This window comes from Panonychus citri, unplaced genomic scaffold (genome assembly GCF_014898815.1).
Source record: "Panonychus citri isolate SS breed McGregor unplaced genomic scaffold, ASM1489881v1 Contig00011, whole genome shotgun sequence".
Classification (NCBI taxonomy): domain Eukaryota; kingdom Metazoa; phylum Arthropoda; class Arachnida; order Trombidiformes; family Tetranychidae; genus Panonychus; species Panonychus citri.
In genome coordinates, this window is record NW_026515416.1 from 252137 (window position 1) to 503161 (window position 251025).

The 251025-nt window shown below is 30.3% G+C and overlaps 33 protein-coding genes and 4 long non-coding RNA genes across 58 annotated transcripts; 20 read left to right on the forward strand and 17 right to left on the reverse strand.

The window, feature by feature from the left end:
* Positions 1-1718: 1718 nt before the first annotated feature.
* On the forward strand, positions 1719-20440 carry LOC128390819 (uncharacterized). Its single transcript, XM_053350590.1, has 6 exons — positions 1719-2565; positions 2877-3027; positions 9925-10160; positions 10240-10713; positions 18274-18336; positions 19722-20440. Exons 1-6 carry the CDS (start codon positions 2526-2528, stop codon positions 19781-19783), a joined length of 1026 nt encoding a protein of 341 aa, XP_053206565.1. The 5' UTR covers positions 1719-2525; the 3' UTR covers positions 19784-20440.
* A 437-nt stretch (positions 20441-20877) lies between these two features.
* On the forward strand, positions 20878-37239 carry LOC128390926 (uncharacterized). Its single transcript, XM_053350726.1, has 4 exons — positions 20878-21226; positions 24918-25280; positions 35639-35961; positions 36593-37239. Exons 1-4 carry the CDS (start codon positions 21127-21129, stop codon positions 36911-36913), a joined length of 1107 nt encoding a protein of 368 aa, XP_053206701.1. The 5' UTR covers positions 20878-21126; the 3' UTR covers positions 36914-37239.
* An 85-nt stretch (positions 37240-37324) lies between these two features.
* Positions 37325-57304, reverse strand: LOC128390914 (septin-1-like). The gene is made up of 9 exons (XM_053350699.1): positions 56903-57304; positions 56711-56798; positions 55931-56276; positions 40533-40650; positions 40202-40303; positions 39780-39925; positions 38942-39037; positions 38685-38805; positions 37325-38592 (listed from the first exon to the last, which is right to left on the reverse strand). Exons 1-9 carry the CDS (start codon positions 56912-56914, stop codon positions 38476-38478), a joined length of 1146 nt encoding a protein of 381 aa, XP_053206674.1. The 5' UTR covers positions 56915-57304; the 3' UTR covers positions 37325-38475.
* A 384-nt stretch (positions 57305-57688) lies between these two features.
* On the forward strand, positions 57689-60118 carry LOC128390904 (Golgi to ER traffic protein 4 homolog). The gene is made up of 3 exons (XM_053350688.1): positions 57689-58319; positions 58753-59377; positions 59443-60118. Exons 1-3 carry the CDS (start codon positions 58055-58057, stop codon positions 59786-59788), a joined length of 1236 nt encoding a protein of 411 aa, XP_053206663.1. The 5' UTR covers positions 57689-58054; the 3' UTR covers positions 59789-60118.
* A 261-nt stretch (positions 60119-60379) lies between these two features.
* LOC128390882 (neuroendocrine convertase 2-like) lies at positions 60380-77316 on the reverse strand. Its single transcript, XM_053350658.1, has 10 exons — positions 76210-77316; positions 73259-73363; positions 72833-72964; positions 71792-71900; positions 71529-71566; positions 70695-70771; positions 62665-62929; positions 62282-62494; positions 61392-61891; positions 60380-61296 (listed from the first exon to the last, which is right to left on the reverse strand). The coding sequence occupies exons 1-10, from the start codon at positions 76381-76383 to the stop codon at positions 61017-61019; spliced, it is 1893 nt and encodes a 630-aa protein (XP_053206633.1). The 5' UTR covers positions 76384-77316; the 3' UTR covers positions 60380-61016.
* LOC128390986 (uncharacterized) lies at positions 71900-76016 on the forward strand. The gene is made up of 5 exons (XR_008325726.1): positions 71900-72038; positions 72140-72376; positions 72477-73464; positions 73654-74008; positions 74129-76016. It is a non-coding gene; the product is annotated as an uncharacterized LOC128390986 (long non-coding RNA).
* Positions 77317-77514: 198 nt separating the features above from the next.
* On the reverse strand, positions 77515-80285 carry LOC128390935 (secreted protein C-like). Its single transcript, XM_053350738.1, has 3 exons — positions 79003-80285; positions 78656-78886; positions 77515-78565 (listed from the first exon to the last, which is right to left on the reverse strand). The coding sequence occupies exons 1-3, from the start codon at positions 79115-79117 to the stop codon at positions 77841-77843; spliced, it is 1071 nt and encodes a 356-aa protein (XP_053206713.1). The 5' UTR covers positions 79118-80285; the 3' UTR covers positions 77515-77840.
* Positions 80286-80426: 141 nt separating this feature from the next.
* Positions 80427-82906, reverse strand: LOC128390941 (elongation of very long chain fatty acids protein 7-like). The gene has a single exon (XM_053350751.1). The coding sequence runs from the start codon at positions 81961-81963 to the stop codon at positions 81115-81117; it is 849 nt and encodes a 282-aa protein (XP_053206726.1). The 5' UTR covers positions 81964-82906; the 3' UTR covers positions 80427-81114.
* A 1008-nt stretch (positions 82907-83914) lies between these two features.
* LOC128390892 (caseinolytic peptidase B protein homolog) lies at positions 83915-86664 on the forward strand. Of its 2 annotated transcripts, none has more exons than XM_053350668.1 (4): positions 83915-84044; positions 84332-84659; positions 84738-85316; positions 85407-86664. In XM_053350668.1, the coding sequence occupies exons 2-4, from the start codon at positions 84437-84439 to the stop codon at positions 86414-86416; spliced, it is 1812 nt and encodes a 603-aa protein (XP_053206643.1). In that variant the 5' UTR covers positions 83915-84044; positions 84332-84436; the 3' UTR covers positions 86417-86664. The 2 variants fall into 2 exon arrangements, with proteins under 2 accessions (XP_053206643.1, XP_053206653.1); XM_053350678.1 differs by lacking the exon at positions 83915-84044 and adding an exon at positions 84087-84231.
* Positions 86665-86725: 61 nt separating this feature from the next.
* Positions 86726-89577, forward strand: LOC128390873 (chondroitin sulfate synthase 2-like). Its single transcript, XM_053350649.1, has 2 exons — positions 86726-88538; positions 88621-89577. Exons 1-2 carry the CDS (start codon positions 86860-86862, stop codon positions 89483-89485), a joined length of 2544 nt encoding a protein of 847 aa, XP_053206624.1. The 5' UTR covers positions 86726-86859; the 3' UTR covers positions 89486-89577.
* Positions 89510-91571, reverse strand: LOC128390952 (5-formyltetrahydrofolate cyclo-ligase-like). Of its 4 annotated transcripts, none has more exons than XM_053350787.1 (5): positions 91399-91571; positions 91148-91243; positions 90890-91023; positions 90610-90731; positions 89510-89865 (listed from the first exon to the last, which is right to left on the reverse strand). In XM_053350787.1, exons 2-5 carry the CDS (start codon positions 91238-91240, stop codon positions 89648-89650), a joined length of 567 nt encoding a protein of 188 aa, XP_053206762.1. In that variant the 5' UTR covers positions 91241-91243; positions 91399-91571; the 3' UTR covers positions 89510-89647. The 4 variants fall into 4 exon arrangements, with proteins under 4 accessions (XP_053206762.1, XP_053206745.1, XP_053206753.1 ...); XM_053350770.1 differs by having other exon boundaries at positions 91148-91311; XM_053350778.1 differs by having other exon boundaries at positions 91365-91570.
* A 183-nt stretch (positions 91572-91754) lies between these two features.
* Positions 91755-99425, forward strand: LOC128390919 (protein NDRG3-like). Its single transcript, XM_053350713.1, has 5 exons — positions 91755-91966; positions 92045-92406; positions 95973-96303; positions 97748-98604; positions 98791-99425. The coding sequence occupies exons 3-5, from the start codon at positions 96051-96053 to the stop codon at positions 98803-98805; spliced, it is 1125 nt and encodes a 374-aa protein (XP_053206688.1). The 5' UTR covers positions 91755-91966; positions 92045-92406; positions 95973-96050; the 3' UTR covers positions 98806-99425.
* Positions 99375-100020, reverse strand: LOC128390976 (uncharacterized). The gene is made up of 2 exons (XM_053350797.1): positions 99770-100020; positions 99375-99698 (listed from the first exon to the last, which is right to left on the reverse strand). Exons 1-2 carry the CDS (start codon positions 99917-99919, stop codon positions 99375-99377), a joined length of 474 nt encoding a protein of 157 aa, XP_053206772.1. The 5' UTR covers positions 99920-100020.
* Positions 100021-100468: 448 nt separating this feature from the next.
* LOC128390798 (gamma-aminobutyric acid type B receptor subunit 1-like) lies at positions 100469-105610 on the forward strand. Its single transcript, XM_053350569.1, has 12 exons — positions 100469-101029; positions 101111-101416; positions 101497-101926; positions 102013-102216; positions 102286-102556; positions 102630-102762; positions 102834-102947; positions 103021-103170; positions 103253-103426; positions 103525-103794; positions 103869-104929; positions 105002-105610. The coding sequence occupies exons 1-11, from the start codon at positions 100694-100696 to the stop codon at positions 104100-104102; spliced, it is 2622 nt and encodes an 873-aa protein (XP_053206544.1). The 5' UTR covers positions 100469-100693; the 3' UTR covers positions 104103-104929; positions 105002-105610.
* Positions 105611-108796: 3186 nt separating this feature from the next.
* LOC128390652 (uncharacterized) lies at positions 108797-109948 on the reverse strand. Its single transcript, XR_008325666.1, has 3 exons — positions 109750-109948; positions 108943-109256; positions 108797-108881 (listed from the first exon to the last, which is right to left on the reverse strand). It is a non-coding gene; the product is annotated as an uncharacterized LOC128390652 (long non-coding RNA).
* A 160-nt stretch (positions 109949-110108) lies between these two features.
* On the forward strand, positions 110109-113760 carry LOC128392156 (WD repeat-containing protein 86-like). Its single transcript, XM_053352138.1, has 5 exons — positions 110109-110911; positions 110974-111327; positions 111444-111900; positions 113261-113364; positions 113435-113760. The coding sequence occupies exons 1-5, from the start codon at positions 110693-110695 to the stop codon at positions 113612-113614; spliced, it is 1314 nt and encodes a 437-aa protein (XP_053208113.1). The 5' UTR covers positions 110109-110692; the 3' UTR covers positions 113615-113760.
* Positions 113720-120191, reverse strand: LOC128392124 (disks large homolog 5-like). Of its 4 annotated transcripts, none has more exons than XM_053352118.1 (5): positions 119462-120191; positions 115492-119175; positions 114936-115401; positions 114426-114818; positions 113720-114346 (listed from the first exon to the last, which is right to left on the reverse strand). In XM_053352118.1, the coding sequence occupies exon 2, from the start codon at positions 119141-119143 to the stop codon at positions 115811-115813; it is 3333 nt and encodes a 1110-aa protein (XP_053208093.1). In that variant the 5' UTR covers positions 119144-119175; positions 119462-120191; the 3' UTR covers positions 113720-114346; positions 114426-114818; positions 114936-115401; positions 115492-115810. The 4 variants fall into 4 exon arrangements, with proteins under 4 accessions (XP_053208093.1, XP_053208087.1, XP_053208103.1 ...); XM_053352112.1 differs by having other exon boundaries at positions 115492-119217; positions 119462-120190; XM_053352128.1 differs by having other exon boundaries at positions 113720-114349; positions 115492-119217; positions 119462-120190.
* A 188-nt stretch (positions 120192-120379) lies between these two features.
* LOC128392108 (mitogen-activated protein kinase-binding protein 1-like) lies at positions 120380-131576 on the forward strand. Of its 2 annotated transcripts, none has more exons than XM_053352101.1 (8): positions 120380-120584; positions 120855-121372; positions 121955-122356; positions 123084-123464; positions 123852-126056; positions 128875-128974; positions 129230-129322; positions 129549-131576. In XM_053352101.1, the coding sequence occupies exons 2-8, from the start codon at positions 121067-121069 to the stop codon at positions 130607-130609; spliced, it is 4548 nt and encodes a 1515-aa protein (XP_053208076.1). In that variant the 5' UTR covers positions 120380-120584; positions 120855-121066; the 3' UTR covers positions 130610-131576. The 2 variants fall into 2 exon arrangements, with proteins under 2 accessions (XP_053208076.1, XP_053208069.1); XM_053352094.1 differs by having other exon boundaries at positions 120950-121372.
* Positions 131577-131841: 265 nt separating this feature from the next.
* Positions 131842-132997, reverse strand: LOC128392166 (nuclear transcription factor Y subunit gamma-like). The gene is made up of 3 exons (XM_053352149.1): positions 132771-132997; positions 132198-132509; positions 131842-132122 (listed from the first exon to the last, which is right to left on the reverse strand). The coding sequence occupies exons 1-3, from the start codon at positions 132924-132926 to the stop codon at positions 131949-131951; spliced, it is 642 nt and encodes a 213-aa protein (XP_053208124.1). The 5' UTR covers positions 132927-132997; the 3' UTR covers positions 131842-131948.
* Positions 132998-133526: 529 nt separating this feature from the next.
* Positions 133527-135312, forward strand: LOC128392850 (RNA-binding protein 7-like). The gene is made up of 3 exons (XM_053352941.1): positions 133527-133752; positions 133840-133989; positions 134076-135312. Exons 1-3 carry the CDS (start codon positions 133630-133632, stop codon positions 134934-134936), a joined length of 1134 nt encoding a protein of 377 aa, XP_053208916.1. The 5' UTR covers positions 133527-133629; the 3' UTR covers positions 134937-135312.
* Positions 135313-135499: 187 nt separating this feature from the next.
* LOC128392906 (ADP-ribosylation factor-like protein 6) lies at positions 135500-136996 on the forward strand. The gene has a single exon (XM_053352998.1). It carries the CDS (start codon positions 135693-135695, stop codon positions 136254-136256), a length of 564 nt encoding a protein of 187 aa, XP_053208973.1. The 5' UTR covers positions 135500-135692; the 3' UTR covers positions 136257-136996.
* Positions 136997-137017: 21 nt separating this feature from the next.
* On the forward strand, positions 137018-138802 carry LOC128392839 (putative uncharacterized protein DDB_G0287457). Its single transcript, XM_053352930.1, has 2 exons — positions 137018-137533; positions 137628-138802. Exons 1-2 carry the CDS (start codon positions 137025-137027, stop codon positions 138340-138342), a joined length of 1224 nt encoding a protein of 407 aa, XP_053208905.1. The 5' UTR covers positions 137018-137024; the 3' UTR covers positions 138343-138802.
* Positions 138803-141041: 2239 nt separating this feature from the next.
* On the reverse strand, positions 141042-142533 carry LOC128392884 (receptor expression-enhancing protein 5-like). 3 transcript variants are annotated; one of them, XM_053352989.1, is made up of 3 exons: positions 142376-142484; positions 141968-142106; positions 141042-141828 (listed from the first exon to the last, which is right to left on the reverse strand). In XM_053352989.1, exon 3 carries the CDS (start codon positions 141784-141786, stop codon positions 141199-141201), a length of 588 nt encoding a protein of 195 aa, XP_053208964.1. In that variant the 5' UTR covers positions 141787-141828; positions 141968-142106; positions 142376-142484; the 3' UTR covers positions 141042-141198. The 3 variants fall into 3 exon arrangements, with proteins under 3 accessions (XP_053208964.1, XP_053208947.1, XP_053208956.1); XM_053352972.1 differs by lacking the exon at positions 141968-142106 and having other exon boundaries at positions 142376-142533; XM_053352981.1 differs by lacking the exon at positions 142376-142484 and having other exon boundaries at positions 141968-142130.
* Positions 142534-143139: 606 nt separating this feature from the next.
* Positions 143140-146523, forward strand: LOC128391723 (zinc finger Ran-binding domain-containing protein 2-like; the record flags this gene model as incomplete). Its single annotated transcript, XM_053351670.1, has 5 exons — positions 143140-143864; positions 143954-144037; positions 144436-144738; positions 145210-145757; positions 145839-146523. Coding segments are annotated over 4 exons (1599 nt in total), but the record flags the coding sequence as incomplete, so codon positions are not given.
* A 1459-nt stretch (positions 146524-147982) lies between these two features.
* On the reverse strand, positions 147983-150378 carry LOC128392861 (uncharacterized). Of its 4 annotated transcripts, XR_008326047.1 has the most exons (4): positions 150114-150378; positions 149149-149915; positions 148328-149068; positions 147983-148224 (listed from the first exon to the last, which is right to left on the reverse strand). XR_008326047.1 is itself a non-coding variant. In XM_053352951.1 (3 exons), the coding sequence occupies exons 1-3, from the start codon at positions 150265-150267 to the stop codon at positions 149239-149241; spliced, it is 702 nt and encodes a 233-aa protein (XP_053208926.1). In that variant the 5' UTR covers positions 150268-150378; the 3' UTR covers positions 149068-149238. The 4 variants fall into 4 exon arrangements, 2 of the variants coding, with proteins under 2 accessions (XP_053208937.1, XP_053208926.1); XR_008326041.1 differs by having other exon boundaries at positions 148328-149915; XM_053352951.1 differs by lacking the exon at positions 147983-148224 and having other exon boundaries at positions 149068-149696; positions 149826-149915.
* Positions 150379-150905: 527 nt separating this feature from the next.
* LOC128390379 (uncharacterized) lies at positions 150906-160883 on the reverse strand. Its single transcript, XM_053350093.1, has 7 exons — positions 160447-160883; positions 158904-160336; positions 157781-157941; positions 154174-154369; positions 153839-153967; positions 152711-153181; positions 150906-151537 (listed from the first exon to the last, which is right to left on the reverse strand). Exons 2-7 carry the CDS (start codon positions 158950-158952, stop codon positions 151452-151454), a joined length of 1092 nt encoding a protein of 363 aa, XP_053206068.1. The 5' UTR covers positions 158953-160336; positions 160447-160883; the 3' UTR covers positions 150906-151451.
* A 6611-nt stretch (positions 160884-167494) lies between these two features.
* Positions 167495-170003, forward strand: LOC128391123 (xaa-Pro aminopeptidase 3-like). The gene has a single exon (XM_053350974.1). The coding sequence runs from the start codon at positions 167621-167623 to the stop codon at positions 169085-169087; it is 1467 nt and encodes a 488-aa protein (XP_053206949.1). The 5' UTR covers positions 167495-167620; the 3' UTR covers positions 169088-170003.
* Positions 170004-170542: 539 nt separating this feature from the next.
* LOC128391733 (uncharacterized) lies at positions 170543-184888 on the forward strand. The gene is given in 16 exon segments (XM_053351682.1): positions 170543-170909; positions 175225-175457; positions 175459-175589; positions 175703-175804; positions 176005-176231; positions 176493-176733; positions 177193-177320; positions 177435-177607; positions 177962-178308; positions 178311-178432; positions 179234-179899; positions 180019-180138; positions 181743-182252; positions 182371-183379; positions 183382-183437; positions 183875-184888. Coding segments are annotated over 15 exon segments (4260 nt in total). The 5' UTR covers positions 170543-170909; positions 175225-175398; the 3' UTR covers positions 184244-184888.
* LOC128391171 (GPN-loop GTPase 3-like) lies at positions 179148-181047 on the forward strand. Its single transcript, XM_053351021.1, has 2 exons — positions 179148-179899; positions 180019-181047. The coding sequence occupies exons 1-2, from the start codon at positions 179234-179236 to the stop codon at positions 180175-180177; spliced, it is 825 nt and encodes a 274-aa protein (XP_053206996.1). The 5' UTR covers positions 179148-179233; the 3' UTR covers positions 180178-181047.
* A 58-nt stretch (positions 184889-184946) lies between the features above and the next one.
* On the reverse strand, positions 184947-186248 carry LOC128391180 (short coiled-coil protein-like). Its single transcript, XM_053351031.1, has 3 exons — positions 185734-186248; positions 185474-185560; positions 184947-185380 (listed from the first exon to the last, which is right to left on the reverse strand). The coding sequence occupies exons 1-3, from the start codon at positions 185921-185923 to the stop codon at positions 185226-185228; spliced, it is 432 nt and encodes a 143-aa protein (XP_053207006.1). The 5' UTR covers positions 185924-186248; the 3' UTR covers positions 184947-185225.
* Positions 186249-186329: 81 nt separating this feature from the next.
* LOC128391151 (meiotic recombination protein SPO11-like) lies at positions 186330-187874 on the forward strand. Its single transcript, XM_053351001.1, has 3 exons — positions 186330-186879; positions 186947-187139; positions 187207-187874. Exons 1-3 carry the CDS (start codon positions 186470-186472, stop codon positions 187777-187779), a joined length of 1176 nt encoding a protein of 391 aa, XP_053206976.1. The 5' UTR covers positions 186330-186469; the 3' UTR covers positions 187780-187874.
* LOC128391144 (chitinase domain-containing protein 1-like) lies at positions 187853-190375 on the reverse strand. Its single transcript, XM_053350991.1, has 9 exons — positions 190097-190375; positions 189868-190029; positions 189499-189786; positions 189321-189382; positions 188852-188944; positions 188691-188789; positions 188467-188622; positions 188317-188394; positions 187853-188247 (listed from the first exon to the last, which is right to left on the reverse strand). Exons 1-9 carry the CDS (start codon positions 190226-190228, stop codon positions 188106-188108), a joined length of 1212 nt encoding a protein of 403 aa, XP_053206966.1. The 5' UTR covers positions 190229-190375; the 3' UTR covers positions 187853-188105.
* Positions 190376-190456: 81 nt separating this feature from the next.
* Positions 190457-192468, reverse strand: LOC128391134 (DNA primase small subunit-like). The gene is made up of 3 exons (XM_053350985.1): positions 192311-192468; positions 192029-192145; positions 190457-191905 (listed from the first exon to the last, which is right to left on the reverse strand). The coding sequence occupies exons 2-3, from the start codon at positions 192117-192119 to the stop codon at positions 190758-190760; spliced, it is 1239 nt and encodes a 412-aa protein (XP_053206960.1). The 5' UTR covers positions 192120-192145; positions 192311-192468; the 3' UTR covers positions 190457-190757.
* A 132-nt stretch (positions 192469-192600) lies between these two features.
* LOC128391108 (paired amphipathic helix protein Sin3a-like) lies at positions 192601-198326 on the forward strand. 2 transcript variants are annotated; one of them, XM_053350957.1, is made up of 3 exons: positions 192601-196811; positions 197044-197888; positions 197982-198326. In XM_053350957.1, the coding sequence occupies exons 1-3, from the start codon at positions 192722-192724 to the stop codon at positions 198234-198236; spliced, it is 5190 nt and encodes a 1729-aa protein (XP_053206932.1). In that variant the 5' UTR covers positions 192601-192721; the 3' UTR covers positions 198237-198326. The 2 variants fall into 2 exon arrangements, with proteins under 2 accessions (XP_053206932.1, XP_053206939.1); XM_053350964.1 differs by having other exon boundaries at positions 197056-197888.
* A 104-nt stretch (positions 198327-198430) lies between these two features.
* On the reverse strand, positions 198431-199856 carry LOC128391161 (origin recognition complex subunit 2-like). Its single transcript, XM_053351014.1, is given in 3 exon segments — positions 198431-199263; positions 199266-199496; positions 199499-199856. Coding segments are annotated over 3 exon segments (1104 nt in total). The 5' UTR covers positions 199632-199856; the 3' UTR covers positions 198431-198523.
* Positions 199857-202883: 3027 nt separating this feature from the next.
* LOC128390288 (uncharacterized) lies at positions 202884-234296 on the reverse strand. 8 transcript variants are annotated; one of them, XR_008325592.1, is made up of 4 exons: positions 206110-206273; positions 205572-205885; positions 204002-204117; positions 202884-203308 (listed from the first exon to the last, which is right to left on the reverse strand). It is a non-coding gene; the product is annotated as an uncharacterized LOC128390288 (long non-coding RNA). The 8 variants fall into 8 exon arrangements; XR_008325595.1 differs by having other exon boundaries at positions 203929-204117; XR_008325594.1 differs by having other exon boundaries at positions 203753-204117.
* On the forward strand, positions 207254-210961 carry LOC128390315 (uncharacterized). The gene is made up of 3 exons (XR_008325600.1): positions 207254-207392; positions 207712-208650; positions 208759-210961. It is a non-coding gene; the product is annotated as an uncharacterized LOC128390315 (long non-coding RNA).
* Positions 234297-251025: the final 16729 nt, after the last annotated feature.

Below are 251025 nucleotides of genomic sequence, written 5' to 3' on the forward strand. Positions count from 1 at the left end.
CACACTTAATGAAACTGGTAGACAAACTACTCCTTAAACGCATCACGGAAGACACATTAAGTCTAATTGATATTGATAGCCAATTCGCCTACCTCGAGAAGAAAAACAGAGAAGGTGCGTGGCAAAAAGTCCTGAGCTGGATACTAAGTGGATCAACTGTCCAAATAATGGATGTGGCGAAAGCATTTGATCAAGTCTCAAGGAGAGTAATAATCGCAAGACTATCAATGACTAATATAAGTGCTCAGAACTTAGCACTCGTAACAAGTTTCCTAACCGATCGACAAACCAGATTAATGATGAATAATGAATACACACTAATCGAGGACAGTGAGGGCACACCACAAGGTACATCGCTAGGCCCATGCCTATTTAATGTTGCAATGGGGAAGGTCATCTACGAAATGAAAAGGAAAGGCTTAGAGCTAATATCCTACGCGGATGACTTATTCATTAGATTACCACCCGATGGTATGAACTTTATAGAACCACTTACGGAATCACTACAGAGCATTAACCTAAAGCTGAACGATAAAAAAACCTGGAGCACCGATGAGAAAAGACTGAGTAAACCAACAAACAAGGATATGAAAAAGATACTGGGGTTTAAAATCTGTCCACCAACATACTCTGAACAATTCAATATGCCGAAAGAACTCAAAATAAAACAAGAAGAATCAATGAGACTTTGCCAACTTGAAACGAAAGTGATAAACAGAATAATCACTACCAAATTAAATAACGTGTTGGATCATTGGCTACCCTTATACTGGTACAAGAAACAAAACTTTAATCTGAACATGAAAAGATTAATGATGCTAAGCCGAAAACGAATAATAAATGAGATCATCAGACTCAGAATTTCCAACTGGTGGTGCAGATTACTCAATTTATACAATCCGACTGCTTGCTTCATCTACCGGTGCGATAACTTAATAGAAAATAATATGCTTGACCACTTCCCTATGTTTAAAAGTCTAAGACACTACTGGAAAACTGATGAACTCATAGAATCGGGCATTCATGAACTTCACGTAGACCTGGAAATGGATTCTGAAATCACCCTTACGCTAATAGACAATGGGATCATCTGCGAGAGAATAAGTGACAATCTTGAAAGTCATATACACTGGAAACTAACACACGAACTGGAATCCAAAAGATTACTGATTCAATCATACCTAGCCGCAAAGTCACTAACTCAAAGGACCAAGATTAAAATATGCAAACGACATCGACAAACAATAATGAATATACGAACCAGTAAGGATACGAAAGAGAAGATACTCTGGCTCTTTGTTAAACAGGACTGCGTCTGTCACATTGACAACGAAACCGAAACGCGCGAGCTCAAGCCTGCGCCTAAAACCCTGACTGAAAAGTGCAAAATCATTACAAATCTCCTTAATGAATGGGAGTGGAAAACCTTTAAGGAAGAAGCCCCATCCTACTTAAAACTCATTGGCAGACGAAACTCACCTCCAAAAAGACTACCCTTGAGATTACTTAGACTGTTACAACGTTGGAAGATAATGGGAAGAAAGGACTCATTGATAAAAGACATAATGCTAAATCACTCTAAAGACTGGTCCTGGTGGGACATAAACAAATGCTTATATGAAATGACGAACTCTCTTGTAAACTACTCAAAAAATATCTTAGGCGAAACGCCAAGATAAAAGTGTTAACTCACTAACAATGTGGTAGTAAGTACCACATACCTAAAATCTCATTTGATTTAATTTTTTTCGTTCGATTTTTTTTTCTACCTCATCCTTATCATCATCCCCTTTTATCATCATTGATTTGTTATCGTCTCACCTTCCTTATCTTCCTCTTTATCATCGTCATCTTCCGTTATCCGTGTTAACCTTTTTGATAAACTTTTCTTCATCTTCAATGTAACTTTCACCTTCGTTTATTTTTTGTTTTAAATTTCAATTTTCATTTAATTTTTTTTTCTTCTGTTTTTACTTACATTAAATTGTGATGACTGGATTAACTGTAATCAAATATCATCCTGTTATCATCATTATCCTTTAAGTGTCCTTTGACTTGAGACTTGTTATCATCCTCATCACTTTTCATCTTCCATCATCTTTTATTTTTCCCCATTGACTTTGTTATTTTGTCTCGATTTTTATTTTCTCTTGTTAATTTGATTACTCTCATCATCATCAACACCTCATCCACCACTTGTTGATTATCATCATCTTCCTCATCCTATTGTTTTTACCTAACCTCAGATGATAAATATCATCACCTAATCATCATCTTCATCCTCATCCTCATCACCCTGGCAAGTTTACAATTATAATTTTCAACCTCATTACTTAATCAGTAAAACAAAAAACTTAAAACCAAATTAAACTTTAAACGGTTTCTCATTATTTATGAAACCAAATTAGTTAAATCATTATCTTAATCAGTTCATCAACCATAGTGCCTTAATCATAACAATTTAATTTAAACCAAATCAATCAATAAGAAAACAAGAAAAGTTCCAACAATCAAATGATATTGAAATGATCAACTCAATGATGATAACAACAATTGTCATTCTTGGTAAGTAACAATTATAATCGACAAAAAAAAATCAAAAACAATTAACTAATTGTAATCCTTTTCTCTCTCTCAATCGACCTGTCAACATGATTTAATGATGAATAATGAAACTGAATCATAAATGAAACAATTTAATCTTGATTATCATTTGGCCCACACTGAAAATGTTAACCTACGACAATGAAATCACAAAAACCTACAACAATTTAATGGCAATTTAATGATTATTGTAAACAAATACACAATCATATTAATCATAATCAATTGTCCTTGATTTCAACAACAATTAACCAATTGTTAACCTGATAAAGGATTAACAAGCTTAATCGCTGTTGACCAGATTGATGGAGCTCAAATAATATCATTCAATGTGACATCTCCCGTTGAAAATGGCACTTCGTCCGTAATCTTGGATTGTAATTTCATTTTTGACCCATCGGAGGAAAATCTTGTCATGAAATGGTCAGTAATCTTTACTCATCATTACCACAATTAACTTTAATCACGTTAATCAAGAAAAAAAAGTAAACAGATCAACAATGAAAAACGCTCATATCATTACCGCTCAAATGGTTAACCATTAACAACCACAGCTAATAATCATTATCATCAAAAGTAATGCAACAGTTTATCAGGTAAACTTTTAGTTAGCTAATTTGATATAAAGTAAAAAAAAAATGATGATAACTATTATCACATTGTCATCGTCATCATCATCATCATTATCATTATGTCCTAACAATTAATCATCATTACCTGAGTAGTTTCCTAGGTATTTACCTGATGATGATAATTTAAGGTAAAAAAAGTTTACTTTGATTTTTTTCATATCAACACTTTTTTGCTACTACTTCAGTTGATTATTGTTACTGTTGATGATTATGATGATAAGTGTCCTCCTAATCATCATTATCATCATGATACTCATCTATTGTTGGTCATGATGATAACAATCCTAGGGTGGAGATGATGATTATATCCTCTTTCCTCCTGTTTGATTATTATTACGCCTCTTTCATTATTATCATCATCACACTTTATCATCATCCTTTTCCCTCTCATCCCTATTAATGCCTTCACTGACCTCACCTTTTAATCACAACCATCATCATCATCATCATCATCATCACCATTCAGCTGGATGACCGATGCTACGACAACGACTAACTGTTTACAGGAAGATAAATGATGATGAAGAAGAAAAAACTGTTTGTTTGTGTTAATTTTTTTTTCTATTCTTCGTTTTCGAAATTTCAAAAAATTCGTTTCTCTAGAAAAAGATGAGAGGATGAGAGAAGTTTCATCTTCCGGTTGACCCTTTCCCTATTTCTCATCATCGTTTGTCTCTCTTTATCTTCCTCTCTGTATGTTTTGTTTGTCTCTTCATCAGTTGTCATCCATTATCTTCCCAAGCTAATTATCATCTTTTGTTTTCTCCATCATCTTCATCCTTACCAGTTAGACTGATTATCACCATTTAAACTGGTTGATAACAACATCAATCTTTGTGATGATGATGATGATGATGCCCACCCAAATCTGAAGCATCCTCATCATCTTGATACCATTTAGAGTAATGGAAGAGATTTAAAAAATATTATTTTTTACTAATATTTGAATGACAAGGGAGATTTTAACTTCTCTCTCTCTCTCTCTCCTCCTCCCACTTTGAAACTAACCTCCGGTGTTAATCTTGATTGAGAGGATTTAATGATTATCTCCATCATTGAGATAATTGTGATTCCTAAATTTGAATCTTTGATCCATAAGAAGATGAAATTAACTCTGAATTTCATCCGCATCACCTTTTTTTTCAGTTAATCTTTTTGATTCTTAGGGTCAAACTCATCAATCTAATCATGATGATGATCAACTCTGATTCTTGATTAGTTTTTGCTCAGAAAAAAATTCATCATCATCATGATCATTAATATGATGATTTTGATAGGCTATTAATACACTTTAATGATAATGATAACAATTAACAAGTTATAAGATTTATATATAAATCATTGAATTGATTGATCAATAACAGAAACAAAAATTGATCAACAATCAGGTTAATTTGGTAAAATCAAAGGTAACAATTAAAAGAAAAATTTTTCCAACATAATCAACTTACAAATCAATTGTTAATAGTAAATTGTTAATCAGTAATCAAAGAGCAATATAAAAGTTAATCAGAAAATGCTTAACCAATAATCAACAAATCAATGAAATATAATCAATCATAATCAATAATTTGAAACACTCAACACAAAGATAGCAATTAAAATGACCAATCCCTTTTAATTATCAATTGACAATTAATTGTTGTTATAAATTTCATCATCACAATCAAACACAATATAATCAATCAAATAAAACAATTTATGAATAAACAATTAACTAATAACAATTTAGGTTAAATAACAAATGAATACATAATCGATAACAGTGATCAATGAGATTGTAACAATAACAACAATTAAATTTGATTGTTGTGATACTTTTTTTTCAATGAAAGGATAATGTTAACCAACAACAATACAAGAATATGAATTGATTAGTGAGATCAAGCAACAATTAACTAATTACAATTAAGTTGAAAAACTATTGAACAACAAAAAAAAAGGATTTACAGTCTCATGTTTATCTTTAATTGTTGATCATGTTAATTTTATCAAATTTCATATTGTATAATTATGGTGATAACAATTAGGAGTAGGAAATATTATTTAATTGTGAAGAAGTTTTTTTTTTCACTTGAAATATCATTCAGATTTAGTTCTCATGATGAATAATATCATCATCGCCTCAGGGTATAAGTTTGAAATTGCATAAAGTAATTACCACTAGTAGGGAGAGACAAAAGATGATGATGATTATGATGATGGGGTGGATGATAAGGAAGACGACATTTCCTTTTCTCTTTCTTCAAAGTTTGTTGTTGGTGTGAAAATGTTATCAAACTATTATCATGTTAACTATTTCAATGAGAAACTGAATCATGAATTGAGGTGAAAAAAAGTTTTTTGTTTCTTGTTTGTTGACGATAATTATATTATCATCAGTTGACAGTTATCATCATCATCATCGTCATTTTGATGCTTGTTTAGTGTAATTTTGTAGGGTGGGAGGGGAGGTGGTGGTGGTGGTGGTTTGTTATTCAGAGAGGGTGGAAGGTGATTGTTGACTTGAAGATGAGAATTTTTTTTCTTGTTTCAATTAAATTCTGTGAACTTGAATTTCCATTCAGTTTTTATTCACAATTGTGAATGAATATTTTTCATCATAATGATGTTTATGATTAGGAAGAGAATAAGTTTTCACTTTCTCATTTGTGTTGTGATTATCATTTGATAAGATGATGAGAATCGTGTGTCGCAATTGTTTGGGTGTGTGATCATCATGGAGATAAAATAACATTTTTGACTCTTTAATTTGTGTAACCTTAGACTCTGTTGGATATTTTTACCTTTAGGGCAAAGGTATTGGATATAATTACAGGTATATTTTCAGAAAGAAATGTATATAAGTGAGGAGGAGTGCTTGTTGCAGCCAAGGAGGTGGCGGTGGTGTAGGAGGAGATGCTAAGGTGAGGTGGTAAAATTACACTCGAGTGTAATTTGACTTTTTTTGTAGTTGGATTGGATTGATTGTCTTTGACTTTTTCTAATGAATATTGAAGATTACAGTTTGTTGGGTTCCTTTTGGGTTGTGAAGATGAAGAAGAGTGAAAGAGGATGCAATTTTCGAATACATGATCTCTCTTTCTTTCTTCTGTCTGTCATCTTCATCTCTCTCTAAACTCTTTGTAAAAGTCAACCGAGTATTCAGGTTGGTTCATTTCGTGAATTGAGATTATCAATTGAGCATCATGTTAGAACAGAATTGAGGATTAATACAATTTGGAAATTCGACTAATCTCTTTCTTGTATTTATCTTCTCTCTCTCTCTCTCTCTCTCTCTCTTCTTTACTCATCTTCTTCACCTTCATTTGACTCTTATATTTCAATTATATGTTATCATGAATCTTTTGCCAACAAGAACAAGGTTGGATCAAGACCTGAGGAAGAAAATGAAAAAAGAAACAAAAATAAGAAAGAAAATTTTTCTTCTTTTAACTCTTTCTTCATTATCCCATGTCATTCTCTCATTATACTCTTTCATCATCATCATCATCAACGGATGAGAAACTTAACAAGCTCAAAATTGGCTCAACTTTCAATTTTGATAAAAAAGTTCTAACGAACAGAGAGAAAGAGACTGAGAGAGAAAGATAGAGAGTGAGCTAAGAAAAACTATTAATGATATATAACTATTAGGATGATAAAAGGATGAAGATAATCGACCTAATTTTGATGGATGACAGTTTGATTGAACAGGTTGATTAATTGACAAGGTAAACTAAATCAGCTGATGATCAGAATGTCAAAAATTACCTGAAAACCCAAAACTTTCAACCAAATTTAATTTTCATTTCAAACTCCTACTCAAATCTTCAAATTTGTAACCACAATTATCACCATTAACTCAATCAATGATTGAACCGCAATTAAATCAATAGTAATTAAATTGTGTTATAAAAAAACTGATTATTGCTCATCATTTATCATTCTGGGTTGTTAATTAGTCTCAACAATCAATTATAAGTTTATCACCTCGTGGTGATCAAGCATTAATTAGTTAATTGTAATTTTAATCGTGAGCATTTCTAGTTAACAACTTGTTCACAATTTAAAAGTTTGTCTTCATTAATCAAATTTAACTAAATCAAAATTGAGATCAACTTTTCAGACAAATAGTATTTCAATCAGACTATTGATCTTAGCAATTAAGTTAATGATTTTGATTACGAATTTAATTATCCAGAATCAATTTAATACCTCAAGGTATCAGCAATTAAGATTAGTTAACCAAGTGAATTAAGATAATCATGTAATAATTAACGATAAATTCAAAGCAATTTTAAATTGTTCAAGATAAAACAACCCACAACTACATCACAATCAACTAATTTGATTATTATCATCAAAGTAAATTTTTGATTAAGTTAATTGTGATAAAATTTTTCAATTCACCAATCAAGTTAATGATAACAAGAGTAACAATTTATGTATCAAAAATTAATCAGCAATCGTATCAACGATAATTATAAAGTAGAAATGTTTAATCACCTTGGTTGATTAGTTAATTGTTTACCAATTTAATTTTCTGATTGTCTCAACAATTAACTAGTGATAATGATGAGATAATTTTCCTACTCTCATGGCAATAATTTCCTATCATTATATTAATAATGATGAAGAAAAGTTCTGAATAAAAATTGAGATTCTCCCATGGGAAAGTCAATGATTCAGAAGTAAATTGAAACTACAAAATATAAATAACAACAATCAAGAAGATGATCATGATGATCCTTTTGTTTATCATCATTTCCACCCACACTAATAGCCCTCAGGCAATATCATTGGAAACTTATGTATACCCTGAACTTGTTGGATTTTTTTTCCATGAAAATGAAGAAGAAAAAAACTTTTCCTCTTTTCCATCAACTATTAATGGTTGAATCTATTAAGATGATTTTCTTTCATATCAATTGTAGTTGAACTTTATTTTCCCTCTGAAATTCATGACGATGTTGATGATTTTTCATCATGAAAATGATGAACTTGTGTGAGTTTCAATAGTAAACGTTAAGAAATTGAAATGAATCTTTGATGGGGAAAAGGAAACAGTTTTTTTAAATGAGAAGGCAAAAAAGATTCATCATCATGAATATCTAATCATATTTTTTTTCCTTAATTCCTTTTAGCTAGTAAATTGTTTCCAAGTATTTCCAGCAAATTTTCATGAAGAATCAGAGTGCTCATCAATAATTGAATTCATTTCAAGATTGAATAATTTACTCCCCATGAATATCATGATATCTTATTACCTCTGAACTAATATACTTCTGAATACCTGGAAGTTTTGAAATGGAAGGAAAAATTTCCTTAAACAATTAGCAATAAGGATCAATCGATTTCAACTGAATAATCAACTGAATCATGAGAATCAACAACTTTAATTGTCAATTAAAAGTTTCCAAGTTATGAATGAAATCCTGATAATGAACTAGTAGCTCTCACTTGATGATAATCATTACTGAATAGGTATCATGTTACCATGAATCTCATGAACCAGAATAGTAAACAAATAACATTGGTGTTGAATTTAATTAATTCATAATTAATAACCTTCATCACCCACACAAACCTAATGGTTAATATGGTTAATTAACATGAATGAATTACCAAAAAGTGGTGATGATCAACTTGATGATTAACTTTGAGATTCAAATAATCACCAACCAGTGATTAGTTGATATTAATAGTTAGTTAATTTCGTTAATCATAATCTGAGTTAATTGTTGACACGGAAAAAGTTGCAAATTTCATTTCAGATGAAAGGAAAATTTGATTCGATAAAAGTTTCGATAAACTTGAACTAAGAGGAAGGAAAAAGTTTTCGAATGTCGAATCAAATTAGAATACAATTAATTAATTCAATTAGCTGTTTGTTATTAATTGTTGAACCTTGAATAGTTAAATACACTCACTCGTACAGTTGAACAATTAACTAATGAGTGGGTGTTGATTAACAAAAAAGAGAAGAAAACAAAAACAAATTATCGAAAGAAAAAAAGTTCTGAAAAGTTTTTTTTTTCTTCTTCTTCTTCATCTCGATTGATTAATGATAACAATTAATTCACATGATAGACTGAAATTTATCATGATAATATATTGATTGTAATGATATTGTTAATCAAATTGTAAAACTCAAGTCAATTACAATTAATTGTTTAATAAGGTTTGGCTTTACACAATATTGTTATCATTTAAAACTTGTAATACTTTTAGTTAATTGTTACCGTAACAAATTATAATTAAGTAGTCCGTTAATAGTAATCGTAACTAAATTTAAATTGTGAGTAGGATTTTAATCATGATAATATTAAATCATAATTTAATGTGTTAATAAATTGCGTTACCTGTTCATGATTAAGGGTTGGGTGTTATGATTAACCTTTAACATTGTTTAAACATCAATGGTCAGTTTATCATAACAATTGAAATTTAATCAACATTTGAATTTAATAAAACAACAAACCTCAACTAATTCAATTAACTATATTAATTCAGTTAACTTTGAGCAATTAATTTAATAGCAATGATTCAAGTCAAGATTGTAATGTTGTTGTTGTTGATGCCGAAATGTTTGCGGTTTCTGATTAAACCTAATCATTAATAGAGTTAATTGTTGAGCTTAATTTACTCAATTTCTTGAGTTGTAATTAATTTGTAATATTTTTAATTGTTCGTCTTATTTTTCCAGGTACTTTAATGATAATCCGAGGCCAGTTTATCAATGGATTATCGCGTTGAAGAAGCGGTCATATTCAGAGGAGATTCGTCGACACATTGACCCTGATTTCACAATTAACAATCAACAAACTGACCATCGGGCAATCAGGTTAATTAAACCAACAACTAAACTATCGGGTACCTACAAATGTATTGTATCATCAATACAAAACACAGATTCAGCCAGTGCAAAGTTAATTGTTTATGGTAAGTGTTTAGTTGATTATCTGATGATTTTTATATTAATAACAATAATTTGTTTCTTTAATTTCATCTAATTGTTCAGCTCCTGCTAAATCATTTAATTTCAAAGCTCACAATGAATCAACTGTCCTTTGTAAAGCAACTGGACTTTATCCTAGTCCAGTGATTGACCTTTACCGTTTAGTTGATACAACAAACAGTAATAATAATCATCATCATGATGTAATCAATCAACCAGGATCAACAATGAATGATGATCATGTTAATCATCACTCATCATCATCGATGACCAATAAAATGTTGACCAATAGTAACCATAGTAATCGTGTTAAAATAACCTCTGAAGGTTACACTGTAACTACAGGTGAAGCAGGTAAATTTAGTATTGAATCAATTGGTTCAATTGGAGGGTCATCATCAACTGACCATCACATGTTACCTGATGAACAAGGAAATAATGATGTCAATTATGAGTCAGGATCGATTAGTTATCAATGTGTAATCTCAATTCCAGACACAAACTACAGTCTAACAAAAACGTTAACACTGACCAAAGGTAAGTTGTTGACCATTGAACCTAAAATTTAATATTCAATTCAATCAAACATTCAAATTTTCATTCAAAATTATCAATATCAAATACGAGTCATGATGATTATCCCATTGTAGTTTAATTTACCTCCCACTCAGCCCATTTTTCATCCTCATCTTCACCTTATATGGATGAAATTTCTCATCATCACCAATCATCTTGTTCATGTTAATGAATTTCAAATATTTTCTATTAGCTATTTCCTCCTCCCACTCTTACTCCCATCTTCATCTTCATCCTCATCCTCATCTTCAACTTTCTCTCTCTCTCTCTCACTCTCTATTCCTAAGTGTTAATATTATCCCTAATGATCCCTGTTAACATTAGGATTTAAATCATCTTAATAGTGATAATTATTATTCAACGATCATCATCATCATGGAAACAATTTTCCTCCTTTGCAACAAAAGCTAAGATGAAATATTAACTATAAAAAATTGAGAATTGAAATTTTATCATGAAAAAACATTAAGACATCATCAAGTTAATCACCTTGAGATGATAAAACAAAAATGTTATTAAATAATTGACAGTTGAAGCTGATGATTTAATCATCACTTAAATTGTTTACAATCAAAACAAATCACTAAAACTTTGAGAGGAAAACAAAAAAGTAGATTAAAAAATGAAGAAGATGAAGAAAAAAATGTTCTAAGTAGATAATCTTTCCTGATAATCTGCTTTATCCTCATCTTTTTGCTTATTTAAAGGTTATAAGATTTTGTCATTCTAATCATTATCATCTTAATGATAAACAAAACAAACTTACATAGAGACTTAAACTTGATAATCAACTTAATGGTAATGATGATGCAAAGAGATGAGGGAGGATGCGGAAGTTACTGTTATGATGATGATGATGAAATACTAGTTATCCTTAGACTATTTAGAATTGAGTATTTTCAATGAACTGAATTAGAACTGAACTAGTTAAGTCTATTTGTTTATCCGATGAGTAAATAGATTGACATTAGACTTCGTCATGTTTATCGTCACCATCATCATGGAAATGGAGGAAAACGAAAGTTTCATCATTAATAATTTATTGGTTACTCTTTTACACTGTTTACCGTTACTATTTGGTTGACATCAAATTCGAGCTCTGAACTTTAGAGGAGAGAAAAAGTTCTAAAAGATATTCTCAACTTCTTATCATGATTATTATTGGAGTTGGAACTTTTTTCTTCCTCGGTCTCTTCAATTGTGTTACTCTATTTTATTTGATAGCCTCGAGGTGTTGAAGTTACTTTCGAGAGAGAGAGAGAGAGAGAGAGAGAGAGAGAGAGAGAGAGAGAGAAAGTTCTGTAAGATTCTGATCTCATGATGAATTTATGATTCCATGTGGATTTCATGAGATCTACTGTAACTATTGACAAGACGATTATAATCTAAAAATGATAGAGAAAAATAAAAGGGAGAAAGAGAGTCAATAGAATCTCTTTTTTCATCACCATTCTGAGTGATACATCGTGATGATGATCAACATGATAAACGTTATTTACTCAATGATATTTGGACATAATAACAAGCAAAAAAAGGACATAAGATTTGATAGAAAAAGAGAAACAGTTTCAAATATAACGAGAGAAAGATAAAAAATGTAATATCTTGATATTAACATCGGATGAAGATGAAAATTTTCACCTTCCTGTATAATATATGATGAGGATGAAGATGAAGATGAGTAAATAATGATAAATGTAACGAGTGGCCAAGCCTCAAAACTTGGACATTACATGATAATGTAACTAATGATAAAAATGTAAGGTAACCTTGAGCTCCTTAAACCGGATGATGATGATGATCAGAAAAAGAAAGAGAAAGAGAAATGAAGAAGATGAAGAAGAAGAAGAAGATGATGATGATGATGAATATAGTCTGGGCTTTGGGCTGGGCAGTAAAAAAGGTTCGGTTCTAACTTTCTCTCTCTCTCTCTCTCCATTCGGGAATCTATTGTTAATTCAGTTTGTATTATGAATTTTTTTCCATATCCATTAATACTTATCATAGAAAGGGAGACATTATCAATAATCATTATCATCATCATCTCACTCATTCTCTATCTCCATATAATCATTCATAGTTAATTAAACCAATTTTATCAGTTGAAAGATTTGATATTCAAGTGATGAGGATGCCCGATGATAATACCGGATGAAATATGTAGATATTAGTGCTAGAACTTTTTTATTTTCACTTCCAATTCTTGACAAGATTGAAATTGAAAATTTTCCTCATCTTCATATCTTCATCTTTATCATTTCCGCTTTTTATCATCTCTCTCTCTCTCTCTCTCTCCAACTGTGTGATCCCCATGAACTGATCAGATGAAAAAACTTTTATGAACTTTGGTTTCGCCATCAATTAGATGTTAGCTTGTAATAAATACAAAAGGTGTTAGTTAACAATCAGTTTACTCTGATTACTTTAACCTCATCAAAACCATTTCCGTTTTAATTTTTTGATTATAAATTACATTTATTAATATACATTAACTCACCATTGGATCAATGTAATTGCAAACAATTTACAGAAAAATTCATGATAACAATTGAAATTTTCACCATTTCCATATTCAGGGTGATGAGATTTCCTGCTTTTTTGTGTAATACTAATACAACACTATGAATTTAGTTCTGAATGTTTTGATATCTTCATGTTGATCATGATTATTATCATGAAGTTAGTGAGATTTTTGTTACCATATTATTATTATTATTGTAACATTTGCATTTGATTTAAATTGCTTATGACAAGCATGTTGATTGTTGAACATTTTGATAAATCAATTGTTAGTCAAAAATCAGTGAATTAGATTTGAACACAAATTAACTTATCAATTGAGTTAATCAATAATAATCTTCAACATGATGTAATAATATTATCATATGTTAATCATGATAATATATTTAAATTGATGAATCAACTAATTGTAAATAATAATAATTTTCTTGGCAATAAGTTTACTTTACAATTTAAAACTGAACATGTTATGATCAACAGCAAACACAATTTAGCTAATTGTTGGAAAAGCAAAATTTAAACTTAAAAATAACGTAAATATTTTTGTTTAATTTTCTTAAATCATCATCAACAATTTACTCATTTCCAAGCTTAATTGCAAAGTTGACAGTTGACAGTTTGCACCATTGGAAAGACAGAGATTAATATTTACCAATTGATTATTACTCTGCGATAATTATTCAGTTTCAATGGTGAAATTATCATGAATTTTATTCACCATCTCAAACATATGATTCTGTTAGAGTAACGATGAATTGGAAACTGAATTCATCACCAATGAATAAAAGTTTACTCATTATTCATTCATGATCCGGTTTTTTTATTCACCCTGAAAGGAAAAAAAGTAGATGAACTATCATCACTATCGTCATGATGATTCTGGATGATAATAATCACCATGTTGTGTCCATGAAACTGTGAATTGAAATGCTTTAGTCTATTATAAACTCAATAGTTATTATCTCATTTCTGGTCACTATTTTCATCCAATCCTGAGAGTTGTTCAATTCAATGAATGTCAAATCCTTGTCATTCAGTTGATCATCTTGCTTTTGTGTTGTTGTTGTGGTGGTGATGGTGTTTGGGTGTCATCAACATGATGATAATGACAATCATCATCATCTCTATCAGTTAAAGGTTACAAAAGTAATGGAAATCAAATGAAATGATTGATTTTTTCACCATTCATCCGATTTAACCATTGAAACTTTCACCCGATTCTTGTGACATGAGGTTGAAATTTTATCTAATCCTCTGAATCCTATGAACAAAAAAACCATGAACATGATGATGATGATGATGGATATAAAAGTTAATATAATCACAACCATCAATTATCACTAATCAAAGGCAATATATTTCATGATGATTGAATCCCATGAATTTTGGGTTTGATTTTATTAAATTAAATCAATAGATTAACTTTAAAACTTGATTGCAATGACTATTAACCATAGTTAATCATTTGTAGCTTTTTTCTGATTGTAATAAATTGATTTTCAATTAACATCAAGGCAAACCCATTAGAAGATGTTTAATTTTTCATCAAATTGATTAACTCACGTCAATCAAATGATAGGCAAAGATAAACAATTACAATTAGCAAATCAATTGATAAATATTAGAGGGAAAACAAAATTTTCTGTACAAACAAATCGAAGCCATTTTTTTTTAAGGATTGGTCAGTTTATCCTCATCACTAATCTCAAGGTGAATCTTGAACATTAAAAACAACATCAACTCGCATCTCCATCATCACTTGGGTGCAAAAATATAAACTTTACCTTGATAACGATGATACCTGAAGATGAGAGGTTGTCAATTGTAAAATAAAATCCGCCTGCTACTTGATACTGACCCAATTTAAGGTCCACTCTCCCAAAGGGCCACCCAAGGTAAAAAAAAACTTGACCCATCGTCTAAATGATTGCACCTTTTGGTAAACTTTTACCTTTATAATAGTTACTTTAGAAATTTTTTTTTCTATTCTATCGAGAAAAAAAACTCTCATCTTCTCCCAGAGCTTGTATTCACTATCAATTTTCATTATCATCATCTTCCTCCTCCTCTTCATCCTCAGCATCATCATCATCATTGTGTCATCAAGTTATGATGATAACAATGATAAAAAGTACAAGTGAAACCTTTTAACCTTGCGAGATGAACATTGATTCAACTGCAATTGAATATCATTTACAATCATAATCATCACCATTAAGGTGATGGGCTTTTTTTTTAAATCAACAAGCAACAAATTTTTGCAAATGCAATCAAGATGAAGATGATAATTTTAATGCAAAACTATCAACAAAATTGATAAATGAGGCGTTGTCTTCATCTTTGCTTATGAAACTTTTTTTTCTCATACTTTGATATTGTTTAAATTGATTGCAACAATTTACCATTGATATTTTGAAAGATATGATGATGATGATGAGATATTTGCAATTGATGTGCTTTAATGTGCTATTTAAATGTAGCCAATATTATACCTTCATCGTTGTTGATTATTTTTCAAAAGATGAGGTAAATATTTTGTTAACATTGTTCCAGGTTCAATTGCAATTAAAATTTAATAGTTTATGTATTTTTCATGGGAATCAATCAAATCAATTTTCTTGTAAAAAGATAGACACACCCTGGAGGCATTGATAGAGGTTCGAGATGATGAGGTTACAAGTGATAAAGTATAAATAGTAATAATAATGCATATCAATGGTAATCCATTGATTCAGTGATTTTTTCTGTTGCATGATGTTGATGATGATGATGATGATGATGGTGTTTGAATCCAATGTCTTGATTATCTTTAGGAATAACGGTTAGAAAAGATGAGTTTTTTTCTGTGGAGAAAAAGTTAAACCTTAATTGGATCTTCAAGTCTTTTCCATGTTGAATTGAGATCTCACCTCAAGTCAACCAGAATGAGGAAGAGAAAGGAAGATGAAAATGAGATGAGGATGAGGATGAAGAGAATGAGGTTTCATGAGGAAGACGATTTTCATCTTGTTTCCAATTCTTGGGTCAAAAGAAACATTGATTCCAATGGTTTTTTTCTTCATCTTCTCCGTGATTCTTTGGTGTATAAATCACACAATTGAATGATTCCAATCAGATTAATCATTTTGTTGACATTTTCTGTTAAATACTTTACTTTGGAGAGCAAAAGAAATCAAAACAAAACAAAAAAGTTCACAAATTCATCGTCATCCCATTCATGATTACGATGATAATGGTTATCAAGAGGATAAGAGATGATAATGATAGGGAAGATAATAATAATTCTGATGAAATTTCTGTTCTTTTCTATTTCTGACTAATGCAATGAATTTTTTTCCTTTCGGTTTCTGTCAACTCGAAGAAGAAAAGTTAAGCCTTAGAACTTTTTTTCTCTTCTCCACTTTCCTTTCGAATTCGTTTTGCTAATCTGACAATTTAGTCTCATCATCATCATCTTCTTCATCATCATCATCATCATCATCAACATTCAGCTGGTGATAAAGATGAGAAAGTGTGATAAATTAGATCATCTTTTGTCTTCTCTTTCCAAAGAATCATAAATCAGAATCTATCTCTTCAGAGCTTCTGAACTTTTTCCCCTCACCTCGAAATTTTCACAGATCTAATTAAGCTATAAATTGCTGTTCAACTTGAAGATGATGGGTTATCATCATCATCACCATGATACTTTTATCATGAAACAAAAAAGTGATCACTCAAAATAACAACAACAACAACAACAGTTAATATCAATTGCAATATAATCTGTCAACCTTATTGGGATTTTTGATAATATCAAGTTAATCTGATGATACAATTGTGATTAATTAACCATTTTCAGGTTAATTGCAATCAAATTGATGATGATAATCAACAGCAATTAACACAATCAATCAACAAGTGATTTAATTCAATGTGTATTTACACAAAGTGAGCCAATTTGATACAGTTTTTTTTTCTTGCAAAAAAATTTTTAATCGGAGAATCAAGTGAAAGTTAATCAATACTTACAGAGATGATAAGATTAAGATGATTGAAGATGATGAAGATGAAGATGAAGATGATAACCATTCGTGTGTCTTACCTTCAGTTAAGTGTGTGTACTTGGAAGATGAAGATGAGGATGAAGATGATGGAGATGGAAACAAGTTAAACAAGTTACAAGGTTACTCTATGTATCTTTGGTAAATGTTACCTTGATTATTGAACTTTATTCAATGGTGATAACTATTCATTATCATACTCACCTTGAATATGATTACTTTCTGGCAACTAGATTACAATTATCTAGATGCTGATTATCATGATATTATTCATAGATTGAGATAATATCTTGAATTAGAAAATGAATTAAAAGTGTGAAAAAAAGAGGCGATGAAAAACAATATTATCGTTTTACCTTTTAATCGGATAATCATGAAGAAGATGCTAAAAAGAGGAAGAAATAGATTTTCTATCATCATCTTTATCTTCATCTTCATCTTTAAGATTGTAAATGATATCAAAATGTAATAAGAAATTAATATAAGATGCTAATCTTAAGCTTAATACTTTCCATCTTTACCTGTTAACTTTTCATTTGGCAACTTGAGAGAGGAAAGATGAAGGATAATCATCATCCTCAGGAGAAATTTAATATTAGGTGATATTTAAAATTCCTATGGAAGATTTAACATAGAAAACTTTCTTCTCTTTAACCGCCTACATCCTTTTAGGGTGAAGATGAAGATGAAGATTGAGAGATTCACCTTTGTAAAGGTAAACAAGCCTTAAAAATTTTCTTCTCTCTCACTTTTCCTCATCATCATCTTCATCCAAAGGTACAACTTGTTAATCCTTAACCTTAGGATTTATTTTCCTCTTTAGGATTAAATCATTTTTCTAATATTAAACTTATCCCATCGGAGTAATTTATGTTTGATTGGAATTGCTAATTATTCAATAATATATTCATATCTTTTATAATATCATTATATTAATTGTTTTTTAACTTATTAACAGGATGGAATCAGCAACAATCAAGGATTACTGGTAAATCATTAGCTTCGTGTATCAACAATCAAAGTGAGTACAATCAACTGATTAAATCAATGAGCATCATTATAAATGAGTTATATTCATTATTTGGATTGAAAAGTTAATCATTAGGCTTAATCACAAGTAAGAGAAGATGAAATTTATGATAATGGTCAAGATGGTCAACAGGGATGCGGAAAGTTTATATAATTGTCTTTCTTTAGGTAAAAACAAAAGATGGAAAAGTTTGTGTCATGGTTTGGTGATCATCTTCTTCATCTTTATCTTCATCAATAATTATCATCATGGAGATGAAATAATAATAAATTATTTCGAATGCAAGAAAAAAAAAGAAAACTTTTCATCTTCTCTAACAAAAGATGCAAATTAACAATCCATTGGTTTGATGAATGATAATCACAGTTAATTACAGGGTGGGATACTCTTCGTCCTCTCATCATTATCATCTTCATCTTCATCTTCATCAGCATCCTCATCCTCAGCATTATCCTTTTGATTCATTATCTTTGTGTCTTTTTTTATATTATGTACTGGAGACACTATTTTAAACTCCCTTATCATTTAATCATCATCAAGATTAACAGGCAAAAGCTGCTGTTACTTTTTAATTAATTTAATTACGATGACCTTTTGTAATTAAAAAGTTTTTTTTTCGTCCTCTCAACAATTAACTTGTATCATTATGATTGTCAATCGAGTTGATTAAATCCCTTTTGAGATGCAAAAAATGATGAGGAGATGGAGATGAAGATGAAGATGGAGAGGAGGAGGTTAAGGTGACCTCTTGGTGATGATAAATTGAAGCTCACGAATTGAGTAATACAGTTAGTGAGAAAGTGATTAACATGATGATGAGGATGAGGATGAGGATGAATGAATGAGTAACCTAGTGAACGGTAGCATCTTCCTTATCATCTCAAGTCACGTTTTATCATTTAAAACTAAGTCACGATAAAGAAACACCAAAGATTAAGATTAAAAGTTTTCTCAGATTAAAATCAAATCTCTTATATTACGATTATCATGATTATCTTCACCTTTTTCAGATTATCTTTTATCTTACAAAACGGAAGTTGACATAAGAGTTTTTTTTCTGGGTTAATCTCTGTCCAGATTAGTTTTCCGTTAATCTTTTTCCAACTCATGGAAATGTTAATCCATCTCCATAGAGATTGAGATTATCAAAGTTTTTTTTTCTCAGAAAAAAAAAGAAATTTTTTTTCATTCCATTTAATTATCTAAATTGTATCAAACTTGATAATTATAAGTTATCATTTGATAACAATTTAATGTTATCATTATGTTTAATTATCGTTAACTTTTCATCTCCATCATGATGATGATTGATTTCATTTTCAATGTTTTACTTAATTGTTACAATTAACTTTTTTATTTCTACTCCCTTTCCTCAGGTAATACAATTATATTCACACTTATATCAATTTCGTTGTGTTTACTTTTAATCAACAATTAAAACTTTGGAATCATCGAGTTATTGTGATCAACAATTAACTAAATTGTTTTCCCGTTTGAAAAACAACAAGATCAATCAAATTGAGTTGTTTAATTGTTAAATTTAATTAAAACAACGAAAAAAGAAAAGCAAAAGCCAAAGAAAACAATCAATACGAAATTAGTTGATTAACTTGGAGTTAATAACAATTAATAAATCAAATCAAATCAATTTTCTGATTGGACTGATTATCAACTAAACAATCAACTTTTGTGATCACCTTAATTGTGCTGCCTATTAATTAAGTCCAATGTTGATCAAGAACCGAAACGAACTAATAACAAAATTATCCTTTAATTGTTCAAGACTAAATCATCTGATGGTCAACCCAAACAACGACAACAATTAAACAATGTTAATAAAAAATATTCACTCTATTGTAATAATATCTTAATTGTAACAATTTGCTAATTATCAAGAAAACAAAAAAAAACATCAACGATAATAATAGTTACCATTAATTTTACACTTTTAAATAACTAAATCAATTGATTAAAATATAATTAAATTTTCAATCCCTTTCCAATTACCCAAGAAAAAGCTTAAAAATTTTAATTGTTTACTAATTATTATAAATAATTGTGATCTCAATAATTAATAAATTGTTTGAACAACAAAACAAAAACTTTTATCAAAACTTTTTTTGACGTTATTTTGTTTTAAATTACGCGCCAATTTAACAGCCAATCAAGTTAATCCAAATTTCACCAATTTAATTAACGGTGAAACAATTAAACTAACTGTCATTATTATGAATGAATTATTCAATATGATATAAAATTTGATGAGGAAGAAAATGAAAACACTAAAAGTAAACCATTACCTGAGTAGTTAAATGTTTCCTGTAGTAATTGAAACAAATGATATATTAACTATCGAGAGTCTAAATTGTTGTCACGATAAAGTTCATTAATAATCAACCTAATATATTAAATGATCAAGTGGGAGTTTAACTTTCATCAACATGATAATCAACAGATAATAATCATGATCATGAGAAGAGTAAAACTTTTACCAGGAGATATTCTGGTTCTCATTTCAATGTTGAACCTGATTTTTCAGACTCCAATCAGTTAATTGTTCATCTAATTTACAATTAACCTTGTTCTTCATGTTGATTGATTAAATTCAATGGTAATTCAATCGAACACCTTTTTTGTTTGTTTCTCTATCATCCATGTTAATTTAAAACCGTTCATTTTGATACCTTTCAATGTGATGTAATTTACATATAACTTGTATCTTTTTACACCTGATCATCCTTTTCATCATCTTCATCTTCATCTTCACCATCACCTGATACCATGATGAAATATCATCTTGCTCCTTCATCCATTTTCATGGCAATGATTAAGATGATGTGTCATCAACTTACCTGGTTAAGTATCAGTTTCCTACTTAAAGGTAAATCCAATTTAAATTGTTCCTCTTAATTTATCAACAGAATCTTAATCTTTTTTAGTTTTCATTTGATTTTCAATTCATTTTGTTTTGTTTTTTAAAGTTTAGTTTGATTTTAATTGTAATTTGATGAGAAGAAAACAAATTTCAAAGTTAATTGTTTACAAACTGCAATTGGTTGCAAACTATTGTAAACAATTTAATCCATTAGATTTGTTATTTGATTGGAGTTTTGGGTTTTAGAGGAAACTTTTTGCTAACTGTAACTTTGACAATGACAGTTTGCTTTTTGTTGGTGAAACTGTTTCAAGATGTTAATTGTTGCAAGTTAATTTAGTTTGTCCTGGTTTTTGGTTTGCAATTTAAAAAAGACATTAGCTTTCATCGTATTTAAATTGTCATCATCTCCTCTGGTTGATGCTCATCATCTTAAGCTTTTTTTCAGCTTATTGTTGTTACTGTTATTGTGGGAGGTTGAGCTGAGGAAATGAACAATATTTTTAACTGGACATGAGGATAACACATGGAGATTTGTTGAAGATGATGTTTTTTTATCTTCATCTTACAATGAGAGAGAGAGTAAAAGTTATCTTTGAAATTTGAGTACAAACAGAAATAGTAAAAGATGAGGAAGATAATAAAGAGAGAGAAAATTAGTTTGAAAAGAAAGTCATTCATTGATGAGAATGATTCACATTCGAAAATCATTTTTTTCTCATCCTTTTTTCTTCTTCTTCTTAAGAAAATAACTCATCCTTATCTCGTTCATCATCTTCACCATCTCTCGTTTCTCTTTTTTATCGGTGGTTATTTAGTTCTGACCTCACACTGACCTGACGGTTTTAAGCTCAATAGACTCAAGTTGCAAGTCTGTTCACTTTTCCCCATGATAACAGACTCAATTACGAGGACACTTATACTACTTTCAGTGGGTGGTGGTGGTGTGAGAGATGCCGAGTTACAGTTATATAGGGTGATTGGTAAAAATGTAAATGATGATGAGACGATGAAGATGAAGATGAAGATGCTAAAGATGATGATAAGAAAGAAGATGAAACTTGGCAACGTTGAAAAGATAAAACCAATGATAAAATGAAGAGATGATTGTCCTTCATGTTTACGATAACAATAAAGGACTAATTGTCTTTCCTAATAAAAACTTATCTTGAGTGGTTTCCGTTTCATATTACCAACAATTGATCATCAAGATGGCGACTGGAAAAACAAATTCAATTCTGTAAACGATAATTTCATAATTCAGGGTAAATAGATTTATATTTATTTGGATTCATCATATTTATCATCCATGAGATTTTATCCATTTCCTCATCCTCCCATTTTGCCTTTTAACCCAAAGGAAAAATGAAAACAATCAACCAATTGATTCAAATTGATTCATAACAATCATCATCATCATCATCATGATCATCAACATGATTCAATGATTTCCTTTGAAATAATAGTAATAACAATTTCAGATTAGCTGAGCGATGATTAATCTAATGCTGAATCTACCATTGGAACCATGAACACCATGTAGATGATAAAAAGTAACCATTCAATTCATTTCTCTTGGGACATTGGAATCATAATCATGAAATGAATTCAAATTGAACCGAGAAAAAATTGTTGATCCTTTTTTTGGTTTAATCTTAATCCCTTAGGCGTTTTTGTTTACCGATTGTTGTTTAATCCAATTTGATATTTATTTAAACGGTAAATTGATTGTTAATAAACTTTTCTATTCCAATTTAATTTAAATACTATTTTCAATTACGTGCTAGGAAATTTAAATCACTTATTATTAATACAATTACGATTAGGATAATACATGTAACATTGTAACTTTTTTATTCTGAAAAAAAACCAAACTTTTGATTTGTTTTCCTTGTATTAACTTAATCATTTACAATTAAAACTTTGTGATATTATTTGTGTTTGTTTTAAAAGCAATTAGTTGATTGTCAGTTTTACACCTACAGAGGTAAATTGTAATCAATTAATTTACACCGAAATCAAATTAACTTCTCAAAAAGGTGATAATCAAAGTGAAATCTCAATGTGGGTTATTGGTAACACTGAGAGTGATAAAGTGATGAGGATGAGGATGAGGATGGAGATGAAGATGAGAATAAAAAATTATACTAATAATTATGTGAGCAATTGAATCGTTTGCAACCTTGACCATGTAAAGAAGATAAATTATCATCGATTAATCATCTTTGTCCAGTCATCCACCCCATCATCATCATCATCAAATGTCTTTGGAAGATGTTAAAAGATTTCAAGATGAGGATGAAGATGAAAAAAATATTTTCTTTTCTCTTCCATGTTAACACTTAATTGGAATCATGTTTACCTCAAACAAGTTCAATCTTCATCTTTTGATGAAGATTAAGAGACGGTAGCGAACGTTTTTTTCTTCATTTATCTTCTTTACCTTTTTTAGTATTACATTTAATATCATCCTCATCATCTTCATCACCAACACTGACCAAGTAATTAGTCTTAGTCAAACTTGATTAGAAAAGTGATCAGAATCAACCAAATGATGAATTTGACTGTTTTTCCTTTCATTTGAAACCCACAGAAAAAACTTTCATCTTCATCATCATCGAAATCTGAGTTAAAAGTTACTAACCCATCATCATCTTTATCATCATCATCTCTCTCTCTCTCTCTCTCTCTCTCTCTCTTCATTAATTCTTACATCATTTTGCTCCTTCTCATCGTCATCTTCATTCAAAAACAATCAGCAAATACCATAGTGAATGATGATGATGGTGTAGATGATGAGGCAAAGATGAGAATGAGAAAAGGCCAAAGATAAAGATGCTGACGATTATGGTGGAAGATCAAAAGAGAGAATGGAAAGAACGAAAATATTAACTGCTCTCATCTTCTTTCTCGGAAGATGAGAATTCCTAATGTTAAAATTTCGAATCTTTTCGGTTATCATCTTCTCTCTCCCTCTCTTTGTCTTCTCTTTTCGCTTTACTCATCAACTCTTCATCCTCTATCATCTTTGCCTCCATCACTTTAACCAGAAGATCCAATATCATATTACCCATTGAACATCATCCTGTTTTCATCTTTATCACTGTAAAGAAACAAAAATGCCAAATGAAAACCTTTCACTTCAATTTCTTATTCTTGCATTTTTGCATCTTCATCCCTCATCCTTCCTCCTCCTCCTTCAACCATCATCATCCCAAGCGTAAATGTTTGATGCTATTGTTGACCAAAAGATGATGATGATGATAATGATGAAGATCTCTCTCTCTCTCTCTCTCTCTCTCTCTCTCTCTCTCTCAGATAAACAGACAAACAAACAGATATTACATTTTATCCCGCCCTTTACTGTTTACAACTGCTTCTGAAAGTGATGAGGATAAAATGATGAAACTGAAACAAAAATGCACTCAAAGATTCAACTAAGATACCAAGATGATGATAATCATCATCTTCCCAAACCCTATAACAGAAAATCACTAATATCGAAAGCCCGAAATGATCTATACATTTAAACCGTGAGATCGTTTTTTCCCATGTCCCATTATGATTACATCGCCATTTACAAAGATCATCTTGAAGCCAGAGACACTTCTGGTCACTTCCGATGGTCAACAGATGACATAACTACTCCAATCACCACCATTACCAATCTTGACGTCTCTCTCTTCCTCTTCCTCAGATTTATATTATCATCATAGTGGTCAATGTCTACGATTGGTCAGCGTCTCTGTACCTTACATGGCATTTACTGGATCGGATGTTTCAATGAACTGTTCATATGACTCAGAAAATGATACAATCTACTCATTGAAATGGTATCACAATGAAACTGAATTCATCTCATATCGACCATCAGATCTAATCAATGTCCTCCGTGTCTATGAACTACCTGGTATAGCAGTGGACATGGACAATTTGACCGATGTTAAATTCATTGAATTGGTCAATCTTGACCATCAATCATCTGGACACTACAAGTGTGAAATTATTGCTGAAACAACATTTCAAACTGATTCAGATTCTGGTTACTTAAAGATTATCGGTAAGTTTAAATAGTTGAAACAATTAAAATGAAACCTCAAACAATTACCCTAATTGTTACATTTAAATGGCTAATTAACTAAGATGCAGATTATTTAAAAGTAAATTGTTTCAAATTTTGTTTTTCTTTTCTGGTTAATTTAATTCACTTTATCAATGTTTACATTTACATGGTACATTTAATTGTTGCAATAATAGTTAATCCTTGAAACGAAAACATTTGATAACAATCAACAATTAACTGTCTTGGTTAATCCTGGTCAACTATCTATGAAATTTAATCACAACAATTAACTAAATGTGGCACCAATCCAGAAATTAACCTTAAACAAATCAAATTAAATTTAGTTTTCTCCTTCAATTAACTTTTAAATTGTCCTACAATTACCAAGATTTATCCAATTGATTAAGGAAGGGGAAAAAAGATTCCCAAATTGAATCAATTGTATTTATATGTATACAATTAACAATTAAATTGCTGGAAGTTAATCAACAATCAAATTGCTCACAATAAAAAGTAATCATAATATTAAGATGATAATTTGATTGAGTAAATTTAGTTTTTTTTTATTGTTACACTTTTATCAGTCAATCAATTGATATCATGAAGATGAGGTCAGTTTTTAGTTCATTAAATAACTGACCATCATCATCATCATCATCAGGAGACCATGAAAAAAAACCATTGAATGGATGATAAAGAAAGAGGAAGATGAAGATGAAGATGATAATTGAATGAGATCAATTTAACAATTTTTTTTCCAATAAAAGCTAAGGTATTTTCGGTTATCCTTAACTAATTGCAATTAACTAACAGATGATGAAGATGATGAGGATGCTGATGATGATTGACTTACTCCTACATCTTCCCTACACTTCCACAGTTCCTGTTATTTGTATTGTTGTCATCAATTAATTACCTTTACCTGAACCTCAGAATCTTCCTCATCCTTAGTAAATGATTTCTTTTTTTTCCTCAATCATTGGAAATCATTGATTGAAAACTATTTAATTTAACAATCAACCCTTGATTGTGATCATTTAGCTTATCCATATGTTGGTAATAATAAAAATCCAATCAGTTTAATCCGTAATTATTGTATTAGTTTGATTAACTTTTTAAATTCTCAATCCCAATTAAATAAAGTCAAGTTCAAATCTAAACAGTTTGTCTAATTATTTAATAATAATATTGATTAATAACAATAAATTGTTTGTATTAATATTATTGACCTGATTGTAATTGTTTAACTATCATGGTGATCATAAATCAGGCCTGTAGGTAAAAGTTAATTGTTGGTGATTAGTTTTTGTAGTATTTTTTTTAGGTTTGGTTAACAATTTATGTGAATCAATTTTCAAAACGGAACCAGGAAAGGTCATTAAGATTGACCTACCCACCCACACACGAGTATGATGATGATTAAATTGGTAACAATTAAGTTAAATCATAACTTTAATTAACAAGAGTATTAATGATAAGTCTTGATTTCTGTTATTTATCTGGTTTTAAATCAAGTTGATCATTAATTTAATCCAGTTCGAGACAAAGTAGCTTTTGATGTTTCTTCAATCCAATTGATTACGAAATGATGATGTAAGATGATAAGATGATGATAAGAGAAGATAATCTTTCAAAAGTTTATCTTTTTTTTTCTTCTTTCGATTTGTTTTCATTCATCAAATGTACAGTTACGTTTTTCTTTTAGGTTTTCGTTTCGAGGTGACATTTAAGATCTCAAACTATTCAATGATTTAAACGTTAAGTGGATGATGAACGAAGAGAAAAAGATAAACTTTTATCATCAGAACTTTTTAGAAGCATCAATTTTTCAGAACTTTTGTCTTCCCCTTCCTCTTAGAACTTTGTTTTTTAAGAGTTCGAGGGAAAATTTTCCACCATGAAAAGATTTCATTGTCTTCCACCAATGTGAACCCATGGAACAACGTAAAAGCAAAAGTATATTATCTCTCTCTCTCTCTCTCAATGATATTATTCAGCTTTACACAAGAATGCTCTTCTCTCTCTCTCCCACCGCCATCACTTTTATCTTCATCTTAATCATCATCTTCATCCATTCTCATTAAAAGCAATGAAAGTGACTCGCAAAGATCAGACAAACTTGAAGATCTTTTTTTTTTATCAAGATAGAGATGGAAGATAAATGCTCCAAACAAGGAGATTATATTCATTCACCACCATCACCACCCTCTTCTTTCACCCACAGACCAACAGATACACTGAACACTCACACGGAATAAAAAAATCCAGAATATAAATAAACCAGATCAAAGAGAATGAGAAAAAAATTTAAAAGTTCTGGTTCTTGAGGAGAAAAAAAGTTTCCTCAGAGGAAAAATTATTCCCACTGTTGACCTGATCACCTTAGCACCAAAAACAAAGATGAATCTTATCATCACCATCAAGAATATCATCATCATCATACCTGGTTTATTTTTCCTTTGACGTTCCAATGGTTTGTCTAATTTTAAAGATTTTCATCTTTTTCTTTGTTAAATCAAATTGAGCCAAACGACAATCATTAAGAGAGAGAGAGAGAGAGAGAGAGAGATTTTCCACCTCCACCGCCTTTCATACTCCCACCGAGGGCAGATAAATAATTCCATACATCTAATGACAGGTTTCAATATTTCAACAATCTAAACCTCCTCCATCATCACTATCATCATTATCATCAGCAAAGTCTCCTTGTTGTTTATCTTACACTGGAAAAGGGAACGAGTCAATAGAAAATGGTTCCTTTGATGATAATGATGATGGAGGATGATGATAGCTGCAATTGAGCATCAAATTTGTTGAAACTAGGTGAAGATTATCATCATTTCCACCCTCCACTTACCTCCTTCCCTTGTTTACTTTCACTTTTACTCTCTCATTTTTAAAATTCGAAAAAAATTCCTCTTCTCCCACCTTCTAATCATCACCCACTTCTTAACCTGGTCTTTGTCTTGAAATGCACCATTAGTTTCACTCTCTCTCTCTCTCAGCTCTTGTTTACCGTTACGCTTCATGAGCCCTTAGGGTAACATTGGAACCTCCACCCATCTCGATGTGTATTATTAACTCAGGTAGATACAAGAAGGTGAAATCTTCTAATTTAATAAAACTTTCAAAAGAAAAGATGAAAAAAAAAGTTCTAACCTCTAATCTAATTGTAATCATTAAACTCGATAAAAATTAAAGTTCTAGAACTCAACAACTCATTGGTTCCTTTCATTAACTCTCACTAATCACATTAGTAATATTTGTAGATTATCCTAATTACCTCAATCATCTTAAGCATTAGATAAACTTGGTTAATCATTTTGACAAACAATTAGATTATTTCAATTGAATTTTCTAATTGTTGTTGATGGAAAAACCTTCTCAACGCCATCTATTGATTACAACTTTGGGTTAGAACTTTTTTTTTTCATTCTCTTTCAAATGTTTCCATTAAAATCGTCACCACGTATTATTAATTATTCAAAGCACGTTCATGATCAATTGTCTAACTAATTTACATAGATTGTATTTAGATGAATCATCAAATTGTTTAGATTGAATAATCTTTTCAATCTATTAAATGAATATGATTTTAATTCTGATTGATAGTTGATTAGTCATTGTGATTGTTATATTTATAATCCTAATTGTATTAGTTAAGATTAATTGTCATGATTGAGTTAAATTTAACTTTTAGATTCTTAAATCTTTAATCATCGTCACAATTTAAATGATTAACTTAATTGTTATTCGGACGATAGTTTAACTGTTGATCAATAGAGTTGAGAAAAGTTTTTTTTTCAAATGTTCAGTTAATTGAAATGGTGATTATTTCAGAGCAATTGATTTAGTGTTAAATTGTTTCATTAATTAGTGTTTGGAGAAAGAGAGAGAGACAGAGAGTTGATGATGATTATCATCATGTTCATAAATATATCATCACCATAGGGATGAGGATGAAGATGAGAAGAAGAAAAAAAGTTTTCTCTTCGATATAAATAGTCTGATTTATGTTTTATCATCATGATTAAAGTTAATTGTAATTAAGGAAATAAGCTTAATGATGGATTACCTGAGAGACCTTATCTCCATCTTCTTGATGATGAAGATGAGACAAAACAAATCGATTATTTTTTTTCTTCTTTTTCTTTTTTCAGACTCATTAATGAATTAGGTGTAAATATGATGTACTTTAAATGTTTGGAATCATTTAAATAATTAACTGATCAAGTGGAGGTAAATTTTCACACTTAAATTTGGTTATGGTCAAAATTAGAATCACAAATTCATTAGATGATTAGATGAATTAATTGGATGATAAGATGAAGTGAAAAACAATGAAAAGGAATCACTTTGAATGAATTGGAATCAGAATTGGAAATTAAGTTGATGTTCAATTGGAACATGAGATTTGAATACCAAGGGAGATGATGGAAGATAGAAGTGGGTGGTAGATGATGAGGATGAGGAAGAGAAGGTGGAAATTATTGAGAGAGAAATTGAATAGAAGAGAAAAAGAGAAGAAAAAAAACATTCGAAATGACATGAGTTCCATTCTATTCATTTGGTTTTCTATTCTTTGGCAGAATCAACTTGAAATTAACCCAACATAACGGTAACAATTATCATCATCATAACAACAACAATCAAAGGTTGTAAATTATTATCCTAAAACTAATTGAGTTGGTGGTTCGAGTAACAATCAACTGATTGACATGATCAGGATACATGATGATAATATAACATGAAATGATTACGATTACGATTCTGAAACTACTCCTATGAAAAACCAATACAAATAAACTTGAATTAATGGTAACAATTATTTTCCTCGCGTTTATCAGAGTTTATTGTTAATTGTTCCACTTTGATTAGAGCTATTAATTGTAATTTATCTGGAAATTGATTTTATGATAGTAACAATTTAACTCCACAATCATCTTGAAACACACTCAGGCCAAGAAAGTTAATTGTTGTTGCGAGTTTACTTACTACTGTGTTTCAATTATTAATAATACATAAGTGAAAATCAGAAAAAAAGTTAATCCGATTGTGTCAACTAACTGTAAATAACAATGAACATGATTAAGTTTATTTTGGATTAAAAGTTTGACCAATGGTCAGAGAAAGAGAGAGAGAGAGAGAGAGAGTGTAATAACAACTTTGCTTGGTACTAAAACTGGTTTAGTACCTGGTCTAACTTCCTTTAATTTTTCCTCTCTCTTCCTTTTCTTTCCACCATTTAGGAATCACTGGAGTTGGCACCTTTACGGTTCAATTCACCATATTTGTCTTATTAAAGGTTCTAATAGTTATTAAATTAATCATAATAATCATCATAATTTTGACTATCAATGTTTACGTAATTTGTTATAAAGTCGTGATTACAATTTAAGTAAATAATTAACTCGGAAATTTGAACTAGATTCAATGGTGAATGAATTAATGTAATAAATCAATAAGTGATTCAATTGATCTTGGAAAACAATGGTGACCCTTGGACGTGATCTTCCACTTGTTTTATTTATCTCGTGTTTTCATGATAATTAACATGTTTGAAAAAAAACTTTCGCAAAATTTATGTATTTGTACCTTTAGTTTCTGTTATTGTTTTTTGGTTTCTATAGTTTATTTCTCCATTTGTTTAATAGTTATAATATTTCAATAGTTTAGTTTATATGTTTGTTTCTCAGATTAGTGAACGATGATCATCCTACATGGTTGTTGATATTTTTTATTTCTCTTGCTGTTGTTCGGACGATAGTCTGACCTCACAAACAAAGGGATAAATTACTGTTAATAATCGTTTCTTTGTCCTTTAAAATCGATTTTGCTTCGATCATTTTGAGATCGATTATAATGACTGAGAACCAGCTTAACAAGTTTTTTTTAAACACAAACCCTGATAAAATTGTATTCGTTCAGATAGTTTAGTTTGCTGTAGTGTGAGGTAATTAAATCTTTATCCTATTTTCTGTTTAGGACTTTGGTGAATGTTCCGATTCTTGATACATACGTATCAGTTCAATAATTCTTTTTTTTTTCTTTGGCGAAACAAGTTATTGTAACTTAGTTATTAGTTATTATTGTGCTTCATTTGTCTTCTTGATAAGTAAATCGTTCGACTGAGTAACCTAGTTATTGGTTACAGTTGATCTTCGTTTGTCTTATTGGTGGTTAATTTGTCGAAACAAGTTATTGTAACTTAGTTATTAGTTACTATTGTGCTATTTGTCTTCTTGATAAGTAAATCGTCACAACGATTGAGTAACCTAGTTATTGGTTACAGTTGATCTTCGTTTGTCTTATTGGTGGTTAATTTGTCGAAACAAGTTATTGTAACTTAGTTATTAGTTACAATTGTGCTTCGTTTGTCTTCGTGGTGACTAATTTGTCGAAATGATTGAGTAACTTAGTTATTGGTTACTATTGTGCTTCGTTTGGCTCAACATTTGGTTTATTTCGATTGAAAATTTAGTTATTAATTATCACTTTCGTCATTTGGTCAACTTCGTTTAAATTCGTTTGATAAACTAGTTATTGTTTATCACCTTCGTCATTTGGTCAACTTCGTTTAAATTCGTTTGATAAACTAGTTATTGTTTATCACCTTCGTCATTTGGTCAATTTCGTTTAAATTCGTTTGATAAACTAGTTATTGTTTATCACTTTCGTTATTTGGTTAAAATTCGCGATAATTTAGTTTTAATTACCATCTTCGTCATTTGGTTAATTTCGATTCAACATTTGGTTAAATTCGTTTGATAAACTAGTTATTGTTTATCACCTTCGTCATTTGGTCAATTTCGTTTAAATTCGTTTGATAAACTAGTTATTGTTTATCACTTTCGTCATTTGGTTAAATTCGCTTGATAATTTAGTTATTAATTATCATCTTCGTCATTTGGTCAATTTCGTTTAAATTCGTTTGATAAACTAGTTATTGTTTATCACTTTCGTCATTTGGTTAAATTCGCTTGATAATTTAGTTATTAATTATCATCTTCGTCATTTGGTAAATTTAGTTAAAAATTTGATTGCCTAATTTGGAGTGCTTTTGTTTATTTTGTTTTCTACTCATTGATTCGATTGTCCGTTGTCCCAAGAATCTGTGAAACTTTTGGTCTTTGGTTAATTGAGTTAACCGTTCGTTTCAAGATTTGTTGGTTCGTTTTATTTTTGGATTTAATAGTCAATTTGTTGTGAAAATTTGTCATAATAGAAAAATTTTGTATTTGATTCTTTAGATAATCTAGTTATTGATTATCATTTTGTTATAATTTGCTATTTTAATAATTTGTCGTTCAAGTAGCTGATTCGATTGTCCGTTGTTCCAGGATCTGTGAAACTTTTGTCTTTTTGGTTGATTGAGTTAGCCGTTTATTTCAAGATTGCTGGTTCGTTTGTGTTGGATTTAATAGTCAGATTACATTGAACAAAAATTCTTAAGTATGACGGGCCGATATTTCGATGATACTTTGTTAAACAATATTAAAAACTTTGATGGAAATAATGCTGATCCCTATGATTGGCTTGACGATTTTGAACAAATAACTGAAGCTGCTGGCTTGAAAAATATTGATAAATTAAGACGATTACCTGTTTATTTAATTGGTCCTGCTAAAGATTGGTATTTTGGTAGTATAAGAAGTAAACCTGTTGATCAACGACCAGCTACTTTTGACGATTTGAAAGTTAAATTACTCGCAGCTTTTAAACAACCTTTCTATAAAAGATGAATTACTCTCAAATCGAAAATAAAACAACGAAGTAAGATGTTATATCTTATTTCTTTGAAATGGTTGGCCTGTGTGCTAAACTTGATCCAAATATGGATCTCGATGATAAAATAAGATATATTAAAAATGGATTCCTCCCTGGTATTTTAAAGTATATCGCTTTGGTAAAGGTTAATTCAATGGACGAATTTAAGGATTATGCCGTGGAAGCTGAATATTATTATCTTAAGAATAAATTTAATCAATAACTATTAAACTGGGTAATTGGTCTGGTGTTGGGAATTTTCATTTAAAATTTGGTTTCATTATCTATTGGACTTTGAACAATCTAACTGCAACCTTCGATATGGAAATCTACCGAGTCGATTGAATAATTCTGCTCGTAAAAGGGACTTTACGAGGATGGCGCCCGGATGATGTAATAACAACTTTAGCCAGGTACTAAAACTGGTTTAGTACCTGGCTAAACCACCTCAACTTCCCCTTTAATTTTTCCCCTTCTCTCTCTTCCTTTTTCCTTTCCACCATTTTGTTAGGGAATCACTGGAGTTGGCACCTTTACGGTGTTCAATTCACCACCTTATTTTGTCTTATTTAAGGTTCTAATAGTTATTAAATTAATCATAATAATCATCATAATTTTGACTATCAATGTTTACGTAATTTGTTATAAAGTCGTGATTACAATTTAAGTAAATAATTAACTCGGAAATTTGAACTAGATTCAATGGTGAATGAATTAATGTAATAAATCAATAAGTGATTCAATTGATCTTGGAAAACAAGAGAGAGAGAGAAACGATTACACAAAACTACCATATTTCAAGGTCATAAAGGTTATTCAGAAAAGAGCGTAGTGTGACTAGTGTGATGCCGTGCTCGACTCGAGCAAAACATTCATAGTAACCGTTGACTTTGAATTGTTAACTTCCGCTTATGATAATAATAGACGAAATTATTGATAATAAATGAAAAAATAATAGAATATTGTTTTATACAAGTAACAATAATAATCGGATGAATACTATTGACGATCTCTTTGCAAATCTAAATATTGTTCCCAAATTTCGATATTATCTCTATACCTGAGCATATATTCGAATATAGTTCTCTCGTGACATCTCTCATAATAAAACGATTTATAAATTTATAAGGCTGTCACATCATTAATATTGTCATTGAGTTGCTGTAAGCGGTTAGGCTAGTGAATTGAATTCTGTATCGTACGTTTGTAAAACAACATCATCAAAGTTGGCTGTTCAGCGTTATAAGACATCTATAAGGCAAAAAGATAATAATTACAAAAACATTTAGGGTGAAAAACAGTACGTGGTTAAGAAATTAGGAGAAAAATATATTAGACACTTGCAAAGAAAGGCTAAGAAAAATTAGAATTAGAATAATTCTCAAGAGTAAGAACAGAGAGAATAGTAAGAGTAAGAGTAAGAAGAGAGAGAGAGAGAGAGACGATTATTCAAAAACTACCATATTTCAAGGTCAAGGTCATGGAGGCTATTCAGGAAAGAACGCACTTGAAGGTCATTTGAAGAACTTTTTCAGAAAACTAGAATTTTTTCAAGCCTGCCTGTTTAGTCAAAGCTAAATAATATCACAGAGCAACGTTGGTATGAAGATAAGAGTAAGAGTAAGAAGAGAGAGAGAGAGACGATTATTCAAAAACTACCATATTTCAAGGTCAAGGTCATGGAGGCTATTCAGGAAAGAACGCACTTGAAGGTCATTTGAAGAACTTTTTCAGAAAACTAGAATTTTTTCAAGCCTGCCTGTTTAGTCAAAGCTAAATAATATCACAGAGCAACGTTGGTATGAAGATAAGAGTAAGAGTAAGAAGAGAGAGAGAGAAATAAAAATTTACAAAACTTTTATGATGTTTAATGATGATTAATGTTAATTGTTAATTGTGATCATAAATTTTGAGATTCAATGAATGGTCAACTCGTCTGGTCAATAAATAGGTTTAGTTGTTAACAATAAGTTGATTTAATTGAAGACGAATATGATTGCTAATCAATAGTTAATCTTGATCATCTTCCATTGGTGATGATAAACATTTTTCCAATTATCAAGATCATTCAACTGTGGTGAGAATAGCAAGGTTATCTCTTTCTCTCTCAGTGAGAGTAGGTAATGAAAACTGACCAATATGAAGTCCAGTGAACTGACCACCATCAGAATCAGGGTCAAGAAGCAAAAAAAAATGAGCCAAAGTTTAATTCTTACGGTGATTCTAAGTTCAATCCATGACTATCATGACATTGTTAATGGTGATTGAGTTTTACATGATTGTCATCTGATTTATCATCATCAAAGTAATAACAATTTACTTGAAGATGATGAAGATAATCAATTTTTTTTATCCATCACAAACTCATAAGGTAACAAAAAAACATGGTAACATTATGAATCCAAACCATTTAACCAGAAACAAGATAATATATGATTAATATTTAATCTTGACCATTTAACCCAAAGACCAATCCAATGGTCATCTTGTTATTAATCCTTTAAATTTGATTGTAATCAAAATATTCAATTGAACCATTGGAAGTAATCAAATGTTGATATTTTATGTAATACTTTCCAATTTCATAGATAACATTTTACCCTCTGATAATGATGATGATGACCATGGACTAGATAAAACTGACCACAATGATGAAGATGGAGATGATATTGACGAGGAGACAATTGAATTAACTGATGTGACCACAAGTGATTACTTAAAACCGATAATAACTGTTACCAGAACTGAATATCAACTTGGTGATGAGGTTCAACTCAATTGTTCATTAACGATTCCGCCATCATTGTTTACCTCCCACTCCACCATCTCGACACTGGGATCAACATCCTTCACACCAACAAAGGATAAAATTGATTTACACTGGAAACTTCCGGTTACTTGGGATCAAAGGGTAAGGATCATTTATTTACTTTCTTCGAGTGATGGAGAGTGTGAAAGACAGACAAAGAGATAGAGATAGAGAGAGAGAGAGATGGAACGGAAAGAGAAATGATAAACTAACCTTTGGCTCTTTTTATCTTCATCTTTCATTTTCTTTTCTTTTTTTAACATTTTCTATTTTCTGTTCTCAATTTATCTACATCTTTTCCTTTTCCTTTTCCTCGACTCATTAACTGTTTGCTTGAGTTCCGGTTCCTTAATGATGATACCAACATCAACGATTTTCATCATCATCATATGAAAATGAAGAAAAAAAAATTTTTGAAACTTTTGAAACTCTTTAAATTCAATTCAGTTTAAACATGAATTCAATGATTATAAAGAAACAACAACAACAACAGCAAAAAAGTACTTCTATTTAGTAACAATTAGCAACTATTATCATCAGTTCCGTTTCCTGTTTAATCATTTTACCGAAACCTCACCCAAAAATATAAGTAATTGAAAACATTTCCACCAAGAATGATTATCAAAAAATTATCATCATGATAAAGTTAATTATAAACGGATATCTTTTCATTGGCAGTTTTTAAATTGTTAACAATTTAAGTTAATCATAAATGTTTTGTTTTCTTTCACAGTCTTGCCCATACAAGATAATCAATTACGATATTGATAAAAGCAAAACAATCAACAACAATGATACAAATGGTTATCAACAAACAACAATCGGTTTACAATTAACTATAAATCACTGTCATCTGAGTGATAATTCAACAATTAAATTATCATGTATCGGATTAAAATCAGCTGATCATGAGGATAAGAATCCAAGGAAAAGGTTGATAAGAACTTGGCTTGGATGGAGATATTCAAATTCAATTAGAAATCAGAATCAATTTAAATTATCTGTCTTGATGGTAATTACAATTAACTTAATAGCATCTTCATCGTCAATATAAGATGACAATTAAATGTTGATCAATTCACCGATTGATCCAATTTCATTAATGTCATTCAATCCAATTTGATTCATATGGTTCATGAGATTGTGACTTTAATATTATCAAATATTGATGATGATGATCATCATCATGATATTAATCATTGAATCTCTATGGTAACATGATCATCATGATAAATTGTTGATTGGATTAAGTATTAAATGCATAACTGTTTTTCAACTGGTAACCAGAATTACAACTTAATCATCATGTTTGATTCTTGATTAATGATCAATGATTAACTATTGACAGTTTCTCGATAATAATTAATCGGAGAAAAGAAAACAAATTAAATTTGAAAAGATGGAAACAATTAAAACAAATAATAATAATAGTATTAAATGTGCTTCGTCTTTAAATTGCTCTTAATTGTTGTTTAATATTTATTTTATTGCCAGTTAACATCATATTATTGTCTTTCCATTGACTAGATGATAATTAAGTACATAGACATTTGGGAATACATATTGATGAGATTTCCAATCAATTGGATTGACATTGATTAATTATCGATATTTTTTTTTGTCTTATCCTCAGGATAAAGTTTTCATCGTGTAAATAGTGACAAAGTGTGTAAATTAATGGGTGTGTATGCATATGAAAAAAATGGGTGGAGGCGGAAGAGGAAATTAGCTGTAAACAATAAGTATTATGACAAAAAAAAAGAGACATAGAAAAAGAAACAACAACAAAACAAATATTAAAATAATTTGATGATGTAATTATATTGGTTGATTAATATAATAAAATGAAAAGTGGAAAATCAATTGATTGATTGATTGTGATTTAAATTGAGGTAAAAATTTGTTATTTCAAAATGATTGTTGGGATAATTGTCAATTATTGTGAAAATGTATTCATTTCTTTGTATATACTTATCATTGTCACTGTTGTTGTTGTTGTTGTTGATTAACAAATTGTTACAGTTGATTGTTAACTTGGTTGTATGGGTGAAAATGTAATCGTCTTTGGTAATGCTATGTTTTAGATTATTAGGATTTAATTGTGATTAACTTGTGATAAGTTAATGGTTGTTTTTACTAATTGTGATTAACATTGATATGGATTTTATATTATTTTCAATCCAATAGTTTTCGTGGATATTGGATTGGCTGGGTTAATGTTACTGTATCTTAATTACCCTGAGAAAATTGGATTAATAGGTGTTGGTGTTTTGTTAGTGCTGATTTTCAATGTTAACACTGACATTTTTTTGATTATTTTGCACATCATGTAATTAGATTTGTTTTCATCTGGTTGATGTGAGAAGACAATCAAAAAAAGTTAATTACAACATTGGCAGTGATACTGATATTATAAGGATAATGAGCAAAAGAGGAAAAGGAAATGATGGATATAATGATAAATGGATAATGATGTAGTTTATATATGAGGTGGGATAGATTATTCACTTATTACCACGCCATTGTTTTCGTTGTTGTTAAATTAGTGTTGATTATGATGGTTTGATGGAAAGAGTAAGATGATTAAAAAAACGAAGTCATTTAAATTGTGCATTGTTAATCATCTCGATGAGCTGGACTTGAGGGTGAGGGCGAATCAGCTGATTGATTACCACTGGCTTGTTGACGAAGAACCTCTTGCATATGCATTAATTGTTCCTGCATACGACGAATCTGAAAGAGAAGATATCAAAATAGTGATTAGTTAAAATGAGAGAGAAATTAAAATTTGGAGAAATCAAATCTATCAGAATTAATTGATTTACCTCTTCCTCTTTCATTTGTAGTAATTTATCAGCAGGCATTAAGGTGTTTGAGTTGTTAGTACCGGTGGAATTAGCTGCCTCGGCGTTAGCTGATGAAATGCTGGCTCGAACAGGTATTGGACTAAAGAGTTTAGAAAGTGGAGAAAGTAACAACGAAAACGTCAATGAAAAGATAAAATCGATTGAGAAAAAAAATTCGAGTTTAAAGTATTCTAAATATTCTAAATATAAGAATCTTGTCGAGTTCATGATAATACCTTATAGATCCACTTCCGAGTTTAGTTAAATAAAGAGCTCGATAATTTTCATACAAAACTTCATTGGTTACGTCTTTGAGATCTTGCATGTGAAGACTTTAAAATGATGAAGATACCAAATCATGTTGATTGTATTGTTATCCATGAGAGAGAAAGACATCAATGAGTGTAGGAGAGAATGAAAAAAAATGATGAGAAAATGAGTTACAATGAAAAAGAATCGAATCGATTTTATCATGGAAATTAGGAAGATAATATTGAAAAGGTAGAAGGAATTAAATAGAAGAGATTTTTTTCTCTTCAACTTTTCTTATCATTCAATCATAATAAAGATTGAAGGAGTTAAAGAGGAAGGATGTGGAATACCAAGGAAGATGAAGATAATGATGATGACGATAAAAAATTGCCGGACGATAGAGAGAGAGAGAGAGAGAGAGAGAGAGAGAGAGAGAGAGAGCGAGGATGTGAAGAATAGGATAAAAAAGGATATGGAAAAGAAACGAACAGGAAATATATGGATAACCTTAGACAGGGAGGATAAAAGACATTTCGTTAAGATGGTGAAAGGAAAGAGATGATGATGATAATTCTCAAGTTAAAAGTAAAAGTCTAGATAATATTAATGACGATGAAGATGATAAGTAATTAAGGTAAAAGTTGGTTGCTCTAATTTGGGTGATAAGGTTTTTACACCTAAAGCATTAATTATTTTCAATTATCATCCTTTCATTGTCTTTTATTGGCAATTAATTAATAAATAAGTGGGTGAGATTATATTATAGACTTGGAATAAGAGAGAAAGGGAGTGAGATAGTGAGAGGGATATGATATTATTTACCTCAGGAATGTCTTTAATTTAACATAATCAGAAAATTGTTCATCCTGAATATCAATTGAACCCCATGGATAAACTCGACCTCGAGTTCTCCGTCCATTGATCTCAATCGGAGTGGTACTTCCAACAACCGCAAACGGAATGCTCTCCTTTAAATGGACAATTAAAACATAACAATTAAGGTAAAAAATTATTCAATTAAAAATTACTATGTGAAACTTAATCTTGGTTGTGATTATTGATTGTTGAAGGCAACCAAAAATCCGATACCAAGTAAACAATTTAATGTTTGACATTTTCATCAACTGATCAACATTTTCTAATTAAAAGTATAATAATTATGGTAAAGGAAAGATTAAGATGATACTAAGTTACTCTCTCCTTATTGTTTTACCAATAATGTAGTAGTCTTATTGTCAACTTACTTTAATCTCCTTATCTTTTCGTCTGAAATCTTCATCTTCATCACTGTCACATTCAGGAATACGGAAGATGTTGATTCCATGATCATCCAACTCTTTCAGAACCTGTTGACAAAACGTTAAGAAAAGAAAGTGAGACTCTTTAATTAATTTCTCAATCAATTATCAAATCAAATTGACTGTCAAAACAATAACATATCAACAGCTGATAAAGTTAACGGAACAAAAAAGCAACAAGAAAGTGACAGAGAGAGAGAGAGAGAGAGAGAGAGAGAGAGAGAGAGAGAGAGAGAGAGAGATGATGATGATGATGATGATGATGATGATTGTTTACCTTTTTCTTGAAGAGGTGTAACTCGGCGGGTCTGAATGAATCAGCTTTTGCAATTATGGGAACCAGGTTAACCTTCTGGTGAATCCTTTTCATGAACTGAATATCTAATTGGCTCAGTCTATGGAGAGATAACATTACAGGGTAAATAATGGCAATCATAATAACGATAATCATGATTATGTAACGATAATCATATTAAGGTAAACAATCAGTGCACAACCAACAAAAAAAAATAATAAATGTGAAAGGCAAAAAGTAATTAGGTTTACGAATCAAAACAGTTGAATAGAAATTAAATTAAAATCATATTTACTATTTAATACTAACAATTTACTAATTCATCTCACTGTTTTCTCAATGATTATTAAACTAAGATTGTAAAATTATTTCACAATTGCTAATCAGTTTTAATTGTGCTAAAACATTATTATCAATTGTAACAATTAACTGTTTGATGTACGTGAGTTTTTCATCAATGGACTAACAATTTAGATTGAAATTGACTAAAGAATAGCAATTGTTTGATTCTTATGGTTTTATCTGAACAATTGAAATGAATTGATTTTAATCATGAATTGGATTAAAAATGGTTGATTAAAGTGGATCTTGTTTTCTCATTGTTGTTTGATTGTCTTTAATTGTTTATCGTTAACAATATGAAAATTTAACTAAATCATTGTTATATTAATGTTACTTTGTCTTTTATATTATTTTCAGCTCAAGATGATGAGGATGATAACATACAAGAGACAACAATATACACCTTCATGATTGTTGATTCTAATTAAGTTAATCAATTTTGGTAGGAATCAAATCTTCAAGGGATCTCGATTGCATTTCTAATTAGCTTAATGAATCTTATCTTAGATATTAACCAGTTACCAGGATGACAGAGGAAAAAAAACAAAAGAAGACAAAAAAGAGTAAAATAAAGAGGAGGATGAGAGATGTAAATATAATGGGAAGATTGTAAAGACAAGGAGATAAGTAGATGAAGTAATAAAGGATGAAGAAAAATAGATGATGAAGATAAACTTGTGGATTAGCCTGAGGGAGTTAATAAAGACTTTAATAAAAGTTGAAAGAATAGAAATAATCTAGTAAAAAATATCAAGAAAAATATAAAGATGAAGATCAATTTCATCGCATATTTTTTTGTCAAGCATCACTTGAGGTCATAAAGAAACCATCTTCATCTTCATCTTCATCTTTTCATAATTCAGCATATTTTTGAGAGAAAGAGAGAGAGAGAAGGTACAAAATAATAGTATCATTTTCATCAACTAAGAATTAAATTCTGATAAAATCACTTGAATGTGAAGATGAAAATTTAATCTAAGCAAAAATAATAAGGTGAAAGTTTCAAATTGAAATGATGAGTCGGGAATCAGATGATATCATCATGATTTCTTGATGATGATGATTAACTGGATGGATTAAATATGTTAATTAAATAGAGGGAAAAAAAGTCAATTAGTTTAAAAATGTTTTACTATTATCATTTACTAATCAATAGACGATATTAGCTACTTGATATACACAAGAAAATAGGAAGTGGGAGGATGAACAGGAAAAATAAAGGTTATCATCATGTTATTTATATTTGAATGAGTTCTTATTGTTCTGGTTTTCTGATTATTCTTGCTCATTTTGTTTCAAGGACTCTTAATATATGTTTACCATCATGTATCATCAATTGGATGTATAACCATTATTACAATCAACATCAAACAAACCAATCAACCGAGACAATGCTAATAATAACATCATCCTCATCAACAACAACAACAAAGTCTTCAAATTATTATTCCAGCATCTCTAATGTAACTCAATAGGAATCTCGGGCATCTCTCTTTGTCTATTCGCATCTTCAACCTTATTATTGCTTTCAAATCGACTGATGATTCTTTCATTGATCATCTTTATCTTCATCATCATCATCATCATCTACCTTCTTTGTAAGTTACTTAGCCTTTTTTGATGAAATCAAATCTCTTTGATATTACATTTACTCATTCGTTAGTTAAGTTAACTGATAAACAGATTGTTCCGTTCCCAGTGAATATATATCGATAACATTTTCATTAGATTGATCATCATTACCATCTATCCATCTTTATCATCATCATCATCAACTTTTTATCCTTTTGCATCTTGTTTAACTTGATACAAAACAAATTTCAACAATCCCTGAGGAAACATGAGATCAACTTGAGTAGAAATATGGTCAACATGAGTGTCCATTTGATTATGATATCCAAAAGTGACCATGTAACATTGTATATTTACCTGATGAAAATATTATCTAGAAACAAAATCCATCATCATGATAAGTTTAACTTGAAATTGATTCAATCTCAATGGTACAAAGTTTCATCAATAATTCAGGTGAATAACCAGAATGCTGAATAATCTCAATTTTTTTCTCACTAGCAAAATAAACTACTAGTATAACAGCACAATAACAACAATATTATCATTATTATTACCTTCATGATGATCATAATTATCGTCATGATGATCATGATTGATTCATGTTATTATTGTATGAAAAATTGCAACAAAAGATAAATATTCAAAGTTAGAAAGATGAGGGATCGGTTGAAATCGATTTTTTTTTCTTGCAAAAAAAAGAGGGCAAAAGTGATGAGGATGCTAACTAATAAAATTGGAATATGAAGATTGTCTATGAAGATAACTCACTCTTCCTTTTCATGGAGAATCTGAAATTGAATCAACATTGGAAGGAAAAACTTTTGTGATAATTGATATAACACCAACAAAACACATCATCATCATTATCATCATAAGGATGGGAACATCATATAGCTTCATCTTCATCAATTCATCTTCATCTTTTTTTTTCTTGAATGATGCAAAAAAAAGTCACAGAATGAACAAGAGAGAGAAGCACAAAAAAAAACTTGAAATGTCACCTTTTTTTGTGACTAAAGATGAGGAGCAAAATGATGATGATGATGATGTGGTTAACCTCAGATACACAATAATCTAGTGTAAATAAGTTTAACTCAGAAAATGAAATTGAAGTCGAATTGGAGTTCAGTGAATGAATTTGAATAGCCACTGGTCATCTCTCGGTTTATCCAGGATGTATCATCATCAAGAGTTATTTAGATTAATTTTTTCCTCTCTCTCTGACCTTCTTGGTGAAAATGAACAAGCATTAAGATAAAGTATGATAAACTATTGACATGTAAATCCATGTCACCATGATAAATCATGATAGATCACATATATTACATTCAAGTTAACATGAATAAATATAATAAATAATAATAAGATGAAGGTGATCATTATCATGACGAAAAAGGTATCACAACATATTGAACATTAACCATATTGATACTGAACTATCATCATCATCAAACAAAATCATTTGTAAAAGGGTTCACAGATTGAGTCTATTAATATTATTAAATTGGAACAATTTAAACTAATCAGAAATGATTAGATTAATTTCATGATCAACTAAAAGCAGCTATCACCATGATTGTAATGATGGTGAAGGAATCAACTTGATTAGGTGCAAAAAGTGATCATCTTGCTGATGTTTATGATGAAACATTTATTTCAATATCTGAAATCATCATCACAATGGTGATGATAAAATGAATACATGATTCATTGAGAATCACATTTATCTCATAAAAATATCAAAACAATAGGAAAAACATATGATCAATCATTTGAAATTTGAAAGATAAACAAGAAAAAAGCAAAATACAAATATCAACATGAATAAAACAGTATCAATATTAATTCAATTGTTTCAATATCTGCTAATACATTTTCGCTCTTTGAATCAAAATGAATATGTTTCAATCCTGGAAATAAAGTATTATTACAGGGGAGAAAATCTAATAACACTGAATAGTAATCATGAGAAAATGTGATTGAACATTGAGAAAAATTAATAAACAAAATATGAATTTGCAAAGGAATTCATGGTTATAGCGACTTGGTAAATTCCAAGTTCATGGCTGTATTATTAACGAATCACCAATTAGTTAAATCAGAGTCTAATTAGTGAATGAGAATTTACCTTTGATATTATTATTATTAATTACGAATGAATTTCCTAATGATGTATTTCAGTATAATTGTAACCATGGTAACAAATTCTGAGATCTAATTACAAGGAAAATTTTACATTCTTTTTTTTACCTTTTTGAATATTTCCATTCTGTTCTGAGGTTATTCTGAATAACTAGAACACAAATTATGTTATCATCAACTATAAACTCCATGTCATCTATTGGTAAATAGTAATCAATCATTTTCACCCTGAAAAAAAACAATTTTATCATCATCTTCATCTCTAGTATAACTTTTACAAGATAATTTTATCAAGTCAATACATTACAAGTTATCAGCTGATATCAAAACAATAATAAACAAGAAATTATATATCATATTGATGTAATTGTGAAATTTTTTTCTCCTCTCTAGTGATAATAATGTTACTTGTGGTTTATATGAGATGAGGATGACAAAAGGATAAATTTTGACGATGAGAGTTACAATTGTGACCATAAAATCAAACTGCAACTTTAAATCTGATAAAATGATTATGTTACATAGGAATTTTTTTTTCTCATTCTTTTCACAATAAAACATCAATAATATTTCAAGGGAAAAATAACTGATTCCAACATTTTACTTGTCAACTTGTTATTTCATTTTCAAAGTAAGTGGTCAACATATTACACTAGACACAATCATCATCATCAAGATTATCACCATCATCATCAGAACTATCATCAATTTTGAAAGTCACAACCAAACTGACCAAAGGACAGTTTAAATAAATAGGGTGGGAAGGGAAATACGATTTCTTTTGAGAAGGTGAAAAAGTTATCAGATCAATGATTTAAAAATCATAGACTATTCAAAGTCAATGATAATCCATGATCAAAATTGACCTACAATTTAGCAAAGAGTTGAGATAATCATAAATGTTATTTTTAAATCTTTCAAACCTTGAATTCAATTCTTAAAGTAATCTAAATTGTCCCTGAGTATCATGAGATCATCATCATCATCATTATCATGAAACATCAGCATCCTTTGATCATCACCATCACCATTATCATCATCATCAAGTAAGCAACACAGAAAATAGTTAAGTAACTGAACTAAATGTTGTTGGTACTCTGATAACAATCAACGAAATGCTGATGATATTGTAACTCATAAACTCTTACATATAACTGTAAATTCAGTTTGCTATTGTTATTATTGTTATATTGTTTTGACAAACAAACAATTGACTTACTTTTCTGTCAATGATAAAAACAACAACAATGTAATAATAACATGGGAATGATAAAAGTTTCATGGAGGAAAAAATATAAACTTAGAGTTACTTTTGAAACTACTAAAGCCCATAGACTGTAAATAATAAAATAAAATATCAAACTGAGTGTCCACTATGCTCATAGTGACCATTTAATGTTTAAACCGTTGGACAATAATAGTAATATCAATGACGATAATAACAATTACATTTCTTCAAGTAATAAAAAATATAACAGAAAAAAAAATTCTTACTGATTGTAGTGATTGTAGCAATTAACTTATACCAAATTGTTAATATACTGTTAGTTTAAGTAGATTATGCTTGCTTATTGAATTATTGGTAAAAATATTAATAGTTGAATGGTAACAATTAATAAATTGCTGATTATTGGAAACACAAAAAAAGATTTTAAATTTTAAATGATCATAATTTTGTTGAATTATTTCATTTGAATTTTAGTTTTTCTCAATGCAAAAATTAGTTAGCAAAACATTTACTTTATTATTTTAAATTTCCGCAATTTAGTAATTGTAATTATATTAATAGTTTGAAGAAAGACCCATTATTGAACATTTTTGTTGGCAAATTTTACAAAAATTTAATTCCAATTATCATTATCATTATCCAAGATCTTTAATTATGATAACTCACTAAGATCATGTTAATGATAATATTCAGAAGTGTTTTTTTTTCATCATCTATGAAAATTACATGATGAAAAAAACACACACAGGGAGATCATCAAAAGCATTTACAGTTAATGATGATAAACAAAATACACTAACTATTCATTAATTCAGTTCAATGTTCACATCTAATTGTCAGAAAGTATTTTAAGAATCATGTAATCAGATAGAAGAGAAAGAGAGAGAGAGAGACAGAGAGTGTTTTTTGTTACGATATCACATGAAAAAGTTCAAGAGATTTTATTGTAATGGAAAAGAAAGAAAAGGAGAGGATAAGAGGGAGTTGGGAGAGAGAGAGAGAGAGTAAATGATACCATGTAATAGAAGTAGTTAACACCATGTAAAACACAAGGAGAGATTGAGTGAGTGAGAGGTGAAGGGAATTTGGATGAACAAAAAGCTTTTTAAGATGAATTAAGACAATTATTTGATAAATGGGTTCGAATAAAAATAACACCAAGAATCAGGGGATGAAATTAAATTCAGATGAAACTATGAATTCAATTGTGAATCAACTGATAACAACAAGAAGTAACATCATCATCTTTACTTCCTCCTCCTCCTCATTGTCATCACAATGTTTTTTCAACTTTTACACACAAGGAATAAAAAAAAATGAATATATTATTATATGATAATCACAATGGTTGCAAACATGAAATGCAAAAAAATTTAGGAAATGAAATGTTGGAGTAAAGGGAAAAAGTTCAGAATTTTTTTCTTTCTGGAATAACGGTAAAAGTTTTTTTTCTCTGAGAAAAAAAAGATGAGGATGATGAAGATGAAGATGATGATGATGATGAAAGTGAATTTTAAATAATATGAATGTGTGTATGTGTTTATATGTAAGATGTAAAAAGGATTGTGATAAATTGTATCGTGATTTTGAGGGAAAAAGTTTCATTACTCACAAGAGATAGATACAGAATCGATAATCGATTGTGAACATTTTCTAGCACTTTTCTTTTTCTCATATTATTATTATTTATCTACATCAGGGAAAAGACGAATCAGTGTTTATCTTTTCGTCCAAATAATCATCTAAATAATTGTGTCTGTGTATGAATATATTACATGGATGTGTATCTCAATAGTTGGCTGAACACTTTTACATGAAATAATTTTGTGATTTTGGAGGATTTTCATTTCAATTATTATCATCATTCAAGGTATAAATACACAATAGGCTTGGGTATTGAAAAGATTGATTTAATTCAGATTCAGCATTGAATAACAATTATCATCGTCACATTTTATATTCATGTCTACTTGAGCTTTTTAAATCCATTCAAATCAATTGTATTTCTAACATTAAGTGGGTAAGTTTTTTATTATTATTACAACGAGCTCTTCATTTTTGATTCAACTTTTTTTTTACCAATTACCTAATTGTGGGTAAGAATATCATGAAATCTCATGTAGAGTTTTAGTTTAATAGTTGTGATTGATTCCTGGATGGTTTGATTTTTCATTCCTAACAGGACTAAATGTTTGATATGTAATAAAATGTAATATATAAAATCCAATGAACATTTTAAATTCTGATATTCAGACAGTGAAAAAGAGCGAGAGAGTGAGTTAGTGAGAGAGGCAATAAAATGATAACATAAAAAGAAAAAAACATTTTAGAAATAGAAAATTCTGAATTTCGAAACTCAATTCAACAATTGATCATCATGAAGAGAGAGAGAGAGAGAAATAGTTCCAGGAAATAGTTTCAAATTGATTACGGAAATAGGTTGAAAATTTCATAAGTAAAATAGCAATGGAAAAGGTAAAATGGTGAATTTCAGGGTGAATACAAGATTGAAATGTGATTACACATTTGGAATAGGATAAAAAAAAGTTTTCTAGTATATTATCAGATAATAATAACAATAATATCAGGCTAATATTAAAGTTTATATAGCGTTTAGGTTTCTGGGTCTGATGTAATAATAATTGATAGATGGATAAAGGTCAGTGAAATGCAACTGACGGTCAAGCAAAAAAACATATTGATATTATTTGTGATCAGATGAATGGTCAAGATTTTTTCTCTCTTCATCTGACCCCTTAACTCTTATCAATACAAACAGCAAATATATTTGAAAGTGATATATTAAACAACTTGGATTTACAGAGATACACATATACACTATATATTGTAATCATAAATCACCATGTTGTTCAATACATGAGGTATGAATTCTATACACTGGTGATTATGTTTTCAGAAGACACATTCAATTAATTCTACCTTTTCATGATAATCATGATTCTCATCTAGAGGAAAATCATCTAAAGTAAATACTGTAAGTTGTTATGAAACTGACGATATATTTTCATATATCGATTTCAGGTCATCCGATGTTGATCTTGTTCTTTGATTATCTATCGAGAACTTTATTAGAGGGGAAAAAATAAAGTTCTGGCTGACACTTAACCATTATCATCCAATTTCCTTGATACTAGACAGAGATATCATCATTGGAATCAACATTTCTGATCGACCCAAGTGATAATCTCAACAAGATAAACTATTTGGAAATATGATCAGAATTTTCTGGTTCCTATTTATTCATCCTTTTCAAGAAAATTGTGACTCTTTCCTCCTCTCTCTTGTCTTTGATTCTGATTGAATTCAATGGCTAAAAAATCATGATGAGCAAATAAAAAGATAAGTAAACATGGTATTGGGAGAAAAGTGCTGACACTGAACTGAAATCAACTGAACTTTGATCTAAATGTTGGCTTAAAAACTCAATTGATGTAAATATAAGGACAAAGAACCATGAGCATCTTATATTAGGTAAGTAAAATCTTCGAGGTGGTAAAGTGATGATGATAAAAGTTCATTTCCATTGAGAGGGAAAGAAAAAAAAGAAAAAGATTCTAACCAGAATAAAAGTTCTGATTCTCAGTGTAACCAGAATTTTCTTGTTTCTATTTGTTAACCAAGTTTCAACAGAATTGGAAAGCAATTGTAGGATGTGTGTATGTGAGAGAGAAAGAGATATAAAGGTAAAAGTGATGAGGATAAAAGTAGAAAGATAGAAAACCTTTGAGACTCTAAAATGATCATCATGACACTGAAAAAGAAAATCAATGGATTCAGAAAGATTCTGATTGAAGGTAAAAGATTTTCAAATATCATGTAATCATGATCACTTTTTATGAGCATTACAAGAATCATGTAACATCAACAGAAAAGTTATTGACACTCAAGTACTAATAATAAAAAAAAACCAATCTAGTATTTGGGATATATGATAAAATTCAAATTCGTATGTATTAATATATAAAATCATGCTGATAGTTGAAATGAAACAAAAATCACAATGGTCAAAATTAGACCTTAAAGTTAATAACAATCTGAAACTGATTAGTTTGAGCTAGTTATTATTATGAGTGTAATTGTGATGATAAGTTGATAATTTGAGGAAATTACTTTCTAATACCTCAGCTTATATTTAATGGATTAAGATTCAATTAAATTAGATTTGATTGTAACGGGCAATCGATTAACAATTATATCAGAATCAAAATAGAGTTTGAGATAAGAAAAAAAAATCTCCTTGATTGATTGAATGAGGTTCTGAGTTGTATTGAAATTAAATTGGGAATTGGAGGTTAAATTGTTGTTGTTATTATTGTCAAACTAATAATGTTGATATCAAAATTGTAGTAACAGGTAATAAAAAAAATAATATCATCAATGGGCAGATATTTTTTTTATTGTTACTGGTCAGTTTTGTAAGTGAAATAAACAAGGAAAAGGTCAAGATAAATCAGTTTCTAATAAGGTATTTTTTTTGATAAACTCCAAGTGGAAATCGCATCAATTTTTACAGAATCAAAAGAGAAAAGAAAATTCTGAACCAATTATCTGTTTCTCTGAACAATAATCTTCATGGTTCAATAATGATCATGATGAAAATTTATCAATTACCAACAAACAACAAGTCACCATTGACGATAATATTTTCATCTTCAGTAACAATGGATTCCAAATACATCATCATGCTGATACTTAATAGTAAAGTTCAGTGAATCAGTATTTCTTCAGGGTAATAGGTTGTTGTTCATTTATTTTTTTTTTCTCTTCCTATCATGATGATTAGTTGATTTTAATGTTAATTTCCATTCACTTGATGCTAATGAAACGTAAATAAATAATTTTATAATCATGGGAATGATTATTTAGGAACAAAACAAATTAAAGATTCAAATTTAATCCTTAATTTTTTCCAATCTCAGATTCTTAATGTGACTTTAACTTTTAATCTATCAGATAGTTGGAAGGCTAATTAAAAGTACCAATCAAGTAGTAATCCTGTTATTCAATAAAATTACAGATTGAAATTCAAGTTTCATCATGTATTATAAACCAATCGGTAACAATTAGTTAATCTAGTTCACTGTTGACTAATTAAAACAGAAACCAAGTTATGATCATTTGGTTTACAATTCAAACTAATCAAACTTTTCATTGGTTTCTCATTGCATTTTATTTTGTATTATAATCATTTGAGATTAGTAAAGAAAAATTAAATCCTATCGGATTAAACGAGCTGAAAGAAAGTAAAGAAAATGTTGAACAGATTAAGCTAAAAGTTAGAGTATAAAAGTTTAATCATAATCACAATTAAATGGTTAATATTTAATGTAAATTATTGGTTGTGGCTTAATTTTTACGGATCATCTCATCATTTGATATAATCTTTTTGGTGTGTAGTTTTTTTTAATCATTTATATTAGTATTCATTGGATGACGATCATCAATGATAAATAACGTGAATGATAATCATGGTGTAGAATCAGATTAATATATAACACAGTGAACAAGAATCAATTGTAATTGAATTGAATGATGAACATTTTCTGATCCTTACTATTCAATATAATTGGATCTTATTTATATGTATTATCATTACATGTAATATATTTGAATTAGCTTTTCATTGTTGAACATCACCATCATCTACCTTGACTTTATCATCTTCAACGACACATGATGATAACAAAATCTAATACTGTTTAACAGTATATATAATAATAATAAGAGATGATGATGATGATGATGATAATAATAATGATTCAATATTCTGGTTGTCGTTTGAATCAGAATTATAATCATCATTAAATTGGTGAATAAAGGAAATAATAAGAAGATAAAGGAAAAACCAATGTTAAAGTTACCTGAATAATAGTAATAATCAGCGATAATAATCATAACCATGCAAGTAATAAATAAATTGAAAACTGAGCATAATGATAATCAAATTGTCAAATCATTGATTATGAATGGTCAGTAAAAGTTATGGTGTATTCATTATCTCAATTAGTTGATTTACTAATGGAAATGGGATTAATATTTGAGAAGCTTTTTTCAGGGTAAAAATCTAATCAATAGTAAATCCAAATGAGAAAACAAAGTTTCCAAGATCAAGTTCATTATCATTATTGATTTTCATTTTGATATCGACAATTAGTTTAAAATCAATCATTATGATAATAGTAACAAAGTATCATATTAAATCAATATAAATATTGTAATCATTATATAATCATTACCATCGCCAAGTTATATTGAAGGAATTCAGTTGTAATGGAAATAAGGAAATGATGTATCAGATATTAGAGTGAATTTTTTTTCTACTAGAGAAATAGTAGATGAGAAAGAAAACAAAAGATGATATATAGATGATAATGATAAGAGATAGACTATTTAATATTATATTAAAAAAAACTCAGAGAATCACAGGGAGTGACGAAATTGACAGAACTATTTTCGAAGTGAAAATGAAGTTAACGTTGAAATAGTAACAATAACAATGATAAAAAAAAGTGTATTTGGTTGATATTATGTGCTTCGAATTGACAAAATGTTCAATTTATATTCTGATGATCATCATGATCATCATGATGAAGAAAAAGTATCAACATTTTACGATCACATGGACATTTCCAATGGTTATTCAATTGAATATACTTAGTTTTCTCATTCTCTTTTCTTTTTCCTCTATGTTGAGCAAATCAAATATCCTTTTCAAATGATGGTCATAATAATGTTCATATTTAGGTGGACACACATTGGGAGAGAGAGAGAGAGAGAGAGAGAGAGAGCCAAAAGAAAGGATATGAGATGATAAGCACAAAGTCATTTTATCACAATGGGAGCTAAGATGATGGAAAAGATGACAATTTTTTTCTCTTCTTCTTATCATCATAATAGAAAGTTCAGATTCCATTGAAAATGAAGAGTAGGTGATGATAAAAGGTGAAAGGAGTTAAATTATGATCTCGATTAAATTGAATGGTTATTATATTGTATTTAGAGTTTACTTTTGCTGATTCTCATGATCATCAGCTGAGTTAAGCATTTCAATGTTTTCCACCAGAATTTTATCACCACGAAATTTGAAACTTTTTACCACTTTCACTCCATGTCCAAGATGACTGTTCATCAGGGTGTAATATTATTCTGATTGTGATTGCTTTTCCTAACTTCCTTCATTCACCATTATCATAAGACTTATATAAATATCAATTCTGTTTGTAACTATTATTTTTCAGGTTGGTAATAAATTTTTGGAAACAAAAAAATTGGATCATGATTAACTAGGTTACTGAACAATTGATCATGATAATCAATTTTTTTTATAGCTATATTGTTTAAGTGAATTGTTGCTGTTGTTGATGATGATGATAAAACATCACCAATGAAAATGAATAGTCTCATTAGTTGGGGAGAGGGAATTGAAAAGTTTGATTAATTTTCAAGTGAAAACTGATCAGTCAAATTTGAGATACACTTAGAAATACACAATTAACGATCCAGAGAAATTTGATTGATTGTGTTGATGAAGATGATGATAAGTTGGAAATACACAATTGATGATATAAAAACAATGAATGAGAGTATTATCAATGTTATAAGGAAGGAAACTTGAATAATCTCCTTTTCTTTCAAGTAACAATAATCAAGTCAAAAAGAAATTCTCTCTCTCTCCTTTTTTCTTAATGAATATGATTAACTTTGAGTGAGTAATTTTTATATCAATGAAACAGGGAGGTGAGAATTATCATATTATCATAATATAGTATTAATAATAATTTAGATTTGGGAATAAATTCGATAAATAATGATAATGATTATGTTAATGATAATGGAAGAAGAAAATTAATAATCAAGACGAAGAAAAAAAGGAAAAGGAAATCAATCAAAAAACATTGTATCCGTTTCAATTCATTCTTTATGAATGAGTTGAAATTTGCAATAATTTTACACTTTGGTTAAACTGAATGTTCAAAATTTCAATGATAGTTAATTGTAGCTACGGAAATAGTTATTAATTGTTATCATTCAATTTTTTGTCCTTCTCTTGATTCAATTACAACAAAGACTCGACACTTGATTGACCATTGAAATGGTTTAATTAATTAAACGAAAAGGCAATTATTATTAACCAGATAATGTTGAACATATTGAAATCAAATATAATTAATTAAATTCGGTTAAAAATTAGATAATGAAAAAAGTGTTTACGTTTTTAACCGACACATGAGTGACATCTATTGGGGAAATTGTTACTTATTCCTTTTTCTAATTCAATTTGATTTGACATGATTGATTTGATTTCGATTAAATTATGATTAAAGGTATACTATGTTATTTTAGAAAAGGTAATTAAGTTTTCTTTTTCATAGGATATGCTTTTATCTAATCAGATGTATTGATTTAAATGTCAGGTAAAAGTTAAGGTTGTGTTTGAATTAGAAATGAGATTAAGTTTATTTTGTTTAAATGTATAATCATCAACAAATTAATCTTAATCTAGGAAGTGGGTTTGTGAGTAAATCATCATTAGGTTAAGGTTTTTGCTTTCCTCAGGTAGGCTGAAAAACCTGAACCAGGTAAAAGGGGGGAAATGATGATGTATGACAACATCCGTAAGGTAAAAGTTAAAGTAGATTCATCAAAATGAATGAGACATTAGGAAACTGATGATAATGATGATTAAAATAACACATTAAACTTAATTACTTTGGTAATGCATATACACCTAAGTAACTTATTGGTGACCTTAATTTAAGGATTTTTTTTCTGTTACAATTAACAATCATGAGAGATTCAATAGGAAATAATTTACTATTTGTGGTTGAATGAATCAAGAAAAGTTTTGATTTGGTTTTCTGTTTCACTTAATCATTATATTACTTCAAGTAATTACTGATTGTATCTAATTGTTGTTGATTATTAGACAATTAACTTCATCACTTTTCTGGCCATTTTCATTTTATGAATGGTAATGTTTAAAAGTGATTTAAATTAATCATATTATTAATATTTGAAGAGTTATGTATCAAAAGGTAAACCTTCATTAAGAAATTAATTACATATCAATCAATTCATAGATTATGATGATTATAATTAAGCTTTTTTTAAGTTTCTCTTATTATTGTTGTTGTTGTTGTTAAGCCAATTAGTTTCATCTTAATTTATTCATAGGATTGATTAATGATTAAGTTTGTTTGATTTGATTTGTTAATCATCATAATCATGATGATTATTGATCATCAATCAAATGCTTAATATTTGTGTTAGTTTAGTTTAATTTGTTGTAAATGTAACTAGATGATCATCATCAATGGTAATCATTAACTGTTAATTCAATAGATTAATTTTTTTTGTAAATATTGTCCTTATTTTTGAATTGTTTATGTTTGAGTCTTACTGATCATTTAGAGGATAATTAATTTAGGGAATTACTTTAATTGTGGATTAGGGCAACTTTGATTTTGCAATCAAAATTGGAATCATTATTAATGGTATATCAACATCATTAGCTACCTGATTGTCAAGTTTTCAACTGTAATCAGTTTTGTATAATTGTTTTCGTGATACAATTAATAAGATGAAATCGGATCAAATTAAGTTCATAATTTGATGATCTACATGAAAAAAATTGTAACCTTTAAATACCCAATTAAAAAAAAACTGAAATGATATTGGAATCTTAATTTTGTTTTTTTTCTTGCTTTCCTAGCTGATGGCAGTAATAATTAATTTCCACTGCTGATTGCTGATGATATATTAAATCATGATACCAGATTGAAAATATACTCAGATAATGATAATAATTAATGTCTTCAAGATGTATGTCAATGGGTTGGGAAATTGAGTTATATAAGAGAAAAAAGAAGAAAAAATCAACTGGTAATATGATGATAGATATGAAAAGATTTAGGAAAACGTGATTTATGGTAACGCAATTAGTTATGGGTAACTTTTTGTTGGATAAACTTGATCAGTGATCTTGATTGTAACCATTTTAGTTTTTGCCTTTTCTTGATATATCAAAGATTTTAAGGATTTTAGAGATTAAAATAAGTTAATCAAAACTCACCCTCGACCAATTGGTGATATAAAGTACAAGCAACAGTGAACACGGTTGTCGATTATGTTTTTACGATTCAATCCTGATTCATCTTTGAAATATTGATCATATTGTTCATCGATGAAACCTTCGATAGCGTCAAAACTGTTCTCGGTGTCAAGAGCATCGGCAAAACCTGGAGTATCGACAATTGTAACTTTGAGTTTAATTCCTTTCTCAATGATGTCCAATTGTTTCTTTTCAACGGCCATGGTTCGGTTAAGCAATTGTTCAACAGGTATATTGACCCTATCTCTGTATAAATCAGCCAAGAAGAGACAATTGATTAAAGTAGATTTACCCAAACCGGATTCACCTGAAAGAAAAAGGGGAAAAAGAGATAGAGAAAAGATTAGAAAATATTAGAAAATATTGCCAATTCAATCAAATTGTAAGGAAAAAGTAACGAGATTTTTTTTCCTCTCTCATAAGTTAAGATAGTTAATCAGTTAGATTTGTTACATATGAAATATTAGACTAATTAGAATTGATTCTAATCTAATATTATACAGAAAATAAGAAGGAAGATAAAGACTGTTAAGAAAAGAATGAGTTTGACTAGAGACATTTAAATTTGAATCGCGAATGTTACAATCACAATTTGGAATAAATTGATTGATTGATGATCAACGTCAGTAATTAATAAGACAAAAGGATGAAGCCAATATGAATTTGATCAGTTGCTTTTTTTCATTCTTTCGGTTGGAATTGCTGTTTAATGGTAAGATAAACAAAAAGAAAAGAACATACCAACAACCATGATGGTAAAGTCGAATCCTTTTTTAGCATATTTACGATGTAAATGGTGTGGAAGAGTAGCGAACCCAATCTCAGAACCCTAGTAAAAGAAGAGGAAAAAAAACAATTAGAAAATAAATTAATTAGTAAAGCAAAAGACCGCAACCGAATACAGATCATTGGCTTTTCTACCGTTATACTTACAACTCCGGGCATCTTGTTGACACTGAATTTAAATAATCACCGAAGAACAAAGAGTATAAAACGAGATTTAAAGTAAATTGAATGGAATTAAAATTCAAATAAAGTGAAAGAAAAACCAGAAAGTCCGAAAAAAAGTCAAAAAAGAAAAAGCAAAAAGAGAACAAAAAAAAAGAGGAATATGATTTTTCCGGTAAACAGATTTTTGAGAGACCAAAATGAACAAAGAGTTAAATTTGTTAATTGTTTTTCTCAACAAATTCACCAATTCGAGTAATCAATTGATTCACTAAAACCGAGGATGAAATGTAAGTAAAAAAGTTAAACAATTGAATCAATAACAAGTAATCAAGAGAGAGAGAAACAGATACACAAACTGAGAGTAATTAAGTTAATCAGTGAGAAAAGATAAACATTTAATGTTCATTGGGAGAAAAGAAAGAGAAAAAGAAAGAGAAGAGAAAACTGTTCATTCCAATCACCATGGTAACAGTGTCAATAGAATAAAAAGAAGCGTCAAATTCAAAATGGAAAAGAATAGAAAAAAAAATTCTCTTCTCTTTTTCTCTCAAATTGTACAAATTTCCATTAGTTAACCAGAGATTTTACTTCAAAGGTCAGTTAATCATTTTGTTAGACCGATCAACAAAATTTAAAAGTCTCAAGTGTTAATTGTTGTTGATTGATTTTCTTTTTCAATTTGAAAAGGAAAACAAGTTGAGCCGAAAATGGAAAAGCATAAAAAGCATTTTGGTGACGTAACTCTGGCTGGTTACGCCTTCCATCAGCTTGAGTAACTGAAATGGTTTTTTCTTCATGGTGTTTACCTTAATTGTCCTAATTTTGTTTACACTTAATTTCGTCAATTAACTAATTGTGGTCTGTTTTTTTTGTTCTATTCCAAGTTACTTTGATCAATTGTTTGGGAATTTCGGTGTTTGTTTGTTCCACATTATTGATCTTCTTTGGATTCACCTCTCCGATTTTTGGAAGAGTGTCTGAGATTTTCGGCTTGTTTTCTATCTCGATTTTTCTCTTGATTCTATTGTTTTTTTGTTCTTTTCTCTCTTTATATATACCTTTGGGTTTTTTTTCTTCGATATTTTGGTTGAATTATTTCGTCTTTGATCTAATTACTAGTACTATATAAGAAAGATGGCCTCGCTAAGAGCAACTCATGGTTCGGAAAGGATACGATCCAAACTGACTAAGCTGATTGAATCCAATGAATTTTATGAGGCTCACCAATTGTATCGGACGCTACACTTTCGTTATATTAATTGTTCAAGGTTCACAGATTTGGAGAATCTTCTTTTCGATGGTGCTATCCTGCTACTTGATCGACAGCAATTCAATTCTGGTGCTGATCTTGCCATTCTTTTCATTGACACTCTCAGCAAAGATATGGATATGAAAGAAGGTATTTTTCTTGATTTGGATTAAGCGTAATCCAAATTGTTTTCAACGTTTTCTTTTTCTCCTCTTCTTCGTCCAAGATTATTTTACATTCTCAATAGTTTTTCAGAAAGTTCATCATGTGTTAAATTGTTTTCTTTATCATGTTACTCCGATTGAGTTGCTGTTGGTGGTGCTGATTTCATACATGGATTTTCATTGTCTCTGGTTAAGGAAAAAAAATTTCAAACATTTCTGAGTCTAATTGTGCTTAGTCATTTTATCAACTAATTTCCTGATTCAATTTAATGTCATGCTGAACTTTATCATCTCATGTTGCTCTTAACATTTTTAACTTTCACAGTTTCTGCTTATTCTGTCGTCTACATAAATTAACCTTTATATTGTTTTTTTTCATGTAATTTTATTTATCTCTTTTTTTCTTCTTTTTCTCTTAGCAATGAAAAATGAACAAGAGGTTAATAAGCTTTCCAATCGATTGGGCGAATTACTATCTCGTATTCCAGCTGAAACACCGGAACGAATAAAGTTCATCACAGAAGCTTTAAGGTTGAATGGAAAGATCTTCCCAATGCAACATATTCGTCGTCAATTTGCTCTCATTCTATGGAAGGAGGGAAATTACTCTGATTCTCGTCGACATTTTCTTCATTGTAGTTACACATGTGGGGAAGATTGTGCCCTCATGTTGATTGAATATCACACCGATTCGGGTTACAAATCAGAAGCCGATCTATTTATAGCTCAATTTATTTTACAATTATTGTGTATAAAAAGTAGTAATTCTGCAAACACCGAGGAAATCAAGTTACCATTAAAATCGCCCGCAAGCACCACCGCAACAACAACAATACCCGCCACATCAACACCATTGTCGTCTTCCAGTGATAACAGCCATAGTCTCAACTTAAACGATATCTGTCCAAAATCAAATCAACACGCCTATGCCAACATAACGCTACAATATTATATAGCTAAACATCCGCAGATAATGAAAAATGACCCACCCTTTCTGCTTCCATTGATTAATTTCTTATGGTTTCTTCTGATAGCTATTGAGAGGTAAGTCTATTCTCCATTATTGTTATATTATCTAATTTATATTCTTTTTGTCTTCTGAATATTAGCGGTAAAACAGCAACATTCAACGTTCTTCTTGAAAAATATGGACCAGTATTGAGTCGTGATCCATCATATCGAGAGTATCTTCAACGAATTGGTGAATTATACTTCGGCTTAAGGCCACCACCTAGTAATCGTGGTTTCGGAGGATTTCTGGGTAACTTTTTACAATCTTTCTTGGAAGATAATGAAGACGATAGTAATGATGAAGATGATCCTTCATCTGGTGACGGAGGAAGAGCTGGTTCTCAAAACTTACAATCAAACAATTCTAATAACACCAATAATCCCAATAATAGACCAGTAACAGCGCCAAGACAAGTTCCACAAGCAAGTGAAGACCTTGACTAAAAGACTCGATTAAAAAACAATTATATTGAAAATCTAAATCCAATTTACAATCTGATCCAGTTAAAAATGAAGAATCGATAAAAAAAAAGTATCAACCATCAACAAAATAAACTCGCAACTTGATGGATTAGCAACAATAAGAAAATCTCTATGGATTTTAAGATGTTTACTGTTCTTGACTCTTTCTCTTTGCTTTTCATGTTAATCCCTAATCTTTACGGTGAAAAGTGTATCAAATCCCTTGAGAGAATTGGGGAAAAGGTTTATCCATTTTAATATCTTGTAATTATGGAAAAATGAAAACATCAATCATGGTAATCAACTTGTCAATATACGAACTTTGAGTGCAATTAATTGAAGGATTAAGTGTTTTCTTTTTCGAGTTTTTAATTCAAAAGACTAGAGATCAGAGAAAGAAAAATATCAATGGTCAACAATGAAAACATCATGAAATATATTTTTTTCATTTTCTTCTTTTTTTATCCTCGTTGAACATAATTAACGTGGAAATAATCAAGAAATCGTATTAATCATCATAATTATAATAATGAAAGAAGAATCTTAATGATAAAGAATAGGCGAGATTTGGAATCAGGAGTTGATTGCAATTGTTTTTTTCTCTTTTGTGTTTCCTTTTCCTTTTACAGAATTTTTTTTTCTTTTCTTCTTCTCTTATCTCATCTTATCGAATATTAATAATTGGAGAGATGATGATGACGATGATAATGATGAAGAGGAAGATGTGGAAGTGATGAAGAGGATAAGAAAATAAATAAAAAGATGAGGGAGATGTTCGGAAAGAGTGGGAGTTAGAAGATTATTTTGTGGGTTTACTTTTGATCGTAATCGTAAGTTACTCTGTCCATTGAAAAAAAACGGATTTTCGTTGAAAAGATTAAGTTAATTCTCAATCAGATTAAATCTTTTCCTCTGTTCATCAGGGTGGGTTTTCTGGTGGGTGGTAGTCTTCATATTTTTATATTATTTCTTGATTTGTCTTTTTTTCCTCCTTCCCACCGCCAACATTTCCCGAGTGGTGGATTTTAATGAGAGAGAAAGAGAAGGAGAGAGAGAGAGAGGGTGAGGGTGAGGGTGAGGGTGAGGTTGATCTAATGGGCTTAATGGTTTATCTTTGTGGTATCATGTCGGTAATTCTGATGATGTTGATAAAATGATAATTGTGATGATTGTATGTTCTGATGGTTTTCTTTTGGTTCTTTTTGCCTCTCTAATGGGCTGAGGCCAATTCGTGAGCTTTTTTAACGATTGCGAGCTTTGAATTTTTATCTAACACTGGAAGATCCTTGTAAGGTGGTTCTTTAGCTCCATGTACCATTAATGTCCACTCTTTAAAGAAACCTTTCTGTGGATTTTCACCGTCGAATTTAATTTCCAAAGTCCATCGGCCTCGAGGATTTTCACTCCAAGTGTGGGTCGTCATGAAGGGCCATTTTGTAAAACCATCACGAGAATCGTCATCTTTTGGACGTCGACTCAAAATCATTGATCTGATTATTAAAAACAAATAGATAAAAGAAAAGAAAAATAGTATCTCAATTATAAAAGTAGAGCAAAAAAATTAACTAATTAATCGTATTTATACCTTGTGCCCATTGGAGATATGAGGAATAGGGTAACATCTCCACGGCGGGTTGAATTTAGTGTAATAACAGCTTGAATGTGTTCGATGTAATTAACTTCTGATTCTTTGCCAGCACATGAATTGGTGTCAATATGAAGATAAATGCTCTCATTACTTGGAATAGGAATTGTTTTCTGTATGGAACCTGCTTCACAATGGTAACGAGGTGGAACCGTTTTCCATATTGAAGCCAAGGCAACCATGGCACCGGCATCCAGAACACCATATCCGAAGAGATGATTAAATTCAAGTCCAACTCCATTCATATTCCAATGGAAACGATTCTTACTATCATACAGGGAGTTCCTTTTGGAGGTTAATACAGTTAAATGTTGAATATCCCTCCAGGTAAGATTGGTATTGGCCTCAAGAGCCAAAGCAAAAACACCAGCGGCTTCAGGAGCAGCAGCTGAAGTTCCTGAATGAGTTTTGGTACATTTACCATACAGATCAGTCGTTGCCTGTGAAGCAAAATAATTACAATTAATTAGTAAAATTGTGATTCCAATTCTTTCCATATGGTTCAGAATGCTTCTTATACTATCATGACTTTTTATCTTCTCTTCAACTGATCAGAATCTGTTGAGTTCTTGATAGAAATAGGAAACATCATCATCATCATGAAACAGTTGAAAAATTAATAAATTAATTGTAAATGATAAAATGAAACAATTAAAAAAAATGGACGATAAAAATTCATACATGAAAATGGTAATTGTATTAAATGAAAAACATGACTGATTAATTAAATCTTGCCAAATTGGATAAAGTTACTATTCAATCCTCTTGATTGTATCTCATTAAGACAATTACAATTAATTGTTTATTTATATTGTTAATTTATCGCTTACCACTCCAGTGTGAGGATCTTTAGCTCCATTACTAAAGGTAGATGCTAATGTTGATGAACATGATTCATCGTAATGAGCATTCTCGCCATTGTTAATTGCTGAATTAATTGATATTGTCCACATAGAAGCAGCATAACCATCACAATTACAATCATCATCTTGACCACCATCACCTGAGGCCCAAACGTAAATATTACCTAATCCTCTTCGTCCCTGTACAAAACATATAATGTGATACAAGGTGACGATGAATAATTATTCAAATGTAAACAAAGAAAATCAATAACCTAATAAACATATATAAAATTGTTTGTAACAAAATTGCTCTTGATTAACAATCTCTTAGGATTATTAATTGATTACACGAGGATAATGTTAATTACCTCATTAACTCCTCTTACGATCGCTCTCATAGTAGCATTTCGAGGTCCATCCACAGTTTTACCATCATCAGTTGGACCCCAACTTGCACTGTAAATATCAATTAGATTCGGTTCATGGCCCATCGAATTTGCTTCGATTAGATCAGTCATATAGGGTTGATCTAACATTCGAATACCAGCAACTTTAGAATCATAAGCGACACCCACTCCACAGATTCCATTGTCTCGTTTCGCTGATACTTCACCAGCACAACGAGTTCCATGGCTTTCAGATGATGAGAAAATAAAATGAGAGAAAACAAAATTATCATGAGAAAAATTGAACGATTTAAATTATTAATTATCGTAAAGGGTTTGGAGTCAATATGGTTACTACTTATATTCATTCATACTGAACAATTGATGTTCAATTATTCAGTTTTTTTTATGTTCTCTTCAAACCCATGAATGTGATTCACATGATAAAATCAATCAAAGGTATGGAAAGAAAATCAATTCAATTGATCATTTAAATAATGAAACTTTTCGGTGAATTCATACATATATTACATGATATTCTGAATAATCAAGAAAACGATTAAATGTAATGACCAAAATCTGAAAAGGTGAGAAAAAAGTGAGAGTAAACAGTAAAGTTTAGATTCTGTATTGTTGATTTATTGATTCAATATTGAATGTTGATTGTTGAATATTTAGATTTAGGATTTCTCATGTTTGTAATAAAGAGTTGGGTGATTGATAAATTAAAGACTTGAGAATCAAATTCTGAAAAGATTTAAACTATTTATATTATCTGAATAGTGAAGATTCTGAGACACCATCAGAATTTTCAGAACTTTCAATGAATAAGAATGAAAGGAAAAATAATTCAAAAAAAAACTTTTCCAAAATAATAATAATAATAACAGTCACAACCTTGGATAAGTTCATAAATAAGGAAGATGAGGATGAAAATTCTGAGAAAAAAAAATCGTCATGTCAAATCAAGAACATCTTTAAACCATAACTTTCGTATATTGTTATTATAATTCAACGTCTTGAACTTTCATGATAAACTGCATGTATGTGTATCTATCATGTATTATTATTATCATCATTATGAGTAATATTGTTGCTATGAACAAAAAGTTAGACTAATGATAACTTGAATATTAAGTAATTCTGATAATAGGATTGTCTCTTTCATGTTATGTCACTCAAATGAATTTCTGTTTCATGATAACCATGAAAATAACATTGAAACTTACATATTATTATGATAACCAACAAGTAAATTAATTTCAAGTCATGTAATTCAGTCATAGGTAGAAGGTGGGTATTCAACCACCATCTTTAATCATAATAATAATCATCTTCAATTCCTATATAGACGATAACTTGAGTAACAACAGCTAATTAAATTAATATTTTTCGAAATGAATTTATATCAAACAATTAACTAATCATAGAGGTAGAAGCAATAAATATTATCTCATATATCAAATTTGATAGGAAAAGGGAATTATTTTTCTAAGCACCAGCATTTTCTTCATAATTCATTATAATTTCATGATAACAATTAAATTTCTAGAAAGAATTGTTTTACCAAATGGTAAATTGATAACTGAAAATATCACAATTTCAATATAAAGTTGAAATTTTATCCTCCGCCTCTCATCATTTCCTTAGCATCCGCATCATCAATGTTCATGTCAACTTCAGGTAAAAACTATGATACAGTTATCAAGATATTGGATTTTCCAATAAAGATACAAACTTATTCATTTGTTGATGATAATTTGATGAAAGTTTGAAACATATTCTTAATATATTTTGTTAAGACAACACATCATCTTCATCATCATCACAAGTATTACTATTAACCTTTACCCTTATTTACATTCACTCCAACAAGTATCTACATTTACATGTATTAAGATTATTACTTGACTCTAATGAAAACTAATACCATGAATACTCACAAATCGGAATGAAAAATATGATAAGATGAATATTTGAAGATGAGGATGAACACGATAAGTATTGAGAAGATGAATATGTAAAGGTTGTTGATTGAGAATAAACCAAATGTCTACTTTTCCATGGTTCTCTGATTCATGATTACATGAGGCATCAGGAATCTTTTCCATGGATGAATCTTATCATTTGATAGAAAATGAGGAAAATTTTCTGGTAACTTGATTCTTCTGGTTTATCAATAGCTTAAAGGTTAAGGTTCAAGGTTAACCTGATCTAATAATTATCAGCATCAATATATATATAAATGGTCAGTTCAATAGTGATCATCACCATGAAAAAGTTTTATTCAAAAATAGTTTTCATGAGTAGTGTATATGTAAATATTATTGGACAATCATTGACATTTGTAGAATGATAATTTGTTAATCATGTGGAAGAAGCAATTAATTTAATCAATAGTAGTTAAAGTAAACAGTTATATATGAATAATAGATGAATATATTGATGATGAGAAAATAAAAAGCTTCAATGGATATAAAGTAACATGAAGATTACAGGGTAATGTCAATAATGAATAAAAGTAACTTGAATTATATAAGATTCAGTCTTGATAATAGGAACCAGAATCTCAGGGAGAGATTGTTGAGCAATATCTTGACTGAATTTCAGAGCTTCATCTTCAGGTTTCAGGTTGGATAATGACATTTGTTACCTGAGCAAATTGTTTATAATCAATTGAGTTTAAATTGAATTAAAGACATTCATTTGACACAGAATGCTAAAGTATTGACAGTATGAAAGGTCACAGGAACCTTGAACTATAAGCATCATGATAATCAACGAAATTTGAATAATTCAGGGAAAAAAATTAACTAGAGTTCATATAAATGATGATAATTTGGTGAAAATTATTCTCAGAATAATCGGAATAGTTTTACACAAAAATCAGAACTGAACAATCAGATTGAACTATTTTATGAAACAGATAATTTGAAAGCTTAAAAGTTATAGATTCTTATGATACATATTCAGAGAGAGGTTTTGTTTTCTTCACCTTAAGATTACACAAAATTCATTCAAACATCAGAGTTGCATGGTTAAGATTGAATTGAACAAAATGAGCTTGTTAATGGTCAATTAAGTTTCATTTGATGATCGTGTTATTTTCATAATTATCATTCAAGATTAAGAGTAAATCACTCCCATGGATAAAGTAATTTGATATTTTCTTAGCATTTCATTTATAACCCCAGGTGATTATGGTCATTTAATCATCAAGGTTATAATCAAAACGATAGACTGGCAAGTTTAGGTTACCCGGTACAATTTAATTTCGGATTACACAGAAGCAATTTTCATCTACTATTTCATTGAATCTCAAGAATTAAAAGTCACATGCATTTCAGAGTTAACCAGAGGACTTATCAGAATCGCAGCTTCTCACCTTTCAGCTTTTCATCAAAAGTTCATGAAAAAAAAGGATAAAATCTCTTGATTCAGAGCCCATAGTTTGATCTAGAGTCACCTTTTTGTTGCCAACTTTTTGGCTAATTGTAACAATCAACTAAATTTGATTTAGAAAATTGTCAAACTTTTGAGTTCGAGAAAATTTTTTTGCCTTTCTCATAATAAACAAACGTTATCGTGATAATATTAATACAAAGATAACAATTAAATTAATTAGAGCATTTCAACAGAAACTAATTAACTTTACAGTCAATATTTGATCATCGATAATTTAATTAAATTATACACCCTTTAGCTTAGTCATACAGTAATTAATTTAGATTATCATTTTAATCTTTCTAAAAATAATGATAATCATCGTCAACAAATTCGCTAATCATTTAATATTAAATAAATAAATTCTGGTCACATATTGAATCCTAATTGACACTTCAACAGAATAGAAACAATTTTCATCTTCTACTGATAATCATCTTAATCATTACGTTATCATATAAATTGTTAATGTATCAATTGATCAACAAGGTAATAATTAACGTAAAGTTGACACATGAGTGAATTTCAAGTTAATCATGATGAGGATGAATGATATTGTAACAACAATCATACATAAGGTATGAATGTGTATAAGATATAAATGAATTTCAACTTGAATCAACAATAAATCACCAAGTTAATCATGTTTCATTTCCGACATGATAACACTAATTAACTATCATGATAATTGACTCGTTTTTGTTCATTACATCATTTTTTAACTTATTATAGTTTCAATGGTTTCGAGGCATTGTGATTGTTGATATTACACCGTTTTTACATATTGATATTGATGATTGTTAAATGATTATCAAATATATCATGAGAATACAATAAATATTGTTTATTGTATTGTAACAATTTACGTAATCATTAAAATTTGAGTAACAATGTTAACCAGATATTCAAATATTTATTACATAATTGGAAGTGCAGATCAAGTGCAAACTTGATTATCAAGATCATCTTTCAGATTAACAGTAGTAATTAGTAATCTTTAAATAATTAAGTTACCTTGCTATTAATTATATCATCTCATGTTATCCTTATTTAATCATTGTATTGACAATTGTTTAATGTAATTGATTTACGTGATTGTTGATTAATTATATTGTCAATTTAAATTGATGACAATTATGATTAGTTTGTCTTGGATAATTATCATGGTCAAACTTAATCAAATTAATTATCAACACTGTTGAGCTTTAATCACTGTCACTTGGCTATTTAATGTACTTGTCTTACAATTAATTATTGTAATCAAATTTAATGGGTAGAGTTTAATTGTGTATTATAATAAAAATCATCTTAACCAAATATTAATTGCAGAAAATTAAGTTTTCAAACTGTTCAATGGGTAATTTGATTAACAGTATGGATACTAAAAAAAACAACAATCAAATTGTCTGGTTAATAAATTAACAATCAATGGGTTTTCCTTGTCTATGAATATTAATTGGATTAATTACAATTAACCTTAATGTTAAATGTCAATGTCGTTACCATAAATTATAATCAACAACAATTAAATCTTGAAATAAATACTGACATGAGATGAAATAATAATCACTCATTAACTTTACCCATTAGAAAAGGTAGTCAATTCAATTGGTAACAATTTATAAATTGTTATGACATAATGATTATCATCAATTGATTGATAACAATCAGTCATTAATCCTAAAAAAAATAGGTAAAAATTAGTTCTAATTGTCTGCAATTAAAATCATGAGAAAATTAGATTTGTAGTTTTAGTGTGAAAAAAGTAATCGTGATTAAATAATCTATAGTTGATTAAGATTAACTAACTAATGATTTAGTAAAGGTTAAAGGTGATTCCGTCTAGGTAATCACATGGATCAATTGTATGATTGATACTAAGGATGAAAAGGAGAGAAAGATGAAAAGTGATGATGATGAAAGTGAATTGATGCTGAGTTTCAGTTCATCAGGTTCTGGATAAACTCATGAGAACAGTTTGAACACCAGTCGCCATTTTGTTTTCTCATGAATTACAATTAGATTGATACTTAATCAATCTAACGATTTAATCTTTGAATATCTTTCACTTTGATAATCATTATAATCAACGTAAGAATATTTATCAATCTCTTTCCACATGAGATTAATTTTAATCTTATTCGTAATTAAATCAAATGATAATTGTACCATTTAATTGTAAGTTTCCAAATACTATTAATCATTTTAAAAGTGAAAATTGTTTCAATCCAATTGGTGATTAGTTAATTGTTGACGGAATAATAGGTTTTAAAGTTATCAATCTTTCACAATTACGACAACATTTGGTGACACAATTAACTATTCATTAATCAAGGATAATAATGTTTAACACAATCAAACATTTATTAATATAAAGAAATGGAAAGTTTATCAAGGTAATTGAAAAGGAAATAAATTATTACAATCAATTGATTAACAATTGATAATATTAATAGATCATTACTACTAAGGTGACAGAAAGATAATCTCATGATAAAATATCGAGATGAAGGTTTAATATGAAACCAGAACATCTTATGGTCATGAGTATTATCATGAATATTATGAAATTCTCATCGATTTAAAATGAATAGGTGATTCTTTCTGTTCTGAAACAGATAAAATTGAACTTCTACCTGAGTTTATCCTGTTTCTATCATGGAAATGGTATTAGAAACATAGTTTCTCCTGAGAAAAGGGATAAGGATGAAGAAAAGGGAAAATAAATAACATGATTAAAGAAAAAGACGAAGAGAAAGTTAAAGTGAAAAACATGATGACCATGATAAAAGATGACCACTGGCCAGTAGTCAAGAATAAGTTGTATTTATTTTTCCTTAACAATCTATCCACTGAAGTTCAAGATTTCTCAGTGTTCAATCATGATCAGAATAAACGAAGAGGAAAAGGAAAAGTAGGAGGAAGAAGAAGAAAAGAAAACTTTTCTATCTAAACCAGAATTTTCGAACCAATAATCATGATAACAAAAAGAGGTTGAAATTGATCAGTTAATTTAATCAATTCCATTTAATTATGGTAAAGTTTTTTAAAATAAATTCTAAAGGTAATAATAATTAATCTGGTAAATAAGTTCTAATGATTCTTCATGATTGTTTCAGGGGAGAAAAAGATTCATTGGTTCATTTGGAACTCAGAATTTTATTCTCATTAGTAACTATTTTTTATATTTTTCTTTTTTTATACTTGATTAGATTCATCATTTGGCTTCTCATGAACATGATAAAAGTTCATCATCTTCATTTGAAACGTGCTTATAGATGATGAATAACAATGAAAATGATATAGATCATCAAGTTGTTTTTTTCTGGGTTAATCATCATGATTATCGTATAATATTTCATCATTTTATCTGGTTTATTAATTGAATTATGGTTTCCAGAAATCAACCAATAGAAAAATATATAAATCTATCTGTTAACAAGGTTATCACTTAAAGGAAGAGATTGAATTTCATGATGAAACTTTTGATTGAAACAATTAATCAGATTGAATGAGAAAATGATCAACAATTTAGTTGGAGAAGTGAACAAAAAATTTCCAATTCATTTGTAATCATTGAACTTTTTTAATTTCTTTCTCTTTCTGTAATTAGTTTGTTGATTTTGTCAATGTACTAATAGAAACATTTTTAGAATCATTAAATTGTTAATACCATTTGATTTGATTGTGCAAGAAGAGAAAAGGTTGAAGGCTGAACAGCAATTAAATTAATGAAAATAAACTCTATACAATTGGAAATCTCTTGATAATTGTTTTGGATTTTGTTGATTGTAGTTACATAAAAATCATCACAATTTATTGTTATTACAATGATCATCATTTCCATTTGCATAAATGTAACAATCATTTTCACCCAAATTCATCAACAACAATTTAAAAAATTCAATAGCAAATCAATTATCATGTGAACATTATTATTAGATTATTATTATTGTTACATTGCCTGATTTTCATGTGGGTTTTTTTTTATCATCATGAGTGATAATTTATTTACACTTACAATTCAATTCTAAATGATTAAGGTGAGAAAAAAAGTATAAGATCTATAATTATATTAGATTAACTTGAATTCCAAGTGAAAATGATTTAAATTATTGATTAAATCATTAGTTACATGTGTAAGGAACAATCTTGTTGTGTGATTGACAAACTGAGGACCGACAAAAACAAAAAGCTTATCCTTTGGGATTATCTCTGTTTCTAGTTGTTTATTTTTTTTTGCCTCTCTACTCATTTATATATATTGAACTTGGTGATATATGGTGGTGATGAATGAACTGGTTAAGTGTTGAAACAATTTACTAATAAATGATTGTTTGTATGACGACAATAGTAAACGTCAATAGGAAACTAAACAAATTTATCAATGAGAGAGTAAAAATTTTTGCTTAATCTTTGTATTAATAAATATGAAGCAATTATGTTTCCACACAAAATTTCAGAATATCGGATTAGTTTCAGTTTTTACTTTCGGTGAGAGGTGGACAAGTGGATTATATATTTGTGGAAATCAAAATGGCCAAATTAATTGAAGTAATTAAGCTTACCTGTTGAACCAGTCATCAGTGTACCGAGGGTATGGGTAAGGATCATTGCTGCTGAAATCATAACTGGCTTTCGCATTCTAATTGGATTTGTAATTTAATCAACGAAGAGATGATTACAAGTGATGGTTAAAGGTGAATTAATCAATTAATCGATCAGGTTAACGAAAAGAATCAAGATTGTTAGACACAAAGAGAAAAAAGAACAATTGACACAAAAAAAAAAGAATTTACAAAAATAAGAAAACTAAATTGGTGAATTGAACATTTCATTCAATAGAATTGTCGTTTTTAGATGTTTTCTTTTTCTCATTGTCACCAGAGAATTTAATTTCTCTGTTATTTACTTAGATTAATGAGGAAAATAAAATATTCAATTAGAATTAAAATTAATTACACTAGACAATTAATTGGAAAACGAGTCGACATTTTGTTTTCTTTTCTTTATCATTCCAACTCTTTGGTTACCTTTTTGTTTCTGCTCGCAGTTTAGCCTCTTCTTTGTGTCTATTTATCGATCAATCGGATGACGAATCAGTTGATTAATCAAAATGTTGTTTTCTAATTGGTTTCATTTGAGTTTCTTTTTGGTTTTAATTGTTGTTACTCTTAACTTAATTTCTTTTACATAATCCATTGATTTAGTTGGAGGATTGATGATTGTTTCTCAAGTTAATGATCAACAGTTTCCTAATAAAGTTCAATGAATGGATTTGGTTTTTTTTTCTTGATACTGTTTCTGGTTTTTGCTAATTTTTGTGTTAATCTTGTTCACTTTTCTCTTAATTTGGTTACACTGCCTTGGATTTTGATTAAATTTTAAGATTACAAACTTACATAGTTTTCTCGGAGATCTGGGTGCATGTAATCAACTCCTATTGGTGTTTGTTTTTCGTTTGATGGATAAAAAAGAAGAGAAAAAAAAATTTACTTTAGAAAATTACATTTGAAGTAAAATTTTGTTCTCTGTAGAATTTTCTGTTTTTTTTTCTCTCATGTTGCTGTGGTCAATTGGAAAGGAAAGGAAAGGTTTCAAGTGGATATGGATTTTTCCAGAAACTTTGACGAGAAAAGTATATCTATGGAAGATATTAATTTACCGTCATCCATTATGGCGGTTGTTACATTTTTCCCTGTATAGCCTTGGGCCCAAGCAGCTTCAACATTTAAGTCCAATTTGGGTTTACCTCCATTTTGTCCAACATTCCGCTGATATGAATCAGATAAAAAGATAATATCTCCAGTTAATATGGTGTAATTATAGAAAATGATTCCTTTCTCTCTCTGTAATCTCTCAACAGTTGAATCAGTTATTCTTTTCTCTCTCATAACTGTTTCTACACTTTGGTAAGTGTCTTTCACTGTCTCTGTCTTTATAACTCTTTTGTTTGTGTCTACATGAATTTTCTCATGAATCTTTATATTCTTCTTTTTTTTACTCCATCCAGAAAGATAACAACGTAATATTTCACATGGAAGGAAACAATCATATAGTGTGAGAAAAGAAGAGGAGAGAAAAAAAATTCTACAGAGACTCAAAGAACCAAATCTGACGAAATGTTTTCATTGAAAACTTTTCCACGTTTGAGATAATCTAATGATTCCTGAAATTGTCACTATATTTAATTCACTTGCCTTAGGGCGTGTTAAAAGCTACTCCAATGGAAAGAAACAAAATTAGTCTGGTAAATATTATTTTCTAATAATTTGTGAATATTTTTTAAATACTTTTTATATTGATTTTCTAATCGGTAAAAAATATTTTCTCCTTTTTTCCTCATCTAGATTTTTCAATCTAAGTTTCTTAATCTGATCTTAGTTGATTACGATTATACTTCTAGGCTCATGAGATTAAAGTTTAATGAAGGGATGACAATGTTCCAGTGAGACTTGGAGTTATATGTAATTTACTGACTGATTTTGATGATTAATCTTAAAATTGCCTTTGGTATTGGCTTTATTATCACCAGTTTTGTTCACAGGCTTCTGAAACGTGTGTGTGACAAAAATAACATTAACGATCAATTGATGGATTAGTTATTTCGACACATATAAAAAAAGATTCACTTTAGGACGACAAGGAGAGGATTTTAAATGGATATTGTTGTTGGTGATTGTAAATGATTAGATTGATAACTTACCAGATACCATTGGAAAGGAAAATAGGGATCACTTGGTTCTTGATTAAGTGATAAATGTTCAGGACCAAGGATTAGTTGGCGATAACCACGTTTAACTCGTTTAAATCCTGATTGTTGAACTGCTAATTCTACCTGTTAATCACAAAATGATAAATGAAGATGAACTTAATTCCCATCTTATTATAACTGATGAATCGCTTCACTCATATCGATTAAGATAATTTTCTCATCATCTAATGAGTTTTCATCATCTTTCCTGTTTTGGTTTTTATTTCTCAACTGTATTGAAGTTTTGTATCAATCACACGAAAAAAGAAACTGTCATCATTGAGGTTATCCCTGATGATTTAGTTACTTAATCGAATCCCTCCCTTCCTTTTTGCTTATGATTTAAATAGAATCCAGAATTAGGTCAATTCGTCTTACCTGTGGATCGTTTTTAAGCTTCCTGGTATGAGATATACTTCGTTTCGTTCTGGTGTGAGGTAATGCCCGGTGGATAAAATGAAACTCATGGGGAGAACTGAGAAGCTGTTTAATTGTCCAGGATTCGAGGAGAAACAAAAGAGAACAATTTAAATTATGATTTTCATTCAATAGCATATAAAATTTATGAGAAAAACAAAATAACGGTAATAATCATTATCATTATCGATATTTATTATACTCTCTTGAATATTTAACCCAAAAACTTTTATCATAAATTATATAACCTTTTGTTTTCCCAGCTATTAATTCACTTTTATATATCAATTTTTGATACAAATTTACTTATTCTTTCAATAATTTATCTTCTACAATTAACTTGTCTCGTTAAACAGATTCGAATCAATTTTCCATGTGTCAATATCTTTCCTGTCTAATGATGATCCATATGGAAACAATTAACCTCGAAGAAACTGATCATCAAGTGGAGAAACCAGTTGATTATAATCATTCAAGTGAAAATCAATTGATTTATCAACACAACCAGAATGATGGAGTCTCTCAATTTTGTTTAACCATGATAACAATAAGCAAGGAGACTATGGGATAAAATTTACGGTTAAATTGAAATTGGGTCATGATAATGTTTCCCTTTTCTGGTTTCAGATGAAAAGAGAAAGAAAAAAGATTGAGAAATTGAAAAGAACAAAATTGTGATTGAAAAAAAAAGAAACTCTGGAAATGTATCAGGTAAATTTCACCATGAACTCAGTTAAAATAATTGTATTTCAGGGAGAAATAAATTATTGATAATCAACTGATCACGCAAATTTCATTCATAAATTTGGTTATAACTCTTTCCTTTTCAAGGTTTCTTGGATTATATTGGAATCGTCATGATAACTATCACACCTTTTGGACATGATTAGCATTCATCATGATTTGATAATGGATGATAACAGTTGGAATTGTCAGATTGTGTTAAAACGTGACGATGAAAATTAGATGATGATGAAGATTCTAAGTTCCATTCAACTGTCAATTAACTTAATTTTGACGCAAATTGAGTTTACTTATCATTTGTATTTTATCATACAAACATGAAAATGAATGAAATCACAAAAATAATCACAATCCATTTGGTATCAATGAATTCAACTAATCAATTTACTCCATGTGACTACATTTAAAACTGTCACTAAAGTTATCAAGTTTTTAATGAACAAATTTCATTGTGATCACAAAGATAATCTCGATTTTCATGGTCATCATCATCATCATCATGGTTTGGAATTGGAAAAAAAAACTTTATTTCGCCCAATCTAGTTTGTGAAAATCTAAATTGTTCTACAATTTTTCATTGTCCAGTTTGGAAACCTCAAGACAATGGTCATTATTTTGGCATCGATCCAGTTATTTCTCAACTATTGTTATCATTACTTTGAAACTCTCATTGTCCACCTCAGTTTCTCTCTCTCTCTCTCTCGCTGTTCTGATGACCATGATGATCTAATGAAACAATAACAAGCAGTCGGAACACAATTTAGTAACCGTATAAGTTGATAACTTATATATTAATAACAACAATCAAGGATTTTCAATTGATAATAATAATGATCATGAACAATTGAAATGGTTTATATAGTTTTTTTTTATCACCTTTGTGATATTTTGTTATTTCAACAACTTGAAATAACAATTCATTGATTGTTGATACTTTGAAAATAATTCATCTTGATAATCAATTTAGTCAATTGTTTGTCTTTCATGATTGTGATTGATTTTGTTCACATTTATTATTTGGCTACAGTTCAAACAATTAACATTTCCTTATAATATTTTGTCAAAGTGTTTCTCCTACTTGTTAATCAAAGGGAAACAATTTAATTCAATTGTTGGCTCTTAATTGGTCACAAATCACATTTCATCTTAATGAAAAATTAACAATCAATGAGATGGTAAAGTTATGATAAAGATGAAAATAGTAATTAAATTTACGAAAGACAATTAACTAAACATGAAACATACGTTACAATTTAGTTCAACAATCAACTAATCATAACACAAAGAGGAAGCAAAAAGAGACTAAATTAAATCAATAAATTGGAAGCAAATTAAATTATCTAATTTTTTTTGAAAAATCTTGAGACAATTTGATTTGATCTGATTATTGATTATCTCTTATTGTAATTTGATTATCTATTGGTTGATTTTATTAATGAAAAAAAAACTCCCTGTTAATTGTTGACAATAATCAAGTTTTGTAAATGAATTGAACTAAATTTAGTTTATGATAAACAAAATGCTGATTCTAATTATTGATTATATATTAGGATTAATAATTAATTGTTGATCTCTAAATTAATAATAACCATTAATGTATATGATTAATGTTATCATTTTAATCATGTTACGTCATCGTAATGATAAACTTTATAATTAAAGAGCAAGTTGATTACCTGTAATATAAAATTAACTTAATGGTGTTAAAATCAACCGATTGATATAATAGTTTAATCACAATTAACAAAAAAAAATATCAAGCTGATCTTTTGATATTTAATTAGTAACAACCAGAATATTGGTAATCTAATGACTATAATCAATTAATTATCCAATTGAGATGATTGATTATAAGGTGATATTGATTAGTAACTAATCAGAATTAAAATGTTTCTCCAACCAATCAAATTGGTCCTTAATTATTGTTACAATAATTTAAATCAACAGGAAAGATAAATAAACAAGAAAATTAATTGTTAATTGTTAATCAAGATTTTTTTGTTCTGGTAAGACAAGAAAACCAATCAATATGATTAACTGTTATTCATGACAATCTATTAATAGTAATAAAATGAGATTAAAATTGATTGGAAATCGATAATTTTTTGATAATTTGTTTTGTTTTTCTCGAGTGTAAATCTTATCGGGACTGGACATTGGTCACTTACCGGTCCTAAGTTGATAAATCCATGTTTCTGAGCTATAGAGTGGGCCACATCTGACCCATAGGGACCGTTGAGTTTTACATAAAATGAATTGGTGAAAACTTGATTACAAACAACACAATTAATTAAACAGACCAAAGTGATTAAGTTAATTGTTGGACTAACTAATGATAACATGACACAATGAAGATGATCAATCGTTAAGTGATTGGCTTTTATTTAATTGTGTCTATTCAAATGTTGATTGTAAAGGTAGATGTTGATGTTGGGTTAGTTAATTATAACCCAAATTTGATGATAATTAACTTGATTTGATTGTTGATTTAAGTTGTCATTTGATTTACCAAATTTCAGTTGATTGTTGATTTTTTTTTATCTATATATATTCCGATGATTGTTGTTGATGATTTAACTTGAGAACATTTAAATTGTAAGCTGACAATTAAGAAAACTCGTGAAAACAATTAATCAATAATTTGGGTGTAAATTTGTTAATCAACTGACAGAAAATTTAGTTAACACTTAATTTATTAATTACGATAAAAATGATTGACAGATTAATCCAATTTTTGAACAGGTATTAACAATTAACTTATCGATTCCTTTGATTAATACTTAGATTTATGTATATATAAATTGTAGTTAATTAATGTAGTTGATTAAACTATTATAATGATAACAGTGAATTAAAATATAACAACACCAACAACCAATATGAATGGACAAACAATCAATAAGTGAAAAGAAACAAAAATTAAAAACTGATTAACAATTAGATTATCACAAAACTGATCATAATTAGAAAAGAAAAATTCATCAACAATTTAAAAGGAAAGTTAATTGTTGTAATCAAATTAAGATTATCTTAACTGTTCATCATCGTGGATTTGGTAAGTTACTCGTTTGTTGTTGATGTTGTTGCTGTGTTTCAATTAATTGTGTTGGTTTGTTGATTAGCTGAACACTCAGACTCCCAAATTTTCAAGGTGGAAATGATTTTATCATGAAGATGAGGATGATGAGGATGACGATGAACTGAAAAAAATAGATATATCGAGGAGGAATTAACGTTGATTACGATTCAAAACATTGAACAGGGATGTGTTTTAGTATAACAGTTGCAATGGTAAATACAATATAAGAGTAATAATAATTATAATGGAGGATAAATAATAGACAGAGAAGGTTAGATTAGTTTAGACAGAGAAGATGAGAAAGGTGAAAGGGAGACGTGGATGAGATAGACAGAGGGTTAGAAAGAGGAAGGAGGATATTTCTTACTGGGAGGGAAGATTTTTCGGTTTTTTTTGTTCGATTACATAAAAGATTCCCGATTCTTAGCATGAGCAGAATTTGATATTATTATAATTAGAATGTTGATGATAAATGAAGATAGACAAGAAGATAGAGTTGTCTCAGTTGTTATTTGGGGGGAACAGGATGAAAGAGAAGAAAAATTTATCATGGATTCCCTTTTGATCTTCACCATGGTGATTTTATTGATCCAATGAGTTGGAATAACTTGGAATTGTGAACTTATCTTTTTTTCTGTGGAGTGGATTTTGTTTTTCCCTCTTTTTCCTGTTTCATGGTTGGAATGGGAGAGCGGAGATTGGGCTGAGTGGGTGAGGGGGTTACATTTTAGATCCTCCTTTTGAGGCTTTTGACTTGGACGATGCTTTGGATAAGGTTGAGCCAACATTCGAAGCGGCAGTTGAGCCTTTCGATAGAGATGAAGCAACAGTCGAACCTTTTGATGGCGATGCACCGACGGTCGAGCCTTTAGATTTTACTGCGCCGGTGGTTGAACCTTTTGACGCTACTGCACTTGGAACATTGGATGGACGTGAAGACAACTGTGACATGGCTGAAGTTTGTTTGGAATCGATACCAGAAACAGCTCGAGAGTCAACGGCTGAAATATTGGAGACTCGAGAGGTGTTGGAAACAGCGGAGGAAATACCGGATACGTTTGATGATGCGATTCCTGAAACACCGGAAACACGAGAATCGACTGTTGATCCAACCGATGATCTATTAACGTTTGAATTCATTGAAGAGCCAACAGTTGAGCCCATTGCTGAGCCGACACGAGAGTCTACATTTGATCCAGCAAATGAACCCATAGCTGATCCTGCAGTTGAACCCATGGCCGATCCAGCGGTAGAACCAACAGTTGAGCCCATGGCTGAACCAACTCGAGAGTCAACAGTTGAACCAGCGGTTGAACCCATTGAACTTGCTCCACTTGCCCGAGAGTCGACACCAGAAATAGTAGAGACAACAGAAGAACCCACAGCACTGCTAACAGCTGAGTTTCGAGAAATCGTTGAGTCTACAACTGAACCAACGGCGGACGCTAAAAGAGAGTATCAAATAAAACAAACCAAAGAAAAAGATCAAAAAAAAAAACTTCGATTTCAAAATTTCAAGAGCAATTTAAACTTACACATTCGTGATCCAACGTTACTTTGAACTCCACTTGGACTAACAGCTGAACCAACCCCTGATTCGACCCCTGAAATAGCCGAAGTGGCCTGTGATGTCGCTCCCGATGCTTCTGCGTCAACTGTTGATATCGGAGGTGCTCCAGGCATTTGACTCGCTTGTTGAGCTTCGGGCACTCCCTGTTTTCCAATCTCTGCATCCGCGTTCGGTCCCGTTCCTGGTTTATTCTCTTCTGAAAAAGTTATCGATCAAAATCAATGGAACAACAATCAAATCAAATTTTGATTCGATGATAATCGAGTTAAAGAATCGACCAATTAACTTAATTCAATCTCCTTAATCACTTACCTTGTTTACCACAAGCGCACATCATCAGGGTGACAGTTAATCCCATCATGCTGACTAATCCTAACACGAAAACTTGATAATTGTCTAATAAATTGTTTTCCAAATAAATTGTCATGTTGATAACTTAATTGTGGTCACAAAATTAAATGAGAAAAAAATTGAATTCAAATAGAAGCCCCAAAAAAAAAAGGAAACAAAATTTGCTTTTTAACCAACTAACAAATTAACACAATTAACAGACATAGTGAATAGAATTGATTAACAATCAAATTAATCCCAGTTAAAAGGTATATATAAATTAGCTTATTATTGTAAAATTACAAATCAATGTTACACTTTGTTTATCCTACAATTTATACAAAATTAAGTGGATAACAATATATTGAGGATAAGGATTCTAATTGGGAATTGTATTGACAATTTACTCTAATTGTTGCTCAATTATAACTTTTGAGAAATTAAAATTGTTTATGTTTGTTTTGATCTGGTTTTTGTTGATTAATTGACTGATGAATTTTTGTTGATTGAATGGATTTGATTCGAGTTTCTGATTTTCGTTGGTCCTTTCCTTCCGGTGGGTTTCGGGTATTGGTGAGTTGAAAGTTTTCCTTGATTGTTATGGCCAAAAGTGACCATTGTGTGTTGGTTGAATGGTGTGCATCGGTTAATTGGAAATTCAATGAGCTTGAGAGAAGTTTAATTAAATGGAAGCTCAAATTGGCCACTTTGGTCCTTCAAAGTGGCGAAGAGAATAAAACTTGGATCTATTTAAGTTTAAAGGACATTCGAGAGGAGTCAAGTGATATTGTTCGGCTGATGAATTTGATCAGGTCCTCGTTAGCCGATAAAGAGCCAACATCAGATTATTACAAGTTCGGAATGGATGAGTTGAAGTATTTCACTTATGATTGGGAGTTTACTTTCCAACCGGAGATTGAGAAGATTTTCAATCAACATGAACAACTGATTGATAAGAAAGCGAAAAAATCAACTGGAAGTCTCATGGATAATCAAATTGCTTTAAGGTAAACTAGTTGATTAGAGAAGTTTGAATTTCGCTTGTTGATCATTTTCTTTGTCTTTTCCATTTTTTTTTGTTTTCTTTTTCCTTTCCAAAGGCAATTGGAAGAAACATGGAAGGAGAATGAAAAGTTGATGCAGTTCATCCATAACAATATTTACGAGACCAGAGAGACGGTAATTAATATAAAAGAAATGGCAGATCAGAATCTTCATTCCATCCAAAAAGGTCAAAGTGAAATTGAAAAAGCTCAAACGGCTCAGCGAACAGCAAGAAATTTAAAGTCACTTTTTCTAATTGTTGCAGTGGTTAGTGGATTTACTGTGTTAACAATTTTCGCAAGACTTTTTAGAATAATCTAATCAACTGATTTCGGTGGTTTTCTTTTTCTTTCGAGATTCAACTTCCAATGTAGATTTAGAGGGAACAATTAGTTCAGTTGATTTTCCATCACCGAAAATAAGCTTCTCATAGTAATTTCTTCTCTCCTTTGAAACCTTAATTTTCCGCCGGTAGCCACATTGTTTACACTTTATTACCAGGAAAGATTTAATCAATGACAATTGCACAGGATCATAACCATCCGAGTTAACAATTAATGAAGAGAAACACAATTTACATGATTGCCTTTTAATTGGATCCCAACCAAAAGTAGCCACTTGATTTTTCAAACAAATCTCTTTACAAGTGTAACCCATAAATGAGGCCAATCTTAACTGGTCAATGTCTTCCTTTTTACTCAATTCTTGAGCTATTGCTTGTAAATAATTAACACGATTGTAAATATCCATTAAAAAAGAGTAACAATTAAACCAAAACAATTGATAAAAATTCTAATGGAAAATTAAATCAACATGTAAATCAACTGTTCGACTGTAGCGCCTCCTCTTGGTAGAAACTATTGCGAAGGCTAAATAACACAATTTGGAATTTTTCTCAACTGATTGACTGATTTCCATTGGAAATTTTCCAACAACTGTGCAAACAAAACGAGTTGTACTTTTTATTGGTACCTCATCATTTCCGTTTCCGACAAAAAGCTGAAATTATTATCAATTCATTAAAAAGGCATCAATTGTATCAAATGATGTTTAATTTACTTTTGATTTATTAATTTCTTTCTGTGAATCAATATGCATATTCGGTACACAAATGAGCGAACCAATTTTCAACCAACTGACCACATTTAAGACAAGGAAAATTGTGGTCACACAGATTGAGAAACTGGCCAGTAAAGTACTACAGGGACAATCTTCCATGAGATAAACCATGTTCAAGAAAATGATGATGAAGAAAACAAACTGTATCATTTGAAGATGGAAAAGGTAACGAGCCCAATTACGGTAAATATGTTTCCGCGAGGGATCAATAGTGCAAATTATGTGATAAGTTGCTGTTAGAAAATGGATGAAAGAATTGACTATTGGAATTAAACCCAAATGGAGACTTGGGCAGAACTTATAAGCCACGTAGAAAAGTAAAGGCATGAGACTGTGGTGGATAAGATGGGCAGAGGTCACTTGAGAGGTTTTCTTTTTCAGGACAAAGTAAATTGTGTCCATTAGGTCAAAATATTTAAGGAGATAATATTCCAGTCCTATTGAAATAGTTATACGAGTTTTCAAATCATCACCATCGAAATTGAATAGTTCACATTTGGTAGCTTTCGAGCCTCCATCAATACACCATGAACCTAATATGAGTACGATAGAATATAAAATAATCTTTATTATATTGTGGACCAAAAGTATTGACCGCAACTCAAATGGTTCACGATTTTTCATCAATCGAGGTCCCAAATTGGTCACAAAGTACAAATAACAACCAATAATACACAGAATCGCCCAGGGTCCACCTTTTAATGTTGGAAACCAACTCAAGTTTGAAGAGCCAACAGTTTCCCAGAAATCATGGAAAACATATCTGATCATTTCAATCATAATTAGCGATAAATTGTTTGAACTTCTCACAATCACAAATGAACTTAACTTAATTTAAACTGGTACAATAGTACCAGTAGTAAAAAATATTACTCTACAAAGTGAAATTGTAAAATGCAACTGAGAAAACATGACAATTTACCAGGTAGATTAAAATCTAATTAAGAGGTGTTCACTAATTAAAAGGAAAAAGTTTGAACGATCGTAGCGCCAAAAATTCTGGACTCAGGGACTTGCAAAATAGCTTAAATTAATGGTGATTAACTGATCTGTTCAATGATATTAATTAAGTTCTGGTCAGATTATGATTAGTTTCCAAAATTTTTATTAGAGTGAGCGATGTCTAAATATGAATTTTACTGCATTGATTTTAATGCACGAAAACTCTCTAAACTTTTTAATTCAATTTAGCTAAATTCAACAAAATAATTAATTTTTTTCACCGAAAAACCAAATATCATGGCCATTTAGAGATGAGAGAGTCGATTTTTCAAAAAAAAATCACAATCTGGCTAAAGAAAAGGACAATTTTTTTGGTTTAAACTCTAAAATTGAGCAGAAAATTAAATTTCGGCGGCTCTCACTTCGAGCGGCCATTAATCGACGGAAGGACAGAAAAATGCTCAATGGATAAAGTCGATCTATTTAGGGTCTTAAGGGAATATAATAAACTGTAAATCATAAAATTATCAATTCGGGCTATCGAGATATTCATTTTCAAACTTTTTCCTTCTAAAGGATGTTAAGGATAAAGTGTTCAGAATATGAGGAGTTTATTCTTGCCTTGACCAGGTAAACAAGTGACAATAGAAAGACAAGAAAGTACAAGTGTAAGAAGAAGAAAAAAAATCTAAACACTTTATCCTTAACACCCTTTAATTAGTGAACACCTCTTATGATATTCAAGTGATACCAATTAACATCACTAACGAATTGAAAATGAAGACTTACCATTGAGACTTCGTCAATTGAATCTAAACTTAAAAGCCAAACATGAAAACGGACAATTGTTGGTTTAGCTGGAGAGAAAATAAATACAATGTTACAATTAGTGAAAAATTTAATAAATTGGCTGTAATTTTTCATCACAATTCAACAACTAATTGTCGCTCTCTATGTGGAAGTTAATTCGTACTGTAATATTTTTTATCTCTGGTAATAATAATCAACTTTCAGCGATAAAATGTTTACGAAACCAGAGAGACGGTAGTTAATATAAAGGAAATGGCAGATCAGAATCTTCATTCCATCCAAAAAGGTCAAAGTGAAATTGAAAAAGCTCAAACGGCTCAGCGAACAGCAAGAAATTTAAAGTCACTTTTTCTAATTGTTGCAGTAGTTAGTGGATTTACTGTGTTAACAATTTTCGCAAGACTTTTTAGAATAATCTAATCAACTGATGTCGGTGGTTTTCTTTTTCTTTCGAGATTCAACTTCCAATGTAGATTTAGAGGGAACAATTAGTTCAGTTGATTTTCCATCACCGAAAATAAGCTTCTCATAGTAATTTCTTCTCTCCTTTGAAACCTTAATTTTCCGCCGGTAGCCACATTGTTTACACTTTATTACCAGGAAAGATTTAATCAATGACAATTGCACAGGATCATAACCATCCGAGTTAACAATTAATGAAGAGAAACACAATTTACATGATTGCCTTTTAATTGGATCCCAACCAAAAGTAGCCACTTGATTTTTCAAACAAATCTCTTTACAAGTGTAACCCATAAATGAGGCCAATCTTAACTGGTCAATGTCTTCCTTTTTACTCAATTCTTGAGCTATTGCTTGTAAATAATTAACACGATTGTAAATATCCATTAAAAAAGAGTAACAATTAAACCAAAACAATTGATAAAAATTCTAATGGAAAATTAAATCAACATGTAAATCAACTGTTCGACTGTAGCGCCTCCTCTTGGTAGAAACTATTGCGAAGGCTAAATAACACAATTTGGAATTTTTCTCAGCTGATTGACTGATTTTCTAATTGTAATTGTTTCTCATTTTAATAATTAATTCATTAATTAATCTAGTTAATTGCGGTATTGTTTGGCCATAGACATGTTTATATTTTGATTGTAAGTTGTTAATTTCATTTATTTCTATCGTCTAATTGGATGGGAATATCAAGTGAACTTGATTTTTAATTATTTTATTAGATTGTTCAGTTTACTCATTTGTTGAGTTTAAATTAATTTAATTGCTGTTTCATTGTTTTTGGTTGATTTTTTTAATTGTTCATCGTCATTTTCATTGACTTGTGTGGTGATTGTGCTTTGTTTATCTTATAATGTCTCTTTCTTGAATTTGTTTCTCTCAATTTCAGTTAGGTTTAATGATTTCTTTTCTTTTCTTTTCATTGTAGGTTTTCATTGGAATGGATTTTATTGATTGGGAATAATTAGCTGATTTTTGGTTAATGATTTGATGTTCAAGTTTATTGTAGTGATCAGAGGATTATCAAGTTACTATGTTCAAGTTGATTGTCAACCGAGCTTTTGTTAGAAAGTTACTACGTTCTAATGAAAGTCAATGTAACAATTTCTCAAGACAATGGAGGCAATTTAATCGACAATCAAATAACCACCGAAAAGAAAGTAGATTATTTGACAAATTTTCTCCTAAACTTTGGTATTTTGCTTCATTTCTATCGATTGGTTATCTATTCAAAGATCATTATGATCTAGTTACAGGTAAAAAGAATCAATTGTTTCTCTTGTTATTCTAAGATTTCAATTTCTCTAATTTATTTTATTCTCTATTCTTTACAGTTCATGCTTTCAACTATTCTAAAGAATCAACAAAAATTGCTCTTTTCTTTGAAGCCTGTCAAACTGGAGATTTATCAACAGTTAAATCAATTATCCATGAAAGTTACAATTTCGATGTTAATATCCGTCATCCTTTAGGCTGGACTCCTCTTCATGTTGCCGCTGTTAACGGTAATGTTAAAATCGTTAAATATCTCATCGAGTTGGGTGCCAATGTAAACATCGAAGATTATTATACCATTCGAAGTGCTAATGATTTAGCTAAAGTTCAAGTAAGACGAAGTGAATTCAATATACTTCTCAGGCCGAGCAAGAACTACGAAGGTTGTACACCTCTTCATTATGCAATTCTGATTGATGATCTGGAAACTGTCAAGGTGCTAACCGATAATGGAGCTGATCCTTATTACGCCAATAAATTAGGCCATAAACCGATTGATTATATTGACCCTGAAAATCAATTAATGGTCGACCATTTGAATAGATATTCAGCCAAATATGAGGAGCTTGAAAAGAAAAGACAAATGGAAGAGAGGAGGAAATTCCCTCTCGAGAAAAGATTGAAACAATTTATTGTTGGTTGGTAGTAATTTTTTTTCTTTCATTCTTCTCTTCATATTCTAAACTGCAATTAATTTTAATGGTTGGAGATTTTTCTTTTGATTCTAGGACAAGAAGCTGCTATTTCCATTGTCGCTTCAACAATTAGACGTAAGGAAAATGGTTGGTTTGATGAGGATCATCCATTGGTGTTTCTATTTCTTGGATCATCGGGAATTGGGAAAACAGAATTAGCTAAACAAGTAGCTAAATATATTCATCAAAACAATTCGAAAGCTTTCATTCGTTTGGATATGTCAGAATTTCAATCGAAAGCAGAGGTTTCTCGTTTTATCGGTTCTCCACCGGGTTATGTTGGCTATCAAGAGGGTGGACAATTGACCAAAGCATTACAAGAATGTCCAAATGCTGTTGTTTTATTTGATGAGGTTGAAAAGGCTCATCCTGATGTATTAACAATCATGTTACAACTTTTTGACGAAGGTCGACTTACCGATGGTCAAGGGTCGACAGTTGAATGTAAAGATGCGATTTTCATAATGACCTCAAATCTTGCCAGTGATGAGATCGCTGAATATGGACTGCAATTGAGAAAAGAGGCCAGAGCTTTATCACTGAAGAAATTAAATCTAAATGAAACTGACATTTCCAATTCCCTAGGTGATGTAACGGTTTCAGAAAATTTCAAGGAGAAAATAGTTCGGCCCATTTTAAAGTCACATTTTCGACGTGATGAATTTCTCGGTAGAATCAACGAAATGGTCTATTTTTTACCATTTTCCGAGATTGAACTTAACCAATTAGTAACTAAAGAATTGGAAAGTTGGTCTAAACGAGCACAAGAACGACATGAGATCAAATTATCCTGGGATTCTGAGGTAATTCAGCTTCTTACCTCAGGTTACAATGTTCATTATGGTGCTCGAAGTATTAAACATGAAATTGAACGTCAAGTAGTTAATCAATTAGCCGAAGCATATGAATCAGGATTAATCGCAAGTGGATACGAGGTTCACCTCACCGTTACCGAAGACAAACCCAAAGATGAAAACGATAAACCAAAATCTCACCTGAAAATGAACATAAAAAAACCCGGAAAATTTTTCCGATCAAGTTAATTGCTTTTCGTTTGCTCAATTAATTGATAAATAATAGAAAACAAAAAGTAAAAGTAAACAATTTATTAAGTGTTAATCATCTTCTCAAGTTGCACAATTAACTTTTACTTTTCGATTTCTAATTCTACCACCAATCTTTTCCCTTTCCAATTCTCCTTCTAATCCAAGGCCAATCATCTGTAGATAAATTAACTGTAAATATCATTTATTTAATTCTTTCAAAAGTAATTAAACAATTCCATCAATTAGACCTTCTCTTATTCATTTAAAGCGCCGATACTTTGGTAAACAAATGGTTGCTAAGAGTCCATAGGTCAACCATCACATGGAGATTTAGTCTAATTGTTATGATTGTGATTCCAACTTTTACCTAATTGTTTCCAATTGTTTTTAATTGTTCTTTTCTCCCAAGTGCAAACCTCAATGTGCCAAACAATTTGATCATGACGATTAACCATCTCATCCGTCAACCAATTAGATTGATTAACTTTAAATGGTCACCGTTGTCCAAACGAGTCGCCATTTTGTTTGGTCTAATTTTGGGCTTTATTGTTTCACTAATTGTCCCATTTTTTAATCAGTGTTTAACTTTCACCTCTTCATCCATATTATCATCAACATCGTCAGTTAATTATGACAGTTCATCTAAATCATCTAATTGGTTTGAGGAGATAATCAACTCAGATTATAATCCAATTGTCAAATTACCTTTAACCAATGGTTCTAGTCAATCAAATGAACAACAATTTAAATCCTATAATTCAAAGAGACCTCATTTTGTATTAGAGGAATTAGATGTTAATGAGAAATTGTTAATTGTTGTTCTTACAAGTGATCAAACCTTTGGTAATTTAGGTTACCTTTTAAATGAGACTTTATCTAAACATGGGGATAGAATTTTGTTTTTTAAAGAATCAAATTCACAGCAACAACAATTAACTCAATCATCTTCTTCGTTAATTAATCTTCCACCATCGGATGAACCTTTGTTGACTCGAATTCTTAATCATTTAGATTCGTCTTTTGATCCTGGTAAAGTAAAAAGTAAATTAAGAGCTTATAATTTCATCTTCTTCATCAACGATAACAGTTACGTGAAAGGTGATTACTTGAGACAATTAGTTGACCAATTGTCAATTAATCAACATATTTTTGCTCCTGCTCATCAAATTGATACTGAAAATGTTCATCATCATCTTTACGATCACAATCACAATTACAATCAAAATCATAATAATAATCAAAGAGTTAAAAGTGATCCATGTTCATCAGAATTATCATTCTCACCGAAAATTGATCAAAATCAATTGTATCATTTTCAATCTGGTCTATTAATTAGCAGTTCACTAATTGTCTCATGTGGAAATGACCTCAAGTGCCTTTATCGTTCCTGTAATCAATCATTAATCAACTCATATCGATTATTACCTGATAATAGTGATCAACTTTTTCTCGATCCAATTTCATTTCGTAAAAGTTTAATCATCTATCCTTTGTTTACAACCAAAGTCTATGCCAATGTCCACCATTTTCATTTACAATCATCACTCAACAACAATTTACGACAATTACATCAATTAAATGTGAAAATAAATTCATTTGTAGATAAACATGGAAATTTAAATGGTGAAAATGGAAAAATAAAAAATAACCATTGGTCATCATCATCATCATCTAATTGGCCTTTTGCAATTGTAACTTGTCATGATCCAATCGATAGATTTGATGTAATTCATTGGAATTATCAAGAGAATGGAATTATCTATATGGCTGATGATTTCCATGTTCTCAGGGTGGAAAATGAAGCTGAGAAAGTTGATCGACAATCAATTGAATCTCTAGCAATTCGTTGGTTGAACACGAAATATCCAAACTTTGGTTCCATGGGAAAGGAAATAAAAATCACTAATGTTTATCGTCGATTCGATGCCAACCGAGGATTAGATTATATTCTTGATATTTTAATTACCAACAAAATGTTAATTAAAGATTATCCTCTCAACACTCACAATGAAAATAATCCAATCCAATTAACGCCAATTAAGATTCGTCTGGAAGCAGTTAAACCTTTAGTTCCAATGACAATAATTGATTCAATTCCATTTTCAACTGAACAGAACAGGTAATTAAACATAGAAATTTGTTTAATTTGATCGCAATTAAAGATTAGCGAAAATTAAATTTCTCTTGTTTGTTTTTCACAGAATTTCTTTGATTGTTCCCGTGCGATCAGATTCTGAGGTTGGTGATTTAATTTCACTTATAAATCAATATGTTAATTTATGCTCTGAGAAACAGCAACAATCCCATAATTATGCTTTAATCATTGCGTTAATTACTCACAATTCATCACCACCCTCTGGTTACGGACGAGTTATGTCAATGGGATTGTCATTGAAGACAAAATATCCCAACATTAAATTGTTACTTTCAACAATTCCAAGGGAACCCAACGAAAGCTATTCAACCTCAACTGATTTAGGATTGTTAATGATTCTCAGGAAAAGATTCACATCAACTTTAACCAATTCCATTGTGGTTATTTTATCTTCCAACACTTTGATCACCAGTGATTATTTATCTCGAATCCAGTTGAACACAATTAAAGATCATCAGGTTTATTTTCCAATCGCTTTTCAAGAATATAATCTTCGCCCTGGATCTTCAGGTCTTTCTGATTCTTGGAGAATCAATAAAGATAATGGTTTATTCAATTGGTTTGATTATCGACACGCATCCTTTTATCTTGACGATTTTGAGAAAGCTTTTGAAGCAGTTTTTCCACCTTCATCATTATCAACGGTTAATCAACAGCTAATTAATTACGATATACTTGAAGTTTTTCTCCAATCGAATTGCCAATCCTCCAAGTCGATCCATATTTTACGATCAATTGAACCTGAACTTAAGTTACGATATCGGCAAGAAAAATGTGACCTGGATGCTGATAAATACACCAAAAATTGGTGTAACAAAACCTTAATTTATTCATTAGGCAATAAAGCTCAAATGGCTAATTTGATACTTAATTATAAAAAGTCAAATGCACCAATTGATTGGTCACCATAATGTAGCAATATGATGAAAGATAAATTAGCTTATTGGCTAATTTTATTTTCCCATTAATCTAACTAATTAAAGAAAAAATCAAACAATTACAATTTGATGATTTCTATTCATTTGTTTTCGTCCGTTTTTTTGTGTGTGTGTGAATATCACAATCACTTTAAATTAACCAGTAATTACATGATCGACATAAACATCATATTGACCCATTGGAATTGAATTGTGTATTTGCTCTTTGAAACAAACTCCAGCTAAAAAGGGAAGACGATTAAATTTTGCCTTGTAACGGGCGAAATAGTTATCATAATAACCGGCACCATGTCCTAATCGTGAATTATCAGGACCAAAAGCGACTCCGGGAACAATCATAAAGTCAAGTCCACCTGAATGATGAGAAATTCAATAGAAAGAAAAATAATTGAATTAAGAAAAGAATAAAAAAAATATATACTGATTATGATGATGGTGAAGTTAAAAAAATGTGAGAATTTTAATTCTCATCATCGTAATCATTTTGTTATTTAATTAGTAATAGATTAGTGGGGTGATGACTATGGTCGAGAATATTGTTTGGTGTGAAATAATCGCATCCTAACAACACTACGATAATAATAATTTAAAATCTCTCAAGAGAAAATACATATTCACTGTTCTTATGGGAAAAGGCCAAGAGAGAGAGAGAGAGAGACATTTCTTTCCAACAAGCGAATTCACTTGATTTTTTTTCTCTCTCACTCTCTGTGTCAATTATGTAGTAATAGTACTACATGTAATCCACTTGTAGTTTTTTCCAATTCTCATGGGCACAATTAATAAATTTTTCCCTGTTGAAAAAAATACACCTTGCATATCGTACCGACGTTCACATGTGCACACAACGGTCAAAGCTTGTTAATGGTCACTGAATATACAAGTACATGTATATTAGTTAAGTTGGAAAGTTGTATGGGATATTTTTTCCGAAGATTAGTAGTAAAATCTCAGGGGTGAAATCTCATTGATTGAATTAAGGTTGTGTCTTTCATATTTCGTATTTTAGTGGTTCACAGCTTCATTGCTGTATAATACGTAATCTAATTATTTGATGGGTGGTATTTGTAATAAATTTGATTATCTAATTTCCATACCATCGTCCATGGCTTCTCGGGTAACAGTTTCAGGTTGTCTGATTCCCCATTTAATTGTTGGCAAGTTTTCAATCTCTTCCAATGATTTCATTTCTACCATGTCCATATGTTTACTTTTTAAGCTTTTCAAGAAGTAGAGAAAAACCCAATAAATTAGTCTCAATCAATTGATTGATTTTGAAACAAAGAGTTAACAAAATATGCTTTTGGTAATTTAAGAAATGATTGTTTATATGATTAAGATTCAATCAATTGAGTAATTTAATATCAATATACTTACATGATCCTTGGAATGAAACATTTTTTACCAAGCTTAAAGATTTGCTCGATTATTTTTCCAGTTTTAATCTCCTCAGGCATACCAATGAAAACAGCGATTCTCTGGCTTTCCTTAAATTTTTCATGGTTAATTATCTAATTAAAGAAGAAAAGAAGGAGAGAGATTGAGAGAAAAGAAACAAAATTTCTAGGTAATTAAGTTATTCAAATTAGATTCAGATATGAGTAAAATCAGTGAGAAGAAAAAAACAAACATTACCTTTGATAAGATCTCATCGGATTGAGAGCAACGATTAACCTCAGTCATTGAATTAAGAATACTAGTAATCTCTGACCTTAAAACCTTTTTCATAGTCTTAAGATCCGTGTCAACCATTGTGGTAATCAATTAATTAATCAAAATAAAGAAGAATAAAAGAAAACCTATTAAATAAACAACAATATTGAGAATAGAAAGAAACAAAAACAATTCTCACCAATGTAATGAAAAGAAACAAGGAAAACACTCACACAAACACTTTGAAGAAGAAATGAAAATAAATCAATCGAATAGAAATTTTATTTCATCTCCTCACTAATTAAGTGGCTGATTAAGATCACTGATTAAATGGAAGTTGTGATAATTATTGCTAATTACAAATTAGAAATTAAAATTTGGTAACAATAAGAAAAAAAAATTCATTTGATTGAAGAAACGGAGGGAAATTAAAACGAAAGAAAAATAGACAGAGAGAGAAAAGAAAATGAAACCAACCAATAGGAATTGATTTTCTTTTTTCAAATTAAATTCTAATTCGAATTCACTTGTTACATGTTTTTAATTTTCTTTTCTCAAAACTAGTTGATTATTTGTTATTCTATTTTCGTTTTTTGTCAATTAGTTAATTCCTTGTGTATCCTAAGTCAATAAACGATAAAAAGGTAAGAAAAGTGAAAGAGATTAAATCGATAATCTTTTCTTTCTTGTTAAATCTTTCTAAGTGTTTAGCCTAAAGACTTTAGGCTACAAAGGGTTTGTATGTTTTCCTTTGTGTTTTCAATTGTTGGAGAAGATACAAAATTGGAGTAATTAAAAAAAGTGAGTATGAGAATGAAAAATACTTCACATGGTTGGTGATTTGGCTTATTCTTTTCTTTTTTTCTCTCATTTTCTCAGGGTGATGATGGAAGGAAAATATTTCGCTGAGAAAATTGATCGACAGCCTTTTATATATTAGAGAATATAGAAAAAGGAAAGTCACTTGCCATACACGTTGGTTGAACACACGTTGTCCAAATATTGATTCCATGGGAGAAGAAAATTGAAATTGGATTGGTAATCATTGGAATTAATATCAGTAAATTAATCACCACACATACACACACATACTCACACACCAACAGCATCTTTAATCATCATTACTCTCATCAGGCCCTTTAATCACACACACACACAACCGTTTCTGGGAAAACAATCAAAGTGGGTAAAGCCCAATGATGACAATGACACAACAATTACATTCCCACCGAGTAGAACAGGTAATTAATTTGAATGTGAAATAATTTCTCCCCTCTGCCCATCAACAAAAAAAAACACAAAGAAAAGGTCAACCTAGAAAATAGAAATTAGTTAATTTGAACTAATTAAACATTCGCCCATCATCAGGATCATCATTGCAACCTTAATTGTCGGCTATTTAGATCATCTTATCTGATTGAAATTGGGGAGAAAATGCTTACAATTAACAATCAATAGATAACGGTGATAAACAATCAATGGTACAGATAATTTACAACAATGTATTCAAATATCTCTATGGATTTAAATGTATGTTTACATTAATTTCTCACGAGAAATCCGTTAATCTCTCTTCCTTCATCCTCTTCTATTTTTCTCTTTCTTTTCTTTCTTTCTTTTCACTCTTTCTTCTCTTTCTTTCTCTACTCCTCTCATCCATCAGTCCGTGAAGCTTTATCCGTGTTCATTATTATTACCACTGTCACCATTGTTAGATTATATTACTAACAAGTCACAACAATCAACCATTTATATTTAGAATTTAATTTAATTCTAATATTGATCCATTCCAACAGATAGATTTAGATTATAATTCACTTGACTTTTTTTCTTCGTAAATATTAAAGGTGATTAACTTGAGGCTTCTCCATTGTAATTCTAAAATTAATCAATACTTATTGAAGCTGATTAATATTTAAAGAATTAATTTTCTTCCTCTTCCTTCCCAATTACCTTGATTAAATATCTCTCTCTTACCTTTAAAAAAGGAACAAATTAATCAGGAAGATATTGTTTCTCATACTAATCCATTCATCCAACCGTAACCTTAAACATAAATACATGATAATTATGATAATGGTGATGGTAATTGACAAAATGAAAGGTTAATTGTGGTTAAACAAATCACGATTACAATTGTTATTATTATTATTATTTTAATACTTTGTTAATTGTTTTGTGAATTGATTTAAATTTCTCACATAAATTTGTATATACAACTTGATTGTGAAGCAAATTTTTGATCAACTTGAAGGATAATTATTATTGCAGGTTCCAATGTTATGGGAACAATTAATAATAACAATCCTGATAAAAATCTATCTCACAATTAGCAATCAATTTAACTTTTTTATTATCTTCTCCCAGAGAACCGATAAAGTTGATCAACGATCAACTTTCTCAGCTTCATTTTCCACCCTGAGAACATGGAAATCATCAGCCATATAGATAATTCCATTCTCTTGATAATTCCAATGAATTACATCAAATCTATCGATTGGATCATGACAAGTTACAATTGCAAAAGGCCAATTAGATGATGATGATGATGACCAATGGTTATTTTTTATTTTTCCATTTTCACCATTTAAATTTCCATGTTTATCTACAAATGAATTTATTTTCACATTTAATTGATGTAATTGTCGTAAATTGTTGAGTGATGATTGTAAATGAAAATGGTGGACATTGGCATAGACTTTGGTTGTAAACAAAGGATAGATGATTAAACTTTTACGAAATGAAATTGGATCGAGAAAAAGTTGATCACTATTATCAGGTAATAATCGATATGAGTTGATTAATGATTGATTACAGGAACGATAAAGGCACTTGAGGTCATTTCCACATGAGACAATTAGTGAACTGCTAATTAATAGACCAGATTGAAAATGATACAATTGATTTTGATCAATTTTCGGTGAGAATGATAATTCTGATGAACATGGATCACTTTTAACTCTTTGATTATTATTATGATTTTGATTGTAATTGTGATTGTGATCGTAAAGATGATGATGAACATTTTCAATATCAATTTGATGAGCAGGAGCAAAAATATGTTGATTAATTGACAATTGGTCAACTAATTGTCTCAAGTAATCACCTTTCACGTAACTGTTATCGTTGATGAAGAAGATGAAACAATTTTCTACTGAATGATCACCGATAGTTAGTAAATTCGTAATCAAGTTTTACATCAGAAGTTTTTAGGGAGAAAAAAAATTTAATTGATTTTTCTTTTTAATTCAATTGATTTTGTATCAACAAAACTTCACAATTGCTTTTTGTTTTAATAGAATTAAATTAATGTAATGAATATTTACAATTGTTTATAGTTATTTACAAAAAAAAAAGGAAAAATCTCAAAATGATTGGGAAGATTTTGCCTGGTTAATTTTTTGATGTTCACTTGTTCAGATGAGATTTTATGAGTTTGTCTTTTCTTTATCATGTTTGCAGTTGATGTATTGAGAAAACACACAAAATTATTGCCGATCCGGTGGTGATAGAGAGAAGATGAAGAAGCAAAAAAAGCAAAGGAGACAAAAGTCTAAGTTGAAACACTTTGGTCAGTCTCTTCTGAAAACACTTGTCTATTGGAATGCATAAGATAGGCAACCGATTCATGAAGACCATAGAAAGCAGCAAGATGAATAGGATGCCAACCATCTTTGTTTGCTAAATTGGGATTGGCTCCATTTATAATCAACTGTCGACACCATCTAACATCACGACGTTGAAGTAAACAATGATGTAAAACTGTTTGTCCATCAACAAAAACATTAAGATCAGGTTTAAACCTTAACAGAAGAAGAAAATTATTGTAATCACCTTTTTTGATAACATGGATTAACTTTTTATCCATCTCTCTACGTTTCTCCATCTTTCTTGCACCGTTGTTCATCATTGGATTCTCAAGAAAGTTATAACACACACACACAGAGAGAGAGAGAGAAAAAAAACAAAAAGAAAAAAAAGAAGTAAAAAATTCTTTTTACTTTAAATTCTCCAAATTAAAACAAAACAAAACAGAATTAAAATTAGAAAATAACTAATAAGTAATAAAAAAAATTCTCCTAATAAAATGATGATACTTGGAAGATGATGAAGATGATGAGTGAAAGTGGTGAAGATGAAGATGAAGATGATGTGAAACCCAAAAGTTTGGAAAACATAACCGACCCGAACAGAAAGTGAAAATAAACTAACAACTAAGACGAATAAAAGTAAGAAACAAAATGAGAGAGAACCGATTCAAGAAAAACCTTAACGAAGAAAAAGAAAGATGGCGCTCAAGAGAACAACGAGAAAGAGAAAAGAAAGAGAAAATTTTGTTCTATTCTAATTTTTGTTCTCTTCTTGTGGCTCCATCTGGTTGATCGAACTTTCAGTTTCCATCAATTTGATTCTCTTTTTTTCTCTCTCTTTCTCTTTTTGTCTCTGTTTTTATCATCACCTTTTTTTATTTCTCTGTCTTTGTCTCTTTGGTGAATCAACTGATTATAATCTGTCATCAATCAAATTAAGTTCTGTTTCCTTTTGTTTTACTGTTGATGTCTTTCTATCTGTTAATCCATTTCAGATGATCTTTTTTTCTTATGTATTGTGAATGGTTGTAATTAACTCGCATTAACACTAGTAAACATCAGAGGGAATATTTTTAAAGAGAAAAAAGATAGAATTTATTAAGTGTTTCCCAATCTTTTCCTTGTTCTGTGTGTTACACCCTGAGAGAAAAAAAAATATTCTTTTTCTATCTATCGAGTTAATTGTGAATTTTTTTTTCTTCTGTTGTTTTCTCAAGAAAAGGGATTTTCTTTTTCTCTTCTAATTGATTGCCTGTGCATTTTTACATTTACTTTGTTACTGGGATTCATCAACAATGGATATTGAGCTGTTAAATGTTCAAGCCACATCACCTCTTTTACGGAGTCTGGCCTCAGATGATGATAGTTACACTTTGGATCAAATTGAAACCCACTATGGAAATATTCTGGTTGCTAAACAAGGCGCTGACCACAAACAAAATAAACCAGTTATTCTTACCTATCATGATATTGGATTAAATCATGTTTCCAATTTTCAAGCCTTCTTTAATTACATGGATATGAGACTGTTTCTTCAAAGTTTTGCCGGTAAGTACAATTGATATTCTCACCATGTAGCTCCTATTGATTAAGCTTAATCCTTATCCCTTCATGCAATTTTTTTACCTTCAATTCAACCCCAAATTCGACCATCTTTAAAACTGAAAATCGTCATGTCCATGATTACCTCACACTATCATAAGGGCTGTAAACTTAATCTGCAAAAACTAATACATTTCCGCTTGTCATCGATAAATTTAATTAGTGTCAATATATCTCACTCTCTCTCTCTCTCTCTCTCTGTCTTCGCTTTCACTCAAAACCATTGAAATGTAAGGTACATGGTGATAGTTAATTGATTATGTTTCTCATTGGGCTACCATTTATTCAGCTTTGAAGATCGTGATTAAGCTTTAAACAGTTTCTTTTAAGCTGATTGAATTACCCCATAAATAAAGACACCTTACTCTCTCTCTCTCTCTCTCTCTACTCCATCTTGTGTAGACATCAATGTGTGTCTGTGTGGTGTTTATACCTTTTCATTGAAACGGTTATTTATTACTTTCAGGTTGAAGATACTAAGTAAATACTAATGATTATAATTAGCGGTTGTTGTTTTTTTTGTCGCAACACTTTAATTTTATTTATCATTACAATTAGTGATTTGATATCGATAATATTAGTTACAACTTACAATTTATCAATGATACAATTTAATACAATATAATAGTAAATGATAAATACCAGTTTCATAGTTTTAGCTTGTTGACATTTTTTGCTGAGTGTTGTTTGTATTTTCACTCATCAAATGTACCAATGCATTTGTAATTGTGTCTAATTCAAGTATAATTGAATTTTCACCAATTGGTGACAATTTTTTTTTCTCTTTTCATTGTCCAATTTGTTGACTACAATACTTATTGTCTTGCTAATCAAGTTATAATAAGACACAGACAAGATACTTTCAAAATAAGTTAATAGGTTTCTAATGGAAATGAATAACCATTTTCTATTCATTATAATTTTCCTCATTTATATCAATCGATTGATATTATTACGGTTCATCCATTTAACCTGATTAACCAAGAAATTCAATTATTTCAGTCATTTTTTTGTTCTTGATTCTGAACGGGTCTTTGTCATTCACTTTACCATTTTGTCGTCCAGTCATCATAATGATTATTTATGTAATTATATCAACGAAAGTTAATTTAATTACAGTGATATGTGTGTATTTAGCTAATAGTAAATATAAATTGAGCTAAAAATCACAAGATGATGACACAATGATTGTGATGATGATAAAATAAGTAAAAAAACAACAGGAAGTATTAAAAAAGAAGGTTATAGTAAATGATGAGAAATAAAAATATGATTAAGTTATGAATTATTCCCTCTCCCATGAATGTCTGATGAGACAATCATGTTAATGATTATCTGAAATTAATTTTGATTGAATTTTTTTTCTCATTTCCTTTTCTTTCGTTTAAAGTAATTCATATCAATGCTCCTGGACAAGAAGAAAATGCTGCTCCACTACCGGAAAGTTTTGTTTACCCCACCATGGATCAATTAGCTGAACAAATAGAAGCTGTTTGCAAATTTTATGGGATCAAAAATTTTATTGGCTTCGGTGTTGGTGCTGGAGCCAATATCCTTTCTCGATTTGCCTTGAGAAATCCTGGCGTAGTTGATGGTCTCTACCTCGTCAACTGTACAGCCTCACAATCCTCTTGGTCTGAATATCTTTATCAAAAGATGAATGTCTATTATCTCACCAGTACTGCAGCTTTGGTCTCTTCGACAACTTTTCCTCAATCAGTTCAAGATTATCTTCTCTGGTATCATTTTGGTAGAGTAACCGAAGAACGTAATAGAGATCTGATTGCAGTTTATAGTAAATATTTTTCTGGTCAATCAATTAATCCGAGAAATCTCTCCCTCTTCATTGACTCTTATATTCGTCGAACTGACCTTGGAATAATTCGAGGAGACAAAGAGAAAAATTTCAAGTGCTCAGTTCTTCTTCTTTGTGCTAATTTATCACCTCATGTTGATGACACAGTTAACATGAACTCTCGTCTAAATCCTGAGAATTCAACTTGGATGAAACTATCCGACAGCGGGATGGCCCTGGAAGAACAACCTGGTAAAGTAGCCGAAGCGATGAAACTCTTCATTCAAGGTTTAGGCTATGCTTTAACCGTTTATGAGAGACGTCGCTCATCTCTTCGCAAAATGTCACTAAACTCAAGTGAAAGGCCGGACTCTGTTGATTCATCGAGGAAAAACTCAATCGACAATTCATTGGACACCCAAATTGTTGATGGACGACTTACATCAGGAGAGGTGCATATTGTTGAAAATCCTATTGCTCAGTGCTAAAACTAATACAATAGAAAAAAAAACAGAACCAACATTAATACAATTAACACAGAATTAACAATTAGTCTATTATCATATTACTAATCAAATTTAACCAAAAAAAGTCGAACAATTTTTGTTAATCTTCTCTCTTTCTCCCCATGTCCACAGTCACCATCACCTTGAATTGCCTTGAATCCTTTTGTTATCCTGTTTGGATCTCTCCGTGTGTGTGTCTCACTTATCCAAACCAATTCCAATCCTGCAACCCCAATGGTCGATACATTAAGGCTAAAATCCATTACACCTTTTGGTCATCATCAATTCATCATTACAACCAATTTACTAAAGAATATCAAGTTTACTCTCTCACTAAGTTTTTATATTCAGATTATTTAGTCAAATTGATAATTAATATATCCTTGAGTCTCTCTTTCTCTTTCTTTGTATACTTCAAATTAGAATATTATACAAAATTTAAACTAATCTTTTAAATCGCCTAACAATCAACAATAATCGATTGTTATAGTTTCATGTGTCAAACAAAATATAACCAAAATACTGGCACAAGCATTTTGACCCTTTGTAAGTTAACCGAAAAACTTCATGAAAACCAAATTGTAAGCTCATGAAAAAAAAAGTTGATGATCCATTTTATTCACTGACAAATATGATTTACAATTAAAACTGGAAGGAATCAAATTAACCACCTAACCTTTTGTAACAATTAAAGTTTAAAAAATTGGAATTAAAAATCAGATTGGATTCCAATGAGTTCGCCGGCGTTTCCAATTGAATCGCTTCAACTTTTTTCGTCTTCTCGATTTCTTCTTAATCCGATTTTTAATCTTATTGATTATCTTTCCAGTATTTGGATTAATTAACAATTGCCTAGTTATTTTAAATCCAGTTGATTTCGTTGCCTGATATTGAACATAATTAATTAAACCATTTGGATCTTTAAATGAATAATAACCACGAACTTGACCTGAACTGTCCCGCTCTTCGTGTCGGCTTAACGGATTAGCTTCGGATAAAGAGACGAATCCAAATTGATAAGAATCAGGACCAGAAAATCCCTTAAGACGATTTGTAGACACACATAGTTGATGATTAACTAATTGTTACAATTTAATTAACAAATTCTTACCTGCATATGATATTGAATCTGTTGTCCGGGTGATTGGTAGGTCGAAACGTTAATCAACTGGCTAACAATTAAAGAGATCACAATTAACTGCTGAGTTATTGACACTGAGTATGAATATAATTGATTGAACATCGTTTGTATTGTTTTCATTTACACTGATCAAGTTGCAATAATTTACTAATCATCAACAATTAAGTTATCAACAACAATTGAAAATATCAAATGATAAAAATAAATTGAAAAACTTTTTTGTCTTATTTTTGTTTTGTTTTCTCAAATCATTTACTAATTGTTACCAATTTAAAGTTGACCAATTTATTATCTGATATAATTGAAGATTTAATCATCTGCCCAGACAATCAATTTTACGCTTCAAATAAATAGCAACAATTTACTAATCACTAATAGAAAAGAGTAATAAGAAAAAAAAATTAAATTTCCTCAATGATTAAGAAAATTTAATAGATTTCACCATTAGTTTAATCAACGATTGCAACTTTTTTCCTTGACAACTAATTGTAATCAACTCAATGTTCACTTACAATTAGAAATCAGCTAATTGTGATTAAAAAAAATTCGACGGAAAAAAAATAAGAGAAAGTAATTAGATAAGTCCAAGGATAGAGAGATATAGAGATTAGATCAATGGAATTGAGATTCGATGGATTAGAATTTTCCGTTTTTTCGAGTATTCGAAATGTTCATCATGATGAACTTTTTTCATCTTCACTTGGATCGATAGATAAAAGAAAGAGGAAAAAGAAAGAGAGAAAAGTAGAGATACTATTAAGTGGGTATTCAGTCTTGCGTATTGTTGATATTTTTTCATCAGGGAGTTGAATTAACAGTGAGCTTGGATTGATTGTTGTTGTTCATGTTGATTAGCTGATTGTTTTTCCTTTAAATCCACAATCTAATTGTAAGATGTGGTTTTTTGTGATAAATTATCTTATTAGTTTAATTGTGATCAGACCAGTAATATGTTTCATACCCTCCAGAATACCCACTCAAGGGCTTCCCAAACCACCAGGATTTGACCCCAACCGGTTGGATCAATCAGTAAGTTCATCGTCATCATCATCAACTGAACCACCGTTGACCAAGCTTCATATTGGTGGACTGTTCCCAATGACCGGGACCGGGGGTTGGCTTGGAGGTCAAGGTTGTCAACCAGCGGTCGAAATGGCCTTGGAAGATGTCAACAGTAGGCCAGAAATACTTCCAGGTTATTATTTGTCATTAACACCAAATGATAGTAAGGTAAGTACATTAAATGAATTTAAATTGTTCGGGAAGATTAATTGATTGGTACTTTTGTGTTTTATTCTCGCCCTTTTAAAGTGCGATTCGGGTTTAGCTTCGGCTCTACTTTACGAGTTGGTTTACGAACCTCCGACCAAGATAATGATTCTTGGCGGATGTTCAATTGTCTGTTCGACGATCGCTGAAACAGCCAAAATGTACAATCTCGTAGTCTTTGGTTATGGTTCCTCTTCACCCGCTCTATCCAATCGAAGTCGCTTCCCCACCTTCTTCCGTACTCATCCATCAGCGACGATTCATAATCCAACTCGAGTTAAATTGTTCACTGAATTTAAATGGCAACGAATAGCAATCATATTAGAAGCGGAAGAAGTTTTTGTTACTGTAAGTAATTAATTTCTTTCCTGAGAAAATCAAAAAAATAACTTAATTGTTTCATTTTCTTTTGAATCAAAACAATTTAGACTGCCAAAGACTTAGAGTATCAATGTAAAAAGGCTGGAATCGAGGTTCTAACTCGAGTTTCTTTTCTAACTGACCCTTCGGATGCGGTCAAAAGTTTAGCTCGTCAAGATGCTCGTATCATTGTCGGCATTTTTTACGGCGGTGAAGCTCGGAAGGTGATGTGTGAGGCCTACAAGCAAAATCTTTACGGTAAACAATATGTTTGGTTTCTATTGGGTTGGTACGAGGATAATTGGTACTTACCCGTTAAAGGATTGAATTGTACCAAAGAGGAGATGCTCAAGGTTGTTCAGGGTCATTTTACCACTGAGGCCATCATATTAAATCGTGATAATAAACAAACTGTCGCTGGAATCACTGCTCAACAATGGCTCGATAAGTATCATGATCGTTTACAGAAAAATTTGGGAACATCAATAAGACCCGAAGGTATAATAATAATATTAGTTAGACACGATTTAGATTTAGGTTTGATTAAGTTGATTAATTTTTCTCTGTTTTGATTAATTGGTTAGGTTACCAGGAAGCGCCTTTAGCTTATGACGCAGTTTGGGCTGTGGCCTTGGCTTTGAATGCGACTATGCACAAATTGAAGAAACGAGGAATCGCAATTGAGAGTTTCAATTATGAGAATAAGTTAATTAGTCAAGAGATTCAACAATCATTGAGAGATACTTTCTTCTTGGGAGTATCGGGTGAGGTTAAATTCACTGATGAAGGTAAACAATTAGACTTAATTGTCTTTAATTCTTGATGTTAATCGCTAATTGTTTCTATTCATTTAAAAGGTGATCGTATTGCACTTACACAAATTGAGCAAATGGTTGATGGGAATTACAATTTACTGGGTTATTATGATACTCAGGACGATAATTTGACCTGGAAAAGTTCACCCCAATGGCTTGAAACGGGATCACCGCCAAAAGACCGGACAGTTATCGTTGAACAATTAAAAACTGTTTCACTTTCCTTTTTTGTGACTCTCAATGCAATCGCTGCAATTGGAATCGTTTGGTCAATCGGATTGATTTGTTTCAATTTTAAATTCAGAAAATTTAGGTAATCAGTTGATTTAATTGTTAACTCCAACCAAGACTCATCTCCAATCAACTTATCATTTATCAATCAATAGATACATTCAAATGTCTCAACCCTTGTCAAATTATATTATGCTAATCGGATGCATCGGTTGTTTATCAACGGTCATCCTCTTTGGCCTGGACAGTCAAAAGATCAATGCCAGAGATTTTACCAAACTTTGTCATGTAAGTTTTCAAGATTCGAAGGTCAATTTAATCGGATTAACTTTAACCTTTCCATTGGTAAACTTGTACAGTGTCGAGCAGTGTTACTTTCGATAAGTTTCTCCCTCTTTTTTGGTGCTATGTTCACGAAAGTTTGGTTCGCATATAGATTATCAACTCAATTGGAACAATCGAGTAAATCAAAGGTAAAAACGATCAATTGTCCAATCGATTCCCGAACTAATAATAAGATATAATTTTTCATCTTTGATTTGCAAGGTTGAAAATGCTCAAGTTGTCCTAATGATCTCGTTATTCTGTCTCATCGATGGCGCTATTCTGGCCTGTTGGTTCATTAAAAGTCCAATGATTAGAATAACGGAAAAACTGGAACAAGAAGATGTCGATCCAAATGATGATAACATAAAGGTAAACCTTTAACCTCTCGAACTTGTCTCAGTGTTGACAACTAGATTTATCGAATAATCGAATTTTTTTATTCGTTCTCAAGATTGTTCGCTCCTTGGAACGATGTGATACCAATCTGGTTTGGTACTGTGTTCTTTTCGGGTACAAAGGTCTTTTGTTACTGTTTGGCCTTTTCCTCGCATACGAAACCCGAAGTGTCAAATTGAAGCGACTCAACGATTCCCGACTCGTCGGAATGAGTATTTATAATGTCGTTGTAAGTTTGAGTTTCCCTTTTTTCCATCTTCATTTTTGCAGCAATTTCTTTGATTATTGTGGTAATTTCTTCAAATTTTTCATCATCAATCGTTCTAGATCCTTTGTATGATAACTGGGCCAGTTTCACTCGTAATTGTGAATCACGTTGATGCTCATTTCGCCTTCATAACGGTTACCATAATTTTTTGCTGCTTCATTTCCATGGCTCTCATATTTATACCGAAAATCGTTGAACTTGTCAGGAAACGAGGGTCACATTTATCGTTCGGCGGTTCTTACATGAACGGAACTTTTCATGAGACATTAACAATCCAAGAACAAGAAGAGAGATTGAAAAAGTTAACATTAGAAAACGAAGAGCTTCAGGTAAATAGCAAAGAGAGAAATCAAATAAGATGAAATCACCAAAGAATTAAATTTAATTTCTTCCCAATTTAAAGGCTAAAATCGCAGAGAAAGAATCACAAATTGATGAGGTTCGTAAGCAAATGGAGGAAATTATGAAAAAGAAAGAGAATGAACCAAAACACCCTAAAAAAGCCGTTCGAATACAAGAACCCGATGAACCGAAAACCATAGGAACAATTCATGTCGATCCAGCGACAGATTCGGGCTACCAATCAGCTCGAGGTTCTAAACCTTCAGATTTTGAAATTTCGGAATCTTATTTATAATCAAAAGAACAATTAAAAATCCGAGAATCAATTAATCGGGATCATTCATCTCACCGAGAAAAACAACAACAAAACTCAATCACCTGAGGAAAAGGATTAAAGATTAAGAGATTAAATAATTGACCCCTAATCATATATTCCCATTAATCCACTGATTTCATAGATTCTAAATTATATTCCAATTTTAATTGGTTACTTTTAATTTGATAACAATCAATTACTCTCATCAAATTCTGATAATCTCTTAATCTCTTAATCTCTCTAATCCTTGAAACCTTTTTGTCATTGAGAGCATTTTATTATCATTGTAATTAAAAGTCTGTGATACTTTTACCCATGTTGGTAGTTAATAATTAACAGTTAACTGTTTTAATCAACTTTAATCATCTCAATCAAGAATTATAATAATTCATCATCTAGTTAATTATTCATCTTAATTCATCAATCTCAGTGTTCATTGGTAATCAATTTCATCTGATCAACTTTCATCTCTCAATGACAATAACCTTCACTGTCCATTGTTAATTAATCACCTGTTAATCCTGTCAGCTAATTGAACAATTAATTGATTTAATTGTGATTTAATATTCCGATACGAACAAAATAACTAATATCAGATCAACAATTAAAACTCAAAACAATCAATGAAACTTGTTAATCAAACCAAAACTCTTAATCCTTTGTAAAATTATCATCAACAGTTGTATTGTCACAATTTACTTAATCACAATTAACTTGGTTGTGTTACTATCAGAATTACTATTAATAATTATCAAGCTTATCTAATTCACTCTAAATTGTTATCAATTCGTCCAACAATCAAGAAGGTGAGTTTACTTTTGATTGGTTAACCATTTCAATTTAAATTAACAATTTAATTGTGTTTCTTATCCTTTCAGATTAACCATTTTTTAATCACCATAATCAACAAATTGTTTTTATTATAATGCCTTCAATTGGATCATGATTAACACTGGAAACAAATTGTCTAATTAATTGTCACTCTAGCACTCTAATTGTAATCAAACCTCACGAAAGTTAATTATGATGGTTAAAAAGGGAATTATTGTCAATTGGAAATCTTCACAATTAATTTAATCATTGATGCACTTTAATTATTAGAGATAAATGAAAAAAAAACAAACTTCTAATTAGATGAAGAGACAATTTAATTTAATTTAATTTTCTAATTGAAAAAATTTTCTTTACAGTTGAAACAATAACTTCCTCTAGGACTTTATTCATCAGCAATTAACTGTAGTTTAATTAACACAATTTATAAACAATTACTGGAAAATTTTCTTACTTTACTCCTTGTAAATTAACTAATTACATAAACGATAATTAATTAACACAAAATCGATGATTTCTCTCTATGATTGCGATAAAATCTCATTAACCTTTGGTGACCTTTCACCTCTGGCAATATGATATTTTCTCAAGTTGATTGTATCAACGGACTCGAAGATATTATGATCTGTCCTCGAGTTCGCGATTAGAACATTTCGAGAATCAATTTACGAAATTTCGTCAACGAAAATCAAACAATTAACTGTAAACGAAGACAATTTCCTAGATCAACTTTAATCAACTGCAATTAAACTTGAAAAGTGAAACATCGTAACAATTTAATCCCTAATAGGGAAATAGTATCAAGGTCATTTTAATTTCTCTCTCGTTAATCAAATCAATGTTTCTCCTCCTTAATCAACAACAATCGCCTCACGAGTTTATCGTTAATCCTTAATCATGATTAAAGTGGAAAGTGCACTTTCCATTTAATCTGATTGCTCTTAATGGTCAACACCCAATTCACACACTCACCCGAGGAAAATATATAATCACAATCGATAATCAAATCAATTAATCATTGAGATTCGTTGAAATCTTAACCAATAATCTCATCATGATTAATTGATTTGATCTCATCAATATGATTTACCCAAGATTAAATATTCAATTGAAAACCGGAAGAAATAAAAAGTTGAGACTCGAAACTTTAATCTTGCTTAATTGTTGCAATTAGTATTAATGGTTATCTGATTAACTGTTATTATTTTTACAATTGAAACAAATTGATACTAAAAGTAAATAATAGATGGATTGATAAACAACAACAATCAACAGAATCAACAAGTAAATTATCATGAAAAATTAAGGGAGAAAATATTTTATCATCTCCATCGAGAGAGAAACAAATTTGTCTCTATCATGATCGCTAATCAATGATTGTATCATAATTATTGGGAAGAATTTTTTTCTCAGCAATCAACACAACAGAGGATTCAATAGACACGATTGTCAACAATTAAAGGGAATACATGAGAACCGATAAACTTTAACATCGAATGGATAAAAATACGATAATCAATAACAACGACAAAACGTTCAATGTTTAGTGTGAGATACTGAATATCTACAGTGTAGACACATAGAATTATCTTCGTACAGTTAATGTATTAATATCTACACACTTATATTCATATTTCTGCAAAGTTACAGTCGAAAAAAAAGAACATGACAAAATGATAACTGCACTTTACTCTCGATTTTAAATTGGCGGTTATTCACTTTTCTCACGCTCTCATTCCTTCACTTGTTCTCCCTTTTTTCTCCTTTCACCCTCTCCCCTCACCTCCCTCTCTCTCTCTCTCTCTTCGTCTACTCCTAATCTTGATTCACCACCTCCCCTGCCTCCCTCTTTCTCTCTCTCCTTCATCATTCTCTTCATTCTCATCTCTCCATCTTCTTCACATGATTTGAAGTATATTCATCTTAAAATCGTGAGATCATTTTCCGCAAACATCATCCCCATAGAGAGTGAGAGAGATCGAGTGAGTGAGAAAGACAGAAAAATGAACAATTTATTTACTGAGATAATTATTATTGATTGTTACAATTATATTTCCAATTTACTGTGATTCCAAAATTGATTCAGTTGAAATTTGCTAATAACACTCAGGTAACAATTTGTGAAAACATTTCAGTTAATATGAATTCATGATTGCAATTAATTGGCAAACAAATTGATATCTCAAACAATTAAGAGATTATCAAATTATTATCAGATTTTAATTGTGATACAAACAATTTACATTTGCATTTGCATTGCTATTGATTGAAGTGTAAATTGTAATCAAATTAAATTGCATTATAATTGAGAAAACAAATTTCATATCAATTGGTTACAGACAATTAGCTAATTGTTGTGTGTGTGTTAATCTACAAGATTAAGATAATTAATTGCAAACGTTGCTTATAAATCAAATTTAGACAATTAATCATAAATCAAATTCAACAATTTACAACACAAATGATTTAATAATAATCATTTAGTTTATTAATTTACTAACTGATCAATTTTGTGTAAAACTTTAATTGTAAACAATTTTTAACAAATGTAACGTTTTGATTACTTTCCCATTCATTAAACAATCAATTGATTATCGTTTATTGATACAAATTAATATGAATTAGATCAATTAAGAAAAAGTTAATTAATTGATCCCTAATTGTTGATAAAGATTTTTATTGAATGAATCAAGTGGTATTGATTAATGAAGCAGATTAAGTTTTAATTGTTAACAATTAATATCCTCGTCTCATTCATAACAAAATGTTATCAATTGTAAACATAATAATCGTTTAATCATAATTACCTAATAAAATAAATTATGATAGTCAAGTGATTAACTTGTGATTGTTGATTTTTTGTCATCATGTTCAACAATTTGAGCTTTATTATCAAACTGGACAATGTCCAGTGAAGGACAATTTGTATTGACCATTGAAAAAGGTAAAGTCCAAAAAAGGACTTAAGGTAAATGGGTCAGAAAACGGAAGCAAATAGAGGCTTCGGTTTTATATCTAATATATTATATTATATTCGAGATGATTATGATGAGAGGAAGATGAAGATGATGAGGGAGGATGGAGGAGGGTGGGGAGGGTGAGAAAGGAGGAAAGATGAATTTCTTGTGAGAAAGAGACGATGAAAGGTTTACCTGTGAAAATGAAGTGGAAAAGGTTTAGTTACTTTTTTTTTGTTCTGTTTTTTATTCTTACCTTTCAATGTAATCACTTTATTTTTGGTATTTCTGATTGTTTAATTGTTTCATTATCAGCGTAATTATGATTTGATTGATACGATTGACAGAAGTAATTAGTTGATTGTTGTGTCTTGTTACATGATAAGTGAGAAAGAGAGAGTGAAAGTTTCGCCATGAAATTTGATGAATTTGTTTTACTGTTTTTCAAATTGATTTCCATGTGATTCAGTTGATTGTTTGTGAGTTTTTGGTGATTATCATGATGATGATTTACTGATTGTTTATCTGTTCGAGTCCAAAGGTGGGGCTGTCGGTGGGTGATCATGAATATCTTGAGGGTATAAATGGGTCAGAATCAGAAATGAATGATAACAATGATAATAATAACAAGGAAGGTGAAGGTTAAGGATGATGATGAGAGAGAGAGAGGAAGAGAGTCTTATTATAATCGTAGGAAGGGCAAAGGAAGATGAAAGAAGATGAAAAAAGGAAAGAAAAGAAAGAGAATGATGATGATGATGATGATGAGAAAGGAAGAAAGTTTTTCTTGTGAGAAAGAAGTGAATTCCTTTTCTTCTCTTTCTCATCTTCTTCTTATTATAACAAATAGTTTTTTTTACACAACAAGAAGATGAAGATGAAGATGATGAGGGAGGATGGAGGAGGGTGGGGAGGGTGAGAAAGGAGGAAAGATGAATTTCTTGTGAGAAAGAGACGATGAAAGGTTTACCTGTGAAAATGAAGTGGAAAAGGTTTAGTTACTTTTTTTTTGTTCTGTTTTTTATTCTTACCTTTCAATGTAATCACTTTATTTTTGGTATTTCTGATTGTTTAATTGTTTCATTATCAGCGTAATTATGATTTGATTGATACGATTGACAGAAGTAATTAGTTGATTGTTGTGTCTTGTTACATGATAAGTGAGAAAGAGAGAGTGAAAGTTTCGCCATGAAATTTGATGAATTTGTTTTACTGTTTTTCAAATTGATTTCCATGTGATTCAGTTGATTGTTTGTGAGTTTTTGGTGATTATCATGATGATGATTTACTGATTGTTTATCTGTTCGAGTCAAAGGTGGGGCTGTCGGTGGGTGATCATGAATATCTTGAGGGTATAAATGGGTCAGAATCAGAAATGAATGATAACAATGATAATAATAACAAGGAAGGTGAAGGTTAAGGATGATGATGAGAGAGAGAGGAAGAGTCTTATTATAATCGTAGGAAGGGCAAAGGAAGATGAAAGAAGATGAAAAAAGGAAAGAAAAGAAAGAGAATGATGATGATGATGATGATGAGAAAGGAAGAAAGTTTTTCTTGTGAGAAAGAAGTGAATTCCTTTTCTTCTCTTTCTCATCTTCTTCTTATTATAACAAATAGTTTTTTTTACACAACAAGAAGATGAAGATGAAGGTTTGACCGGGAAGATAAGGTGAAAGGTGAGTCTCTTTTTTCATCTTCTTCTAGGTTGTTATGGGTTATTGGTGATCGTGGGGTGGGTCACTTGCCTCTCTCTCATTCTCTTTCATATCTATGGATGATGAAAGGAATTGAAGGAAGAGAGAAAAGAAAGAGAAACTCTTTTGGTCAATACTCACACGGGAATTTGTTGGTCATTATAATTGACCAAAAGAATCCAAAGGAACCAATGGAATCTTTTTTTTTATTTTTTCGTTTCCAGGTTAACCTTTTTTTTCCTCTTCGAATAAGAAATAATAATAATAAAGATTCCCAAATGTGATCACACCCATTTCCAGGTCTTGACCATCAACTGGACTTACAAAAAGCCCCATTGAGATTAAGTAACAATCAAGAGTTTATGGTCAATAATAACTGACCACTACTTTGGATATTTAATTATCTTGTAATCAGTTTGCTTGAGTGTGAGAGATGATTATCATTGATTAATGTTGATTATTCACAAATTGCCAGTGTTCATGATAACCTCTTGATTGTGTTCAAGGTGAAATCAGGTAAATTGTTGCAAATGAAAAGTAATATAAACAATTTATTAGCTTTTCCTGATTGTTATTGATGAGAGAAACAAATTAATCCAACAAATTGTGATCAACAATCAACTAGAGGTTTATGTTTATCAAATTGACCCAGAATCATTGACTTGATTAACATTTGATTATATTGTTGCATTAATATTGCATATAATTAGCAAGAATCAAAAGTAACCATGGTTATCGTTAATTATAACAACACAATTAACTCCTCTGATTTTGAGGTTTCCCATTTTGATTCAGTTATTTATTGTCTCTCTCTTTAACAATTTACCAACAAATCAAAAGTTTATTACTCAATTTATTTACATGTTATTGATTAAGTTAACCAATTTTGATATTCAAACTAAATTAAGTTGATCAGTTTCTTTAATTGTTCTCATATTATTACAATCAAGTGATTTTAATCAAGTAATGTAAATTGTTGGAGGTACGATGATAATTATTAATGAATTTAGATCACAATTAACAAGTGACCGTTTTTCAAACAATCATGAGTGAACAGTGATTTAAGTTAATTGTTAAATCAGTTATGCTGGGTAAGATGGGCTGTGGATCAATTAAAAGTACAGTTACCAACAAATCTGACAATCTAATTGAAGATATTGATACAAATATCGGAGCAATTAATTTAATGGAGATAAGTGATGATCGGTCAATGATTGTAATTGCCGGAGAAACTGGAGTTGCCCTTGTGTTGAGTACTTTTTCAACACCAACGGAAATAATTGGTAAACTTGTTGGACATGAGGTTAGAATTGTAATTAATTAGTTGACCAATTGATTCGTTACATTATTCCCGTTTACTCTTAGGCTGGAATCACTTGTTCAACGATTGACAATTTGTACATTTACACGGGATCGGTTGACCAAACAGTTCGCAAATGGTCAATAGAGACGATGGATTGTCTCTTCATATTCATTGGTCACTCTTCCAAGATTAATCGGATTATGATTAAATCTAATTTTCTATTCACCACTTCGTATGATAAAACTGCTAAAGTTTGGATTTCCAATGTAGTTATAACTCCTTATGATGATTTTGACGACGATCAAGATGAAGATTCAATTGATCTGGTTAACGATAATAAACCGAAACTGTGTAATGTTGATAGATTAACCAAAGAACAATTAACTCGATTAAGTCCATGTTTCCAAACATACAAGGTAATTAAAGTTTCTAATCAATAGTAATCATCACAATTTCGTTTCATCAATTAGATTGATTAATACTTTTAACCCTTTGGTGTTGTTTGGTTAATTGTTGATTATTAATTTCTTAGGGTCATACCAAAAGTGTTTATCCAATTATTTTTCTTCCAACCGATTCGGACTTTGATTACACTGGACGGATATTGGAAACTGACCTTGTGGTAACGGGTTCGGTTGATTGTACCATACGAATCTGGTCATTTAAATATGGCGATTGTTTGAAGCTTCTTACTGACCACTATGCACCAATATTCAGTTTACTTGTTGACCCTTTAAATAGTAAACAATTTATCTCAGCCTCGGGCGATGGTAAATTAATCAGTTGGGATGCGGTTACAGGGGAATCGGTGAAGGTGATGAAAGATCATTCTGGACCGGTCATCTCATGTACTACCTACAATCGAATGCTGTTTTCTGGTTCAAATGACCGGACAGTTAGAGCTTGGGTCATTGAATTTGGTGAATGTGTCAGAGTTTTTCATGGTAATTCTTGTGGTGTCTCTTTGGTCCAATATTACAACGGATTAGGTAAATTAATCCGATTCCTTGATCAATTCATTTTCAAATGCTAACCAAACAAACCAAATGAGAAACAAAAAGTAATAATAAATTAATCAGGAACCAGTAAATTGTTGCTTAATTAGTTTCTCGCTCGTTATTAGTTAAAAGTTAATGGTTAATAACCATAAACCGTGATTCTAAATTTTTGGTTAACCTTCAGGGATAAAATCAAATTAAAACTTTCTCTTCATTTTTTCAATTCCTTTTCAAGTCATGGTAAAATCTTCTCCCTTCAATTACTATTATTATTATTATTCTTATCATCATTATATCTTCATCATCATCATTTTTTCTGGGAATTTGAATGAAACATTATCTCAGGAAAATGAGTTATATACTTTTTTATGTTTCTCTCCATAAATTAAAATCTCCTCTTTAAATTGAATAACATTTCCAAGTGAGAAAATCATAACAAACATGATTGATTTAAGATCTTTTTCTTTACCTTCTCCCTTTGGTAACTTGGAAATCAATTGATTGTCGATTAACTGTATCCTTCTCTCTCTCTCTCTATGGCAATTTAATTCTCAAATTAGTTAATTGATTGGGAAGAAGATGAAGAATAATAATAACAAGAAGAAGAGAGTTTAAAGTTCATTCCAGTTTCTTTCGTCTGTGGACTTTTCTTTTCTCTTCCTTGTATTTATTTCCTATCCTTTTATTTCGTCTCTTTATCTTCCTTCATCTTCCTTCATCTTCTTTACCTTATTCTCTTCTTAGAGAATACGATTTATAACATTTTCTCCGAGAGAAAAATATATTCCCACAAGAAGAAAAAAAAAGACGAAGGAGGAAAAGGAACCACGAAAATAAACACTTTACTTTTCTTGAGAAGATATTTTTTCCTTTTCTATTTTGAGCATTTCCTTTTCTACGATTTTTTCATCATCATTTAAACTTTAAATACAATTTCATTTCTATTGCAATGGTAATTAAAACGTTGATTAACAAGTCCATTTAATTGTTCACCTTTACGATTTTCAATCTATGTCCAGTTTTATAACCTTTTAGAAAAGGTCAATGGACAAATGTTGGTTTTCCAGTTCAGTTCAGTTGAATGAGTGAAAAAAAGTTAACCAACCAAATTAGTCGAGTGATTAAAATTGATTTTTTTCTTCTTCTTCTCTAGATTAAAATGCAGATCATGATTAACTTTAAATGATTAATTAGTTTCCATTGTTCTTAATGGATTTTGTTGAGCACGAGTTTATACCATTGGAATTTTGCTAATTTCTCATTAGATTCGTTCTGATTACAGTTGACAATTTGATTGTGTATTCGTATGATGATCAAGTTTAATTTTGTTCATTGTTGATTTTTAATTCAGTTTGTGTTGGCCTAGGAGATGGTATTGCGAATATATTTGATTCCAAATCGGGTACATTGAGGAAAAGTTTACATGGACACCAAGAATCGATAACTGGACTTCAGGTGTCAACATTTCCAATGGTTTTTTCGCTCCCAATTAAACTAATTGTTTTAATTTCTTCTTGATTAACAGGTTGCTGCCAATCGTATCTTCACTTGTGATCTTTTGGGTAAATTGTGTGTATGGGACATTAGCGATATTAAGGAAGAGACAGTTTTTGGTAAACGAATTGAAGAAGATGAAAATAGTGATGATGATTGTGAAGCGGTTCGAAGGGCCATCGATGTGGTTGATAAATATGTTAGAAATTAACAATTTGATTCCTTTTCTTTTTCTATTAATTATTATCGTTTGTCATAATAATAAACAAAACTTTTCGATTAAATCAATCAATCGATTCTGATAATTCAGTGAATATCATTGGTGTAAATTATATAATAAATTCATAAATCATTGTATTCAGCTTGTTTACATTCAACAATTTTACATGCAGGTAAAAGTTATCAAGTTTACCAGATTGAATTTAAGCTAACTGTTACATCAATTGAGTCTAATTGGTAATCCGATTTTAAATTAGACCCAAATTTCAGATGAAAAATGGTCCAAAGTAACTGTTTATACGGTCGAAAAGTCCAATTTTACTACATTTTGTATTTTTCATTCGTGTAGAAGGTAAAATAATGGTTTAGTTTTAATCATTCAGTGATTATCGTTGTTAATTCTGGTTTGAAAATCGAAAATGAAACCATAAATAGGAATTATATTCGAAACTGTGTTTATCGGTCGTTCTGACCTCGTCTGGTATTTAACACCTTCCGTTTATGGACAGTAGATCAGTTGAAATATAATCCATAATGTAATGGATTGAAAATATCTCTATTCGGGGATTACATCTTTGGTAAATTGGTTGGACTCTTGAACAGAAATTTTCTTCACATTGATTAATTACGAGTGTTTTTATCTAATCAAGCAATCAAGTTATCGATAAGATACCAATGTCCTTCAAATGATTAAAAGCTTTCCCGCCAACATCCTTAATTCTTGCTGCTTATGGTATAAAGAGATAATGTCAAATTAATAAAAATATTCAAATGTATTAATAATTAAGAATCAAATGAATTACCTTTGAAAGCTTTACCATCAGAGTAAAGAGTCAATCAACATAACAGTATTTAAAATAATAGCGAAAAACTTTGCTAATTGTTGTTTCTCAATAGCATCGGGGTTTCGGGAGCAATAGATTTTCAAATAGCATTTTGATACAGAGACTTCCGCTTTTCCATCTAACTTTAGGTCCATCTAAAGCCATTGCATTGAACGGAGGCCATGTGACGGATTCTCCGTTGATGATAATCGATCTCCTCACAAGAATTACCCCTCACTTAGGTCGTTGTTACTAAAATCCATACTGGCGAGATGATGAGGAAGATGATGTAATGATGTAAACAGGTATAGAATATAAATAAATACTAATACAGATGAACTGATGCCAAAAACTTTTCCATGGTTCGTTCACCTTAAAAAAGAATAAAAGAAAATTCGATTGACTAATTAATTAATTGAAGTAAGAATTAAAAGTCTAATGACACTTATTCTGCGGATAAATTGAATTTGATTTAGATTATTAACTTACGTTGCGTTGAAATGTAGATCAATTAACGGTTCGGATGAGCTGAATTTATATATAATTATGATTGTGAAATGTGCATAAAAATTAATTGTAATTTAGTAGATGATGATAATGTCAACAGGTAAGAGTTAATTTCTTTAGATGATTAACATGATTAAAGAAGAAGGCGACTGATTACTTTGTGTATGTTTAAAGCAATTAGAAATTGAGTTAACGATTGTTGCTTGAGCAAAAGTGGAAAAATTAGTTCCTCCAATTTAAGAGTAGGAGAAAAAAAGAAACAATTAAAGACTAGATCCAAATCAATCAATGGATCGATGTTAATCAAGAAGATCATTAATTTAACCATAAATGTTTCTTGTTAATTGTTGGATATCATCAAAATAGCTATCAGGATGTACAGTGAAAGGAAAAAACTTTGAAAACTCTTTCCATGTCTGAGTGATTCTGGTTAATGTTGATAGATCGTCTTGAAGAGGTAAGAGAAAAGGCAAAAAGTAAATTAGTAAATTGTCAAAAATTATGTAACATGATAACAATCAATTAATAGGTAAATTACCTTGAAATGAATTCTTCGTAATTTAAAACCAGTCATTAAGTTTGATATTTAAGAGAAAAGATTAAGTTGAAAGGAAGCAAAAAATATCCTTTTGTTTCTTTGTATATGATTCCTCTTAATTTTCTTAATTGTGATGATCAAAAAGGGGGAAAAATTATGTCTATCATTTAAATTGCAATAAAGAAAAGTTGTTGTGAGCATCTAGTGTTGATTAATTATCGTTGTCGTCTTATTGTCCTTTTTTATTTGTTTCTCTCTCTCTCTCTGATAGTATCACTTTCCAGTCTGTAACTTTTTTTTTGATTTTCGTCTCGATGTTTTAATTATGATTGACCTGACTTAATGTTGATTGTTTATTAGCTACCATTTTGTTTGGATTATATTGCACAAGAAGATTAAGTCTTTCTGAACATTGACGAAGGATATTGGCCGCATGATCGTAACCAGCGTTTCGCATATTGATACTACATATTTCCAATATTTGATCACCAATTTGGATTCCCGATTGATTAGCAAGACTATCCTTTTCAACGGTGGTGACAAAAACGCCCGCTGAACAGGAGGTTATATTAATACCAAGGGTACCTGAGCTACGATTTATCTCAATATGTCTTATATCACCAGGACAAGGTATCAGGTCATTTGCGTTTCGATGCCGTCGTCCAGAGCTTAACCATTCAACGTTAAAAGATATTGGACTTCCGCGGTCAGAGTGAGCTGAAGATGCCACTTTCTCAATTGAACTGGTGGACAGTTTACCGCTGGAACATGTTGAAGTTACACTTGGATTAGAGGGTATTCTTATACGAGCACTTCGCTTTGGAAATGTTGACAGTCTATCGTAAGAGGAAACAAAATCACTTTCATTTTCGTCGCTTTTATAGCCCATACCAACGCCAGTGTAAATACTTGTTTGGGGTATGTGAAGTGAAGCTTGACCATAATGATGAGGATGATGGTGATGATGGGAAGATGAGGTTCGGGGTATGTTTATTAAATTGGGATAATCAGATCCTAATGATAATGTTGGTGATGCATTTGAGTAACGATTATTTTCATGGTGACTATCTTTAACTGCTAATTTAGCGACACTTGGTTGGTATGAGCTCATCGATCTAACAATACTATTGCTATAATGATGGTTATTATTATTCACGTTATTACTATTGGTTAGGGTGGAAGTTGTTCCGGAAGTACTAATTGTGGTGGGAAGATCGTAAAGGCGATTTTGTTCACTTAAAATTATTCCTGAATCATTTGTTCTGGATAAATGAGGATTATAGATTGGAGAATGAGGTGAATTTGGTGAACAACGAGGTGGGAGAGTTTGGTTAATTGATAATGATGGTGAATGATGTGACCGAGTCAAAGATGAAATTGAATTTGGTGAATTGTGATAAGATGATGAAGGCAACGATCCTGATACAGGGTGAACATGATTCGTGAAGACTGAGGGTCTTTTATTTAGAGGTTGAGCAACACGGAAAAGACCAATAGATTCACCTGGTGATCGAGTTGGTGGTATGGGTAAGGAGGGTTTAGATAGTGCAAGTTCATAAGAGTCATGAGATGATTGCTGTTGATGATGGTGATGATTTTGTTGTTGTTGTGATTGTGATTGTTGTTGTTGTTGTTGTTGTTGTTGTTGTTGTGAGTGATTATCGGAAGTTGATAGAGATGATAATGGATTTGAGAGAGACAAAGTTGTCCGACTAAAGGCATCAGAGAGAACATCGTGAATTGAGTGTGGTCTTAACTTCGTACTGTTATTTGCTCGACGATAATTACTGTCACCAATTTTTCTCTCTCGATAGGATTGAATTTGAGCAGAAACAACTGAATAATCTATGGAATCGGCTTTACCTCGTGAACGGTAATTAATTGATTCTCGTAGTGAATCATAATTGTGAAGGCAATTAGATGTTTCTGGATGGAGATCGGTTGATGATATTTTCTCTGATGGTGTAAGGACATTATTACTAATTGGTATCGGTGTTGATGAATTGGATGGAGTACTACGAGAAGAATTAGAGTGATAATCATTGATTGTTGATGTTGTTGGAGGCGGTTGTTCATTTATCTTATCATAAATGGGGAAATTGTTTGATTCAAGCCGATTAAATGATGAAGTAGACCCGCTTTTAGGTTCGTTTACTGATGATTCTCCTTTTGATAAATGATTATATGTTAAATCATTATTTGTCTTGATAACTGGATTAAAAACAGTTAGAGATTTACGTCCTTTACGATTAATTGATCTCATGGTTGGACCACCGTTTAACTTTTCATCTTCGGATAGTTTAAGAATTTGAGGTCCACGATATTTAGGCCATGTTCCGCCATTTCTTTCTTTCTCTTTTTGAGATTTTTCTAAAGCTTTTTTGGCAACTTTTATTTGATTGGAGTAATCGGCTAAAACTTTATCGAGAGAGGCCAATGTTTCACGAGCTTCTTGTTCGGGTGTAACATCAATTGTTTTACGAGATCTTCTTACTCCATATATCTTGTTATAAGCTCTATCAAGTAGGGTGGGTGTTGGTGAAGTGGGAACTTGTTGTTGAGAATCAGTAATGTGAGTTGGAGATGAAAGAGTTGATGAAAGTGATGAACAACTTTGATCTTGATAAATATTATTACCACAACCTTTATCGCTCTCTAATTTTTCTTGTAATTCACTTAATTCCTTTTGTGAATCGTTAAGTTGTTTTCTCATATCATCAGAGTCTCGTAAAGCTTCAGCTAAATCACAAACAACTCGATCTCGTTCTTTTCGTAATCTATCACAAAGTGTCCTCATGCTTTCCCGTTCAAGTGCAACTTTCTCTTTAAACTCAAGAGCGGCATCTCTTTCCTTTTTAAGTATCTCAATTTCACTGTGACAGTACATTAATTCCCGTTGTAAGCGTTCATTTTGTCGACGAACTTCAATTTCAACGTTAACCTGTTCCATTGAATCTAATCTTGATGAACTTAATTGCGATTGACCATGACTTCCAATTGAAGCTAAACTGGTCTGTTTCCATGAGGAAGAGATACCTGAAGATGAAGAGTCCCATTGATTGTGTGAATTATTATTATTGTTGTTGCTGTTATTGTTGTGGTTGTGATTATGATTAGTGTTGTTGTTTGAATTAGAGTTTGTATTGTTGTTAACAGATGAAGGAGGTGATCGGAGAGGCGAAACAGAGTCTTCTTCATAATCACCATATCTCGCTCTATCTTCTTGAATCTTTTTGGATAAACGATCACGATCAATTAGCACTGTTGTTATCTCACGTTTTAAACTGTCAATTTGTTCAATGTTTACAATTTTCTCCTCTTGAAGAGTAGTTAACTTTTTTTGATTTTCACTTAATTCTTCTTGTAATTTTTCAATCTCTTTATGCACCGTGTCCCTTTCTGACATGATAAGATTATATTCTTGAATAGCTGAGTTTCTTTCTTCGGTCATTCTGGATAAATCTTGAGTTGCTTTTAAACGAGCTGTGATCACTTGATTAATTTCCTTAATATATTCATCTCGTTGACTTTGAACTTTAGCCAGAGATTGTTTCAGTTCAGCACATTCTTTGACCACTTTATCGTATTTATGAAGAACAGCATTGTATCTTTGCTCTAAGCCGCAAGATTGGCATGAAAAAATATCCGTCATCTTGAATAATTTCAACGGGTCAATAAGGATCACTAAGGGTTGATGTATATTAGAATTTATGAGTAAAGAAATTGCTATAAAAGTTGAAAGAAAGAAAAAAAAAGAGATAAAATTAGTTACTGAATAACAATAAATAGAAAAAAAATATTCCAAACATACTAAATGACAATTGAATGGGGAAAACAATAAGATTTATAGAACGTCAATTAAATGATGAAACAGAAAAAGAAATAAGAATGAAAAATATGATGAAATCAAAGTTTGATTGGGATTAGAAATAGACCTTAGGTGTAACAGGAAAATCTTTTTAAGCCTTACCTTTATATCTTAGGGTTGTGTAGACACAAACACGCAATTGATTTGATGTTTATCTCAATTGATTTAAAGTTAAAATAATGATAATAGTGAAAGATTAACACCATCAAGGGTTCACCCGATTGACCAAGTTGCACAAAGTGACGAAATTGTAAGTTAAATTGGAAAAGATGACCTAAATAAGATTAACATTTTTTGTTTCTCATTTTCAATTGGATATATACGTTAGATGAAGTATATAAACACCACCATTTACAGTCGAGTAAAGAAAAAGAGAGACAAATAAAAGAGAGAAGTAGAGAGAGAGACAAGTGAAAAGAAAAGAAAAGAAAGAGAAGTGAAACTAAGTATTAGTTGGAAAGGAGAAAGATCATGAAAAAAAAAGAGTAAGAGAGATGGAGATGAGGTGAAAGAGATTGGGGAGAAGATGATGAGGAAAGTGAGAGAGAGAGGAAAAAGGAGAAAGAGAGAAAAAAAATAAACTGAATTAAGATGAAGAGTAGAAATAAAAAAAAATATTAGATGATGATGATGATAAATCCAATTGTTATGATGGAAGAGAAATTATCAAGATGATGGAAACACCGGCCAAGGAATTAAAATTTGATCCATTGAATAAGTAGATTTGCTGAGAAAATTAATGAGAAACAGATTAACTAATTGTGATCAGATTGAAACAAGAGAAACAACAACAAACAATTAAAGATTAATTTTCTGATGAAGAAAAACTTACTAACTGATCATCAGCTTATTCTCAGCTTCGGCTTACGTTCGACTCTCAAACAGGAGAAGCCGAAAAAGAGAAAAAGGTGTTCGATGTATCGAAAAAATGTTCTTCGATTAATCGAATTTTTATTCTTTTCCATTTTAAATTCAAATTCATTCAATTTCCTCATTAATCTTGTCTTTGTATTCATTGGAATCTTTTAATTGTTTCCTTTGTTAATTTTTAATTTCTAATTATTAATCTTAATTTCTGTTCTTAATTTAAATTGTTTGTTAATCTTTTTCTCTTCCTCTCTCTGGATTGATTAACAATATAATTGAAAGTTAATCTAAAGATGGCGGTTACTGTTTCGTTGGTATGATGTGTAATCAAGGTTTGGTTACAAGAAATGATATTCAGGTAAAGTTGATTTTTTTTAGATTAGTTAACTTTTTGTTTCATTTATTGTGAGTGGGTTCTAGCTTTTAATATTTTTCTATTAATCTTTTAATTTTGCTTCTTATAATTTACCTTAATTTGTGTCTCTTCATTACCAGCATCTCTTCATCTTTATATTGAAAGAAAAATCTATTTATCCAATAATATCCTGCAACTAATTTTCTTTTCTCTTTTACCTTTTCTTTTTCTCTCTCATCACCACACACACATTTTGCTAAATCTCTTGTACAGAAAATTTGATTTTCTTACCTTATACTTTTTTTTTTCTTTCTCTCTCTATCCTTTGCTTGTTTGTCTATTTTTGATTTTTCTTCTATTCTTTTTAGTATTTTTGATGATTATTCCTTGTAAGACAACGTTGTTTCTTCCACCATCATCATATTTATCATCATCACCATTCCCTCCTTTTATCATAAATATTGAAAAAAAAGACATAATCCAAGATGAAATTGGAACAAGTTCTTGGATTAACTGTATGCAATAATTGTGCTCTTGACACTAATTCGGTTTCTGGTAATGTCGCTTATCCCGCTGGATCTGTGGTAGTTGTTTATAATATCAAACGAAATAAACAATATCACATCATCAATGGAACACTTAAAAGTATCACATCTCTTTCCCTTTCAACGGATGGTAAATATCTTGCCACCGGTGAATGTGGTAATGACCCTTGTGTCCGTGTTTGGGATTTATCAACTGGTCAACAAGTTGCCTTTTCTTCTGGACACAAGTATGGAATCAATTGTGTTGTAAGTTAACTCTTTTCCAATTCTTGCTCTTTTATTGTTATTATTTTGACTCATTTCGATTATTTGATGAAACTTTATGTCAACATTTTGACATCTTTGTCTCTCCCCTTCTCTGTCTGTCAGTGTATGTTTTTCTTCAATCAGATTACAAGCTTTATCACATAGCCTTTCCTCCCTAACTTTTCCGTCTTTCTCTCTTCCTTTTCATCATCATCATCATCATCCCGGCTCAGAAAGCAGCCTTTCTCAGGTTTCTCACTCTCTTTCTTTCTTAAGGATTACCTTTCCTCTTTCTCTATCCCTTCTTTTCTCATTTTAGCTAATTTCTAGCTCTTTCCTCAACCTTTTGTTCTTAAGCTTTCCTAATTTTGTCTAAATAATTTGCTTCTTAAACTGACCCATTTTCGGTCAGTTTCCATTTTTAGCTCAAGGTTACTCGATTAATTAATCGCCATTATGCTTACACCTTTTTCACTTTTCTTCTTTCTTTCATTCTCTCTCTTTTTCACTTCAATTTTAATCTCTTCCTTTTTCGTTCTCTATTTAATTTTATATATATATTTTCCTCTTTCTCCATTTTAGGCTTTTTCACCTAACATGAAATATGTAGTCTCCATTGGATCTCATCGTGATAAAATGGTCAATGTTTGGGATTGGCAGAATGATATTAAAATAGCCTCAAATACCGTCTCATGTAAAGTTAAAGCAATATCTTTTAGTGAAAATGGTGAATATTTCGTCACCGTTGGTAATAGACATGTTAAATTTTGGTATCTTCAATATTCAAAGTCACCTAAAAGTAAAATGGACACTGCCCCTTTAATGGGTAGATCAGCAATATTGGGTGACCAAAGGAATAACTATTTCTGTGATGTTGCATGTGGCCTTGGTGAGGCCGCTGAAAGTACCTTTGCCATTGCTCGTTCTGGGCTTCTATGTGAATTTAATAATCGACGTCTTCTTGATAAATGGGTTGAATTAAGGGTAATTATAAAAAACAAACCTTAACAATATTTTTCCATTTCATCCAATCTAATCACTTAATCTCACTCTCTTATCATTAAACTACTAACAATTACCATTATTACTATTGCTAAGACACAGCAAAAAAAACTGCATCACTCACCTTTAAATACGTATTAATACTATTACTTATAAAAAAATCAAGGCTATCATATAAGTGATATTAGCTTAGAAGATTAAAGAGAGAGAGAGAAAGAGAAAGACAGGAAAAAATAAATAAAAGGACAAATTAGTAGTTTTTGAATAAGAAATAAAAACAACACAATAAAACTATTCCTTTCGTCTCTTATAAGTGAAAAATAAGCAACGAATTGTGACTAACAAACTTCCAACACGAAAAAAAATGAAACTTTTTTTCTTCTCTCTTTTTTACTAATTGTTATGATTAACACTGATTTGCGACATTCACGTACTACTTACACCCACTCCTCCTAAATACATAATCATTATTTATAATATTCAAACTTTATTCACCTGTCAAGTTATCCTTTCAATTTACATTTATCATCATTGAATTTATCTTCTCTCTTTCTCTTTTGTTGAACATCTTTTTTGTTATCATATGATATTCATTGTATTTCTATTCATCGATTTTTTTATTACCTTCATTATCTATCAAAACATTTGTTTATTATTATCAAACTATTGTAATATTAACCTTTTTTTTTCGATATATTTTTTATATTAGACTTCAAGTGCCAATTGTCTAAGTACTGGACATAATATAATTTGTGTTGGATGTGCTGATGGAATCATCCGATGTTTCAATCCTGTCAACCTTCAATTTATCTGTACCCTTCCGAGGCCTCACACCTTGGGTATTGATATTGCGAAAGGTTTAAACCGAAATGAAACAGGGCCAAATGGTAGTGGTAATGGGACTAATTCACCCTTTGGCTCTAATCCTAAATTCCCATCAACCATTGCCATCAGTCTTGATGAGATCAATAAAAAGGTTACCTGTGTTTACACTGATCATAGTATGTATATCTGGGATATCCGAGATCTCAAGCGTGTCGGTAAATCGAGATCATTCTTGTACCATAGTGCCTGTATTTGGGGTATTGAGGTAAGTCGTTTCTCTTTCTCTCTTACTAAATTCTTGAATTGAATAACATATTTACTAGTTAAACAATCAAAGTAAATTAAACTTTGAGACCTTCGTGTTTACAAACATTGACAACTTTCCCCTTAATCTTGTCTCTTTTATTTTGTTGTTGTTGTTTATTTTTCGATAGACATAAAGAACAATTATACTTGTGTTTATTGAGAAAATTATCCGGTCTATTGATCAGTTGATTGATTAATCAGCGAGTTAAAAGATTTAGTGTTTTTCTTGTCAATCATTACTTTAACTGTTGTCAAATTTTTAATAATTGATTAACTTTATTCATTTTTTTCCCTCTTCTTTTTTTCTCTTCTCGAACTTTTTTTTCGTTTTGTTCGTAACCTTTAGACTTATCCTAATGCAAAGGTCAGTGCCAAACAACTTTTACCACCGGGAACCTTTATAACCTGTTCCAGTGATGATACAGTTAGAGTTTGGAATTTAGATTCAATCAACCCTTTGAATAATATTTCCGCGGATTCATATGTTTACAAGAAGAATATTTTTTCACAAGAATTATTGAAAATTTTTTACATGGATCCCAAGTTAACCTACATTTGTGATCCAGATATCAATCCAGAAGCAAGTGGTGATTCCAATTCGGATAAGAATGAGAATATATTTGATTCTAAAAATGGTGTTCGTTGTATTAAAGTTTCTCCTGATGGTCGTCATCTTGCTTCCGGTCATCGATCGGGTAATATAAGAATATTTGATTTCGCAAGTCAACAGGAAAAGTGTTCAATTGAAGCTCATAATGCTGAAGTTTTATCAGTTGAATATTCTGATCAACTACCCAATGGACGTCATCTTTTAGCTTCAGCATCTCGTGATCGACTTATCCATGTGTTTGATGTTGAAAATAATTATTCACCTGTGCAAACTTTAGGTGACCATTCATCTTCCATTACAGCAGTGAAATTTATTCCCGATATAGAGAAACGTAATTTAAAAATGATAAGTTGTGGTGCCGATAAATCAATCATCTTCCGTCAAAATAGTTTAAATAATGATGAAGTTAACTTTGTCCGTGAACATCATGTAGTTGGTAAAAGTACCCTTTACGATATGGATGTTGACCGTGGACGATTTTCAGTGGTCACTGCTTGTCAAGATAGAGCAGTTCGTGTCTATAATGCAGAAACAGGTAAAAATGTTCATGTAATCGATGGTTCCTTGGGTAATGATGGGACACTAATCAAAGTTGCCTTAGATCCGGCGTGCATTTTTGTCGCCGCTTCATGTACGGATAAAAGTCTTTACGTCCATGATATGACCTCAGGAGATTGCATGGCAACCTCTAATGGTCACTCTGAGCTTATTACTGGCCTTAAGTTTACATTCAATGGTCGTTACCTTATATCTGTATCTGGTGACAGCTGTATATTTGTTTGGAAACTCCCACTTGAAATGGCCAATGCAATAGCAGCTAAACTAGGCTTACCACCGGTTCCACCCGAAAAACCAGCCAATATAATTAATAAATCATTACCTTTGGAAAATGAGAAATCACCAAATGTTACAACAACCAATGGATCTGGAAATGGTTCAGCATCCTCATCTCCTTACCGATTTAACCTTAAATCTTTACCCTCTTGGGCAAAGAAACAAATGAATGATAAGAATGGTAAATCAGATGAATCACCTTCATCTTCACCTGGTAATAATAATAATGGTACTCCACCTTCATCAGCAGCTCCCGCTCATTTGCAACCTAAAGGAAGATGGGCTCAGAGGATAGAAAACACTCCTAATCTAGTCGTTAAATCTTATCTTACCAATGATGCTATCATACCTTATCCCAATTTAAATAACAGTAAATCAGAATCTCCAGCAAATGATGAAATTGATACATCATCAGGTAAAGATGGACATTATGGACGATCTCGCCATTTAACCGACTCTTCATCAGCCAGTGGTAGTTGGCAAAGAGATGAAGAGGAGGAAAATATAACCACCGATAGTAGTGATCTAATCTATTATCCTCAAAGTGAATCGATCCGTGGGTCAACCTTTGAGATTCGTGAAACAAATGAGGATGAATTAAAGGATAGATTACGACGTTTCCGACGAAGTAAAAGTAACCTAAGCCGTTACGGTGGCGGTGGTTTAGTTCCCTCAGTGAGTGTGCCCAATTTCAATGAATTGCACAGTGATGATGAAGACTCGGGCACTGCCGGTGGTGAAAGTGATCGAAGTGGTCGAATTATAACAAGAAACCCGTTGTACATTAGTACCGAAAATCTTGATCGTCTTGATCAACGTGAACGTTTCATGAAAAACAACTTTGAAACGTTAAGCAAAGAGATGAATAATGTTTCAGTTGAAAGTGATAATATTATTTCATCAAATAACATTGAATCTGAGAATCGATCAAGCATATCAGCAAGATATTTATCTCAATCATCTCAACCTACAACACCACAAGTATCTTCATCACCATCAACAGCCTACAGAACTCCTAGATCGACGTCAACCCTGAAACCTCCTCTTACCAAGAGACGCGAAGAGTTAACTAAAGCCATCAGTGAAGCAAGAAAAAAACTGGAAACAGTAAGTTTTATCTTCGTCCGTTTATCTTTACATCATCATCAACTTAATCATCATAATCATCATCCTTCATATGTTACATTGTCGTCAGGACAAAATAATAATTCATCAACATTAAGTGACAACTCAAGAGGTGCCACCTTAATGAAGGATAGTATACAAAGGGAAAAAGTATAATCATATTAGGATATCATTTTAAATTATCATGACAATATCATATAAGATTTTGAAATATTGATCATCCATGATGATAATGTAAATAATTGACAGGTTATATTTAATTGACTGTAGATGTAATAATTTTATAGTTTCAAATTAGATTATTATTTGTGTTTGGAGATGAAGGAAAAAAAATACAATCTCATCTTTCTACTTTCTCATCCTCCCTCTCTCTCTCTTTTTCTCTCTTTCACTCTTTACCCGTTTTATGATTTTCCCTCAATCATTTTTTTCTGTCATGATGATGATGATGTTGTTACATGATATTCATCTTTTCATCTTCCTAAATTTCATTTTTAAAATCAAACCTTTGAAACCTATGAACATTATCCTCGCCACCATCACAACAACAACAATAATCAACACAAATAATGGTTGATCAGCCAATAATTTGCTAACTCTAATGATGACTTATAACATCATGACAAGCCGGAAGAAGAAACATATTTCCCGGTGAACACTTTGCTTCATCATCACGGTTTAATGGGGTCTTCTTTTTTTCATCCATCTCCATCTATCTCTACCTCTCTCTCTTCAATTTAACTTTGTAATTTAGAAAATCCAACTTCATGCTTTTGGAATGACCTTTAATTTCACCTTATCCATTGAGTTTTATATTTCATTAATATAATAACTATTAACAATCATCATCGTGTTCATACTTAATCCTAATTGTCCTTACACACACAACTCATTACACTAACAAGAAACATTCACTAAATTATTTAGTCTAATGTTTATTAAATTTTTTTATCTGTCTTGTTTACTCTCCACCACCATCATCATCATCATCATCATCATCATATTTCTATTAATGATAATCAATAATGATTCATCATTTCTCTTATACAAACTTCTAAATCAATGACAGTTAATCTAGAAATTAAAAATATTAGCACAACCTTTTGTGTGTAGATGTTTGATTGTGATTATTATTATTGTTATTTCTCTATCTTATTGTTGCCGGACTTGACTGGTCAAGGTGTACAATTTAACTGAAACCTGATAATATGTTAAGGGAACCCTTTTTTACATGCAATTTGTTGATGGATCATCTTATTCATCCATCCATTAATTCATAGTATTCATGTAAATATATCTCACCTCATCCGGTTACATCACATACTCACAAAAAAAAGATGTTATTTGCTTATTTATCAGCTTAAGTTTACGATATTATTGTTGATTGTTGTTAAAGAATAGAATAGTTAATAGAGAGAGAGAGAGAAAAAAAACATCGATGGCTCTACAAAAAAAAATGAAAACCACTTAAAAGATTCTTTTGCTTTCTTTTCATGAGATTCCATCGCAATTACCATGAAATCCTGAATGAAATGAAAGTTTAACAAGGGAGAAAAGGTTAATATACATAATAGTGAATTAGAAATTAAGTTTGCCAAACTTTTTCTACTTTAACTTTGAAGGAAAGGGAAAAAATATTGCCAATTCATTTAAGTAAAGTTACCCAATAGTTGTTATTAGTTAGTGTATTATTTATGAAAACCATCATCTCTTTAGCCTGATGATTACAATTATAATAATTACAATTCATTACATTATATCAACTTGAACATCACAGGTAACAATGTAACCCAACAAACAGCTCGTGTGTCAGCTTAATTTTTATTTTGTCTTCCTTCATATTGATCATCATCATCATCATTTCCCTTGTTTCCTTCCTATAACTTTAATATCTTACTACCTCTTATTTATCATGATTATTATTGAATTTTTCATCATCATGAGTAAATCACTAAAGTTTTGGTTTCAATGAAAATGATTGAAAATAATGATTACGATAATGATGATGCCCTGTAATCCGATTATATTGATATTATTAATAGAAAGTAAAAAAAAATGAGAATCTCATCTTTTGATTTGTATGTGAAATTTTTCATCTATTCATAAAATTCATAATAAGTTACTAATATGATAATAATAACTCTTATTGTGAAGATAATAATTACAATAAAACCTTCACACACTCACAAATACCTACAATCAACATCCATATACAGTCTAATTCAATGTTGATTGTTTTCATTTAAATTTCTTGTTCTAATTACATTTTCATCATCTTAATGATTATTAAAATGTTTCTTTCTCTTGTTTATCATCTTAATCCTCATTACAATCAAACTTGATCAACATCTTACACATAAGCTGCAATTAACCTTCAAAAATCAGGCCTTCCATATTACATTAAAACTTTTTATCTCTCTCTCTCTCTCTCTCTTTAATCAAGGTTAATAATTAAAACTCGCCTCTCACTCTCTCTCATCCTCATCTTCTTTGGTCAGTAAAATGTTAATGATGAAAAAAGAGTTACCCTAATTTCGGGTACCGCGCCCTCGAATGATAAACTTGTTATAATAATACTTTTATCATGTTGATCATCATTATTAGTAGTTGTGATATCTATTATTTAGTAAAGCATTTTTTATATTACATCTCCCATTCGATAAAATCATAATTATAATTGACTTAACATGATGATGAGTTTAAGAAAATTAATCTACAAATCTATTTAATCACTTTTATCGAATCATTTTCCAATCAAAATACTCACCTCATTTTGTTTCATTTATCATCTAATTTACAGCTCGGTTGGAAAGGAGGATCATCTGCCCTTAATTCAAGTAAAAGTGTAGCCAATCTAAGGGATATTGGTGATACTCAAACTTTACCTTTACCCAAAAATAGTAAGAATTCAATTATCTTAATCTATCAATTTTAAACCAATTATCGATAATAATAATCTAATTATGAAGAAAATTAGATTATGATAAGCCAAATCCTAAAAAGTGAATCTTATCTCATTAAGAAAACTTTTTTAAATTCAACAATTTAACCTGTTTAAAGTTTTTCTTTTTTACTGTTTATTAATTGTTGTTAATATTTGTTTATAAATATGATCATTATTTTAATTTAATTTAATTCTATTAATTTCTTTTTAGATTCTATTCGCCGTTCAATCTCCTTAAGCGATATTTCATTGACTCCACAGCGAAAACTTTTACCAGCCTCTCAAGCAAATAACTTTTTCGATGGTAAGATTGAATAATCAATTTTCTTTTTCTTTTAATTAGTGAATCGCTTTTTAATTCTTGCATAACAATGGAAAATTTTTCCTTTAAATAATTGTTACTTTTCAAGATTAATAGAATTTAATTTTTCTATTAATAATTATTTTGATGTTTTAATATTTGTTTATTATTATTTTCACTTTGCGCTCAACTGATTAATTACTTTTCTCTTTTGTTTCGATTAATTTAGTTGGCTCTAAAACGACTCCAACTGCACCTCTATGGGAGAGACAACAATCCGATCTTAATTCTAGTCACGGGTATTCCATGATGAAACGAAGTACAAGTTCGACCAGTCTTAGAAATCATGAATCGTCGTCTTACCTTCGTCCATCTTTCGGCTCAAAATCTCAGGGTCTTTGGAGTTCACCTTCAGTCTCACATTTACCTTCATCTGGAGGTAAATTTAGTTCAGGTCGTATGAGCGCTCCCCCACCTCAATCGTGGAAAAAAGGTAAAGATTATCTTAATGGCAGCATTAGTGGAGGAGGTGCTGGTAGTTCAGATGAAGAGGAAACATCTTCCGAATCAGAAGCCTTACCTCGAACTCTCCGTCCTGGAACTCCACCAAAGCCTAATATACTTCGACAAATAAGACGCTCATCAACCAGCCAAGCGGTGCCAAATACCAAACAATCTGACCTTACATCGCCCAAATCACGAAAAATTTGGGGTAACTTTGAACTTCGATCATCTAAAAGTGAATATAATCTTGATATGATTGATCATCGAGAAACACTTCCCAGAACACGAGCTGGTTCTACCTTAACGTCACCTAATTCAACTGGAAACGGACTTTGGCTCAATTCAACGGGTGGTAACAATTTAACTGTCAACAATTTGCATAACAAAAGTATGAACCTATTAAACGACAAACAATATGATCTTGCCTCAAGTAATCCAGCCTCCATCCCATTAACCATGGAATTAGTTCATAATGTTGTCGATGAATTAAATCATATTGCCACTTATGCAAAGAAAATTTATCACCGCTGTTCAGCGGCGGGAAATATTGCTCTATGTAATTTACTGGTTGATGGTATTTCCAAAGCCTATGTAAACCTTTCCACCGTTGTACCTCCACCACCAATCAATGGTGACACCCCTGTTATGGCAAATACAATGGAGCCGACAAGCAGTTTACCGCCAGAGAGTATGATACAAACGATGAACCTTTTACAACAATATTCTGATAGATTGGTCAGTATGGTGGAACAGAGAATGACCAAGGAAAATCAAAAGAAAAACTAATGATAAATAACAAATCAAAATTTTCATGAGAGAAACAAATAACCATGTTAATCAAGATGATGACGACTAATCATCATTGTTAGTGTACATATAAAAAGCCACATTGGAGAGGAAAAACTCATCAGAAAGCAAAGCAAGCGGGGAAAAAAACAAGCAAGAAAAAAGATATCAGCATGACTTGAAATCCAAGGAATGAAAGGGAACGAGAAATAAGCAAGATGAAAAAAAGCCAAGATGAGGATGCAAAAAAGGAAAAAGAAAACTTGCTTTTTCTCAGACTTGTTCTTTCCTCTCTATTACGTTTTCTCTTTCCATTTTCTTACCTTTTTTTCTCTGTCCTTCTTTCTCTCTCTCTCTCTCGCTTTATCCAGGTAGTAGAATTTTCTTTCTCTTTCTTCTCTCAGTAGAAACACAACAATCACGGGAAAGAAGATGAAAAATTTAGTGCCTTTTTAGTATTGCCTTTTAGTATTGTGAAAGTAAGAGCCTTCCATCATCATCTCCATCCTCATCCTCATCCTCATCTTCATCATTATTTTAGCAAACTATCGATATCAAGGTAACAATAAGTACATTCCATGCAAAAGAGGAACACGTCTTCGTCTTTTTTAAAACCAATCAATCAATTTTTATCTCACATTTCATATCCATTCCACACACAAAATAACCAAACAATCAACCATCAACAATTTATATCCTTTTCTCTTCCAATCAACAATTAACAATCAACAACAAAAAGATAACAACCGATGAAAACATCAACACAATCCAAGCGAAAGGAAAACAAAACTCAAAGAAATGAAAACATTTCCATTGAACATTTTTTTCAACTCTTCCTCTTTCACCTCTTTTTTTCACATCAATGACAATTAAGATCTTGATCATTTTTTCCGCCAAACTATTTATTAATTATAATAATAATTCACTTTTTCTATTATTATAATTTTAATTATTACCATTATTATGATATTATTAAAGTTAATCAATTTTATTTATAAGAAAGAATGTAAAAAACTTTGTTTCTCATTCTTTTTCTTTCTCTCTTTTCGTTAGATTTGTCTTTGAATCCATGTCACTTATCAGTAACTTTTGATTCCTAATTAACTGTTTGACAGTTTAAAAAGTTTTTATAATCAATCAATTCCGTTAATTTTGATTCAAACAAGAATCAGAAATAAACTTTTGGAGAAATTTGTGTGAGTGTAAAAGAGATAATCAATTAAATCTCTTGATTTGTAAAGGTTTAAATGTTCAAGCAATTTATCTTTAATTTTCCCACTTCTTTTTGTTGTTGTTGTTGTTGTAGTTGTTGTGTGTATGTGATTACCATTTATGATGATCATATCAAAATGTAATTAATATTATCATTTTGTGATTGAAGTTGTAAAAGTTGAGGCGCGTTAGCGATGGCGAATGCTTGACCAGCGGGTTGTACTATTATGGGTTGACCTGGTGTTGTGGTTGCTGCTTGATTTGCAGTTTGTTGTTGGGCAAGCTGGAAATAGTATTGTACCTGTGAAAATAAAAAATATATAAGGTAAATTATGATTGTATTGATCAAGGTGAGCAAATTAATTAATAGACTCACTTGTTCAGGATTTACTGCAGTGGCTCCAACAGCCGTTGTTCCCACTGTATTCAAGGCAACCCCACCAACTGTGCCCGCTGGAGTTGCTTGTGTAGCCTGTTGTTGTCTTTTATTTGGCTTTAATTCGTCCCTTGGTACAATGTCAATCAAAAAATCAAACTGATCGTATTTAGTTATGGCCATGGCGATATCATTACGTTGTAAGGTTCTTCTCTTATTATCTTCTGTGTGAATCCAAGCACGAAGAGAAAGTTCTGTGATAAAAATTTCCGCTGCTTTAGCAAAAAGAACTGGGGCTTCGGCAGAGATCATCTAATCGTATTGACATATTTAAAAGAAGAAGGGAAAACACAACAAAGAAAGAGAAAGACAGAGAAAGAGGGAAAGGGAGAGGGACAGATAAAGAGAATAGAACAAAAAAGGAGAAGAGAAAAAAAAGAAAATTCTAAATTAAATTAGTGATCAGACAATAGAGAAATTATGGATTAATTGGGGTTTAAGGGAGAAAAAGAATAAAAAATTTAAAAAGAAAAGAATTTGAATTGAAGAGAATTGATTGAGAATTTACTTTACCATGACTTTAACATCATCATCCAGTTTCATTATCTTTTTTATTCGGGCTAAGGGTAACTCTTGGTTCTTAAAATCAGCATTGGCCAAATTTTTAATGTCCTCTGTTACTCTCTGCCAAAAAGTGTCCAGCATTTGTTGAGCCTCAGTTGGGTTCATTTTTAAACCATCAAACAACAAGAGCACAATTAATTTACAACCAATGAGATTAGACAAAAACTGACAGAAATTAGAAAACAAAAAAACTATAAATATTTACGATCGATTCAATTAATCGAACGAAATAAATCGCAAATAACCAGATTTTCTTGAATCAATCGACCGAAAATCGATCATCTGATAAGCGCGAATTTTGAACCAAATTGGAAAATCAAATTCTAACCAAAAAAACAATAGAATTTAATCTAATTAGTGATTAATTACTAGGAGAGAATTTTTTCTTCCAACTAACTATTGTAATGAAAAGAAAATAATTGTAAAAGATTTAAAATGAAAAGGAAAACATTTCAATTCGAGGAAAATTTTTCTTCTTTAAACTTTCGAATTCAATTAAAGAAAAATTGTCTCAGTTTTTTTGATCGAATTTTTATTTTCTCTCTCATCTATGAATCTACATTTTGGATTAGTTTAATTTCCATCTCAGTGATTACTTAATTTCTGCTAAATTGTGAATAGAAAGTTGATCATGTTGACCAAGAAAAGAAAAAAATATCGATACTAAGTATCGATGTTCTGATGTATCGATATTTCTGTCGATGAATTTTTCTCTTTCTGTTCAACAATAAGAGCGCTAATATTTTGAGATTTTTCTTAATTCTCTTTAATTATTTATATTAATTGTTAATTGTGTTAATTGTTCAAGATGAGTACAAATCAGGCAGCCCCAAGACTCGGTGTTTCTAATGATATACAGGAAAGAACATTAAAGGTTACAAATATTCCGGAAAAAGTGACTAAAAATTTACTTTTTGAGCTTTTTCTCCAAGTGAGTATTTTCTTATATTCTCTATGGTGTTTTTTTTGTTTAATTTGTATTAATTGATTTATTTTCTGTATTTTCTATAACCTCTAGTGTGGTCCTGTTAGAAATGTTGTCCACAAACCTGATTTTGCTTTTATCGAGTTTGAAAATCAAGTATCAGTTGGCTATTCTTTGGCTCTTATGGATGGGGTTCAATTGTTTGGTAAAAAGCTTGAATTACAACCGAAAATACCTAATGAAGTGAGTGTTTTCTGATTCAATCTATTTCTCTATTAGCATCATTGTTTTACATTGAATTTGGTTTATTCTTTTTTTTCTATTTAAAGGAAACATTCGCTTATTTACAGCGTTTGAAAGAGTATGAGTATACATTTGCCTCGCAACCACATAACTGGTGGTCTCGATTTGGTAAAAACGGAACTCCAATACCTCCTCACATTTGTAGCGCTGTTTTAAATAAGCTTGATCGTGATATTCCCATGGTACCACTTCCTGGGGTCTATGGGTCACCTAGTAATTCAAATTCCGCCAATCAATCCGAGCCAAGCTCTAATTTCTCATCTCGAAGAGGAAATCAATCACATTCTTTTAACAACAATTCAACTTCATCATCAACAAGTTTTCACAACTCTCAACATCACCACCATCATCATCATCCTCAACAACAACAACAACAACAACAACAATATCATCAACCTCGTTCTTATCATCATCTTCAGCCTCCTCCTCCTCCATCTCGTCCTCCTTCAGTAATTGCTTTAGATTCACCTCCTTCTCGCGACTCATCAAGATATAATTACGACGATCGCGAAAGATTTGATAATCGAAGGCGTGAAGATAATTCCTACAGAGGCTCAGAACCATTTAGACAAACACTTAGATCAGAAGTTGAGTATCGTAGAGACGATGATTATCATAGAAGAAGACAGAGAGACTACAATGATCGTGACGGAGGTCATCATGGACCTGATAGACGAATAGACCATTCACCATATGAGCGTTATAATCCTTATCCACGGCCAGATCATCGTTCACATCATCAATCACATCCAGATCTTCATTATCAACAACCCAACCTTAACTATCATCAACAACAACAATTATTACATGATGAACGTAGGAATAGTTTTCCCACATACAGAGATCACAGATTACCTTCAAATCGACAACCACATGCAAGATACTAAATTAACATGAATTATTTTTTTAAATTGTTACATGTTTTTTAATCAGGATTTACACTAGTCAAATCTTAAGGCAATTCAGATGCAGAGACTTGATTACAACAACAACAACAACAACAAATCTGAGTAATTTATGACTAATAATCGTTTCATATTTTAACTTTGATAAACAAAACAAATTGTGCCATTTTGTGAACTGTCAAACAATTAGCAAAATATTATTGATAATATGCTACAAAATCTTTCAATATATTTTTAACTATCTTTTAATCAGCTGATCATCATGAAAGTTATGATATTGACACATTTATCGCCTTCATATTGTGTTCATCATGGCAAAAGTACAAACAAAAAATAAAGCTCAAATGATTAAGGGAAATGAGTTTTTCTCCTTAATCTTAATCTTTATTTTTCATTTTAACCTTAGGGGGATATTTATATTTCTACCATAGGCCAAGAGAAATGAACAACAAAGTAACCATGGAAATCTTTACCTATCGATGTGTCAATTAGAACCAGGAAACAAGTGATTGGTGAAGTAAAATCAACACAATTGGATTAAAAATGTTCAATTTAATCGTGTGTATTTGTGAACAATTTAGCGAAAAGTTTTTGATGAATTGATCATTCTCATTGGATTAAAGGATTCAATCTTGATCCATTGATTATCTCAACCAAAGGGAACCAGTTTACAGGATTAAAAGTCCACAGGGAAGGAAAAGTGATCTTTGTGTCGATTAGAATCAACAATTAACTACTATGACCTTTTTTACCAGATTATTATCTTACCTTGGACTCAGAAAGAAAGAGGTTAATATTTTGGTCGTTGGATTGGATAATAGTGGAAAGACAACAATTTTAAACAATTTCAAGAAAGATGAAGATAAAAGTCAAGAAATTGTCGCAACCATTGGATTTAATGTTGAAAGTTTTTCGGTTAACAATTTAACCTTTTCCGCTTTCGATATGTCAGGTCAAGGTCGTTATCGAAACCTTTGGGAACATTATTTTAAAGGGGTTCATGCGATTGTTTTTGTCATTGATTCATCGGATTCACTTCGATTGGTGGTCGCTAAAGATGAACTTGACCTGATGTTGAAACACGATGAGATCTCATCGAAACCTCATCTTCCGATTCTCATTTTCGCCAATAAAATGGACCTTAGGGATGCTCTTTCCTCCGTTCGAATATCTCAAGCTCTTGGACTCGAATCACTTCAAGAACGATCTTGGCACATTCAGGCTTCGAATGCGCTTACTGGGCAAGGATTACAAGAGGGAATCCAATGGTTAACAGAACAATTAATCAACCAAAAGAAATGAATTTTCAATTTACATTCTATTGTTTCCACTTTAAATCTTCTACCAAACAATTAATTTGATTGTCTTTTTCGCTTTAAAAAGCCATTCAACATATCAAAACAATCAACTGCTTAATCTTAATTTCCTTCAAGCTCAACTTTTAATTGATGATGATGAGCTTAATTTAATTTCCCTCATTAACTGCTTTGCAACTCACTTATTTTACCCAATTTTCCTTTGGCTCATCATGAATAATATAAAAAAATAAATGTAAATCACATTTAATTGATAAACAATTAAGAAATCAAAACCAATCAAAATTTAAACTGAACGATAAAAACTACAAAAGACCAAATAACTGACTCACTAAATTTGTCAATCTCTCTCAGCTATTCATTTCCATAAAATTCCTAATCCAAAGAAACATAATTGATCATCAAACTACTCAATTAAATTCACTAACAATTTAATCTCATGGAAGAAAATTTTGATTCGATAATTTCTGCCACCAGATGACAGTCAAGTCGACAGTCAAAGTCTGTTTACTTTTTTACTTGACAAGATTTTGTTTATGTTTCCTTAATTGTGTCTTGACTGTTGATTGTTTTTCTAATTAGTTTAATTGGATTTTTAGATTTTCTTATTGAATCCTGAATGAATGAAAGTTTGTGGTTCTTTCGTTTTTGTGGAACTTAATCATTCTTATATGTGGTTAGAATAAAAAACAGTTCGGGGATCCCCCTTGTTTTTTTTTCTAAAAAGAGAAAAATATTGTTACTGTTTTTAAGAATGTCAGAAGGTATCTTACCGGTTACAGGTAATAATTCAAATAATAATAATAGTAATTCTAGTAACAATAATAGTAATAATAATCTACCTCGAGGATTGATGAGTAAATCGGGTTTACCATTTAATCCTAATCAACGATTACCCTCTTTAAGGTCAAGTTTATCAAAACCAAGTTTACTTTTCCAATCAAGTGCCTCATTCAATCACAATCAGATTGTTAATTCATCATCATCATCATCGCCAACCAAAAGTCCAATTACAGGTAAACGTAACTACGAATCAAACATTGGTTCAATTGAATGTATGGTAAATACAAGAAGAAATCAACCAGGAGAGGTTAAAGGTTTTACCAATGGTGTTAAACAACAAGGTGGTAAAAATGGTTTGGACTCTTGGAGAGGAGGATCAACACCTTCATCTTCATCAACTGGAAGATGTAGAAGACAAAATGTTAAAAAACCTCGTAAATTAATCCAATTGGAATCAACAGTTTTCACTGGAGCTGCAAGGTTTGTTTTCTTTTCCATTATTCCATTTCTCCGATCAATTAAAACAAATTCTAATCTCAATATTGATTTTCTCTTTTCTCAATCATCTTACCAGATCACCTATTAAGAAAAATTTAGATTCTAATAAGAAATTGAAGAGTAAACAACCTGCAATCTCATCATTACCTTCACCCGTTGAAGAGCAATCAGAAGACTCCATTGAACCAGCTTACATTGAAGGAAAATTATATCAAGATGATTTTATTAATCAATCAGTTGACAAAGATGATAATTGTGACCATTTACCTCAAGGGTGGGAAAATTTATCAATGCCAATGGTAAACGATCCTGTGACAACCTGTAAAAGTGAACACTGGTTAACACCCGATCCATTGAGAGATAAATTAATCTTATTTCAATTACCAAAGATGTTGGAAAATCAGACAAACACAAAATTGGGTAAATTGAGAATCTATGAAAGCGGAAAAGTTGAATTAGTAAACAATCCAAGCGATTTGATCTTCGAAGTGACCAATGTTTGCCAATCAAAGAAAATCAACAAATCAACCACCTCATCTTCCTCCACCTTCACCTCCTCCTCCTCATCATCATCATCATCATCATCAACAATAACACCACCAGCATCGATCCCTAATGATATGGACAATGATGAAATTGTTAGAAATCCCAACCAACTCAATCAACTGGACCACATTGAACCACAATTAAATCGTGAAGTCGTAATTTATTCTGGTAGGAATCTCATTTCAATTGGAAAACTTGAATCAGATGCTGCAATAGTAATACCAAAGCTATTTAATAACATTTAAAGTCGAAAATTTCTGATTCAATAATATTGATTAAGAAATTGTATTTTATTACCAAACAATTAATGAGATTATTTGATTCAGATTGAGAAGCAAAACAATTCCCAACAATCCAAAACTAAATTGTATTAATTTGAATTCCATCTCTCTCTCTCCTTGTCTGATTACAATCTCTTAATTATGTCAACTCCAAGTGATTAAATTTACGCACAGAGACTTAAATTGTAAATTTAGGAAATTCAAGAAAAAATTGACAACCTAATTGTTTGTCCTTTATTGTGAATCTCTGATTTAACACAATTTACTAATTACCAATTTCATCATGTTTGTGTAAATATTTTTGTTTCCATTCATCAAAAAAATCAACAACAACAAACTGTAAGTTCATTAATCATTGTAAAAATGTTGAATGAATTTTTTAAACATTATCATCACCGAGAATTAAAAAAGTCAATCAAAATTACCATTTGATTGTTGACAATTTAAATTTTGAGAAAATGTTTGTCAATTGTTTTTACCACCGATAACATAATCAACTTGATCATCATCTTCATCTTCACTTTCATAGATTGGATTATGTTTGACATTTTCATCTGATTGTATAACTTGTCCCCTTTGTTGTGATTTAATTGTTGGCTTGATTGTTTGCTTAATTGATTGTAAATATAAATGATTCCATCGCCACAATCCAAGTGAAGCAATTAAACTGGCGACAAATATACTTAACGAAATAACCACAATCAAAGGATCAAATGATTCATCCTCACATTGTATGTAGTTAATTATTTGATTATCGTTGAGGACAATCAGTTGATCAGAATGATTAGAAAACCAAATTGTTGATAAAAGTGATTTAGTTAATTGTGAATGTGCCCAATTAATATCGATCTGTGAAGTTACAGCGATTTGAACTCGACAAAATTTGTATTGGGAAGTTTTTTCATCGGCAATTCGAGATTCGTTACGAATGATTTTTAATTGTCGTTGATCAATTGGATCAATTACTTGATTGTCACCACTAAATAAATTATCCTGATTAGTTAGATAATTGTTGATCTTTTGAGTCAAATCAAATCTAATTAATTGTTTCCATTGAGCGATTATTGAACATTCAACTTTCTCGAAGCACAAATCAATCGAAGCTGATCTTAATTCACTTGGAATTGATTCTTCGGCTACAATTAACTCCGGTGGAACCCAAGTAAATATTAATCCAATTGTTGATCGTATCTTAGGACCATTAACTAATCCGATCCAAGTGATTAACGATTGTATGTTAATTGTTTTACTTTCATCTAGAATGTTACTTGTAATCACTTGGATTGATGGGTGGTAAGTTTCATTGGGAACTCCGTCAGCAATTAACAGATAATCACCAACAGTTACATCCAAATCAAGGTGTGTAATGATCAACAAGGCACCGCTGTTAATCACAATCAACTGATTATCTTCAAGAGTTAAATTAGTAAATCCTTGTCTTCTTAAAACCCATTGGCGTGAACAACCTGGACGATAATCAATGTATCGAGTTAAAGTTTCATTTGTTTCCAAATAATTAATGTGATCTGGATCAGGACAATTAACTAAATCATCTATAGATTCAACATCATAATTAGTCGATAACTCGGTGATTGATTCACAATTACAATAAACAATCAAACTAATTAAAGCGAAATGAGTAAAATATTTGTGAAAAATTTTCTTCCACATTTGATGAACATAAATCACTAACAATCGTCGCGAAAGAGATGAAATTAACTAAATTAACTTTTTCGTCTCTTCAAATCATCTATTTAATTGTTATTATCGTCATTAGATGCTAATCATCAGCAATTAATGTAGGTATTTATCTTAATTGTTGAAAGATTTATGGTTATCTTTTAATTTCTATTTCTTTACTTCCTCTCCATCTTAACTGAGACACAACAATTATCTTAATGAAAGAAATTAATTGTAATCCATTTGGACATTTGATTGTAATAATTAATGGTGATTCGATTGAACAATCAGCAATTAAACTTCGAACTCTCTTTATGGTTTAAATGGATCGTTGAAGTTTAGAAACAATTAGATCATTGGAATGACCATAATTTCATCTTCTCATTTTAACCAATATAACTTTTCCTCTCTAAAAGATGAAGATAAAAGTAATTCACAAGGAAGATAAAGAAGATAATGATGATGATGATGATCTATTTAAAGAGAATCGTTGATCTTTAACTTCGATAATTAAAGATTAAGTTCAAGGTTAAACTTCGTGAATAAATCAAACATCGGAAGGCGAAAAATAATAAACATCTCATTTGGATTCAACTACAACTCGAGCTTCGAGTTTATTGAACTAATCCAGTTAATCAGCAAATATGATTAAGTGATAATTTCGAGATTTTTTTCGTTTTTCGAAGAAAAAAGTTCTAAAAAATTTAAGTAAATAGATGAATAGATAAATATTATTCTAAGGTAAGTTTAGAATGATTGAAGTTTCGGTTGTAACTAATGTTGTCCTTAAGCATCTTGTTTTTATCAATTGGATTGAAGATGATGATGATTTGTGTTTCTTGTTTGGCTGATGATTAAATAATTTAATTTAAATGATTATTTGTGTTTAAGGAAAATAATCATTACACTTAACCGGTTTGTGGACTTTGAAGTCATGATACTTTGAGAAGACCTTGAATTATTATGATGATGGTTTGCAAAGGTAGGGTGGACACATAGATGGACTATGGTTTATTGTATGGCAAATATATCATAATACAGGCAAACGGGGATAAAAAGATTTAATTTGTTGATGTTTTGTTGTTTGTTCTTTATCGATTCATGCTGAGTTGGTGTTACTGTTTCAATAGGAAAAGGAAACTAATCAGATTTATCGCCACCGGTTGATTTGAATACATCGGAAACTCCCTTTCGAACCTTATCAGCAATTGGACCAGATAAGCCACTTTTGACCTTTTCGATGTTGTCATTGATATTGTCACGTCTTTTGAGATAGTAAGGGCGAATAATACGAGAATATATCACATTGGAGCCATTTCGTTCGATTGGGAAGAAACACCAGACAAGGAAGACAATTTTAGCCAACCAATAAAATGGGAACCACATGAAAATGGTATCAGCAAAGAATTCGATTAAACTGAAAAAGGCGAAAACAACCCAATAGGTTAACCATTTACGATCATCATCAGCATTAACAGTTTCCAAGGCATTTAATGATTGGTATGCAGGATAAAGGAAACCAACAGCATTACAAACCAAAGCAGCAAAAGAACCAAAAATCATGTATAAACCAAAAAGACTGACAATTCCATTGGCAATGTATTGTTTTTTAACATTGGTTACATTTTCAATTTTATTGAGAACATTGGTCAACACATTTTCCTTATCCAGAAAAGCTTCCAAGGTAACATTGTAGGTATCTAACAGGTTGTGGAAAATTTCAGCCATTTCGATGTGAAAGAAGATGAGAATAAACCAAGAGCAAGGTTACTAGAAGATGAAAAAAAAGGGGAGAGAAAAAAGAGATGACGATTAAACAAACATGAATATAAAAAGGGAGTTAAATTAAATATAATTTAGATCATAAATGAACAGGTAATAAGGTTGAAAAAGGAAGAATAAAAGTTACCTAAGGTAAAGAAATAAATGAGAATTGGAATTCTATCAAAATTAGAAGAGAACAAAATATTTTCAAGATGTGGAAAATTCTAAGGGAAAAAAAGGAGACCAGGCAAAAGAAAACGTCAACAGCCACTAAAGCACAATTACTAAATCAACAAGCAGAGAATAAAACAAGTAAAAAGAAATTAGATACTCATAGAGAAGAAGAAAAGAACAACAAAGGAAACAACTAATCGGACATCAATGATAAGTGACCTTAAGTATAGAGAAAAAGAGAAGAGAATGAAAACAAAGAGAAAGAGAAAAAAGAAAGAGAATAAGTGAGAAAAAGAAGAAAAGAAAAAATTGAGGAAATAGAATTTCGATTGAAAATGTTAATGGAGAACAATTAAAATAGAATGACAAGTAGACTTACCAATTAGCAAATTAGTTAGAAAATGAGTTAATTGTAAAGATTAAAAAATGATGTAAGTTAATTGAATTAACTGAGACAAATGAATTAAAGTGATTTAGTTGATAAAAACGGAAAAGAAAAAAAGAAAACAGGTGATAAAAACTCTATAGATGGAGACACTTGTTCTCTTGGAACAAAATTCAATTAAAATTTTTGTTTAGATTTTATTTTCTTTTTGTTAAGTGGATTAGATTTTCGATTGTTTCACATTTAATTGATTTATTATTCTTTTTAAGGTAAGATTTTTGTTCTATTTTTATCTATGTCTTCCGAGTGGTTCTTAAGTGTTTGTGGTGAACGGAGGGCGTTGAAATATCATATGGAATATGTGTGACATAAGAGACAGAGGGAGAGAGAAAAGGTGATTTTAGTGAGTGTAATGTTTTTATTATTATTTTCCTGTCTTTCTTTTTAATTTAATTGTTGCTTTCAAATTTAAGGAAACTAATTATTTATTCACCATTCTAATCGTTATCATCTGAGGTACTAACAGTCCGTTGCTTTTGTTTAGTTATTCTTTATGTTTGTTTTGGATTTTTCTCTCTCCGTCTCTCATTTGTTTCACTTGTTTCTCCTTATGGTTTTTTAATGTCTTTCTTGCTCTCTCCCTCTCTCCTTCTCTATCTCTCTCTCTCTCTCGCTATTTAGTGTTTATAATTCCTTTTTGTTCTAAATTTTCCCTGTTCTTTTTTTTCAATACTGTTTAAAGACTGACCAAGTGACCATTTACCGGCTTCAAATTGGCTGCATCACGTACAGAGGGTTATCGGGACAATAGGAGGGATCATGTTGCTCGGAAATCCAGATCTCATTATGGCGGAGGAAGGAATTCTATTGCCGAAGGTGATTGGGTCTGTTCAGATTCTACTTGTAATAATGTTAACTTTGCTCGAAGATTAGCCTGTAATCTATGTGGTCGAGAAAAATATTCGAGTAAAGGTGACAATAAATCATCATTTTCCTCTTCATCGCATTCTCATCATCAAAATCAACATTCACATCCACCTTCTTCCAATTCTTATCGTGATCATCGTGACCGTGATGATGGTGGTCGTGAAAGGACCCGTGATAAACCTGAACGTGAACGTGAACGAGGTCGACCAAGAGATCGATCTAGAGGACGAGATGTACATCGATCTGGTGATGGTCATCCACCATCATCATCATCTTCTTCTTCCCATCATCGTCGTCAAAATCGCGATAAAAGTAGCTCAAGTAGTGGCAGTGCTAGTAAAAAACTGCTTGGCCATGAGATTGGTAAATCGGCTGCCGAAAAATCTCGTGGACTGTTTAACGCCGATGACTGGCAATGTGGCCGATGTGGTAACGTTAATTGGGCTCGTCGACAACAGTGTAACATGTGTAATGGACCTAAATTTAGTGAGAATGAAGAAAGAACTGGATTAGGTGGTGGTTACAATGATCGCGATCAAGTTGAATATATACGCCGGTTGGTTAATCTTCCAACTAATTTATCTTATCCTTTAGTTCGAACAATTTACTCACTGTTCTAATTTTCTTTTTCTTTTCAACTAATAGCGAAGACTCTGACTCAGAATATGATGATTTTGGTCGTAAGAAGAAAAAATTCCGTTCGTATGATCCTCATAGAAAATCTACAAGGTGAGAATTAATTATTCTCTTCCTACTTTTCTCCTCTTCTTCGTTTTAAAAAATTGTTCATTTTGGCATCAATATATTTCGAACAATTTATAAATCATTTAAAATTTGCAAAGAAACAAATTTTCCAGCTTATACACATATGAAACCCGTTATTTACATCCTGATCCCGTGTGAAAAAAGCAAAGGCATTAAGCCAACTAATCAAACTATCATGTAAATTGATTGTTTATGTTACAATGATTAAGCTAATGACTAAACGAGTATCTCATATCTCTCTTTAATTTACCAATTAGCTGTTCAAACAATTAACCATTCTCATTCAAAAGACACAATTGACATTGGAAAAATTTCTCAACCATTTTAATTGTATATTTTTCTTATTTTTTTTTGTTTTACAGCTCTCGAGGTGATAGAATAAGAGATCGAACTAGATCAAGGTCCAAAGAACGAACAACTAATGATAAACCAAGAGACCGAACAAGTGACCGATCTCCCGATGATAAAACAAGAATTGGATCAACTGTCAACCTAAAACAACCAAACGAAAGACATACAAGAAGGTCAAGATCAATTGATAAACATGGTGGTAATCATGGTAGCTCAAGGGATCGATTAGACGAAAAAGATAAATCATCTGAACGACAAACTAAAGATAACAAGTTATTATCTTCTTCAGTAACAGTATCAAGGTATCGAGAAAGGTTGGTTAATTATTTTTCTTCTTTCTTCATCTCCCAGTTGAATTCGATTCGGAGTCGAGTTAACAAACATCAAGGTAATTCATTGAGTGAAGCAGAAGATCATGAATTTAATCATCTGGTAATAAAAATGACAACCCTACTGATAACATGATGACTGAGCCAATGAAATTTTACAGGGTGTTACTGAAAAAGAGTAAAAACATATTGAAGAAAATGTTATTTTATGTTTGGTGGTTATGCCGAAAAAGAAACAAACAAACTCGACTTCCAATTGGTTTTAGCTGTACCAGCTTCTTTTTTACATGTCCCATCCTCGTTTCTTCTTCTTCTCTCTCTCTCTCTCTCTCTCTCTCTCTCTCTCTCTTTCTTGCTCCTTCCTTTTCCATCCCATACAAATAACACAAAACACTCTCTGTGTTTTTCGAAAAATTGAAATCCAAAACTGGACCTAAATTTTATTCACCAATCCAGGGACCGAGGTAACGAAAGATCAAGCAGTAATAATCACCACAGTAGATCGACTCGTGATGGAGATGACAGAAGTAGAAGGAAAAGTGACTCAACTTCCAGGCACAAGAGAGATGATTATATAAATAGGAGAACTGGTCATCGAGATGGTCATCGAGATGGTCATCTAGACAATGGTTCACAAGGTCGAACTCATAGAGGCGACAATATAACAAATAAATCGTTAAATTTTGAAGAGATGGACACTACTGAAAGTAGTGATACTGTTCGTCGTTCTCGTCGAGATGTGAATAGAAAATTTTTAAGTGAAAGAAATAGCACCAATCAAGGAGATTATGATGACGATGAAGATTCTGATGATTCTGATTTATCAGCTTCCAATAAAAACAGTCACTCTGATGATAATGAAGAGGAACCAGATGATGAGGATGAAGATTTTTCCAAATATGATCTAAGTGATGTAGTTAAAGTTGAACAAGAAAAGGAGTAAATTAGATTGTGTTTTTCGTTTCTTTTTTTCGTGGTCTACTAACAATTAACTTGATCAAATGGTAAGCAAAAAGATTAACAAATCTTTTAATCCTCTAACAATTGATCCTCTAAATCTTCATTTTTTTTCTTCCTACTCCTAGACTCTTATTCCTGTTTAATCTTCATCATAATATTTACATCATCATCATCATCACCATCATCATCGTCATCTCTATACATAAAATCAAAACAAAATTGGATTAGCATATTGGATAAGACCAAATTGATCATCAATATTGGTTAATAAATCACTAGGAATACAAATTATTTCATTTGGTGTTACTAAACTTTTACAACCTTTTCATTTTCACGATCATTAATTTTTTCCCGCGGACAATTTCATCAATATCTTCAATTTGATTATAATTGTAGTAAATTTTGATAAAGTAATTAAATGTTACTCAATTTAATCAAAGCAAAACTTTAAATATACAGTAACATCTCAAATGTCGACAATTTTTTACTAATTCATTGATCAGTTAAACTATCCCCTAACAGGCTAATAATTAGTTAATTGTCTAGACTCCTTTAAATTAGTAGATTGTAATAGTGAAAATGATTAAGATTTTAAAATTCTCGATGACAAAAATATTAAACTTAAATGGATAAACTTGTAAACAGTTTTAATCACAATCAAGTGTTTACCATGATGATTAAAAATCAATCCTCGAAACCAAGGGAACGCAAACATTTGAACATTGGCCTTGTATTTAAATGTCGATAAGTTTTTGTTATTGTTATTACAACAAACTATTGATTAAACAGGTAAATGACCAACGCCCTGGAGCCTTTAATTGTCCATGTTAATCCTCAGCTCGTGTTTTTTGTTGCCACTGATTAAGTTGATTGATTTTCTAACAGAAAAAATATTCAATCAATAAATGTAATTGATGTTGTGTTATATTTCTGGTCAATTGATTGGGGATAACATTGATTGTCCACTGGATTATAATGATTAACACTTACAATTAGAATGAGAAACAAAAATGAAAACTTTTTAATTGTCACAATTGGAGTTGAGATTAATTCCCTCCAATATGAAAATCCTATTTGATTTCCTAATCTCATCATGATTAGACAGTTAAATTGCTATTGGGTTGGTTCATTTGGCTAAATTGTTGATCTTAATTTGATCAAATTTCTGATTACTTGGCCTTAATATTTGTATTATAAACCAGTAAATTGTTGCGATGATGTTTATGATTAAATAAACAAATTGTGATGGGAGGATTTTGAATCTTGTTAGGTTGGTGTGAGTTGATTGTTGTATATGAATATTTAAATTGTTGTCACGTTGTATGAAAATTAAATTAACATGAGAGATATGGTTAACCCATACATTGGATTAACTATGAAAAAAATGATATGATTACAATTACAATTTACAATTTAGTGGAGGCGGATCAAGAGGGACTATGGTTAATATGAATGGACATCAATTGTTGGTGTAGCTTTAATTATTAATTGCGAAGGCAAATTGAGGTCATTGAGAGTTGATTGTTGTGGTTAAATTGTTGAACATTTGATTTAACTTTTTCTTCATCTTTTTCTTGTCTTCTAAATTGTTATTTACTTTTATTGTCAACACACTTGAATCTGTGAACAATTTAAGTTTCAATTGTGTTATTTTCATCAGTTGAAAAGGTTAATCAGTGAGTCTTTTGATTAGATTTTTAATTGTTTCCATTTATTATTTTGATTGTATGTTAAATTTGATTATCTATCATTTTTCATTTAAATAATATAATAATAGATTTCCGTTGATTGTTATGATTAGGATTAATTTTGAGTTACAGTTGATGATCAATTTTGATGATTTTTTGTTGGTTAAAAAAAAAGTTAATTTAATTGTTTGTTATTATTATTTTGTAAATTGTTGTTGTTGCGGGTGTTTGATTCAGTTGAAAACTAAATTAACAACGGAAACATGATTAATTGTTACTTTCAAAAGTTATCATCTAATTAATGTGAAATTTAATCAACACAATTAAAAGTTGATCACATTAATTTTATCCAAGTAATTAGTTGATAGTTTTAATTGTAAAGGTAAGTAAAAAGTTTGTAATTTGATAGGTAAGTTAATTGGTTGGATTAGTTGGTTAATTATCAAGTAAATTTACAAAGATTTAATTGTAATTGAATGAAAAATATTAATTTTGAGGTTAATTGTTGTTTTAAAAAAAAGTGATTAAGTGTAAACAAAATACTGATCAAGATTTTCAAGAGTTGGTGGTCAAGCAAAAGGTATTGAGGTGAGTTTACAATTAGTAGTGTTAATCAACAGCTAATTATCTGGTTAATTGTTGTTTAAATTGTTAACATGATCTTCCAACTCCATGGCACTTAAATATTGGAGGTAAATTAGATTTTAATTGTTAACCTAAATTAGTCAAAAGTTGATCGGTGATGAAAAAAAAAACGATTGGCAGAGCTTAAATTGTTGGTTTGCTAATTTCAATTAACTTCCACAATTAATTTCCATGTGTACTGATTAAGAAACAAGAACAATTAATTAGTTAATCAATGGGCTGAAAAGTTTACAACAAAAAGATTTTGACTTTTCAAGGGAAATGTAAATTTTTTGGCTTACCTTTGATTGTTTTGTGTGTTTGTTACTCTTACCCGTAATTGTTGATTTAATCGTAATGATTTAATTTAGATCCAATCGGTGATTGTATCAATAACACTCGTCGCCGTTTTGTAGGCCAGATTTCGGGATTTCTGTGAGTCCCAAGAGTCAATCATTTGCAGGGGAACCATTTGCTCCCAGGTTGTCGATGACGGAATCGATTTCTTATTTGACCAGTGGCCTGATCGAGAGCCTGATTGTCCAGTTGGAGGTTTGCTCATTCTCTGAGTTTGAGTCCACCCTGGCGGAGGCCCACTGGCTTGGGGAGATGTTGACCAAACCGAAACTGTCGATGGTGATGGTGATGGTAATGTCGGCGGTGGCGGCGGAGGCTGTGGTGCTGGTTGAGACTGTGGCACTGTCCAATCCGTTGGGGTTGAGGCTTGTGACCAACCAGATCGACCCGGAGCGGTAACACAAGTTGGTTTATTTTCAGTTTCCCAGCCGCTGTTGTGATGATGATGGTGGTGGTGGTGATGGTCACTTTTGGGCATCGGACTGTGAGGCATCATAGGTACAGGCATCGGCATCGGCATCGGCATTGACATATGCATGGGCATGGACATTGACATACTTACCGGCATAGTCATTGCAGCGGGAGGTCGAGGCTGAGCTGGTGCAGGGATCGGCATCGGGTAAGGAATCGGCATGGGAAAGGGCATTGGATTAGCACCATGCATGGACATTGGAGAGTGCGGTGGACTAAACAATAAGCGGAAAATAATCACAATTAGTCAATCAAAAGGGAAGATAAACTTTAATACTTTTCTATGGTATTTTACCTTGGAACTCTGTGGAAGAAAAGAAAAGACAAAATTTAAAATTCGAACTTTTTTTTTCACTCTTGATTTTATCAACTATCCACACACGACTTACGGTAATATCATCAGTTGTGTTGTCGGCGGTGCTTGTGGCTTCTTCGGCGGCTGATCTTTCATCATTTTCACCATTGGACAACATCTTCCTCCACCCCCTCGTCCTCCTCCTCCTTCCATCATCATTTCAGATGATCTCATCTTCTTCATCATCTTTGCCATTTTCTGCATCCTTTTCATTTTTTGTTTCTTCATCATCATTTCCATTCCCATCACATCATCATAATCTTCCATCTCATTCTCAATCTCATCTTCATCGTCATCATTTTTTCTCGATTTTCTTTTAGAGTTTTTCCCTCCCATCATTAAGGGAACCGGAACCGGAACCATTTTACCATCAGGTGACATCATCATCATCATATTGGGCATCGTATTGGGCATCATATTGGGATTCATGGGGGACATCATGTTAGGCATCATCATGTTTGGCATCATCATATTGTTTTGAGGACAACCTGAAGATAAATCATCAGATAAAACAAAAACCTCATTAATTTCACCTTAATCAGTTTTCACAATCAACCATTGATTAACTTTCTATGTTAGAAATTTAATTCCATAGCATTAATATTAATCAACTTTACCTCCTCCACAATTACCACCGTTCATATTACCTCCTTTACCCCCACCATCACCCCAACCATTATTATTATTATTTCCACCACCTTGATTACCTGTGGAAGAAAAAAAAAGTTTCAACAATCAGATAAATTAAACTATCACAATCAAAGCGATTCGATGATTAATCAAAATTATATTCATTTCTTTTAATTCCCAATCCATTGAGACTTGAATTTATTTCTTTACAAAACTAATGGTAAACTGATTGTTCAGTTTTTAATCATTTGGTTGAATCAATTAAATTAACTCACCCAACATTATGATCATTGGTTTATTATCATCATTTCCGTTTCCGCCACCTTTTTTACCACCTTTGTCTCCTTTACCTGAGTCTTTACCAGCATCCACTGGATTAATCACAATCAGTGTAACAATTAAGAGGATTAACTTAACATTGGAAATCATTTTGCTTATTTTTTTTTAATTACTTTCCACTAATCACAATTAAAACACTTTGATGATCAAGTTTTCACAAATTTGATGTTCATTGGTTGTAATTAAGATACAGAATGAAATTTTTTTCCTTATCACAATTAAATCTAATTGTCAACTTAAAATAAGTCAATTTCTTAATTACTATTAACAGTAATATTAAATTTTTGACAATCAAATTTTTCTTTAAAATTGTTTTTGGTAAAATAATCAACTAATTAATGGATAACAATTAACGATGAAACAAAAGCGATTGACAATTTTGAATCTAATTTAGGAAAATGTTTCTTTAATTAGAATTGACAATTAAATAGGAAATTTCTTAATCATTGTCGTTGTTATAATCAACTAACCATGAAAAAAGGATAACAATTTAAATGGTGACAATTAAAAGTTGCAGTTTGTTTTGTATCATCTTTATTATTATCATAATCTTATCAATGATTACAATTAAGTTTTCAATTGAACACAATAATATATAAATTGTTTCACAATTAAAAGGTTGGTCATAATTAGACAATCAATTTTTATTTAAGGGCAGTTTAGTTAATCACAATTAAGAACAATCTAATTTTATTTAATGAATAGAATAGCAATTTAAAAATAATTAATTCCTTTCAAGAATAATAATCAATAATCAAGTTGATTAGATTTTATTTTTTTCTAGATAAAATTAATAGCAGCAATCAAATTAAAGTTCATTTCGATTTTTGGACAATTAAGTTAATTAGCTAAATCTGTAATATATAAATGATCTTAATTATGTAAATAAAATCAATTGATTTGTTGGGTTGATTAAAAGGGTTGATGATGATGAAGATGAAGAGATTTCTAATTGTTGGGACTGATTAAACAATTAGAAATTAGGTAAAGACTAAGCTCCAATGGTCAAGGGACAATTAACTGATTTAGTTTAATTGTCCAATCGATTTTGGGATTTTGGATGAAGTTAATTGCACGATCCGGCTGATCCATAATTAATTGTCCAATTGTTGATCATTAATTGTTTGATGATAATGATTAACTTACATTCATTAATTATCTGGATCAACATTATTTAGAAACTAGGATTTAGATTAATGATTAAAAGGGGAAAGGGATTAGGCAATTGGGGGATTGTTTAATTGTTGTTTGTGTAATTAAGTGTTGATTAAATGTTAAGATAATAATTTGATTTGATTAAGATGAATTAAAGTGACCAAGATGATTAAACTGATGGCCAGTGAAGATATTGATGATATATCTGGAAAAGAAAAGAAAATTTAATTACAATTTAAAAGATAATTTCAACTGATTATTGATTAACTTAATCATTATCATCTTCCCTTAATCATTAGCTGAAATAGTTAATCTTTTCATTGAGATTAAGAGTATTAACTTTTAGGTTTTCAGTTAATTGTGATGGTTAATTGTTGACACTCAAGGGGATCTTTGCAAATAAACAAAGGTAATTTGATTAATGACGGAAATTAATTAATTGTGAATGATTAGCATCATGATTAAACAATGTTATTACTATAAAAATCAATGTTAAATAGGAAATGACCTGATTTCTGATTAATATACAAATGTAATTAGGTTAATTCAACAACAAGAATCAAAAATTTAGGTGTAACAATTTAGTTAAAACAAAAAGATTGATGAGTAAAAATTAGTTGATTAGTTGAACAAATCAAAGTTGAAAATATAAAACAATAAAGAATCAACAACTAAATCAATTGTTAGTGAATTATGAGAAATTATTAAAAACTAAATTAAGCTTTAATTGTTGGATAAAATTACAATCAACTCTCAAGTTAATTACACCAATGATCACTTGGATCAATGAAATTAAAATCAACAGCAACAATTAAACTGATTTACAATTAACTAGCTGGTGTAAAAAGTTAATCATTTGTTAACATGATAATTATCATCAGGTAACATTGTTTTTAATTGTCATTAGTATACTAATTGTGACAATGATAGTTAGTAAATTGTCAAGATTATCACTGGAAGCAAAATGAATTAAACAAAACGTGATGAGATTTGATTGTAAATTGAAATAATTTAATAGAGCTGGAGGACTAATCGCAATCATCATTAGGTTGATTATCATGAAAGTTAATTAGTTTTCCTTTGCAAGATTAAATTAAATTAAATTAAATCCATCAACAGGTTAATCAAGACCCTTTTTAACAACTAATATTATTTTCAATAAGAGGAAAAAAAGTTTTCGGCTTGATTGTTATTATAATGATTCGTGACAAGATTACATGAGTCCAATTATACGTGAGGAGTTTCATCATAATGATGATGAGGCGATGATGATAATGATTGTTTTTTTTTCATCCTCATCATCTTCATAAGATGATGAGGATGATCATCTCAATATAAGAAACAGAGTAACAAAAAAATTGAAGATGATAAAACTTACTACAAGTTGGTAATTGTGAATCTTGAACAGGTAAAAATTGTAATGTAGTTAAATTAATATCATCCTCAGGTAGATGATTAGTATTAGGATGATGATGATGACCAGTTACCTGTCTCCAGGTACCATCAACACAAACCAAGATTCCTGAATGAGAGAGGGTGTAATTGGGTGAACAATAGTAGGTTGCAATTGAACCTTCCGTTGGTGTATTCCAGCAAGTTTTACGTTGAGTGACATTATATTGACCATTGGCTATTCGAGGTGGATCGGGACAATCTCGACGTGAGAAAAGTTTACTATTAATAACTCGAGACCAAGTTGTACCAATAATGGTTAACATACAACGGAACAGGAAGGAACCTTTTCTTTCTGAATAATCTTCAGCTGAGTATCTATGGGACATTGATAGATCATAAGTTCCATCACTTTGCTTTCGGAGGATGGTAATAGGTTCGGCGGTTATATATCGACCTGAAAAACGATTTGGAAAATAATCAACAATGAGAGAATAATAAACAATAAAAGAAAAAACCAATTTATTCTTCTCTTCTCTTTTTCTTTCTCCATCATTTTCGTAAATTATAAGGTTGACAAAATGTCACACGAGAACAGAGATTATTTTTCTCAAGCTATTTTGAAAGTAAAATATAAGATTGACAATCAAGAGAGAGAAAGAGAGAGAGAGAGAGATGAGGATGAGGATGAGGGACAATAATCGTCTCAGGATGAGTTCATGATAATAGAAAGTTTGAAAAAAAAGTTAGCATGTTATGGATAAGAATCAGGTAAAAGATATTAAGTGATGCGAATAGAAATGATCGTCATCTAAAGCGTGGCTCATTCATGAATCTCTGGTTTTATCATGATGAGTGAAAGTTTTAACGACAATCATGATGACATCTTCATTATCATCCTCTTATTTTCATCCTCTCTTATCAAAGAGAGAGAGAGAGAGAGAGAGAGAGATACAAAAATCACTGATCCATTCAAGCTCATTATCCAAGTGACCTTCAATTTCACTTGCTTAAGATACAGAGAGATGACAAAGGTCAAGTAAACAGAGGATGAAAAGACAACATTTTTAGCTTAATCATCATCATTATTATTCAACAGCAATTAGTTAATTACCTGAATTTTGCTCATAAACACCACAAGAGGGTGAAGGCTTAGGAAACATCCCAGTACATTGAAGATCAATTCGTTCAAGGCAATGGATCATATCACTTCGAGTGGACCAATCACTTTCTTTACAGGCATCTGTAATCATAAACAATTAAAATTTAACAATTTAGTCTTAATTGTTGATCAAGAAACAATTCATATGTGCCAAGAAAACCAACAAATGATCAAGTAATTACACTTGTACATCAACCGAAAGGCTCGAGAGTTTCAGATCATCTATTACATACATGAATCGATTGGTTTGGTTAATCATAACAACTAATATCTAAATTAACTCTTACCATTAATCACAATTAAATTAGCTGATTGTGAAGAACAGGAAATTTGACTTTTAACTTTACATGTGTAGTTACCATGCATGGAGATTGTTGCATTTCTAACATGGATGCTACTTGATGATGATTTGATTAAATCAACAGCGTTTTTGAAAATACCATTTAATTGAGTCTCATTGGTTTCTAAATTGTGTTCGTATACCTGTTTGGATAACAATTAAGAAATGGAGAAAGAAAAAATGATTAGTTAATTAAAGAATTACAAGGAGAAAATTGATGATGATTAAAGGATTGTTTAAGAGAAAAGGGAGTAACCGGAACGGGAAATAGTCCATTAATAGTATTATAAGATACCTGAGTAAGAAAATATTCAATTTATGAGGAAAATAATTTAATTGTTTTTCCATTAATAATAATAAGATCCATCGGTTCATGTGAATTTATATTTATCGGATTTCCTGTTATCCGTCATCAAGTAAACATAAGATTTTCATTATATTCAGTTGATTATTAGGATTATGATGATGAACAGTTAATGGAAATATTATCATTTTCATCATTATCATGACAATTTAAGTGATTAAGCTTTTGTTAAGTGATCATCATCATCATAATTATCATCATCATCTTGTTTGTAATTCCAATGGGAAAATTATTTATATCCTGTCAAGGTGATCAACTGATCAACTGGATTTAATTTGATCATTTGGGAAACTGGTAAAGTTTTTTTTAACTGTGTTGATGATGAGACAAAACTGAATCAACTTTCAGATGATTGATTGATTTACTGAATTGATTTAATTGTAATGATCACCAGGATACACACACACACACATAACACCCTCTTGCACAGTGGGTGGTGGGTCAAGGGATAAAGGGTCAGAGGTTACAAATTGTCATTGAGATGATGATGATTATGATGAAAGATGATGTATCAGTTTTGGTTGAAAGTTAAACTAAAATAACAACAATTAACAAACAATCAAATTACCAAAATGTATTGATACATTTTAATAATAGTAATATAATTTAATGGTGAAACTTTTACAATTATCAATTAGACAATTTAGTTAATGGTCATTGGTTTATATTAAAGTAAATTGTTACCAATTAAAAGCGTAAAAGTAAATACAATTTTAAGAGTAAGAGAAAAATTTAAAACGTGATCAACCAATTGCAATTTAATTTGGTTACAAATTATCAATAATCAAGCAAAAATATATTTACTATGAAAGATTGTGAATTGATTATTGTTGATTGTTAGGATTTAAGGTAAACCGAAATTGTGATTAAAGTTAATTTTGTTTTGTGTGGGTATCTTGTATTACAGGTAATTGTAGTTGATTAATTTTAATCACTATGATTAACATGATTATTACCGATTCAAAGATGATCACTAACAATGTTACAAGTTTATCCTCATCACTTGTCTCTCAATCTTGAAGGGATAAAGATGGCCGACAATGGATGATAATCTTCATTAGTATATATCATTTAGATGATGAAGATAAGGATCAAGATGAGGATCAAGATGAGGATGAGGATGAGGATGAGGATGAGGATGATCGTGAATTCGTGAAATGATAATAATAATGTATGAAATGATAATAGAGATAAATTAAGATCTGAGGTCACATTTTCAATCCTCCGCCTTTATCATGGACTTGATTCTGGAATCAAATGATTATGATGATAATTCAACAATCAGCAAATCTTGTTAAATCTAAATCATCATCATTAATAAATTGTTGTTATCTAAATATTATCATCAGAAAAGGATAACAATAAGTTAGCATGAAAAAAGGGCTAAATTGAGTTTCCCTTGATTGTGATTAAAAACATTTGTATGTATTAATAATTTTACCAATTTTCTCTTGATTGTTGTTAGTTAATTGTTGCTGTTGTTGATGATATAATTTAATAGTTAAAAGAAAAACAATTTACATGTAAATTAAATTGTTATATTATTATTCATTAATGAATCTCGGCTCGTGTATTTTGTGATGATGTTGATCATCATCTTAATGATAATAATCAACCAAATAGGTTTGGTTATTGTTACACAATTGTAATTATCATTTAATCACAATTGATATTCAATTTATTATTATTATGAGAAAAGTTAATTCTGCTCTCAAATGATTAACTTTTCATTTTGTTCAGAGTTAATTTGATTCTCAATCTCATCACCTTGAGCATTGAAAAATTACACATTCATGATGATAGATTTACAAAAAAAAACCTCAATCAAGTTTAATTATGTTTATTATTATCAAATAACAATCAACTTAATCACAATCTACATGTAAACAATTAATAATCAAAACCTAACCCAAGAAATTAAATTAAATTATTCAATTTGATTCTGATAATATTTAGATTGATTTGTTTATATATAAATAGTAACTCTTGATTATTTAGAGATGATTTCATTTCGAGTAACAATTAGTATTAATCAATTGAATTAAAAGGTTAATTTGATTTGATTGTGTTAATATTTAACAAATTGGTGATTTAATTAATGTTTTTTAAGGCTTAATTGTTGATATAAACAATTTAACAATCAACACTTTATATTATATGTAAGGTTGAAGGTTATTTATATTTGTTTATTATTATTTTTCTTGATTGTGAATAATTAACCAATCATCAGTATTGATTGACAAGATTGTTGGAAATTAACTAACAAGGTCAATTAGTTTGTAACAATTAGCATTTAATTGTTTATTTCACCACACAATTTTACCAATTAAATTACTATCACTAACTTAGTTAAACTTAAACAAGAAAGGGAAAAGATTATGATTAAGTATTTGTTGTAACAATTAAGGGCTAATTGAATGTGAATTAATGTCATTAACGGATGAAAATTTTGTACTGGATTAACTTTAATTGTCATGTTTGTATTCACTGATTGTTGAAATTAAATAAAACCTTAATGGTAATAATAATATAATCCTTTCAGTTGATTTCTAAAAATAGATTAACTTTTTTCCGAAAATCAAATTGGCCTAAATTTAACATCTCTTACATGGTTATCGATAATCAAACTGATCATTTAATTGTTACTTTTAATAGTATTCAATTGAATATACGATTGATTAACAAGAAACCTCGTTAAACATTAAATTGTTGATTCTTTACCTCAACTAATCAAACCAAATCAACAATCTAAAATCAAACCCTTCGCATGGATGAATCTTGAAACTGAATGGAGAGGATTAAATCAAGAGAATCAGGGTTTTGATTAATCACTTGTTAACTGTACATTTAATTGTATGTTTAACATTTGATTAGGAACAGAAATCAAATCAATGAAAACTGAGGTAACTTTTTTTTTCCCTCAACAATCAATGTTGATGATGATTCTGTTCATTGTTCAATCTTGTTGATTGTTGATCAGTTGAACCATTGATGATGATGATGCTGATCACCATCATCATCGCCATTATCATCAAATGATTGACACTCAAAGTAAATCAAGAGTGAATTAAATTGATAGCCTTCAGTTTCACAATGATTGAAATTATAATTGTATATAAAAAAAATCATCAATCGCTTTATAATTTTCTGGAGGATTAAGAGGATTAACAGGATTAGATTATCTTATTACCTGATCTCCATCTTTTAATATCTCAATTGTTTGGACAATTTCATTAACTTTTTCCAATAGGTGAACACATCTAACGGTAAAATCTTGACCGGTCAGAACGTAATCATTTTTACCACCGGCGGAAAGAAACGAGATCTCAGTTACCACCAATCCATTGATAACTATCAGTTAATTGTTGAGAGAAAAAATTGAGAAAAAAATATTACCATTATGATGAACAATCAATAAATCTAATTAGTGTTAACTGTTATCAATTAAATTGAAAGTTTTGTGTAGGTTTTTGAATGGGTTCAAATTTTGTGTTCACGTTGATTGTGTCAATGTTAACAAATTAAATTGATTAGTTATTGGTATTGATATTGACTTGTAATTATGTCGATTGAGGATTAGACAGGTTAACAATTAAACATGTCAATCTAATTGTAAATTGATTAACTGTATATGTAATTATTATGTTACAAGGATTTTCTAGAAATTTTTTTTCTTCCTGGTTTATTATTGGGTTTTGGGTATCAAGGTTTCGGTATTGTAATTGTTAGGTGTTGATAGTTGATTGTCATCTAATTGTGAGACAGTTATTAAGTTAATTGATGGTTGGTTAGATTGTAAGAGTTACTATTATTGGGAAAAATTGAGGATTTAATCAAGTGGATTAGAGAGAGAGGATAATCAATGGTTCTGATTGGAAATTCAATTGAATTGATTATTACTCCATTCACAATTAAATGAAATTATCTTGTTCACTATTTGAGAATCTAAGACAATTAAATTAATCTTGATAATAGTCGAATGAACATTTAATCAAATTCAATTGAATTTCCAGTCAAAACAATCAATGATTCTAATGGATTTAAATTCAAGGTGATTATATCATTTTCATCAACAAGATTCAAACAATTATTGTCAGAATTAATTTTAAATTTGATTCTGTCAAAGGTGTTAATCATTTCGGATATTGATTGTTGACAATTAACTTATTGGCTTTTGGGTAATGATGATAAACTGATATTAACCAGAGAGAGAGAGAGAGAGAAAACATATGATAATTGTATCGGATTGTTGGTTGAGAGACACTGAAGACTTGACAATGAACCAGAGTAATTAGAAAAGGTGAATTACTCACCAATTAGGTGACAATTAAAATAGATTAGAATGAAAAACAGGATGATCATCTTTTAATTGTTACAATCATGATATCATTAATTGGCGAATAGGAGGTTGAACATGTATATACACACTCGAATTGGATAAAGATGAAAAGAGAGAGAGAGAGAAACCAAATCGAAACACCGAGATGATGATAAAGGAAGATGATGATGAGAAAAATAAGGAATTAATATTGTTACACAATTTAGAGAATTAAAAAGAATCACAATTAAAACAATAAACCGAAAAAAAGAAGAAGAAAAAATAATTAAATGGAGAAAAATCAACACACAAGGTTGATGATGGAGAGAAGAGTGAATCAGACTCACTAACTTGTCTTTCTTTTTCATCCTCATCTTCATCTTCTTTCTGCTCACTCTCACAACTCGAAGATGATGAAGATAAATATGATTAGTAAATGATGATGATGATGAAGATGATGAAGGGATAACAATCGGAGAGAATGAATTGTTCCAGGAAACCATAGAGACCGATGAAAAAGGTTCGCAGTTTAATTATGTCGAAAAAATTATTTTTCTCTCTTGATTATCGTCGATTAATCATCGCAATCAATTTGATTTGGTTCGATTTCTAATCACAATTAATTGAAAAACCTTTACAAATCATTTAATTTGATTCTAACTTTGATTTTTGTCTTCGCATCTTTTTTTTTTCCTTCCTAAATGACAACAACCTCTTTCTCGATTAATTGATTAGTTGATCAATCATCATCAAAATAATTTGCTGATTAAATTGGAGAAAAATTTTGCTCCACAATCAACTTGATTATTTCATGTTCAATCAGGATTAAAGTTGATTATTGGTGGTTAACATTAAATATTATATATAAGTTACATGGTATAATTTGATTACTATGATCACTTTAAATATTAATGGAATGGTTAATTTTGTAATCACTTTCAGCATCACAATTAACTGGAATAATTTTTACAATTTCATGTGATTCTAATCATCTTTTAATCAATTGGATGTAAAAAATTAATATTAATTTTTTTCTTCATCTTCTTTTTCTCCTTCAATTATGATTAATCAAATGTCTTAATTGTCTTTAACCATCACATCAACGGCATCAAAGGTAAGTTGATCTTGTTGTTGTTTTCTCATTTGTAATGTTAATCATTTGAGATTTTGAGAATTGGTTATTTAACTAATTCACTTGTCTTTTATAGTAAATTAGATTTTCTTTCTTAAATAACATTGTGTTTCCTTCACGTTTGGCTGATTTGAGGTTTTCCATCTTGTTGATGTTTGTTAATTTAAAATGTTGTTCTTTAAAAATGGTTTTATAATGAGATGATTTCGAATAATTATCTGTAAATTTGACATTTTCTACAATTAAATGATTATCCATTGTCCACGATCCGTTGCTTTCTTAAATCCAAATGACATCTATAAGAAAAGAAGAGTAGAAATAATAAAAACAATGGAAGAGAGAAAAATAAAAGAATTAGAAAAAAAATTGATAATATCAATTTCGAAGGCAGTAAATTAATTCTTACATTTGATGTTATTTTGCTTGAGGTTGTTCCCTTCTCACCGTGGGTTTTGTCTCATTTTCTTGAGAGAATTCAGCCTCCCCACCCCAGGGAATGTTTGTAATTTTAGTTGTATGATTCCAATTGTGATTAAATAGCGGATCAATTGCTTTCACTTCTGGATTACTGTTTAAACCACGATTCGACTGCGGCTCAACAGTTTCTTCAGGTTGAGGTTGAATTTGAGCACAAACATCGGGATTCCACTCTTTAATCTCAAGTCGCTCGGACATTTTATTATTTAAACAAACAATAAGTTGACAATTAAATCGTTTTTCAATGACAACAAAAAAAGACACACCAATTTAATCAGAACAATATTGAGACAAAGAGATTAAGTAAACCAGATTAAAGACAAAAAAATAAACAAGAAAACGAAACTACTTCAAACATTGACCACAGTTTTCGATGGCGCCACATGTAATCCGAACAAAGAATTTAGAATGTTTGTAATTTCGCTCAATAGATGGCGGATACTTACTCTTCGTATTTACTTTTACCCGGTTATTAATTTTTAGTGAACAATTAAATTTAATTAATACGTGAAATATAATAAAGTTTTTCATTCCAAACTACAACAATTAGTTAAAGCTAACAGTGGTGACCATTTTGATATAAAGTAAGTAATTTTCCGACAAAAATAAATCAAGAAACTAACAAAATAAAAATACATATATTGGGCGGTGGCTGAAACCACGTTTTTCATTTAAACAGAACTATTGTTCATAATTTTAAACAGAAGCTTAAGCTTCATCCAAACATTGACAACACATTTTTGTGATTATTATTAATATACATTTTACTCTAATCCATATAAATAGCATGTCAACATTTGATATAACCAAATTTGCTCGAAAAATTGGTAACCGAGTCCCAACAAAAAAGGACTGGAATCAAGAGATTGCAAAAATCAACACTAAGGAAATGATGGTGATTATTAACGAAATAAATGTGGTATATGAAGAGATAGAAAAAGGTTCAATTACCATCCGACCAATTCTAAGGGAAAAGATGACTCATATACTATCGTATGCGAAAGAACACTGCGACATGATGAGTCTAAATGAGACTGAACTTAATATTATTAAGAACATACCGGATGATAGACTGAAAATAATTCCACCGATGTCCCTTCGTGATGATAAATCAGATAAATCATATGCGAGAAGTGAAACTTCATCAAAGGTATCGAATGATATATCAGAAACTGATGAAATAACGTCGTTGGGAAAAGCTGATAAAGAACCGCAAATACAAGATGAACAACAGGAAGAAATAGTTACACCTCCAATACCATCAATCTCTGGTATTGAACCACGAACAACTCTAATTGAGAATGTCATGGGACCAATTGATTCTCATATTCATGAAAATATTAATGATTTTGATGAACCGGACATCGAATTAGATTTGAGCCCCCCGATTAAACAAATCAAGAGAAAATTTGGATCTGTCGATCTACACAAAGAAAGTGTTAAAGTGAGAATTGATAATGTGAGAAAAGTGAAAAAAGTTTTTCACAAAATAGAAGACAAGCCGATTCCAGACTCATGGAAAGCATGGTCATCATCATTAATGGATCCGCTGATTCTGGTGACACATCCTTCTACTCCACCACTTAAACTTTTACAAGAAATATCATCAGCCCTAAAATCAAAAGCACTGGAAGCGTTTCCGGCTAGAATCATCAAAGGAAGAGAAGCAATAAGAGTAATATGTGCAGATCTTCAAGACATCAAGTTAGCTCGAGAGTCGCTATTAAGATGGAATGCAGATCTCGTAATAAAAAACCCTAACAGTTTCGACCCGAAAGTGAAACTTTCAAAAATACCAAAAATCATTGAAAATGACGAACAAGCAACTAAAATAATGGACGAAATCATGATACAAAATGGCGCAGGAGGTAAAGGAAGCTGGTCCTTTGTTCATCGTTTCAACAACCTAGCAACTCGAAAAACAGATATTATTATTAATGTCACACCAAGAATTCGAGATTTTATTCAGGACCGAAGAGGAAAATTTTTCTATGATTTTAAAGAAATTATAATAACTGATTTCTTTCACGTAAGAATGTGTTACAGGTGCTTCTCCTATGAACATTCAGCGAAACTATGTAAAAATCAACTAAGATGTCGATATTGCGCTGGAACACATGATTCAAAAACCTGTGGCATTCGAAATAATCCCCAATCATATCAATGCGATGTGTGCATCAAAAAACACAAAGAAATCAACCACACACCATTTGACTGGGAATAAACCGAATACCAAAGAAGGTTAAGACAAGCGATCCAACTGGTAAACTATGAATACCAATGGATCATGAAAGAATAAGATTCACTCGATTTTTACGATCATCTAAATTTTAATGATTTAATTTTCCATCTTCTTTGATTACAATTTCTCATTTTTCTATAATATTTCCTTTTCTTTTTCTTCACCACTTTTCAAAAATTCAATTTTTTTAAAATTTCTCATTCAAGATCAATATTAATATTTGATGGAAAACAACAAGAGACAATTTTCACTGGTTATCAGTATTAACAACAGTAGCGTCCACTTCAACTGGTCCAACTGCTTCGCCTGGAGATTTTTCCTCAATACAACGATAACCACCCAAATATCGCAACTTCAACTGATAATCAACATTACAATTAGCAGGATTACCACGAATAAGATTGATTGGTGAATTGACAGGAAGCTGATCGATAAAATCGCCTACAGTTTCAAATTGTTTCAATGAACAATGTTGTACACACACCAGGTCAATCTCGATCTCCTCCTTGATTTTCATGGTTGACTGAATCTGTTGAATCAATGAAGAGGCAGTTTGATCTCGAGTTGTTATTATTTTTGGAACATCCTTTATGGATCTAATATTAAGAACAATAGGTGAGTCCGCAGGTAAATCGCCATACAAAGTTGCTTTCTCTCGGAAAGAATCATGAAAATTGAAACTCGCCAAAGCTTCCTGCTTTTGATTCAAGAACAATTCAACAAATTCTCTTGGTCTTATCTGGATATTAATATTATTTACATAATAGCTGATTCCTCGTCCCTTTGATTTCTTACAATTGTCATAATGAGAAATATAATTTTGTATTTTTAAATCTTTTTCACAAAGGTTACAATTAACAATAATATTGTTGTACATTTTCTGCTCAAAAACACCAAGATAACGGAAATAAGGATCCCGAAAATCATGAATGCAATCAGGAGAAGGACATTTGGTTTCCATTTTCCGATAACGCTCATTAAAACGGAAAAAATTATTATTGGCCGATCTTGGATAACAGCAAGTACTACAATAGACCTTGGTGCAAAAAACTCGTCGATTACCTCCATCGTGAACACGAGGATCCAAAGCCAAATTCTTACAAATAAAACAAACGAAAAATGAAGAATAATCTGGTCCTCTAATATCTTTAGAGAGAACAACCATTTTTCTTATTCTCTTGTTAAAATTTTTCGATTATTGTTTTTCACTAACAAAATTTCCTTTATTCAAAACTTTTAACACTAATTATTAATTCAAAATTCCAATTATTATTACTATTAATTCAAAAAAAAAAAAAACTCTTTCTTTCAGTGAACAAATATAAACATCAAATAAATAACAATAACTAACAATCATCGAAAAAATTTCAGACTTTTATACCTTTTCATATTTCGCGTGCTTTTTTTACGATAACTCCTCCTCTTCCGGTTTCAAGCTTGAGCGGGAAGGAAAGAACATTTTAGCGTTAAAAATCATGTTACATGTAACTCATTGGAACTTGTGTAAATCTTTCACCAAAATGGATAATATTGTTAATGACGCCAAGTTGAACAATTCAATAATCTCCATTAATGAAGTGTCGCCATCTTGGATAGCTAATCAAATAGCAATAATCACCGACAAGTTGGAAGGTGGAAAACCAATTACGAAAAAAGCAATCGAAGTCAACGGGAAAAAGATTATTATTAATAATCATACGTGCTTAGTGTTACCAAATAAATTGATCTGGACCAATTTAAACATCAAAATGAAAAATGTCGTGGGTGTAAAACTGATTATTAATCAACATCATTATTTCATAATATCAGCATATCGCCATTCAAGTGTAAATAGATCATTTTTCATTGAACTCGACGAAATCATCAAATCACTCAATGGACCAATATTATTGTGTGGAGATCTAAACATTGAATGTAAACTTTGGTCGCCAAGAATTGAAAAGAATAATAAACTGTGTGAAAATATCTTCAAAGGAAAATTCAAATCAGCTCATCATCCAATTCCAGAAAATTTTACATTTCAACAAGGTAACTGTAAATCATTCATCGACTGCCAAATCCTAACCAATGAATGGATAATAGTATCAACAAAAATAATAGACACGAAAAGTGATCACAATATTTTGGAATTATTGATCATTCCAACCAAAGGAACACCACCAATCAGCTCGTGGAAATTGAAGCTGAAGAAAATGAAAATTAAAACTCAACTTCCACTAGAATTTCACAACACTTTAGAAAGAGAGTCGCCATTAATCAAAGCCATAGATGAAGTAATAAATTTTCCAAGGAGAAATGGAACTTGGATCAACACGACTGAATCATTCACTTCAAAAGGTTACCAAAGAAGAATAAAAATAGCGGATGACGAAAAGAGTAGAAATTAGATCGAAGTTCAACAAAGTAAACATTCAAGGAATCAAACAAAAGAGTTTCTGGAAATTAATATCAAGCATCAGACAAACTGATAAACCATATGTTATACAAGATCAACATGGAAAATATCAGAAATCTATTCAAGATCATTTAACAAATTTCAAGAGAGAAAAACCAATTTTCGACGACTCACAGGCCACGTTCTCACCTGGAAAACTCGAAGATAAAGAATGGGAACAAATTTTGACTGATTCGAAGAAATTTAAATCATCACTGGGCTCGGATGGTTTCGAGAAAAAGAAATGGCAAAAATTTCTCTTAAAAAATGAAAAATTAATAAGAGAGATCACGACCACAATAATCGAAATCTCTTATATTCCTGAATCGATGAGGATCTTAGGTAGTGGATTTGTTCCAAAACAGAACACGGATAAAGTTCGAATGGTAAAATCACCAAATTATCTGTTTAAGACATTAGACAAAATAATCAGTAACAGATTAATGGACAAATGTGATGATCTAATTTTACCAAACTCACAATTCGCCTTTATCAAAGGATCAAATAGAGAAGACCTGGTGAAATACATTACATTTACGTTAAATTGGTCAGAAGTTAAAATATTAATACTCGATGTATCAGCGGCTTTCGATAAAGTGTCTACAGAAAAGCTGATCGATGATCTAATGGACAACGATGAGAGTTTGAGCAAATTGGTGGCGTCATTTTGTGGAAGACGATGGAACACAATAAACATCAATAAATGCCGACTTTATAATCAAGAATTCATTGGAACACCTCAGGGAACATCTTCAGGGCCAATATTATATATTCTGGCTTTAGACTCAGTGATAAGAAAGCTAAGAAAACGAAAAATCAACATAATGGCTTACGCAGATGACCTTTTGGTGATTCTATCAAAAAGCGAAGATCCAGAGCCGATAATTGAAGACATTTCAGAACATCTCAAAGAAATTAATCTTGAGTTGAATCTTCAAAAGACAAAGAACATCATGACGAAAAACAAAATTTTCAACTTTCTTGGTTATCAATTCATGGTCCCACTCAATCTAAATAACTTGAAGAAACATATACAAGATGTTAAAGCTAAAATTTCAGCGGACTTTCGATGCCCGCAGATAACATTGGCTCTTCTTCCAGTTAAAATTAAAAAGCTGATAATATGTAATATTATTTATCCTCAAATCAGATCAATAGGATTCACCCTCTTTCTGGAACCGAAAGAGAAACTAATGAAAATTTTTGATCTACTTGATTCCACTTTGTCAATGACTGAATTCGACTCATTATCTGGATCATCAATATGGTGTTTTTACAACATACCTCACATATTGGAAACACTCTGGCTGGAGGCATGGATATACTCATGTTACCATGAGAGCAACATTCATCAAGATTATATTCTGAATTCAGAAAAACCACTTCAAGTAATAACCATTAAAATGAAAAAACGAATAATGGAAAGACTAGAGGACGATGACTATCCACATTCGGTTGAATATTATTATCATGGAGAAGACGAGTTACTGATTGGTGTTGGTCCATTTAATATGAATGCTTTCAGATATAAGAAGGGATCTCAATGGGAAAACTATCTGAGTATTATTCACGCTCAGCTCGAATTTCAAAAAAGAGAAGGACTAACGAATATAATCATTCTTCCGAAAGCAATGAAACTAACGTTAGAATCTCAATCCAACTATAAAACGATACATTTGACATATTATCCAAGTACATGAACTTAAATTGGAAACTAAAATATGGTGAATACATTAGGTATGTATTCACACCAAAAAGGATAACCGACATCAACATCGAATGGATCTCGACTAACAATTGGATACAGGAAAACAAGATAAATATTAGATCAACGATTTCGAAATGGTTGATAGAAAGAGGTGATGTAATTGCTAAGATCTTTCCAAATCATGATTGCATAGTGAATGAATATGGATTCATAGGAAAAGTATCATATCGAAAATTGACGAAAGTGTTAACAAAAAATGTATTAAGAAGAAACAAATTTAAATGCTGCGAAAATGAACATCATCCATTCACCTGCAACGAGATTCTGAACACAGCAGCTCTCGATTTAAACATCATCTATAAATTTAATATCAACTTCAAGCTGAATAATGAAAATATTGATCACTACACGAAAATCATTGAATATGTAATAGAAACCTCAGGGGAGTTAAAAGAATCATGTCTTCTTTTTCTGTAATCATTACCAATCCCACCCCACCCCATCTCACCCCACCCCACTCCCTTTGTACGGCCGTAAATGCCGGAAACGATGAATCATAATTCATCGGAACCTCCCCTGAGGTCGCTGTTAAAGCTTAAATAAAAATCCGGTCACATATGATTGAGGAATTAAATTTAATGAATTTGGTTTAATTGTTTTTCTTGATTAATTGTTGTTAATTTGTGTTTATAATTAGAATTTTTGGCTTTATTTATATTATGCTGATTTCGAGGTTGTTCCTTCGCCGATTTTCCAGTTCATCTTGGACTGGAAATGGTTTCTTTTCTAGATGTATCCCTACTAGTGAATACTGTTCTCGCCAAGGAAAACTTGTTAACTTGATTGGTGATTATGTTTCTAGAAGTGAATTGTTTCCAACTAAACAATCGTTAATTGTGGTTAGTGGAGCAATGAGACAGTATACAGCTGATACTAGAATTCCATCGATTCATTTTAAGCAAAACTCTGATTTTCTTTACCTTACTGGATTAAATACCAAAGAAGCTGCTCACACGGTTTTAATTATTCTTGGTCCTGATCAATCGTCATCATCTTATCAATCTTACCTATTTGTCCCCTTCTCTAATCAATTAGCCTTAATCTGGGAAGGTGAAGGTTTAATAGGAAGTTATTATAAACCTTATCTAACCGAGGTTACTCATTTCATTGAAGATATTAACAAGTTACCAAAATTTTTATCATCTCATTTGGATAAAAATATTTTCCTCTGTCGAGCTGGTCTTGAATTAATTCCTCCAACAATTAGTGGACACAGAGACAATCTAATCTCAGATAAACCTTCTAATCCTCTTTCTGGTCATAAAACTCATCCTTTATCACCTTTCATTGATCGACTTCGTTTAATCAAATCACCAAATGAAATAAATGCCATGAGGCGAACCTGTGCCATAGGAGCTAAGGCAGTTGATTCAACTCGATTATGGACACAAGAACAATTAAAATACAATCAAAATGTCTACGGAATAGATGGAGTTAATGAGAATCAAATCGCTGCCAAATTTGAATTTGAAGCTCGTTCTGCCGGAGCAGTTAAACCTTCTTATCCTCCCGTTGTCGCCGGTGCCGACAGAACGACAATCATTCACTATGGAGCCAATGATAAGTTTGTACAATCAAACGAATGGATCTTAATGGATGCTGGTTGTGAAGATATCGAAGGCTATATAAGTGATATAACAAGATGTTGGCCGATTATTGGTGCTGATTCTAGTTCAAAATGCCGTTTAACCCAAGCACTTTACGAAGCCCTTACGGAAGTACATCAACAGATTGTTAAATATCTTGAAAATCGAGCCTTGGAAACTTCATTGAATGATCTCTATCATTTAATGTGTCACTTATTGGGTTCAGTTCTTGCTGAATTTAATCTATGTAAAAGTGGTGATCAAGCAGCTCTATTAGCTGATCACTTTTGTCCCCACCATGTATCTCATTATCTTGGCCTTGATGTCCACGATACGCCAACAATTAACCGAGATATTAACCTAGAACCAGGAATGTGTTTCACAATTGAACCAGGTCTTTATTTCCGCCATGATGATCCCAAAATTAAACCAGAATTTTCAGGAATCGGTCTACGAGTTGAAGATAATTTTATTATCAATTCACAAGGAAAACCAGAAAATTTAACCAAAAGTGTATCACAAATTTTTCCAACTTCCTAAATCCAACAATTAATATTCACAGAGTTTCATTCAAACTGTAAATTTAGCTCTTCTTATGATTGATTATTACGAAACAAACTGTTGATGCAATGTTTAATCATTATATTTACTATCACAATTTACCTTACAATTAGCAATTTGATCAAGGTAAACAATTGTGATTCTGTTTTCTTTCAATTTCTTATGATATTGTTTTCACTTTGATTGTTAACATATATTATTAATTATAATTATTTATCTCGACGCTGATGTAACCAGCAAAATTGTTCAAATATCAACTTGAATAATATCAATTATCATATGTTTATATTACCACAGGATATTGGTGATGATGGTGATTAGGGAATCAAATTAATTAAATACTTGCCAAAAGTGATAATCATCTCATCAAATTACCAACAGTAATCAACCAAATCATCAACAATCACCTCTTCAAGTGTTTACATCATCTTTACACTAATGTTATTATTGTTACAACTCTTGATCATTAATTTTACCATTGATGATTTATCTTCATTGAGGATATCCTTGGATTTTTTTTATTCATCATTACAAAGATACTAAAAACCGGAAGACCTTAAATTTTATAACATTTCATCATCTCTGCAGTTAATTGTAAAAAAAGAAAACTAATCGGAACGAAAAAGCAATCAATAGGAAAAAGATACCAAAATTAAAGCAATTAAGGAGCAAAATAAGTTGATAAATTGATGACAATCAACTAAGATTTACCTTGGGTGATAAATGTTAATTATATTTAGATAATTGTTTCGTTTCATTTGATTGGTTCTCTGTTTTTTTATTCATGGAAACAATGAAATTCAAGTATTGTTGTTAATTACCTGTTGTTATCTAATGATCAAATTATTGTGCTAATCAAGAAACTGAGTAATCAAATAATGTCAGTTACATGATACGAATTATTAGTCGATAAGAAAAAAAATCGAGTTGACAAGTTCAAGTGATTCCATTGGAAAAGAAATCGCTTTGGTCAGATTTTCTCTCTCTCTCTCTCTCTCTCTCTCTCTCTCTCTCTCTCACCTTGTTGATGATTTGGTGAAAAATTCGAGAGCGGAAAAAGTTCAGAAATGAAGGAATTTTTCAAGCATTCGAAAGGATCTCAATTGTGATAACCATAAAGACTCTTTGATGATATTAGGAGTTGAAAAGAAAATGAGAAAGTGATGATAATTAACTAAATATGATCATGGAAACAAATATTTAATTAAACTTCCCTTCTCGATAGTTTTGCAATTAATTGATCCGCTGGATGATCATCATTATCTTAATGACCGGTCTGAACCGGCGAAACCTTGAGTTTCATCACAATTTTCATTCATTTCTGCTCAGACTCATGAATCTTATATATTTTTTGGGTTCACTGGAAAGAAAAAGTGAGAAACAGCTAAAAGGATGATGATGCGGAGGAAGATAAGTGAGTGAGTAAGTGAGAAAAGATGGAGAAATAATGTTAGAGAGAGAGAGAGAGAGAGAGAGAGCTTGATCCGAGAACATTATTCAATGGTGTTTCAATCACTCAATGTTTCAGTTTAGTTAATTTTCTCTTAATAATTTTAATTTTAATCGTTAATTTTATTTTTATTTTCTCTCATTTTCATTGACAGTTTTCATTAATTGTTCACCAAATTTTCATTCATCAAACTGAATTACCTTCGAGTACTCATCTCCCAATCTACTATGTGTTCAATGTACCTCGTGGTTTACAATTCAGTCACAAAATGAACATCACAATTAACCATTACATCAATTACCGTTATCTCACCAACAACAATTCACTTCACTTGAATCGTAACAATCAAAGGTAAGCAATTTAAAATTTTACTTCAACAATTAAATCTGATTACATTTAACCTTTCAAACACATAGTACAAAGGTTAGAGTTGAATTATTATTCAAATCTAAATTCAACTTGTAACCTTTTAAAGGTTAATCAATTCAATTCCCTATTCACAATTGAATACATAAAATGATGAAGATGAAATTTAATTAACATCAATTGTCATAAATAAATTGTCGTCAATTTAAATGAATCACATGGCTACAATTAAACCGCCAACCCAATTTACTTTAACCCAATATAATCAATGACAATATTTAACCAGAATTGAACAATTACTCTCAATAATAATGATAGTTAAATTAGTTCAGTAATCAGAATTATGGTTAATTTAAATGTACTAATGAAACAATATAATTGAATATAATTAATTGTTGTACATCCATGAGGAGGATTTCAATTGGCAGTCGCAGTCTGGCTCAGTATGAGATCCTCATGGTTGAGTAAATTGATCACTCAGTTTCTCCTGAATGTTGATTCATTTTCATGGTAAACCTCATGATAGAATCGTTAGAGAGTTAATTAGTTGAGTCCACTGACAAGTCCATTGACCGTTTCATCAGTCTAATTATATGTATACATGGAAAGATTAACGATAATTATGACGATGATTAGGATAACCGGCAATAGAAAATGTTGATTAACATGATGAATGGAAATTTAAATTCAGGGTGTTCCCTGAATCCTCATCTCTATTCTGGTTCAATTGAGATTCCAATTGGAGACTGTAAATGATAATAATAGACAGAGAAAAAAATAACATTTTAGTTACAGTAGTTAACGAAAATATTTCCATCGGAATCAAGTCATGATCTTTAGAGTCAAGGTGACCCAAAAAAAGAAGATGATGATGATGAGATTATCTTCTTGAATCTCTTTCTTTTTCTCTGTCTTCTTTTATTTTTATTCTTCATCATCTTCCATCATCTCTCTCTCTCTCTCGAGCCTCGAACTGTTTCTCCATAGATTTGCAACAGTCTTGCGTCATTTCTGTCTAATCATCAATTCTGATTCTTATCAATAAACAATCAAAGAAAATCAATAACATATCGACTTGGATAAAATTATCATTCTAATGATTTTGAGAGAGAGAGAGAAAAATATTACGATAATTAAGTTTACCCGATTGAAAATTAATTCATGGGAAATTATTGATTTAATTTCATTCTAATTGTATTAGTGAGCAAATTGATTGTTTATTGACATGTAATTAAAGCAAAACATGAGATTCAATTGATTTCATTATTTGGGAGGTAAATTCAGTTATCTGATTAAATAATAATAATCAAATATTCACATGTATTAACCCCTCAGGGCTTTTAACTTGAAGTAAACATTATATTTTGATTGTATTGTTGTTATTTGTTTTTTTGATTCATGATTAACATGAATATTAATTGTATGTTGATCATTTTCAAGACCTTGATTTGAAAACTAATCAACAATTAAAAGTATTATGATTATTGGTAACTACTAATTTACCTTGTCAGAGATTAAATATTTAAATTAACTTTTAGTTGATCATTTGATACAAATTATGTTATTTGTTAATTGCCAGGAGAATAAATTAAATTGTGATTAAGTTTCTCTGAGTTTTACTTTTGTTTTGCTTTGTTTTTCTCGTTGTTCTTGACATGATGTTAATCTTTTAGTGTAACAATTAACTGATTATTGGGTTAACATAGAGATTTCTTTTCTTCAGTTAATTCAGTTCTTCTTGTAATTGGAACACTTGGCAAACAATTTAACATGATAATGAACATACTAAGTGAGCGTATGAGAGAGAAACTATAATGATGATGAGGATGGAGAAAGAAATGGAAAAAAAGTTTCGAAATTCAATTCGAAGAAAAAACTTCTTCTCTAATTGTGTCAAGTTAACTGTAAATTCACCTGACAATTTATTATCAAATTTCCATCATTGTGATTATATTGACAGAGATTATTTTTTATCAACTTTCGATATTCATTTTCATTTATAATAATAAGAAATTTAATCTTAATGATAATATGAATACAATAATTAACCATTGATCAATCAAAGTACATTATATGTATACATGTAATTAAAGGTTCTAATTGATATTATCACAATCAACTAATCACATTAATTGTTATAAGGATAATAAATGTTACAACCAAAGTTTCCATATAAATATAATAATATTGATCTCAATTGAATTTCAATTGTAATAATTATCTAATATTGACTAGACTCTAATACCATTAATAGTATTGCTATTAAAGTTGTTAACAATTATTGTCAATATTTGATATAATTGTGTGATTAGTATTTATCACTTACTGGTGTGATTAAGATTGGTGTAATAATTAATTGCGATGATGGGAATCTTAGAGTAGATTATTTTTCACCTTTTCTCAGGTAATTTCAATAATAAAACGAGACCCTCATCAGGTAGATTTTAATTGTGATAAAAGTTTTAATATCGATCCCTGGATATTAATATCATATTGGTTTCTGATAAAAATAGTCACTGAATCCAAGTGAAACCGCCACCATGTAAACAGATAAATTAGTGAGATAATTTTTTTTCCAGGTAATATGAGGATGATGATGATGATAAGGAAACAAGTTGTCAGGTTGATCGTCATGATGACGATTCAAATGATCGTTATAATGATATAAAGTGTATCATTTTTTACCATCTAAATGAAATCCTTGGAATCCTTTCCTCAGAATCGATGTAATTTCCTTGTCAGAACAAAACACCAACAAGTATTTAATTTATCTCTTTCTCTATGAGTGTTTCTATCCATTAATTTAAACGCCAAGAGGGTTAAGTTTTTTTCCTCCATTCGATTAACCAACAAAACCCACCGAGAGAGAGAGAGAGAGAGAGAGAGAGAGAGAATCGTCTATGGATAGAAACAGGTCTTTGGTACCATGGTGATAGTAATTCTGTGAACCTACTGATAGAAAGAAAAGAATCAAATGAGCAAATTAGAATTTTAATCGATTAGATTAGTAGATTAGAGAAGAAGAAGAAGAAGAGGAGAAAAAAGCGGGAAATTCTCATTTCATTGAAAAAGAAAGGAAAAAGAAAGAGGGAAAATTGAACTGGAATTAATTCTGAGAGAATCCTTAATGATAATGTTTACTCATTTCTCTCTTATCTGGTGATATGACACAAGGAAATTATGAGTCATTTTCTACTCTCAACTAGATAATCAAGAGAAACATGTGAGTTAATCAGAGATAACAGGGGAAATTGGAAAGAAGAAGTAAATTAATCAGAAATCATATTAATAGAAAGAAGAAAAAAAAATTAAGAGGATGAGGTAATAGAAACAAGAATTAATCACTTACCACCAAGAGAAATGAACATTAAGATGAACAGAACGATATCAAGGTGAACTTTTATTCCTTTACACTTTTAAATTGTATTAAATTAACACCTTCCAGTTGATTAACAGGTAATATCACACCAATTATTCAACAGGTAAATGGTTTAAATTTGATTGGAAACAATCAAATAGGAAGACACAAACATTGGAAATGTTTACATTGTAAAAAGAAAGTGAAATTGTTATTGATCAACAATCAGGAAAACATAGAGATCCATTTAAAGTGGAATTGGTGTTGATTAATTGGTAATTGGTAAAAGTGTTGATTAGAGATTAATTTAAATGGAAAAAGAAATCTAATTAATGTGAAAGAGAGAAAAGAAAACAATTAGATAATTGAGTTTATATGATAACAAAATTATAGAGGAAAACAAAATGGTTTCTACTCACCTTTTTTACTCAATTAGGTTTTCTATTTTTTGGTGATTTTCCTTCTTTGTCTTGGTCTAATCAGTTTCTTTCAATTAAATCACGACAATTTATCCATAATTGTTGATCGTTAATCACTTAAAATGATTAATTGTCAAGAGAGAGAAAAACAAACACAAACGAAAATGAAAATGAAAATGAAAATGAAAATGTAAACATTTCCGTCCAAACGGTAATCATATGTTTCTTTCACTGAGAGAGTCTTTTAATCAACATTAGGTTGATTATCTTTCTACAATTTATCTTCATCTTTATCTTCATGATATTATCGTCAATCTACCTTGTTGATTAATTCCATTTATTGGTTAACGGTTTTTAAACAACATCTTCAACTGAATCACCAAACATGTTAATCAATTGTGAATAGTGAATGTTATTGATTATGTTAACTCATTTTCTATTGAAAATTTTCAATCAATTTTCTGTTTAGTTGATTGTTTTGTATTCTATTAATTGTTATCACGTTTTGTCTTTTAAATTACAGAATTTTCTCTTCTCATTTGGATACATAGACGTTGTAAATTTGTCTCCATTTTAATTTGGTTTTAATTTGATTTTTTTAATTCGCCATTTGGAACAATCAAAAAATCATCTTTTCTCTGTGACTCTTTTTTTTGTTTGTCATTTGTTTATATTTACGAAATTCATTGTAATCATCATGCTTGAAATTGATTCAACTGTTATCGCCATCGTTGTTTTTTCCTATATAATTGCCTTTTTTGGCCTTCGGTGTTGGTGCTAACGATGTGGCCAATTCTTTTGGTACCTCCGTGGGTTCGGGTGTTTTGACCATACGACAAGCGTGTTTTTTGGCGACAATCTTTGAGATATCAGGAGCTGCGCTTTTAGGTAATAATCTCATTTCCTGTTCACAATTAATCCCGAACATGAGTAAATCTTTTCACCCTTTATCCTCTTCTGGTGTTGATCTTTCTGGTTAATCCAAATTTCGCTGTTTTTAGGTTACAAAGTGTCCGAAACTGTGAGACTTGGTGTTTTCAATATTGAGATTTACAAGGATGAAGAGATAACTCTAATGTTAGGTTATCTTTCAGCATTAATTGGTGAGTAAATTGTTTACAATTAAGTGTCATTTTCATGATCGTTGTTATTATTTTGTATTTGTAAGAAAAGAAAAGAAAAAGTTGAATAATAAGAATCGAGAAGGAAATTTTTTCTCTTTTGTTTTGTTTTGTTCCTTCTCGTTTCGTCGATTGTGTTTTGCTTTCAATTTACTAATTGTTTCGATTTGTCAATTATTTAGGAGGTGCAATTTGGAATTTGGCTGCTACATTTTTAGGTCTTCCAATCTCTGGAACTCACAGTATTATCGGTGCTGTTCTTGGTTTCACAATCGTTCCCAAAGGTTTCGACGGGATGAGATGGGATAATCTTCTCTGGGTCACCTCATCTTGGATTATCTCACCTTTACTATCTGGTGTCATTTCAGTGATTCTTTCATTTTTCATCATCAAATTAATCACCGAAAAGGTAAACATCCAATCAACGAGAAAAAAGATTAAAACCTGATCCAATCTCCACAATTTATCTTTTCCCATCTCTAATTGTCATTCTCTCCAGTGAGATGATTGATTGTTTATCCAACAATCAAACAAATGTCTCAATGTTTTCCCTCCTTTCGAGGTTGAGGTTTCTCTCTAATGATATAATCTCTTAGTTAATTCGTGTTTATCTTATATATAATCTGTTGATAGAGTTTTGAATTTACTTTTTTCTTCTTCTTCTAATTAGCCTGAACCATTGGAACCTGGTCTCATGTCTTTACCCTTTTTCTATGGAGCAACAATTTTGGTCAATTTGTTTACTATTCTACATGATGGTCCATCCTTCCTCTACCTGGACCAACTTACCTGGTGGGCTGCTCTTTTGATTGCTTCTTTCTTTTCCATTTCGGTGGCTCTTGTTGTTTGGTTTTTCGTGGTTCCAACTCAAAGAAAAACAATTCAAGACGCTGCTAATTTGGTGAAAAAAGGTTATTACCCTGTAACTTTTATTCCCAATTCTCGTTTCTTGGTGACTTTATCTCTTTCACTATCACCAAATATCATCAACTATCATCATAAGAATAACATTTTACTCCTTGAGGGGTTTTCAGTTGTTAGAAACCCTTTGGAAAGGTAAAGGGTGCGTCGTAAGAGTTGCAGTTACATTTTCACTTTGTTTACTGAAACTTGACAGAAATTGAATCATTGATTATGAGAAATCAATCACAAATGAAAAAGGAAAAGAAAGAAAAATAGAAAGAGAAATTTATTTACCTCTAAGTTGTTGTTTTCGTTGCCTCAGGGGATAAACTTTGTTTACGATGATGAAAGTGCATCATCTTAGATTAACCTGACAAGTTAAATGCAATCAATTTCCAATTAACATGCTAATCATCTTTTATTATCTAAATTGACTAATTTCTTTCTGGTTAATTATCTTACCACAGATTCAATTTGCAAGGAAAAACAGCCAATCGATGATACAATTAGTACCGAGAAAACTAATGGAACTGTTATAGCAATGGAATCAATGACACTTAAATCCTCCAATGATGTGGAATTGGGTAAATTGGAGGTAAAAATTAATTCTCAACAATTAACGTTAATCTATTCTCATCTGAAAATTTTCTTTAAATGATAATCTAATTTTCGATCACGTTTGTTTCCCTCACATCTCCACATCTCTTAGGATGACAATTGTCCAGTTAATGAGAAGATGAATTCTAATGGTGAAATTTTATCTTCGACAATTAAGACTGATTGTTACAATTGCGAGAAACCAGAGGTTGCAGCTTTATTTAAATATCTTCAAATATTAACAGCATGTTTTGGATCCTTTGCCCATGGAGCCAATGATGTTAGGTAACAATCAGCTTAATTGTATTTCTGATGAAAGAAATTAACTTTCAACGGTTATAATCAATTAGCTAAATATGTGCTTTTAAAAGCATCAGACAATTATAAAGATTATCATTTATGATTTATGAGTTACATGATTAGAAATGATATTAGTTAATCAACTTATAATTGGCGAAAACAAAATTGTGAAAACTTTGAAACGATCATCAACTAATCATAACCTTTGTTTATGAAAGTAATTAAATAAATAACCATTAGGAGAGATTGTTATTTGTTTAATGGTTATAACAATTTATCGATTTTCTCTGTAACAATTAATTTAATTTCTATTTTTTCTTTTCTACTAATAATTGATAGTAATGCGATTGGTCCGTTAATTGCTGTTGTTTTAATTCAAAATGAAGGGAATGTCTTCCAACGAGGTCAATCACCGTACTATTTAATGATCTATGGTGGAATCGGTATTTCCGTTGGCCTTATTGTCTGGGGTAGTAAAGTAATTAAAACTTTGGGCTCTGATTTAACCACAATTACACCATCAACCGGATTTACCATTGAAATTGGTTCCGCAGCAACGGTACTTTTAGCGTCTAAAGCGGGAATACCGATCAGTACGACCCATTGTAAAGTAGGATCAGTGGTCTGTGTTGGTGCCTTTAAAGCCCGTTTAATGGGCTACAATGATCAACCCAAACAATCAGTTGATTGAAACTATTTGGTAACATTGCCATGGCTTGGATTCTAACGGTCCCATTGACTGCGCTTTTCTCAGCCATCTCGATGTGGATACTAATCGCACTGGTGCCTTCTCAACCAAAGCCTGCAAATTATTTTTAATCAATTGAAATCATCACCATTAATCAACAATTATATACACAAAATGCTCAGTCATCAGTTTTATCCTTTAATTTGTTGTTCGATTTTTTCTTCTTTTTCAATTTATTCAAATTTATTTGGAAATAATTCAATTAATCTCTTCAGTGTTTCGTTTTTAAGAAAAAAAATCTCTCATTCCATCCAATCATCAACAGCAAAGAAGCAAGAAAAACATTTAATTGTGATACAATTACTACTATTATCTAATTATAACAATCTATTTTAATTGTTCTCTCTCAATTTCTCTCTTTTTATATCTCGATAATTTTAAAAACAAAAAGGTTGATTTTAACAAAAGTAAAATTATTACCGTCATTGTAGATCTAAACTTTTAAAACTTCATAAGTATCAATCAATTTAATCAATAAATTACAATTGAAATTTATCTAAACTACAAACAATTAACAAACAGATCGATTTTGTTATAACCAAATTTTTTATTCATTTTTCCAGAGAAACTTGGATTTGATTCACAATTGACCTTTGATTCAACTACTATTAAACTTTAAACTTTTGTTTCGAATGAAATTATTCCAATTAGATAATTTAATTGTAATTGTTTGAAGAGATTCAATTATTAATAATTTAGAAAATTAAATTTATTTCTTCTCATGTGTCGCCATCTATGTTTGGAAATTAAAGAAAAGAAAAGTAAATAAATGATCACATGTTTTTCTGTTGGTTTTTTTTTTTTCGTGTTCTCTTTAATTTAATTTGATTGTATTTCGGTTTTAATTGTTTTGTTTGGTTGAGATGAGATTTGGTCAATTGGTTTTAGGACCTGCTGGTGCTGGTAAATCAACATACTGTTCGGCGGTTGCTAAACACTGTGAGGCAAATCGTCGGAAAGCTCATGTGGTTAATCTTGACCCTGCGGCGGAATCATTTGATTATGAGCCGATTATTGATATTCGAGAGGTGATTCAAGTTAATGAACCGATGGAAGATGAAGATTTACACCTTGGACCAAATGGAGCATTGATCTATTGTATGGAACAATTAATGGATAATTTAGATTGGCTCCATGAAAGATTGGAAGAAGGTGATGAAGAATACATTTTATTTGATATTCCAGGACAAATTGAATTGTTTACACATTTTGATTTGATCGCTCGATTGGTTAAATTTCTTAAAGATGATCTTGACTTTCGACTGTGTGGTGTTTTTTTACTTGATTCGCAATTTGTTACCGATTTATCTAAATTTTTCTCCGGTTCTTTTGCATCTCTTTCAACGATGATCAATCTCGAGGTTTCATTTGTTAATCTATTATCCAAGACTGATCTTCTAAGTGAAACTCAACGAAATGAACTTGAATTTTTTTTCGACCTCGGGCCAGAATTGTTACAGGGAGACGATTTTTTAAACAGCGAATGGGCCAAAAAGTATCGACAATTAACCATGGCAATGGCTTCGGTGGTGAGTAGTTGAGTCTAAATCTTGAAAGGTCCCAAATCAATTGATAAACCTGAGGAACAATTGAAGTATAATTTGGTGAATTCTAATCAAGTTTTATTCTTTTCCATTTCTATTTTCAGCTTGAAGAATACAGTTTGGTGAAATTCATGCCTTTCAGTGTAAATGAAGAGGAATTAATTTCCGATGTATTAACTGTGGTCGATGATGTCCTTCAATGGGCCGAGGAACAAGATGTCAAAGTATCAGATTTTGATCCACCAGAGGAGAATGACAATTAGAGAATCGTAACAATTAATCTCATTCAAGAAGAATAGAACAAAAATCAACAAGGAAACTTTTTCTCTTTTTCCTTCTTTTTTGATCTCAATTCATCGATTGTAATTTCTTTCAATTCAACTAATTGTCCTGATTGGAATCTCAATCTTCAATCTTTGGAACTCACTTACTATCTGGTGTTTTTCATGTGATTCTTTTCATTTTTCACTTTCATCATCAAATTAATCAGCGAAAAGTCAAAACATCCAATAAGAGAAAATGATTATCAGAATCAATATGAAAGAAAGGAAAAAAAATTACATTACCTTTCCAATCTTTCTCCATCTCTAATTGTGATTCTCTCCAGTTAAAATAATCAGTAAATCTAATAAGAAATGGAGACAATTAAATCCATAAACATAATAGAAAATATAAAGTGCCAGATATCAATTTTTACTATAAAAAATGATAATAAATTCAATTCCAAATCAAAGTAATTAAGAGTAGGTGAAGAAGGAAAAACCAACCATCCAAAGTTAAATCAACGAACGAACAAAATTAAATTTCTATATTTTCACTAAATTCTTAATTAAAATAAATATTTTCGAATGGAAATGAACACAATTTAAATGTCAATTCTATTAATTGTTATCGATCAATTTTCTCCAACAATTAACAGTTATTCGGATAAAGTGTGACTTTTAGTCTTTTCTTTTTTCTCTAAGTGAGAAAGAGAGAGAAAAATAAATAGAAAAGTGAACGTTAATTGTTGTTTTGTTTCTCGTTAATTTTCATTGATTTTTTTCTTCTAATTGTAATTAGTTGAATTGTCTAATCTCATTTGATCTCAATTGTAAGATGAATTCTCATTTCTAAAGTGTAACTGATTCCATTAACAATCAACTTCTCTCCTTGGAGACAACAATTAATTTCATTTCTTTCAATGTGGTTTACTGTTATTTCCTATGTGATTTTATAATCTTTTTTTGTCTATAATCCTGTTGTAATAATAATCTAAAGAGATACAATATTATAATTGATTAATTGTCTCTTTACTCTGTTGGCTTTAAGTTAACCAATTGCTAATAATTTAAAGTCAATCGTGACCTGAATCGAGTGATTCATATTGGTTACATTGGTTTTCTCTACCATTTTGTCTATGGTTGTTTGTCTTGAGTAAATTTTCATCAATTCATAGGCATAATTGATTAATCACTTGGAGGTATTATTGGTTATAAAGTTAATTGTGACTGTTTTGTCTTTAATGGAAGACATTTATTGATTCACCTCGATGTCGACCGTCAAAGTGATTTGGAGGCGTATCAACAAAGCCTATCAACATCGTTAACTCATTGTGTTGGTTAGTTAATCTGGTCACTAACAATTGTTAATCTTAATTGTGTTACTCTCTAATTCAGAATTTCAATTCATTGCTTTGACTGTAGTAACATAATCCATTTCCTTAATCCTGTTACTATCAAACCCTGGAAGGAAACAACAGTTCACACTTTCATCATTTTCTTTCTCTGTGAATATAATTTCTTGTTATCAATTCGAGTCAATTGTCTCCATTGCTGATCACTAATTGATTGATAAATCATTGATAATTGTTTCAAATCCACTTATTGGTCTCTGTAAAATTGATGAAACAATGAAGCCTTTTGAAGATTGTGATAAAAACAATGTCAAGATATCGACCTCTGAACCTGATTCTAGTCGAGTTAAAGTAACCAAAGAAAATGACGAAGTTGCCCTGAAGGTAAATTCTACAAATAATTCCAATACAGTTCTTGATGTTAATCCGATCAAAACTATATCACCAACACCAACACCATCATCATCTACAAAATCAACGATCGATACAATAGAAAATACAAAATCCAATGTCACCTTTAGTAAAAGCAACAATGGAGAGGGAAAAGACAATCCAATGGAAGCTTCTAATGTCAATGATTCAGAAACTCGTGGCCGTAAAATGACCTCCGTTAATTTCTTACCCTGTGATTGTAAACTTTGCGGAGAAAAATTCAACTCCGACAAAGCCCTCGGTTATCACATACGAGATGTTCACGTAGTTGGAAAAAAGGACAAAAAAGATGTAAGTATCACTTGGATTATCCCAGTTAATCCATTAGCTAATCTTCACTAATCACCACCTAAATTCATTACATTTTTCTCTCTCTCTCTCTATAATTTCTGTTTATTTGCTTCTACAGGGTGAAGCTAATTGTAAAAAGAAACCAAAAGACTATCATTATGTGAGAGGCAAAGATTGGAAAGTATTAAATCCAAAGCGTCCTTATTGTTGTTCAATTTGTAGTAAACGATTTCTCTATGAGAGCAGTTTAAACCATCATAAAGTTGTCAAACACAATGAAAAGATTGACGGTGGAGGTGAAGATGGAAATATAACAAGTTCCACCGGTGGTAATAATAATATTCCTCCGAAAATTTATAATCACACCTTCCAATGTGATCAATGTGGTAAAATATTAATGTCAAAGCACAGTTTAATTCGTCATCTTGTCTCATTTCATGGTACCGATCATGAGAAACCTTTTCAATGTGATATCTGTGGTCAACGATATGTGTCCATCTCATCGTTGGTCAGTCACCGGAGGAAAGAGCACACCGGAGATAAACCTTACGTCTGTGAACACTGTGGCAAAGCATTTACCATGTCTAATAGGCTTAAATGTCACCTGAGAGTTCATTCAGATGAGAAATTTTATAAATGTCAACAATGTTCAAAACAATTTAAAAGTTGTTCCGCTTTCAGGGCTCACAAAGATACTCATCTAGGAGTAATGAGACATACCTGTAAATATTGTGAGAGAAAATTTCTATTCCAAGGTAATATGATAAAACATATTAGACGACGACATCCAAATGGTGACAAACTAATCAGTGGATCAAGTGGACTTATCAACAATTCATCAATACAAACTAATGTAGATAATATTGTATTCACCTCTGAAAGTAATCTACCTGTTTCCAATGGTCAAACTACCGTTAACAATGGGTCCAGTTTAAGTGAGAGTGGTAGTCATGCTATTCACCCTTCAGGAATCACCGTTACCTCAACCATGACAATTAACTCAATTCCAAATAATAATAACCATAACTTAACTACTTCTTCAAGCAATATAACCAATTCAACTTCTCGTCGATCCAATAACAATCATCGTTATCTCAAGACAATTCAAACACCGGATCATTCGTATTTTCTAAAGAAGTGACCGTTAATGTCCATTCTAATATGGAGCAACAACAGCAAAATATGGTAAATTTAATTGTAACGATTTTGCTGATTCTATTTTTAGATTTATGCTCAACTTTAGATCTTTAATCAATCATCATGTGAGAATTCAGATTGATGATTGAAAGAGTTAATTTATCTTTTTATTCTTGGAATTAATCAGTAAACCATTCAAGTTTCTTTTCAAGATAGAATCAGATTAATATCTAACAGGTTAATTTAGTCACTAATTGTTAATAACTCTCAATGTATCTCTCTCTCTCTCTTAATATTTAGTATTTACTGTTATCATTACATTGAACTGATAAAACTACTCTTTAGTTGAGAGAGAGAAAGAAGCAAGATAACTTTGATCTTTAATAGACACAATTACTAGTTACAATCGGTCACAATTTAGATGATTCCTGGAAAAGATTGAAATATAATTTACTAATTTTCTTATTCTCGCATCCCAATTATAGCAAAGTCTTTCACCTTTGGAGCAATTTGTCCAACCAGAGATTCAATTTCAAGTTTTACCACTTCCATCATTGCCCAATCAGGAAATATTCAATGGTATCAACACTTACCAATCAACTAATCTTAATCAAACTAATTCAGTAACAACCACTGGGACTGGTGTTAATAGTAACAGTGGACTAAATCACCAAGGACAATCGATGGTTAATCAGCGGAAAGATTCACGAATTGATTTTTCTTCTTTACCGACCTCAGGAAAGTGTCGTCTATGTGATCAATCATTTTCCGATGTTCGATTTCACATAACTGATTTCCATCGTATTCCAATTCAAAAAGTGGAATCCATGATGCCCACAATGATTTACTTTTAATTGTTCAAAAAGAAAACAACAACCAGTTGATTTATTATCAAAGAAATCGGGAAAAAAGATTACAATCAAAGGGAAATTTAGATTTGGAATATGATTTATAAATCTAATTATCACCAAGATTTGGTGATGACTATTTTCATTTGATTGGATGAAGATTCCCAATTTTGGTTAAATTGTTAAATCTACTAGTTGTTGATGAATGTTTTTGGTGTAAACAACAATCAAGAATTGATTTGATTGTGATCATTGATTAATCTTAAAGTTATATGTTCACTTTGAACATCTTTCAACCCACCGAGTTATTAAATTGTGCCAAGAAGTTTCTTGTCAACAATTAATTGTGATAATCAACAAGTAGACAACTAATTAGTTGTGAGTATATTAAATTTTAGGTCACTCAATCTGTTTAATTTAAACGGAAAGTTATCAAATTGTTGTACAAACAAAAATATTTCTTGTTAAAAAAGTACGTATGTTAAATCTGTGTGTTGAGTGTTGATTAACAATCAACTTAATTTTCAGTTAAAATTATAATTGTTAATTTCTCTATGTATTCAATTCCAGTGTACAAAACCTTTGGATGACAATTAAAAGTCACAATTAAAAGAAAACAATGTTTTATTAAAGGTGAAAGATGTTTATTGATCTGATTGAATTTATTATTTGACACGAGATTGCAAATAGATTTACATTTAATTGTGAGATCATTTTAATTGCATAACCGACATTGAAGTTAATTCTTAATGACGATAATGACAATAATTAGGTAAATAAATTGTAATCCAAAAGATAAAACAAACAAGAAGAAGATGAAAAGTAAAAGGAGCAAATTAACTTGATAATAAAAGAGAGAAGGAAGTTAATGATTTTAACAGCGAGATTAATGTTGGTTAATTGTCAGGTAATTATGTCAATAAGAGATAATTGTCATCGATCTTGGGAGATGATTGATTGTATTGATTTCGTTTTCTCAATCAATAGATCATCTTTTACCCTTTTTCTTGGAAGCTTTTGGTGAGGTTGATTGGAAAACGCTCGATGCCGACATTAGATTCTCAATATATTGACTGAGAACTTGATTCTCTGATTTTAATTTAAGATTCTCTTCCTTGACACTATCAACTCGTAAAGATAAATCTAAATTAGAATAGAAAAAAAAATCGCCAAAAAAAGCCAATTAGAATGAGTAAATGTAAAGATTGAACATCGATTAGTGAACAATTTACTAACCATCAAGGGTATTTTGAAGTTCCAATACTTGTTGGATTAATCTTTCTCTTTCCTCGATTTCCTCTTTACTCATTTCCTGATCGAAAGCTACAATTAAAGAGAAGAAAAATAATCAAATTAAATCATTTGCAATTCGAAATTTCTATAAAAGGAAAATTATTCTTCAAATAAAGGAAAAGGTTGATCATTAGTTTTGACGCTAAAGTGATGGGCGATTTTGAAGAACCAAGAGGATCGAAATTGTTAATCTCTTTACTTACAATTAACATCAGTTTGATGATCATTAGATGAGCCTAATGAATCAAAGCCTGGATCCTGGGCGAAACTATGATTTATATCAATTTGACCAGAATTGCCTTCATCATCACTTTCCTCATCATCTGGAGCATCTTCATCAGCTAAAGGTATATTGTTAAGATCATCTGGTAATCCTTTGAACGATGTTTCCATCCTTTGATCAGGTTAACAATTAGATTGCACCAAATATGGAAACAGAGACAATATAACAATTAACAAACTCGAACACAAACCAATCAAATCAATTAGATTAATGTTTACACTTTCAAGTCTCTCACTCTCTTTGTTTTGATTAACCGAGTTTCCAACAGCAACCAAGGACAAATTAAATAAGAAGCAGCATTCAAATAACACGAATCAATTGAAAGATCAATTCTTCTAAAATGAACAATTTAAAACAAACAAATTACTAATTAATTAATAGATTTACTAGATTCAAATCAATCCAATTTTAAATTGAAAAGCTTGAAAACAAATGAAAACAAAAACAACAGAGGAAAACCGGTTAATCGAACCGACAGATGTCACTACAAAAGTCTCTGTCTATTTAGAATTTTCCTCTGTCTATGTAAAACTAAGAGATAAGTAATTCTCTTACTTTAATTATCCGGTACATTTAAATGCGCGTAACTTTGAGTTGATAGTTTTGATAGTTTTGATTGTTATTTATTTTGTGAGTTGATTAAACAATTAACCAAAATGATTTGTTCTGATCATTTAGATCTTGATTATGAAGGTGTAATCTCTGAATCATGGTATGAAAAGAGCGACGATGATCCAAATTGGAGTAAAGTGAATCAATTGAAAAGTGAATTGATTTTGTTTCTCAAAAATTGTGATAATAAAAATGGAAAACAGCAAATTGATAAATCGAAGATGATTCAATGGATTGTCAATATACTCGACGCATTTAACGATCAGCGAAAACCAATTGCTATAGTTAATAGGAGAACATGGACCAATTTCTCAGTTGACACTCAACTTGGAATTGTCCTGAAAGATGAAATCGAAGACTTTACTTTCCCTGAGACCGAACGTCGAGCCCGAATGGTTGTCCTTCTATGTAGAGTTTATTTACTTTTACGCCAAAACAAATTCGCAAGTAAAAAGTAAGTTGAATTTTTCGTTTTTTTTGTTCGAATTTTGATCTAAATTCTATTTTCTATTCTTTCTCAGAGACTTGTATTATCGTGACAAGTCAATGTATGGAACTCAATCAATTTGTGACGATCTGATTGCAGACTTGTGCTGTGTCACCTACAACTCAAGGCGACAATTACATATCTTGTCCTCTGCCAAAGGCCTGATTTATGGGAGACTTGAATTCACCTCGGAAAACAATAGGATCCGATGTATGGACTTTAAATCTGTGAGTTAATTAACTTGATATGATCGATTTAATCACTTTCACTAATCATTTTCCATTCCATTTTCAGGGTGTATCGATTGGAGATTCAAACGAGATGAAGGATTTGAAAAGCGATGCGAAATTTATTCTTGTCGTTGAAAAAGACGCTTCTTTTCAATATTTAATTGACGAGAAAATAATTGATAAATTTCCGATCATTCTAATCACTGGGAAAGGTTATCCTGATTTAGATACAAGGTGTTGTGTTAAATCCCTTTCTTGTCAATTACAATTACCTGTTTTCGTATTAGTTGATTGTAATCCTCATGGATTAGCAATTTTCTTGACTTATCGCTTTGGGTCACGATCTATGGCTCATGAGGCTCATAATTGTACCGTTACTCAGGCCAAATGGTTTGGGCTTTTACCCACGGAGTTGGAAAAATTTAACATCCCTGATGAGCAAATGATGCCGCTTAGTAAAGATGACCTGAAAATGATTAAATCGTTCAAACATCGTCCTTATATTACAAGTGATAAGCTCATTATGGAGCAAGTGGAATTCATGTTGAAAAAAAATCGAAAAGCGGAAATACAATCGATAGAAAATGTTATTGGAACTTATCTTCCACATAAAATCAAGAATGGTTATTGGATTTAATTGAACAATTACAATTACGATCATTGAATCATCTCATGAATCTTGTTATCAACAAATAAAACGGACAATTAACTTTGTTCAATCTTGTTTATCAATTGATAAAATTTTGCTAGATTTTCAATTATTTACAATTAGTTTGTAAAAACTTTTCGAAACAATTTGAATTGTTTATAGTTGATTGAATTGAGAGTAAAATAAATGGATTGGAATTTAATGTTTGGTCAATTTCATACCAATTAAACTGGTGTAGTGAGTTGATTGATCCTTTATGATTATGATTCAATTGATTGTGCTTTCGGTGAATTTTGATTGTTTAGGTTAACAATTTAAAGAAGATCTTGAAAATACTTTAATCCTTGGCCGATTTCCCAAATTGATAAACCAGTTCCAAGTTCATTTAACAATTGAATTCGTTTGTGAATGGACATAAGTGATGGATAAAATACTCGATTTCGACCAGCTCCAGATCTTAATGAACAAATTAATAGATAACAATTAAAAATTATCGGAAATCGATAAAGGGAACAATTAACTCACTTGTATTCAAAGTAATGTTCAGATGAAGTTTCATCCCAGATTAATTTAGGTTTAGATCTTTCCAATATTTCAATATATCTGAAAATTAATCAAATCAACAGATAATTTAGTCTTCGAGGGTTAATTGTTTGTGTTAATTGTGATAATTACTGTTTGCCAAGAATTGCTGATCCACCGGTTGGTGAATAATCCATTCCATAGAAATTTAATCCAACAAGTAATTTCTTTCTAATTGGACTTGTAGCTTTTGGAGCAATTAACTTGACACACTCACGAATCCATTTAATTGGACTATTTGGCCCTGGTCTTAATTGTTTGTAAATAAATTGAAAAGTTAATTTTGATCAAATTGTTGTGGAGTTTCAACATTTTACCTCTGGGCATTTGAATAATCGTAGGTCATCAATGAGAATCCATGGACATAAGGAGCAAGTCTTTCAGCATCTTCTTTCACAAATAAACCAACTCTTCCTCTGGGAATAGAATTAAATCAAAATTAATTGTTCCATTTAAAAGTTAATTGGTAATCACTTACCCATAATGAATCGGTGGAGGTACAACCAAAATGAGTTGAATTTTATTTTTCTTGAAATGAGCATAGATTTTAGAGATGATTTCAATTACATCACTGGAAAAGAAAAGAGAAGACAATTAGTTAATCAAATTAGATGAAAGTTAATCATCAATTCTTTGAACTTTCTAAAATGTCAAGTTTTCTAGTCACAATTATGGTGACAATTGATCAACTGATTTCAAAGGAAAATAAAAAAATCAATATAATCGGAACCATGAAAAGAAATGAGATTTTGATTCTGTTACCAATCAATAAATTTCATTTGTCTCATTTTTCTTAATCACTTTGACCATTCTAATGACAGTATAATTTACCAATCAATTTAGAAATTTATATTATTTCAACTTTAAAATATCCTAATAAACAATTGATTGTCTAGAAATTCAAATAAATTGAATATAAAACAAAACACTTAAAGCCAATATCTTACGACTTTTGTTGAGCAGCAAAGGCAGACCACATTTCCAATACGAATCCATCAAATTGCCATTTCTAATTACAATCAAATGGTTAATAATAGAATAGAACAATTAATTAATCTAGTTAATTTCTCCTTATATAAGGATTAAAGACTTTTTTAAAAAAGGTAAACATAAACATAGACAAACCTTTGCAAGTTCAGCAAGTTGCCTTCCAATATATGAGGACAATTTAGAATTGGTTAGTAAAACAATCAACTGTGAATTATACCAATTGTCAAGAATAACTCTGGGAACTATTTTCAAATTTGGATTAATTGTCTTTAAATCTTCCATCCATTTTGAATCAATATCATGAGTTCCTTCAATTCTGGTGGTTTCCTCATCTTCATTCAACTTCAACTGTAACCAAACAGGAGATATATGGGTATACTTTTTGGCAAAGGTTCGGGCAATATCATAACCTTCACCATTCCACTGGAAATATAACAACAATTTACAAGAGAAAAACAATTTAGAATAGAACAATTGAACCTACAATTAAATTAGAATACAAACCGGAGTAACATAACCTAAAACGGTTCCATTAACAAAACGATCGGAAACATTTTCCTCAGAGTAAATTGAATGTTCCTTCAGAATGTCTTTTACTTTGGGTGAAGAAACAATTAAACCTCTAGAAACCAGCGAGTTATTAGTTAATCCACTAGTTTCCAATTTCTGTAAACAAAATTAACATTTAATTAGTAGTAATTAAGAAAATGGCAAGCAAAACAATAACAATTACCTTCTGTTTACTAGTAACTATATCATCTGGTGTGAGAGTTGCATTAACCAATTTAAAGGTAAACACAAGGAGAAATAAACATTTAATTAGTTGATTAACTTGATTATCTGTTGATTTTTTTAACGTAATCATGTTACTCTAACACTAATAGTTGGTAAATTGTTACAATTAACTGGTGACAGTAAAAGATTATCACAATTAAAGAGGAAAATAAATGAAAAGTTGTGAGATTAGAAATGAAAACAACTCTGAATGTTGATTGGATCTCAACTGTGTTGATAATGTTGACGTTTAAATTGTTTTGCTTTTGAAAATTTTAACATTTCTAATGATTAGTTGGAAAATATCATTAGAAAGAGATGGTAAAATCAATTTGTATTTTTAATCAAAAATAGATCAATATCATTGTTTGTTGTAGGACAAATTGTATTAATAAGAAAGACATGAGAAATTATATCAATCAAGTTTGAAAATTTCCATTGTAATTAAAGGTGTTGATTAATTGTGTTAATTACTTGTGGACAGAATTTAGATTTAACCATCGTTGCTCATGTAATAGAAATGATTGACTTTTTTTTCAAGATTGATTATTGATTGTGACTATTGATTTTTTTTCTCTTCTCCATAAGATATGATTGATTCGATTGGTTTGGTTGGGTGATTAACAATCAAGTGATTCGGTGGCTCGAGCTTCGGCTGCTCTGGCGATCGCTTCGTCTCTTTCGCACTTGGACACAAATAAACGGAAAAATTTCATTAATTCTTTCAAACTTGTCTTATCATAAACATCGATATTGGTTTTCTCTGGATTAGCGGCATCATGAGCATCAATTTCGGAGCAAAGTTGATCAATCGTTGGAACGGTAAATGGATCAAATTTTTCAATCTTATCCATTTCAACGGGAACACAAACTCGATGGGTTTTAGGGTGAACACAGAACGGAGATTTGATTAAATGGTTCATTCCTCGGGAAACGTTTACATCTAAACGAGGATAACACATTTGTAATTTAATTTCATCTAAATAGTATCTTGCATGAGTTCGGGTGTAATTTTTTTCCTGAACAAAAAGTTCAACGGTTTTCTCGAAAACTTCCCAACGATCGATACCAGTACGAAATGATTTTAGAACTTTACTTCTCAAGGCCAACTTTAATTCGCTATCAAGACATAGATCGATCACCTTTGATGCACTTTCCGTTGTGTCGAATAATTTTTGATCTTTAATCATGAAATCAACAAATTCACTCTTAATCAAGTCCAATGATTTTTTAACACTTGGATGAAGATTTTTGTTGGCTGGAAGGGTAACTCGTTTACTTTTATATTCACCACCTTCAACTAGAGATAAATAATCAACTATGGCAGATCTTGCATCTTGTGATAATTTACGAGCTCGAGCATCACAGACCCAACCATGAATACCACGACGACCAGAATAGACCCAAAGAATATTTTTAAAATCAAAATCTTCTCTCAAGGCTCGATCTAAAATCTTAGCAGCAATAACAATGAATCTCCAGCACATTTTACAAATTACTGCGCCTTTACAACAGGTACGAATATCATCATAATCGTTCATATCAATATCGAAAATTAATTCCCTTTCCTGTGGAATAAGAGATTCCAATGTTTTACGATTATCTTTTGGTACTTTATCAAAAACAGCACCAATATCGATTTTAATAGGAAGTTTGGTTGCAAGTCCTTTCAGTAATTCCTCTGAATTTTTAAAACTTTGATAACGTAAATAGATATCACCAGGTAAGGTAAAAGAAAATTCTCTTCTATTAAGGAAACTTTCATCATCTAAAAATATAGGCGAACAAAAAAAAAAGGAAGAAATAAAACAAAGAAAAAGTCTAATTATTTTCTCACCACAATCAAATCAAATCTATAGAGAAACAACAAAGAAAAAAAGTAAGAACTCACTTCCATAGGATAACCATTTACAGAAAAGTTTAGAAGGAAAAAGTAATTGATAATACAAAGGTAACATTTCCAAGCCATCTGAATCACCCATTATGAATACAAAATGTCTCAATCAATCTAAAATCAAACAGAGAAACAACAAGAACAAAAAAAAATGAAATTAATTAAAACCAAAAAAGAAAACCCCAATCAAAGGTTGGAAAATTGATTGACAAAAACATCAACATGAAAAATTCACATAAACATTTCATGATAATTATAACCAAAAAATATTAAACTCACCTTAACAGTTAACCAAATAAACGCTTAAAATTATCAACAATTGAAGGAATTAAAATGCAACAAAGAGAATTGATGAAAAACAATTAAAAAAAAAGGAAAAATGTAAATTCACTCAATGAGACAAGAAAATTATCTTTATGCTTTTTACCGCCAAAAGTAATTGAATGAATTGTTTTCGTTTCCATGGTGATCAGTTAAATAGAAGAAAAAAAAGTGTCGCCATCTAGAGTTTAAAAAGAAGATTCGAACGAGCTGCCATAGATGCTGATAGATGGCAGCCATTTTTTTCTTCATCTTCAAATGTTAACAAAAGCATTCAATCTGATATGTTTGTGTCATTTTTGTTGAAAATAATTATTTAAATTTATTAATCTGGTGATTTTATTATTTATTACAAGTTTAGTGTGGAGGATGAATACAAATCGACCTTCAATTGGATCTTGGATTGCTAATCCAATACAAAATCCGAATCTTCTTCAAGGACCCATACCTGGTCAAATACAAGCGCCAGTACAAGCTTCATTGTCGGGTCAATTAGCTGATTCTTCTGGTATTGGTTCACATACAACAACTGTTTTAACTGCTCCTAATCGTAATACTGGTTCATTACACATTCAAGCCATACCTGCAGGAAATAGTGGTCAATCATTAACTGTTAATACAGCTGATCTTACAGCAACATCTTTAAGATCATCATCATCATCTTCATCATCATCAGTAGCAGTAGTATCAGCAGCAGCAGCAGCAGCAGCATCTTCATCTAATATTGGTAATATTATTCAAGAACAGACAATAAAGACAACATTAACTGTTCATCCTGCTCCAACTCATGGACATCAAGTACATATTTCTTCATCTACATCTCAACCACATCATACCAGTACATCTATTACACCTAATCCACAGACTGTTGGTGTTGCCAGTGCTGTGGCAACTGGTATGACTATTACTGGTACAGGAGTTACCACTGTAACACCAACAATTGTTGGTAATACGATTGTTGGTGGTGGTGGTGGAAGTAGTAATAGTAGCTCCAGTGGTAATACTACCATTAGTAATAGTAGTGGTGTTGTTTGTGTTGGAACTGGTAATTCAAATAGTGTTTTAAGTGGAGGAGGAACAACAACAACTGTTACACCAGCAACGACCCACCAAACACCCCAACAACAGCAACAATTTCAAAGGTTAAAAGTGGAAGATGCTTTATCCTATTTGGATCAAGTTAAATTTAAATTCAATAATCAACCTCAAGTATATAATGATTTCTTGGATATAATGAAAGAATTTAAATCACAAAGTATCGATACTCCTGGAGTAATTCAACGGGTTTCCAATCTATTTAGAGGTCATCCAGAATTGATTGTTGGTTTCAACACCTTTTTACCGCCTGGTTATAAAATTGAGATGCAATCAAATGATCAGGTTAATGTTAGTATGCCATCTAGCACAAGCATTCTAATCATCCATAATTCAACTGCCAACTCAGTTACCAGTACACAACAAATGTTGGCCCTTCCCTCGTCTACACCATCTCAAGGTACAGTCCATTCAACACCACATCATACTGGAGTCCATTTGACCACAGCCAATGCTTTACCAGGTCAAATTGGTAAAACAATTTTCTCTTCATCACCATCAACCCAACAAACCTATTTACACAATCAAAATACCTCTACATCAATAAGATCTGTTTCCTCGACTGATCCTCACCATACCAACATTACCCATGGTTCAACAACAGTGACACCCCAATTGTCCGGTTCTTCAATTGATTCAAATTTAACCTCTAACATACAAACAATACCGATACCAGTTAATATATCACCTTCACCAGGTATTATTGGCTCTCTTGGTACTGGACCAGGTCCAGGTAATACAGGAGGTGGTGGTGGTACAAGTAGTAGTGGCATCGAAGGATCAAATTTAAATGTTACCAGTGCTCTTGGTCCGGGTGGTGATAATAATTCAACCAGTGCTCAGCCTGTTGAGTTTAATCATGCCATTAATTATGTGAATAAGATCAAAAATCGTTTCCAGGGTCAACCAGAGGTTTATAAACAATTTCTTGAGATACTTCATGCTTATCAAAAGGAGCAGAAATGTTTAAAGGAGGGAATTAAACCCGATTCAAAGCCACTTAATGAAAGTCAAGTCTATGCACAGGTTGCGAAACTTTTTCAAAATCAAGAAGATTTACTCCAAGAATTTGGTCAATTCTTACCGGATGCCAATGCTGCTGCTGTGAGTTCATCTAATTCAGTTTTCTCTGGTGTCTCCCAGAATGTTAATTCAAATATACACCATGGATCATCAGCTGGTTCAGCCATTTCTACAGCCATTTCTGCGGCTCATCATGTGGACAATTTAGCTGCTGCTCATCGGGCTGCTGCCAATGATCATGGTGCTATTGTTAAAAAACCATTGGCCAGACCAGTTGGTACTTTTCTTGGTTCTAATATTAATTCACCAATGGGAAACCAAATGCGTAAACAGATAATTAGCATTCAAACCTCACCAAATAAACCTAAAATGACCTCATTACGGGATGTTAGTCTTGCCGAAGCTGGTAAATATGGTAGCCTGAATGAGTATGCGTTTTTCGATAAGGTTCGTAAAGCACTTCGAAGTCAAGAGGTTTATGAAAATTTTCTACGATGTTTATTTCTTTATAATCATGAGATTGTCTCACGTAATGAACTGGTACTTCTGGTTACTCCTTTTTTGGGTAAATTTCCCGAACTATTGAAATTTTTCAAAGATTTTCTCGGCTACAAAGATGGTAATACAACTTCCAACAGTTATTACAATTTTTCACTATCTTCAGCTAACAATAATAACATGTTCATGGAAGGTTTACCCCAACGGGTTGTTGGTATTCGAGAGCGAGATCGTGAAAGAATGAACGAAGGTTCAGGTGCAGAAATTAATTATGCGACCTGTAAAAGGTATGGTGCATCTTACAGAGCTCTACCCAAGAATTATGTACAACCCGAATGTTCTGGTCGAACTGCACTTTTTAAAGAAGTTCTAAATGATACCTGGGTCTCTTTCCCTTCTTGGTCGGAAGATTCAACTTTTGTCACCTCCAAGAAAACCCAATACGAGGAGTTTATTTATCGATGTGAAGACGAACGATTTGAATTGGATGTTATCATCGAAACCAATTTATCAACAATCCGAGTATTGGAAGCTGTTCAGAAAAGATTATCTCGAATGGGTCCTGAGGAGAGAGCAAAATTTAAACTTGACGAATGTCTCGGCGGTACATCGGCTATTATTCATCAGCGTTCCATCAGACGAATCTATGGAGATAAATCGAATGAAATAATTGACGGATTGAAAAAGAATCCAGTTGTTGCCGTTCCATTGGTATTGAAACGATTAAAAACAAAAGAAGAGGAATGGAAAGATGCACAGAAACAATTTAACAAAATTTGGCGTGAACAGTGTGAAAAATATTACCTTAAATCATTGGATCATCAAGGTATATCATTTAAGCAGAATGATATTAAATATATAAGGTCAAAAAGTCTAATTAATGAGATTGAAACTTTTTACGAGGAGAGACATGAACAAAATGAGGAAAACATGGCTTCATCTGGAACCGGAAACAATTCATCAAGTAATAACAATAATGTTAATGGTCAAAATTTAACAACTGGACCTCATATGACATTAACATATAAAAATAAATCCATGATAGAGGAGGCATGTAATTTGATTATCCATCATGTAAAAAGACAAACCTCAATTCATAAAGAGGATAAACAAAAGATAAAACAATTATTGAAACACTTTATCCCTGATATGTTTGCCACTCAACGAGGTGACCTAAGTGACGATGAACTTGAAGACTTTGAGATTGATAAAAGGATGGACACTTACAGTGATAATAATAATCGTTCAACAAATAAAGACAATACCAACAACTCGGTTATTTGTATACCTGTAAATTTTACCAACACAAAGGATAACAATGGTAATAATAATAACGATGATAATGGTAATGGTACCAATGAAAATAATAAAACCAAAAGTGACACCGAAAATAATTTCAATAATAATGTTCCGCCAATCTCATCATCATTACCATCCACAACAACAACATCAATATCATCATCAGCAACATCAGAAACAACAATAACAACAATAACAACGACAGCTCCAATAACAGCTACAACAACAGCAACCACAACGATGACAACAACAAACACACTAACAGCTACAACGACTAACAATAACAATGGTCAATCTTGTGTTAATGGTAATCCCAGTGGTCAATCTAAAAATGTTAATCCAATGTTAAACAAAGACTGTGATGATAATTATTCACTGTTTTTCGTCAATAATTATTGGTACTTGTTTTTCCGACTTCACTATATTCTGTGTGACCGTTTGGCTCAAATGCACGATAGAACCATGATACTTATCGCTGAAGAGGAAAAAGAGAAAACATTGAGAAAAGAATCAACTGCTGCAGCTCTCAGATTAAAGCCAAAAAGTAAGTATTTACGAGAAGAGTACAAGCCAAAAGCAAAGAAAACAAAGTAATCAAAATTTAGCGTTTTAATGAGAAAAACTCAGTCAGGTTAATATCATTTCAATCAGCTAAAAATTGATTGAATTTCGTCTATTGTGAACTTTGCGCGGGAGAGAAAATGAAAAAAGTGTTGATTGTTTTCTTTGCTTTTGTTATGTTTTTATTTTGTTCGGAAATGATTATCATTCATTAGTTTTTCTTAAAGATGATTACGAGGTGGAGGAATATTTTCTTGCGTTAATTGATATGGTTAAACAAGTTTTGGATGGTAACCTGGACTTTAATCAATTCGAGGATCAACTAAGAGAAATGTTTGGTATTCATGCTTACATTGCATTTACTTTGGATAAAGTTGTTCAAAATATTGTTCGTCAATTGCAACATATTGTAGGTGATGAAACTTGTATCACTTGTAACGAAATGTTCATTGAGGAGAGTAAAAATAACGCCACTGGAGGTCCATGTTCAACCCACCATTTAAGAGCAAATTTTGAAGCGGCTTATCAAAAGAAGGCTGAGCAACTATTAGCTGAAGAAAATTGTTTCAAAATAATTGTCTACAAGGGAGAGGGTAAAGTGACCATTGAACTGATTTGTCCTGATTCAGTTGAAAGTGAAGATGGAGGGGAAGTGGAAAAATGGTCCGAATATGTTGAAAAGTATGTAAAAGAAGTTGAAAATGATATCAGCGACGAGCTGAAAGAAAAGTTATCACGGAAGCCGGTTTTTCTGCCCAGAAACCTCCGAATTTGGAGGTACAAAGAAAGCAAGGAAAAGGAGGAAAGAGCCGCCGCTGAATTAGGAGTAATACCTTTGTCAAGTTCACCAACTGGAGGACGAAGCAACAGTAGAACGGCAAGTGGAGGTGGTGGTGATGACGACGGAGGTACAAAAGACGAAGCAGGAGAAACAAATAATTCACTTCAAGCTGTCGATGATACTCAATGTAAATTTAATGTAAACTCGTTTAAAATGGTTTTTGTTGTACAAAGTGAGAGTTACCTGTATAAAAGAAATGCTTTAACAAGAGCAAGAAAGGTAAGAAATCATCATCATATTGTTAAAATAATTAATCTATTAGTTTATTGATTTTTTCGTTTAATTAATTTTGTTTCTCTTGTATCCTTTTAGAACCATAAAAATATTTCAAGAAGACTTCATCTCAAGTTTGACCAGTTCCATCAAAATTGGTTGGAAAAATCAGTAACCAATGAACAACGTGATGAATGCGAGGAATGGTTAATGGGTCTTAATGATGAAAATGAAGATGTAACTATGAAATCAATTGAAGAAATCAAAGAGACTCCTAAAGAGATTTTAATTACCAATGAAAAAAAGGTTATACCTGATTGTGATTTAAGCAAGCAGAAACAGTTGATCGACTAAATTGTTCTGAATTTTTATTTCTTCTGTCACATTTATCTTTAAATATTATTAAATTACGATTCCTTATTAATTGTGAGGATCATTTTTCAATTCTTTTGAAATTTAATACTCATTTCAAACCATCATCATGGTCGCGTTCATTTTTTTCCCGTTTAAATTGTTACCGGTAAGATTATGATTAGAAAATTGATCTATTTTCAGTTGAAATGGTCATTTATTAATGATAATAATTAAAAAGATTTTAAAAAATGTGTCTAATTACAATTAGACTTCGTCTTTGATTGCTTTTAACGAGATAATTCTTGTAGTAACTTGGGTATTAATTTGGGCTGAATTAACAATTCGATGAACTCGGAGCCATCGCTTCCTGATCGGGAACGAATTAACTTGTGATCAATGAATTCAACTAATTGGGCTTTCAAAGTGGCCTCCGAATTGACATAAAAGGCTTCCAAACAATCAAGGTAAAGTTTTGTGAATGGATAACCTTCAAAACCTTTACTCGATTTTTGGCCTTTTCGTCCGTCATTTTCATCGTCTTCATCGGTTTCACTTTCATCGGTTTCATGGGCTTTATTGTTCCGACGTCCAGTTGATTTTGATTGTTGATCCAACTGATTGGCCGCAAAATGATCTTGGTAAAAGTTTAAAATCTGAAGGAAAATATTCTGGGAATTGGTTGGTAAATTGTCGAAAACATTGGACACCGCCATCAGTGTTGCTGTCGCTGATCGTTGTTTGGCTGAACCAGATGATCGGCTTGTACTTAGTTGGGCAAAGATTTTCTCAGATGAATAATCGTCAAAGGTTGGAAAGTTAATCCAATATAAGTTTAATAAATCAACTTCTCGGCAGGTCCAAAGGAGAGATGAGTTGATATGGTCAACAGAGGCTAAGAGATGAACATTTTTTATGGGTGAGACTAAAATACGATTGATTAGACCTTTGATCCTTTCACTTCGTAAGAAAAGTCGGTCAATTGAATGGATCATCAGGAAAATTGGTCTCTTGGATTTAGAGATTTTGTTAAAATTGATTCTTCGTCTTGTTTGTTACAGTCCAGGGCTTCTTGAAATGCGGTCAAAATTTGTCGCTGTCCATTATCTTTGTAACCATAGACAACGATAGTGGTAAATTTGTCCAGCTTTTCGATTCTAAATTGTTCCAAAAGTGGTCGTTTACATCCAACACCATAAACTACAACATTATAACCTTTGGTTAACATGGTGAACAGTTTGGTGAAAAAATTTTTCGATTCATCAGCAAGAATCTTTTTCTCCTGGAATGATTTTCATGAGGTATCACCTGGTTCTCCTCGATTCCTAGATCAGGCAAAGTGTCCTCATATTTAGATTGACGCGTTGAATTATCAAGGAAATAATTTTTAAAATCCATCACCCAATTAACCAAATCACAAAACACAAACAAAGAATCAAAAAGAAGAAAAAATTTCTATTGTCAACAAAAGTCACAAGAATTTACTGTTACCAGAGTTTTAATTATTCCTTTTATTTCCTCCAATTACTCTTCATCTTCTTCAACGGCAATTCCTTCAAATAAAAAAAGAAAAAGAAAAAGAAAAAGAAAACAATTGGTCGTTAAACAATTAAAACGCAGATTAATTAACAGAAAAAAAAATTAAACCGATTGATCATCAAACCAAAACAAAGAAACAAAAATGGCGGCAAAGAGCAAAAAGTTACCGAAATTCCCGAGAGATGGCGACACATGTTTCACGAATTATTTTTCACGAAAATTTGAAAATCAAATTAACTTTTGGGAGAATTAAGAAAATTATAATCAAATGTAAACAATCAAATAAATTACGAACACAATCAACTATAAATGTCAATCAACAGAGTAATAAACAATTGCTATAAGCTAAAGAGGCAAGTAAATACGATCGATTGAAAAATCTAACAAGTTAATCAATTGAACTTTAATTTACTTTTAGTAAATTGTTACGATTAAAAAGGAGGACAATTTAATCATAAACAATTAATTTAATCCAATTTAACGAGGAATAATAAATCCATAAGTTTATTATCGTATTTCTGGTGAGAACATTAAATTGTCGTCTTGTTGTTGATTGTAAATGTTGCTTTTTGTCCAATGATTAAAAGGAAAAAAACAATTTCATCTTTGTAATCAATTAATTGTTACTCAAAATGATTGAAAGTTTGACCAATAAATAATAAAGTCTATTGAGTTGGTCAATAATATAAAAAATTAATCGATTTCCGAGTTACAATATTGTTCAGTTTATCCTCAGGTCATCAAGTGATCTAGTCGATGATTTAATATAAAAATAACAACAATTTAATAACAATCGAATAAATTTTTCTCCAATCAATTTGTAAAACAACAATCAAGTAATCATGATTGATCAACAATTTATTTGGTCAAAAAAAACTTGAAAAACAATCAATAATAAAGAGGTAACATTAAACTGACCACTTGAAACAATTTACTTTGGTCAAGTGAAACTATTTATAACCCTAACAATCAAACAATCAAAGTTTCATCAAAATAATTGTCATTTATTTGATTACTGATGATAAAACATTGAAGAAAAATAAATAAACCATTGTAACAATTAGCTAATTGTTGTGGAAAGTAATAAAAATCAAAGATAAAATAACAAGAAAAATATTAATATTTGAATAAAAATGTATTCTCAATGTAAAGTTAACTAAATAATGATCATCGGATTAGATTAATTTGAAAGATTAACATTTTGTTGATCAGTTAATTGTCAACAAAAGCAATATAAATGATCAACAATCAACAATTTACATGAAAATATAATAAACAAAAAATCAGTTGGTCAGAAAACTTTTATTATTTGTCTTTGTGATTTTCAATTGTCTTGATTGTTATGTAACTATTAATGGTTAACCAGTTTAACTATTAACAAATTGTTGGTTCATTAAGTTAAAAGCTTGGTGATTTAAGGACAGTTGAACAATCAACAATCAAAAGTAATCAGTTGATGATGGTGATGAAGTTACCATTGGGTAAATAATATAAAATAACAATAATGTCAAAGTCTTAAATCAACTGAATCACAATCACAATTTGATCTTGATGATAACAATATAAGACAATTTATATTATTAAATTGTAAATAATCAATGGAAATTGATTTGATTGTTTACAATCAGATGAGAGAGCGCAAAAAAAACACAATTTAATTGAACAATTAACTTTGATAGTAATCAAAAAGTCGATGTGTTTTCTTGCAAATGAAATGATCAGTTAATCATCAAATTGAATGAAAATAATTGCATGATGATTAGTTAATTAACTAAGCATTAATATTGTAACAATCAAATCAAATTTTATCATCTAATGAAAACACAAAGGGTTAATTGTTTAATTATTGTTTCCTATTGTGTTTATCCAAGTTAATTGTCAGATCATATTTCATAATGATTGATAATAGTTAATTTCTGAGCTTATGATAATCAAATGAATCTAATTGTGATTAGATTTAATTGTCTGGGTAAAGAAATGAAAACATGTTAATTATTGTTCATATGGACAATTAAATTGTTTATACAAGTTAATCAGCTAATCAAAACAATAACAGTAATAAGATTTTCATCAAAATGATTAACAACAACAACAACAATTAGATTAAAAATTATGATTAGTAATTTAAATGATAGCGGAAAAATTAATTAAATAACCTTACGGGTATTTAATTAATTAGTTGATGAGAGTTTGGATCAATCGGATCAAATTGTGGGTTAATTGTGAAATGATAATAAACATCAATACATAAATAATTTAGAGTTTAATTGTGATTACACAAACAGAATTACAATTAACTAATTCAGATAAAAATTAATTTCTCAGAGAATTGATTAAATGAGAAACAAGTGATTAGGTTAATTGTTGCCGAATATCAATTGAAAACAAAAAGAGGAATGAGAAAAGTTTTAATTTGGTTCATTGTAATTAACATTTCAAAGATAATATGATTTAATTTAGTTTAATTTGAAACATGATTAGTAAATCTTATTCAAATTGTAAATCAAATAATTAAAATAATAAATGAATAAACAATTTACCTTAAAGCTTTTTGATACATTGAGCATTTCAATGTTTCCTAAATAATAACAATCATCAATATCAATGTAATTAATTGTATTATTGATTGTGATTACCAGGGAAAACTTGATTTAGTTTTAATTAAAATGATGATCAATTTAAATTGTAAAATCATTTAAAACTAAAAAGGAGAAACTAATTTATCCTTTGACAGCCATTCAAATGATAATAATACTAATGATCATCATTAATTTGCTTGATAATAAGGAATCGGAAGCAAATTGAATAACGATTAACAATTGATTAACAAATAAAATATTTTAACAATTAAAAGTCATCATAGTGTCAGAAAAAAAGGATTAACATGATAACAATTATCATGAACAATTTGATTGGTGATATTTCCTGGTTCAATCTCAATTCCTTTCAAGGTGAATCCTTTTTTTTTTGTTTATCATTAACTTTATCCATTAATTTGAATAGATTTTAACAATTGTAAGTTAATTGTTGAATGTACCTTGAAAAGGTGAAGATGATGATGGAGAAAATAAATATTAGCAAAAATTGCAAGAAGATGACAAAAGAGAGATGAGAAGAGAAATAAAGATGATAAGATTTAACAGAAAATGCGTTTATCTTCACAAGAGATCGTGATTTTTTTGTCTCTTTTCAGGTCCATGTCAAGCACCATCAGCGTCAAGATGAGAAGGGAAGATAACAGATGATGAGAAAGATGCATAAGTCTAATTATACTCTTTATTAGATTTGCCCCAGGGCATTTCCATTAAAAAAGGTGTTCCTTTTATTTTCTTCATCTTTTCCGAGCTTCTTTTTTTTTAATATTTTCCTCAACTATCAGCCAATTTTATCATCCAACCCATTTAAATTTGTCTTTGTTGACTTTTCTCTACTTCCATGAAGATGATCAGCAACATGATTATGATAATGATTAAGTCTTGATGATGATCCAATGAGATGGTAAATGATTAAAAGTCAGTAACAACAGCAACAAAAACCTAAATCAAAATATAAAGAAAGATAAATAATAAAGTATTAGAAACGATTGTCAAACACATGAAAGAATCAGAAAGTTATCTGTTCAGATCTTTCTCTTCATGATATCATTGAGTAGATATCATGAAAAGCAATAAGATCAGGAAAGAAACATTTTTATTCATTTGTTATCATTCAATTCATTCATTGTGTATGTTTCTTGGTGTAATATTATCATTATTATCTTCATCATCATCAACAACAACAACTCTGGCAGAGTTATTGTTATATGATTATCATTGTATTATCATCGTTACTGCTTTTCTTGATTGTGTAATACTGATCATCAGTATATATTTCTGATAATAATCAACACAACCAAGAAACTGCATATACATACAGAGTACACTCAATCATGATCACCATAAATATTGTGATGATGATGAACAAAAAAATGATAATAATACATAGAAAGATAGAGAGAGAGAAGTGAAAGAATGATGAGAATGGATGGAAAAAAAGTTAAAAGAGTTTGTTGTTTCCATTGATTATAAAGATGATGAGGATGAGGATGAGGATGAGGATGAGATGTTACTGGTGATTTAATGGTAATGGGTGAGTCTCTGAATGTGTTACTCGTTACACTATTGAGATGGATGGATAAGTATCATGGTGAGAATGAAAATGATGACGAGAGTTGATTAAACAACAATCACCTAGCACGACTTTAGGTATTCCTGTGATTGTATAAGTATCCAGAGAGATGATGATGAAGATAAAGGTGAAGATGATGATGAGATATCCAACTGAGGATTCCAATGGTGTTTTTTATCTGAATATGGAAAAGACAAGAATAAGTTAGATATTTATTGATAATATGAAATTTTCAACCAATTTTAACCTTGACAAACCTCCTTTTGATTTAACAAGTTAAAAAGTTAATTGGATTAACTATCAACAATTTGATTCTACTTGTATAATATATTTAATAACATATCAACATATTTAATCATCATCAAGATCAAGTTAATGGTATTTAACTTTTTCTCTTGTTGATTATTATTATTTTTTTGCTTTTTGTCTCAATGGAAACAAATATCCAGGTATTGAATTTACTTGTTGAAGAAAATTTTCAATTTTTCTTCATTTTTTCAATACAAATTTCATATCATCTTCCTTGAGCATATTATGTATATTTTGATTACGATTATTATCTGATTAAAATCATCATAATCATCATCATTTAATGTGATTGATGTGAGCATTTTAAAACCTATTAATAAAAAAGCCACTCCAATCAAATACACAAACCTAAATGTTATTGATAATCATCATCAAAATTGAGAAAAAAAAATGAAATTAAATAGTAAGTAATCATATTTATAATCATTTAATTTGGTAATTAAATGTTATTACATTTGATTTCTTTCATATTTAACTATTCATTTGACACTTAGAGTGACTTTGTTTAGTAAAATTAAAAAGTAATTGAAAACTAATCTTAATCAGAGAGAGAGAGAGAGAGAGAGAGAGAGAGAGAGAGAGAGAGAGAGAGGAAAAATTAATCATTAATTGATTTTGAAAGAGAAACATAATTAAAACTATAATTTAACCTTAATCAAGAGAGAAAATTATAATCACAATTATATCATTGAGCTCATCATATTAATTTATATCCTGGTCACACATTTTAACATAAATTAAACTGAATTAAGATGATAATCAACTGATTCTCGATTCTGGTTATGAATAATAATGATTATCAAGTGAATTGTTTCTGTTACTTGTTGTTTTCTAAGTGTAACCATTAATTAAACCCTCTGATTTTTGAGGACAATAAGTTAATGATGATTATAAAAGAGAGAGAGAAAGCAAGATTAATTTGTAATATAATTACAATTTAACCTTTAACTAACCACTAAGTTACAACTAATTGCTTGGGTTATTAGAGATTAATTTGTTTGGTGTTTTTACAATTTTATCAAATTAACCTAAAAATTTGTTGCAACAGTTAAAATTCAATGAAAATGTGTCTGTAATAATAATAAGAATTGCAAATGATGTATTAATTTACTAAACATTTTCACTATTAATATTATCGATTTCAAACAATTAACATTGATAAAGCTTAAAAGGTTGACACTGATGATGAGAAGGAGATGATTCTGATGATAAAGATAATGATGATTCTGTTGATGATGATGCTTAAACAACACAACGGCAATTTAGTGATGGAGATGATAATCAAGATAATAATAATAATAATGGTTAATGATGTCAATTTACCTAGAAGGCGAATTAATAACAACTATTAAACACAAAAGGAGCCATAAGATAAGGAAAACAAAAAGTGTAAACAACATTGAGAAGGGAAACAAATCGACACACAGAGTAAGAGATAGAGAGAGAGAGAGAAGAGGGTAAAACCTTAATTGGTAGATAGATAATCAAATCAGTGATGAGTGAAGAAAAATAGCTGAAGAACATTTGACATCAATGGAACAATGTTGATATAAGATACTAAGAATCAGAGCGTCATCATCATCATCCTAATATATTGAGATGGCGATCACACCAATAAATGGATCAAAAAGATTAAGCTAAAGAGAGAGAGAAAAAAAGAAAAAGAGATTATTAGAAAAGCTTAAATAACCCAACAATCAAGGGGAGAGGGACAAACGATACGAGAAGCGTCTTAAGAAGACACCAAGAGTGTTAACAGCCTTAAGGCCATTTTAATACATAAATAATAATGCATATTAAACAAACATATTATATAGAAGAAGAGAAAAGAAAAAAAAAATTAGAAACAACAAAAACTGACCTCCCAAGTTGATGATGTATATTAACGTCAAGGAATCATTTGTATTTAGTTGTGTTGTTTTCCTAATGATCACCAATTAACCTGCAATAATTTGGAACAATTAAAGAGAATTAAAATTAAATTAAAAGCGACAAGAAATTAAACTTGCAAAAGGAAAACAATTAAATTACATAAGCGACAAGGGCGAAGGCGAAAACGGTTATTGGCCCGGAAAGAGAAAAGGGGTCGGTAATTAAAATCGAATTTTTTTTTGTTCTTTTCTTATTTTTTTTTCTATTATCAGAATTGAGTTAATTTCTTTTGTTTTTTTTTGTTGAGTGTATTTAAGTAATATATTGACTTTATCTTTCCATGGATTTGGTTAATTAGATTAATTAATTTTGGGTAATTTCTTTATCTTTTTTCAGGTTTCTTTTCCTCTGTCAGCTGCTATCTTCTTCTTTGCTATTGGATTGAAGGTTTTTTTTTTATTCGGTGTCTCAACTTGGATTTCATGTTCTCATCATAAATTATCATCTGTTTTTTTCATCTCTTCTTTTTGCTTTATCTTGATTGTTCAGTAATTCTGTTGAATGATTGATAAGGTTACAATTAAAAATTCGGAAAAATAGTGATGGTTCAATATTGGTTATGATGATGGTGGTGGATGGTATATGTTTCCAATGTGTCTTCGCATTTCTTGTTATCTGTCTTTCCTTGTATTAAGATTAATGATCATCTTTGTGTTGGGAAAGGATATACAATTAATTGGAATCCAATTGTAATTAACTTGACCTTTAACCTGCCATTTCTCTCTTTCTCTCTTTTCTTTCTAGATCATCATCATCGTCTAAAGGAATCAACATCTTTCTCTCATCAATTATATCATCATGAAAACAAAAGGCAGAAGATGAGTAGTAAATAATAACCAACACCAACAGCAACATCAACTCTCCTCCAGTCAAGAGAAAAAAGTGTATATTAGATGGAGGAAAGAAAATGTTTGATTCACTTTCTATTTTCACGCAAACCTTTTCAAATGATGGCAAAGATGATGAATTCACAAAGAATCACGGCTACTGGTATTACATCTTCCTTCATCATCATCATCATTTATATCAGATGATAGGAGGGTCAAACCACCACAGTATCAGAAATACAGCGATAGAGGTACCATAGATTTAAAGAGAAATAGAGAAAAGAGATGGAGATGAAGAGGTCAGATCAATGGCATTGATGAAGGTCAGTTAAGAAGTGAAATTAACAACTGCGTGCAAATGAAACAACTAAAAGTAACTTAACAGGTAAGGAAGGCGAAAAAACCACAAGAAAAAAATGATGATGATGATAACAATAAATGTAATAATAATGTTAATAGTAATGATAAGTTTTTAAAAAGAAGCTATAATTGTATATGTAAGAGTAACTCAATTTTAAAAGAAAAGAAAAGAAAAAAAAGTTAATTTTCATCATCATTTTTCTCTTCATCTTCACCTTTTCCATCTTCATCTTTCTCTGTTATCTATTCATTTTTATCATGAAATTCATTTAATCTTCACATTAACTTAATTTAGTTTTCTTTTTCTCTCTCTCTCTCTCTCATTTTTTGCTTCTCCTTTAAAGCCGACAGATTATCAACTTCTATTAATATGATTAACATTTAAATCATTTGGATAAAAACAACGATCATGAACATGAGCAATATTTAATTACAACAATCATCAACTTCATCAAATCGCAGTGATTACGGAAGAAAGTCAACAAAATATAAGTTAATTTCAATTCTACTCTCAGTTTATAATTCAATAACTAACAATAACCACTAATAATGAAGATAATAACACCATCAAATGATAATGATAACAATAATCGACTGATTGATTTCATTGATTCATTTTTCCTCACCTGGAATCAACAGATTATTGTTATTATTAAATTTTGATTACTATTGTTATCATTGTAGTAACAATCCCACCCAATCCTCAACAAGTTAACTGTTGATAAAAGTGAAGAGCAGCTGATTTAATATTTCTAATAATAACTCATAGATGATTAACTAACTAACTTACTAACTGTTGATTATAAGGAAAAAAAAGTCATTTCAATTGTATACTAAGATCAACATCCATAGTTAATCAAATGAAATGAAAAGTTTTTTTCAAAAAAAAAATATAAGCAAATAATGAGTATCAACTTGATTGTTGAATACAAGAGAGGTTGATAAATTGTCCATTGGTTAACCATGATCATGATTAAATATAATAAATGATTACGATTTAACAACGACAACATAAGTTTGATTGTTGTTATGTCTCTTCAGAGAGAGCAGAAAAAAAATTGTAAAGGTTAATCATAAATCACTTAGAAGAATCAACGAGAGAGAGAGAGAAAGAAAGAAAAAAAAGTGAAGCAGAAGAAAAGAAAGATAAACCCACTTCCCGTTGTTTTCTTCCACCTCCTCTTCTCTCTCATCATCATCTTCACCATCATCTCTTGATCATCATCATCTTGACACTCAAAAAAAACCCATAGCTTTCAATGTGAATTATATTCAGTAAAAAGGTAAGTGAAAGTGAATGTAACATAAAAATCCAATGATTTCTGGGTGTTTTTAAAGCTTTTTGTAAATCGTTTTCAATACTAATTCAAATATTTCATTCTCAATGACAGGTCAACAGTTCATGAAGAAGGAACCAAAAAGAGATGACACAAAAAATGTCAAGTATCAACTTTTGGATGTTAAAGGTCACCACTACTACCAAATACATACACACACACAAGCACAGGATGAGGTTTGGACATCCTCTTGACCTCACATCTTTTGGACCTACGGGGACAAAAAAAGCTCAAGATAAAAAAAGTTAAATCACAAAATCAGCTTTATCGATCCACTCGAATTATCGTCTTCATCTTTTATCACCTCCATCATCTTCCTCATCATCTCAATAATATTTTGAAAATGTTTGAATATTATTGAGCTGTTTTTACTATTACCATTTTACTTGATTGTTGTTGATACAATCAAGTAATTTATCTGGGTGAGGTTAGTTTTAGATAATAATATATATTTAATATTATATATTTATGATTGAGATAATTCAATAATCAGAATTATCTTCTTAATTATCTTTCTTCATCTTCTTGTTCAATGAAGGATAAGTAACACAAATTACAAGATAAAGATGTTAAATCATCTTTAAATTGAATTAATTGACTTGATCTCATTGATTATTATTTTTGTTTTCTTCAACTGATTATCATCATGATGGTTTTAATTTTAATTCATGGTGCTATGAATTAATTACATTGAATCAATTAACTTTAGTGAATTATTTGAGTTTATATATGTGTGTGGACGTTAATTATCATAATCATCTTGATTATCATCATTATGATCAGTTAAATGATGTCATATTTATCACTTTGAGAAAACAAAATTGTTATTTAAAAAAAATGAACCAAATTAATATATTTATTAACGCCTACAGAATCAACTAATCATTTCAAATTAACTCTAAATTATTATCATTAAACTAATCAACTTGAACAAATTATGTTCACCAAGAAGAAAATTAACAAAATTAATTGCTCTAGGCTCTGTTTTATGTCCACTAATCATAATCATGTAATATTTGTTAATAATAATGACGATCACAAATTGATTGTCATTGATTAGTCTAAATTGTTGAAGCAAAACATGATAAAAAAAAGTAATCAAATCAAATCAAATTTTGTACAATAATAATGGTATTACAATCAACTGACATAGTTGTCAATCAATTGAACATTTTTATTGTTGATTGAAATTGATAATATCTTATTAAAAAGAAACGGAAATGATGAAGAAGATGATTTTTCTTATTCTCTCTCTTCAACTATTCAGTTTCTTTTGTTTCTCTTTCTTTAGCATAATTATCATTATTTTTATCTTCATTTCAACTTGTCAATAAGTTTCCGTTTCCCGTTTCCCTTATCATTGACACGAGAAGATGAAAAATAGGAAGAGGAGGAAGGAGAAAGAAAGGAAAAAGATAAAGACGATGCTGCTGCTGAATCATCAGATCTTCATCTCACCCCCTGAACTGAACATAAAATTTAATCAAACATTAATTCAATTAAATCCATGATGATGATGAGAATGATGATACAATGAATCGCTTTGATGATGAGAAAAAGCAAAAAGTGATTAACATTGATTTCTTTGTAATTATCATTAACACGATAATCTATAAAAGATTCAATTGATTGATCAGACAACACAAACTCTGATTGTTATCTATTTTTTTTTCCTAAACGATAATTAAGTTAAATCAACGTAATTTAACATCAAGCAAAAAGTGAATTCAATGTTTACAATTTAAGTTAATTGTGTGATTCTGTTTAATATCAGTAAGATTAAGTGACAAGATCAAGATTCAAGTCATGAAACAATTTAATCTCTGGATCAATCAAATGAAAGATTATCAAACTGATGTCTAATTAAAATCACAAGAAGATTAAATTGTAATTAAAACTAATCAATACAAACTAACACACCACACACATACAAAAAGTTTCTCATTATCATTATATTAATCAGGAGATGATTAATATATTTGTCTTTGAATATATCAAAGACACAATGATGATAAAGATGATGATGTTATCAACATCCTCCTCCTCCTCCTCATCCTAATCAGTCACACCCAAAAATAACAATCAAATGATGATGATGATGATTCAATTTATTAACAATGAATGAGAAAAAGTGTCTTGGAAAGGTGACAAAAAAAAAGAGATGAAGATGAAAATTCATCATCTCATTGACCTCCTACTGATGGTGATAATATTCATCATATTTTTCATCCTCATGCAAAGTAAATCAAAGATGAAGATAAAAGATGATAATAATGATGAAAAATGATAAAGATGATTAAGGTTGATGAAACAAAAAAGATGATAAAATAATCAGTGAAAGACAATTATCTTCATCATCTTATTGTCTTGCATTATCATCAACCCAATTCCCACCTTTACTTGATCCTCCTTTCTTAACCTTTCAATGACATTGATGGTTTTTAATTACAATCAAATTACAATGATGATAATCAATTAATTCTGATTATAACTTGCACCATTAATGATAAAACCCTCAACCAGAAATCATATTATGTATCAGATTAGACTGAAATTATCATCATTATGTTCATAACAAAAGATTTTTCTTCTTGATCATCCTCCTCCTCATCATCATCAGAGGATAATTTGAGTTATAAAAAGGATGAGTAAGAATATGAGAGAGAGAGAGAGAACCATGGAGGGAGAAATAGTTATCTCCTCTTTTCATCCTCCTACTTTTTTCCTCCTCATCTTCATTTTCATCTTTATCCTCCTTTTGATTTACATTTATACTCTTACTTATGGGAATGTACAAGTCTGGGAGTTTTTATTATATCTCAGTCCCTGTCACTCACATGATGAGGATGATGATAAAGGATGAAAATGGTTTTCTCTTTCTCATCTCACTTTACCTCAATTCTTTTTTCGCTCTTCGTCATCATCCTCATCATCTAAAAGGATGACAATTGTAACATTTTAAGCTAAATGGAGGTCTTATGTTTTCAATGGTAATAGTTAAGACTGTAACTGATGGACACAAAACCATTTATTTGATTGAATCTCACTTTTCCTGTTTTTATCATCCCTTATCATCCTCATCCTTCATGGTGATGCTGTATGATGATGTGATGAGGATGAAGATGAAGATGATGTTAACATTTTTTTTTGCTTTCTAGATAACATGTTATGGGGAGAAAGCAAATAAAATGATTTCATCAGATTGATTGTAATGGAAATGAATTTCAAGTAATCTGATTTAATTGAATTTACACTTAAACAATTTATAAATTGTTACCATTACATTTATATACATACATGTATTTTGTTAGCTAGAAACTTCATCCTTAATTGTCCAGGATAATAACAATTAAAGGATTTTTAGTTCATCAATTTGTATGTAATTAAAGTTTCGTTAATTGTTATAACTTTTTTTTTATTATTCCCAAATAATTGTTTAGTTATTATTGCAACAATTTACTAATTGAATGATTGATATTTACGATTATTTATTATTTATTGTAGCAATTAAAAGATTCTCAATCAGTTTTTTATTTCTTAATTGTGATAGTTTAAAGATTGAAACCTTTTTTTTTATATATACAATCAGTTGATTGTTGTTATAATAACTTAATCAACTTATATAATTAGATTGATACTGTTTGTATATTAATGACTTGCAATCATTTAATTTGTTTTCATTTACTGTTTATCATCTGTAAAATAGTCACAGGAAGTTAATTGTTAATCATTATGACTCATTAATCATTTTATTAGTATCCTCATCATTTTAATCATAAACAATAACAAGAATATTATTAATTGTTACAGATCTAATCAAAGGAAATCCTATTCTTTCATGTAATAATACAACAATCAAAGTAACAATATCAACTATTAATTTAAGGATGAGGATGATGATCAATAAGATGACAAGAGATGCTAATCAACAGGTAAACAAGATGATTAGCAAGCAATGGGAATAGGGAAACAATCATTGTAACAATAATTAAAGAGGAACCACAAAAGATGAAGATTTTATAATGAAAAGAGATTAAGAGTTAATTACTTTTCCTCTTAATCATCTTTATCTTTATCTCCATCTTAACTCCTTCCTTCCTCTTCCTTTTCATCTTCATCATTCTCATCCTCATCTTCTTGACATCAATGATTTCAACGTGAAAGTTACGTTAAATTAACACTTAATTTAGTTTATTTTTTTTAACTCTTGATTATTTTGTGTGAATTTAATTTACCAAAGTAAATTGTTCACCGAGAAAACAAAAAATTGTTGTTATTTTTAATTTGATTTCAAGATGAATTGTTATTATTTTTTTTTTCAATTAACTTTGGTAATTGTCATGTCCACAATTAACTATTTAAATCTTCCCTCAGGGCTAATTGTAATCTTTAATTGACTTTTAAACCTTTTTACCTTTTCCCTAATCATGATTATCATTATGATGATGATGGTGATGATGATATTAATGATACACTAATCAAGAAAGGTGAAACAAGTAAGAAATAATAAAAAATTAACTTAATCATTAATCAAGGTAAACACATTGATAACTGTCAGAAATGTGCGATTCAAGTTATATTATCACAATTAATTGTTTAGTAATCAAGCGATGAACTAAATATACATGAACTTATATAGTTAAACTAATTGGACTGCCCAAAATCAATCAAATTAACGCAAGAGAAAAAAATTGTTTTTAATAACAATTAAAGTTAATCACATAACCTTAATTGTGTAAAAGTTAATCAAAGTTTTTTTTTCCAATGTGAAAAAATCTCGAGATTATCAGAATGATTAAATTAAACATAACCAATAGATTTGATTTCTAATCAGATTAAACATCAACAATTGAAGATTTTTGTTCTGATTATTTGTAAAGAAGTAAAAATTTGAATAACAATCAAATTAACCTTTCAACTCTCCCACTGGTCAGTGTATTGTAATACTGACCAAATCTCCTTATGGATCTTTAATATCTTATAATAGAAGAAGAAAATTTTTTTTCTTTCCAAAGAGAGAGAGAAAAAAAATTCTTCGCATCATCATTATCATCGTTTTGAAGATGATCATCATCTTTTATCTTCTTCTTTCTTATTGTTATCTTATTATAGTCAATCTGTTTATCTCTTTGTAAGAAAAGATGAGGAAGAAAAAAAAAGGAAAACAAACAATTCTCATCATCAGAATTCATCTTATTCAATCACCTTTTTCTCTTTCTCTCTCTCATTATCTTACTTATCATCTTTTATCTTCCTCATCCATTGAATCAAATGTCAATAGTATTATTATCAACTATTAATACAGATTAAAGGATGATAATGTCTTCCTTGGAGGTGTTATTATCATCTTGTTTATCTTGATTATCATTGTAATGAGTATCATTTGAATGTCCAAACAATTTTAAAGGTAACCTTTGATTATTTGTTATCCACTGACCATTTGGTGTCATTTCATATGAATGAGTGGACACCCTTTGGTCACATCGTGGGAGGTTAGTTTACTGGGTGGACCCTAAAAGGAGTTTATAGTTTTAAAAGGTTAAGAGGATAAAGATTAAGAAGGTGGGAAATTTAAAGATTTCCGGTAAAAAGATGAAGATGATTAACTTACCTGTTAATTGTTTCTCTTGTTTAACTATCATGAGTGGGAGGAGATTTTTCGTTAATAAAGATTAAGGTGAGATTTCCCTCTGTTGATGTTAATTAAACAATTAATTGATCTCTCATGAAGAGGGAATCATCTTAATCTAATTAACTGGTCAAGGATTAATTAAACTTTTCTGATTGATGGTAAACAAATTATTTATTATTGTTTTAAATTAACATTGTCATTTGGATGATCACGGAAGATGATGATGATGATATCAAGGTGGTCGTTAATTGTTAATCATTTACATAGTATTTAAAGGGATCTAATTGTAAATCAGTTAATTGTTACTTTTGTCTAACCTTAAATGTGAAAGGCTTGGTTATTATGGTAATATAATCAACCCTTTTTGCTTGATTATCAAGATGATCATTTATTTTAATTTGATTATTTAATCTGCTCACGAAAATTTAAATTAACAAACAAACCAGTTACGAGTATACATATTATAGTATATGATTAGTTAATCACGCAATTTATTTGATGATTAACTTAGTTTCCTGTGGGTGGTCGAGACAATTTATTAATCACAATCAAAATAAATCATCAAAAATGATTGGAAATCTTTTGTATTAATAATTTGTTTCATTTTTTGTTGTTTTTGTTGTTGAAAATTCATCTATTAATATATTCAATTGTCATTCATTTAATTGATTGTTGCTTCTCAATAGTATTAAATCATTAATTACATTTGATTGTTGAATATATAGACAAATAAATTGTTTGAGTAAAAAGTTAAATTGCAATTTGAGAGCTGTTAATTCACATTATTAATCACAATTTAGCAAGTCAAAGTGAAACAGTTTCAGTTGATTATTTACATGATGAATTAATGATTATGATTATGTCGATCTCAATTTAAACCATATATTATATTAATGATGTTAATTCATCTTGTAAATCATCATCATTAGATGAAAAATTTCAAATCTTCATCATCCTCATACTCACCCAAGATTAATCAACTTCATCTCACTTACCTTGACAGGTAACCTTATGACTTTTTGTGTTGCTCAATAAAAAGATGAGGATGAGGATGAAAATGATGATGATGAAGATGAAGTTGTTGATCCCTCCTTTAAGTGATTCTAATGATGAATTAATTTCAATGGGTGTAGAGGGTTAATCATCACGATGAAGAATCAATAAACCATGAAATGAAAAAAAAAACTTACTTTTTTAATTCTGTTATTTGGTAACAATCAATTTCTTGTGATCAACTCTCGATAATTAACAATTGATGATGGTGATTAAAATGAAGCTGATTGAAGAGACAATCAAGCAAATGTTACAATTCCCAGTGAACAATTTAAGTTGATTATTTTAATCAATCGATAACTTTAACTTTCTGTTTCATTGATTGTTTTTTTTTCTTGTTTCCTTCAATTACAATAATGCAAACTTTTCATTTCCTCACTTGAATGATTATCTCTTGATAATTATTAGGATGATGACAATTGAAAATGATGATCATCTCCATTGATGATGATTAAATTGCCTCTTTCATATAAATTTTATATATACACTCATTCATTAATTGGGTTATATGTTATGTCTGCACGTGAATTAGTTCAACACGTGGTGATAAACATGCGTTTACCTCCCAATTTTTGTACTAATGATGAAACCTATTAAATAGGAAATTACATTTCATCTCCTTTTCCTGTGGTCATTTTGATCCCTTTTCATTCAATGGTCATTTGATATTCTAACTTAATCATCTCAACTTTAATGATTCTTTTCCTGCTTTGGTAATAAAACTTAATGATTACTTGACTTGATAATCAGTTAATCATGATCATCTTTTAACTGGTCATCACTATCATTTTGTATCGGTTCAATTAGCAATTGTTGTCCATTGATCTGATTTATCCAAGATTAATTGTTGTCAACATCAAGAAATCAAATGTTCATTTAATTAGATTCCAATCTGATGATCACTAATTGAGGAGAATCTCTTTCCATTCTGATTAAATGATTTGAGAAAAATCAGAATTGAAACAATTTAAACTTGTGAACATCTCAATGAAATTATGTTTAATTTAATTGTTTGAATTAAATCAAAACTAACCAAACCTTAATCACAAAGTGTCTCTGTTAATATAATAGTAACAATTTGTAATTCAATTATTTTTTTTTCCTGTAAATTATCAAACAATTTAATCAACAATTAAGGTGAGGCTTTTGCTTGATCATATTAATAATAATAGAGGAGGAAGATGATGATTAAATGATCTGAGTAAGAAATAAAATCAATTTAAACAATTTAACTTAATCAAATGCTGAGAAAGCATAGCCAATCAGATGACAATTAACTAATTGTAACCTTTACAATCATTATAATGTATATACATTGTAATTAAATGTCACCAATTTAATGACATCATCATCTTAATCATTATCAAGAACCATTAAATTATACATTTGTGATATTAATTATTATAATCATATGATATATTTATCATTTGAAACCAGTAATTAATAAATTGTTGTATAGTTTTTACCAAAGTCACTGTGGAAATAAAAAAAATTAAGTGTAAAAGTTTAATTATTATGTATCTTAAATATAAATGAAACAATTAATTGTTGCCGTTAAAATGATTAACATTTGAGCTTCCGTTTGAAATTAGGGAAGCGTGATTTTAGTTTAATTTAATTGTTTAGACCTAATAGCAATTAACTATAAACAACTAGGAATATAATACAATCTAAAGTGTTTATATAATCAACTGTTAACAATTAAACCATGAAAATGATTTACAATTAGTTTGTTTTTACTACTACGATGATGATTATTATATTCAAACTTTTATACTCAGAGTGTTAATTGTTACTATTAAAAACAATTTAAATTATTGTCAATGATTATCATTGTAAATGGTTGGACAATTAAGTTAATTGTTTTCCACCTTCTTCTTTGCCTGTTATAATATTTATTATATTGAGAGGTGCAATTGGCTAAGGGTAATTAGGTTGATTTACTTGAACAATTTATTAATTGTCATAAAATGAAAAATAATAATAATACTACTAAAGGTAAATACAATTACTAAATTGTGTGAGAAATGATTTAAAGTTAATTAAAACAATTTTGAAGGTTGGGTGTTTAAAATTAATATCATTGAGTTTTTTTTTCAGTTAATTGTAAATGATGATGATGATGAAGGAGGAGGTTTAAATAATAATAATGATAATTGATGATTGTTACAATTAATTAAGTTAATTGTTGATTATTTTGTTGTCCAAGTTGATTAATCAATGTGCTACTCGTTGTTGTTGTTGTTGTTGTTTCTGTTTTAGTTACGGATTAACATCATCAACAATTTAAATTGTTTAACTAATATTGTAAACGTTTTTGAATTAGTTGACAGGTAAGTGTAATAACAAACTTGTCTCTTTGAAACTTTGATCAAGATAATTAACATAACAATTTAGTTAACAATCAAAGTGGAAAAAATTAGAAATAAAAAATAAGTTCCAAGTGACAAAATAAACCTGAAGCTTTTCAAAAGGGAAGTGGAAATGAACATTTTGTAACCTAGAGGGTAAAAGGTAAACAGTAGGAAAGACCTTGGACCAAGGGGTCATCATGTAGATGAGATTTGTTGTTACCTGTGGGTTAAATCTCTCACCCTTATCATCATCATCATCTTCATCTTCAACCATCATGTTGTACACACGCAATCCCTGAGGGTGAAATAAGTTGAATATCAAAACCTCATCTTCATCTTCATCTTCATCTAGAAATGAGAAAAGTCATCACAAAGATGTAAAAGGTTGATGAAGGGGAAAAAAAGTTCCAGGTAAAGATAATCAAAGGTCATCTTGATTGGATGAAATCGTTATTATCGTCAAAAGATGATGATGATCATCATCATGGTGATCATATGATGATGATGAACAAAAAATGCTGTTTCAAGGCAATAACCTGATCTTTCATTACATGATAATGAATCCTAACTATTAGATTGTTACTAATTTAGATGAGATAAATCAAGGCGTTGTGGTTACAAGATGATTAAGATGATCACCTTGATTATCATCATCATCATCATCATTTGATAATCATGATGATGCTCACACCATGATTTATAATCAGCAACTGACCAGCAAAAAAGTTGATCAATTTATCCTAAAATTGACCAATTGTTTTTAACTAAATTGTAATCTAACTAATATTATCATTACATTTACAATCATATGTATTACTGTTTATGAATTCACAATCAATATTAATGATGCTCCTTGGTGATCAGTCAAGTTAATCAGTTTGATAATCTGCTTACTAAATTGTTTCAAAATATAAATCAATTTAACAACAATTTAATAACCAACTCCCACCAATGCTAAATTGTCCACACCCTTTAATCATCGTAATCTTATATATCCAATGATTATTTTTTTCTCGTAATTCATAATCATCAAAGTAATCACATTTATAATCGGCTTAATTGTTACACAGATTAATAATATTTTCACCAAATAGTCAAACAACAATTTAAATCCCTTGCTGTTAATCATTTAAATATGAATGATCAGTTAATCTTGACAACAAGATTAAAGTATTTTTATAAAATTGATAATCAATATCTGATTTTATTTTCTTCAACAATTAACCTTAATTTTCAAGTTAATTGTTACAATATTAAAGTGTTAATTGTTGACCTAGAAAATTAAGCTTATCAAATGAATATTATTAATTGTTGTTATTAAAAACCAATCAGATTGAAAATTGATTAGGATTTTTTTTATTAATCTTCTTGCTTTGTTTCCAACAATTGAAAATGAAACAATTAATTAATTAATCAGAAGGAAAAATTATAATAATATAATGAACATGGTTGAATTTAATTGTTGGTTGATCATTATTATTATTTATTATGATTAACATGATAAAATTAATGATTTAATGAATGAATAATATGAATGAATATCGTAATTAATTGTTGATAATCATAACAATTAAAAGTTTTCTGGGTGTGAAACTGAAACTTTGTTTTATAATCAAAATCAAGATAACAATAAGTTGATCATCATAATCAACTTAATCACTATAATAAACATTGGAGTTTATTTTTTCATGATTAATATTAACAATAAAGTGACTCAATTAACTGTGTTAATCCTGAAAACTAATCTTTTACCAAAATTAATTTGATTTCCCAGAGGTTAATAATAATAGCTACGAGCACAATTAAGATGATAATGATTTAATTGAAAACAATCAAGGTAACAGAAAATAAACAAAACAATAACAATGAAGTAAAAAAATAAAACCACAACAATTTAAGATGCAAGATGATTAACAATGAAGATAAAGGTAAGATAGTGAGCGAGCGAGTGAGAGAGAGAGAGAGAGAGAGAGAGAGAGAGAGAGAGAGAGAGAGAGAGAGAGAGAGAGAGAGAAATTCATCAAGAAAGATGATGATATTTTCACGTCTAAAGAAGATGATGAAGATGAAATCGTGGATTCCAATGGGATGAAGGTAAAAATGCCGACATGGGAATGGATAAGAAGATGAGGAAGAAAAGAGAGAGAAGAGAAAAACAAAAGAGAGAAGATGATAAACTCACATGAAGAAAGAGAAAGAAATAGGAAGATGAAGATGATGATCGCCTCACCTTCTTAAAGATGATGAGGCGTTTCTAGTATCTCATCTTTTAGCTCCTTCCTCAAACTTTTAGACATTCCTTCAATTTCATCCTCATCTTCAGGTAATACTTTTTGATTACATAACAATAGGAAAAAGTTATTGAGTTTGATATCAAATGAATTATCATCTCGACTAATAATAGATGGATGAATGATGAAGATGAAGATGACGCCCTGAGAAAGTTTATTTTTTTTTCCTGTAAAAATTGATGAACATGTTGAATGATGAAGTTGATTAATGATAATCAAAGTTACTTTGTTATTCATTCATAGATTTTTTCTTCATGGTGAATATTTGATGTTGATATTTTCCTCCTCCATTAACACCCTACACATAGACACACACACACACAGCTGATGCCGTCCTCTCATTATCATCTTACTCTCATCCGTAAGTCCATGTCATCATATGTTGCCAATCTATTATTTGTATTGATCTTCATCCTCATCCTCATCATCAGCATCAATAAGGATGAGGATAAAGATGAAGATGATATTTCAAGTTAATCTTTTCTCCCTCTTTTTCAAAATCGGATAAGAGATGAAAAAAATGACTGAAAGCCAATCCTTATGATACACACACACACATCAAGGTAACAATACAAGAGATGAACATGACGATGATGAGATAGATAGATGATAGAGAAGATAAAAAAACGAGATGATAGAGAAGAAGATGAAAGATATGAGAGAGATATTAAGTTACCATTGTGAAAAAAAATGTATAATTTACACCGAACTCTCAATTTCATCCATTATTTATCATCTTCATCTTTCATGAACTTTACTAGACTTTATTAACGACTATAAATTATAATCTTATTGTTAAGGTCATCATTATCATCTTGATCATCCTCATCATCTTCATGATGAAAGGGCGTTGATAAAATACCTTAAATCTAATGAATGATATGTGATATTAACACCAAAGGTGAGTAAAAAATGATAATGATGATTGTTGATGATGAAATGTTATCTCAGGTAAAAAGAAATGATTGAAATAAAAGTTACCATTAACATTGTATCATTTTCATGCTTCTCGATATATAAAATATTTATTCATCTCTTTTTTCATTTCTCAGGTAACAATCAATTCAATATGAACAATTTACATCCTCCTCCTCCTCTTTATCATGTGCTCTCCCTCCACGATCAATGAATATATAATATTGTTCAAAAGATGATAAATAATGATGATTATGAGTATGATGGTGATACCAAAAGCAATTTAAAGCGGCTTATCATTTATCACTAGATGATAATAGTAATCATCATAATCCACCGACAATTTAAGTGGAAATGTTATTTTTTTTCCTGTTCCACCAGAAAAAAGGTGGAAATTTGCACCACCAACACGATCATTATTATTATCACCATGGTGGAAATCATTTTTTATCAGCAATTAAAACTAATTGTTACTTGAATAATGTCTTAATTTGAATTTAAAGTTGAAAAGATTGAGGAAAAAAAGTTTATCTCTTCTTCTTGGTCTCAGAACTTTCTGAATCTAATCATGGTTTCCATTGGTGGTCATTATAAAGATCATTTGATAATCTTGTCTCGAACAATTAACTTGATTAAAACATTTCACTTTGTCTGACGATGATTAAGGAAATATATCATGAGTGGTTGAGAGAGAAAATAAAAATCTCTCTCTCTCTCTCTCTCTCTCTCTCTCTCTCTCGAAAAAAATAGTTATTGTGGTAAATTTGAATTCCCTTGAAGCATCAACATCATTAAGAAGATGAAAGTTTCAAGATATGAAGAGAAGAAGAAAAAAAAATTCTGAATGAATAATATAAAGTTATAAGGCGTTTTTTCAAGGTAGGAAATTATTATTATCACAATTATTATTTCATTATCATTATCATCATCATCGTAATCATTATCATCATAATCAAAGCCTCTGTTAATATAAAGCGGTTCCTGAAAGGTAACACGTTGACCTGTTAAAATTATAACCATTTAAAGTCACTTTCAATTCTCATTCATTGTTATTATCATCTCACTCATCAGTATCAAGTGTAGGAGAGTCAAGGAAGGAGGATGATGATGATAAAGAGAAGACAAAACCATGAGAGAGAGAGAGAGAGAGAGAGACGCTCCTTACTTTCTATCTCATCTTCTTATGCCTAACCTTTTATTCATTATCATGATAAAGTTGATGAGGATGATAAACCCATGTTTATATTTTACAGGTAAGATGGAGATGAAGATGAGGATGAGGAAGATGAAGATGAAAAATGTTATTATTATCATAAAGCTTTCGCCTTATTATTAAAGTTGATTATGTTTGTTGTTATATAAAAATCGTTACAACGTTACAACCTAATTCAATTGAACGTTACCTGATATAGTTATTATTCAGACGTAATTGTTGTTGATTATTTCATTTAATATATTGAGGTAATTTAATTGTTATTAGCACTTTTCCCATTCTATTGTATATTTATAATAATAATAATATTTTCATTCATGTTCATTAGTTTTCATGATAATATAAAAAGGATATGAGTTGTTTTTTTTCTGGGATCAACTATATGGATTCATCATCATCATCAGTTAATTGTTATTATATTTAGTAATTATTATCTCAATTAACTCTTAAATTGTTTTCCCTTACCTTTGGGTTTAACTAATTCATTGCTAATCAACATGATAATTAAATATCTTACTGAATAAATGAAATCACAATTTTCCTTCATTTTCTTTGGTTAAATTGCTCTGGGTAATTATTATTAATTTCTCTTACTCAATTAAATCATTTCCAATCTCTGTAATTTAGTAATCACAATCACTGATTGATTAATTGTTGCAATAGTTTTCAGTTATGAAGATATTACCTGATAGGTGTCGCTCATTCATCTGTTACTTTTTTGAAATAACAAAAAGTTTTAAATTATTTTGTTTAAATTGTTACACAACAATTAACTTTTTTTTTTGCTCCAACAACAAACTAAAAAAAACTGGAACATAATCAGATAATTGTTAATAAATTGTAACTTGATTAAATAAGACAATCAAGTTTGCTGTTGAGAAACACAAAACTAAATGCTGATTGTTATTACATTGAAATTGTACAATTAGTTTAATCAATCATTAATCATGATGATGTTAAACATGATTTAAGGTTTTACAAAATTGAATGATAAACTTTTCCAACCGCTTTGCAAACCCTAACATCTATACACAATTAAATTAACATCAATAATCAATTTAATAAACTGTAGTTAATACATCGTGACTTACTGAATTCATGTAATCAACAACAGCAATCGGGAAACAATCAGAGTCTAATTTTAACAAAAATTTAAGTACAACAATTAGAGTTAATTGTTGGATTATCAATTTGAGGAAAAAATTTCACCAAGACCTCACCATGAGTATCAGAGAGATAATCAAAAAGTGGACATTGATGAGAGAGAGAGAGAGACTGAGAAATAGCCTCAGGAATAATTATCTACCTTTATCTCAACCTCTCTCTCTCCCCACTTGCATCATCTTTGTCTTTCTCATCCTCATCCTCATCTTCATCTTCATCTTCATCTTCATCATCAATTTGCTTGTGTGTGCCTCTCTCACTCATCTTTATCTTCATCATTTCCAAAAACAAAGTGACCCTCCCATCGGGCTGGTCAATCCGTCAGGCTAATTGTAATTTTCACCTTAGGTTATAATATTATTGATTATTATCTTAATTGTCACGTGATTATTTCACTTTAAACTGTTAATGATGTTACTTTTTTTCACTTTATATCGTAACAATTTATTAATTGGTTAGAAGTGATTACAATCAACGTTAAATTTGTTTCTTTTTTTTCTCAAACGTAAAAACCATCGTACGATTTGTAACAATTGTGAAAACATCAGAAAAACAAAAGTAACAAAATGATGAATGTTGATAATCAACATTAGACAATTTATCCATTGATTGTAATCAATGTCAAATGGTTAATTAACTAGAGAGAGACAATGTACCTTTGGCAATTAAATTGTTCAAAAAGAAATTGTTAATTCAATTTGATTGATTTCCAACTGAATAATGAGTTATTAGTAACACTCAAGGTGAGAATGGAAAACAATTAAGAGAGGAAAAGAAAAGTTTAATTGAACAATTTAATTTCTTATATATACAATTAGTGTTAATTGTCTAGTGATTATGATAGATTTACGGTCATCATTAAAGTAGAAACAATTTACAAACTTATAAAGTTACAATTAGAGATACAATCGCTTCAATTAATCAATTGGGTAACAAAAATGGACCCAAAGTAAAATCTGAATGGACATCAGGTGATTGCTATCAAAAAAAAAATAAATAAAAGTAAACATTTAATTATGTCCAATGGATAAAGTCAAAAAAAAGCTTAAGCTTAAGATGATAATCTTGAGATGATGATGATGATGACGATGATATAAACATTTGAACAACATCAATATACACAATGTCCTGAGGCTATTTTATTTTCAGTTTGAGTGATAATTTAAAAGATATGAAGATGAAATAACAAGTTAAATGGACAAGTATTTAAACGCAATGGTGATTATTATTATCACCAATGATTAGTATATATCTCTTGGTGGCCATCTTGGTCATCTTCATCTCTCTCTCTCTCTTTCTCTCTTTCTCTCTCTCTCTCTCACTCTCTCAGCTTCAGGATGAATTTAGGGATGAAATTGTATGTGAAGATGATGAACTGGATAATAATCAAAGTCTATGGATGTTTTTTCAGCCATTTTCAAGTTTGTTATCATTTTTTGTTTGCTTCTTGTACTTTGATTAGTTTTTTATTGAAGTTTAAATTGTTATTATTACCTGAGGTTAATCAAGAATGATTATGATTGTGATTATGATTATGATAGTTTGGTGACTGAGTAGAGGATGAGTAGTGATGGGGAAAAGGGATAATGAAAAAAAGGTAATGTCTTGTTGTCGATTGAGTTTATGTTTGTGTATTTTAATGGGGATAAAAGATGAGGATGGAGAGATAACTTGGAGGAGAAAGAGAGAGAGAGAGAGAGAGAGAGAGAGAGAGAAAGGTGAAAAGGGGTTGGAGACGAGGGAGAGAGTAAAATTAACAGCGGAAACCTCGGTTATCGCCTTGGGCAATATAATCTATCCCTGAGAGAGAGAGAGAGACAGAGTTAGAGTGAGTGAGGGGTGGGAGTGAGTAGTTTAGATTGAGAATTGATTGTGATACGTGTGACGAATTAAATAGTAATTGCATCTTGGGGTTAAGCAATTTGGTAAATTATCATTATCATTCTCATCCCTGTCTTCATCTTTATCTTCATCCTCATCATAAGTATTAGTTTGAGCTTTTTTTTTTCATCTCACTCTCTTTCATTTATATACATTATTATTTCATTTTATTTGCTGTTGCTGCTGAAGATGAAGGATGAGGATGCTAACAGTATATTACCAAGTGGCGATTCCAATGGTTTCCCTCTTAAATTTAATTCTCAAGAGACTTAAAGAGGAAAAGATGATAAAAAATAAACTGATGAGGATAAAAGGTGAGGTCGAGGATGAAGATACAGAGAAAGAGACTATTTTATTTAGATAAATATTTGTCATCACAAGAAGTTGAGATTTGTTTCTCTCGGTTTGTTTTCCTTTTTACTTCTCGATGGACACTGGACTTTACTTCTGTTACCTGAGCAAATATCAAGGTAATAAATGGTCATCACTCTATGTTTCCCTTCATCATCATCTCTCTTTTGCCCTCATCTTTATGATGATGTAACCAATTGATTCGCAATGAAATTGGATCTTTTTTTGTTCTACCTTTGGAAAGAAGCGAAAAAAATTCCTTCTCTTTCATTTCTCTTTCTTTCTTTCTTTCTTTCTTTTCATCACGAGATGAAATTCGCTGAATGTAGAAAATAATAATCATCATTATCTTCATGATGATTACCAGCATCCTCATCATGAATCTATTGATAAGAGATCAATGATATTCATTGAGTCCCACATATAAAACTATTATTATCCAAAGTGATGTGAGTTGATCATCATCACCATTATTTACCGTTAGGATGATAAAGGAAAGACAAATAAATGATACAGATAATGTTACAATTAATTTAAATTGTTTTCCATCATAAAAATATACAAAAAAAAAACGTTAATTCAAATCAAAAAGGTAAATATAATCAATTTAAACCAGAATCAGATTCACAAGTTAACACAATTGTGATGAACATAAATTCATGATTCAAATCAACAGTTGAACATTTAAATTGAATTTATTTTTACCGTTATCATTATTTACCATTCGTGAGATAAATAAATAAATATATAACAATAATAATCATCATAATCATCATCATCATCATGGTGGGAGTTGAAAAAATTGACTAAATTAACAATGAACAACAATCAAGGTAAAAAAAAAGTTTCAATTGTTAAAAAAGTTGGAAAAAGTTTAACTTAGAAAACAATTGATAAATTAAATCATCATTGATTAATTGTGTCAGCAATTTATCACCTATACCCCCTTCCCTCTTTCAGACATTTACAATTGTAAACAATTAACAATTGTAATCACAATTAATTCACTAATCAATTGAAATGTTAGATAATCAATGATAAAAAACTTTAAGGTGTGTGTTCAATGTTGATCATGTTTGTTTTGTTATTATTATTATTTCAAAGGTGTGACTCTTTGGGATGATAATGATGATCAGTGGATGATAATGAAGACAAATATATGATGATAATTATCTGTTCAATAACATTAAGTGTCTCCTAGATGAAGATAAAGATGATAAACATGGAAGACAAAAAAGGGGGGGACAAATAAGTGTAATTGGTCAAGGTGAAAATCTGGTCAATCAGTAAATAAGCTTAAGTGGTGGCGATGGTCAAGTAAGTATAATGATGATGATGAGGATGATGATGAGGATGATGATGAGGATGATTAAGAAGATGATTATTGCTAATTACTGATGATCAGCTATTAAGATGATGAAAACCTCTTTCGTTTTATCATCATCCTTATCATCTTACTTACAACTTTTCATAATCAATTTTAATTAACTTTCTCTGTTTATTTATCTTCATCTCTGTTTATTTATATTACTCAATGTGATCATCATTATCATCCTCATCCTCATCCTCATCTTCATCATCTTGTGTTAATGTTGTTGAATGTTAAATTTACACAAATTGATTGTTGGAAAAGCTTTTCAAAGATGAAGATGAAGATGATTTCATGATGAGGAGGAAAAGTTTCAAAGTGATGCTTTTAAAAGCTTTAAAAAAGAGAGACATTGATGAGATATGATGAAGATAAAGATGAAGATGAAGATGAGGATGATAATGTTTCCATCTTCCATTTTGATCAATATCAAGATTGAAAAGTTAATTCACTTATTTTGACCATTAAACTGACCATTGATTATAACTTTTCAATTTGAACTTTGATTTTGTTTTCCTGTAACTTAAGTTGATATTTGTATTTAATTGTTGCCATTAAATATTTGATTGTTATCCTTCAATGAAAACTTGATTAGTTAATCACTCATGTATTTAACTATCATATTTAACCAGGAAAAAGTTTTTCCCTTTGTTTTGTTAATCATTTACTGGTTTGATTAATTGTTTAGTTAATTGTCTTCTTTTATTAATTGTTGTTCTTGTTGTTGTTGTTCCTGAATTTGAATTAACAATTACCTTATATGATTTATTTAATTTTCATGCTACTACCAATCAACCAACATTGAATTAAATTAAATTAAATTTCAAATTTAAATCATTGTTTAAATTTTTGCCTTTCTACTTTTCTAATTGTTACCAAGTTTGAGTGATTAATAAATTGTTTTGGTTAATTGTGTTACAAGGATAGGGAGAGAAAAAAAATTAATACCGACAATTAATTTAGATTTTTTCTCTCTCTCTCTCTTGATTGTAATGAATTAACTGTCTGATTGTAGATTTAAGAAAGTGATTAAATTTGATTTAACTAATTTTACAATTGAATTAATTTTTTTTTCGCTTCTTAAGGTAACTAATTATTAGTTGTAATTGAAATTAGGTCAAATCATAAGTAATCAAGAGATTGATTCTTGAAACTTGTTTTAATCTGGAAAATGATTAAATTACAAATCAAGGTTAAATCAACTACAATCAAAGAGCCACAAACAATTAAGGATTAAAATTAAATCATTACCATTAAACAATCAGAAAACTTTTTTACCTTTTAAATTGATTGGAAAAGTTAATAGATGAAGATGAAATTTCAAATTCAATTGTCAATCAATCAATTAATCATTTGATTGAAATCATTTTCTTACCAACCTTACTGGACATTGGTCAGAACTACAATATATTACCTTTAATTAGAATCACTTTCAGCAATTAGTTAATTGTTCGTGTAGTTAACTGTTGGGTAAAGACACAGTTTAACAGGAAACAATATAAACATTGACCAAAGGGAAACGATTTCAAGATTAGATTAATCAACTTTACCAATGAATTTAAAATGTAATTTGATTCCTGATTTTCATGATAATAATAATGATGATGAAGATGAAGATGAAGATGAAGATGATTATGATTTTAATGGTATTTGCTGATCAATGATCAAACTTAGGTGTGTCCGAGTATCTGATGTTTCAATGTTTCTTAATTCAAGTCAAGTTGATTTTTTCTCAGTTTATCTTGACAAGTTGCTGATAACTTTTCACTTTGATTGTTGGTTGATTGTTATTTACAATTAACTAAATTGTAGTTGAGTTTGTTGTTGTTTTTAGATATTTGAACAATCAGTTAATGGTCCCGAATGTTATTCAACAATTAACTTACAACAATCAAGGGAAAACAACATTTCAGTTAATATGTTTTGTTATGTGAGTGAAAAAGTTGGTCAATTTGTTTACAAAAGGAAAGGTCAACAAATCAAACAATTAACAATCAATTATTTTAATAATAAATTTTCTTGTAAATAATAAACAGGAAAATTAAATCTCACAATTAACTGATGAAAATTTTGACATCAAATTTAATATATAAAAAAAAAAACAATCAAATTTTGACAATAAACTCAATTTCTGAGATCACAATTGAAACAAAACTATTGACTGAAAATGAGTTAGCAATTAACTAACAATTAACTTATCTCACAACAATTTATCATCAATACACATTGATTTTCACACTAATGAAGGTAAGTTCAATTTACTGTAATTAAAACCTAAAGTTAATTATTAGTGTTAATGGTACAACAATCAATTGATTTGTTAGCATTGAAATTTACACACAAAACATAAAACAAAAACCAGAGGATCAACAATGATTATTAACTGATTGAAATCACAACCCAAACAATTAACTGATTGCATTGTGATAGTAAAAAAAAACTGTTGGGTATACAAACAATTTACAGAAAAATTGTTAATTTCTAATGATAATATGATTATAAACAATTTAGTAATATAATTATATTGTTAACAATTCTGCTTCAATGATTTGTAAAAGTGAAACTTTGTTCAGTTGATGATAATCATCAACATGATCATCATCCATGGGAAGATATTTCAACCAGAAAAATGATCGATTTGGTCTTTCTGATCACGATCACTTATCATCCTTATGAGCTCACATCATCCAAGGAAGAGAGAGAGAGAGAGAGAGAGAGAGAGAGAGAGAGAGAGAGAGAGAGAGAGAGAGAGAGAGAGATGAAATCCTTTCCATCTCATCCTGATGATGAACTTGTTGAATGACAAATACACTTGAGATGAAATCGATTCACCTTATGAACATTTACCCTTCACTGAACAAGAGACAAAAAAAAGGTGAAAACAAAGATGAGGATGATGAGGATGATGAGGAAGCATTAGAACTTATCTGAGCCTTTTGTCTTCCATCATCAAACCATTAAAGATGCTAATCAATTACATTAGAACTTTTTTTCGGTTTTTTTTCTTCATCGGAGATAATATTGATTCGAGAATTTTTTTCTTCTTTATTGTTTCATTTCTATTGCATCAATCTCATGGTTCATTCAACAGATTACTTTCCACCACCACCACCCAACACCCACTCCCACTTTCTCCCACTCCCATGTATTTGAATAGATAATCACAACACCATCTTAATACAATTGTTATAATAAACGATAAGATTATGAAACCTTAACAATAATCACTTTCTCAAATGATTTAAGGTAAACCAACTTGGTTCTGATCAGTCAATTGTGAAGCAGAAAAAAATGATCAAAATTTGCTTATTATTACAGTTTAATCATCAACAATCATCTACTTACATATCAATACAATTTTGCCTTAGGGGTTTCTCCTGATTTCTTTTTACACCACAATTAAATTCTTATGATTCGTATGATAATTAAAACAAGAACCTCTAATAGACAATTAAAGATTTAATCAATTTCAATGTTAATATTATACAAGATAATCAACTTGTAACTAATATTTTCAAGTTTCTCTTTCAATTGATCTGTGAGGTTTTAATTGTCACACAAATTAAATTGTTGATTGTGTTTGTGTGTAAAAAATATTATCCTTTGCAAGGATAATCAAACTTAATTGCAATTAGTTAACCGAAATTCATATTTATTCAAATAATGGCAACACAATTATGATCCATGATTGAACCTTGTCTATTTCTGTTGGGTGGAGTTGGTGTTGAATCCACTGGTGAATTTGAAATCCCACCTTAACCAGCAGTTTCATATGCATCATCATGATGATAATGAGATAAAATTACAGAGGAAAAAAAAATATATTAAAATGATATAATAATAATGATGAATAGAAATAGAAAGAGAGAAAAAAAAAGTTCGAATTGAAAAGTTACCCGGCGGGCAATTTGCTTCATCATCTCTAATTGATGTTACAGTTCATTTATTTTTTACATGCCTTTGAACCTTTTTCTCCTCATCATCCTCATCCTCTCATCTGCATCATCCTCATCATCATCATCATCTGAGAGGCAACAAGGAGCAAAATAAAAAAAATATCACTGATTGCAAATGGTTTTATATCATTTATATTATTATTACAATCATTTGCATTCTGGTTGAGAATTAATTGTTTGAATGCAAATTTGTAACTACAATTAACTACATTGCAAGCAACTTTAATTGCAAAGGTGAATGATTCAAATCAATGGTGATAATTAACATTACTCCTTTTCTCTCTCTCTCTCTCTCTCTCTCTCTCTCTGATAATAATTGTGATTCAATTGGATATTGCAATCACCATTTGGATGAAATATTAATTCCGTCATTGTTATTGTTGTTCAATTGTTACAATCATCATGTTAATCATCATGAAATTTGATGATTATAATAATGATCAACAATATAACACTTTATCATATTAACACTATTAAATGTCTCTCAATGTAATATATTTATCAACTATTATATTGAACTGTTATTGATAGTAAATGATAACAATTTATAGTTAATAAATCATTATCTCAGTGATATTATTAATAATTTGATATTTCATGATATCATGATGAAAGAAAGGAAAAAAGTTCTGGTCTTTTTCAGGTTTTTCTTTTGTTTTGATTAATGGAAAAGTTTCAATTCGAAAAGGAAAAAAGCTCGATCATAACTTTTTTTCTCGATTCTCTCTCAAAATTGAATGCTTTCTATATGAAAATAATAATGATGATGATGATGATAATGATGATGAGAGAGAGAGAGAGAAAACTTTGGAAGGTAAAAAGAAAAAGTTTCGAATATTAGAACTTTTTTCTTTGTTCCAACTCGATGAAAATCTTATTTTGTTGAAAGATTTTTCTCTTTTTTGTTCTAAGAAGGAATTAGTTGATTCCTAATAGATTTATCATGAAGATGATAGGATGATAATGAGAAAGAATAAGATGATGATGAGAAAGTCTTACTTTCTGATTCTTTGTTTATCTTCATCTTATCTTCATTCATCCCCTTATGACTCAATTAGATTGTGATTCTGAAAATTCAGATTATTCTTCAAGCCTTATTTTTATTTTCTCCAGCAAATTTCATCATCTTATATCATCATTTGGATGATAAGCTTAAGATAACAATGATGATAATGATGACACACAACAACAACAATCCTAATTCAAGATGAAACTTTATCTTCCTTGTTTTTAAATGACATAAGAAGATGAAAAATACAACAAGATCATCATCATCCTCATCATCTTCATCCTCATCCTCATCCATTTATCATTGATGATCAACTTTATACTCTCTCGATTCAAGATTCTTGTTACCATATGATAATTTAGCTAAATTGTGAACAATTTAACCAGATTAATTTGATTTCCTGGTTTTTATTTTCCTGGTTACATAACCATTAACAATAACAATATCTCATCAACATAGACAAACAATTAACTGATCACCGAAATACGTTAACATAATTAAACTAAATTACATACCAACTATTTCAATAGATTACCAATCAATTGATTGTCTTGGATTATGGTTTTAACAATCAGGCCAGTTTATTGATTAAGGATTTAAATTGGTGACACGCAATTGAAACAATTTTAATCACCATACTGATTATACAATTTAAACAATGATTAGAGAGGATAAGAACAATTTAAATTAACAAATTGTAATAAAATCCTTGACAAGTTTTGGCCAATAAAATAGTTGAACAACAATTTAAATCCATTCATGAAGTTGATTGTTTTACAACAATTTACATTTGATTATCATCTTGTATATAACAATTGATAGTTAATCATCAATCCAAATCATAATCAACTTTAATCTTGATAGATAATCAAGAAAATGAGAAACAATCTGGAACTAATTTACAAAGGATTTAAATTATTTCTTATGATTTTTTTTCTGTTGTTGCGCTTATACATTAAACCGGATTAAAGGATAAACTTTTAATGCTTTTCAATATTGATGGTGGATTAACACACCATAGAGATGATAAAAAGGATGATAAAAGGTAAGAAGAAAAAAACTCCTTTGGATTAGAGAGAGAGAGAGAGAGAGAGAGAGAGAGAGAGAGAGAGACAAGGAAGACAAAGAGATTAACATTTATTAGTATTCAAGATGATTTAGTAAACAATAAACTCCAATCTCGTGATATTTGTATTAAAGTGATTAGTTGATTGTTCACAATTAAGAGCTACCATTGGGCTTTTCGTATGGTTATCAAAATGGATTAGCAAATGTGATTTAACTTTTGGAATTAACTTTTTCTCAGTTTTAATTGTCCATATTGATAGCAATTTAAATTTGATGATTTAAATGTTTCTTCATTCATAATGATTTAGGTCATAATTATTGACGTTGATTGTTGGTCAATTTGTAAATTGTGCTAATAGATTTTTAATTTGTAAATTTTTTCCTTTCCTAAATAAAATATAAATTTTATATCATCACGATTAGTTGATTAACATTATTTATGGTAATGAATCGTTAATCTCTTATGTATGTATATGATGATTAAGATGAAGATGATTAAGAAAAAAAAAATTGTTACTTGATTAATATTAGTAACAATCAGAAGCTTAATTGTATATTAGATTATGATAGTGAGATGATTAAATTTATCCGAAATAAATTGAGAGACAAACAATTGATTAACTAGTTCTGATTTGACCTAATAAAATAAATTAACTGGTTGTGAAAATTAAATTGCGAGAAATTTGTTATTGGTGTTAATTAGCATTTGATTTAATATCATCACGAAAATATCACAATTTGTTGTTGTTACCTGATCATGTTGATCATTATTAAATTGTTGTTGTTGTTGTTGTTGTTGTTGTATCATTGTAATTAGTTGATGATGATGATGATGATGATTAAGATGATTATCTTCGTGTGTCCTAATTTTAGTAAATTTAGTTAATTCTCAATGATTAAAACACCAACACAAGTAAAACAATAGTGATAATATTAACCACGACAAACTAATTTGTTTCCTCATGTTTATAACATTATCATCATGATAGTTAATTAAACCGGATCTTTAGCATCCATTGATGATGATAATGATGATGATGAAGATGAAAGTTATTTCTTATCATCATCTAGTATTAGTCTCACCTTGAACTTACCTTGAGCACGTTTTATAAACAAATTCAGCAGCAAGATTAACATTTAAAATCATGATTGTTGATTGTGATTGTTGATAATGATTGTAAATTGGTTTAAATATACAACAACGTAATCAATTAATCTTGATAAATTTTACACATTTAACTGTTACAATCAACAGGAATCGCGTTAAACATAATCAAACTTGATTAATTAACCTTGATTCTTGAAATTTGGCTGCTGTTGCCAAAAGAAACAACTAAAAAAAAGTGTATCAACAATTTAAAACAATTAATAAACAAATTGTATGTAATAAAAAATAATAATGATAACTAATTAAATATATTGTGTAGCTAATTGATTTTGCTTGAGTTAATCAACTAACTGGTAAGAAACAATTTAAATCACTTGTAACAGTTTAAATGTGAATGCGTAACTAATACTAAACCCTTGCGGATAATTAAAGAGATGAAGGTGCAAACTAATTTAATTGTGAAAGTGTCATCGTAAGGTCACACAATTAAAACTAATTAACCTTAAGTTTAGCTAATAATCAACATGGATAAGAAAATAATAATAACATTCAAAGTTTATATTACAAGTGATAAATGTTAATCATCATCAACAGACAATCAGTTAATTCATTAGAGTTGATTGTCAGTTGAGTTTTAAAAGTAAAAAGTTATCCAGGTAAACAAAATGCTCAGGTAAAAACACCAAAGGTAAGTGAGAGAGAGAGACTAATATGTTTAAACCTGTTTAACAGATCATTTCAATTAACGCTTTAAGGGATATGTTATTACCCGAAGGTAAATGAAAGGTATTTTTTTCATTTATTATCATGTATTATTGTTGTTGTTATTTGCAGCGGCTTGTAATTTGTTGATAATGATGAAGATGAGGATGAGGATGATGATGATGATGATGATTCATTTGCATTTGTAGTTTGCAAAGGTAAATGGTATTAGTGGTATTCTTAATGACTTTTTATTGTCAATTTTTTTTCTTTCTAGAAAAAAAAAGTTATCACAAAAGTTATTCGCGATGATGAAGATGAGGATGAAGATGAGGATGAAGATGAGGATGAAGATGAGGATGAAGATGAGGATGGAGATGGAGATGGAGATGGAGATGAGGATGAGGATGATGATCTAGTTATCCTTTTATTATCTAGACTTTATCATCTTGCTTCAGGTCAATTTGTTTTCATCTGGTTGATGTTTGTTTATGTTAGTAACCCAATTTTTTTTCGGGTGATTAACTAATTGTTTATAATCAAATATTGTCAAGTTGATCGGGTTACTTGGTGGGTTGTGAACATGATTTTTAGTTAATTGTTTTAATTTGCAATTTACTTTGATTACCTTGATTGTTGTTGTTGTTGTTGTTGTTTTTGTCCGAGTTGATTTGGTTTAATTATAATTTACTTTGAGTTTTAATTTAATTTTTTGTTTGTGCTGCTAATTTGATTCTTGATTGTAATAATTTAGATCACGATCAAATCATGATAATTTTTAGTATTAAAAGTTATGATCAAATTTGATTATTGTGATTTTAATTGTGTTACCTCAATTAATTTAAATTTAATGGATTTAATTGTGATGACATTGTTTATTTTCATTTGATTTTCGGTTCATAATTTAATTTACAATTAAGTCATGTTGATTGTACTAGTTTAACATTGGTTAATTATAGCAATTTAATCAAATTATTTGTGTAAATTCATTTTTTATTAATTGTTTCAATTATTAAATTAAATTAGATGGAAAACTTTTCTCATTAACTTTAATACTAATTAACATGATTACTTTTGTGATGATTAACTTTGATTGTTGTTAAACAAAAACTGGAGCCGTGTTTAAACCAACCCAGAGAGATTTAAATTGTTCACTTAATTGTTTAACTTGATTAACTTTCAATTGCATCTTACAATTTAACTGAAACCAATTCATTTATTTGCCACTTTCAACAATCAAGTTAATCATTTTTGTTTCGTCTAATCAAGTTAACAATTATTTCCCATTGTTATTGTTTTTTATGATTAAAAAATTGATCACTTTAAGTCATAATTTACTAATCATCAACGGTTGTCAATTAACTTTGACAATTAACTAATATATACAAGGGAGAGAAATGAAAAAATCAAATTTTGATTAGTTGATTAGTTGATTAGTTGGAAAAAGTTTTACCATTGAGTTGATCAGAACCATAGGAAACTACAATTATCGTAAATCTTGATTAAAATGATTAAAAAATCATAAATTATTGAACAATCAACTGGTAACAATAAATTAACCAGGAATTAAGTAAATTGTAAAATATGGTTTTAATCCTTTAATTATTACAATTTATGATTTTAAATTGTTTACCAAGTTGATTAACCAGTTTTACTTTTATTAAACCAAGAGAAACTTATAAAACATAATTAACTAATTGTAACCTTGATTGTGAAGATGATCAGTTAACAATCAAAGACAAAGTGACTTTCAAGAAAATTTCAATTGTTCAACCAATAGTTAATCAAGTAATTAAATTAAACATGCAACTAATTTAAAGCCAAAAAAGGTGAAGAGAAAGTAATTTAATTTAATTTAGTTGGAAGTAGGAAACAAAACTCAACATCATCTAATAATTAGTTTAAATTGAATTAAATTGTAACTGAATGAAAGTTAATCAACACATATATTTACAGAATTAGCAATTAAAATTGTTAACCATCCGCATCCAGAATCACAGTGATTTGTAAATTGTTGTTGGTAAACAATGACAATCAGTAAATCAAGTTACAGGTTTTCAACTGATTAACTTAAATTGTCTAATATAATTAAAGTTCATCTCTCTGTTTGTGGTAATTGAACATAATTTAGGATTTACTTCATTGAGAGGATAAGATTATATTCAATTTAATTTCTCATCCTTATCATCTTCATCTTCATCTTCATCTTCATCTTCATCTTCATCCTCATCACTTGGAACCTCCAATCCTCCCCCTTCTTAACCCTCCCACTGGAATCAAATCTCATGTAATCTTTTTAATGGTCAGTTAGTTAACTAATCATTATTATCTTTCCATAGCTTATTCACATAAGTCAAGAAGTTTTTTGTCTTCCTCATCATCAACATTAGTTATCTCCATCATCTTGATCGTCATCATCTTGATGCAAGTGGAAGATGAGGAGAAAAGATAAAAAAAGAACTTTTTTTTCGAGAGAAAATTTTTTCCCCTCACTTTTGATCTACATTGTATTCCAATGGTAGTCAAGGTGATGAGGATAATGATGATATTTAATTAATAGTCATTCATTTGATAAAAGATAATTTAATAACTTTTATCATCCTCATACTTTATCTTCAACTCCTTGAAAGATAATGATAATTTGAATATAATTTATCATCTTTCTAATGAGATTAATTTACCTACAGAAACTATTAACTAATGATAATCAATTTACATGTTATTTGGGTGAAAAGAGAGAGAGAGAGAGAGAGATGAAGATAAGGATGATGACAAAATTAAAAAAGTCTGATTGATGAGATTTACATGGGGAAAATGATGAATTAGCAAATGATTAAGGTGGAAATTGTTGATTCCATCGAGTGGATAAAAAGAAAAGAAGAAGAAAAAAAATTAACCGTGAAAACATTAATTCCAATTACAGGTAAATCTCTCATGTCAATCTCTCTCTCTCTCTGAATATATTGAAAGATCGGAATTGTGATAGAAAAGCAAAACAATTCCAAAGAATAAGCAAATTTACAGGGTGTACATGATCATCTTGTGGTGGTGGTGGTTAAATATTTTTTCCACCCACCGTGTAATCATGTATGGTCATGAAGGAATGTTCAGTTTCCCGCATCATCAATCTATCATCAGAATTTAAGAATTTCCGATTTTTTCTTCTTCTTTTCTTTCTCTCTCCATTCATAGTTTCTTTCTCACTCATTCACTTACTCTCTCCCTCTCCCTCTCTCTCCCTTTCTCATCTCTACCATTATACTCATTCCTCTTCATCCTTATCATCATTCTCTCATCTCTGATAACCTTCTAGTGGTCTAATCATTTGATATTTAAATTTAATTCAATTCAAATCAACCAGCATCCTCTTCATGATTACAAGCCTATCAACTCTGATTGTTCAATCAAATTCAAGGTAACAATCAATATATTGGCTTATCATTGACCAATATTTAATTTCAATTTACTTGAATAACCATTGAGTTAATCTTGTTAATTGTATATTCATTATTATTACCTTGATTATAATATTAAACCTAATTTCAAATCAAAAAGTTAATCTTATTATCTTAACAACTTTAACTTAAATATATTAATAGTTAATCAATAGGTGAGTTGATTAAAATTGTTTTTAACCAGCAAGTAGATTCAATTAACCAACAACAAGCTAATACAATTTAAATCTTGATACTTGATTTAATTATCACCTTGATTGTTACTCTTAACAAATCCCATAAAAATAAGTAAGACTAACAATTGACCAACAATTTACTTAATATAATCAAGCTAATTAACTTGATATAATCACCGATCTACCATGATGATTGTTATAATAATGATCATGATTGAATCATGGTCATCATCACTGACCAATGATGCTAATCATCATAACCATTAACAGTTAACAGAAAAAGTAATCAAACTAATCAAGGTAAAAATCAATAATCTGTAACTAGAAAAAAAAAACTTTTTCCTTGACAATTTCAAGTGATTAGTATAATTAAATTCCTTAATCATGTTGATTTAGTGTATATATATATATGAGTACATGAACCTGAGTTTTAATCATTTCATTGATAATGATTTACATGGTAAATCAGATGAGAGAGAGAGAGAGAAAAGATGAAAAATTCGACAAAAAGAAAAAAAAATTTCTCTTTGCAAAATAAATCAAATTAAACTTTTTCCTTTTTCACTCACACAATCAAATTGAATTGAAATAAATAAATACAATCATAATCACGATAATATGATAACAGTAAATGCTTTTCATATTTACCTGGTTACAGTCTAGTAACAAAAGATTTCATCAGATCTGTTTAGCATCCTCATCCTTTATCTTCATCTTCAACCCGCATCATCATCAACATTTAGATTTCAATATATATATACAGGGCGATTACGCTAAATTAAGAGATTTGTTTTCGGAATAACTTGAGAACGGCGAATCGTTGACAAGATCAGATTGCAGATATGGACTTGGGAGACCATGGGAATTTGTTTGACATCAAGTTCGAAACTGACCTTTCGGTAGGCCAAAAGTCCGTCCGAGTTTCGCTTTGAGAACAGAAATCATTTTTTTCTGGCTTTTAAAAGAGCAAAATATTTCGCAAAATTTTACCAGATAATTTTGGCCTAGCGATTCATGGACTTTTGGCCTACCGAAAGGTCAGTTTCGAACTTGATGTCAAACAAATTCCCATGGTCTCCCAAGTCCATATCTGCAATCTGATCTTGTCAACGATTCGCCGTTCTCAAGTTATTCCGAAAACAAATCTCTTAATTTAACGTAATCGCCCTGTATAAGAGATATTTTTATCATCCTCATCATCTCTAATTCAATATAATGATGAAAAAAGATGAACCATAAGAGGAAGAAGAAGAAAAAAGTTCAATATTTTATCATCACCTTTTTTTTATCATCCTTATCATCTTGATCCTCTTCTTTTCCTCCTCCTCCACCTCCTTGTTCAACCTGTAAATTGTATCTTGGAAACCCCCAGAGCCATCCTCATCTTCCCATCTTCATGAAAGATGAAATAAAATGTAACAGAATGAAAAACAAACCATGTTTATCTTATTAATCTTTATCTTCCCTTCGTCATCAATTCATCCTCATCTTTTATATTTTATCAATTCAGTAGACAAGATAGAAACTTTTCCAATGAGGAAACAAGATGAATGAAAGGAGGGTTGGGTGTGGTAAGGTGATTTCTTTCATCTTCTCCTCTTCCTCCTTCTCATCCTCCTCTTTTTTTTCCTCTTCTTCTGGTGAAATAATAGTGAAATTCATGTAAAGAAAACAAAAGAAATGTAATGTTTCATTGGAAGATTTAAAAATCAATTTGTTGACTGCGGATGAGAAACATGAAGATAAAAATAAAGGTAAATGGTTAAAACATTTTGTGGTGAAAAGACTGGAAAGTTTCAAGGGTGGAGAGTGGGTGGTGGGTGAAATAGAGAGAGAGAGAGAGGGAGGGAGAAATGAACTAGGAAATAATAATATGCAATTGAATGTGAAAGGTTTGAAGGAAAAGATTTCTGCTTTTGTCAGTTCTTTACTTTTCTATGGGTATTATTGTGATTCTTTTAGGAACCAGAACTTTTTAGGTTACATTATTATTTTCCATTTTCTTTTCATTCTTTTTCATTGAGAGAAAAAAAAGAAAATTTTAACATTCTTTTTGTTCATCATTTCAATCTTCATCTTCATCTTCATCATGCTCTCCGAATATGATACATGAATATATAAGGTTATCATTTGATTATTTCAAGTGAACTCAGTGTAAGAGATTTTCATGATGAATTTAATTGAGAATTTTGTTTTTCTCTCTTTTTCTTTCCCTTTTTCTCAATCTTTTTCTTATCCTCCCTGTGGTTTGTTGTAACATCTTCTGTCTATGTTGATTGTGCTAATTTAAATGAATTGAAAACTTAATTTACTAAATTGTCAAACTCAGTTTGAAGATGATGAGGATAAAGAGATTCATTTGATTTCTGTCTAGCAAATGATTCAATTTTTTTCCATCACAAATCTCATGGTGATTCCTTTGATGTATTAATATTTTAAGTATAATTAACTCTAGTGTCATGATAATCAGATGATCCTCTCTCTCTCTCTCTCTCGCTCTCTTCTTTAATATCTAATGATTAATATCAAATTAACTGTATCAGTGTTGAACCGATGTATTAATTTAATTGGTAATCAAGTATATCCATCAATGGATTGGGAAACAAAAGGAAATCCAAAGAAATAGATTTTTTCTTCATCCTCATGATAAGATGAGAGATCGATGATGATGATGATGATGAAGGAATAAAAAATCGTTGACCCAACAAATTACATCAACACGATGAATGTTATTCAATATCTTTCAGCTGAACGCTTTTCAACATCATCATCAACAACAATTATCCTTTTCTCATCAACAAAGGGATGATGACTGATGAACAATAACAAAAAAAAAGTTACTCATCATGATAATCAGCTGATTTTGAATATGAAACATCATGTTGATTAACCAATATATATATGACAAATCAGCAGTTCGCTGTTATTTTATCAAGTTGGTAAAAAAATAAGTTTCCCAATGATAAGCTAATTGATGAGGAGGATTCGGATAGGTTGGGATGCTACTGATGATCGAAATGATGATGATGATGATGAAAAAGCCTCATCCATCATCATGTAAGTGTTGTAAAAGGACACAGAATGTCAAAGGGAAAGTATATGAACACACATATAACTAGAATAAAAAAGAAGAAGAAAATTTCAACAGAATCGATCAAGTGAACAGAATTTTCTTCCATCCAATGAACCGTTGATTTCTTTTTACTCTGATTTTCTGTCGAAAATCATTTTAAAAATTATGGACTAACATCAAATTTCTAACTCAAACCTTTCTCATCTTCATCCTTATCATCCTTTCATCTTCCTTCATCATCCTTCCCTCTGTAATACAAGGTTACCCTGATTCTGATAACATCAAATCCCAACTGAATATGTGACCATTGGTTAACATGGTAAACATTTTGAAACTTTTCTCCATCATTATGTTCAGACAAAAGTGAAAATATTCAATTAACTTGAGTTAAATTCAAATTATTTGGGATATAAATCAATTGATTGACTTGAAATTGTGATCAGATTACGATGAGAAATGATTAAGATGCTTTTTCACTTACATGCACCGTCTTAATGTCAACAAGGGTTAATAATCAATCTCAATGGTAAACTGGATGACAATTTCTCTCTCTCATCATTCATCATCATCTATCTGTGAAATATGAGGTGCCAATTGTTGAAATCTAAGCCTCTTTAATCATCTTCATCTTCATCTTCGTCATGATATTAACCATCCTCATCTATTTGGTTTCCGTTAACGTGACTTTTTGAGGAAAGAAAATTTTTTTTTCCCGATTCTCTTTAATTAAATTAACTTTTCTCTATCCCAGTTTGTAGATGATGACAATCAGCTAATCAATGGCGATTAGATATTTGTATAAATATATACTCACCATGTTACAATAGCTAATTGTCAAAGAAAAACGAAATAGTTAATTGTTAGACCAACTGAAAGTTGATCAATTGATTAACCAATCAATCAAATCACAAATGATTGGAAACAAAAAAGAAACACCAAAAAACAAAACGAGAAAGTTTTCAATTTCAATTGATTGAAAAGTAAGTTAATTAACTAACAAATGGCTAATTGTAATTGCGAGACTCATACAATGTGTAATAATTTTGTTACAACAATAAACCAGAAGCTCAACAATTAACACAAAACTTGATGATGATCATGTTGATTGTAATTAAATGATAATCATCAAAGGCATTTATTGATTAAGGCGTGAAAATTTAAAATAACAACAAACTTGATTATCGTTGATCAGTGTTGATTATAATCAACTATTAAAACCAATGGAAAAGTTAATTGACAAGCTTGATATTAATAGTTGAAAAAAGCTATTAAATGATTAGCTGTGTGTGATCAAGCAGCAAACTGGATTAACTTGTTTCAATTTTTAGCTGTTTAATAGCAATTTAACCTTTTTCCTCTTAAATTGTAATTTAAATCAATGGATATAAAATCAAATTAGGAAGCAACAGAAATCAAAGGTTCCTCTAGAATCCTTGACAACATTTATCGGCCTTAAATTGTTGAGCTATAAATTACAATTAAAAAAAAATTCTCCACGTTAATCATTAGCTAAATTGATGAAATTAACAGTCAAGAAAAACTTGCAATTCACAATTAATAAGAGCGTAAATTATTTGGGGAAACTAATTGAATTTAGAACAATTAGATTTTAATTGTAATTAATTTGAAGCTAAAAGTCAATCGGATTGATTAGTTATGTTTTGATTGTAATCATCTCATGTTGAGGGATGCAAATCAATTGATGGCAAGCGTGTTAATTGTTTTGATTGACATGTTATAAGTTGATTAAGGTGGTTGATTATCATTATCAAGATGGAAGATAATCTAATCCGTATTATGATGAGGATGAGGATGAAGATGATAAGAGAGAGAGAGAGAAAGAAAATGAAAATTCGAAATCAAATTTTACTCTTTTCTTTAATCTAATACAAAAAAACATTGAATTCAATTGAAAATCAATTGAATGATAACTTTGATTCTGATTCTTTTTTTTTCATATTAAATTCAATGAGGAAGAAGATGAAAAGATGATGATGATGATGATTATAAAGGAAGATGATGAAGACCTATAATTTATTACCTAGATGATGAGGATGAATGATGATTCTGACTTGATGATGATGAGAAATGCTTTCAATTTTCAATTGCTTCTGTTCCCATTCAATTCAATACAATTGGCAATTGAACAGGGGGACAGATGATAATGATGAAGATGAAGATGAGGATGAGGATGAGGATGATGACTTTTATTCAGTTTAATCTCAACTAATAAAAAGTGTTTGTTGATTTCGAGCAATAGAATTTAATTTTTCTCCTTCTCCTTCTCTTTTTCCTTCTTTCATTTTCATTTTCATCTTCATCATTAGTTTCATCTTCACTTTAATTGCAGAGATTCAGGGCTAAATCATCATCATCATCAGCAGATGATGATGATGATACTGAAGATAATAAAAGTATATCATTGATGAAATTTTCTCTTCTCATTGTCATTCTAATCTTATCATCATCATATCTCCACCCTATCGATCAGTCATCTCATCTTGTTCATCCTTTTAATCTTCTCAGTCATTGGACTAATTTTTTTCTCCTTCTCTTCCTCATCTTCATTATCATCTAACTCTATTGTAAGGATAAGTTTCTATGGAAAATTTTTTGCCTCTCCTTTACTTTTTTTATTCCTCTTCCGGTTTAACTTCATCAACTATTATGATGATGAGATTGAAGATGATGATCTGATGAGAGAGAAAGAAAGAGACAAAAAAAAGATGAGGATAAAAAAGTAAGATAAAGATGACAAAGTTTTCCAGGCTCAAGTGATGTTGAATAAAAGAAGTGAATTTGTTTTTTTTTTGTTCTCTTTATCCTCATCCTTCATTTTATCTCTATCATTGTCGTTAATACCATGTTCACATAGAAACGGGTCAAAAAAAACTACTACTTACAAGATGGAGACTAGAGTGTGGATGATGATGAAGATAAGACGTAAAGTTTTAATGTAATTTGCGAAGATGAAGATTAAGAAGATGAAGAAGAAAAAAGGTCAGATATTTGACGTTTTAAAGGCAGAGAGAGAGAGAGAGAGAGAGAGAGAGAGAGAGAGAGATGAAGTTGAATATTAGGTTAGAGGTAAATTGTTAGGTAGTGTTAGATTGAAGGTTAGTAGGCATAAATTAGGTTTCACTTTGAAATGATTAGGGTTGAGGAGAGAGATGATGAAGATCATCATTATGGCAGATGAAGGTAAAAAATGAAGAGCAAGAGAGAGAGAGAGAGAGAGAGGAAGAGAGATAAATAGAGAGAAGAGTGATCAACACAAAAGCTGAGAAATTTGAGAGCAAAAGTGCCATTTTTATTCATTTCATTTTCACCCCGAGGCGATGGGTTGTCGAAAGGGAGGATATACCATTGTATTGGGTGGGTCCATTGTTATATGGAGGTGATGTGGGTTGGAGAGCCGAGATGGAGTCAAGATGATTTGAGAGAGAAACAGAGAGACGTATAGGTGAATCAACTGGTTGGTATTAAGGTCGATCAATAACTAGTCGTTAATATTAGATGTGATCAGAGGGAGAAAATGAGTGAGAGAGAGAGAGAGAGAGAGACACTCGATTTTACTTGAAGCACACTTAGAGAATAACTTTTTAGCTAAAAAACATTGACCGAAAATATTATCGACAAATTTATTTTCGCTCAAATAAATTTCGCAATCTAATAGCTGTAAAACTGAACAAGTTTTAAATGATGAAAAGAATCATGAACCTGAAGAAAAACAATCATTTGATTTACATTCTAATTTTCGACTCATCAAGTAAATTACAATTTAGATCAATTGGCCAGTTAATTGTAGTAATAACAATAATGAATATTGATGGTAAATTTGATTATCGCCTCATCAAAACAACTCGTGGTTCTAATAGTTTTTAGTTAACCGTAAATTTGGTAATATGATTTTCGCTTGAATATGTTTTTCGCACAAACAAAGTTTTTCTGCTGAGATGATTTCGCCTGAACCCCAACTGTTTAGCCCTAACATCAAATTTGACATCATGAAGGAGCAAAGAAACAACTAAAAAACGATGATGATGATGAGAGAGAAAAAATGGGAAGGAGGAGATCGAGGGTGAGGCGGAGTAGAGTTCGCAAAACCAGCAAAACCCGTCAAGTCAGGAGCCAAGACTGTCAAGGGGCAGGTGAGAGAACCTGGAAGAAGAAAGAGAAGATAATATGAAGAAGAAAGAGAGAAAGAAAGAGAGAAAGAGAAGATAATGATGATGAAACGAAATTTCAGCAAAAAAAAAATGACCAAAAGTAAATTGTAAACAAAGAAACAATTCCCAGTAAATTAAGTCCGTCAATAGGAAAATAGATCCTGATCCTAATCATATTAATGAATAGTAGATAAATTGATTGACCGTTTTTTGTTTCTTACTTTTCATTGATTAACAATTAACGAAAATTGAACAAAAAACCAACAATATTAAACGTTAATTGTTATTGAAATTAATTTAATCGTGATCTCTTGGGGCAATTTATCACAACTTTTTGTAACATTGATCCTTTGTTACCACCATCATATTAATTATCATTTTTTGACTCTTCTTTTTGTCTTGATTAATCAAAATTAATATTCATAATACAATAATGATTAACAATTGTTTCATAATAGTTTTACCTTAATTTTATCATCTCTCTTTCTGTTTATCGTGACTTGATGATGATGAAAATGTTTCTTCATCTTTTAATTTACCCTGAGGGATGAATGCTAATCATCATCATCATAATCATCCCTATGAACATTGTTTTTAATTGTTGTTTATTAAGCTTCTAGATCTCTCTCATTCTTGACCACCTTTGATATAAATCATCATCAATAATATTATTTACTAATGATTATTCAAGATGATGAGGATGAGACGGATAAGAGTGATGAGGATAAACTTGGCGATCCTGATGATGAGAATCTGATTTTTTTGGTCATTTTTTATTATTATTATTATTATTCATAATCATTTATTGCATATTGTTCAGGATGAGATATGGGGAGGAGGAGATGATGAAGATAATAATGATGATGATGAAGATAGTGAAGGTTAAAGGTAAACATTATATATTATGTTGTTTAAAAGGTTTCTAATCAATGATAATGGTGATGAGGATGCTTAAAGTAATTTGAATCTCCGATGGTTATTTTTTTTGCTTGTTTCGTATAACAATGAGTGAGAAGCCTTGATGATAAATGGGAGTGATAGGGATGAGAAAGAGAGATGAGGATGAGGATGAAAATTGGTTGATCTATATTGTTTTCGGTGATTTAAAGTGGACTCACTCTGTCTTCACCCGATACGGTTAGTTATGGTCATTTGGTGATTCGCTTTGGTTTTCAGTTTTGTCATGAAAGAAACGAAAAGATGAAAGTGTAAACTAAAAAGGAAAAGGAAAGGAGCAGATGATGATGATGTTAATGTGGATGATGATGATGATGATCCTTTTCATCTTGTAAGATATTATTGTTAACATTGACCATTACAATTGAATCTGATGATGTTACTAGGAAGTTGTTGGATATTAGCTGTAAACATAGTAAAAGATTTTCAAGATGATGCAGATGATAATGAGATGATAAGGATGAAAATGACCATTAAAAGGTTTTTTTTTCCAATGGTCAAGCAAATATGATGTGTATCTCTGAGTGACCATTGGAAAAAAAAGTGAATTAAACAAGAAAAGTTTTTCATTCTAAGTGTTTGTTCAAAAATGTTTTTCCTAATGCATTTTGTGAATTTAGTAAATTATTTGCTTTCCAAATTAATTGTATGTTCAATGTTTGATTGTTGTTGTTGTTGTAACGGTCAAATTAAGGTAACAATCAACTCACCAATTGATTAGCATCACGATTGCAATTTAGGCAAATACCAAATAAAAAAAAAAGTTAAACAATTGAATAGAGCAAAAAATATATACTTTCCAATTGTTACTGTTTAGTAACTGACCAGTGGTTAGTTTTGATTATGATAGTAAATAGTAATTCGTTTTTTTCTCTTGAATTAATCATCATGCTTCTGGTGGTCAATTAATGATAACAATGACCATTCATGAAAACGTATCTAATACAACAGGTAATGTGATGTTTTGTTGTTGTTGTTGTTGTTATACAGTTTTGATAAATTAACGGCAACAATTTAAAATATGTTACCAATGAATGATATTTAATCAGTTATTGATTGTTATGATAATTTAGTTTTAGCTTTTAAATTTGTTGTTTATGTCTTATAACTGTTTCTAATCAAGAAATTGGAAATTTAATGGAAACAGGAAAAGGAAATGATACCTTTTGTTGTGTTAGGTTGTTTGATTATATAATTTAAAATTTAATTACAATGTATTATAAGTTGATTGGGAGAAAATGTTAAATCAATCAAAATAAATTCACTTTGCCATCGGAAATATTAGCATCATGTTCAGAGGAGCTCTATTGTTGTAACTATCAATTTAATTCATGATGATGACAGACTGATGTACATATTGAGTAACAATCAAATCAAATGTTATCCCTTTGCTTGTTGAATTCAGAGTGAGAGAGAGAGAGAGATATGATAAATTGATGTGAGAAGAGGAGGAAAAAAGATATGATGATGTTGTAAGAGAGAGAGAGAGAGTAACAAGAAACCCTTGAAGCAAATTGTTGAGATTTACATGATGATTTCAGGGGAGATTCAAAAAACTGATTGAAGATTCAACATGACAGGAGGATGACAGAGTGAGAGGAATATGAAAATACTGTATAATAATAATACCGTTAGTTGAATATGAAGATAAAAAAACATATACAACATGAACATGAAACAAGGTGGAATAGGAAAATGAGGGTTACAGAATTGGTTACCAGATGAACATGATAGGTTCTGATTCTGTATTAAGATTTACATGGTGGGGATAATATCGAGGGAGAGAGAGAGAGAGGCAAGAGGCAAAAAACTCAGGTTACAGATCACAGGGTCACAGGGATATCATTTTTTTATATACTCACTATGAGCATGAGGAAGATGAAGGCTGGAAATATATTCAAATTAGGTAATATCATTTAACATGAAGTTTACAGAGTAAAATTGTATATTTCTCTCTGTGTATTTATTACCATAGGAATGCATATATTGGATATTACATCAATATTATATGCATTTTTTGCTTACTTTAACACTCTCACTCCTACTCCCCTTGGTCTCTCTCTCTCTCTCATCCTCGTAATTTTTTCATCTTCCTTGTTGTTGTTGTTATTGAGTCTTGTACTTGAATTGAATCAGTTGAATAACCATTTCTAATGTAATATTACATCAAACTCACTCGATCTTTTTATCTTCATCTTAATCTTGACTCTCTCTCTCTTTCGCTTTTTGGTATTCATCTTCCTCATCTTCCAATGTATAAGAAGTAGTTTTTTATGTTACTATTTTCAAAGATTCAAAGATATTGCATGAGGAAAGTAAATTTCTTACATGATATCAATGAGAAACAGAGAAAAGTGTCCTCAGAGGAGATAACTTTCTGAATAGAGCTTTTCATCCATTTTTTTCTACTGCTTTTTGTATTATCTTCATCATCTTTTATCATCTTCTTTTTTTCAAGATTTATTCTGTTAGAACCGGAACCTTGTGAACATTATCGAACTGTAAATCGAAAGAAATTCACATTCGTTCATCTCTCTATTTCTCTCTGATGCATGATTGAAGCGAGAAATGAAGTGCAAAGGTTTCACTTGGATGGAAGATGAGAAAAGTAGAAGCTCAATTTCAATCTGTAATTGGATTTGTTTAGGATGAAGAAAGAGAAAGATTTTTACTTAAGTCATCATTCTAATCATCATCATCTGATAAACTGAGCACAACGGTCACGTCGTGATGTATATTTGGGCAAAGAGGAAGATAAAAGTGTGAAGATGATAATGATTATGATGATTTTACATGTTAAATGTTGTATATCTTGTGGTGTAAACAATAAAACAAAAGTAATGATAACTTTTCATCTGAGTGTTTGTCTTAATTCATGAAAACCATTAACAACCAATCCAAGGAAATGAATTTAAATTCACTTTTCCTGTCAATTTGATTGAATATTAATCAACAATTTACATGGGAAACTCGTTAATGATTGGGTTACAATAATCAATTTTTTCCTCCCTCTTGTTGTTTCAAAATTTCATTATAAATTAATCAACTAATTTACTAATTGTAATTACACATTTTCCACCCAAAAAAGTTACTCTCTCTCTCTCTCTCTCTCTCTGGGCATTTGCAAACTTTTATCACCTTTACCTTTATTATAGCGACAACATCATTATCTTCATCATCATCTCCATCTTTCTGTTGAACTTTTTTCTCTCCCCTGTACTTTTCATCCTCATCCTCTTTTAATGTAAAACATAGTGTAAGTGAAAATTGATTTTCCATTTACAGTGTGACACATAAATAAATCCATTTACTTTGTATAAATTTAGATACAAAAGGTTGAAGGAAAATTACCTCATTTATATTATTATTAGATGCAAATATTGACTCTATTTGATTGAGAGTTTGAAAATGTAATGTCCACATTTAGATAGTCGCACCGGAAAGAGGAAGATTGGGAAGGGACAGTTTCCGGTGTTGTTTGGGTCTTTTTTTTATGTGTGAGTGTATGTGTTTGTATTGGGAGGATGTATATATATGCATGTGTATATGATTAGGATGATACGGTGATGATAATGAGGATGAGGATGTTAATGTTGTTGTCCCTGTGTTAATGGGAAATCAAGGTGTTGATGAGTTGTTGCTGTTTCTGTTGTGGATGTCAAAGTTAAACCTTTTCCTTGTCAACCTTTGTCACTTTTTTGTATGTGTTTGTCTGTGTACATTTACATATAACCAGGAAACTCAGGTTCAGGTTGATTCATTTGAATTATCAGCATCATTTTTGGTGAGCTGTTAATTAGGTTGCTAACATTTAATCATCATCAAAATCATTAATAAGATTGTTACGAAAACTGAATGAAAAAAAAGTCCAGGTAAACAAATGAGGTGAAAAAAATAACAACATGCAAAAGACAAGTTAATAGTTGATGATGATGATGATGATGATGAGGAAGATGTTGATGATACCAATATCTTTGCTGGTTGATTATAATATGTAAAAATAATGACGATGACAACAATAATAATTATGATTATGGTGTTAGGGGGTAATGATGATGAGGAGGTGAAGGTGGAGGGATGATTATGATGACTATTATCCTCATTATTTTTAATAGGAATTATGAAAATCATCATCATTATCATGATAATCATAATATAATGAAAATAATTTATCTAATGAATGGAAAGGCAAATGAAATGAAAGACTTGAGTTATCTGAGTAACCTGAAATATGATCAACATGAATTAAGTTTACGAGGTCTAATTGTGTTGATTGTTTATGATGAGAGCATGATGATGATGACGATGAACAGGAGGAGAGAGAGAGAGAGAGAGAGAGAGATTTAGAGGTCAATCTTAACCTTTTCCAAGATATTAACTTTATCATGGGAAAGAAATAGCTTTCATCATGATAATTCAGTTTCA

Bases quoted from the DNA above. Each gene is read 5' to 3' on its own strand.
- LOC128390798 (XM_053350569.1), top strand. From the start codon at position 100,694: ATGTGGTTTTTTGTGATAAATTATCTTATTAGTTTAATTGTGATCAGA. The intron at 101,030-101,110 runs GTAAGTACATTA...GCCCTTTTAAAG, and splicing joins TAACACCAAATGATAGTAAG to TGCGATTCGGGTTTAGCTTC. The intron at 102,948-103,020 runs GTAAAAACGATC...TTGATTTGCAAG, and splicing joins AACAATCGAGTAAATCAAAG to GTTGAAAATGCTCAAGTTGT.
- LOC128391134 (XM_053350985.1), bottom strand. From the start codon at position 192,119: ATGGGTGATTCAGATGGCTTGGAAATGTTACCTTTGTATTATCAATTA. The intron at 191,906-192,028 runs GTGAGTTCTTAC...CTATATTTTTAG, and splicing joins TAAATGGTTATCCTATGGAA to ATGATGAAAGTTTCCTTAAT.
- LOC128391144 (XM_053350991.1), bottom strand. From the start codon at position 190,228: ATGATTACGTTAAAAAAATCAACAGATAATCAAGTTAATCAACTAATT. The intron at 190,030-190,096 runs GTAATTGTTATT...TTTTGTTTACAG, and splicing joins TAGTTACTAGTAAACAGAAG to AAATTGGAAACTAGTGGATT. The intron at 189,787-189,867 runs GTTTGTATTCTA...TTATATTTCCAG, and splicing joins TTTTAGGTTATGTTACTCCG to TGGAATGGTGAAGGTTATGA.
- LOC128390914 (XM_053350699.1), bottom strand. The intron at 40,651-55,930 runs GTGAGTTTTGAT...ATCTCTCCATAG, and splicing joins ATATCACCAATTGGTCGAGG to ACTGAGCCAATTAGATATTC. The intron at 38,593-38,684 runs GTAAATCAATTA...CTTCTCTTTCAG, and splicing joins TACAAATGAAAGAGGAAGAG to ATTCGTCGTATGCAGGAACA.
- LOC128391171 (XM_053351021.1), top strand. From the start codon at position 179,234: ATGAGATTTGGTCAATTGGTTTTAGGACCTGCTGGTGCTGGTAAATCA. The intron at 179,900-180,018 runs GTGAGTAGTTGA...TTCTATTTTCAG, and splicing joins CCATGGCAATGGCTTCGGTG to CTTGAAGAATACAGTTTGGT.
- LOC128392850 (XM_053352941.1), top strand. From the start codon at position 133,630: ATGAGTACAAATCAGGCAGCCCCAAGACTCGGTGTTTCTAATGATATA. The intron at 133,753-133,839 runs GTGAGTATTTTC...TATAACCTCTAG, and splicing joins TTTTTGAGCTTTTTCTCCAA to TGTGGTCCTGTTAGAAATGT. The intron at 133,990-134,075 runs GTGAGTGTTTTC...TTCTATTTAAAG, and splicing joins AACCGAAAATACCTAATGAA to GAAACATTCGCTTATTTACA.
- LOC128392906 (XM_053352998.1), top strand. From the start codon at position 135,693: ATGACCTTTTTTACCAGATTATTATCTTACCTTGGACTCAGAAAGAAA.
- LOC128391151 (XM_053351001.1), top strand. From the start codon at position 186,470: ATGATTTGTTCTGATCATTTAGATCTTGATTATGAAGGTGTAATCTCT. The intron at 186,880-186,946 runs GTAAGTTGAATT...ATTCTTTCTCAG, and splicing joins AACAAATTCGCAAGTAAAAA to AGACTTGTATTATCGTGACA. The intron at 187,140-187,206 runs GTGAGTTAATTA...TTCCATTTTCAG, and splicing joins GATGTATGGACTTTAAATCT to GGTGTATCGATTGGAGATTC.
- LOC128392884 (XM_053352972.1), bottom strand. From the start codon at position 141,786: ATGGCTGAAATTTTCCACAACCTGTTAGATACCTACAATGTTACCTTG.
- LOC128390379 (XM_053350093.1), bottom strand. From the start codon at position 158,952: ATGATCATCCTGTTTTTCATTCTAATCTATTTTAATTGTCACCTAATT. The intron at 154,370-157,780 runs GTAATAAGATAA...TTATCCAAACAG, and splicing joins TATTAAAAGATGGAGATCAG to GTATACGAACACAATTTAGA. The intron at 153,182-153,838 runs GTAATTAACTAA...ATCGTTTTTCAG, and splicing joins TGTTTATGAGCAAAATTCAG to GTCGATATATAACCGCCGAA.
- LOC128391123 (XM_053350974.1), top strand. From the start codon at position 167,621: ATGCTGATTTCGAGGTTGTTCCTTCGCCGATTTTCCAGTTCATCTTGG.
- LOC128390873 (XM_053350649.1), top strand. From the start codon at position 86,860: ATGACGATTAACCATCTCATCCGTCAACCAATTAGATTGATTAACTTT. The intron at 88,539-88,620 runs GTAATTAAACAT...TGTTTTTCACAG, and splicing joins TTTTCAACTGAACAGAACAG to AATTTCTTTGATTGTTCCCG.
- LOC128390926 (XM_053350726.1), top strand. From the start codon at position 21,127: ATGATGAAATATCATCTTGCTCCTTCATCCATTTTCATGGCAATGATT. The intron at 21,227-24,917 runs GTAAATCCAATT...CCTCTTCCTCAG, and splicing joins TATCAGTTTCCTACTTAAAG to ATTTATATTATCATCATAGT. The intron at 25,281-35,638 runs GTAAGTTTAAAT...CCAATTTCATAG, and splicing joins TGGTTACTTAAAGATTATCG to ATAACATTTTACCCTCTGAT.
- LOC128391180 (XM_053351031.1), bottom strand. From the start codon at position 185,923: ATGGAAACATCGTTCAAAGGATTACCAGATGATCTTAACAATATACCT. The intron at 185,561-185,733 runs GTAAGTAAAGAG...CTTTAATTGTAG, and splicing joins TCATCAAACTGATGTTAATT to CTTTCGATCAGGAAATGAGT. The intron at 185,381-185,473 runs GTTAGTAAATTG...ATTCTAATTTAG, and splicing joins ACTTCAAAATACCCTTGATG to ATTTATCTTTACGAGTTGAT.
- LOC128390919 (XM_053350713.1), top strand. From the start codon at position 96,051: ATGGATATTGAGCTGTTAAATGTTCAAGCCACATCACCTCTTTTACGG. The intron at 96,304-97,747 runs GTAAGTACAATT...TTTCGTTTAAAG, and splicing joins GTTTCTTCAAAGTTTTGCCG to TAATTCATATCAATGCTCCT.
- LOC128391108 (XM_053350957.1), top strand. From the start codon at position 192,722: ATGAATACAAATCGACCTTCAATTGGATCTTGGATTGCTAATCCAATA. The intron at 196,812-197,043 runs GTAAGTATTTAC...ATCATTCATTAG, and splicing joins TCTCAGATTAAAGCCAAAAA to TTTTTCTTAAAGATGATTAC. The intron at 197,889-197,981 runs GTAAGAAATCAT...GTATCCTTTTAG, and splicing joins CTTTAACAAGAGCAAGAAAG to AACCATAAAAATATTTCAAG.
- LOC128392108 (XM_053352101.1), top strand. From the start codon at position 121,067: ATGAAATTGGAACAAGTTCTTGGATTAACTGTATGCAATAATTGTGCT. The intron at 121,373-121,954 runs GTAAGTTAACTC...TCTCCATTTTAG, and splicing joins AGTATGGAATCAATTGTGTT to GCTTTTTCACCTAACATGAA. The intron at 129,323-129,548 runs GTAAGATTGAAT...CGATTAATTTAG, and splicing joins AGCAAATAACTTTTTCGATG to TTGGCTCTAAAACGACTCCA.
- LOC128390935 (XM_053350738.1), bottom strand. From the start codon at position 79,117: ATGACAATTTATTTGGAAAACAATTTATTAGACAATTATCAAGTTTTC. The intron at 78,887-79,002 runs GTAAGTGATTAA...TAACTTTTTCAG, and splicing joins GTGCGCTTGTGGTAAACAAG to AAGAGAATAAACCAGGAACG. The intron at 78,566-78,655 runs GTAAGTTTAAAT...ACTCTCTTTTAG, and splicing joins TAACGTTGGATCACGAATGT to CGTCCGCCGTTGGTTCAGTT.
- LOC128392861 (XM_053352951.1), bottom strand. From the start codon at position 150,267: ATGATTTCCAATGTTAAGTTAATCCTCTTAATTGTTACACTGATTGTG. The intron at 149,916-150,113 runs GTGAGTTAATTT...TTTCTTCCACAG, and splicing joins ACCAATGATCATAATGTTGG to GTAATCAAGGTGGTGGAAAT. The intron at 149,697-149,825 runs GTAAAGTTGATT...ATTTATCTTCAG, and splicing joins CGGTGGTAATTGTGGAGGAG to GTTGTCCTCAAAACAATATG.
- LOC128392839 (XM_053352930.1), top strand. From the start codon at position 137,025: ATGTCAGAAGGTATCTTACCGGTTACAGGTAATAATTCAAATAATAAT. The intron at 137,534-137,627 runs GTTTGTTTTCTT...TCATCTTACCAG, and splicing joins GTTTTCACTGGAGCTGCAAG to ATCACCTATTAAGAAAAATT.
- LOC128390892 (XM_053350668.1), top strand. From the start codon at position 84,437: ATGTTCAAGTTGATTGTCAACCGAGCTTTTGTTAGAAAGTTACTACGT. The intron at 84,660-84,737 runs GTAAAAAGAATC...TATTCTTTACAG, and splicing joins TCATTATGATCTAGTTACAG to TTCATGCTTTCAACTATTCT. The intron at 85,317-85,406 runs GTTGGTAGTAAT...TTTTGATTCTAG, and splicing joins ATTGAAACAATTTATTGTTG to GACAAGAAGCTGCTATTTCC.
- LOC128392124 (XM_053352118.1), bottom strand. From the start codon at position 119,143: ATGACGGATATTTTTTCATGCCAATCTTGCGGCTTAGAGCAAAGATAC.
- LOC128390941 (XM_053350751.1), bottom strand. From the start codon at position 81,963: ATGATTGAAATGATCAGATATGTTTTCCATGATTTCTGGGAAACTGTT.
- LOC128390904 (XM_053350688.1), top strand. From the start codon at position 58,055: ATGGCCTCGCTAAGAGCAACTCATGGTTCGGAAAGGATACGATCCAAA. The intron at 58,320-58,752 runs GTATTTTTCTTG...TTTTTCTCTTAG, and splicing joins AGATATGGATATGAAAGAAG to CAATGAAAAATGAACAAGAG. The intron at 59,378-59,442 runs GTAAGTCTATTC...TCTGAATATTAG, and splicing joins CTTCTGATAGCTATTGAGAG to CGGTAAAACAGCAACATTCA.
- LOC128390952 (XM_053350770.1), bottom strand. From the start codon at position 91,264: ATGGTTGACACGGATCTTAAGACTATGAAAAAGGTTTTAAGGTCAGAG. The intron at 91,024-91,147 runs GTAATGTTTGTT...TTCTTTAATTAG, and splicing joins CCGATGAGATCTTATCAAAG to ATAATTAACCATGAAAAATT. The intron at 89,866-90,609 runs GTATGGAAATTA...CTCATCATTCAG, and splicing joins CCGAGAAGCCATGGACGATG to GTGGACTTGACTTTATGATT.
- LOC128392156 (XM_053352138.1), top strand. From the start codon at position 110,693: ATGCTGGGTAAGATGGGCTGTGGATCAATTAAAAGTACAGTTACCAAC. The intron at 110,912-110,973 runs GTTAGAATTGTA...GTTTACTCTTAG, and splicing joins GTAAACTTGTTGGACATGAG to GCTGGAATCACTTGTTCAAC. The intron at 113,365-113,434 runs GTGTCAACATTT...CTTGATTAACAG, and splicing joins AATCGATAACTGGACTTCAG to GTTGCTGCCAATCGTATCTT.
- LOC128390976 (XM_053350797.1), bottom strand. From the start codon at position 99,919: ATGAAAACAATACAAACGATGTTCAATCAATTATATTCATACTCAGTG. The intron at 99,699-99,769 runs GTAAGAATTTGT...AATCGTCTTAAG, and splicing joins AGATTCAATATCATATGCAG to GGATTTTCTGGTCCTGATTC.
- LOC128390882 (XM_053350658.1), bottom strand. From the start codon at position 76,383: ATGTTATCATTAGTTAGTCCAACAATTAACTTAATCACTTTGGTCTGT. The intron at 71,901-72,832 runs GTAAGTTATCAA...GATTCATATCAG, and splicing joins TTCCTTTCCAATGGTATCTG to CGGAATGTTGGACAAAATGG. The intron at 70,772-71,528 runs GTAAGTTTGTAA...AAATCCAATTAG, and splicing joins CAGATCTCCGAGAAAACTAT to AATGCGAAAGCCAGTTATGA.
- LOC128392166 (XM_053352149.1), bottom strand. From the start codon at position 132,926: ATGAACCCAACTGAGGCTCAACAAATGCTGGACACTTTTTGGCAGAGA. The intron at 132,510-132,770 runs GTAAAGTAAATT...CAATACGATTAG, and splicing joins ATGATGATGTTAAAGTCATG to ATGATCTCTGCCGAAGCCCC. The intron at 132,123-132,197 runs GTGAGTCTATTA...TTATTTTCACAG, and splicing joins CTGCAGTAAATCCTGAACAA to GTACAATACTATTTCCAGCT.
- LOC128390819 (XM_053350590.1), top strand. From the start codon at position 2,526: ATGATCAACTCAATGATGATAACAACAATTGTCATTCTTG. The intron at 10,714-18,273 runs GTAAGTTGTTGA...ACTTATTAACAG, and splicing joins AACGTTAACACTGACCAAAG to GATGGAATCAGCAACAATCA. The intron at 18,337-19,721 runs GTGAGTACAATC...CCCTTTCCTCAG, and splicing joins TTCGTGTATCAACAATCAAA to GTAATACAATTATATTCACA.